A 288,358-nucleotide genomic window follows, 5' to 3' on the forward strand; every position below is an offset into this window, starting at 1 on the left:
GCTTAATGAATATTAATGTAAAATTGTAAAAGAAAAATGGGATAACAATATTGCTGTCATTGTTTGGTCGCTAAGTCGTTTCTGACTATTTGTGACCCCATGGACTGTAGGCCACCAGGCTCCTCTGTCCATGGGATTTCTCAGGCAAGAACACTGGAGTAGGTTGCTTCTCTTTCTTCAGGGAATCTTTCCAACTCAAGGACTGAACCCACAATCCTGCATCTCCTGCATTGACAGTTGGATTCTTTACCACTGAGCCACCAGGTAACCCTTAACAATGTATACTCAATTAATCCATAATGCAGAAAAATACGAAAGGAGGGGGAAAAAAAAAGACTAGAAACACAGTAGGTATAAATTAAATGCATATGAAAGTGAAAGTCGCTCAGTCATGTCCAGCTCTTTGCGACCCAGGGATCAAACCCAAGTCTTCTGCATTGCAGGCGGATTCTTTACCAGCTGAGCCACCACACAGAAGCCCAAGAATGCTGGCATAGGTAGCCTATCCCTTCTCCAGCAGATCTTCCTGACCCAGGAAATGAACGGGGGGGTCTCCCACATTGCAGGCAGATTCTTTATCAGCTGAGCTACCAGGGAAGCTCAAATTCATATATTTTTACATATATTATTTTTGTGAACTGGATTTTTTAAAAAGTGCATGCTGTTTCTCAAATTCATTTTAAATATGAGTATGCCAAATGTTTGAAAATGAAGTTTTTAAAAATTTACTATGAAAACAGTGATCAAAGAAAATTGGTACAATTATACTAACATCAGATAACATAGATATTAATGTCAGAACTACTAGAGATAAACATGGGTATTTCACAATAATAAGAGGTCAACCATTCAGGTAGATATGGTGATGATTATAAACATGTGTCTCAGCTAGTATAATAGAGATAAGCAATATTTGACATAAATAAATGAAAAAAGTAGTCACATCTATAATCATTGTGAGATGTATTAAACCACATATCCTACAAACCTTATACAAGCAAACAAAAAAGCAATAAGGGTAGAGAAAATATAAAAAGCATAATTAAAACTATGTATTAACAGCCATGTAAAAAAAATCTATCCAAGAGAGACAGAAGCATGTTTATTTCATAAGTAACTACATATTTTATACAAGTTTTGGATCATAAAGTATATCTAAACAAAATCAATGGTTGAGATTGCAAAGTATATTTAAACAGAATTTAGAATATTTTCTGACTGTAGGAAAAAAAGTAACAAAAATGATAATTAGAAAGTCTCCAATTGTTAGAAATTAAGCAACATACTTTCAAACAACTCATGGGTCAAAGAAAAAATTACAATAGAAAATATAATATATTTTAAACAGAAAGAAAATGAAGACACAGCACATAAACCTTTGTGGAAAATAGTGAAAACAAAGCCTACAGCAGAATTTATAGCCTTAAGTACATATATTAGAAGAGAATAAAAACTGAAAAACAATGATCTCAGCATCTATTCCAAGATACTTGGAAATGTATAGCAAAGCATTCAAAGTAAATAAAAGAAAATAATTAAGAAAAGAGAACTCAATGAAAGATAAAAATATACAGAATACATTAACACAAGAGGTGGTTCTTTGAAAACATGGATGATTCTAATAAAATGCTAGCAAGACCTACCAGAGAAAAAAGGAAAAAATTTACAAGTTACCCAATTCAGATAAAGTCATATCACTTTGGACCTACATATATGAAAATGAAAATATATCATTAACCTTAACACCAATATATTTAACAATTTTTGAGAGGAAAAAAAATCCTTGTAATGTATATTCTGATTGACACAATAAGTAAAAGAAATATGAATAGTACTACTACTATCAAGAAAAACACAGTACACTATTTAAATCTTCCTCAAAAGGAAGATTGCTTCACCAAAAATATTATTTCAAATACTGAAGAAAGAAATAGTAGTCCAGATTGTGGGATGTGTGTGTATGTGTGTGTGTATACAGTGGTCCATTTTATGAGATCTTCAAACCCTAATGCCAAAATCTGACCAGAAAGATTTAATTTTTTCTTAAGTAATTCTGTATTTTGTATCCCTTTACTTGAATATTTTAATCATAATTATTTCATAGTCTTTATCAGTTAAGTTTATTAGATCATCCGTGGGTGGGTCTGTAGGGATGATGTAAAGATTCTCTTGATTTTTATCTTGATTTCCTTATTCTTGTTATGTCTAATATAGTCTTTTGTTTGTTTCTTTTTTGTTTGTCTTTTGGCTGTTTTTTTTTGTTTGTTTGTTTGTTTGTCTGTTTCTAGCCCTGTTGTACTAAAAAATAATGCAGACTCTAGGTTATGCAGTCTTTCATCAGAGAGAGCACACCATTTTCTTTTGCAGGTATAGCCATTTCCTTCTCCAGAGGATCTTCCCAGCCCAGGGATTGAACTCAGGTCTCCCATGTTGCAGGTTGGGCCACCACTGGAGCCCCAGCTAGAGTGGCAGGCAAATTAATTTAATCCTACCTTGGATGAAGTTTAGTGGAGGAAGGGTAACAGCTTTAGGAAGGCTCAGTCTAATGACTTTTTTTTTTTTTTAATTTTATTTTATTTTTAAACTTTACATAATTGTAGTCTAATGACTTTAAAGTTTTCAATTTAGATTTTAATGGACTCACCAGGACTGCTTTTCAGGACCATCCAGATTCTATCTGACACTTTGGAAAAGTCTTCTCTGCTTTTCAGAATGTTCCAGCTAAGAACTGTGCCTCCTGTTTCACCCGGACTTGGAATCTATTATCTTGAGAGAGAAATTGACACTGTGTTTGAATCCTTTCACGTCTCAAATGTCTCATCTTTAGACAAGGGGTCAGTGAACTGTATAGTCGAAGAACCTAATTCGTCATACTGACTTTTTTACAGTTTGTGAGCTAAGAATTGTACTTACATTTTAAACGATTGGAAAAATCCAAAGAAGAACAATATTTCATGAAATGTGAAATTATACAAAATCAAAATTTCAATCTCCATAGTGTATTGCAACAAAGACACATCATTCATATATATTATCTACTGTTACTTTGTCTACAATGGAAGAATTGAGTATTTGACATAGAGAAAATATTTACCCTCTGCCCTTGACAGAAAAAAAAAAAATCTCCTACTCTATAAAATCTGCAAAAGTCCTAAAATTTCTGTGTTCTCTAGTGATGGCCCTCTATTCAGGCAAAGCTCAGTTTGTCATTAAAAGGCTACAGGAAAAAAATTCAGCTTCAGATTATAAATTTATAAATATATCTCTCAATCCAAAATCTTTATCTCTAAAGTGTTTTTCACTTCAAACATGCTCTGATTTCTTTATGTATATACACACATATATAAATACATATATACATACGTTTTTTTTTTTCTTTTATCTACCTTTTGCTTTTTATCTGGTGTTTCTTGACAAAAGTAATCATATATAACAAACTCCTCTGTTCCATTTGCAGATGGAAAACAAGCATTAATTTTAAGAGCTGGGTTACTGACATTTCATTCTGCTTTTTATAAGAGGTATTCAGGGGAAAATAAAGATAAAATTTGAAAATATGTGGGTCATTGGAGAGTTTCTGTTTTGAAATGAGCCAGCAAATCTCCCAATTCCTTATTTTGCAGATTAATAAATTATGGCTTAGACAGAAGTGTGAGCAGTTTGTCAGGATCTACCTTTAGATTTTAGTAGTTAGGAGCTGAGTCCTAAACCTCTGGATTTTGGAAACTTTACTCTGTTGCCCCTCTGTACTCTGTGTGACCTTCACTGTACATGCACATATGTGCATCTAAGTTTAGTTAAAGTGGTAGGCTGAGTCTGAGTGTGTGTTGTGTATGTATGTGTGTACACTTACCTTTCAAGACCTATGTATATTTGTGTTACTGTCACAATTAATAATGCCCTGATATTTAAAGTTATTGTAACTTATCTTTAAACTCTTTGTTCTGTGTTCTTCCCAAGAGGGTTAAAGAGGAAAATGCTAACAGATTCTTAATGCCAGTGTCATTGCAAACTAATTCTTTATTCAAGGCACCAGTTAAGTAAAAATTTACATTTTACTTATCACGAAGAAGTACATATTTTTTCAAATTTGTATTCAGCTTTTATAATTTCAAGCAGAGCTTATTCTCCAATACCAAATGATATATGCTTATACTTGCTTCTATATATTGTATTTAGCTTTGTAGGTAGATGAGCATATCCCATGTAAAATACAGTGGAAGCACTAAAATAAGTATATTTCTGATTATAGAAATTGACCAAAAGATTAAACCAAGACTGAAGCATACCAAATGTACCTTATATCTAACCTTTTCATTGGTGTTAAACAATATTTACCAAAATTATTAAGTTGAATATATTTTAGTCTCCAGGACGGACATATCAGACTATTATTGATAACATATTTAAGAATACATTTATATTTAGAAATTCATTCAAGTTTTCAAGTTTTTTTCTTTTTAAATTTATCTTTAAATGAAACAAAAATGAATATTTTCAGTGATAAAAGGTACAATTCACAGAAAAGATAGACATCAAAGACCATTAGGCACCTAACAACAAAGAAACAAGATACATAAAGCAAAAATCAGAAGAAATATAAGGGAAAGAAAAAAATGATATAATCATAGTGAGACATACTAACATTTCTCTGAAAATATTTTATCAAGTGCAGAAAAAATTAGAATAAGAACATCTTGAATGATCTCATTAATATCATTAATAATTTAAATATAATAGATTTATCAAATTTTCAAGTTTTGCATGAAATTCTTTAGAATTAGGTATTCTAGCTCTACTTTATTTTTAATATTAAAATTAATTGCAAAAGGGCAGAACTCAGGATGAAGCGTAATTAAGAAACATTTGCTAGCATTCTACTTTCTACTGAGAGAGCCAATTCCTAGGCAGGCTGATAAGAAGTCCTGGGTCCCTGAGGATGAGAAATGGGTCTTAGGCTCTCAAGGAGGAGATGGGGTATGGAATTCTAAAGGAGGAGGAAAGGACAAAGGTCTTTTTTTTTTCTCTCTCTCTCTACATTCCTTAGTCTTGGTCGCATAAAATATTTTTTGCTTTAAGCCCAGAACTGATAATTACACAACAAACAACTCAGTTTAAAATCTGTACTAGATTTTAAATGTATCCTGCTTGAGGATAGTTTCAACTCCTTGAAAACCTTCTGACTAATCCTGTTATCTTAGAATGTAAATTGTGCGAGTAGGTCTGGTAAAACTTTTATAACTTTGAGACCTTCTTTTGATTTACTGTAATAACTAATTTAAAAAGTATATAACTCCCTTGCTTATACTAGCCATGGGGACACTCTCCATCCCCCTTCTGAGCTCTATGTCAGAAGCTTTCTCTGTCCTTTTACACTTTAATAATATTTTGTTACACAAAAGCTCCTGAGTGATCAAGACAGGTCCCTGGTCCCAAAGCTAAATTTTCTTCAGAGATCACAAATCCTACATTGTTTCCTGTAAGCTATCGCTGCTCATATTAGTAATCTCAAACAAATATGTATAATTTAAATAAAAGACTTAGGTTTAGCTAAATATCTTTTGGTTTTCATGCTAACATTACTTTACTCTGTTGTTGCTGTGCAGCCATTAAGTCGTGTAGGAATATTTGCCATTCCATGAACTGCAGCATGCCAGGCTTTCCTGTCCTTCACTATCTCCAGCAATTTGCTCAAATTCATGTTCAGCGAGTCGGTGATGCCACCCAACCGTCTCATCCTCTATCATCCCCTTCTCCTCCTGCCTTCAGTCTTTCCCAGCATCAGGATCTTTTCCAATGAGACATCTCTTCACATCAGGTGACCTAAGTATTGGAACTTCAGCTTTAGCATCAATCCTTCCAATGAATATTCAGGGTTGATTTCTTTTAGGATTGACTGGTTGGATTTCCTTGCTGTCCAAGGGATTCTCAAGAGTTTTCTCTAGCACCACAGTTTGAAAGCATCAATTCTTTGTTGCACAGCCTTTATGGTTCAACTCTCTCATCTGTACATGACTACAGGAAAAATCATAGCTTTGACTTGACGGACTTTTGCTGGCAAAGTGAGGCCCCTGCTTTTTAATGTGCTATCTATGTTTGTTGTAGCTTTTCTTCCAAGGAGCAAGCATCTTTTAATTTCGTGGCTGCAGTCACCATTGGCAGTGATTTTGGAGCCCAAGAAAATAAGAGTTGTCACTGTTCCCCATCTATTTGCCATGAAGTGATGGGACTGGATACCATGCTTTTAGTTTTTCTGAAAGCTGAGTTTTAAGCCAACTTTTTTACTCTCCTCTTTTTCCCCCATCAAGAGGCTGTTTAGTTCCTCTTTGCTTTCTGCATAGAGAGGAATCATCTGCATATCTGAGGTTGTTGACATTTATCCAGGCTAGAAATTAGCATAATAGTTACCCTTGTGGTTAAGCTTGGAGGGAGAACAACTGATGATTCTCCATAATTTGCCACTTCCATTGTATTGACTTACACTGTTATTGACACATTGATATTTGATATTAATATTTGAATTAAAAAAAAAGAAACTATATGTCAGGTAGTTAAAAAGGAAAATGGAGTGCAAAATGGCGGTGGCTAAAAGACAAAGACAGGAAAAGGCTGAGGAAAAAAAAAAAAAAAAAAGTCTGCAGCCCGGGAGTGAGGACCTCAGGTAAAACAAACAGCTCTCCTGGCTAGCCCAGTTTACATAGGGCAGGCTCAGGGGGGAGGAGACAAATGTATAAAAGGAGGAAGCCTAGAAGGATTGGGGCTTCTCTTCTGTTCTCTCTTTTGGGTCCTCCGGACCTCAGGTCTCGAGGATGTATTTTCCTTTGCTTGCCAGTAAAATGGAGCTATAACACTGGTCTGTCTGTCGCTTCAAATTTTTGCTGTGGCAAGACAGAACCGAGGAAATTGCACACTCCCCCGACACTATATAACAGAAAGTTTTGAGTTGATTAAAATAACTTATTTCTTTAATTTCTAAATACATTTGGGGAGTCTTGATGTGTCCAGTATTAGAAAAAAAAATCAAACATCCTTGTTATTATTGGTTTTCCTGGAACTGAAAGAGACAGGAGAAATGACGCAGGGTGCAAATCTGATTCAAGAAGGTCCTCAAAAGTAATATAGGCACACAAGACAGATATAAATTTGGAACAAAAGTGAATTCTTGAATTTGTTTGAAATGTAGCTAATTATTGTCCACAGTCATGCTTTAAATATTAATCACAATATTCCGTTAATATGCTTTTTTGGTAAATGACATAATAGCCAGTTGAGCAGGCACACAAAAAACAGTCATTGAAGAACTGATTGAATCAATGAATAGATTCAAAATTGTGAAAGAAAAAATAAATATAAATTACTGAAAGTCAAACGAAGGAATAGCAAACAGCAAAGAAACACTTTCTGGTTTTGAATCTTGTGGACACATTTTAAATGGTTCAGTGGACTTCCCTGCTGGTTCAGTGGTAAGGAATCTGCCTGCCAAAGCAAGAGACATGGGTTCAACTCCCAGTTCAGGAGGGTTGCTGAACCCATGCACCACAACTATTGAGACTATCCTCTAGAGCCTGGGAACCACAACTATTGACCCCACGCACCACAACTACTGAAGCCCTTGCAGCCTAGAGCCCATGCTCTGCAAGAGAAGCCACCACAATGAGAAACCCATGCACTGCAACAAAGAGTAGCCCCTGTCAGCTGCAACCAGAGAACGCCTACACAGAAGACCCAGCACAGCCAAAAATAAATAAATAAATAAATAAAATTATAAATGACTGAGTAATGTATGTATAATTCAGAAGAGGCTAGATATGTTGCAATCAAGAATAATTATCAAATTTTAGTAGCATAAACAATAGAGCTTTATACCCAACTTATGCTCTCTACCCAACATGTGCCTACTGAGAACTTACTATTTCAGATGGATGAAGGTATTCCTTTTGCATGGTTCCATGATCACCATGGAATAGGAACAACAAAGCTACAGGATGCAGCACTTGCTGTTAAATGCTTCAGTCCAAAATTTTGTCCAAATCTATAAGAGTTTGTTTAAGACTAGTCACATGGTCCCACTTAGCTATAAGGGGCAGAAATGTACAACTGTCTGTATATCAGGAAAAGAGGGGAACTGTATAACAGAGAGACTGATAATGTCTGCCATGTTGGGGAATTTTCTAAATCAAGAAAGATATGGCACAACCAAAGGCTAAGAACTAGTTATTCAAAGTAGACAACAACAAGCATTAAAAAAAACTGCCTGACATATATCCAGGCAAGATCACATGGACTATGATCGTTTGAGAAGCTGCCACTTACTACTTAGGAGGCTAATGGATTTGAATTTGACACAATGAGTAACAGAAAACAGATCATTAAAAATAGTGAAACAAGAGGATAAAAGTAGCAACCATTGCTATATATTTATTAAGTGCTTGATAATTCTGGCATTTTTGCTTTGGGTAACTGGAGAAGACAGACTTATAGTAAAAAGAGCCAAGATTTTGTTGAGCAAATGGAAAAAATGACAATACTACACAGGAGAAAACTGAGTCCTTTTCATGCAGGAAGATATCCAGAACTTGATGACTCATTTGATTTTACAGGAAAAGGACAGAATCAGAAACACAGTTCAAGGTTATACATTTCAGAGATTTAGAGAGAGAGTATTCACATGTTTATACTTGAGTAAAAATACAATTAATTTTTTAAACAAATCAAAGCAATTGAACACTTTCACCATCAGTGAAAATCATATCAAAGTAGAAATAAGACAAATGGAACTTCTCTATCTGCCTTTGAATAGCAATGTGAAATTAAGATTGAGATAATTTACTATTCATGGAAGCTATTCTGCTTTTAAATTTACTCATACACTCAGATATGTTGGAAAGGTAATGCACTTTGTAATATGGTCTTTAAAATGCACAGCGTGACTAGCATAGTTTAAACATAACGTTTAGTTGCAATATCACCCCAAATTATCCTAGCAGGGAGAACCAAAGCAAACCACCAATTTTGACTCCACATGTTTCCCAGATACAGAAAAAATGGATGAATTGGCATCTTTTGTGCTCTCCTTGCTGCATGGAATTTATGAGCAGTGAAATTGTGTGCATGGAGATTTCAGCTCACAGAGAGGCTTCTAGAGGAAAGCAGCAGGAGTTAGCAACTCACAGGGCAACCTGGACTGCAAATGGAACCTAGCAGTCATCATGCTGAAGAGGGTGGATGGAGATTAGAAGGTAGGAGGTAGTTATTTTAAGCAGCAAACTCCAAGTGTCTGAACTCCCCTGAGGGAAAGAGAAAGCCTGTCAATAGTGGGCATTCTAGGAAAGATTAATTTGGCTTTTCAAACAGCTGTTTCTCAAAGGGTTATGAAAAGATTTCAAAGACTTAATAAGGAGTTATTTTACAGTTTTCTACCATTGCAATTGTATGATCTTCAACAAATCACTTAATCTCTCTATGACTCAGATTCTTTCTCTACAAAATGGAGATAATGTCTAAGGATCAGATAATAAGTCAGCAGATCACATGAGGTCTCTCCTCACTTTAGGAGGTATAGTCACAAGGGCTCTATCTAGCAGCGTACAAAGGTCAATAACTATAATGAGTCTTCTTCATAATTCTGTAACCTTTAAAATAGTGGCCACCTAACTTCTACTTTTGTGTTTAATATCATTTCTGATTTCAGCTAGACCTGCTCTGTCTTGTGGATAATTGAAGAAATCCTTGATCAGTAATGGCTAGGAATTAAGTACCTATCTCCAACAGTGTTATCAGAACTGAATGCATTAATGGATTAAACTTCCTAACCTACTGCTTAACATACAGTAACTATTCAGTAAGTATTAGTGTTGGTGGGTGTACTGATGGTCACCATTTAAATGGTCATTATGTTAATGTTGTTGTTAGCCTTTTGCTGATCCACTCCAACATAATACACTAATTCTCTGATGCCAGTATTGGGTGCCACTAATTTCTTATTACCAAGCTCTTACTGTGCATTATTCTATATCCTGCTTCTCTTTCTTTCCCTTGGTCTCATTTCCTGTGCTTGATCTAAATTTGACTCACCAGTTCTTCTAGGAACAAAAAATCCATGCAAGAGTTCTAGGAAGTGTGGTATGTTTGGAGTCTTGATATTTGCTTTGACCTTCTTAATGCTTGTGATCACATGAACTTCCACTGCCTTGAGTTTATAACCCCAGGTTCTACTGTACCTTCTGTTGCCTCCAGGGTACCATCAATCTCACTGCACCTGAAGCTGCTAATATATCACACTTTATTCCTAATTTTTGAAAAATAGAAAAGTCAGAATACCACTTTTTACATAGCTGATGTTGGAGAGTATGGGTTTTACTAATGTTAGGGGAAGCACACTACTGAAACTGCCCACCCTGGCCAGGCACCTTAGTAACTATTTGCATGAGTTGTTTTATGACAGGAGGTCCTGGTAAGGAACACAGAACTAATAAGCCACCACCAACTGGGACAGTTCAGTTCAGTTCAGTTGAGTCACTCAGTCATATCTGACTCTTTTCAACCCCATGAATCGCAGCACACCAGGCCTCCCTGCCCATCATTAACGCCGGAAGTTCACCCAAATTCATGTGCATCGAGTTGGTGATGGCATCCAGCCATCTCATCCTCTGTCGTCTCCCTTCTCCTCCTGCCCCCAATCCCTCCCAGCATCAGGGTCTTTCCAATGAGTCAACTCTTCGCATGAGGTGGCCAAAGTATTGGAGTTTAAGCATCAGCATCAGTCCTTCCAATGAACACCCAGGACTGGTCTCCTTTAGGATAGACTGGTTGGATCTCCTTTCAGTCCAAAGGACTCTCAAGAGTCTTATCCAACACCACAGTTCAAAAGCATCAATTCTTTGACACTCAGCTTTCTTCACAATCCAACTCTCACATCCATACATGACCACTGGAAAAACCATAGCCTTGACTAGATGGACATTTGTTGGCAAAGTAATGTCTCTGCTTTTGAATATGAAATCTAGGTTGTTCATAACTTTCCTTCCAAGGAGTAAGCATCTTTTAATTTCATGGCTGCAATCACCATCTGCAGTGATTTTGGAGCCCAAAAAAATAAAGTCTGACACTGTTTCCCCATCTATTTCCCATGAAGTGATGGGACCAGATGCCATGATCTTCGTTTTCTGAATGTTGAACTTTAAGCCAACTTTTTCACTCTCCTCTGTCACTTTCATCAAGAGGCTTTTTAGTTCCTCTTCACTTTCTGCCATAAGGGTGGTGTCATCTGCATATATGAGATTATTGATATTTCTCCTGGCAATCTTGAATCCAGCTTGTGCTTCTTCCAGCCCAGCGTTTCTCATGATGTACTCTGCATATGAGTTAAATAAGCAGGGTGACAATATACAGCCTTGACGTACTCCTTTTCCTATTTGGAACCAGTCTGTTGCTACATGTCCAGTTCTAACTGTTGCTTCCTGACCTGCATACAGGTTTCTCAAGAGGCAGGTCAGGTGGTCTGGCATTCCCATCTCTTCCAGAATTTTCCACAGTTTATTGTGATCCACACAGTCAAAGGCTTTGGCATAGTCAATAAAGCAGAAATAGATGTTTTTCTGGAACTCTTTTTTGCTTTTTCGATGATCCAGTGGATGTTGGCTATTTGATCTCTGGTTCCTCTGCCTTTTCCAAAACCAGCTTGAACATCAGGAAGTTCACGGTTCACATATTGCTGAAGCCTGGCTTGGAGAATTTTGAGCATTACTTTACTAGGGTCTGAGACGAGGGCAATTGTGTGGTAGTTTGAGCATTCTTTGGCATTGCCTTTCTTTGGGATTGGAATGAAAACTGACCTTTTCCAGTCCTGTGGCCACTGCTGAGTTTTCCAATTTTGCTGGCATATTGACTGCAGCATTTTCACAGCATCATCTTTCAGAATTTGAAATAGCTCAACTGGAATTCTATCACCTCCGCTAGCTTTGTTTGTAGTGATGCTTCCTAAGGCCCACTTGACTTAACATTCCAGGATGTCTGGCTCTAGGTGAGTGATCAGACCTGGTGAGTGATCAAACTCCTGGCTCTAGGAGAGTTCAGGAAAGGTCAAAAGGTGACATCATGTGTCCAACCACCTCCCAGAATCCTTCTTGCTGGCATCCATCTTGGCTGTACAAGGCATGTACCACCAGGAAGGACTCTGAATCAGAACAATTGACTATAGGCAACCCAGAAACTAATCCCATCACGATAAACCCAAGACTGCGAGTCATGAGGCAGAGCAGTTCTCCTGGGTTCCCTTATCTACTGCTCTCCACCTGGGTGCCCTTTCTGAATAAAATCTCTTGCTTTGTCAGCACATGTGCCTCCTCGGACAGTTCATTTCAGAGTGTTAGACAAGAGCCCACTTTCGGGCCCTGGAAGGGGTCCCCTTTCCTTCAACAGTAAGAGATAAATGAATTTACTAAAATAGGATCTCAGAATTAGGCAAGACCAGATGTGGACAGCTGCCCCTAGAGGAAATTAGATTGAAAAGGAAAACAGTGTGGTGCTGAGCCCTGGGTGTCCCCAAAGTGCCAGTAGAGAAACATTAGAAGTGGGGAAATGTTCTTCCTTGAGGAAACTAGAAATGGCTCTCTCATGATTGCCTGTTCTTTTCTTTGTGAAGGGTGATCTCTAAATCTTTGGCACATTTGGATTATGGGATAGCAGTAAGAGAGTAATGTAATCCCTCTATAAAACCTTTACTTTTTTTATGGAGTTCTATACCAGGAATTGGTGATGGATAGGGAGGCCTGGAGTGCTGCGATTCATGGGGTCGCAAAGAGTCGGACACGATTGGGCTACTGAACTGAACTGAACTGATACAGGGTAAGCAACTTAGCAGCAGCAGCAGCAGCATACAGGGTAAATGGAATACAAGTTTCTGTTCATAATATAAACTTGCTGTTACTGCTAAATCACTTCAGTGGTGTCTGACTCTGTGCGACCCCATAGACGGCAGCCCACGAGGCTCCCCTGTCCCTGGGATTCTCCAGGCAAGAACACTGGAGTGGGTTGCCATTTCCTTCTCCAATGCTGAAAGTGAAAAGTGAAAGTGAAGTCGCTCAGTCGTGTCCGACCTTCAGTGACCCCATGGACTGCAGCCTTCCAGGTTCCTCCATCCATGGGATTTTCCAGGCAAGAGTACTGGAGTGGGGTGCCATTGCCTTCTCTGTAATATAAACTTAGCAAACGTAATATTTGATGTTAATTAAAAATAGACTCTGGAGAGAGATACTGAAAGAGCAACATTCTTCCTTAAAACAAATAAAATATATTAAAAAAAATAAGCTATGTATGAGTTTGTATGTAAATACAAGAGACAAAAAAATAATTTTTTGAGTAATGGGCATTAATTTACCAGTTGTCATATTTCTTTATGTTATGATCCTCTTCTTTAAAATATGTGACCCAGAGTATCATTTCTGTTGCTGATTTGTCACAATGTCATATCCTCTAAGAACTTCTCTTTTTCATTGTATAAGATAGTACTCCTGGTCATCATCAAGTACTTTCAGGGTATGAATTCATTAAAATATTTTAATAAGGATGAAAAATATTCCATTTTGAAGTATGTCCTAAGGGTTCCACAGGGACTGGTAGCAAACAATAAATTAACAGAAAAAAGGAACTTAATATAATACTAAGTAGCAAAACAATGCAAATAAGTTACATTGGTTTCATCTTTGATAATATGAGTTAGAAAAATACAATTGGTAATCTGACAGGACTTGCTTTTTCTTTCTTCTGTTACAATCTTGTGGTGGGTGTGTCTCACTTGAAAAAGGTAAAGCTGAACTCTGTTCCTGCAATTGCATAAAATGTGCATATTCTTTTATGCACATTTACTATCATTACCAATGTTTCAAAGAGGTTTCAGAGGCATACAGGACTCTTGCTGACCTATAGCAATAATAATATGTACCCTTCACTGGGCACTTGTCTTGAGAAAAAAATGTGTTAAGCAGCTTGCATTTAATCTTTCAGCTCTACTATTACTTAAGTGCTATGATTATCCTTCCTTTATCAAAAATAACTTAAAAATAAGCTCAAAGAATTTGCATAACTTTTCAAGCACACCACCACTAGAAAGAGTCAAAGACAGGATTTTAAACTCTTGTTTATTTGGCTCCTTAGCCATCCCATATGACAGTGGATCCCAAATTATTCACTAGGGAATAAGCAAATAGATACACTAAGGAATGGGTAGAAAATGTTAAGAAACACAGTTTTAAATTTATCTCATCCTTTAAGTTTTCTATTTTTGAGTATGTTCTGGAAAACAAATGACATATTAGTAAAGTTATATATATATAGATAGATAGATAGATAGATATTTATACATAAATTTAGTATGTTAGCTCAATTTTTTTTATATTTTTATTTTATTGATATGGATACATGATCAATCATACTTGGAGAGTGGCTCTAACCGACCGGTTGTATTTGCGGAAGTAACAAAATAATTGTTTGAGGTTTACTGTACCTCTTTCTGGTTATTCACTTTCTGACATCCTCACTTTCCTAATCTCTAGTCAGCCAGTATCCTCGTGTTATGTGCCAGACATCAAGCATCTATTTATGACTTTGGTCTCCCATAACAGACTTCTTTAAACTTTAGGTTTTCCCCTCTTGCACTATTTCCTCTAACTCAGTCATCAAGCTTGCCCTTCCCTCAATGCTGCTGCTTGAATGTCAGTGGAAAACAAATGATTCATCAATGGGATCACACAGATTGCTGACCAGTAGTGATGTGACTTCTTTAGGATATCTGTATTTAGAGTGAGGTCTTTTGCACCAAATAAAACTCTTAGAATGAAGAGTAGAGGGAAAACTCATTCTTTATCCTTATTTCTTTACTCAAAGATACAGATTATCAACTGCTTAGAATATGTAAAGGACTTTAGAAATGTGTGTTTTTGAGAGGTGTTTTCACTTTGTAACACTGGTGAAATTATATAAAACACACATTTTTAACACATGACATTAAATTTATTTTTTCTTTAAACTAGGGGTTATCCTGGATGCTGTTTTCCTTCATATTCATCTTTTCTTGAATGACTACTTTTTGTATTTTGCATGTGAAATTTCATAATTTCTGTGTGAAAATACAGTAGTATATTTAACATTTAAAAAATTCAAACTTGTCAAAAACTCAATGAAGAACATTCTTAGGCATATCTTTTGCATGACAGGAATCAGCTTCCAATCTTTAAGGGTCTTAGAAAAAAGACCTACAATCTCTTTGAAATAGCAGTACTACATCAGTTTATATTAGTTGTGAAAATAATCCTTGGTCTGAAATGAAAATAAAAACTAGATATTTGATATATTTTTGTCTCCTGTGAATCCTCTTTACTTATAAATTCACCTCTCTGGAGGGATACTGAATATAATACACAGGTGAAGGCAGAATTTTTTCTACCTTGTCTATGGAGAAAGAGAGCGGAAGTAAACAATGGACACTATAAAAAAAAGGTTATAAAGAATGTGAGTGAATCTAGTTTGACTTGGTAGGAATGCTAAATCACTTGCAAATTTTGATTTCAATGTAATTTATTTTGTTTATGAAAAATGAACATATTCATTGCCATGCTTTTAGATGGCATCAGTGTTATTGCACTGATTCATCTCAGCAAGCACTTTATCCTAGCACTCCAGATTAAATACAGCAGGCTCAAAGAATTGACAAAACATTCCCACATGAGGCTTTCCTCAATTCCAAATCTATGGTATGTCAGAAAGTTAGACTACAGAGTCAAGCATAGAAATTAACACTTAGTCTTGGGATGAAATAACACAGATGTTGAGGTGTTGAATATTGTGCATTAAGTAAACATAATGAATATGTGGTAAATTGCACTAGAAACCTATTTCAAAATTCAATTGCTGTATTAGGGTGTCTTTGTATCAAAATATGAACTACATTAATTTTGTAGGTACGTTCAAGCTACTTACTCTTTTCTTTCTCTGCTTCTTCAAAAAGATCAAACAACTTAAAAGCATAGAAAAATTACTTCTGACATATCCATAACTTTAGTACTTTGAAACTTAAAACATTGATATTTAAGTCAATTAATTTTATGCCTTAGAAGTAGACGAATTTTAACTAACTGCAGTTCTTTACAGAATAATTCTGCCCTTTTGATATGGCATCATTTATCATTAAAATAACAGTTTGCATGTGTGAATCTGTATATATTATATAGTTCAGTCTACCCTTGGATAAATCAGAATTGAAAATGAATCATTCTGTAGTCAGTCTCTGTAGCAAAAATGGATTTTTCTGCATTTATTTATTGAATTAGAGGTTAATTATCTCCACTTTTATGTGCTTGCAATTTATTCAGTTCCGTGTTGAGCACATTTGTCATCACATTATTTTATACTATTATCTTGTTTGCTGCAAACTTTTTCCTGTCACTAAAATATATTCAGTTCAGTTCAGTTCAGTTCAGTCTCTCAGTCGTGTCCGACTCTTTGCAACCCCATGAATCGCAGCACGCCAGGCCTCCCTGTCCATCACCAACTCCCGGAGTTCACTCAGACTCATGTCCATCGAGTCAGTGATGCCATCCAGCCATCTCATCCTTTGTCGTCCCCTTCTCCTCCTGCCCCCAGTCCCTCCCAGCATCAGAGTCTTTTCCAATGAGTCAACTCTTCGCATGAGGTGGCCAAAGTACTGGAGTTTCAGCTTTAGCATCATTCCTTCCAAAGAAATCCCAGGGCTGATCTCCTTCAGAATGGACTGGTTGGATCTCCTTGCAGTCCAAGGGACTCTCAAGAGTCTTCTCCAACATCACAGTTCAAAAGCATAACAAAAAATAGTACATGCAAAAAAAGAGTGATTTATTGATGTGTTGTTGATGCAGGATATATTAATAAAAAACAAATTTTGAAAACACAAAAACATACTAGAATAATAGCAAAGAATAATCAGTAATTGTTGAAATGAACATGACTTTATATATATATATATTTTTTTTTTAATTTATTCAATTTACATGTGAAGCTTTATAAAACTAGAATTTATATAAGGGGATAAAGAAAGTACAAGCAACACTATAAATTCAAAACATCAGTTATTCTATACTTTTGATTTGAAATAAACCCATGAATCCATTTCATACAGACTCAGATTTAAATGTTATGACAGAATGGCTTAAGAAGTTTTTCACAAAATGAAAATCAATTCATTAAAATGTATTTTCCCAAAGTAAGAAACAGTCTGGTTTGCAGTAGACATTTTAAGATGAGTTTTCTTTTTGTGGTCTTCTGCCTTGGGAAAAAAAATGGAATAACTGTGACTGATTCATGCTGGTTAATGTAAGGCAAAAACCATCACAATATTGTAAAGCAATTATCCTCCAAATAAAATAAATTGATTAATCAAAAGTAAACAATTAAAAAAACTTTTCTTCAGTCCCTTATAAAAATTAATTTCTATCAATAAGGCAGGCCTGGCACATTATCTCCATGGGAGGTAATAATATATTTACTTTTATAAACTAGTAAAGAACACACTGATCTTTTGTGAATTTAAATCAGTTTACTTAAAAATGATAGTTTCTTTACAATTAGTGAATGAATATTGATACATTATCATTAAATAAATCCACATTTGATTCAGGCTTCCTTCAGTTTAATGCTCTTTTTCTGACATTTATGTTTAGTTGTCACATTTCTTTAGATTCCTCAAGGCTGTCACAGTTTCTCACTTTTGTTTTTGATGACCTTGACTGTTGTGAGAATTACTGGTCAGACATTCTGTACAATGGCCCTCTATTTGAATTTGTCTGATGTTTTCCTCATAAACAGACTGAGGTTACCAGTTTCTGAGAGGAAGGACCAAATGTCAAAGTGCCATGTTCATATTAAGAGGATAAATTGAGTGGGCTTCCCAGGTGTCACTCATGATATAGAACCCACCTGTCAATGCAGGTAGACATAAAAAACACAGGTGCATCCCTGGGTCTGGAAGATTCCCTGGAGGAAGGTGAGGCAAGCCACTCCAGTATTCTTGCCTAGAACAGGCTGCAGTGCACAGGATCGCAACAAGTTGGACATGACTGAAGCAAATTAGGATGCATGCAAGGGTGCATAAATGATTTTCACTGCTAACGTTGACCTTGACCATCTTATGAAGCAATGCTTTTCATATGTCTCCATCATATGCTTACTCTCTTTTTACTCCCCTTCCCATGTATGCATGTGTTCTATACTATATTCTTTAGAAGGAGGTTGCAATGCCTAGAACATCTTTAAGGACTGGGAAGTCATACTCTTCTTCCTTTAGGTTATAGCAGTTTCAGAAATTATTTGGAATACTCCCACATGGTATATTTGTCTCTTCTCTCAGATTATTTATTTATTTATTCAATTATTGGTTTATATCAATATGGAATAATGGATATTTGTTTTATGCCTTGGCATACAATCCAAATACTCCAGTACTATTTTATTTGTTGTTCGTTCAAGTTTTTCTGGTTTTGTCCATTGAAAATTCTTTTAGATAGCTCCTGTGTCCTTTTGACTTTCACTCATTGATGTGTTTTATTATTATTTTTGAGCATTTTCTTACTTTCTAACACTGCAATATCTTTGACACTCACATTATACATTAGTATCCCTGTCTTAGAATCAGTCATTTCTCCAAGAAATTGTTTTCTTTAATTGGAGAATGGTTGTAAAACTCAAATACTGGATGCTAGATGTCTTTGCTTTTGCTGGGATTTCAGTGCTGTTAGTCCATTTTCACAGACAAAGTAAGGAAATATTCTAGCCCCTATATATACATATATATTCATAATGATTTTTATATGCAACTATCTGTATATAAGAAGCCTTTTGATAAAGGTGAAAAAGGAGAGTGAAAAAGCTGGTTAAAACTCAACATTCAAAAAACAAAGATCATGGTATCTGGTCCCATCATTTCATGGGAAATAGTTTGGGAATAATTGGAAACAGTGACAGTTTTATTTTCTTGGGCTCCAAAATCACTGTGCATGGTGACTGCATCCACAAAATTAAAAAAAAAAAAAACACTCCTTAGAAGAAAAACTATGACAAACCTAGACAGCATATTAAAAAGCAGAGACATCACTTTGACAACAAAGGTCTGTATAGTCAAGGCTATGGTTTTTCCAGTAGTCCTGTATGGATGTGAGAGTAGGACTGTAAGGAAAGCAGAGGGCTGAAGAATCAATGTTTTCAAATTGTGGTGCTGGAGAAGACTCTTGAGAGTCCCTTAGACTTGAAGGAGATCAAAAGAGTCAATCCTAAAGGAAATCAACCCTGAATATTAGTTGGAAGGACTGATGCTGAAGCTGGAGCTCTAACACTTTGGCTACCTGACATGAAAAGCTGACTCATTGGAAAAGACCCTGATGCTGGGAAAGATTGAGGGCAAGAGGAGAAGGGATGACAGAGGATGAGATGTTTGGATGACATCATTGACTCAATGGACATGAGATCGAGCAAGTTCTGGGAGATAGTATAGGACAGGGAAGCCTGGGAGCTGGAGGCCATGGGTCCACAAAGAGTCAGACATGACTGAGCAACTGAACAATAAATAGGAATTTATACTAATGTATAAAGTAATCCATTACTATATGTATGATTCTTCCCTCTTCCCTTTCTTTATTTGTAATTTCTCATTTGTACAATTAGTAAACTGGCTCCCACCATCTGCCATCTATTGATAGTTACTTGTTTGAATTCCAGTATGCATATACAGCAGATTCAAAATTGTTGACTCATTTCCCATTGAAAAAACTTCATCAACTAAAGAACAGTATTTGTGTGCGCTTCCTTTCACCGTTAGTCTCACAAATCCGACTCATCTGCAGTTAATTAGGTCAGTGCCTTCTCTCCCTATTCCCTTCAGTTGTTTCATATATTTGTAATACAGTTACATTGCTTTGTCACACTCTGAGTTTTTTTCTGGGAGTTATCCAACCTCTTAAATATTTTTGATTGCATTTATTAAAGTTTACTTCGTAAAGTTCTGTGAATGTTGACAAATGGACAATGTCATATAACATCATTGTAATACCATACATAATAGTTTCATCATACTGAAACTTTTTATATATTATAAATATTTTACCACACATAAAAAATTCATTGTGTCTTCCATATTCATATTTCATGCCCTTGTTTTGAATCCTCAACATCACTGATATTTTTTATTCTATAGTTTTGCCTTTTCTAGAATGTTATATAGTTGAAAACAAATAATATATACCCTTTTGCAGACTGACTTCTGTCACTTAGCAATATGCATTTCAGATTCATTCATGTCATTTTGTGGCTTGATAGCTCAATTTTTGGCTTATGAAAAACTGTCCATTGTATGGCTATACCACACTTTTTTTTTTTTTTTTAAATCCATTCACCTGTTAAAGGACATTTGGCTCCTTCTAGGTTTGGTTACTATGAATGAGGCAGCTGTAAATATAAGTTACATGGTTTTGGGTGTACATAAGTTTTAGAACAGTTCAAATACCCAGAAGTGTGATTGCTGGATCACATAGTAAGATTATGTTTGTAAGAAACTACCAAACTCTCTTCCAGAGTGGCCATATATTTTGTATTCCAGTCAAGAATGAATAAGAATTTCTCTTGCTTCACAACTTCACCATCAACTACTACCATCAGTTTTTTTGTATTTTAACCATTTTAATAGGTATGTAATGGGATCTTCTTGTTTTAACTTGAAACTTTCTAATTATAAATAATGTTGAGCTTCATTTGTTATATGCTTATTTATCATTCTGCACATCTTGTTTGATGAGGTGTCTGTTCAGATATTTTCCATTTTTAAAAAAAGGATTGTCTATTTTTTTACTATTGAGTTTTTAGAGTTCTTTGTTTAGTTTGGATAACAGTCCACAAACTGATCTGTGTTTGGCAAAGTTGTTTTTCCAGTCTCTTAACAGTGTCTTTTGAAGAGATTTTTATTTTAGTGACGCCCAACCTAACAGTCTAACCACCAGGGAAATAATAACCTAATAGTTTTTCTTTTTCCTTCATAGATTATGCTTTTGTCTTTCATCTACAACTTATTCAGATACCATTCCATACATGCACTATGAAGCTATGATAATAATATTAGGAAAATATGAAAAAATGATAAATGAAAAATAGTGTTGCCACTGTGGAAATAGTTTGCCCATCCCTTGAAAAGTTATACATGGAATTTCATATGACCTAGCAATTTTACTTCTAAGTATAAATTCAAAAGAACTGAAAACAGGTATTGAAGCAAATTCTTGAACATGAATGCTTATAGTAGCATTGTTCACAATATCCATTAACAGATGAATGAATAAACAAAAGTGTCATATTTATAGAATAAAATATTATTCAGAAAAAAAAGAATGAAGTACAAATATATGCTTCAACATAGATGATTGTTGAAAACATGTTAAGTGAAAGAAGCCAACTATGAAAGATCACATATTGCATAATTCCATTTACATGAAATATACCAAATATGTAAATCAATAGAAACCTAAAGCAAATGAGTGGTTGTAGGTGAATGGGGAGTGACAGCTTAACCAGTACAGGATTTCCTTTTGGGATGATTAAAAATTTTAGAACCAGATAGAGATGATAGTTGTACAACATTATGAATGTACTAAGTGCTTCTAAACTGTACAGTTTAAAGTGGTTAATTTCAAGTCATGTGAATGAATTTTGTCTCAAAAGAAAAAAAAAAAAACTGACAGGAAGAATAAAAAATCTCATTGCCAAATTCAAGGTCACTTAGTTATTCTCTTATGTTCTCTTCTAGAAATTTTTTAGTTTTATCTATTTTTGTTTAGTGTTTTAAACAAAAACATATTTTAAAACAACAATAAATGTTCCAATCTAAATATATTTTAGAGCATATTTTCTTGGTTACCTAATAACTAACTAGTTCTGTATATTCTTTTTTAAACAACTTAATGCAATTAGAATTTAGCAAAATATATTTTGATACATTAATTTTACTTTGCTAGATTCTTCATTTATTGTAATATAGCCATGTTTGCTTGTATAATAAATGATTTCTAAAGTTTTTAAATAAAAGGTAAGTTTGCAGGGCAATGTATGGAATAAAACAGGAAACATTAGTTTATGGTGTCTATTATAAATTAAAATGTATAGAAATCAAAATTTTTTAATTGCCATAATGAAAGGTAAGTTTAATTAGTGTGTTAATTAAAAATATTTACATCTCCTTATATCTCCCTAATCATTGACTTTGTATTATAAACATACAAAATTAAAATTATAATAAATTACAAAGAAAAATTTATTATCAAACCAAATCAAAATGATATTTTTTCCAGTTTGACTGTCCTCTTTGAAATAGAAAGAACATTATAAAAGTGCAAAGCATGTTCAGAGAGATCAAACCAGAATTTACATTTTACTTTACATTAGGAACCTGAAAACTAATATTAGGAGGCTGGAGCCACCCTCAGTTGTGGTATTAGTAAAGTCATTGTGAGTTAATTTTGATATTTATTTTCCTTTAGTCCCATTTTCACCTGAAAATAAATCTCTGAATCATCTAAAGTATTATATTTTGTTGTTTGTATTGCACAACTAAGTTCATTAACTTTAGAAAAGGAAATTACTAAGTAAAAGTTATTCAAAGCAAAGAGCATGAAAGCATTAGTAATATCATTAGAGTGATCTTCTTTTTTGCAGTCTAGCTAGAACTGGCAGCCCTTCATTAGAAGGAGCTAACTAGGTAATTAGATAACTTATATTTTCCACTGAATATTTTATATGATATTGGGATATTTGGGGTATTCATATATTATATTTAATATCTGCCATTTTTTTCCAGAAGCCATGAAGACATTAACTTAATAAATTGTAAGAATATGTTTCGGGTAATATAAGAAAGATACATGGTTCTAAACAAGGCTGTTTCATTATTTACGGGGGACAAAATAATTGGAGGAAAAGAAGATGAATTTACTAAGAATGCATATGAATAGCTACAGGAGCTTCAACAACAGGAATAAGTATATCCAGCATATCTGAAATCCTTAGAAATAAAGATTTCAGAATACCTTAGATTTTTCAGACATTTTCTATACAGAGTCGTGAATCCCTTTCTGGCATGTTGGGCTTAATGATCTCATATAGCTCTTTGGCACATACTTTTCTTGAAACAAATCATATACCATGACCTATGGTTAGCCTCAGCTTTACCTGCTTCTTGCTCCAATCTCCCTCTTTCTATTTTTCGTTTAATCTAAGGTTACATTCTCACTTGAATTACTACATCATTCTGAAAATACTAAAGCTGTTTTCTTGCTAAGACCTGAATAGGGAATACACGATCTTTTAGAAGGTATTCACTCTGATCTGACAAAAATAGTAAATTGTTCTGTGTTATCCCCTATGCTGTTTCCTGGCAGAGTTACCACATATCTGTCAGAGGCTCATGATAGGACTTAATTAAAATGTGATAAAATCCATAATGTTCAAATCTTTCTTTGAACAACATTCATTTCTGTTTCTAATACATGCCCAATTCTTGACCCAAATTCTCAACAAATGTTGAAGTCTGAGAAAGCCAATAGATTTCACTCTTCTTCTGCTTCCTGATAATAGAGATGAAGTCACAGGAAGAGATCATTTTTCTGATGATAAGTTTCCACCCCCACCATCACATGTGGTGAGATTGGCTTGACTTGGTTGGATCCAGTGTGATGGCTTCAATTTGGGCACTTGGGCATTTCTTAGGCATTCTCATGACAAGGCAATAATACAGACTGATCTCTCACAAGGCAGCATAAGGCAAAACGTTCAAAAGTAGCAATGACTATAAGTAAACTTTAAGTAATCCAAATACTTAAAGTTAGGAGTGGTTACGAGCTCCACATTTGGGTTGATTACCCACCTGCCTAACTCAAATTTACTGAATAAGTAGTATGGAGAAAAAGAAAGATTGTACACCACACATCCCAAACATCAAATTTAAAGTAAGTCACCTCCCTTGTTGAATAAATTGAATAAGTACATGATCATGACTCTGGATCTCACCCTTTGACATGTATAAGCAATAATGAACTAAGTGTTACATGCGTCTAATAGAGGAAAGAAGTACAGATTTTTACAAGCCAGGCATCTGTAGCAGGTGTGTCAGTGGAATCTTCTTCCTTTTCCTAGTACAGCTGCACATGTTTCTGGCAGGCAGCTTGAATTTGTGCCACTCAAACTCAGTGATTTCATTTGCTTGGCTCTAGATTCTGGCATGTCTGTGCATAAATTGTTAACTTTATTAGAGCTATAAAAGGCCTGAGTGTTAACATCAAGCATGCAGATGCAGTTCTCCCTTAGCCAAGCACACTTCCTGGACCACCACAATAGTGCAGCTGCAACCATTGTGAGCCATTAGCAGTGACATTCTGTAAATCTTAATCTGTTAACCAGTGGCACTGTCCTAAGTTGATACAAGGTAAACATTTGCTATTTCAATTAGCTAGTGGGTAGAGCTCTATAAATACTCTATTTTTTCCACTAGAGTCTAAGTGATGCATTTGAAGTAAAAATATATACAGAAATTGGTAACATATAATTGCTAATTTAGTATTAAATTGGTGACTTTTTTAACAGCTTGTGTGTTTTGATTTCTCAAAGTGTTTTACTTGAAAAATGGAGAATTATTTTGAAGTCAGAACTTCTTACTGATTTTTTTTATTTATTATTATTATTTATTTATTTTAATAAGTAGTAAAAATGATAAAAATTATTTATGTATTTATTTTTATTTTTACTAATTCTAATGATAGGGAGACTTGTTATCCTTGAAGGGAAAATCTGTGGATTCTCTTTATCTTTTTGGTTCCTGAAAATTGATTCACATTTCTTCAGATCATTCTGTGGAACAGTGCCATGAAGAATAGAATCAGTAAAGATATGGTAAATTAATATCAATTATAAATACTATAAGGTATCAGTGTCAGACTTTGATAAGCAAAGGAGCAATAAGCCAAACGTGATCATGATACTAATTTATTTCAAATGTTTACTAGAAAACTGGTGTTGACTGAAAAAGATCTTGGTTTGAGGCAATATACCTTCATAAATGTTGAAGACATTAACACAGAGACATTTAATATATTAATTGAATATCATAAAGATTAGGGCATCCTTTCTCAGACTATTTATTTCTTTTTAACCTGGTGTGTGTTATTTATGTACTATCCCCAAGGATTACAAAGGTAGACAAAATATATGGTTTCTGTCCTCCCTCATGGAACTTGTATTCAGTCTTATTGCTTACCATGGTTACTAAAAGAACTTTGTAATTTACAGAATGCCATTTTTCTAAATATGATTACAATTATAACTCTCTAAATCAGTAAGGGTTTATTTATTTTAAGTTTTCTATTACTGCTAAGGGCTTTCCCAGTGGCCCAAGTGGTAAAGATTTGCTGCTGTAATAAACTACACACATTTGTGGCACTTAAGAGCACACATTAATCTTATAGTTCTGGAGGTCTGAAGACCTAAAATCAAATTTTCAACAAGCTATGCTCCTTTTGGACCCTCAGTGGAAGAATCCATTTCCTTTCCTTTTCCAGTTTCTAGATAAATCCTACATTCCTTATTCCTCCCATCCAAGTACTAACCAGGCCCGACCCTGCTTAGCTTCCGAGATCAGACGAGATCGGGCGCGTTCAGGGTGGTATGGCCGTAGACTACATTCCTTATTCCTTGGCTTGTTATCTTCCTCCATTTTCAAAGTCTGGATTCAGTACAGTTCATTGCAGTCACTCAGTCGCGTTTAACTCTGCAATCCCATGGATTTCAGCACACCAGGCTTCCCTGTCCTGTCTGTCACCAACTCCCAGAGCCTACTCAAACTCATGTCCATCATGTCGGTGATGCCATCCAATCATCTCATCCTCTGTCATCCCCTTCTCTTCCCACATTCAATCTTTCCCAGCATCAGGGTCTTTTCCATTGAGTCAGTTCTTTGCATCAGGTGGCCAATGTATTGGAGTTTCAGCTTCATCATCAGTCCTTCCAATGAATATTCAGGACTGATTTCCTTTAGGATGGACTGGTTGGATCTCCTTGCTGTCCAAGCGACTCTCAAAAGTCTTCTCCAACACCACACTTCAAAAGCATCAATTCTTTCTTTGTCACCTCTCTCTTTCTCATCTCAGCTTCTATTTCTCTCTTTCTCACCTCAGCTTCTATTGCCACATCTTCTTTTCTAACTTTGTTCCTCTTGTGTTCATGTATAAGACTGTTGTGATTACACTGGTTTATTGACTAGAAGACTAGTCTGCTGATCTCAAAATCCTTAACTTAGTCATAACTGGGGTGGCTCAGAGGTAAAGAATCCACCTGCAATGCAGGAGATACAGGAGACCTGGGTTCAATCCCTGGGCCAGGAAGATTCCTTGGAGGAGGAAATGGCAATCCACTCCAGTATTTTTGCTTGGACTATTGCATGGACAGAGGAGCCTGGCAGGCTATAGCCCATAGGGTTGCAGAGTCGGACATTACTGAAGTGATTTAGTCCATGCAACTCGAAAGTCTCTTTTCCTATGAAAGGCAACATATTTCAAAGTTCCAGGGATAGGAATGTAGACATCTTCAATGAGCTATTATTTTGCCTATCACAGACTCTCTATATCAGGGAGACTCATTTATTTGTAAGTTGATAATCTATTATATATTAATACAACATGTGGATGAAAAGTCAAATTATCTAAATATTTTTCTTCAATATCTTACAGCCTGACAATTTTTGAAATAAACTGGATGATGGAATAAAGTTTAATTTTTTTTCTCACAAGTTGGCTGATGCATCTATATTTATGTACATTTATCTTCATGAAACTTCATAACTTTTGTACTGAAATGGTAAGAAAAGTCATTTATGTCTCCCAACCTTAGTTTTTAATTTTCACAATTCATTAAAATGATGTCTTAATGAGCCATTTATTTGCTTTTTAATCTGGCTCTTTTTTTCTAGATAGCTGAATAAGAATATGCGCTTAATCACTCACTCATGTCTGACTCTTTGCGACCCCATGGACTGTAGCCCACCAGGATCCTCTGTCCATGGTGATTCTCCAGGCAAGAATACTGGAGTGGGTTGACACGCCCTCCTCCAGGGGATCTTCCAAACCCAGGGATTGAACCCAGGTCTCCTGCATTGCAGGTGGATTCTTTACCATTGAGCCAGGGATTTGAATTACATTAATTTCATTAAGACTAGAGAAATTAACTATTTTATTGGCTAACTTTCTGTTTCAAGTTGGATGGGTCATAGTGTCCAGATATTTGGTTAAATATGTACATGTTTCTGTGAGAAGTTTTGGAGATTTACATTTAAATTGATGGACTTTTGGTAAAGCAGATTGTCTTCCATATGCAGATGGACCTCTATTAAAAGAAAGCCAATCAGCTGAAGGATTGAGTAGAACAAATGACTGACCTCCTATGAGAGAGAGGCATTTCTGCAGCAGACTGCATTTGGATTTGAGCTGTACCTTTTTTCTGAGTCTTAAGCTTGTTGGCCTCCCTTATCAGATTTTGATTTTGCCAAGCATCCACAATTGTGTGAGCCAACTCTTTAGAATAAACCTCTTTCTACATATATGCACATCCTATTGGTTTTCATCTTTGGAGAACTCTAACATATTACCTAAGATTAAAGTTATCTGCAGTTTGTGGTAAGCAGCTTAAATTCTTATAAAACAACATGAAAGTGAAAGTGAAGTTGCTCAATCATGTCCGACTCTTTGCGACCCCACGGACTGTAGCCTACCAGGCTTCTCTGTCCGTGTGATTTTCCAGGCAACAGTACTGGAGTGGGTTGACATTTCCTTCTCCAGGGGATCTTCCTGACCCAGGGATCGAACTAGTGTTTCCCACATTATAGGTAGACGCTTTTACTGTAGTTATCTATTGTTGCATACTTAACATGCCAAAACATAGCAATAAACATTATTGTCACACATACATACGTATGACATGCATTACTGTCATACAACCTGTTCTGTGGGTTAAGAATCTGGCAGAAGCTTAGCTGACTGATTCTCATTTAGAGTCTTTCATAAAACTGCAACCAGGTGTTACGTTAGTCAAGTCTGCAGTCATTTGGGGTTTGAATGACTGGAGGTTCAGATTTTAAGTTCCGTCACATGGTGACTGGCTGGAAGCTTCAGTCATTGCTGCTTGAGCCTTAGTACATAAGTACTCAACATTTGTGGTTGGCTTCTCTCCGGGCATTTTGTTTAAGAGATAGAAAGCACAACTATACTACCTAATATGGCCTAGTATTCTAGTTATCAGAGAAGGCAATGGCACCCCACTCCAGTACTCTTGCTTGGAAAATCCCACTATCACCATTGACTAGTTATTCATTAAAAATAGCCATTCCATACTCAAAAAGTGGGAAATACACGAGGACATAAATATCTAAAGGATAGGAATCATTGGAACCATCCTGAATGCTGGCTACCAATATTTTCAGAGGAGTAAAGGGCTTTGAAAGGCTAAATACCTATGCCCTGTGGTTTAAACAATAATGAACAGGAGTTGGCAAGCTACATCTTGTCAGTCAAATCCATTCCAAAACTTTCTTTCTATGGCATTTGATCTAAGAATGTTTTTTCACACTGTTAGGGGGTTTAAAAAAAAGAAAATCTGATAGCAACCATATGAGGTTAGAAAAGCTTAAAACATTTACTATCTGATTCTTTATAGAAAACTCTGCTGATCCTCGGTTGTCAGAAACAATATTTGTGACAATATCAGTATCATCACAGTTATATGAAATAAGAAAATATGAATTTGCTAATTATATTATCTTAGGACTACACTTTTGTTTTCATTTATATAAGTCAGCAATAAACATTTGTAATTACTGTTGGTTTTTTGTTGTTTTAAAAATATTTTTACAATATCAACTGACATTAGTAATCAAAGACACTATTGACAACTCAAAAATGAAACCATTTTCTTTTAGAAAGCCCTTGGTATCAAATTCACACTAAATTTCACTCTTTTCTTAGCAAAGCCAACTCTAGAGTGGAATAAGCACAGAAGAGCCATAAATGATACTGCTCTCAGTGTTTCAGCATTCCTTATATATAGTTTAATCCCTTCGCCTGGCTTCCACCACTCTTGTTTGGGGGCTACTATGTTCATAGAGTCTTCTTGTGTTTACTTCTCAGAATAACCATTATGCTGTGGTATCAGTATTGCAAAAACCAAGTTTCACTCCAAAGATGTTTATTCCTATTGATCTGAGGTTCAACTCTATGAAACATTTCTCCACTGTATGGAAACATAAAGTTAAAACATATTTGTTAAAGGCTATATGTTAAATAATATTTTATTTATTGTGTGTGTCACTAAGAAATAAAAAAGGCTCACAGTGAAATTAACAGGTCAGTGGGGGAACCTATCTTTGCAAATGTAAACTTAGCTAACAATCAAGCAAGTATGAATAACGTGCTAAGTCTAGAAAACATGTCCAGTCAAATCTCCTACCTTTTCTAAGTAAGTCACTGTGTGATATTTGAGTTTATGGTCATGATAGAATTTGTTCAATTACATGAATGCTGGACTTATTTTTCAGACAGAAGTAGAGGAACATAAAAGGTTTCCCAGGTGATGTAGTGGTAAAGAATCATCTTCCCAATGCAGGAGATGCAAGAGATGTGGGTTTGATCCCGGAGCTGGGAAGATATCCTGGAGTAGGAAATGGCAACCCACTCCACTTTATTGCTTGGAAAATTCCACGGGCAGAGGTTCCTACAGCCCGCTACAGTTCATGGGATTGTGAAGAGTCATACATGACTGAGCATGCACACAGTCACACGGAAATAAAACTCAGTATTTGATTTTGCCTTATTCACCATTAATATATATATATACATATATTTAGCACCAACAGCTCAGGATGACTAAGAATTTAACTATCCCAAACCTATTTCCAGAAAGCACTGGTAATTATTCATAACATAAAAATTAAAGATAAGAGCCACTGCTGTGATGATACCTTGAATATCTTCATCTTCCTTAAACAGCTGTCCAGCTAACATAATGTAACTGAACTGGTGAGAAATTAAACCCCTACTTGTTGCAGATGCTATGAATGAAGCCATGAGACACTATCAGAAAGAATGAAACAAATTATTATTTAAAAATGAATTTGTTTTGTGCTCAATTACTTTTTATTCCTACATACAGTGGTAATGATGCTTATATTAAATCATTTCCTCAAACAATAAACCAAACAGTATTTAGGCTTTTAAAAATTGTTTTTCTTTTTTATGTAAGCTAATTTATTTGGTTACTTAAGGTAGAGCTCCTCTGTATATTTGATGTATATGCTTTTGTGAAACTGAATATTAGAAAAGAGGAAGGAAGTTGCTGGAAATAAAACCTTTTTTCCAATCCTTTCCAAAATTTAGTTAACCCTCATTCCAACTTTATCAAAGCAATTATCTGATACATGTGAAAGTTAAATTGGTATAAGTATAAATGTATATTTTCAGGTCTTCCTGAAATTTCTATCTGATTTGAACACTGGAAATGCTTCTTTAAAAGGTAGATTTATTTGTGGTCTTCTTACTAGAAAATCTAATGTCATACATTTATTTCAGGCAGGAAGAATTTTCTGAAAATAACACTGAAGAACTAAAGGCATGATGAAGTATTCAGTTCTAAAAGTTCCCAGACAATTTGAAAATGTCAGGACACACATTATTCCATTTATATTAAATAACCTGTCAGCCCAGAACATTTGTGAAAAATAACGGTGGTTATTTGTTTGGTATTTCCATTGTCTCTTCATTTAACTCAAAATGGCTCTCCTCCACCCAGAGCATACAGTAAAAAAATTCTTTAAAACCATGTAGTCATGTAACAACATTGTTAATATTTAAACTCTAAGAAAGCTAGTGATGTTATCTTTACTATAGACTGAATAGCTGTGTTCTACCAAAATTCATACACTGAAACTTAATGCCCAATGTGATGTTATTATTAGTGAAACCTTCAGAAGTGACTTAGTCATAAGGGTGGTGTCCACATGAATGGGATTAGTGCCCTTTTTAGGAGACCCCAGACAGCTCCATCACCCCTTTTCCACGTGAAGACATAGCAAAAAGACTGATGTCTATGAACCAGGTAGCAGTTTCTAAAGAACTAAAGAGCCTCTTGATGAAAGTGAAAGAGGAGAGTGAAAAAGTTGGCTTAAAGCTCAACATTCAGAAAACGAAGATCGTGGCATCTGGTTCCATCACTCACGGCAAATAGATGGGGAAACAGTGGAAACAGTGGCTGACTTTGTATTTTGAGGCTCTAAAATCACTGCAGATGGTGATTGCAGCCACAAAATTAAAAGACGCTTACTCCTTGGAAGAAAAATTATGACCAACCTAGACAGCATATTAAAAAGCAGAGACATTACATTGTTTACAGATGTCCGTTTAGTCAAGGTTATGGTTTTTCTGGTAATCGTGTATCTATGTGAGCATTGGACTATAAAGGAAGCTGAGCGCCAAAGAATTGATGCTTTTGAACTGCGGTGTTGGAGAAGACTCTTGAGAGTCCCTTGGACTGCAAGGAGATCAAACCAGTCCATCCTAAAGGAGACCAGTCCTGGGTGTTCATTGGAAGGACTGATGTTGAAGCTGAAACTCCAATACTTTGGCCACCTGATGCGAAGAGCTGACTCATTTGAAAAGACCTTGATGCTGGGAAAGACTGAGGGCAGGAGAAGAAGGGGACGACAGAGGATGAGATGGTTGGATGCTATCACCGACTCAATGGACATGAGTTTGGGTGAACTCCAGAGTTGGTGATGGACAAGGTGGCCTGGCATGCTGCAGTTCATGGGGTCACAAAGAGTCGGACACAACTGAGCAACTGAACTGAACTGAATTAGCATTTATAAAGTTTCTATCTGCCAGGTATCAATTTTGTGTTTATTAATTCATTAATAAAGCACTTCATGTGGAGTACAGTTAACATTATAGTTTAAATTTAGGAAAAATAAGGAGAGAACTATCTGAGGTTTACTTTGTAAAAATATTAGCAAAAATGTTGAACCACTGCTAAAATTAATCAAGAAAAAATAGAAGGTACAAATACATAATATTAAGATAAAAAATAGAAAATATAACATTTAGTGCTGATAATAAAAGTTACACATATACTTTGAATAATTTATGCTACTTAATTATCATGAAGTAGATTTTTTTAAAACTGAGATCTATCAAGTTGACTCAAAATAAAGATAAAATTTGAATAAATTAATAGCCATTTAAAAAAATCATCTTAGTAGGAGAAGACAATTGCAAGCTACTCCAGTACTCTTGCCTGGAAAATCCCATGGATGGAGGAGCCTGGTAGGCTGCAGTCCATGGGGTTGCTAGGAGTGGGACACGACTGAATGTCTTCACTTTCATGCATTGGAGAAGGAAATGGCAACCCACTCCTGTGTTCTTGCCTGGAGAATCCCAGGGACAGGGGAGACTAGTGGGCTGCCATCCATGGGGCCGCACAGAGTTGGATACGACTGATCCGACTCTGTGCGACCCCATAGATGGCAAGCAGCAGCAGTACTAAAAATCCAACCACAAATTGTTCTTTCAAGTACAATTTCACAGATGATTTCTGCCAAACTTTCTTGGAAAACAGAATTTCAGTCTTATCTAAACCTTTCTAGAGAGAATAAAAGGAGGTTCATTTTCTAAGGCATATATAACTTTGAATCCAAGACAAGTTAATTCAGTATAAAAATTAATATTGCAAGCCAATATCACTTAGGAACATAGATATGATCATCCCAAATATAAAATTTAGATCAAAATACCCATGCATTTTGTAAAGGATCAAGATGATGCTATCTTAGAATACAATTATGGCTTCATTTCGCAAGTTATATTAAGATAATTCATACAATATTAAATTATAGAGAATATACCATATGATTATTTTAAGAGAAACTACAATACTCTGATAAAGTTCATCTTATATTCATATTATAAAACTTAGCAAACTAGCAATAGAAAGGGACAATCTTAATATGGTAAGAGATACCTATAAAAATCTACAACAAGCATTAAAATCAATGATAAAATATTAGAGGTATTTTGTTAAAAATCAAAGAATGATAAGTATGTCTATGTTCATCTGTTCATCATGTAAGACAATTTCAAGCAATACAAATTATAAGGGGTTGAAAGCATGGGTATTTTTTAATGTCCTTGATGCAAATTTTCCATAGGACATGTTTTGTATTTTGTAAAACGGTATATAGTGGTACCACATATATCTCTTTTCTTGAAAATATTCTATTTTTATTAATGATATATTTTTGGAATACATTCACATTCATAGGTTACTCTCTATTATTACATATTTTACTTATAGTTAGTATTGTATGATATCTCCTTAGAAAAACTTCCAACTGGTCCTTTAGACCGTTATTAGAGAGTTATTAACATGGCTAGAAGCTAAAATAGCAATAAATAATATCAAATATTAAGGTTTATACAAACAACAGAGCTTCCCTGGTGGCTCAAATAGTAAAGAATCTGCCTGCAGGGATGGAGACCTGGGTTTCCCTGGGTTGGGAAGATCCCCTGGAGAAGGGAATGGCTACCCACTCCAGTATTTTTGCCTGGGAAATCCCATGGACACAGAAGCCTGGTGTGCTACATACAGCCCATGGGGTTGCAAAGAGTCAGGCACAACTGATCATCTAACACACATACAAATGATACAAAGTAATCAATAAACCCAATGAATAATATGCACATCTTTTATAGAGAGAACTGCAAAACATTAGTAATGTTCTAAAAGAACTATGCAATTCACTTAGAAAATTGTAAATAGCTCTACCTATTTTTTGCAATAAAGCAGCTCTGATAGTCAAGTTGATAATACTAAAATGATAATGATATAAAACAGTTTGCCACTAAAGTCATGTTAGAAGTATTAGAAGACAAAGTAACTCTACATGAAATACATATGATAGAAATGGATCAATATTAGGAATATATAAACTGATCAAATATATTGATTTACAAAAGGAATTCAACAAAAGTCTGGGTAAAACATAAGCATAAGCATGTAACAGAAGAGAAAGCTCAAATAATAACAAGAAAACATCAAGAGATTTCAAATCTCTCTAGTGATCATGGCAAGGAAAGATAAAACACAATTGCATACAACTTTCACTAAATTGTAATAAATTGAAAGTCAGGAAGATCTATAAAATGGTTGCATAAATAGTGTCACAAAGACTTTGCAGAGCAATATGGCAATTTCTGTAAAAGTGAAGATGTGCAGACCATAAACCCCAACAGTTTTATAAACTGCCTTGTACGTGAATATACTTTGTTGATTTCGCTATAACTGCAAAAAACTGAAAAGAGTAAAAAAATCTCACTAAGAGGAAAATAGACAAATAAATTGATACCTAAGTTAGCTATATATTTTATTTATAGCCTATATTATATATTATACAATTGCATGTAAAATATATATTGTATAGTATAACATATACATTACTATATAATAATAATCTTAAGGGGTATATTATATGCATGTTTTTATAAACATTATAATATATACACATATATCTACATAGAATTTGACATTAGTGGGAAAGAATTAAATAAAGGTAACCGTAACAGTCTGCATTAAACTAACAAACAATTCACTGACCAACCAGGCTCCTCCATCCATGGAATTTTCTAGGCAAGAGTACTGGAGTGGGTTGCCATTTCCTTCTCCAAAAAGAAATATAGATACATGAATAATGCTATTGTGGACATTTTGTTCATGTCTATGAAATCTACTGGTGTGCATTTTTATTGGATATTTACCTAGAACAGGAATTACTGGATCTTATAATTACTGCTTTACATTTTTTATAGGAAAAAATTGAATGTTTTCCAAAATAACTGTACCTATTTTCATTCTCCACATTAATATATAAAAATTTCATTTGCCCCCCATCCTTGCTAATTTTGGGTTCAACTACTGGGTTGAGAAGATCTCCTGGAGAAGGGAATGGCAACCCATTCCAGTATTTTTGCCTGGAGAATCCCATGGACAGAGGAGCCTGGCAGGCTATAGTCTGTAGGGTCACAAAGAGTCATACATGACTGACTTGCACTTGCTAATTTAGCATTTGGTATTCTCAGTTTTATAAAATGTAACCAAACCTACTATCTGGAATATGGTCATAATCATGTATTTTCTGTTATCTTGACTATTACTGTGCCCATCTAGTGATGCCCAAAAGTTGCTTTTATTTCTTTTTTTTTTCTTTGTTTTTTTTTTTTAAATTTTATTTTATTTTTAAACTTTATATAATTGTATTAGTTTTGCCAAACATCAAAATGAATCCATCACAGGTATACATGTGCTCCCCCTCCTGAACCCTCCTCCCTTCTGTTTTGAACTTTAGAAACTGAAACTCACACTATTTCCTTCTCCTGTGTCCATGAAGAGTCTGAATAAATAACCTAATCTCTGTTTACTATTTGTTCACACCATTATTATCATCATAATTTAATTCAAGAATACAGAAGACAACACATATAAGCATCATCATATTCCTGATAGCTAACTTATTCTCCATAAAACTGTCTTCATTCAACATTATTTTGTGGTTTTCTGTGATCTTTCACAATAGAGACTCATTTATTCTAATTTCCTTTCTCAGTAAAATTTCTCACCCTATTGGAATCTCCCAACAAAGGAAAAAAAATCTATCTTGTATATCTTATTTTGGATTTCTTTTTTCATAATGCTTTATATGTATTCAAGGACCAGGTCTGGCATATTTGTGGGCTGATTTAACAAGTAAATCCATATGCCTTATTAGCTGTTTTTGAGTTCATGGAAATGAGCTGACATTTAATGAGTAAATATCGATTCTGTGGCACTGAAACATCTGCCAATTGCTTCCTGAGGCTCTATTATTGTTGAAACTTACCCCTTTGGTTTTACTTTGTGTCTATTTCTAAAGTTTTGTCTAGATCAAAAATAAAATTGTATTCTTTCTTAAACCTTGCCTAAGGCCTTGAAAAACACACAAGGTCTTTAAAAAAAAGATATCTTCATTCTTTTACACTTCAACTTTTGCTCTGGTTATGACTGAAACAATCTGGGTTTTTAAAAGTGATTCATTTTCTTAAATGCTTAAAAAAAAATAAATAAAGACAAAACAATTATTTTGTCTCCTCTCCAAAGTGGATGTGTGTTAGTCACTCAATCATGTCTCACTCTTTGCAACCCCATGAACTGTAGACCGCCAGGCTCCTCTGTCTATGGGATTCTCCAGGCAAAATTACTGGAGTGGGTTGCCATTCCCTTCTCCAGGGGATCTTCCTAACCCAGGGATTGAACCCAGGTCTCCTGCATTGTATGCAAATTCTTCTGACTGAGCCACCAGGGAAGCCCTAAGTGAAGTCAACTGAAATCTTTTGAGTACTTCTGCATGAAAAACCATTTGTACTTTTTAATTCTCTAATTAATCCTATTGGAAAAGTATTTTTATTTATATTTCCTAATGGGAAACTATAACTGGGCAATATGAAAATAAATTGGTCTCATAAACAGTGAGTAGTGGGATTTAGAAATTGATTAATTATGTATTTTTTAATCAGGTTTTCACGCTGGGACTGTTAGGATATTAAAAATAGCAGAACTGCTTCCCACCCTGCCACCCCACAATGGATCCTGTGTGTTTCACATAGTGTTTGAAATCTAGTAAATATTCGGTCAATTCATTTTTCAGTCAAATGAATGAGATAAATAATGTCAAATGCTTTAAAATCTAGCAGCATCACAAACAAGATGAATGTGAATAGAGAGGCAGGATGCATAATTAGATCTTTATGGTAGTATTTTGAGTATGAAAGTGTTAAGAATCTTAACCAAGGTCACTTCAGTGGGGATGGAAAAGAAACGACATAAATAAATTATAAGATTGGCAGTAATATAGGATTTCTGTGTGGTTTATACCTCACTGAGGAAAATAACAAAACTGAACTAGTAGTTGTTTGATACACTAGTTGTATCAAACTTGTTTGATTACACTGCAATTATTTTGCCATCTTTATTATATGTTGTCATTGTACTATACATAACTTTTTATTCATCACATCTTTACTTTGAATTTCCCAAAGACTCACTTTTTGGCTAGCTCTCAGTGTGGAGTAGTTTTGTTGGTAGTGTGGATACAAATTTTTCAAAATAATTTACTGTGGCTACAAAATCAAGTGTACATAAAATTGAGATATGGCTCTAATTGAAGTCATGTTAATATTTCCCTGCCTAACATAAAGCTCAGACCTTCAAGGAGCACATTTATTTATTTCACTTTATATTTGTATTTCCTGGACATGGTGTGTTGTTTGCAAAATAACTACAGTTGTTTAAGTGAAGTAATATTTTGGCTCTTTAGGGATATTTTTCAAAGACCTCTAGCTGATGCAAAACTTGAGTAGCTAATATGAGTTAAAGGAAACGATTTCCCTAATATCTGAGGCAGTCTGCATGGGAATTCATCTTTATCAGTAGGCAGTCTGTTGAACACCATAAAAGCTGGATATTATTCATTCTGAAAGCTTTGAGGGAACACTATATGTCACCTCACTGCTTTTTAATAGACTTAAACAGAGGACTTAGGTGTGTGAGAACAAGAATTGCAATGATTTCTCATACATTCAGAATTTGTAACCATGAATATCACATTTAAAATAGACACTGCTTTTTACCCCTCGTATCAGTAAAGAAATATAAATAAATCCACTTTATATCATATTGTATAGTGTGTTGTCACAAATATTAGAATGTTTATACTTAAAAATTAGATTGGCTATTGTTTTGTTGTAGAGATGAAGTTAAAATTCAAAAAGCATAAGTTCTCTGGTAGCCACTCTTTATGTCAGGAAATAGCGTCTTCAAATTTCCCAAATCTTAGTAACAGTGGAAACTAATATATTTTGGAAATAAGTCAAATTTGTAAAAGAAGAATCTGAGGTAAATAAGCTATTTGAATAACTTATCATGACTTTCTTTATGAAAGTTGTCAAGTTATATAGTTTTCGAAAGTGACTCGAAAACATAATATGCAAACTATGGTTAACTATTGACTTGGGAATACCTTACTTTGCAATTTCTTTTCTTATTCTTAATTAGACATTGGAGAAGAAACTTTCCAGTATTTACTTCAACACTCCCTCTTTCTTTACGTTGGTAATTCTGAAACTTTCCTGTGTATGAGAATCACTAAGAGAGCTTATAAAAATCCCAATACCCAGGCCTCACCTCATGTGAATTAAGTGAAAATGTATGGAGATGAGACATAAGAATAGTAGTTTTTTTTCTTAGATGGTTCCAATATAAGATTTTAAACCAATGCTCTAGATTCTGACGGAGAAGGCAATGGCAACCTACTCCAGTACTCTTGCCTGGAAAATCCCATGGATGGAGGAGCCTGGTAGGCTTCAGTCCATGGCGTTGCTAAGAGTCGGACACGACTGAGCATCTTCACTTTCATTTTTCATTTTCATTTTCCTTTCACACAGAAGGAAATGGCCACCCACTCCAGTATTCTTGCCTGGAGATACCCAGGACAGGGGAGCCTGATGGGCTGCCATCTATGGGGTCACACAGAGTCAGACATGACTGAAGTGACTTAGCAGCAGCAGCAGCAGCAGCTAGATTCTGAGTTTCCTCTTTCTCAGGTGAAATGTGTTGTATGAGAATATCAAATGTTTGGTATAAAATTAAATGTCTAATTTCCATATTCAAGTAAAGTGTCAAAAGCTCTGAACCTTTTTTCCAGTTGCTCTTGCTCTCACATTCTTCATCTGCTTCATCCTAAGGCAGACGTCTTGCTATGAATTTTTCACTCTTAAGGCATCTGAGATAAGAAGACACATAGTCCACCTTTCTTTAACAGAGAATTATCTGTGTGTTGCATTTCAATTACACTTTTCAAGAAGTGATTCTATCTAAATAAATAATGCTGAGTTGAGGTGGAAAACTTAATTACAAATGCATTTAATTTCAAAAATGTAGCAACTGAAATAAATGGCAGATATTCACCACCCTTAAAATATCTATAGATCAAACACCAGATTACTGATAACTCTACTTTCTGTAAATACACACTTTTATGCTCAGACTTTGAATGAAAATGCAAGCCATTAAAAAAATAAATGTGGAGTGAATATTATATATGCTAATTCAATTTTTTAACCTTTAATTTTATGGGCAAACATGCACAAGTGAATTTAGTAGTAGAAATAACAAAATCTGCTCAGAATAAAACATTTCCTAAGTGCCTGACCATGTACTCAAGGGCTTCACATTTATCAACACATTTACGTTTAAGACAATAATTATATTCTTATTATAGGTGAAGAAACTGATGTTTACAGACTTTAAATAGCTTGTCTCCAAGTTCTTCGGCAGATCTAGAACCTAAATTTGATTGTATATAATTCTAAAAGTTCTTCTATGTAATCACCATCCTATACTAACCATTAAATAAGATTGCCAACTTACCATGAAAAAGAATTTATGAGTATAAATTGAGGTTAATGCAAGAGGTGGAAAAATTATAAGACTTGTAACGTTCTCTGCAATTTTATATCTTTTTCTCTCTGATGCATAAATCCATTTATTAAACAAGAATCCCAGGGATGGGGGAGCCTAGTGGGCTGCCCTCTATGGAGTCACACAGAGTCGGACACGACTGAAGTGACTTAGCTTAGCTTAGTTAAGCATCTACTCATAGGCACACTGTTCAATTCTAAGAAAACAGGGATGATATACAGGGCCTACCCTCAAGGACTTTAAAGTTGTGAGGGACATGAAAATTTGAAACAGCAACTTTTGATTTATGGATTGTTTGGTGTAAGGTAAAAAGAAATGCAATCCAGATTGCATAGTTGACATACATAGTTGAACAATTAAAGAGTCACCTAGTTCATTGGACCTAATAGAAGAGGAAAACATGTGTACATTTTGTTGTGTCTGACTCTTTGTGACCCAAAGAACTGCAGCTTGCTAGGATTCCTTGTCCTACACTCTCTCCTAGAGTTTGCTCAGACTTATGTTCATCAAGTCCGTGATGCCATCTAACCATCTCATCCTCTGTTACCCTCTTCTCCTTTTGCCTTCAATCTTTCCCAGCATCAGGGTCATTTACAATGGGTTGGCTCTTTGCATTAGGTGGCCAAAGTATTGGAGCTTCAGCGTCAGCATCAGTCCTTCTAATGAATATTCAGGGTAGATTTCCTTTAGGACTAACTGGTTTGATCTCCTTGTAGTCCAAGGGATTCTCAAGAGTCTTGTCAAGCACCACAGTTCTAAAGCATCAATTCCTTGGTGCTCAGCTTTCTTAATGGTCTAACTCTCACATCCATACATGACTACTGGATAAAACATAGTTTTGACTATGCAGATCTTTGTCGGCAAAGTGGTGTGTTTGCTTTTTAATATGCTGTCTACGTTTGTCACAGTGTTTTCCCTAGGAGTAAGCATCTTTTAATTTCCTGGCTACAGTCACCAATGCAGTGATTTTGGAAGTCAAGAAAACAAAATCTATCACTGTTTTCACTTTTCCCCCATCTATCTGCCAGGAAGTAATGTGACTGGATGCCATGATCTTAGTTTTTTGAATGTTGAGTTTTAAGTCATCTTTTCACTCTCCTCTTTCACTTTCATCAAGAGGCTCTTTAGTTCCTCTTCACTTTCTGCCATTAGAGTGGTATCATCTGCATATCTGAGGCTGTTGATATTCCTCCAGGCAGTCTTGATTCCAGCTTGTGCTTCATCCAGCCCAGTATTACTCATGATGTACACTGCATATAAGTTAAATAAACAGGGTGACAATATACAGTCCTGACATACTCCTTTCCCGATTTGGACCCAGTCTGTTTTCCATGTCTGGTTCAAGCTGTTACTTCTTGACCTGCATACAGGTTTCTCAGGAGGCAGGTCAGGTTTTCTGGTATTCCCTTCTCTTTAAAGAATTTTCCACAGTTTGTTGTGATCTACAGGGTCCAAGGCTTTAGTGCAGTCAATGAAGAAGAATTACATATTTTTTTGGAATTCCCTTGCTTTCTCTATGATCCAACAGATGTTGTTAATTTGATCTCTGGTTCCTCTGTCTTTTCTAAATCCAGTTGTACATCTAGAAATTCTCAGTTCATGTACTGCTAAAGTCTAGCTTTAAGGATTTGGAGTATAATCTTGGTAATGTGTGAAATGAGTGCAGTTGTGGGGTAGTTTGAACATTCTTTAGCATTGCCCTTCTTTGGGATTGGAATGAAAACAGATCATTTCCAGTCCTGTGGCCACTGCTGAGTTTTCCAAATTTGCCGGCATATTGTGTGCAGCACTTTAATAAGATCTTTTAAAATTTGAAATAGCTTATCTGGAATTCCATTACCTCTACTAGCTTTGTTCTTAGTAATGCTTCTTAAGGCCTACTTCACTTCACACTTCAGGATGTCTGGCTCTAGGTGAGTGACCACACCATCATGGTTGTCTGGGGCATTAGGAACATTTTTGTACAGTTCTCTGTGTATTCTTGCCACCTTCTCTTAATATCATCTGCTTCCTTTCGGTCCATGCCATTTCTGTCCTTTGTTGTGCCCATCTTTGCATGAAATGCTCCCTTGATATCTCTGATTTTCTTGAAGAGACCTCTAGTTATTCCTGTTCTATTATGTTCCTCTATTTCTTTTCATTGTTCACTTAAGAAGGTTTTTTTTTTTTTAACTGTCCATGATGTTCTCTGGAATTCTGCATTCATCAAGATGGGCATATCTTTACCTTTCTCCTTTGCCTTTCACTTTCCTTATTTTCTCAGCCATTTGTAAGGCGTCCTCAGACAACCATTTTGCCTTCTAGCATTTCTTTCTTTGAGATGGTGTTGGTCACCACCTCTTGCACAATGCTTGGGCCTCCATAAAAACTTTCCATTTTGTCAAGTTATCTTGAGGGTAAATTTGATGGCCAAGGATAACAATAAATACACATATAAAATTCACAAAAATACTTACAAACACACAAACATGAAAATGGTGAAACATATTTTGAACATGAAACTGGCCATTTGGCTTCATACACACTAAAAAACTCTTGAATTTGTTTTTGATCTTTATTTTTCTTTAATTGATGTAGAATTTAACTGTGTTAAAAGTTGGCTTTTTTGGTGTACACTTATTTATGACTGTTGAGAGATGTATCAAATTATGTACTAACACTACAATATTTTTTCAAATTTTTGTTATTTTAACCATATGGGTTCTGCTCCTTATTAGGTATGTAAAAAGATATAAGAGTAGCAAAAAAAAAAAAAAAAAGTCTAACTTGTAACCAGAGTCACAGTCAAAAAAAAAAAAAATGTGTGAGTTCAATAGGAAACAAAATTCAAAAGAAAATTAAACTTCTTTTTCATGGAAATTGATCACAAAAGAATCAGGACATTAAAATATTCATATATGTACTACTTCTATAGAGCTTTTGTGAGACACTAGCAACTTATCAAAAGGGAATAAAAGCCTCTTTAAATTACAAATTTCTAATGAAGAGAATAATAATATGAGCCAAGAATACAGGATGCACATGTGACATGATAAATTAAAAACAAGACCTAAACAGTGAAATGTGCAAAACCATATTCTAAGTAACTGTACATATTTTACTGGAAAAGGTCATGGGCCTACATCTTAATATTTGACACTAGGCTAAAGATCATTTCTACTCCTTGAGGTAAATACATAACTGAAAGCATGAGTGATTATTGATCATTCTAACACAGGGACACATGTTCATTTCCAGTTGGTCAAAACTTTACTAGCATCCTTTCTTTTCAGTCACTGGGACGTTTTTCTCTTTGGAAAAGAATCAAATCACTTATCAATGGGAACCTTCTTTTTTTTTAATTAATTATTTTTATTGAAGTATAACTGACCTATAACATCATGTTAATTCTAGGTGCACAACACAGTAATTCAAAATTTCTATACATTACAAAATGATCACCACAGTCTAGTTACCATCATACAATATTATTGACTATATTTGCCATACTCTATATTTCAAACCCAGCATCATTTTTTTTTAAAATGAAAGTTTGTACTTCTTAACCTCCCTAACCTACTTCAATTATCCTCTCATTTTCTATAAAGCATCTTTTATGACATGCTTCTGGAGAAGGCAATGGCACCCCACTCCAGTACTCTTGCCTGGAAATCCCATGGATGGAGGAACCTGGAAGGCTGCAGTCCATGGGGTCGCTGAGGGTCGGACAGGACTGAGCGACTTCACTTTCACTTTTCACTTTCATGCATTGGAGAAGGAAATGGCAACCCACTGCTTGGAGAATCCCTGCTGTCTATGGGGTCGCACAGAGCCGGACACGACTGAAGTGGCTTAGCAGCTTAGCAGATGACATGCTTCTTCTTTGACTTCATACATTATTGTCCCAAATATTGGTATTATGCATACATATACTAATCCTTCTGATAAAGCAGTTTCTATTGCAGCCAAAGCTACATGCAAGCTCTTTGAAAGTTCACCAGCATTAAAGTAACTTGTGTTTAAGGTATACCATCTCTGATATGGGTTTCATCAGTTCAGCTCAGTTCATTTCAGTGGCTCAGTCCAGTTCAGTCAAACAGTCATGTCTGGCTCCTTGTGACCCATGGACTGCAGCATATCAGGCTTCCCTGTCCATCACCAAATCCCAGAACTTGCTCAAACTCAGTCCACTGAGTCAGTGATGCCATCCAACCAGCTTATCTTCTGTCGTCACCTTCTCCTCCCACCTTCAATCTTTCCCAGAAAAGGGTCTTTTAAATGAGTTTGTTCTTTGCATCAGGTGGCCAAAGTATTTGTGTTTCAGTTTCTGCTTCAGTCCTTCCAATGAATATTCAGGACTGATTTTCTTTAGGATTGACTAGTTGGAACTCCTTGCAGTCCAAGGGACTCTCAAGAGTCCTCTCCAACACCACAGTTCAAAAGCATCAATTCTTCGGCACTCAGCTTTCTTTATAATCCAAATCTCACATCCCTACATGACTACTGGAAAAACCATAGCCTTAACTAGACTGATCTTTGCTGGCAAAGGAATGTCTCTGCTTTTTAATATGCTGTCTAGGTTACTCATAGCTTTTCTTCAAAGGAGCAAGTGTCTTTTAATTTCAGACTGCAGTCACCATCTGCAGTGATGTTGGAGCCCAAGAAAATTAAGTCAACCACTGTTTCCATTGCTTCCCCATCTATTTGCCATGAAGTGATGGGGCCGGATGCCATGATCTTAGTTTTCTGAATGTTTAGTTTTAAGCCAACTTTTTCACTCTCCTCTTTCACTTTCATCAAGAGGCTCTTTAATTCTTCACTTTCTGCCATAAGGGTGGTATCATCTGCATATCTGAGGTTATGATACTTCTCCCAGAAATCTTGATACCAGCTTGTGCTTCATCCAGCCCAACATTTTGCATGATATACTCTGCATATAAGTTAAATAAGCAGGGTGACAATATACAGCCTTGACATCCTGCATTCCCAATTTGGAACCAGTCTGTTGTTCAATGTCCAGTTCTAACTGTTGTTTCTTGACCAGCAAACAGATTTCTCAGGAGGCAGGTAAGGTGATCTGATATTCCCATCTCTTTCAGAATTTTCCAAAATTTGTTGTGATTCTCATAGTCAAGGATTTGGCATAGTCAATAAAGCAGAAGATGTTTTCTGGAACTCTCTTGCTTTTACATAATCCAACAGATTTTGATAATTTGATCTCTGGTTTCTCTGCCTTTTCTAAATTATGCTTGAACATCTGGAAGTTCTTGGTTTACATACTGTTGAAGACTGGCTTGGAGATTTTCAGCATTACTTTGCTAGCGTGTGAGATAAGTGCAATTGTGTGGTAGTTTGAACATTCTTTGGCATTGCTTTTCTTTGGGATTGGAATGAATACAGACTTTTTCCAGTCCTATGGTCACTGCTGAGTTTTTGAAATTTGCTAGCTTGCTGAGTGCAGGACTTTCACAGCATCATCTTTTAGGGTTTGAAATAGCTCAACTGGAATTCCATCACCTCCACTAGCTAGGTTCATAGTGATGCTTCCTAAGGCCCACTTGACCTCACATTCCAGGATGTCTGGCTCTAGGTGAATGACCACACCATCGTGGTTATTTGGCTAATGAAGAACTTTTCTGTATAGTTCTTCTGTGTATTCTTGCCACTTCTATTTAATATCTTCTGCTTCTGTTAGGTCCACATCATTTATGCCCTTTATTGTGCCCAACTTTGCATGAAATGTTCCCTTGGTATTTCTAAATATCTTTCATAGATTTCTAGTCTTTCCCATTCTATTGTGTTCCTCTATTTCTTTGACTTGATCAAGGAGGAAGGCTTTTTTTAAATCTCTCCTTGTATTCTTTGGAAATCTGCATTCAAATAGGTATATCTTTCCTTTTCTTCTTTGCCTTTTGCTTCTATTCTTTTCTCAGCTATCTGTAAGGCTTCCTCAGATAATCATTTTGCCATTTTGCAATTATTTTTCTTGGGGATGGTCTTGATCACTACCTCCTGTTTAATGTCATAAACCTCCATTCATAGTTCTTCAGGCAGTCTGTCTATCAGATCTAACCCCTTGAATCTATTTCTCATGTCCACTGTATAATTGTAAGTGATTTGACTTAGGTCATACCTGAATGGTCTAGTGGTTTTCCCTACTTTTTTCAATTTAAGTCTGAATTTGACAATAAAGAGTTCATGATCTGAGCCACGGTCAGCTCCTGGTTTTGTTTTTGCTGACTGTACAGAGCTTCTCCCCCTTTGACTGCAAAGAATATAATCAATCTGCTTTGGTATTGAGCATCTGGTGATGTTCAGTACCAAATTCGTGAACGATGAACTTTCAGATGTTCAAGCTGGTTTTAGAAAAGCAGAGGAACCAAAGATCAAATTGCCAACATCCGCTGGATCACTGAAAAAGCTAGAGAGTTCCAGAAACACATCTATTTCTGCTTTACTGACTATGCCAAAGCCTTTGACTGTGTGGATCACAATAAACTGTGGAAAATTCTGAAAGAGATGGGATTACCAGACTAGCTGACCTGCCTCTTGAGAAACCTGTATGCAGGTCAGGAAGCAACAGTTAGAACTGGACATGGAACAACAGACTGGTTCCAAATAGGAAAAGGAGTACGTCAAGGCTGTATATTGTCACTGTGCTTGTTTAACCTATGCAGAGTACATCATGAGAAATGATGGGCTGGAAGAAGCACAAGCTGGATTCAAGATTGCCAGGAGAAATATCAATAACCTCAGATACGCAGATGACACCACCCTTATGGCAGAAAGCAAAGAAGAGCTAAAGAGCCTCTTGATGAAAGTGAAAGAGGAGAGTGAAAAAGTTGGCTTAAAACTCAACATTCAGAAAGCTAAGTACATGGCATCTGGTCTTATCACTTCATGACAAATAGATGGGCAAACAGTGGAAACAGTGGCTGACTTTATTTGGGGGGCGGGCTCCAAAATCACTGCAGATGGTGATTGCAGCCATGGAATTAAAAGATGCTTACTCCTTGGAAGGAAAGTTATGACCAACCTAGATAGCATATTAAAAAGCGGAGACATTACTTTGCCAACAAAGTTCTGTCTAGTCAAGGCAATGGTTTTTCCAGTGGTCATGTATGGATGTGAGGGTTGGACTATAAAGAAAGCCGAGCACCGAAGAATTGATGCTTCTGAACTGTGATGTTGGAGAAGACTCTTGAGAGTCCCCTGGACTACAAGAAGATCCAACCAGTCCATTCTAACGGAGATCAGACCTAGGTGTTCATTGGAAGGACTGATGTTGAAGCTGAAACTCCAATACTTTGGCCACCTGATGCAGAGTGCTGACTCATTTGAAAAGACCCTGATGCTGGAAAAGATTGGTGGTGGGAGGAGAAGCAGATGACAGATGAGATGGTTGGATGTGATCACAGACTGATGGACATGAGTTTGAGAAGGCTCTGGGAGTTGGTGATGGACAAGGAGGCCTGGCGTGCTGCAGTCCATAGGGTTGCAAAGAATTGGACACGACTGAGTGACTGAACTGAACTGAACTGATATGATGTCAGTGTGTAAAGTCTTCTCTTGCATTGTTGGAAGAGGGTGTTTGCTATGATCAGTGCATTCTCTTGACAAAACTCTGTTAGCCTTTGCCCTGCTTCATTTTGTACTCCAAGGTCAATTTTGCCTGTTATTCCAGGTATCTGTTTACTTCTACTTTTGCATTCCAGTCCCTTAAAATGAAAAGGACATCTTTTTGGTGTGTTAGTTCTAAAAGGTCTTGTAGGTCTTCACAGAACAATTCTACTTTAGCTTCTTCAGCATTACTGGTTGGGGTATAGACTTGGATTACCATGATATTGAATGGTTGCATTGGAAATGAATAGAGATCATTGTCTTGCTTTTGAGACTGCACCCAAGAACTTCATTTTGGACTCTTTTGTTGACTATGAAGGTTATTCTGTTTCTTCTAAGGGAGTCTTTCCCACAGTAGTAAATATAATGTTCATCTGAATTAAATTTGCCCATTCCAGTCCATTTTAATTCACTGATTCCTAAAATGTCGATGTTCACTCTTGCTATCTCCTTCCAATTTACCTTGACTCATGGACCTAACATTCCAGGTTCCTATGCAATATTGTTCTTTACAGCATCGGACTTTACTTCCATCACCAGTCACATAGACAACTGCATTTTGTTTTTGCTTTGGCTCCATCTCTTCATTCTTTCTGGAGTTACTTCTCCACTGTTCTCCAGTTGCATTTGGGTACCTACCAACCTGGGGAGTTCATCTTTCAGTGTCATATCTTTTGCTTTTTCATACTGTTCATGGGATTCTCAAGACAAGAATATTGAAGTGGTTTGCCATTCCCTTCTCCAGTGGACCTCATTTTTTCAGAACTCTCTACCATGAACTGTCCATCTTGGGTGGCCCTATAGAGCATGGCTCATAGTTTTCTTGAGTAAGACAAGGCTGTAGGCCATGTGATCAGTTTGATTAGTTTTCTGGGCTTCCTGGGCCAGGTAAAAAGCTGCAGCTATGAGGAAAAGAAGAACTTAGGGTGTAAAAAATTCATATTAAAATATCTTTACTCTTCAGTTTACTAATGCTTGTTCTTACAGTACCAGAACATGAACAAAACTTTTCATTTTATTTCTCACTATTGCTAGGTTTTCATAGTGGAGATGCAGACTACTTTCAAATGGAGATTTGTCATCTTTCCTGCCAAAACAATCTCATCAGCCTATCCAGTCTCATGATTATTGCTTTTAATGTGCCAGTCAGAAGACTTTGCTTTAATTTGCCTGTTCATGAGACCGCACCCACCATTCTCTCATTACAGAAGTTTTGAAACATAGCTGAAAGTTTTTGGCATTCCTCGTGTGTGTGTGTATGTGTGTGTGTGAATGAGTGTTTATGAGAGACAGAAAGACTATGTCTATAGTCGTAGACCATACTAATTGGGTGGGGAAAGTGACTAGCTGACACTAAGCCAGTGAAATACCTTGAAACTAGTGATAAAAAATATAATAATTTGGAATTTTATTTATTTTGTAGACCTTGAGCAGAAAAAGCAGAACCTATAATCTAAAATTGTAAGCACTTTTCATTCTTCTCTTTCTTTCATTCTTCTTTCATTTCTATGATGTATTTCAAATTCATATCTTTATTTAATCAGTTGGATATGAGAAAACAAAGAAAAAATTTGTGTCACTGATAGATCAGAAATAAAATTTTGTAAATATTCAGAGGAAGAATTTGACACAGGACACAACATACCAACTGGAAAGATTTAGGGCTTCAAATATACATACTGTTTTCTGAGCCTTACATGAACTATCAAAATTTCCTAAATAAGTTATTTTTACCAGGTTTATTTTCTGTGTTCACATGGCAAATTTTAGAACAAAATACTCATGAGCTATTACATTGTCAAATGAAAGATACATGCATTTGTATAACTGAATATACTTTAAAATGCCATGTTCACATATTTATGACATATTATTGTCTTACTAAATTTGCAGTTAGGATATAGTTTTATATACACATTTTATAAATGAAATAAATATGGCCCAGTGGGGGAAATGGATGCACAAATATGTATTTATCATATTAAACATTTTTAAGTGCACATTTCTGTGGCATTATACACTCTGTGGCATTATATGCATTTATATGGTTAGGTAACCATCAGTACTGTCCATCACCAATACTTCCTCCATCTTTTCATACTAAAACTGTATACCCATTAAACTATAACTTCCCCTGACCCCCAGGCAACCACAATTTTACTTTCTGTTTGTATGAATTTGACTACTCTTGTATGAGCTCATGCTTGTGCTCAGTTGTGTCCAATTCTTTGTGACCTCGTGGACTTCAGCCTGCTAGTCTCCTCTGTCCATGGAATTTCCCAGGTAAGAAATACTGGAGTGGGTTGCCATTTCCTTCTCCACTGACTACTCTAGGTACCTCATATAAAGAGGAATCATACAATCTTTGTTCTTTGTGTTTGGCTTATTTCTCTTAGGATAAAGTCCTCAAGTTTCATCCATGTTGTGACATGTGACAGGTTTTCATTTCTTTTTAAGGCTGAATAACACCTCAATATATGTAAACACCACATTTTCTTTATTCATTGACCTGTCAATAAACCATTAAGTTACTTCCACCATGTACTGTTGTGAATAATGTTGCTATGAACATGGGTATACCAGTTATCTATTTGACTTCCTTCTTTTAGCCATAGTTATAAACCCAGAGGGCTTACCTGTGGCTCAGCTGGTGAAGAATCTTCCTGCAATGTGGGAGACCTGGGTGCGATCCCTGGGTTGGGGAGATCCCCTGAAGAACGGAAAGGCTACCCACTCCAGTATTCTGGCCTGGAGAATTCCATGGACTGTATAGTCCATGGGGTCACAAAGAGTTGGACATGACTGAGTAACTTTCACCTTCACTGTAAACCCAGAGATGGAATTGTTATGCCATGTGTTAACGTTATATTCAGTTCCTTGAGGAACCACTGTACTGTTTTACACAGTAGCTACACCGTTTTAGATTCCCACCAGCAATGAATAAGAGTTCAATTTCTCCACATTATTGACAAAACTTGCTATTTTCTGTTTCTGTTTTCTTCTTTTATAATTGTTAATAGTCATTTTTCAGGGTATGGGGTGACAGCGCATTGTTGTTTTGATTTACATTTCCCTAATGTTTAATGTTCTAATGTTTAATGTGGCTTTCCTGGTTGCTCAGCAGTAGAAGAATCAACCTGCAATGCAGGAAGTGCAGCAGATGCGTGTTTGAACCCTAGGTCGGGAAGATCCCTTGGACGAGGGCTAGGTGAATGAGGGATAGATGAATGAGTGAACAACTGAATGGAGGAATCCATGTTGAAACAACATTCAGACTTCCTGGAAAAAATATTGATGACCTAATGTTACTTCACAGAATATTTATCCTTGGAAAGTGTTAGATTCTCTTAGTTCATGCCATGCCTCTTTTTTGCATTTTACTAAAATGCACTTTTTTGCATTTTACTCCAGCATTCTTGCTGGGAAAATCCCATGGACAGAGGAGACTGGTGGGCTATAGTTAATGGAGTAACAAATGAGTTGGACATGACTTAGAGACTAAACAAAGATTAGTGATATTATACATCTTTTCATGGGCTTATTGGCTATTTGCATATCTTCTGAAAAGAAATGTTTATTTAAGTCCTTTGCACATTTCTGAATAAGATTATTTAGGATTTTGTTTTGATTTGTATGTATTCTGGGTATTAATTCCTTACCATTTATATGATTTGCAAAATTTTCTCCCATTTCATTTCACTCTGTGCATAGTACCTTTTGAGGCACAAAAAATCTAATGTCGATGAAGTCCAACTAATCTATATTTTCTTTTGTTGCCTGTACTTTTGGTTTCATATCTCAGAATTCACTGCCAAATCCAATGTTATGAAGATTTGCCACTATATTTTCTTCAGAGTTTTATAGTTTTAGCTCTTAACTTTAGGTCTTTGATCCATTTTGAGTTAGTTTTTATATATAGTGTAAGGTATGGGTCTGGGCTTCCCAGGTGGCCCTAGTGGTATAGAACACATTTACCAATGCAGGAAGATCCCCTGGAAGAGGGAGACTCACTCCAGTAATCTTTCCTGGAGAATCCTCATGGACAGAGGACCCTGGAAAGCTACAATCCATAGAGTTGCAAAGAGTCGGACATGACTGAAGCAACTTAGCATGCACACAGATGCGCACAGGCATGTGTGTGCGTGCACACACACACACACACACAAGGTATGGGTCCAATGTGATTTTTTTTTTTACATACAGATATTTAGTTTTCTAAATCAAATGTTTATAAGACTGTCCTTTCTGTGTTGAACGATTTAACATACTGTTTGAGATCATTTAACCATATATGCAAGGCTACTTCTGAGCTTTTAATTCTATTCCATTGGTCTAAGTTTGTTTTTACACCAGTACAACACTATTTTGATTACCATTTCATTGTAATACATTTTAATATCAGGAAATGTAAGATCTCCACCCATGTTACTCATTGTCAAGATTGCTTTGGTTCTTTGGATTGCTTAGATTCCATATGAATTTTAAGATGGGTTTTTCTATTTTTGCAAAGATGTCATTGAATGAAATACCTTTTTCCTTCCTTTCATTTTCTATCTATGCTTTTTTGTTTGTTTAGTCACTAAGTCATGTCCAACTCTTTTATGACTCCATGAACTGTAGGATACCAGGCTCCTCTGTCCATGGTATTTCCCAGGCAAGAATACTAGAGTGAGTTGTTATTTTCTTCTCCAGAGGATCTTTCCCACCTAGGGATCTAACTTGTGTCACCTGCATTGCAGGTGGATTCTTTACTGCTGATCCACTGGGATAGCCCCATATTTGCATATCCAGAGGTCCAAAAATGGATCTCTTTTAAACACCATATAATTGGATACTGTTTCATCACCCATTCTGCAACATTTGATTGGGAAATTTAATCTATCTACATTTAGGGTAACTACTAATAAAGAAGTATATGCTTTACAATTTTGATACTTTTTGTATGAATGTATACTTTTTTTGTTCCTCATCTTCTCCTTTACTGCCTTCTTTATGGTTAGTTGATTTTTTTGTAGTAACACATGTCTGCTGTTGCCACTCTCTAGTAAAATTTTCATCTCATACAATATTTCACAATTGTTTTTTTTACAATTGCTATATCTCTTGATATTCTCATTTTGTTCATGTATTATTTTCAAGAATTCCTTTAGATCTTTGTGTTTTCCTTTCACTCTGAGCATATTTAAGACAGCTGTTTTATAAGTCCATGTCTATTAAATATAATACATGTATCTCTTCAGGAACTGATTCTGAAGATTTGTTTTTTTCCTTTGAATGGGCTATGTGTTCCCCTCTATTGTGGCCTTTTGTTAAAAATCAGGCATTTTGAAAAAACAGCCACCTTTCCCAGTCTTTTGCAGACTGACATAGAAGACTTGCACTTTTTAACAGACTCCTGAACTTTGAGAGCAGCCTTGGGTAAAGGCTTAAGGTCTTCTCAGATTTTCTGAGCACGGGCCTTGTTTGGACCTGAGTGTGTGGTTTATTTATGTATTCGCTTATTGTTTATTTCTCCATGCTGCTTTTAATTTCTTAATTTCCTAAAGAGTTTCACCCCAGCTTCTTTTCAGGGCCTAGACGTTCTATTGTATTACTCTTCCCATAATGTCTCACTCCCTGATGTTGATCACCCTGCCATCCTCCTACAGCTTTCTATACACCTCTGTGCCCACCAATATCTTTTGCAGTCTTGGCCTGAAATTCCAATTATACTTCTATTCACTGTCTGATTTCCAGTCAACTAGGACAGAAATGAGCCCTGAGATCAGTTTACAGACAAAATATTTTAAACATATTACACTCCTTTCATTCCGAGGAAGGCAACTTGGAATTAGACTACTTCAACCAGACAACTGTATGTCACACTGAGGAAGAAATAAGGCAAGTGTAAATAAAAATCTAATGAAGTTTTCTACAAATTGAAAGTGGATTTTTCTTATAATTTGTTTTTAGTCTAATTGATTTTCTGATTATTTTTGTTCCAGTTTCATTAAGATATAAGTGACATATAGTACTATATAAAGTTCAGGTGCACAACATGATTAGACTTACATACATCATGAAATTATTGCTGCAATAAGTTTAGTGAATAGTCCTCATCTCACAGATACAGAATTAAAGAAATAGAAAAAAATGCTTCCTTGTGTTGAGAACTCCTAGAATTTACTCTAACAACTTTTATTTGTAAGACATAGTGGTGTTAATTATATTTATCATGTTACATACCAAAAAACATCTCTAGTACCTATTTATCATCTAATTGAAACTTTGTGTCTTTTGACTATTTTTCTGCAATTTAACTCCTCCCCACCAAACCCTGTCTCTGATAACCACAAATATGATCTCTTTTTCAATGAGTCTGTTTGTTTAAGTATAATTGACCTACAACACTATGTTACTTCCTGTTACAAACCATGGTGATTTTGTATTTCTGAACATTACAAAATGATCAGTGTGATAAGCTGAGTTAACATCTGTCAAAAGGCAAAAATATTACATGAGTGAGTGAAAGTTGTTCAGCTGTATCCAACTCTTTGCGACCCCATACAGTCCATGGAATTCTCTAGGCCAGAATACTGGAGTGGGTAGCCTTTCCCTTTTCCAGGGGATCTTCCCAACCCAGAGATCGAACACAGGTCTCCTGCATTGCAGGCAGATTTTTTACCAACTGAGCCACAGGGAAGCCCAGATACTGACGATTCTGTTCAAACTGTACATTTCATATATGCAGCTCTTTTATTTTGTAAGTGGAACTTTGTACCACTTAATATCACACAAATTTTCCTTACTTCTTATACTTCCCTCTCCTCTGGAAAACATCTCTTTATCATCTATATACATAATTTGGTTTCTATTTTGTTATACTTGTTCATTTATTCTGTTTTCTAGAGTTCACACATAAGTGAATTAGTATGCTATTTATCTTTCTCTGACATATTTCACTTAGCATAATACCCTCTAGGTCCATCCATATCACTGCAAATGCAAAATTTAATTAGCTTTTGTGGCTGAGTATATAAATTCCATTGTATATAAATACCACCTCTTTATCTATTCATGTACTGATGGGCACTTAGGCTGCTTCCATATCTTCAGTCAGTTCAGTTCAGTCGCTCAGTCGTGTCCAACTCTTTGCGACCCCATGAATCGCAGCATGCCAGGCCTCCCTGTCCATCACCAACTCCCGGAGTTCACTCAGACTCACGTACATCGAGTCAGTGATGCCATCCAGCCATCTCATCTCTGCCGTCCCCTTCTCCTCCTGCCCCCAATCCCTCCCAGCGTCAGAGTCTTTCCCAATGAGTCAACTCTTCGCATGAGGTGGCCAAAGTACTGGAGTTTCAGCTTTAGCATCAATCCTTCCAAAGAAATCCCAGGGCTGATCTCCTTGAGAATGGACTGGTTGGATCTCCTTGCAGTCCAAGGGACTCTCAGGAGTCTTCTCCAACACCACAGTTCAAAAGCATCAATTATTCGGCCCTCAGCCTTCTTCACAGTCCGACTCTCACATCCATACATGACCACAGGAAAAACCATAGCCTTGACTAGATGGACCTTTGTTGGCAAAGTAATGTCTCTGCTTTTGAATATGCTATCTAGGTTGGTCATAACTTTTCTTCCAAGGAGTAAGCGTCTTTTAATTTCATGGCTGGAGTCACCATCTGCAGTGATTTTGGAGCCCAGAAAAATAAAGTCTGACACTGTCTCCACTGTTTCTGCATCTATTTCCCATGAAGTGATGGGACCGGATGCCACGATCTTCATTTTCTGAATGTTGAATTCTAAGCCAACTGTTTCACTATCCACTTTCACTTTCATCAAGAGGCTTTTTAGTTCCTCTTCACTTTCTGCCATAAGGGTGGTGTCATCTGCATATATGAGATTATTGATATTTCTCCTGGCAATATTGATTCCGGCTTGTGCTTCTTCCAGCCCAGCGTTTCTCATGATGTACTCTGCATAGAAGTTAAATAAGCAGGGTGACAATATACAGCCTTGACGTACTCCTTCTCCTACTTGGAACCAGTCTGTTGTTCCATGTCCAGTTCTAACTGTTGCTTCCTGACCTGCATACATATTTTCAAGAGGCAGTTCAGGTGGTCTGGTATTCCCATCTCTTTCAGAATTTTCCACAGTTTATTGGGATCCACACAGTCAAAGGCTTTGGCATAGTCAATAAAGCAGAAATATATATTTTTCTGGAACTCTCTTGCTTTTTCCATGATCCAGCGGATGTTGGCAATTTGATCTCTGGTTCCTCTGCCTTTTCTAAAACCAGCTTGAACATCAGGAAGTTCACAGTTCACATATTGCTGAAGCCTGGCTTGGAGAATTTTGAGCATTAATTTACTAGCGTGTGAGATGAGTGGAATTGTGCGGTAGTTTGAACATTCTTTGGCATTGCCTTTCTATCTAGCTATTGTAAATAATGCTGCAATGGATATTGACATGCATATATCACTTCTAGTGTTTTTTTTTTTAATTTCTAATTTTTTCATAACCAGGAATCAAACTGCTGGGTCATATGTAGTTCTTGTTTTAATGTTTTGAGTAATCTGTATACAACTTTCCATATTGGCTGCACCAATTTTCATTCTTACCAACAGTGCATGAGAGTTCTCTTTTCTCCACATCCTTGCCAACACTTCTTATGTGTTGTCTTTTTGGTAATAGCCATTCTGACAGGTGTTAGTTCATATCTCATTGTAGTCTTGACTTGCATTTCCAAATGATGAGTGATATTTAGCTTCTTTCCATGTGCCATCTGTGTCTTCTTTTGAAAAAAATTGCCTATTCAGATTTCTGTTCATTTTTAATTGCATTATTCATTTTTTAATGCCTAATTCTGTGAATTCTTTGTATATTTTGGAATGCCAGCACCATATTGGACATATCATTTGCAAATATCTTTTCCAATTCTGTAAGTGGCCTTTTAATTTTGTTGATAGTTTAATCTTTGTGCAAAGGTTTTTATGTTTCACGTAGCCCCATTTGTTTATTTTTGCTTTTGTTTCTCTTGCCTGAAGAGACATAACAAAAAAATATTACTAAGATCAATATCTAAGAGCATACTGCCATGTTTTCTTCTAAAATTTTTATAGTTTCAGGTCTTATATTTAAGTCTTTAATTCATTTTGAATTAATTTGTATGCATGGTATGAGTGAGTAGTTCAGTTTTATTCTCTTACCTGTATTTCCCACTTGTCTAACACCTTTTCTATAGACACTATTGTTTTCTCGCTGTATATTCTTGTCTCCTCTTAGATAATTGTCCACTTTATCATGGATTCAGTTCTTTTTCTAGTTTCTTTATATGTATTATTAGGTTGTTTATTTGAATGTTTTCTTTTTCCTGAGGTAAGTTTGTATAACATAAATATCCCTTTAGAACAGACTTTGCTGCATCATATAGCTATTGGATGATTATGTACTTGTTTTCAATTGTTTCCAAGTATTTCAATATTTATTTATTTATTTGGCTGCACTGTGTCTAGTTGTGGCACACAGGATCTTCGCTGTGTCATGCAGGATCTTTTGATGTGGTGCACAGATGCTCTAGTTGTGGTGCACGGGTTCCAGAGTGTGTGAGCTTCAGTAGTTGCAGCATGCATTGTTAGCTGCTCTGTGGCATGTGGGATCTTAGTTCCCTGACCAGAGATCAAACCCACAACCCCTGTATTGTAAGGTAGATTCTTAACTGAACCACCAGGGAAGTCCCTTCGATGTGCTTTTTAAATTTCTTCTTTGATCCCACCAATAATCCTCTGGTTATTTAGAGCCATATTTTTTTTTAGCCTGCATGTGTCTGTGTTTTTTTTGCTTTTTTCTCTTGTAGTTAATTTTTACTCTTATAGCACTGAGTTCAGAAAAGATGCTGATATGATTTCAATTTTCTTTTTTCTTACTGGGGTATTTGCTTGAATAGGATATATCTTTTGTCTGCAAAGGACCCATGAAGTTACTTTATTTATACGTAGTTGTTTGCTTGATATTTTTGTGGAACAACAAAGACTTGAGACTTCTTAGTCCTTTGTCTTGCTGACATCCAAGAATATATATATTTTGAACTCACATAAATAATTAGTATGAGAACTGAGTAAGATTATTAGACGCCTGAATCCCTGTCTTTCCTCCCATTCTCATTAAAATATAATAAAATTGCCAAAAACAAACTTCCCTTGGTATCAATACAAGAAATACACTTTAAGTATCAAATTTGAGTATCTTTTATTTCTAGAATATACTCTTGTTGTTGTAAATAATATTCTTGCTCTAATGTTATAGCAAATACCATAATCATATCTTGAGATAAACAGATGCAAGATATTAGAAAATAAATAAATCTCACTTTATGCATAGATGAGTAAATAAATGTTTGGACTTCTGCACCAATTATCTATTACCCCAAAACCAGTGACTAAGTATATACATCATTTACTTATCCATTAGTCTGAATGCTTGCAATTTAGACTGTGATTATCTGGTCAGCATTTCTGGCTTGGCTGTTCTTACTCGCATACAGTGGTCTCTAATATTGTAGACTTACACAGTTAGATGTTGACTGATTTTGGCTGATCTTAGCTGGGACTACTTTTGTGTTTTGGCTAGACTCCATGTATCTTTCATCTTCCAGCAGATTAGTCTGGGCATACTCTCATGATAATGGCAAAGGTTCAAGGGAGCAAAACTCAGCACATAAGTTAATATCTATTGGAAAAAGCAAATCACACAGTTGAATCCATGAGCAACTGAGAAGGCAGGCCACTCTAATCTTAGAGGTAAGAGAATATGAGGTTATATCATAAAAATGATGCATGCAGGAGGATGATAAACTGATAACATCATTGTAATTACTAACAATGTGAGAAGAAGATATATCTTTAATCATTTTGTTGTTCAGTTGTCCAGTCATGTCTGACTCTTTGTGACCCCATGGATCACAGCAGGCCAGGCCTCCCTGCATCTCATCATCTCCTAAAGTTTGCCCAAGTTCATGTCCATTGCATTAGTGATACCATCCAGTCATCTCATCCTCTGATGTCATCTTCTCCTTCTACCCTCAATCTTTCCTACCATCAGGGACTTTTCCAATGAGCTGGTTGTTCGCATCAGATGAACAAAATTCTGGATCTTGAGCTTTAGCATCAATCCTTCCAATGAGTATTCTGGGTTGATTTGCTTTAAGATTGACTGGTTTGATCTCCTTGCTGTCCAAGGGACTTTCAGTAGTCTTCTCCAGCACCACAGTTTGAAGGTATCAGTTCTTTGGTACTCTGCCTTCTTTATGGTCCAGGTCTCACAGTGGCACGTGAACACTGGAAAGACCATAGCCTTGACTATTTGGACCTTTGTCAGAAGAGGAATGTCTCTGCTTTTCAACACACTGTATAGGTTTGTCATAGCTTTCCTGCCAAGAAGCAATCATCCTCTGAATTCATGGCTTCAGTCACCATCCACAGTGATTTTAGAGCCCAAGAAGAGTAAATCTATCACTACTTCCACCTTTTCCTCTTCTATTTGCCATGAAGTAATGGGGCTGGATGCCATGATTTTAGTTTTTTTTTTTTTTTTTTTTAAATATTTACTTTTAAGCCGTCTTTTTCACTCCTCTCTCACTCTCATCAAGAGGCTCTTTAGTTCCTCTTTGCTTTCTGCCACTAGTGTGGTATCATCTTCATATCTGAGGTTGCTGATGTTTCTCCTGCCTATCTTGATTCCAACTTGTAACTCATCCAGCCTGGCATTTCTCATAATGTGCTCAGAGTATAGGTTAAATAAACAGGGTGACAACAGACAGGCCTGTTGCACTCATTTCTCAGTCCTGAACCAATCAGTTGTTTCATGCAGGGTTCTAACTGTTGCTTCTTGACCTGCATACAGGTTTCTCAGGAGACAGATACTATGGTCGGGTATTTCTACCTCTTTAAGATTTTTCCAAAAAGTATTATGATCTTACACTGTCAAAGGCTTTAGCATGGTCATTGAAACAGTGGTAAATTTTTCTGGAATTCTCTTGCTTTCTCTATGATCCAGTGAATGTTGATAATTTGATATCTGGTTCCTATGCCTTTCTAAACCCAGCTTGGACATCTGGAAGTTCTTGGTTTGCATAATGCTAAAGCCTAGCATGCAAGATTTTAAGCATGACCTTACTAGCATGGGATATGAGTACAATGTTCAATGTTTTGAACATTCTATAGTACTGCCCTTATTGGGAATTTGGATGAGGATTGACCTTTTCCAGTCCTGTGGCTACTGATGGGTCTTCCATATTTACTGACATACTGAGTGCACTGCTTTGATAGCATCATCCTTTGGGGTTTTAAATAGCTCTACTGGAATTCCATCGTATCCACTAGCTTTGACAGCAGAACTTTAATTATAAGCCACCTCAAAAATGAATTATTAAACTTTTCAACCATTGAAGCACTTCTGGTATATTTCCTGGTTGTATTTTGGTAATCTGATTAGCTTTAATATCCTTAAATGGAAGTAATAAAGTTCAACTTCCCATTCTGTTGGTCCTTTAGGACATAAAAGCAGTAATTAGTTTTCACTACTAATAATATAGAATTTATTAATAATTTGAATGCAAAGTAGTATAATATTAAATATGTTTCAACAGTTTGTCCTTTATCTACATAATTCTCTTCAAGTTTTAGTTTGGTAATGCATTGTTGATTTTTATTATTTGCTTCATATTAACTTGTATACCCAGTGAACTTGAATACATGACATTTCTCCATCTTACTTCCTGACTCAGTGACTAACTCTAATACTTTCATCAATCATGTCCAGGCACTGACTGCCATACTATGAGGATATGGTGCTTAATCTTGGAAGTGTTCTCACTGAGATAACTACTCCATTAAGGAAAATCTGATTTTTCTCCTGAAGATGTTATATATTAGAGAATATCAATGGGGTTGAGACTAGTAAAAGTTGAAAGCATTAAGATTATAAAAGATTATTGATGCCTGATCAATAGAAAATAAACAGCTATTTATTCTGCATATTTTCTCTGCCAACACTGTGCCATATATTGTAAGAACAAACATATAACATAATTGAATTGTAAAGTTAAAATAAAATTTATATTTCTATTTTATTAGCAGACCTTATTTTCTCCTTCAAAGAAAATGGTAAGCAAAAAATAGAGAGGCTTATTGAATCCTCAACTCATTCATTTTCCTTTTACCCAGTTTTTCCTATCCCAATACTTGAAGCATTTAGCAAAACACAAGTATGAGTAGAATGCAGTTCAAAAAAACATTGAATCTGTTGTTGTAGATAAGAAGCTGAGCAGTAGAGAAATGATTAAGTGACCAAAATTAGCAGGGCTATTTACTAATAGAGTTGGAAATCAACAGTAAGGCATCCAACTCCTGTTTGTTTATTGAGGAATGCTAAGAAGTGCATTCATGTTTTTTTTTTTTTAATTTATTTTTTCAATTGAAGGATAATTGCTTTACAGAATTTTGTTGTTTTCTGTCAAACCTCAACATGAATCAGCCATAGATATACATGGATGTATTTGAAACTCCCTCCCATCATTTGAACCTTCCTGCCATCTCCCTCCCTGTCCCACCCCTCTAAGTTGGAACAGAGCCCCTGTTTGAGTTTCCTCAGTCATACAACAAATTCCCATTGGCTATCTATTTTACATATGGTAATGTAACTTTCCATGTTACTCTTTCCATACATCTCACCCTCTCTCCCCTCTCTCCATGTCCATAAGTCTATTCTCTGTTTCTCCATTGCTGCCCTGTAAATAAATTCTTCAGTAACATTTTTCTAGATTTCGTTTATATGCATTAGAATATGATATTTATCTTTCTCTTTCTGACTTAATTCATTCTATATAATAGGTTCTAGGTTCATCCACCTCATTAGAATGGACTCAAATGTGTTCCTTTTTATGACTGAGTAATATTCCATTATGTATACATACCAAAACTTCCTTATCTATTCATCTGTTGATGGACATTTAGGCTGCTTCCATGTTCTAGCTATTGTAAATAGTGCTGCAATGAACAGTGGGATACATGTGTCTTTTTCAATTTTGGTTTCCTCAGGGTATATGTCTAGGAATGGGATTGATGGGTCATATGATGGTTTTATTCCTAGTTTTTAAAGGAATCTCCATACCATTTTCCATAGTGGCTGTATCAATTTACATGCCCACCAACAGTGCAAAAGCATTCCTTTATCTCCACAACCTCTCCAGCATTTACTATTTGTAGACTTTTTGATCATGGCCATTATGACAGGTGTGAGGTGATATCTCACTGTGGTTTTGATTTGGATTTCTCTAATAATGATCATATAAGTTAAATAAGCAGGGTGACAATATACAGCCTTGACGTACTCCTTTTCCTATTTGGAACCAGTCTGTTGTTCCATGTCCAGTTCTAACTGTTGCTTCCTGACCTGCATACAAATTTCTCAAGAGGCAGGTCAGGTGGTCTGGTATTCCCATCTCTTTCAGAATTTCCCACAGTTTATTGTGATCCACACAGTCAAAGGCTTTGGCGTAGTCAATAAAGCAGAAATAGATGTTTTCCTGGAACTCTCTTGCTTTTTTGATAATCCAGTGGATGTTGGCAATTTGGTCTCTGGTTCCTCTGCCTTTTCTAAAACCAGCTTTAACATCTGGAAGTTCCCTGTTCACATATTGCTGAAGCCTGGCTTGGAGAATTTTGAGCATTACTTTATTAGCGTGTGAGATGAGTGGAATTGTGCGGTAGTTTGAGCATTCTTTGGCATTGCCTTTCTTTGGGATTGGAATGAAAACTGATCTTTTCCAGTCCTGTGGCCACTGCTGAGTTTTCCAAATTTGTTGGAAGAAGCACAAGCTGGAATCAAGATTGCTGGGAGAGATATCAATAATCTCAGATATGCAGATGGCACCACCCTTATGGCAGAAAGTGAAGAGGAACTAAAAAGCCTCTTGATGAAGGTGAAAGAGGAGAGAGAAAAAGTTGGCTTAAAACTCAACATTCAGAAAATGAAGATCATGGCATCTGGTCCCATCACTTCATGGGAAATAGATGGGGAAACAGTGGAAACAGTGTCAGACTTGATTTTGGGGGAGCTCCAAAATCACTGCAGATGGTGACTCCAGCCATGAAATTAAAAGACGCTTACTCCTTGGAAGAAAAGTTATGACAAACCTAGATAGTATATTCAAAAGCAGAGACATTACTTTGCCAAAAAAGGTCTGTCTAGTGTAGGCCATGGTTTTTCCAGTGGTCATGTATGGATGTGAGAGTTGGACTGTGAAGAAAGCTGAGCGCTGAAGAATTCATGCCTTTGAACTGTGGTGTTGGAGAAGAGTCTTGAGAGTCCCTTGGGCTGCAAGGAGATCCCACCAGTCCATTCTGAAGGAGATCAGCCCTGGGATTTCTTTGGAAGGAATGATGCTAAAGCTGAAACTCCAGTACTTTGGCCACCTCATGCGAAGAGTTGACTCATTGGAAAAGACTCTGACGCTGGGAGGGATTGGGGGCAGGAGGAGAAGGAGACGACAGAGGATGAGATGGCTGGATGGCATCACTGACTCGATGGACGTGAGTCTGAGTGAACTCCTGGAGTTGGTGATGGACAGGGAGGCCTGGCCTGCTGCAATTCATGGGGTCGCAAAGAGTTGGACATGACTGACTGAACTGAACTGAATAATGACCAATGTTGACCATCTTTTCATATGTTTGTTAGCCATCTGTATGTCTTCTTTGAAGAAACATTTGTTTAGGTCTTTTTCCCACTTTCTGATTGGGTTGTTTGCATTTCTGGCATTGAGTTGTATGACCTGCTTGTATATTTTGGAAATTAATCCTTTGTCAGTTGTTTCATTTGCTATTATTTTCTCCCATTCTGAGGAATGTCTTTTCACCTTGTTTATAGTTTCCTTTGCTGTGCAAAAGCTTTTAAGTTTAATCAGGTCCCACTTCTTTACTTTTGTTTTAATTTCCATTACTCTAGGAGGTGGGTCATAGAGGATCTTTCTTTGATATATGTCATCGAGTATTCTGCCTATGTTTTCCTCTAAGAGTATTATAGTTTCTGGTCTTACATGTAGGTCTTTAATCCATTTTGAATTTATCTTTGTGTATGCCGTTAGGAAGTGTTCTAATTTCATTCTTTTAAATGTAGCTGTCCAGTTTCCCCGCACCATTTATTGAAGAGGCTATCTTTGCCCCATTGCATATTCTTGTCTCCTTTGTCAAAAGTAAGGTACCGATAGGTGCATGGGTATATTTGTGGGCTTTCTATCTTGTTTTATTTATGTATTTCATTCATTTATGTATTTCATTCATGTTTGTATTTCTGTTTTTGTGCCAGTACCATACTGTCTTAATGACAGTAGCTTTGTAGTACAATCTGAAGTCAGGAAGGTCTATTCCTCCAGCTCCATTCTTCTTTTTAAAGACTGCTTTGGCTATTTGGTGTCTTTTGTGTTTCCATAGAATTGTGAAATTTTTTGTTCTAGTTCTATGAAAAATGCCATTGGTAATTTGATAGGGATCACATTGAATCTGTAGATTGCATTTGTTAGCATAGTCATTTTTACAATATTAATTCTTCCTACCCAGGAACATGGAATATCTCTCCATCTGTTTATGTCATCTTTGATTTCTTCCATCAGTGTCTTATAATTTTCTGTGTACAGTTCATCTCCTTAGGTAAGTTTATTCCTAGATATTTAATTCTTTTTGTTGCAATGGTGAATGGGATTGATTCCTTAATTTCTCTTTCTGATTTTTAATTGTTAATATACAAAAATACAAGTGATTTCTCTGTATTGATTTTGTATCCTGCAACTTTGCTAAATTTGCTGATTAGCTCTAGTAATTTTCTCATACTATCTTTAGGGTTTTCTATGTACCATATCATGTCATCTGCAAACAGTGAGAGCTTTACTTCTCTCTTCTGATCTGGATTCCTTTAATTTATTTTTTTTATTCTCTGATTGCTGTAGCTAGGACTTTCAGAACTATGTTGAATAATAGTGGTGAAACTGCATACCTTTGTCTTGTTCCTGATCTTAGGGAGAATGCTTTCAGTTTTGCACCACTGAGAATAATGTTTGCTGCAGGTTTATCATATATGGCCTTTACTATGTTGAGGTAGGTTCCTTCTATGCCCATTTTTTGAAGGGTTTTAATCATAAATGGGTGCTGAATTTTGTCAAAGACTTTTTCTGCATCTATTAAGCTGATCATATGGTTTTTATCTTTCAATTTGTTCATCAGTGATATTGGCCTGTAGTTTTCTTCTTTTGTGTTGTCTTTGTTTGGTTTTGGTATCAGGATAATTCTGGCCTTGTAGAATGAGTCTGGAAGTGTTCCTTCATCTGCAATTTTTTGAAAGAGTTTTAGAAGGATAGGTATTAGATCTTCTCTAAATGTTTGATAGAATTCTCCTGTGAATCCATCTGGTCCTGGGCTTTTGTTTTTTGGGAGAATTTTGATCACAGCTTCAGTTTCAGTGCTTGTAACTTGGTTGTTTATAATTTCTATTTCTTTCTGGTTCAGTCTTGGAAGATTGAACTTTTCTAAGAATCTGTTCATTTCTTCCAGATTATCCATTTTATTGCCATATAGTTGTTCATAATAGTCTCTTATAATCCCTTGTACTTCTGCATTGTCTGTTGCAACCTCTCCTTATTAATTTCTAATTTTGTTGATTTGATTCTTCTCTCTTTTTTCCTTAAGTATGTCTAAAGGTTTGTCAATTTTGTTTATCTTCTCAAAGAACCAGCTTTAGTATTATTAAACTTTACTATTGCTTCTTTCATTTATTTCTGCTCAGATATTTATGATTTCTTTCCTTTTGCTATTTTTTTTTTCTTCTTTTTCCAGTTACTTTAAGTATAAAGTTAATTTGTCTATTTGATGTTTTTCTTGTTTTGTGAGGTAGGATTGTATTGCTATAAACTTCCCTCTTAGTACTGTTTTGCTGCATCCCATAGGTTTTGAGTGTCATGTTTTCATTGTCATTTGTTTCTAGAAATTTTTTGATTTCTCTGATTTCTTCAGTAACCTGTTGGTTACTTAGAAACATCTTGTTTACACGTGGTTGTGTTTCTTACAGTTTTTTTCTTGCAACTGATATTTAGTCTCATAGTGTTGTGGTCAGAGAAGATGCTTGATACTATTTAAATTTTCTTAAATTTACTGAGGTTTGATTTGTGATCCAAGATGTGATCTATCCTGGAGAATGTTCCATGTGCACTTGAGAAGAAGGTGTATTATTCTGCATTTGGATGGAATGTCCTGAAGATATCAATGAGATCCATCTCATCTAATGTATCACTTAAGACTTGTGTTTCATTATTAATTTTCTGTTTTGATGATCTGTCCATTGGTGTGAGTGGGATGTTAAAGTCTCCTACTATTATTGTGTTACTGTCAATTTCTCCTTTTATGTCTGTTAGTGTTTGCTTTATGTATTGAGGTGTCCTATGTTGGGTGCATAGATGTTTAAAATTGTCATGTCTTCCTCTTGGATTGATCCCTTGATCATTATGCTGTGTCCTTTCCTTATCTCTTGTAATATTCTTTATTTTAACATTTATTTTGTATATTCAATAACTGTAAGATACATGTTTTTTCAAATGTACATGGTATGTTCACCAACTTAGATCATGTTCTAGGCCACCGAATAAGTGTCCATAAATTTTCAAAGATAGAAATCACACTGTGTTCTCTGATTACAATCTAATTTAATTACCAGTCAATAACAAAATATTTGGGGTTTCCCTGGAGTGGTAAAGAATCTACCTGCCAACGCAGGAGATGCAGGTTCAATCCCTGAGTTGGGAATATCCTCTGGAGAAGGAAATGGCAACCCACTCCAGTATTCTTGCCTGGGAAATCCCATGGACAGAGGAGCCTGGCAGGCTATGGTCTGTGATATTGCAAAAGAGTCAACTTAGTGACCAAACTGTGCTTCCCAGGTAGCTCAGTGATAAAGAATTCACCTGCCAATCAGGAGGCATGGGTTCAATCCCAGGGTCAGAAAGATCCCCTGGAGAAGGAAATGGCAATCCACTCCAGTATTCTTGCCTGGGAAATCCCATGGGCAGATGAGCCTGGTGTACTATAGTTCATGAGGTCTCAAGAGTCAGACATGACTTAGTGACTAAACAAGTCCAAGATACACAGACTCCCATACAGGATAAACCCAAGGAGAAACATGCCAAGGCACATACTAATCAAACTAACAAAGACTAAGTGCAAAGATGTCCATCAACAGATGAATGGATAAGGAAGCTGTGGTACATATACACAATGGAGCCATTAAAATATACTCAGCCATTAAAAAGAATACATTTGAATCAGTTCTAATGAGGTGGATGAAACTGGAGCCTATTATACAGAGTGAAGTAAGCCAGAAGGAAAAACACCAATACAGTATACTAACGCATTTATATGGAATTTAGAAAGATGATAACAATAACCCTGTGTACGAGACAGCAAAAGTGACGCTGATGTATGGAACAGTCTTATGGACTCTGTGGGAGAGGGAGAGGGTGGGAAGATTTGGGAGAAGGGCATTGAAACATGTAAAATACCATGTATGAAACGAGATGCCAGTCCAGGTTCAATGCACGATGCTTGGGGCTAGTGCACTGGGATGACCCAGAGGGATGGTATGGGGAGGGAGGAGGGAGGAGGGAGGAGGTTTCAGGATGGGGAGCACATGTATACTTGTGATGGATTCATTTTGATATTTGGCAAAACTAATACAATTATGTAAAGTTTAAAAATAAAATAAATTTTTTTTTTAAAAAAAAGAAAGAATATTAAAAGCAACTAGGGAAAAGCAAATAGTAACATACAAGGGACAATTTCAGTAATTGTGTTGTTTGTCTCTGAATGTTTATTCTTTAATTCTTTTCAGTCTTTGCTAATTGATTACATTTCTTACATTTTCCCCATTCTGTTTTCAAGGGTTTTGATCATCTTTACTATCATTATTCTGAATTCTTTTTCAGGTAGTTTGCCTATTTCCTCTTCATTTATTTGTACTTCTATGTTTCTAGTTTGTCCATTCATTTGTGTAGTATTTCTCTGCCTTTTCATTATTTTTTGTAACTTATTGTGTTTGAGGTCTCCTTTTCCCAGGCTTCAGATTGAATTCTTTCTTTCTTTTGGTTTCTGCCCTCCTAAGGTTGGTCCAGTGGTTTGTGTAAACTTCATATAGGGTGATTTGTGCTGAGCTTTTTTGTTTGTTTGTTTGTTTTTCCTCTGTTGAGTAAGGCTGAGTGAGGTAGTAATCCTGTTTGCTGATGACTGGGTTTGTATTTTTGTTTGTTGTTTAGATGAGGTGTCCTGCACAGGGTGCTACTGGTGGTTGGGTGATGCCGGGTCTTGTATTCAAGTGGTTCATTTGTGTGAGTTCTCATTATTTGATATTCCCTAGGGTTAATTCTCTGGGAGTCTAGGGTCTTGGAGTCAGTGCTCCCACGCCAAAGGCTCAAGGATTGATTTCTGTTCAGGAACGAAGATTTCACAAGTGGTTTGTAATGGCATTAAGTGAGACCTAAACACATACCACAAAATGAGAAACCAAAGATGAACCCCATACAAATGGCATTTACAAAATCAGGCAAATAATACTTAAAATAATGGAATATACACATATATATGTACATCCATAAGCAAAATCAAAACAGTCCAAGAAAAATAAAGTACAATAGATTGACCTGGAGAACAAAGAAAACCAAAAATTATATTTACCAGTTAAGAACAAAACTACCTAAAGCACAAACTGGAAAACAAGACTAAAGTATGGTGCCAAGTGGGGAATAAAGCAATGAAAACAAAACTAACAAATATGTTGAGAGGAAAGGAAACAAAGAAAGAACAGATATGCAAAGTTAAATAGAGGTAGGTAAAGAAGATTTATATATATTAAAGATTAACTGCAAAGGGAAAAGAATAGTAGGAAAAGCAAAGGAATAAATGTAGAAAAAAATAATAGGTTTAAAAAATTAAAAAGAAAAAGAATTTAAAAAAAAAAAAAGAAGAAGAAAGAAAGAAAAAAAACAACAATAAAAAGTAAAACTCCACAGAAAGGCAAAAGTGGAATGTAGAGGCAGAGGTTTATAACAACAATAAAAAATGTTACTGAGAAAAAAAATAAAAGCTCAAAAGTTTAATTAGATTTCATAGTGCCAATGAAACAGACAACTGCAATGGGGGTTGGGGGGAAGAAAAACATCCAAAAGAATCTACAGAACAAGTCAAAACATAGCAATAATAAATGTTTTCTTGAGTCACTGCGGTTGGAGTCCTTTCCCTCACTGGAAGTCATAGTCCATCTCATCTCCCTAGGATGCACTCCAACACTGTGCTGGTCTCTGGAACTGCTGTGGGGGCAACTCAGATTCTAATCTGGTCCTACTCCTGTGTGTTCTTTTCTTCAATGTCCACAGCTATTAGAATTAGTGTGTTTTCTTTTGTGGGAGCTCTCAGTGTCCTTTTATGTATTCCATAGACACAGAGTCTGCCTAGTTGATTGTGTGGATTCAATCTGCAGCTTGTACAGCTGGTGGCAAGGTTTTGGGTCTTCTTCCTTAGCCACTCTGCCCCTGGGTTTCAATCGTGGATTTATTTCCACCTCTCCATGTAAATAGTCCACTATGGTTTGCTCCTGAGGCTGCCCTGGAAGACTTCGGTCACCCCAATGAGGGCTAGGTCTGGAGGTGGTTCAGCTGCTTGGGTCACAGGGCTTCTGGCAGCATCAGGTACTCAGGGGAGTTGGTGGCTAGGGCAGCAGGAAAAATAGTGCTCTGGAAGGGTATGGCAACCAGTACTGGCCAATACACTCCAGTACTCTTGCCTGGAGAACTCCTCTGATGGAGAAGCCTGGCAGGCCACAGTCCACAGGGTCACAAAGAGTTGGACATGACCAAAGAGATCCTGTGTGCTTAGACACAAGACTTTTTTGCCTGTGGCAGCTCTGCCCCTGTGAGAGCTGAGCGTGAAGGTGGCACAGCTGCTTGGCTTGTGGGGACCCTGGCAGAGCCAAGTGTGCAGGGAAATAAACTATGTCTGCCTCAGGAGTAATGGCCCTATCAGGGTCTTTTTTCAATCCTCTTGTAGCTGGCAATCAGAAGGCTTCTTTGGCCAGTCTTTCTCCATAGCTCCACCCATTCAGGCACTTAGAGGGCTCCCTTGCCTAGGGTCCTTCTCTGTTGTTTGGCACATCAGGCACATAGATGGGCCCCCCGGCTGGGTCCTACTCTGTAGATCAGTGCATTATGCACTTTAAGGAGCACCCTGGGTGGGGTCCCACTCTGTATATCAGTGTGTCAGGCATTTGATGGGCCAGTCTCTATTGTTCAGTTGCTGTTGCTGGCATGTGGGGAGAGAGAGCCTATGGTGATAGCTCCACCCCTTATACCTGACTTGGCAGTATCGCTTTGCCTCCATGCTGCCTGGCTTTCCTCCACAGGCATTTCCCCCCACAATCTCCTCCCTCACATCCTCTTGATCCATCTCCACAATCAACAGCAGCCCTCGCCCTTGAATTGTTCCACAATCCCTAAATTCCAGCTCCCATCTGCTATGCCGTCTAGGGGGCCTGTCCCTGTCCAGGGTATGTATGGCTGAGACAAGGACTGTCTGATTCTCATTCCATTTAGGCTGCCACAGAACAACCGTTTCACTCTCAACCTTAAATGTTTCTCCTCTGACTCAGATAATTGCCCCGATGTGGGGATTGGACCTCTGCTTCAGTTTCCTTACCTGCCAATGGCAGGTCCATTTCTACTAACACTCCTGTTTTTCCCCCTAGTTCCTTCACTCTATCAAGTTTTGCTTGGTTCTATATATTCATTTCCACTGGTCAGGTACTCCTGTCCACTCTCAGCTGGTGTTTTGCATAAAATTCTGTGTCTGAAGCTGTATTCCTGATGCATCCATGGAGAAATGTACTCCATGTCCACCTATTCCTCTGCCATATTCTGTGTTTTGTTTCATGGTCACAATTGTCATTCCTTAAAATCTTCTTTTCTGAGAGCTAATGACTATGAGTTTGGATAAACTGAAATTATAAGAGTGTGTGAAAGAAACTAGAGTCAGAGCATTTCAGTTTTCAGAATTTTCTATTGATTTTTTTCCTATGCAAATTCTCCCTTAGCTTTGAGATTTTTAGTTGGCTGACATCATTCTGGCTGACATACATTTTACTCTAAAAACTGCCAACTCTATACTTCATTGCTGACACAATTAAATAAAAGGGAAAACAGAAAAGTACTGTCCTCTTTGCACTTGTCATTTCTAATTTGCATTGCAGATAAATTTTTAATTACTTTTAGTAGCTTTGTTTTACTTTAATTCTGATATTTGAAATTCTGAAAATCAGTAGTGAGAGATAGACAAGCTTTGATCTTGGTTTCATTTTTAGAGGCTGAAATTACCTAAACTTTCTCTTTTTTTTTACAGCAAATTTGTTATCTTAATGGTTGTTTGTTTATCAAAGGATGTTCTAAATAAGAGAATATAAGACTGGTCTAAAATTCAGCATAACCTTTAAGTCTAGATGACTATGTTATCAGTAAAGTTATGAGGAGGTAAATTATGATACCAGGTTAAGCTGACAAGTTATGACTGAAAAGATATTCTCATAGAATATTGTACTCATTATACATTATTGAAAAAAATCAATGATAAATTTAGCCAACCAAGAAGTAAAGCAAAATAAGGAAGGCTTTATAAATGAATGATTCTAAGAGGCAAAACCACTTGCTTGGACTTAGAACTGAGTTTAGCAATTTAGAGATTTGTGTTTGCACAAAAGAATATCTGTAAAACAAAAATAGTATAAACTCACATAATCAAGATGTAAGGGCAGGAAAGAAAGAACTGTGTGAAAATCTTTGTCATTAAAAGAAGAATATATATCATTTCTAATTATGTTAAAATATTAGTTCCTAAAATACTCTAATCCTTGGTTATTTTCATTTTTCCTAAATTTAGTAAGTTTTGTTCTTGAGAATTGAAGATGACTTGCTAGGTTATTTTCAATACACCAGTTCTTTCAATTCACTTTTTAATTTTTTTTTAAATTAAAGACAATATTAACTTAATATTACACTACATATTTAGAGTGATACTTTTCTAATCTCTATTTACTTTTTGAGCTGTAAATAAATTGGTAAAAGAGATATCAATAGAGTTCTGAAATGAAGTATGCCACATACTACAACTGCATTATTTCAGTAGTAGTCAGTTTAGGCCCCATTTTTTCTTTAATTTCTTCCCCTGTAGCTTTACATTTTAAATAAATGTCATGAAGTATTTTACGAACATAATTAAAGAACACTCCTACATAACTTAATTTTCTTTGGCTAGAGAAAATCTCAAGCTAATCAAACTTCATGGTTTGAAGGCACAGTCATCCAGACTACTCAAGGCTTAGGACATAAACTTGAAGAAATTAGGGTACAGTTGCAAAGTTAAAGGGAAGAGTCCACAATAAATGATCCTTACTTCTGATGTTAACCGTAACTTCACGGGGGGTGTACATGAGCATGCCCAAAATTACATTCAGCTTGAAGATATTTTTTTCAGGACATATTTTCCTCCTGGAATTGATGTGTGACAATACGTTTGACAATATACCTGGAAATTCGTAAATCTAAAGTGTCCAGTTTTTATTGGAGCTTCACTACATAGGCATGATGACTTATTGCCCAAAAGGTTGAACTTCAGATCAACTAATAATATGTGACCTGATGACCCTACCCTAAAGCAAATGGTTGTTTTTTTCTGACATGGCCTCTCCCACTTTAAGACTGTCATGTATATTCAACCTTCACCCTAAATCACACTGTTATTATATGATGACCCTAAAGATTGCCAGGGAAATAAGGATTACCTCCAAGGAGATGAAGGAAAAACTAGGTCTGCATTTGGGAATGACCAAATTATTTCCTGCATTACTATATTTCCTACTTGATGCATCACTTCAATAATTTACTTTTCCAGGGTTCCCCTGGGTGGCTCAGTGGTAAATAATCCACTTGCTAATGCAGGAGACATGGGTTTGATCCTTGACCTGGGAAGACGCACATGCCATGGAGCAACTAAGCCCATGCACCTCAGCTATTGAGCCTGTGCTTTAGAGCCCTGGAACTGCAACTACTGAAACCTGCACGCCTCAGAGATCTTATGTTCTGCAACAGGAGAAGCCAAAACTATGAGAAGCCTGCACACCTCAAATAGAGAGTAGCCCCCACTCACCTCAACTAGAGAAGAGCCCGTGCTGCAACAAAGACCCAGCACAGCCAAAAATAAATAAATAAATAAAATTATTAAAAATTTACTTCTCCAAGAGTTATATATACTTACTATCTCCAATTATCCATCTCCCTTTGACTCATAAAATCTAGCTTGTCTTTCTTTGCCATCACCATCATTAACATCATTATAATGATATATACTAAACAGGTAATGCATGCCAAAGAGTACTTTACAATTGGTTAACTCAATAATGCATATTTCCTAATGACCTATACATTATTATTACACCATTTTACAGATGAAGTAACAAAGAGAGAAAGAAGTTTAATTATATTCATTACATCACACAGCTGCTAAATGACAGAGTTAGGATTCAAACTCCAAAAGTCTGAGATTGGTACATATTGCTCTACATAACAGCTACCCATGTCAACAAACAAAATAAAGCAACGTTCCCAACCCAATAACATTCATGGTGCTAAATCCAATATAGACTTTTCATTTCTCATTTTAGGTGTCCTTCTACAACATTTGGTATTCGTGCATAGGAGCATATGCTCACACACACAGACACCTTCTCAGGCTTTGAACTCAATACTTGGGTTTTACTCTTTATTCTAAGACATACTAAATGAATTGGGGAAAATTCCATAACCTTTAATATTTGTCATGCTGGATTTTTGTGAGAAGGAACTAAAAGATCACTAATGGATACGTCCATTCTATATGTTATTTATATTCTAAATCTTCCACCATAAGTTTCAGTTTCACTTTCCATACCAGAGCCCAAGCCACAGTTCTCTCTCATATGACTTCCTTCAAATGCCTCTTCTTATTCCTACTCCTGTGTGACTCTTTCCAAGAAATCAATAGCACTTTAAAATGATTACATATAAAATGCAAAACTTACCATGTTACCACTCTCCTTAAGTACCCTCTTTAAGTATTTTCTTTGGCAATTATAGAAACATGCCTTATCCTTAACATGGTCTGCAAATCTCTATCCTCTTCAGCCACAGTTACCTTCTGAGCTTGGAATATTCTTTCTTTTTTCTAGGACCCTGACATATTGACCATCATTAAGATATTTGGAAGCAGCAAAGTCTCTCCAGTATAATGACTTTCACTCTGTGTGTGACACACACTGTCTCCATTTATCTTCACAATTATAATGTCTATTCACTATTCAGATCTCACTATTAAGAGGTTAGTATTTATTTCTTCATGAATATAAAATACTATATATATAAATGATATACACTATACATATGTATTATATATTACATAGTATATATTTTATAAAGACAATTACAAAACATAATTAATTATAAATAATTCTTTCTAGACTAGGCTTTTTCTGAGTGCAGAAAACAATGTCAATCTTCTTTATCTATTTGTCTTGTAATAACTATCAAATTGTAGGTGACTAACAAACGGCTATTAAATAAATGAATGCCTTGCAAAATATATGACACAATATTCTTTATTCAGTCTTGGCCCCAATAAGAAAAAGAAAGCAAATAAAAAAATCTGAGTATCTCATATCATATTAATGAGGAGATGGGAATGGCAGCTAATGAATCAGAACATATATAAAAATTCATTAAATCCAAATATCTGATTTGGGATTTTAGCACCTTTCTCTTAGTAGAAATACTTATCGGCTATGTTTTACAATTATTTTGAGACAAAATCTGGTATAACAAAGACAAAAAGCAGATTACAGCAAGAATGGACTTGATTTTTTTTTTTAACTCTGTGCTATTTCTGGCCTACTTCATTCTTTACTTTGTGACTGAAAGCTGTCATGTAGTTAAGTCACTGCAATACCCAATGGAAGCACAAAGAATAGTTTATTAGTTTTTTCTGTTAAGTAGAAGTAGACACTGTTTTCAATGTTTGGAACAATTGGGATGGTTTTATTGTAAGGGGGAAATATAAACATTTGAGATGAAATAACACTCAAAATATTTTTTCATTTCTTAATATTTTAGTCTGATTTATATTTTTTTTATCTCATTTCTTATTTTCAAGGACCTCATAGGAACAAAGTAAATAGCTACTACCTACATAAAGATAAGCTTTTCCATGTCATTTCTACTATTAATAGATTGTTACTAAAAAATACTAGGTGTATTTATTTTAAAAAATCACAGGACTTGGTATCTCATTTGATCATGAGATTCCTAAGTTAATGCAGTGTGTATATTCACTGTTATAAAGCATTAAAGTCAGTGCATCCATGCAAAAAAATGCTAGAGTAATCAATGTTTTTTTAAAAACTAAAAACATATGGTTAGGGGTTAGGCAAATTTACATCTGGGTCTATGCTTACAGGATTGTCAATTTAATCATTTATATACTCACAGCAATATCATCAAGAGTCATCAGGTCCCTTAATATATTGGTAAGCTAGCATATTAACTAATATACAGATGCTTGTATAATGACACAGTAAGACCATCAAACTAGCCGGTCAAAATAGCTGTTGAATTTCCTCCCCAAATTTATATATTTCTAATTTGACTAATAAAATACTGGGGAAGAGCTCAAATTCACATTATAGAATGAGCTGCTGCTGCTACTAACTGCTAAGTCACTTCAGTCATGTCCGACTCTGTGCGACCGAATAGACGGCAGCCCACTAGACTCCTCTGTCCCTGGGATTTTCCAGGCAAGAATACTGGAGTGGGTTGCCATTTCCTTCTCCAATGCATATAGAATGGGCTATACACAGTTTATTAGCAGGCTAGTTCACTTTCTCTGATGATTCAAATAGGATTTTTTCTAAGTCAAATTGATTCTCCTTCCTATTATTTTGGGGGGATTTTTCCTCTGTTCCTATAGTCAATATCTGTATTTTCAGAAGCCAGTTATCCATTTCCATTCTTTCTGGATAGCAGTACTCTGACTTTTATTTAGAGTTCTAGTCCATCCTCATGAAGCCTGTGTACTTCTAAAGAAGCTGCCCTCTCCCCAGATACTTCAGTCTTTCATCACAATCCATCACTAGCTACAAATATGAAAACATGAATGAGTACACAATAACACAGACTAAGGAACAGTTTAAAGCTAATGCAAGTTAGCTTTAAATATATAGTTTGCATGCTAAGTACAAAATAAAAGTGATTACCAACATTGCACATGTTTAAGTTTTTATGCTTAAGAGTGGAAAGTTAAGAGTAGAAACAAAACCTATATTCTTTAATTCTAAAATGAAATATGTAAAATATAAATATTAACTTTAATTCTATAGGTTAATCTGAATTTATATAAATATATGATAATGATGGCAATTAGCTGTAACTGAATTATTCCCATTAGAGGACAAAACAGGCTTGCTCATCACTATGCTGGCTCTAAGCTTTCAGAATTTAATGAATGTTAAAATATTAAAATCTTATCCAATTTACCATGGAGCCATAATTTACAAGAATAAATGCATAATAATCCTTTGGACTTCAGAGGTAATTAATGGGCAATATTCTCACAGAGGATGATGATAATTCATTCTCAATTAGCCCAGCTTGATTTAAATCATTGATTGTACCTTGTTTAATAATAATTTAGTAATAATGAAATTAATATCTCCTATTTTTGGATAAATTGTTAATGAACTCATGGTGAATTTTAACTTTAAACATGAATGCTTATAAATGTCTTCTTGCAAATTTTCTATGAGACTGATTTATCCTTTCAATTATTGCTAACTTTATAGAAACAGATTTCCTTGAAAATATTGAGGCTCTAGCCATTAAATTTTGTCCTAGCTCTGCCTTCAAGATATCTCCAAATTTTCCAAGATCAGGTTTGCAAATGCCTGACTCCTCCAAAATTATAACAACAATATTTACTTTCAGGGATTTGAAAAAGATATTGGTAGAATTAGCTAGGGCTTCCCAGGTGATGATAGTGGTAGAGAACCCACCTGCCAATTCAGGAGACATAAGAGACATGGTGTTTGACTCCTGAATTGCAAACAACACGTTCCCTCCTGGAGGAGGAAACAACAACCTACTCTAGTATTCTTGCCTGGAGAACCCTACAGAGGAGCCTGGAGGGCTAGAGCCCATTGGGTCACAAAGAGTCAGATATGACTGAAGCAGCTTAGCACATACACACGCAAAGTTAGACATTTGGTATGATTTGCTATTAAAAAAAAAAAAGAAACAGTTTACAATTTTTTTTTAATTACTGTCTACATTTCAGAAGAAATGTATTGTAATCATTATTAATCACACAGATATTTCCCTGATTTTGCTAAAATGGATTTATGAAATGATTTTTATATTCAATAATTTTAGCAAATGAGGAAAATTTGTCAAAAGTGGCAACATCTAATGAGATGGGACTCATTTCAAGTGCATTATGAATTATAATATGATGTTTTCTTTTGTCCATGGATTAAGTACATATTTAGAAAACATAGCTATAATGTGTGCTAGAGATACCAAGGGAATATTTCATGCAAAGCTGGGCTCAATAAAGGACAGAAATGGTATGGACCTAACAGAAGCAGAAGATATTAAGAAGAGGTGGCAAGAAAACTCAGAACTATACAAAAAAGATCTTCATGACCCAGATAATCATGGAGGTGTGATAACTCCCACTCACTTAGAGCTGGACATCCTGGAATGTGAAGTCAAGTGGGCCTTAGGAAGCATCACTATGAACAAAGCTGCTGCTGCTGCTAAATCACTTCAGTCGTGTCCGACTCTGTGCGACCCCATCGACGGCAGCCCACAAGGCTCCCCTGTCCCTGGCATTCTCCAGGCAAGAACAATGGAGTGGGTTGCCATTTCCTTCTCCAATGCATGAAAGTGAAAAGTGAAAGTGAAGTCACTTGGTCATGTCTGACCCTCAGCGACCCCATGGACTGCAGCCTTCCAGGCTCCTCCGTCCATGGGATTTTCCAGGCAAGAGTACTGGAGTGGGGTGCCATTGCTTTCTCCGATGAACGAAGCTAGTGGAGGTGATAGAATGCCAGTTGAGCTATGTCAAATATAAAAGATGATACTGTTAAAGTGCTGCACTCGATATGTCAGCAAATTTGGAAAACTCAGCAGTGGCCATAGCATTGGAAAAGGTCACTTTTCATCCCAATCACAAAGAAAGGCAATGCCAAAGAATGCTCAAACTACCACACAATTGCACTCATCTCACACACTAATAAAGTAATGCTCAAAATTTTCCAAGCCAGGCTTCAGCATTACGTGAACCATGAACTTCCAGATGTTAAAGCTGGTTTTAGAAAAGGCCAAGGAACCAGACATCAATTTGTCAACATCTGCTGGATCATCAGAAAAGCGAGTTCCAGAAAAACATCTATTTCTGCTTTATTGACCATGCCAAAACCTTTGACTGTGTGGATCACAATAAACTGTGGAAAATTCTGAAAGGGATGGAATACCAGACCACCTGACCTGCCTCTTGAGAAACCTGTATGCAGGTCAGGAAGCAACAGTTAGAACTGGACATGGAACAACAGAACTGGTTTCAAATAGGAAAAGGAGTATGTTAAGACTGTATATTGTCACCCTACTTATTTAACTATATATGCAGAGTACATCATGAGAAATGATGGGCTGGAGGAAGCACAGCTGGAATCAAGATTGCCGGGAGAAAAATCAATAACCTCATATATACAGATGACACCACCCTTATAGCAGAAAGTGAAGAAGAACTAAAGAGTCTCTTGATGAAAGTGAAAGAGGAGAGTGAAAAAGTTGGCTTAAAGCTCAACATTCAAGAAACTAAGATCATGGCATCATGGCATCACCCATCACTTCATGGCAAATAGAAGTGGAAACAGTGGCTGACTTTATTTTTCTGGGCTCCACAATCACTGTCGATGGTGATTGCAGCCATGAAATTAAAAGACGCTTGCTTCTTGGAAGGAAAGTTATGACAGACCTAGACATATTAAAAAGCATAAGAACTGGTCATATTAAAAAGCAGAGACATTACTTTGCCAACAAAGTTCTGTCTAGTCAAGGCTATGGTTTTTCCAGTGGTCATGTATGGATGTCAGAGTTGGACTATAAAGAAAGCTGAGCGCTGAAGAACTGATGCTTTTGAACTGTGGTGTTGGAGAAGACTCTTGAGAGTCCCTTGAACTGCAAGAAGATCCAACCAGTCCATCCTAAAGGAGATCAGTCCTGGGTGTGCATTGGAGGGACTGATGTTGAAGTTGAAACTCCAATACTTTGGCCACCTGATGCAGAGTGCTGACTCATTTGAAAAGACCCTGATGCTGAGAAACATTGAGGGCAGGAGGAGAAGGGGACGACAGAGGATGAGATGGTTGGATGGCATCACGGACACAATGAACATGGGTTTGGGTGGACTCCGGGAGTTGGTGATGGACAGGGAGGTTTGGTGTACTGCACTTCATGGAGTTGCAAAGAGTCGTACATGACTGAGCAACTGAACTGAACTGATGTGTGGTAACTGTGCACCAGTGAGGTGACTTCCCTTGGGTTCCATATTTTGTTCTGAGTTGAGGCTGAGGAAAATGCTATTATAGTCCCGTATCCCATTGGAACAAACTCTTATGGTTCTTCAGGTCTGATAAGCAACATCATCTCCAGAATAAACTTTGCCAGAGAATCATTGTGCTTACTTGATGATTTTGAGAGTCTCAGAACTCCAATTTTTCTTTAAGAAATGACATTGTCTATGGAAAAATATAAAGTGAATAGCAAAATAAGAAGAAAATATGAAAACCCATAGTGCTGGTATTTTTCTCCACTTGGAAGCCAGTATCAATAGAGAGGAAGGAAAGATCACTGCAAAACATTACAGAAAATTCGAGTTTGTCTCCTATTTCTGTCATCAAATTCTTCTGTCTTCTGTGAAAAGTTACCTCTCAGGATATCAGTATTTTTTTAAGAAGGAGAGGAAGAAGGTGGTCAAAGAGATCTGAATTTCTCAACTAAAAGCATCACATTTTGAAATTAAACAAAATGCAAGAGTTGAAACTTCATCACAAACCTACTGAATTCCAAGTTTTGTGACTGGAACCAAATAACTGCATATCCAAAGTACACAACTGTTAATCCTGCACGTCTGTGAAGCAGACGAATCCTTAGTGTTCTTAGTTCTGATGTTTTCTTCCGTCCTCTGATTTTATGAATTTTAATTAATAGAGTAGTATTATACATAGATACTAACTAAAAGAAGAGAAGAGGAGGCAGTCAACTCCATAACACACACTCTGCTAGGTGCTACATATAAAAAAGTGAAATACTAGAAAACAAGGAAATCATTTTCTTTCAAGGTGACAAAAGTTAACAATCACAAAAAAAATAGTTAAAATGAGAGGTGAGGTATAAAGAATTAGAAGACGGTGACATATCGTATATTATGGAGTTCAGGAATGCTGTTACAAAAGGTTAGGTGGGATTTGTTTCAGGCAAAAATAGAAAGATACACTTTAGGTACAAAAAAGTCTTGGCACAAGCAGAAAGCATAAAGTGATTGGAAATTTAAAAAATTATAAACTTGAAAAATATAGCTCTTTCAATATTTTAAGTGACTTTAACATCTATCTTTAAAGTTCAGTTCAGTTCAGTTGCTCAATCATATCCGACTCTTTGTGACCCCATGGATTGCAGCACGCCAGGCTTCCTTGTCTATCACCAACTCCCAGAGCTTGCTCAAACTCATGTCCATCAAGTTGGTGATGCCATCCAAACATCTCAACCTCTGTTGTCCCCTTCTCCTCCTGCCTTCAATCTTTCCCAGCATCGAAGTCTCTTCAAATCAGTCAGTTCTTCGCAACAAATGGACAAATTATTGGAGCTTCAGCTTCAGCATCAATTCTTCCTAAGAATATTCAGGACTCATTTCCTTTAGGATTGACAGGTTTGATTTCCTTGCTCCCCAGGGGACTTTCAAGAGTCTTCTCCAACACTACAATTCAAAACATCAATTCTTCAGTGCTCAGCTTTCTTTCTTTCTTTTTTTTTTTTCAGAGAGAAATGGAAAATTTATCCAAGACAACCTGAAGATTACAACCCGGGACTCAGTCTTTGAAAAGAACCAGATACTGTTTCAAAGAGATAAAAGGGAAGGCCAGTATATATGTGATTTTAGAGAAGGGGTATGTACAATCAAGAACACATATTGGAAAAAAGTTACTGCTATTTGCAAGGAACATATATCTTAGTTAATAATTTTAGTGCTTTTATTTTTTTTTAATTTAATTTAATTTTTAAACTTTACAATATTGTATTAGTTTTGCCAAATATCAAAATGAATCCACCACAGGTATACATGTGTTCCCCATCCTGAACCCTCCTCCCTTCTCCCTCCCCATACCATCCCTCTGGGTTGTCCCAGTGCACAAGCCCCAAGCATCCAGTATCGTGCATCGAACCTGGACTGGCAACTCGTTTCATACATGATATTATACATGTTTCAGTGCCATTCTCCCAAATCTTCCCACCCTCTCCCTCTCCAACAGAGTCCATAAGACTGATCTATACATCACTGTCTCTTTTGTTGTCTCGTACACAGGGTTATTGTTACCATCTTTCTAAATTCCATATATATGCGTTAGTATGCTGTATTGGTGTTTTTCTTTCTGGCTTACTTCACTCTGTATAATAGGCTCCAGCACCAGAAAATTACTAGAACTAATCAATGATTATACTAAAGTTGCAGGATATAAAATCAACATACAGAAATCCCTTGCATTCCTATACACTAATAATGAGAAAACAGAAAGAGAAATTAAGGAAACAATTCCATTCACCATTGCAACAGAAAGAATAAAATACTTAGGAATATATCTATCTAAAGAAACTAAAGACCTATATATAGAAAACTATAAAACACTGGTAAAAGAAATCAAAGAGGACACTAATAGATGGAGAAATATACCATGTTCATGGATTGGAAGAATCAATATAGTGAAAATGAGTATACTACCCAAAGCAATTTATAGATTCAATGCAATCCCTATCAAGCTACCAACAGTATTCTTCACAGAGCTAGAACAAATAATTTCACAATTTGTATGGAAATACAAAAACCTCGAATAGCCAAAGCGATCTTGAGAAAGAAGAATGGAACTGGAGGAATCAACCTGCCTGACTTCAGGCTCTACTACAAAGCCACAGTTATTAAGACAGTATGGTACTGGCACAAAGACAGAAATATAGATCAATGGAACAAAATAGAAAGCCCAGAGATAAATCCACGCACATATGGACACCTTATCTTTGACAAAGGAGGCAAGAATATACAATGGATTAAAGACAATCTCTTTAACAAGTGGTGCTGGAAAATCTGGTCAACCACTTGTAAAAGAATGAAACTAGAACACTTTCTAACACCATACACAAAAATAAACTCAAAATGGATTAAAGATCTAAATGTAAGACCAGAAACTATAAAACTCCTAGAGGAGAACATAGGCAAAACACTCTTTGACATACATCACAGCAGGATCCTCTATGATCCACCTCCCAGAATTTGGAAATAAAAGCAAAAATAAACAAATGGGACCTAATTAACCTTAAAAGCTTCTGCACATCAAAGGAAACTATTAGCAAGGTGAAAAGGCAGCCTTCAGAATGGGAGAAAATAATAGCAAATGAAGCAACTGACAAACAACTAATCTCAAAAATATACAAGCAACTCCTACAGCTCAACTCCAGAAAAATAAATGACCCAGTCAAAAAATGGGCCAAAGAACTAAATAGACATTTCTCCAAAGAAGACATACAGATGGCTAACAAACACATGAAAAGATGCCCAACATCACTCATTATCAGAGAAATGCAAATCGAAACCACTATGAGGTACCATTTCACGCCAGTCAGAATGGCTGTGATCCAAAAATCTACAAGCAATAAATGCTGGAGAGGGTGTGGAGAAAAGGGAACCCTCTTACACTGTGGGTGGGAATGCAAACTAGTACAGCCACTATGGAGAACAGTGTGGAGATTCCTTAAAAAACTGGAAATAGAACTGCCTTATGATCCAGCAATCCCACTGCTGGGCATACACACTGAGGAAACCAGAAGGGAAAGAGACACGCGTACCCCAATGTTCATCGCAGCACTGTTTAAAATAGTCAGGACATGGAAGCAACCTAGATGTCCATCAGCAAATGAATGGATAAGAAAGCTGTGGTACATATACACAATGGAGTATTACTCAGCCATTAAAAAGAATACATTTGAATCAGCTTTCTTTATAGTCCAGCTCTTACATCCATACTTGACTACTGGAAAAACCATAGCTTTGACTATATGGAATTTTGTCAGTAATATCTCTGCTTTTTAATATGTTAAGTTTGTCATAGTTTTTCTTCCAAGGAGCAAGTGTCTTTTAATTTCATGGCTGCAGTTATCATCTGCAGTGATTTTGGAGCCCAAGAAAATAAAGTCTGTCATTGTCTCCATTGTTTCCCCATCTATTTGGCATGAAGTGATGGGACCCAAAGCCGTGATATTAGTTTTTAGAATGTTGACTTTTAAGCCAGCTTCTTCATTCTCCTGTTTCACTTTCATCAAAAGGCTCTTTAGTTCCTCTTCACTTTCTGCCATAAGGGTGGTGTCATATATAAATCTGAGATTATTGATATTTCTCCCTCCAGTCTTAATTCCAGCTTGTACTTCATCCAATCCAGTATTTCGCTGATGTACTTATTTTGCATATAAGTTAAATAAGCAAAGTGACAATATACAGGCTTCACATACTTCACTTTCTCAATTTGGAACCAGTCTGTTGTTCCATATCTGGTTCTAACTGTTGCTTCTTGACTTGCAAACAGATTTTTCAGGAGGCAGGGAAAGTAATCTGATATTCCCATCTCTCAGAATTTTCTACAGTTTGTTGTGACCCACACAGTCAAAGGCTTTAGTGTAATCAATGAAGCAGATGTTTTGTTTTTCCCCCCGTGGAATTCTCTTGCTTTTTCTATGATCCAATGGATGTTGGCAATTTAATATCTGGTTCCTCTGCCTTTTCTAAATCCAGCTTATTTTTTGGAAGCTCTCACTTAACATACTGTTGAAGCCTGGCTTGGAGAATTTTGAACATTGCTTTTTTAGCTTGTGAGATGAGTGCAATCTGTAAAATTTAAACCCTAGAAAACTGATGAATATTTTACTATAGCTTTAAAAATGGTTTGATGGTATTGGTCAAAAGTTAAAATAATAAATTCACTTCTTTGAGAGTTTACTAAATGCCATTTTCTGTGTCAACTTGTGGAGATTTTTTTTTTTTTTCATTCAGTAAAGAAATCATTTTTGGCTGGCATTATTCCTATAATTAAATTGAAGAAAGTAGGAAAAACCAATAGACTATTCGTATATGACCTAAATCAAATCCCTTATGATTATAAATTGGAAGTGACAAGAGATTCAAGGGATTAGATCTGATAGACAGAGTGCCTGAAGAACTATGGACAGAGGTTTGTGACATTGTACAGGAGCAAGTGATCAAGACCATCCCCAAGAAGTAAGGCCAAGGGAGAAATCAAATTTTCTGACATTTTGATCTTGGACATTTAGTCTCCAGAAATTTCAGAAAATAAATTTATGTTGTTTAATCAATACAGCCTATTTTGTTATGGCAGTCCTAGCTAATTAATACAACTTATAATACAGGGGACACAGGATTGTTGATGACCATTCATTGATATCAAGGTTGCTAATAAGTACAAATATTTTGGGTATCGAAAATATATGGTAATAAAGATATAACACTGGAGTCAGTAAACCTCAATGGTGTATACCAGAAATACATCCAAAATGGACATAGTTCCATTCAAAGGTGTTAGAAAACTAAAGGAAGCTTGTGGAATTATACAGTATTATTATAATTGTTCCAAGGCAACAATTTTGAGTATAGAAGATGTGAGGCATCCCCAATCTGTAATTTTCTATCAACAAATCATGATGTCACTATGATCAGGCAAAACACTGCTACCTACATCTTTGTGAACAAATAGGGCAGATGTGAGAAGCCATGTTTTCTGAACATACCCTGGAATGATATTGATGATTATGTTTATAAAACTGTACTCTGTCATATACAAAATAAAGCTTGTATATATGTTAGTTAGCTCATTTTCACCAAACTTCAAACCCTTCCCTTTGTGTAACAAATTCATGGAGGAATTTTCTAAGTAAAGCTGAAATAATTTATTACTTAAATTTGAAAAAATGCTATATATTTAAACTTGCTATACTTTAAAAATGCTATACTTTAAACTTACACCTTCATCAAAAATTAATTCCAGATGGAATAAAGATCAAACAAGAAAAGAGAACCTTAAAGCATTTACAGGTGCATAGAAGACAACATTGGAGAAGGAAATGGCAACCCACTCCAATGTTCTTGCCTGGAGAATCCCAGGGACTGGGGAGTCTGGTGGGCTACCATCTATGGGGTTGCACAGAGTCAGACACGACTGAAGCGACTTAGCAGCAGTAGCAGCAGCAGGAGACAACAGCTGCATCACCACCAAGTATAAAAACTCTTAATGATAACTATAAATTGCAAAAGGAATGCTTGAAAAATTCAACTAGAATAAAATTATACATTTTTTTCATTAAAAGTAACAACAAAATTTATAAGCACAAGTCATAAGCTGGGAAAAGATGTTTGATATTATAAACCAACATTTAATCTTCATAATATAAATTGGAATTATGAAAATTATAAAAAACAAACATGTAAGAAATGAACACATAGTTTAAGGACGATAAACATAAATGCACACCAAAAATGAATGACATGATCAAGCTCATTGGTAATCACAGAAATTCAAATTACAATCCAAATATACAAAATAAAAACTATACTAATTTGACAAAAAAATTAATCAAAATTATATAGGCTAATCAAACCACATATGTGTGAAGTTGGACAGCAATGGAAACTATTCTACACTGTTTATAGAAGTGATTGAAGCAATCTTGCTAGAAAAAAATAGGGTGTAAAATGAAAATATACACATTCTATATTTTTAAAACTCTAGAGAATGTCTTGCATATATGTTCCAAGAAACATGTACAAGAATACAGCATTATTTATAACAACAAAGCATTGTATAGTCATATAATGAACTATAATACAAAAGAGAAAACATATGTACCATAACAATGCTAAAGAAAAAAGAGTGTATTGCAAAAAACTACTTTGAACATAAACAAAAGTGCAACAACTGCTATACTAGGTTTACCATTCACTGCAGATACTCATACCATCATCCTTCAGGTATGAAACAAATGTTCCCATCTACTTTGAGGCCATATGGCTAAGTTTAAAATTAAGGGTAAAAGCATACCTTAGAGTTAGTGCAGATTTGGTTTCAGATCATCACAGTTAAGCAAATATGACAGCAAAGTCAGTCACTGGCTTCCCAGTGCATACAACAGTTATATTTACACTATACTATAGTTTATTAAGTGAGCAATAGTATTTTGTTTCCCCCAAATGCACACACCTTAATTAAAAATATTTTGTTGCTAAAATTTTTAACCATCTTCTGAGTTTTCAGTGGGTCATAATTTTTCTACAATAGTGACAGCAAAAATTGCTGATCATAGATCACCATAACAAATATAATGATAATGAGAAAGTTTGAAATACTATGAGAATTGCCAAATGTGACACAAAGACATGAAGTGAGCAAATGCTGCTAGAAGAATGGCTCTGACAGACTTGCACAAAACACGGTTGCTACAAACATTCAATTTTGTAAAAATCACAATGTCTGCACAGCACAATAAAATGAGGTATACATGTAGCATATTCTTTTTATTTCTTTAAAAAATTTGTTGAATAGAATAGCAAAAATTGTACATAGGGCAAGATTCAAGATGGTCACTAACAGGAGATCAATAAAGGGACAGAAAAATATTTGTATATGTACATTAAAAATTACCATAACTTTTAAATTTATTAATCTAACTTATTTACTTTAAAAAGGCTTGTTCTTCAGCATCTTCTCTATGACAAATTTTCCTTCAGAATAAAAATCAATTTCCTTCAAAGTACCAATTAAAATACATAAAACTTTCTTAGCAACTAGAGAAAGAACAAACAAAACCCAAAGTTTAGCAGAAGGAAAGAAATCATAAAGTTTAGAGCAAAAATAAATAACATAGAGACAACAAAACAATAGAAGAGATCAATGAAGCTAAAGTCCAGCTCTTTGAAAAGATAAACAAGTTTGATAAACCTTCAGCCAGTCTCATCAAGAAAAAAGGGAGAGGGCTAAAATCAATAAAATTAGAAATGAAAAAGGTGAATTACAGTGGACACTACAGAAATAAAAAGGAGCATAAAAAATACAACTGGCAAATATGTTTCAATAAAGTGGACAACCTAGAAGAAACAGACCAATTTTTAGAAAGTTGTATTGTCTCAAAATGTATACTTTCTGAACTCCAAATAAACAGAAATTATGAACAGAGCAATCCCAAACACTGAAATTGAAACTGTGATTAAAAACTTCCAACAATCAAAAGCCCAGGAACAGATACCTTCACAGGTGAATTCTACCAAATATTTAGTGAAGAGTTAACACTTATCCTTCTGAAACTATCTCAAAAAATTCAGAGGATGGAACACTTCCAAACTCATCCTATGAGGCCACCATTTCCCAGATACCAAAATCAGAAAAAGGTACTACACAAAAAGAAAATTGCAGGGCAATATCACTAATGGACTTAGATGCAAAAAATCCTCAATAAAATAGTGAGTTGACCAAAAATTTTGTTTGGGTTTCTTATAACATTTTATGGATGTTATCATCAAAAGAACTTTTGGGCCAACCCAATACTAGCAAACTAAATCCCAAAATACTTGAACAGGGTCATATGCCATGATCAAGTGGGGTTTATTGCAGGGGTGCGAGGATTTTTCAATGTACACAAATCAATTACTGTGGTACACTGCATTAATAAATTAAAGAATGAAAACCATATGATCATTTCAATAGATACAGAACAAGCTTTTGACAAAATTCAACATGCATTAAAGATAAAAACTCTCTAGCCAGTGAGTACAGAGGAACAGACTTCAATATAATAAAGGCCATATATGACAAACCCACAGCTAACATTATAAACATTATACTTAATGGTGAAAAGATGAAAGCATTTTCTCTGAAATAGGACCGCAACAAGAGTGCTCATTCCCATCACTTTTATTCCAAGTAGTTTTGTCAAAGCCACAACAATTAGAGAAGAAAAAGAAAAAAAAAATTCAAATTGGAAAAGAAGAAGTAACACTGTCGCTATTTACAGATGACACAGTACTATAAATAGGAAATCCTAACGATGTTATTAGAAAACTACTAGAGCTCATCAATGAAGTTGCAGGATACAAAATTAATACACAGAAATGTGTTGCATTCCTATACACTAAAAAAAAAAATCAAAAAGAGAATTTAAGGAAACAATTCCATTTCCTATTGCATCAAAAGAAATAAATACATAGGAATAAATCTACCTAAGGAGGTAAAAGACCTGTACTCTGAAAACTGTAAGACACAGAAGAAAGAAATCACAGATGATACAAACAAATGGAAAGATATATCATGTTCTTAGGCTGGAAGAATCACTATTGTCAAAATGACTATACTACTCAAGGTAATCTACAGATTCAATGCAATCCCTAATATTAACAATAGCACTTTTTTTTTTTTTTTTTTTTTTGCAGATCTAGAACAAAATATCTTAAAATGTGCATGGAAACACAAAAGACCTCAAACAGACAAAACAATCTTGAGAAAGCAACATGGAGGAATCAGGCTCCCCGACTTCAGACTACACAATAAAGCAACATAATCAAGACAGCATAGTGCTGGCACAAGACAGACTTATAGATCAGTGCAATAGAATAGAAAGCCTAGAGATAAACTTATGTACCTATGGTCAACTAATCTATGACAAAGGAGACAAGAAGATAAAATAGAAAAAAGACTGTCTCTTCAGTTAGTGGGGCATGGAAAACTGGATGGCTACACATAATATAATAAAATTAAAACATTTTCTAACACCATACACAAGAATAATCTCAAAATGAATAAAGACCTACATGTGAGACCAAATACTATACAACTTTTAGAGGAAAACAGACAGAACACTCTTTGACAAAAAGAGTAGCAATATATTTTTGGATCCACTTCCTAGAGTAAAGAAAATTTTAAAAAATAAACAAATGGGAACTACTTAAACTTAAAAGCTTTTGTCCAGTAAAGGAAACCACAAACAAAACTAAAAGACAAAACACGAAATGTGAGGAAATACTTTCAAAAGATGTGACCAACAAAGGATTCAGTTCACTTCAGTTCAGTCACTCAGTCGTGTCTGACTCTGCGACCCCATGGATTTCAGTACACCAGGAATCCCTGTCCATCACCACCTTCCAGAATACACTCAAACTCATGTCTATTGAGTCGGTGATACCATCCAACCATCATATCCTCTGTTGTCCCCTTTTCCTCCTGCCTTCAATCTTTCCCAGCATCAGGGTCTTTTCCAATGAGTCAGTTCTTCGCATCAGGTGGCCAAAGGATTGGAGTTTCAGCTTCAGCATCAGTCCTTCCAATGGATATTCAGGATTGATTTCTTTAGGATGGACTGGCTGGATCTCCTTGCCATTCAAGGGATGCTCAAGAGTCTTCTCCAACACCACAGTTCAAAAGTATCAATTCTTTGGGGCTCAGCTTTCTTTATACTCCAACTCTCACATCCATACGTGACTACTGTAAAAAGCATAGCCTTGACTAGATGGACTTTTGTTGGCAAAGTAATGTCTTTACTTTTTAATATGCTGTCTAGGTTGATCAAAACTTTTTTTTCCAAGGAGCAAGTGTCTTTTAATTTCATGGCTGCAGTCACCATCTGCAGTGATTTTTGGAGCCCCCCCCCGCCTACTGCCCCCGCAAAAAAATAGTCTGTCACTCGTTCCATTGTTTCCCCATCTATTAGCCATGAAGTAATGAGATCAGATGCTAGGATCTTTGTTTTCTGAATGTTGAGTTTTAAGTCAACTTTTTCACTCTCCTCTTTCACTTTCATCAAGAGTCTCTTTAGTTCTTCTTTGCTTTCTGCCATAAGTGTGATGTCATCTGCATATCTGAGGTTATTGTTATTTCTCCAGGCAATCTTGATTCCAGCTTGTGGTTCATCCAGCCCAGCATTTCACATGATGTACTCTGCCTCTGCATAGAAGTTAAATAAGCAGGGTAACAAAATACAGCCTTGACATACTTCTTTCCTGATTTGGAATCAGGATTAATCTCCAAAATATACCAACTTCACATGCAGCTCAATATCAAAAACATACACAATTAAAAAAATATGGAGAATGTCTAAATAGACATTTCTCCAAAGAAGACATACAGATGGCCAAAAGAAGCATGGAAAGATGTTCAACACTGCTTGTTATTGGAGAAAAACAAATCAAAACTATGAGGTATCACCTCACACTGATCTAAATGGCCATCATCAACAAATCTATACTTAATAAATGCTGGATAGAGTGTGAAGATAAGGGAACCCTCCAACATTGTTGAAGGGAATGTAAATTGGTATAGTCCCTATGGAGAACAGTATGGAGGTTTCTTTAAAAACTAAACACAGACATACCATTTGATCCAGCAATGCCACTTGCACATATATATATTGCTTGCACAAAAGCAATATTTTGAAAAGATATAGGGACCTCAATATTCACTGAAGCACTATTCACAATATTAAAGGCATAAAATCAACCTAAATATCCACTGACAGATGAGTGAGTTAAAAAAATGTGGTACATATATATAATAGAATATTAGTCAGCAAAAAAAAATGAAAGAAATAATGCCACTTGCAGCAACATGGATGGATCTGGAGATTATCATAGTTAGTGAAGTAGGTCAGACAAAGAAAGAAAAATATCATATATATCACTTATATGTGGAATCTTAAAAATCATAAAAAGAACTTATTTATAAAACAGAGACAAACTCGCAGACAGGAAACAAATCTATGGTTACCCAAGTGGAAAAGTGGAGGAGGGAGGAATTAATTAGGAGGTTGGGATTAACATATATATATTACTATATATAAAATAGATCATCACAAGGACCTATTGTATAACACAGGGAACTTTATCCACTCTGCAATAAACTACATAGATAAAGAATCTGAATAAGAATATGTGTGTGTGTGTGTGTGTGTGTAATTGTGCTGTACACCTGAAACCAACACAACATTGTAAATCAATTATTGCTGTTCAGTCACAAACTCATGGCCGTCTCTTTGCGACCCCATGGATTGCAACACACCAGGCTTCCCTGTCCTTCACTATCTCCTGGCTGCTGCTGCTGCTGCTGCTGCTGCTAAGTCGCTTCAGTCGTGTCTGACTCTGTGCGACCCCATAGACTGCAGCCCATCAGGCTCCCCCGTCCCTGGGATTCTCCAGGCAAGAACACTGGAGTGGGTTGCCATTTCCTTCTTCAATGCATGAAAGTGAAAAGTCAAAGTGAAGTTGCCCAGTCATGTCCGACTCTTAGCGACCCCATGGACTGCAGCCCACCAGGCTCCTCTGTCCATGGGATTTTCCAGGCAAGAGTACTGGAGTGGGGTGCCATTGCCTACTCCGCACTATCTCCTAAAGTTTGTTTAAATTCATGCCTGTTAATTAACGTTGATGATGCTGTCTAACCACCTCATCCTATGCCACCCCCTTCTCCTTTGCCTTTAATCTTTCCAGAATCAGTCTTTCCTAATGACTTGGCCATTTACATCAAGTGGCCAAAGTATTGAAGTTTCAGAATAAGTCCTCCCAATGAATATTTAGGACTGATTTCCTTTAGGATTGATTGGATTTATCTCCTTGCAGTCCCAGGAACTCTCAAGAGTCTCCTCTTCACCATAATTTGAAAGCATCAATTATTTGGTCCTCAGTCTTCTTCATAGTTCAACTTTCATATCTGTACAACTATACTTCAATATGAAATACACATATCAACAATAATCCAATATACAATAAAAATAAATTTAAAACTTCATTTAAAATAACAATCTAACTAAAAACCAAGCATGAAATTAGAAAAAAGTAAAAACACATTATTATTAATATTAGTTATACTTTAATAATTTTATTATAATAAATTATTAAAATTAAAATTTATAATAATAAAGAATTATTTTAAAAATTAGTCTTATGCTAATTTGTGCTAGAATCAAGCAAGCAAAACTTGGGAAGTAAACTAATTCGTAATAAAATTTGGCTGAACACTCACCTTGGAATGACTAGGTTAAAATTACTTTAAAAACATAAAACTTTCTGTTAGAATGTTTAAGAGTTTACAAAAAGGTATTTTAGGAAAAGTTACTTTTGCAGAAAAATCTGCTGTGATTCATTTATTTCAGCATGTTTGAACAGACCTCTACAGTGGATGTTACACTTACTTTATGGTAAGACTTAGAAATGAATTTGCTTGTGGCAGTTACATAGTTGTAAAGTTTTTTGGTTTGAAATAGTTCTGGGTAACTTATATAGAAAGGATTAAGCACTTAAGATATTTTATAATAAAATAACTGAATATATTAAATTTTCTCCAGTTGAGAAGAATGAAATTATGGCAGACACAAGTTTGTTTTCATATACCTTCATATTGTAAATTTCTTATATCAAGATTGTATTGATTTTGTAAACTTAAAAAGCATAAGGGTTAAATAAAACCTTTAAAAATAACTATTTTAAATACAAACTACCAATAAAAATATTAGTGATCAGTGCAAAGAAATAGAGGAAAACAATAAAATGGGAAACATTAGAGATCTCTTTGAGTAAATTAGAGAACCAAGGGAACATTTCATGCAAAGATGGACACAATAAAGAACAGAAATGGTATGGACCTAACATGAGCAGGAGATATTAAGAAGAGGTGGCAAGAATACATAAAATAACTAAACAAAAAAGATCTTCATGACCCAGATAACCACGATGGTGTGATCACTCACCTAGATCCAGACAACCTGGAGTGCAAAGTCAAGTGGGCCTTAGGAAGCATCACTACGAACAAAGCTAGTGGAGGTGATGGAATTCCAGTTGAGATATTTTTAATCCTATTTGAAAGATGATGCTGTGAAAGTACTGCATCTAATATGCCAGCAAATTTGCAACACAGCAGTGGCCACAGGACTGTATGGAAAAGGTCAGTTTTCATTCCAATCCCAAAGAAAGGCAAAGCCAAAGAATGTTCAGACTACCACAGTATTGCACTCATCTCACATGCTAGTGAAGTAATGCTCAACATTCTCCAAGCTAGGCTTCAAAAGTACATAAACTAAGAACTTCCAGCTGTTCAAGCTCGATTTAGAAAAGGCAGAGGAACCAGAGGTCAAATTGCCAACATCCACTGGATCATAGAAAAAGCAAGAGAATTCCAGAGGAACGTCTACTTCTACTTCATTGACTACACTGAAGTCTTTGACTGTGTGAATCACAACAAACTGTAGAAAATTTTGAAAGAGATGGGAATACCTGAGCACCTTACCTGACTCCTGAGAAATTTGTATGCAGGTCAAGAAGCAACAGTTAGAACTGGACATGGGACAATGGACTGGTTCCAAATTGAGAAAGAAGTGCATCAGTGCTGTATATTGTTACTCTGCTTATTTAACTTCTATGCAGAGTACATCATGTGAAATAACCAGGTTGGATGAAGCACAAGCTGAAATCAAGATTGCCAGGAGAAATATCAATAACCTCAGATATGCAGATGACACCACCCTTATGGCAGAAACTGAAGAGGAACTAAAGAGCCTCTTGATGAAAGTGAAAGAGGAGAGTGAAAACGTTGGCTTAAAAACTAAGATCATGGCATCGGGTTTCATCACGTCATGGCAAATAGAGAAACAATGGAAACAGTGAGAGACTTTATTTTCTTGGGCTCCAAAATCACTGAAGATGGTGACTTCAGCCATGAAATTAAAAGACATTTGCTCCTTGGAAGAAAAGCTATGACAAACTTAGCATATTAAAAAGTAGAGACAGAAATAATGCTGTAAAAATCATAGGAGTGCAGATATCTTTTTGATATCCAGTGTCACACTTTTAGTATATATACCCCAAAATGGGAGTGCTAGATCTTATGACAGTTCTATTTTTAATTTTTGAGGAACCTCCATACAGTTTTCCATAGTAGCTGCATTTAATTTACATTCCCAGTAACAGTGTACAAGGGTTCCCTTTTCTCCTCATCTTTGCCAACACTTATGATCTCTTTTCTTCTTGATGATAACCATTCTAGCAGGTGTGAGGTCATATCTCATCATGGTTTTGATTTTCTTTTCCTTGATGGTTAGTGATGTTGAACATGTTCTCGTTTGTCTATTAGCCATTTGTATTTCTTTTTGCAAAAATTTCTATTTGGTTGCTCTGTCCATTCTTTAATTGAGTTGTCTGTTGCTGTTGTCATCATCATTAAGATGTGTGAGTTCTTCATATATTTTGGATATTAACCTCTTGCCCAATATATGAGTGGCATATATTTTCTCCATTCCATATGTTGCCTTCATTTTGTTGATTGGTCCTTTTGCTGTGCAGAAGAGTTTTTGTTTGATGTAGTCCCATTTGTTAAATTTTTTCTCTGTTGCTTGTGCTTTGGATGTCATATCAAAAAAAAAAAATAATTGCCAGGATTCATGTCAAAAAAAAAAAAGTAGAGACATTATTTTACCAACAATGGTCTGTATAGTCAAAGCTATGGTTTTTCCAGTAGTTGTGTATGAATGGGAGAGTTGGACCATAAAGGAAGCTGAGCACTGAAAAATTGATGCCTTTGAACTGTGGTATTGGAGAAGATTCTTGAGCATCCCTCGGACTGCAAGGAGATCCACCAGTCAATCTTAAAGGAAATCAGTCCTGAATATTCTTTGGAAGGACTGATGCTGAAGATGAAACCAATAATTTGGCCACTTGATACGAAAAACTGACTCATTGGAAAAGACCCTGATGCTGGGAAAGATTGAAGGCAGGATAAGTAAGGGATGAGAGAGGATGAGATGCTTTTATGGCATCACCAACTCGATGGACATGTGTTAAAGCAAGCTCTGGCAGTTGGTGATGGACAGGGATGCCTAGCATGATGCAGTCCATGGGGCTGCAAATTTGACATGACTGAGCAACTGAACTGAATAAAAACATAAAGACATAAAAACTAAGGGAATTCATGGATGTTAGATTTTAATGATCAACTTAGAAATATGATAGCCAAAATATTTAGCAACTCATACACTTGGAGAAGGCAATGGCACCCCCCTCCAGTACTCTTGCCTGGAAAATCCCATGAACGGAGAAGCCTGGGAGGCTGCAGTCCATGGGGTCGCGAAGAGTTTGATATGACTGAGTGACTTCATTCTTACTTTCACACTTATATTTACATAATTTACTAATTTTTCTCCTGACTTACTCATTTTATTGTGCATTTTCTTTACAAAAATGTCATTATAGTCAATATTCACTCTATATAAAGAAAATATATTTGATGAATTATTAAATGAAGTATTTCAAGCACATTTGATAGTATATCTCACAATAGATATGAAAGTATTTTATTGATAGTATGAAGGAAATATATATTTATAAATTGTATTCCAAAAATAAAGCATATAAATGACAAAAATATTCCCTATAAAGAAAAGCAAAAACATTGAATCTATTTTCTTTAAGGTAAATACCAACAAAATGTAATACAATGAAGATTTATAACACAGCTGCAAATGTTGAAGTTGATAAATTAATCCATTTAGCTAACGTGTGCTTAGATCACATTAAGGTTCATATTCATTCATAGTTTTTAATGGGTTTCCCTTGTGGCTCAGCCTGTAAAGATTCTGCCTGCAATGAATGAGATCTGGTTTCAATCCCTGGGTTGCAAAGTACCCCTGGTGAAGGGAAAGTCTACCCACTCCAGTATTCTGCCCTGGAGAATTCTACAGACTATTACAGTCCATGGGGTCACAAAGAGTTGGACATGACTGAGTGACTTTCACTTTCACTTTTATAGTTTTTAATAAATTCAAGATGAACTATAACTTGGAGGAATATTTTCTATATTTGTGTGAAATCTTTGCAAAAGAAGATTTTTGTTACATTCAGAAATCAAGAGAAATAAATAAAATTCACTCTATCAAAATGGACATATATGAAGTTATAATCTCTAATACTGGACTTTGTACCTTTAGTTTCTTTTTATATTTTCTGTGCTAATGGCTAAATTATTCCTGCTACATTCATGAATTTAGAGAGCAGGAGGTGTCTTTCATGTTGGCTGCATGATTTTGATTTTGTTTCATATAAGTCTGGGGCTTCCCTAGTGGCTCAGACAGTAAAGAATATGCTTGTAATAAGGGGGACCTGCGTTTGATCTCTGGGTTGGGAAGATGCCCTGGAGAAGGGAATGGTACCCACTCCAGTATTCTTCTTGCCTGGAGAATTCCATGGCCAGAGGAGCCTGGTGAACTACACGCATCTGGAAGAGTTGGACAGACTCAGCAACTAACACTTTCAGGTTCTTTTTGTTTTGTTTGTCATTTAAGTCTTTTGGAAGATTTAACATAATTTCATTTGCAAACAAATTTCAGGACAAGAACTATGTTTTCAATTATTCAGTCATGTCCCTAACCCTATTTCCCATGGTTGCCATTATCTATGAACTTGACAGTAGATGATTACAAGATGCAGTTTTCATAGCAACGAGAGGAGAATTCTGAACTGCCAGTATGCCCCGTGAATGAGTTCTCAAGTCAAAATCTAAGGAAAGGAATGACTACCCACTCCAGTATTCTTGCCTGGAGAATTTCCTGGACAGAAGAGCTTGGTGGGCTACAGTCCAAGGGGTTGCAAAGAGTCCAACTCTGAGTAGCAATCATTTTCACTTTTTTTCTTCTTTACTGCTGAGCCATTGGGAAAGCCCAATATGCCCCTTGGTGGTGATCTAGTCACTAAGTTGTGTCCGACTCTTGTGATCCCATGGACTGTAGCCTTCCAGGTTCCTCTGTCCATGGGATTCTCCAGGCAAGAATACTGGAGTGGGTCCATTTCCTTCTCCAGGGGATCTGCCCAACCCTGGAATTGAACCCAGGTCTCCTGCATTGCAGGCAGATTCTTTATTGAGTTATGAGGGAATTAATAAGTATGTGAGTGTGTTTAAAAAAAACAAAGGATCTGAAATCAAGTACTAAAACCCATAGTTTCATTGAATTTTAATGATCCAGGGTCTATGGTATCAAAATATTCTAGAAACATAATAATGTCTTGGTGGTATTCATTTGCCCTCTCAGTTCTGAAATCCTTCACTGCAACCACTGGTAATGCATTTCAGCAAACTCACTCTGTAATAAATTCATCTATTATTTTCATACTTTTATTGGATACCTACTATGTGCCATACTGTACCCTAATTAGTGAGTATACAATGTTGAAGCAAATGGAGATGGATGACCTCTGCCTTTGTTAATAAAGTGCTATTAAGGAAAAGTAATGGTGCTGTGAGCTATCAAAAGAAATAATTACATAAGTTGTAGAGAGCAAGGAGGATATTTACTTAGATTGAATATCAGTGAGGGACACTAAGGAAAGAGGTAATGTTAAAACCTAGATGTAAAGGAAAGGTAATACTTTTCTAGGGAGACAATCAATGAAAAGGGACAGTGTAAATAGAGTCTCATGGATAGAAAACAATTTAGAATGATTTAGGGACTGAAATAACACATGATTTCTTGAAGATAATGAAAAGTCAGGAAAATGAAAACAAGATTAGGTTGAAGTGATTCAAAGGAACTGGTCATACAGGACATTTTTATTATTTTTTTTTAAATTTTATTTTATTTTTAAACTTTACAAATTGTATTAGTTTTGCCAAATATCAAAATGAATCCATCACAGGTATACATGTGTTCCCCATCCTGAACCCTCCTCCCTCCTCCCTCCCCATACCATTCCTCTGAGTCGTCCCAGTGCACTTAAACCACAATTTTCAAAGCACGATAGAGAGACTTTAAAAGTACTTAAGAGAAATACTCAACCTATATTTTTAAAAGATCACTCCTGTATGAAAAACCATTAAGAGGGGAAGTAGAAGAGAAAGTAGAGTGTTTACTCAGGGAGAGAGCTGCAGCGGCAGTGGTGAGAGATGATAACATGTTTTATGGTGCTGAATTCGAGGTCAAGGGAAGGGGTAGAATTTTGGAAGTAGACTTCAGACAGACACGTTGGTAGCATACTACGTTTTGATTATGTTAGCTGTAAAGAGGAAGTGACCCAAGTTCCTGCCTGAGTAACAGAGTGGTGCTTTTGAAGAATGAAGGAGGAGAAAGATTTGGTAAGTAAGATTAAGCATTGAGCACTGGTTATATTAAATTTGAAATTTGTGTCAGACATCCCAGGAGAGACAGAACAATATCTGTTGCTTATGTAAGACTTGATCTGAGAAGATAATTTTAGTCCAAAAGTAGAAATTTTCTAATTTCAAATTTCTAGAAGTGCTCAAATGTAAATAGCATTTAAAGTTCAGTTCAGTTCAGTTCAATCACTCAGTCCTGTCCGACTCTTTGCGACCCCATGAATCGCAGCACGCCAGGACTCCCTGTCCATCACCAACTCCCGGAGTTCACCCAGACTCACATCCATCGAGTCAGTGATGCCATCCAGCCATCTCATCCTCTGTCATCCCCTTCTCCTCCTGCCCCCAATCACTCCCAGCATCAGAGTCTTTTCCAGTGAGTCAACTCTTCACATGAGGTGGCCAAAGTACTGGAGTTTCAGCTTTAGCATCATTCCTTCCAAAGAAATCCCAGGGCCGATCTCCTTCAGAATGCACTGGTTGGATCTCCTTGCAGTCCAAGGGACTCTCAAGAGTCTTCTCCAACACCACAGTTCAAAAGCATCAATTCTTCGGCACTCAGCCTTCTTCACAGTCCAACTCTCACATCCATACATGACCACTGGAAAAACCATAGCCTTGACTAGACGAACCTTTGTTGGCAAAGTAATGTCTCTGCTTTTGAATATGCTATCTAGGTTGGTCATAACTTTCCTTCCAAGGAGAAAGCATCTTTTAATTTCATGGCTGCAGTCACCATCTGCAATGATTTTGGAGCCCAGAAAAATAAAGTCTGACACTGTTTCCACTGTTTCCCCATCTATTTCCCATGTAGTGATGGGACTAGATGCCATGATCTTTGTTTTCTGAATGTTGAGCTTTAAGCCAACTTTTTCACTCTCCACTTGCACTTTCATCAAGAGGCTTTTTAGTTCCTCTTCACTTTCTTCCATAAGGGTGGTGTCATCTGCATATCTGAGGTTATTGATATTTCTCCCGGCAATCTTGATTCCAGCTTGTGTTTCTTCCAGTCCAGCGTTTCTCATGATGTACTCTGCATATAAGTTAAATAAGCAGGGTGACAATATACAGCCTTGACGTACTCCTTTTCCTATTTGGAACCAGTCTGTTGTTCCATGTCCAGTTCTAACTGTTGCTTCCTGACCTATATACAAATTTCTCAAGAGGCAGATCAGGTGGTCTAAAGTTATGTATATATATTAAATACTTACTTTATAAAAACTTCCTGTGTTCGATGTTCTTACAGTCATTAGGGAGAAAAACATGTTCACATAGGAAGTTAATATCAGCCTAACAGAACTAATTTTAGCACATTACAGATTTCTGGTTGCTTGTTAGGACTACATTTCAAATAACAAGAAGTTCTACTACTGCAGCTTAAAAAAGATAGAGGCTTAATTGTCCCATACCACAAAAAATTAGGTATCAGAAAAGTCAAAGCTAATATTATAACATGATGAATACATCATCAAGGTACATTACTTTCCAACTTATTATACATCAGTTATGGAAACCTATTCAACTCAGTGTTATCAAATGGTCATTGGGTGGCAATGTCTGCATTTCTTTCTATAATTACTTGGAAAGACTAGTTTTACAAGACCATTCTTAGCTGTACGGAGCCTGAAGTACTAAGTATGCTTAACTGAGACTTGGCTAATGGGTTTTTTATTCATAAAGACAAAAGAGGGGTCCTATTATTGAGTAGACAAGTAGCAGTCACTAATATTGGTACAGTCTATGATGTAATACTTTAAAATTTGAGGATCATGATTTAACTTTATTTAGTTAACAGTCATTTCCATAACACTATTTTTTTCTTTTCTATTTTTTTAAACTAATACTGAGTCATAATGTTGTATAACTGAAATTAATATAATGTGGTTTTTAAAACTTTATTTTGTATTGGAGTATAGGCAATTAACAAACAATGTTGTGAGAGTTTTAGGTAGACAGAAAAAGGACTCAGCCATACACATACATGTATCCATTCTCCCCCAAACTCCCCTCCCATGCAGGCTGCCACATAACATTGAGCAGAGTTCCATATGCTATACAGTAGCTCCTTGTTGGTTATTTTCTCTGCTTATACTTTTAATTTTGTAATGAACTGGAATATTCATGAACTTAATATGTAAGAATATATTATATTAATAGAATGCTGCTACTATTCTATAACAATCTAAAATATATATACCATTCACTAGCAAGAGTTTATATACATTTCATACCTGTGATATTATCTTAAAAAGTAGAAAATATCTAAATCTCTACCAATGATAAAATAAGTGTATATCAATGCACAGTATAATATGAAATAATTTAAATGTCTAAGACACATCTATATATATAGACTTAGAAAAACACCAATAAAACAAGAGTTATGTGAAAAGTGTAAGCCACAGATAATTATGGAAATCAGGGTCAGCTAAAATTTTCTTTAAAGCACCAAGTAGTAAATATTATAGGCTTTACAATCTGTAGTTAATTGAGTTAGTTGCAACTACTCAATCCTATCCTTGGACCATGGAAGCAGCAATAGACAATATGTAAAAAAAATAGGATGATTGTTTACCAATAAAACTTTATTTCTAAAAACTAGATTGGCTCATAAGTTGTGTTTTCCCAACTTCCAATGTAGGGGATTCCCTGGTGGCTCAGTAGAAGATGATTCTACAGGAAAAATCTACTAAAAAAATGGAAACAATATGTATAATTACTGATGAAAGATACATTTAGTGAAGGAAAAAAGAAAGGTGGAGAGAAGAAATTTGGTTTGCTTTTTCAAAGAAGAATTAAAGGAATTCAGCAAAAAAAAAGACGTGAAAGCAAGGAAACTAAAATTTTCACTTACTTTATATAAAATTAAAAGATGAAATGTAATTTTACTTAGGCATTGATACTTGACAAATAAAAATAGTTTTTTAAAAAGGAACATTTGGTTTTTGAAACTATATTTATGGCTTTACTTGAATTAAGTGACATAATAATATCAGCCATTTTGCAATGCTTTCACTTGGACTGTAAGATGAGATCTTCCAGGTTCAAGAACTGATAACTAATAAAAAGATTCTGATTTTTTTTTTAGTTTTTCAACCCACAGTTATTATATTTATAGTTTATGTATAGCACTTGCATAAGAATATATTACCCATGTTCTAGAGTAAACACAGCTTACAATTTAAGTTGAAAGACACAAGATGAATGATAAAAAATATATTAATAGATACAATGGAATTAAGATGAGAGTGAACTATGCATTCACTTATACCAAGGGACATCAGTCTACTGGCAGCCCCACACTTCGCTCAGTTACCAGTATAAGACCTCTGTGTGTCCCCTATGGTCTTGTTACTTGAAAAATCTACTACTACTCTTATCTTGTCTCCGGGACCTAATTCCTTTAATTCCAAATTGATTACTCCAATCCATCTTCATGTTGAATTATAAATCCCATTTTATATTGTCCCTTTACTACATCCTTTGAATACTCACAAATTCAAATTAAAACAAATTATTTTTAGTGACCATTATTTTCCCTATTCAAATGGTTTTATTAAATATTTTTATTAGACATTTTTATTAAATATTTACTCTGTGCCAAATATTTTGCTAAATACTTTATATGCATTTCTTGATTTCAGCTCCACCATAACCTTGTGATATAGACTCATTTATTCCACTATTGTAGGCAGAAAATCTAGAGTTTAGATATGTTAAATATCTTGTCCAAGGTCACATAGCTAGAAAGTAAGATAAATTTGAACCAAGCACAGAGAGATTCCAAAATACATTCTCTTTGTTGCCCATAATTTCCTGTCTCATACTGACACTGGCTGGGGAAAAAAAAAAAAAAATTCAATTCTATAATATATGGTTAAACAAACCATGTTATTCAACGTGGCTAGACCCTAATGACACCCAGAAATCTTTTATAATTCAGTCAACTTTTCTCTTTTAGACCCCACAATGATTGTTGCAAGCAGGTCTTTCCTGGTCTCCTTCATCTCTACTTTCATGCTAAGACATTAGTGTCTCTATTTTATAGAGAAATTAAGGAACGTCAGGTGGAACTTCCTAATACATTCTGCTTACCCCCATGTAAACATCTTATTGTCATCAGAATGTAATTTCACTCCTTTTTATATTGTCTTAATAGAAGATATATCTATTTCCTCAAGTTAAATCCTTCCATCTCAATTTAGGATTCAAAATCCTTCTAACTTCCAAAGAAATTTCCACAAAAATTAGATGCTTTTTGACTTTGTCATTACTTGTTCTCATCTCAGGCATGGGACTGGTGAAATAGTCTTGGATTAAAATTCTATCCTTGTAAAACAGGTTTTCAATATCTACAAGCCTAGCATAAAAGCAGAATAGAAAGAACACAGCAGACTTCTCTGAGGAGGCATGCCATTCCTATTGAGAGCCATTTAACAAAGTCAACATATTTTTGGCTTATCATCAAAATTCACTTATAAGGAAGTTCACTGCAGATCTTTTGCTAAAGGTGGTATTTGCAAAGGGAGATGTAGAACCACCAACTGTTTTGTAAAAGTTTAAGATCAAATTTGTAGTTTTGTTAATGATTCTTTTTGCTCTCCTCTGTTTTAATTTTTTTGACTGGAGACTTATTTCTCCATTATTAAGCCTCTTTTTTTACTATGTTATGGCACACAAGCCACCATTTAGTTTAACCTTTACATTATTTGGCTGGTGGAATGACTAGAATATATTTCTTAGTTTTTAAGAAAAATATGAAATAAGTCTATTTCTGAGCATTTCCTAGGGAAAATATGGCCATGAAGTGTATTGATAAACTTGGGAACTCAGTCCCTTTTTATTTGGATCTTTGATAAATTTCTTCTCTAGAGATATGTCCTTTCAATATCATTACATTTCAGTAATTATGATATAAGTTAATAAACTTCATAGAAGTTAATCATACAATACTTATTTTATTTTCTCCCATACTTTATTTTTTTTTATACTGATTTAGTCGGACCTTGTATAAATACCAAAAATCTGTATAAAATATCATTTCCAGTGCCAAAATATAATTAATCACATGGTATGAAGTTTTGTGGGTAAAGATTTCTGTATCTTATTTAGATAACTAGGGAGAACCTTCTTATTGAATTACTAAAGCAAGGAAGGGACATTATAAAATTCTGTTTTAGAACATTATAAACATATTTCATTTCACATTTTGTACATCAGTTAATCTTTCAAGACCCTCCTTAAATCTAATTTCCTTTATAATCATACCTTCATAGGTATGTCCAGCCAGAAATCATTTCTTCCTCGTTTTGTTACATTGTGATTAGTACCTCTTATAATAGTCTGCCTGTTTAAACTTTGTACTTCCATTAATAACCAGGATGTTTGACATTGTGTAAAGACAGTTGTGTATCTCATACAATGTCTATTACAGTGTTATATTTGTAGTAAATACTAAAAAAAAAAATGATGGTCACCAATTAAAATATGTTGTGTATATAAGCTGATATTTAGGTGTTGAGAAGCAATTATTCTACTGTACTTTTTGAGTCCCTGTCAGTTGATAAATTCAATCACAGGTGAAAAAACTCTAATTAAAGGAGTGATTTTGGCAGAAGAATGAATTAAGGGGGTCACCCCTGGGCTGTATTTTGTTTGAAACTCTGAAAAAATTTTTATAGACATCTAAATTTTCAGCTGTTTCAATAATAAGGAAGCTTTTTACATAATGAGAATAGGTATACAAAATATGCAAATAATTTACATTGTTACGATAGACTGATAGAGTTCAGCTAGAGATGGAATGAAAATATTTAGAAATCTAATTATCAGCTGGCACTGGAGTGTGTCTTGCTGGAGACATTATTAAAAATATGTATTAAGTAAAAGTTCTAGGGAGAATCATGCCTATACAGCTTCAAGCACCAAAATATGGGTATTTCTTCTGACCTTAATTAACTTTCAGATGTAAAATGTTTATAAAATGACTACTTTCTAAAGGTTAAAAGGTGTGAATGTCATGGTAACATGAGGGTGTATTTTCTGAATCCTGGCTAATAGATTTCAAAATGAAATATGGGTTTACAGGTGTTCTTGGTGTCACAGAAGATACTGCATAAAGAACATTGCTTTTTTCCTCTGAAAGCTATTTTCCTTTTCTTCGATATGATAGAGTTGAACAAGGAATGACTGTGGAGCTAAATGTTCTGCATTTAACTAACCAGTCATCTAGTTCTGCTTCTAACCAGATATCACCATACGTTTAAGTTCTGAATAACAGGGCACCAATATGAAAGATGGGTTTCACTTCATGTCACTAAAAATTAGTAACATATTACTACATGTCATTTAAAAATAATGTGGACCAACTACTCCTTCTTTTAGTCTTTCCTGACACTCTAGATGAAGTTTTTATGTGAAAAGTTGGAATAATCATTAGGACATAATATGAAGACAACAATTCAGAATGGTAACAAATCCTTACCAGCCTAGACAACATATCTCTGTACTCAATTAAATCAATAAGGATGTAATATATACTTTAAATTTAGCAAGGTAGGTAATTGTGGATAGAGAACTGATGACAAAGAATGAAAATACAGTATCAGAAGGGAAAAAAAAAATTAAAGTAGAACTCTACCTTACATCACACACACACACACATACTACTTAAATGTAAGGTTGATAATTATAATAAGCTAATATAGAGGATACTTAGTCTTGAATTTCAGATAAGAACTTTTAGTATAGATATGTCCCAAATTATTTGGAATATACTTATACTAAAAAGTTATCAGTTGTATATCTGAAATCAAATATAACTGGACATCTGACATTTTATCCAGACACTATACTTAAATGTTAAAAGAAAAATAGTGAAAGTGACATCAAGATCATAGCAGCATAAGTCATCTATCACACTTGTTTTCTTTTATATCTTCTTTCAACAAGAAAAATTTGTGATCTATTCATAAAAAAAGTGGCTTTGAGGGAGCCACATTCACCTTTGAAGGATCTAGCATTATACACCATGGGACTGCGAAGAAGTCTCGTCTACTCATGCATCAAGGCAGACAGACCTCAGTCCTGGCACAGACCTTGCAGTGGCCCATGGACAGATCTAATCTGTTTTGGCCACAGTCTGAAAGACCCTGCAAAAAATTGCCTTAGACAGTCACCTGTGGGTGAGAGAGGCTTTGCGGAAGTACAATTTTCCAGGTGACAATTTCCAGCACACCATTGGATCACTGTGGAAATCAATACCGAGGTTTCGCAAAAAAAATGTCTTGAACTGCTACTATATACACTAGCAATTCCACATCCGAGTATATATCTAAAGGAAATGAAAAAAGAATCCCAAAGAGATATGTGCACTTCCATGTTAACTGACCCTTATTCACAACACTCAAGGTAGAAAAACAACTGTCCCTCAGTGGATGAATGGATAAAGATTATGTGAAGAAGACCTAACAGATAGCCATATATATATAAATATATAATATGTACATATCATTTACAAATAGTATCTTTAAAAATACAAAAAATATATTGTAACCCTGCTTATTTAACTTAGGTGCAGAGTATATCATGCAAAATGCTGAATTGGATGAATCACAAGCTGGAATCAAGATTGCCGGGAGAAATATCAATAACTTCAGATATGCAGATGACACCATTTTTATAGAAGAAAGCAAAGAAAAACTAAAGAGTTTTATGATGAAAGTGAAAGAGGAGAGTGAAAAAGCTGGCTTGAAACTCAACATTCAAAAACTAAGATCATGGCATTGGGTTCCATCAGTTTCAGTTCAGTTCAGTCATTCAGTCGTGTCCAACTCTTTGCGACCCCATGAATTGCAGCATGCCAGGCTTCCCTGTCCATCACCAACTCCCGGAGTTCACTCAGACTCACATCCATCAGGTTGGTGATGCCATCCAGCCATCTCATCCTCTGTCGTCCCCTTCTCCTCTTGTCCCCAATCCCTCCCAGCATCAGAGTCTTTTCCAATGAGTCAACTCTTCATATCAGGTGGCAAAAAGATTGGAGTTTCAGCTTTAGCATCAGTCCTTCCAAAGAACACCCAGGACTGGTCTCCTTTAGAATAGACTAGCTGGATCTCCTTGCAGTCCAAGGGACTCTCAAGAGTCTTCTTCAACACCACAGTTCAAAAACATCAATTCTTCAACTCTCAGCTTTCTTCACAGTCCAACTCTCACATCCATACATGACTACTGGAAAAACCATAGCCTTGACTAAACAGACCTTTGTTGGCAAAGTAATGTCTCTGCTTTTCAATATGCATATAGGTTGGTCATAACTTTCCTTCCAAGAAATAAGTCTTTTAATTTTATGGCTGCAGTCACCATCTGCACTGATTTTGGAGCCCCAAAAAATAAAGTTTGACACTGTTTCCACTGTTTTCCCATCTATTTCCCATGAAGTGATGGGAACAGATGCCATGATCTTTGTTTTCTGAATGTTGAGCTTTAAGCCAATTTTTTCACTCTCCACTTTCACTTTCATCAAGAGGCTTTTGAGTTCCTCTTCACTTTCTGCCATAAGGGTGGTGTCATCTGCATATCTGAGGTTATTGATATTTCTCCTGGGAATCTTGATTCCAGCTTGTGCTTCTTCTAGCCCAGCATTTCTCATAATGTACTCTGCATATAAGTTAAATAAGCAGGGTGACAGTATACAGCCTTGACATACTCCTTTTCCTATTTGGAACCAGTCTGTTGTTCCATGTCCAGTTCTAACTGCTGCTTCCTGACCTGCATATAGGTTTCTCAAGAGGCAGGTCAGGTGGTCTGGTATTCCCATCTCTTGAAGAATTTTCCACAGTTTATTGTGATCCACACAGTCAAAGGCTTTGGCACAGCCAATAAAGCAGAAATAGATGTTTTTCTGGAACTCTCTTGCTTTTTCCATGATCCAGTGGATGTTGGCAATTTGATGTCTGGTTCCTTTGCCTTTTCTAAAACCAGCTTGAACATCTGGAAGTTCACAGTTCATGTATTGCTGAAGCCTGGCTTGGAGAATTTTGAGCATTACTTTTCTAGCATGTGAGATGAGTGCAATTGTGCAGTAGTTTGAGCATTCTTTTGCATTGCCTTTCTTTGAGTTGGAATGAAACTGACCATTTCCAGTCCTGTGGCCACTGCTGAGTTTTCCAAATTTGCTGGCATATTGAGTGCAGCACTTTCACAGCATCATCTTTCAGGATCTGAAATAGCTCAACTGGCATTCTATCACCTCCACTAGCTTTGTTCATAGTGATGCTTTCTAAGGCCCACTTGACTTAACATTCCAGGATGTCTGGCTCTAGGTGAGTGATCACATCATTGTGATTATCTTAGTCATGAAGATCTCTTTTGTACAGTTCTTCTGTGTATTCTTGCCACCTCTTCTTAATATCTTCTGTTTCTGTTAGGTCCATACCATTTCTGTCAGGTCCATACCATTTCTGTCCTTTATTGAGCCCATCTTTGCATGAAATGTTCCCTTGCTATCTCCAATTTTCTGGAAGAGGTCTCTAGTCTTTCCCATTCTGTTGTTTTCCTCTATTTCTTTGCATTGATGGCTGAGGAAGGCTTTCTTATCTTTCCCTTCAGTGGAGAAATAACTCCAGAAAGAATGAAGGGATGGAGCCAAAGCAAAAACAAGACCCAGTTGTGGATGCGACTGGTGGTAGAAGCAAGGCCCAATGCTGTAAAGAGCAATATTACATAGGAACCTGAAAAGTTAGGTCCATGAATTAAGGCAAATTGGAAGTGGTCAAACAGGAGATGGCATGAGTGAACGTCAGCATTCTAGGAATCAGCAACTAAAATGGACTGTAACGGGTGAATTTAACTCAGATGGCCATTATATCTACTACTGTGGGCAGAAATCCCTTAGAAGTGGAGTAGCCATCATGGTCAACAAAAGAGTCTCAAAGGCAGTACTTGGATGCAATCTCAAAAACGACAGAATGATCTCTGTTCGTTTCCAAGGCAAACCATTCAATATCACAGTAATCTAAGTCTATGCCCCAACCAGTAACACCGAAGAAGCTGAAGTTGAATGGTTCTATGAAGACCTACAAGACCTTTTAGAACTAACACGCAAAAAAGATGTCCTTTTCATTATAGGGCACTGGAATGCAAAAGTAGGAAGTCAAGAAACACCTGGAGTAACAGGCAAATTTGGTCTTGGAATACAGATGAAGCAGGGCAAAGGCTAATAGAGTTTTGCCAAGAGAATGCACTGGTTATCGCAAACACCCTCTTCCAACAACACAAGAGAAGACTCTACACATGGACATCACCAGATGGTCAACCCTGAAATCAGATTGATTATATCGTTTGCAGCCAAAAATGGAGAAGCTCTATATAGTCAGAAAAAACAAGACCAGGAGCTGACTGTGGCTCAGATCATGAACTCCTTATTGCCAAATTCAGACTTAAATTGAAGAAAGTAGGAAAAACCACTAGTGCATTCAGGTATGACCTAAATAAAATCCCTTACGATTATACAGTGGATATGAGAAATAGATTTAAAGGGACTAGATCTGATAGAGTGCCTGATGAACTAAAGGGGGGATATATAAAGCTAATAAACAGGAGATTTAAGTTCAAACATAATCAAGAAAATTAACATAAAAAATAAAAAAATGACATTCTATCTTGATTGACAAAAAAAGAATTCTAAAACTACTAAATGCTAGGGAAAGTGTGAAGCCCTAGGCTTTTTAAATAACTACTTATTTTAGCAATCTGATGAGAAAAACATAGTTTCTTGGAGTTTTTCGTTATTTTTTAAAATAGCTATTGTGATTGAGTTTGTATATTTTTCATACATTTAAGGATTGATTTTATATAGATATGGATATATACCCATGCAGATACTACACACAAATATATAATTTTAAAAAATCGTCTGTTCATGTCTTTTCCTATTTTTCCATTGTCTGCTAGTTCTTTCTGCTTCACTTTTGTTCATATGAAATCATATGTTTGCCCACTGATCTCTAGCATGACTCCTATTCTTAAAATCAGAGTTTGTACAGATCTTTTTTTACAGAAATTTCTTTCTCCTTGTTACCAATTAAAATGTCAATAATCAACTCTTTAAAATCATATATTCAAATATCACATAACTATGGTATTCTGAAAAACAAACAAAAGCATCAAACATTCATCTGCTTTTTCCCCAACATGTTCAAATTTTATTGATATTTTTTAATGCCATTTTTACCAGTATAATCATCTTTCAGGATTTGAAATAGCTCTACTGGAATTCCATCATTCCACTAGCTTTGTTCATAGTGATTCTTCCCAAGGAAGCTTTCCAGGATATCTGGCTCTAGGTGAGTGATCACACCATCGTGGAAATCTGGAGCATGAAGGTCTTTGTTGTATAGTTCTGTGTATGCCTGTCACCTCTTTTTAATGTCTTCTACTTCTGGTGGTCATAGTGGCTCATTCGTATCCAACTCTTTGCAATCCCTTGGACCCCCATCAGGCTCCTATTTGTGTGGGATTCTCCAAGTAATAAGACTGGAGTGGGTTGCCAATTCCTTCTCCTTCTGCTTCTGTTAGGTCCATACCACTTCTGTCCTTTATTGTGTTCATCTTTGCATGAAATGTTCCCTTGGTATCACTAATTTTCTTGAAGAACTCTCTAGTCTTTCTCATTCTATTGCTTTCCTCTATTTATTTGCAATGATCACTGAGGAAGGCTTTCTTATCTCTCCTTGCTATTCTTCAGAACTCTGCATTCAAATGGGTTTATCTTTCCTTTTCTCCTTTGCTTTTCACTTCTATTCTTTTCTCAGCTATTGTAAGGCCTCCTCAGACAATCATTTTGCCTTTTGCATTTCTTTTTCTTGGGGATAGTCTTGATCACTGCCTCCTGTAAAATGTCATGAACCTCCGTCCATAGTTCTTTAAGCACTCTTGTCTATCAGACCTAATCCCTTGAATCTATTTGTCACTTCCACTGTATAAACGTAAGGGATTTGATTTAGGTCACTTCTGAATTGTCTAGTGGTTTTCCCTACTTTCTTCAATTTAAGTCTGAATTTGGCAATAAGGAGTTCATAGTCTGAGCCACAGTCAGCTTCTGGTCTTGTTTTTGCTGACTGTATAGAGCCTTTCCATCTTTGGCTGCAAAGAATATATTCAATCTGATTTTGATATTGACCATCGGGTGATCTCCATGTACAGACCATGTATAGAGCTATTTCAAATCCTAAAAGATGATGCTATTAAAGCGCTGCACTCAGTATGCCAGCAAATTTGGAAAACCCAGCAGTGGCCACAAGAGTGGAAAAGGTCAGTTTTCATCCCAATCCCAAAGAAGGGTAATACCAAAGAATGTTCAAACTACCACACAATTGCACTCATCTCACAAGCTAGCAAAGTAATGCTCAAATATCTCCAAGTGAGGCTTCAACAGTACACAAACTGTGAACTTCCAGATGTTCAAGCTGGATTTAGAAAAGACAGAGGAAACAGAGATCAAATTGCCAACATCCATTGGATCATAGAAAAAGCAAGAGAATTCCAGAAAACCATGGAATTTTTGGCTTTATTGATTATACCAAAACCTTTGACTGTGTAGATCACAACAAACTGTGGAAAATTCTTCAAGAGTTTGGAATACCTGACCACCCGACCTGCCTTCTGAGAAATCTGTATGCAGGTCAAGAAGCAACAGTTGGAACCAGACATGGAACAAGAGACTGGTTCCAAATTGGCAAAAGAGTATGTCAAGGCTGTATATTGTCACCCTGCTTATTTAACTTCTATGCAGAGTACATCATGCAAAATGATGAAGCACAAGCTGGAATCAAGATTGCCAGGAGAAATATTAATAACCTCAGATACACAGATGATACCACCCCTATGGTTGAAAGTGAAGAAGAAATGAAGAGCATCTTGATGAAAATGAAAGAGGAGAATGAAAAAGTTGGCTTAAAGCTCAACATTCAGAAAACTAAGATCCTGGCATCTTGTCCCATCACTTCATGGGAAATAGATGGGGGATCAATGGAAACAGTGACAGACTTTATTTTCCTGGACACCAAAATCACTGCAGATGGTGACTGCAGCCATGAAATTAAAAGACGCTTACTTGCTCCTTGGAAGAAAAAACTATGACAAACCTTGACAGCATGTTAAAAAGCAGAGCCATTGCTTTGCCAGCAAAGGTCTGTCCAGTCAAAGCTATGGCTTTTCCAGTAGTCATGTATGGATGTGAGAATTGGACTATAAAGAAAGCTGATCACTGAAGAATTGATGCTTTTGAGTGGTGGTATTGGAGAAAACTCTTGAGCATCCCTTGGACTGCAAGGAGACCCAATCAGTCAATCCTAAAGGAAATCAGTCCTGAATATTCATTGTAGGAATTGATGCTGAAGCCGAGACTCTAATACTTTGCCCACCTGATGCAAAGCACTGTCTCACTGGAAAAGACCCTGATGCTGGGAAAGAATTAAGGCAGGAGAAGGGGATGACAGAACATGAGACGGTTGGGTGGCATCACAAACTCAATGAGCATGAGTTTGAGTAGGAGCCGGAAGTTGTTGATGGACAGGGAGGCCTGGCATGCTGCAGTCCATGGGGTCACAAAGAGTCAAACAAGACTGAGACTGAACTGAACTTACTGCCATTTTTAAATCACTTGCTTTTATATACATTTCATGCCTTTTTAAATATATTTCATATTTATAGGACAACAGTCCTTAACTTAGTTTACATATTTTAGATGCAAATTTCAATAACAGACTTCTGTATAACAAAAAAGGAAAATTACCACATAAGCAATTATTTGCAAAACAAGGTAAAGAACATAGTCAAGACTTCCCGTAGGTATGGAATTTTTCACTTGGTCACTCCTCAGTGCTCTGTTCAGTTCAGTTCAGTCGTTCAGTCGTGTCCGACTCTTTGTGACCCCATGAATCACAGCACACCAGGCCTCCCTGTCCATCACCAACTCCCAGAGTTCACCCAGACTCACGTCCATCGAGTCAGTGATGCCATCCAGCCATCTCATCCTCTGTCGTCCCCTTCTCCTGCCCCCAATGCCTCCCAGCATCAGAGTCCTTTCCAATGAGTCAACTCTTCTCATGAGGTGGCGAAAGTACTGGAGTTTCAGCTTTAGCATTAGTCCTTCCAAAGAAATACCAGGGCTGATCTACTTCAGAATGGACTGGTTGGATCTTCTTGCAGTCCAAGGGACTCTCAAGAGTCTTCTCCAGCACCACAGTTCAAAAGCATCAATTCTTCGGCACTCAGCCTTCTTCACAGTCCAACTCTCACATCCATACATGACCACAGGAAAAACCATAGCCTTGACTAGACAGACCTTTGTTGGCAAAGTGATGTCTCTGCTTTTCAATATGCTATCTAGGTTGGTCATAACTTTCCTTCCAAGGAGTAAGTGTCTTTTAATTTCATGGCTGCAGTCACCATCTGCAGTGATTTTGGAGCCCAGAAAAATAAAGTCTGACACTGTTTCCACTGTTTTCCCACCTATTTCCCATGAAGTGATGGGACCAGATGCCATGATCTTCGTTTTCTGAATGTTGAGCTTTAAGCCAACTTTTTCACTTTCCACTTTCACTTTCATTGCTCTGTTACCTTTTAGTAAAGTACATTTATAAGTTGTCCTGTATTTCCTCATATATTCATGAAAGTATTTTCTGGTCCTAGTTGATCTTAGGTCTTGCAGAAATCTCTACTTACTTCACCATATTCTGGTGTTTATGGCTTAAGAAAAAATTACACATTGTTAAATATTTGACTTTATGCTTGTGAAGTTTTCATATATGAGTCTAACTATTTTAGGAAACTAAAAAATCTAAACTATATTTTCTGGCCAGAAAGACTTGGTAATAAACTGTATAGTGGGCATCATGTAAGAGAATGTGATAAATAATACCTTTTAAAAATGATTCACATTTCCAGTGTTTTTTATCTCAACATTTCAACATTTTTACATTTTATATAATCATTATCTGTTCTCACTTATTTCCTCATAATTTAGTTTTAGCCACCATATCTGTGAAATAACAAAATATTTTAATGAATTTCTCAATTAACATTGATTTATAGTTTATATTTTTCCTCTTCAAGAGAGTGAAAAATAGGATGAGCACAAGGGATTTTATTAAATTTCAGTACAGCTCTATCAGTTTGTTGGAACTGTGAAGAAATAATTCCACAAATGAAACAGTAGCTACGACAGTGCAAATGTCTCTAGAAACATGAAACTGTTTAAACCAAGAGAAGACAAAATGATAGAACAATTTGATGTAAATGGAGTTAAAATATTGGGTCAAAAATTTTGGAGGTGATTTGCCTACTTTGTGGCAAGCACTGTACTTGTGTTAATGCATGCTGTATATATGTAAATATATATTGCATATATATCGCCACCTTTTTAATCCTTAAAATAACATTTCAAAGCCAATAACACCGTCCCTAACTGACAGATGTGGAAAATGAATGCAGGACTATTAAAGTAACTGACTCAACAACATATTGAGTCTATTAAAGGAAGAGATAGTATTAAAACCCATTGGGCTGTAAACTCAATGCTATTTCTATCATAACTTGCTGCCTCACTTAAATAAGGACATTTATTTTTATTGAGCACAGCTTACAGTGAGTAAATGACAAATTCTGGTAGTATAGTGATGGTTTGCATATAAGCAAGACTCAGATCAAGTTTGTTTTTGCAAGATTATGTGTCAAAGATAAGTAAGTTCAGGAATCACACTAAAATTATTTGACTTATATGACTCTTTCTGACATGATAATAGTTCATTTTATTTTCATTGTTTCTTTGAATTAAAGTTTGCATTATAACTTACAGCTTTATGAGGCATTTGCAAAGATAAACACGTGAAATCTTGAATTGCATATTCTCTGATAGTAGGATATACAAATCTGACTGTTAGATGGCTTATTCACTATGATCACGTTACTAGCAACTCTTCATCCTAGAAGCATACTAAATTAGCCTACATGTGAAAAGATAGATTCAATCTAAAATCCTGAGAAAGGGTACTAAGCAATGACAAGGAAGTTTCATGCAATCAACTGAACCTTTCTATAATTTTCCCCAAGCATCCTCATTAAGAAAGAGGACCTAAAGCGCTTCCCAGGTGGCTCCATGGTAAAGAATCCGCCTGCCAATGCAGGAGATACAATAGATGTGGGTTCAATTCCTGATTGAGAAAATTCCCTGGAGTAGGAAATGGCAACCCATTCCAGTTTTCTTGCCTGGAAAATTCCATGGACAGAGAAGCCTGGCAGGCTGCAGTTCATGAAGTTGCAAAGAGCCAGGCACGACTGAGCATACACACACAACTCTGATAAAGGACTGATATTAAGATGTCTCTGGGAAGAACCTGTTTGCTTTTGTAGAAGCTCTCTGAGCAAATAGCAGTCTGATCATTCTATACCCAAGAGATATTTAACACAGACCAGGAAAATTAAGATCTTATATATAGATTTTTTTTCCTTTCAAGGAGACAGACCCAAATTAGATTCTTATCTTAGCACTGAGTAAATTCTCAACCAAATTTGAAACAATCCTATCCTAGATATGACATTTTCCTTGTCTCCAACTGAGTTTTTGAGATACAGTTTTCACAGAATAAAATTTTATATGATCAAACACCTTTGAATAATTTATGAATTAAACAAGCAAGAAATGACAATAGCAGTGACTATTTATAGACTGGTAGTATTAGTTCCCAGAAATAACATCTTCTAATTAGGATGCTACAGGTGAATAATTAGCACAATTGTAGAAAGCAAAGTGAAAATATTTGTAAACATTCATATTATTAAATTGAAAAAAATGAAAATATGATTTACAAAAAACTGTGCAGTCTTTTTATGTTAACATTAGAAAAAATGTTTGAAGGAAATTATACCAAAATGGGATTCACAAACCACAGAAACAAAGTTTTATATTGGAAGAAATGTAAAAGACAAGCTGGCTAAAAAGCAACCATTCAAGGACTAAAAGTAAATGTTCCTGTTATGTAAGTGAAGCAAATGAAATTGAGAGAATTTATGTGACTTTCTACTATAAAAATATATTTAATCATTCTAATTCAAATTTATTTTTAAATTTATGTACTAATTTGAGAAAAAATATCTAGCTTTTCTCTTTCATCTTAATTTTTGAAATGAATGTAACAATGAAGATATATTTTAGCCATATCACAGTAATTAACAAAATAAAAAATTAAGCAAGTCACATGAAAGCTCTAATATGAATTCATTACCACACTGAGCTGAATCATAATCTAGCATACTTTTTCTAAAGAGTTTATTACTTTGTTTTACTAATTAGGTATTATACTAATTTCAGCCAGGAGTTGTCTTGCAAAGTAGATAGTTGCTAGATATACTAGAATTTAAAATAAAAATTTTAATTACATTATTGAAATCTGGCCTTTTCACTTATTGGGTACCTTTAATTTAATGAATACACATATATAAATTTTCAAAAATGCATTATTCTCAATACTTCCTAGGCCCTTGGAGAACAAATCTGAAAACCCAGAAAAGCTTGATAGAAAAAAAAAAAAAAAAAAAAACAACAGTGACTAATAGCAGCTAACGTTGCCAGACAAAATTATTTACTTATAGTAAGTAAAAAGGCCATCTAGACAAATAGATGATCCTTAGTACTACTTAGTGTGAACACATTGCTAAATTCTGTCTAATGCCATCTAAAGCAGGAATGTCCAGCAATAGCTTCCAGAGCATTCCTTAAGAGAGGATGCTGATATGAAACTTTGGTCCCTCCTTAATCATCCCTTTTCCCATTGTAGTTGGTGGAACAAAAATACCTGTCTGATCACCTTAAGGATATAATGCAAATTAACTGGAAAGAACTGAGTTGCTCGAGAACGTCATGAAACAGAAAGAAAGAATGAAAGAAAGAAAGAGAAGTCGCTCAGTTGTGTCCAACTCTTTGCAACCCCATGGACTGTAGCCCACCAGGCTCCTCCATCCATGGAATTTTCTAGGCAGGAGTACTGGAATGGGTTGTCATTTCCTTCTCCAGGGGATCTTCCTGATCCAGGGATTGAACCCAGGTCTCCCACACTGCAGGCAGACATTTTACTGTCTGAGCCACCAGGGAATCCCATGAAACAAAAGCATACACCAGCTCTGGAGTTTTTATAGATTTGTATTTTGTTTACACAAGTATTAATTTGCTTCTCTATTACTCTGAACCAAACTTGACTACACTATAGACAAATAGTCACACACACATAATTAAGACAAAAGGAGAATAAAAGGAGAAATAAATTTAGAGGAAATATAAAACCACTTATAATTGATCTGGAGCTTATGCTAGAATGGCTTCCTTTATCATAAGCAATCAAAGTATCATCTGTAATAGCACATGACTAAATCTTTCCTCAAGTATGACATTTCCACATAAAAAATAAAACAAAATAAAAATTCTGACACAGAGATAAAATCTTGCAGAAGAGAAGCCTTAAAAATAAGAACTGAATAAAAAAATAGAGAAAATAAACAAATTTTATTAATAAAAAGAAATAAGAGCATCTGCACGAAAAAAGTTCTCAGAAACAAAATCAGAAGGTTAATTTTTAAAAGTCACCATTCTCTCATGATAAATGTGTGTAATGAACAAGTAATTCACACACAAAAAAAATAGAAAATGGGCAAAACACATGCAATTGTAATCAGAAAATGTTAATTAACATAAACAAATATTTAACCTTGCTTATAATTAAAGAATATAAATTATATTGCAATGAAGATCTGTTTCATATTTCAGCTTAACAATAGTTTACAATTTTGATATTACTTACTTAAGGCTCATGTTGGTTAAATGGACACCTGTATATTTTCAATGAAAGTGGAAATTCATGTAAATTGTTTGAAGGAAACTTAGCAAGAAATGTTAAAATTAAAAACACATCTTTTCTCAGCAAACGAAACCATAAACAAGATGAAAAGACAACCCTCAGAATGGGAGAACATAATTGAAAATAATGCAACTGACAAAGGATTAATCTCCAGAATACACAAACAGCTCAATATCAGAAAACAACCCAATCAAAAAATGGGCAGTCTCAGGGAACTCAAACAGGGGCTCTGTATCAACCTAGAGGGGTAGGATGGGGAGGGAGATGGGAAGGAGGTTCAACAGGGAGGGGACATATGTATACCTATGGGTGATTCATGTTGATGTTTGGCAGAAAACAACAAAATTCTGTAAAGCAATTATCTTTCAATTTAAAAATAAATAAATGGGCAGAAGACTTAGACACTTCTTCAAATAACACATAGAGATAGTCAATAAACACATGAAAAAATGCTGGTCTCTAATAATGACCAAAATATTGATCATTATTAGAGAAATGCAAATCAAAACTACAATGAGTTATCACCTCACACTGATCAGAATGGCTGTCATCAAAAATACAGTAAATGCTGGAGAGGATATGGAGTAAAGGGAACCCTCTTGAATAATCATTGGTAATGCAAATTGATACAGTCACTATGGAGAACAGTATGGAGATTTCTTTAAAAACTAGAAATAAAATTATAATTTGACCCAGCAATCTCACTACTGGACATATACCCTAAGACAATCATAATTCAAAAAGACACATGTACCCCAACGTTTGTTGTTGTTCAGTCACTCAGCCATGTCTGACTCTTTGTGACCCCATGGACTGCAGCATGTCAGGCTTCCCTGTCCTTCACCATCTTCACCCCAATGTCTACTGCAGCACTATTTACAATATCCAGGACATGGAAGCAACCTAGATGTCCACTGACAGATGAATGGTTAAAGAAGTCATGGTACATGTATAAAATGTAATATTGTTCAGCCATAAAAAGGAAAAAAAGTTTGAGTTGATTCTAGTGAGGTGGAAGAACCTAGAGCTTGTTATATGATGTGAAGTAAGTCAAAAAGAGAAAAACAAATATCATATATTAACACATATATAAATTGGCAAGGCAGGGACAGAGAACTTGTGAACACAGCATGGGAAGGAAAGGGTGGGATAAACTGAGACTAGCACAGAAACATGCATATTACCATATGTAAAATAGCTAGCTAGTGGGAAGTTGCTGTATAACACAGGGAGCTCAACACATGCTCTTTGACCTGGAGGCATGGACGGGTGGGATGCAGTAGAAGGATAGAAGGTTCAAGAGGATGGGGACATATGTATACTTATGACTGATCCACTCTGTTGTATGGCAGAAACCAATACAACATTGTAAAGAAATACACCCATGGTGGATGCATGTTGATGTATGGCAAAACCAATACAATACTATAAAGTAAAAAAAATAAATAAATAAAATAAACAGTAAAATCTTAAAAAAATAAAAATAAATGAAATAAAAATTTTTTTAAATGCATGTGCTCTTTCACCCAATATTCCTACATGTAGAATGTTACCCTGTAGATATACTTACATAACTATACAATTGGCTTTTGCAAAGATGGTCATTCATAAGTACTTTACCTAAAAACAAGTAACATTATTTATCAAGAAATGACATTTCATTCATACATTCATTTACTTAATAGATAAATATATTTTACATTCTTTTCCAGAGTTGAGAACTCAGTAGTAAAGAAGACAAGAAAATCCCTGCTCTCATGGAATTTATATTCTAAGGGAGCCAGAGAGAGACAAACAACAACAAAAATTAACAAAATTGTCTTTCATATTGACAAATGTTATAAAGACCACAAATAGAGGGATGTGAAAGCTACATATAATTGGAATAGTTTTGACTGGAGGTACAAGGGAAACTATTATGAGGAGATGATAATTTAGCTAAAAGCTAAAGGATGCTTTGAAGGTTACTCTGCAAAGTTTGAGGGTAGTATGCTTAATGTAATGGACAGTTCAAAAACACAGTTAATGAAGATAAGCTTGGATATGTTTCAGTAAGTTTCTGTAGTAGTAAAAAACCCTACTGTATAGCACAGTGTTACTCTACTCAGTGCTCTGTGGTGACTTAAATGGGAAGGAAATCTAAAAAAAGAGTGGATGTATGTATATGAATAGCTGACTCACTTTGCTGTACAGGAGATACTAACAACATTGCAAAGCAACTGTACTCAGTAAAAATTAATAATAATAATAAAAAGGTAACATGCCAGGTCTTTCAAACAGAATAGAGTTTCTAAAGGGAATGAGGGACTTTACATCTTTTGAAGGAGTAAGTTGGATTTCCAAGAATGGTTATTGGAATACCAGAAAACTAGCCTACAAGGAAAGCTATGACTTCTGAGACGACCACTGGATATGCTGAGTTCCAGTTCATGCTGCCAAAGCTCTTATGCACAAGTTAGGATAAATCACATAACTGTTGGTGTTCCACACTCACAAAGCTGGTGACCAGATACTGGAAAGAGAAATTTGGCTTCTGCCTCCACCACACCTGCCTCTCAACATTCAGAACACTGGAAAATAGATGCTTGAAAATTGCTTGAGAGCCCATAAGTCTTCAAATTTGCATGAGAGGAGAAAAGGCCAAATGGACAGAAAGAAGTATACTATTTTTTTTCTATTTTCCAAATGTTTGCACAAGTCCATCTGATTAGCATTTCTAATGTCCACCCAGAAACAAAGGCAAAATAAAGCTCAGGAAATGTAGTTTTCTTTTCTTTTTTTTTAAAGATCTTTCATCTTTAGAAGAAGGAATGAATTGAAATTAGACAAGCCAGTTCACAGTATTGGGAGAAAATTTAGGAGATGGAGCTGAGAAAGTAAGTAAGAGCTGACTCAGATAGGACTATTTAGGTTATAGTACGGAGTTTGTATTTTATCCAAGGTACAATGGAAAGACACTGGAATTGTGAAACTGGAGAAATCTGTAACCTTGTTTACATTTTGAAATATTTCTCTTGGAGCAATGTCTAGATGGAATTGTAAATAGAGAGGAGGAAAATTGTCTATAATTGTAGTATTGGTGAGAGGTGACAGTGGCTTTGAATTATGTAGAAAATCAAGAGAAGCTGGTTTAGAATACATTTTGAAATTAAACAGCTAATGGGACTTGTAGATGAATCAGATATGGGAGGTGAGGTAATGATGAGAATTAAATTTAGATCCTTAAGTTTTGATTTGAAGAACAGGGCACATGATGGTATGATATGCTGTCATAAAGAAGCAGAGGAACAGTATTCTGTGAATTGGGGGTATGCAGTAAGGATAAAGAATTCTGTTGGTGAAAATTTTGAGATTCCTTTTAAATATTAATATATAGTCTGCAATAGAATGTTGGAAGTTACTGGAATATAAATAATATTTAAAGGTACTGGTTTCCTGGATATTGTCTAGGATAAGTATATAAATAACATAAAGAGAAAGGGAAGATCTGTTCCGTGATCGTTTCAGTATTAAGCAGTTGAGTTGTAAATAGCATGATGGATTAGGAAGAGTCATGAAAGCCTGGAGAATAGAGTATTTCAAGAAGGAGGGTATAATCAACTGTGATAAATTAGTCACTGTATATCCATATGGTATGTTTCTATGCAGTCCTTAAAATAGCTCGAGCAAATCTGTATATGCTAGTATAGAAAGAATATCAACACCTATTATTAAGTGAGAAAAAAATCTATTAATCTCTTTGTGTGAAAAAATGCACTTACACTTTTATATATATACTTTTATAATAATAAGGTATAACAATAAAAATAATGAATAACTATTACCTTATAGCTTACTCATTTCAACTCACAGATGCATCAAAATGTCCTGTTCCACAAAACTTATTCATTCTTCTTTGGATATGCTTGTTCAGGCCTCTGAATGACCTCTGAGAGGCTGAATCTCTAGAATAATAAGTGGGCAGACATCCTGGTGTAGTAGACAGAAACTATGGCATTTTAGTCCTTGCTCTGGGTCTCTGCAATACTGGCCTTAGCCAAATTCAGATTTACAAAACCAGATAACCACATAGATGGAAGAGACTTTCTCAACTATCCTTTTTTGTTTTGGCCACTCAATGCAGCAAGTAGGTCCCTCAGTAGTGAGAGTACAAAGTATTAAACTACTGGACTTCCAGGAAATTCCTAGCATCATGTATAGTATTTGGGATGTTGGTTCCCTGATCAAGGATCAACCCTTGACCCTGCATTGAAAATGCAATCTTAACCACAGGACCACCAGGGAAGTCCCTCAACTATACTTTTTAACCAGTTAAAAACAACATGCAATTGTGAACTATTGTGATATGTTTAATATAATTCTTATTCATCAGCAATTAAAGCAAGACAATAGTGATAGTAGTGATGACAACAATGAGGCAATGACAGCATATAGTAGCAGCAAAGCTTTCATAAGACTTTTTTCTTTTCAAGGACAACAAAAAGTTCCTTTTTCCCTGGGTTCTTCCTAACTTAACAAACCTGCTTCTTCAAAATGGCTTTCATTTTTATTTTTCTTTTTACCACCATCAGTTCATCTTTTAGCTCTGCCTGAAAATTCCTTAGCTCTGCCTGACAAGACAACAGGTCATGGTGGAGAGTTCTGACAAAATGAAGTTCACTGGAGAAGGGAATGGCAAACTACTTCAGAATTCCTGCCTTGAAAGCCCCATGAACAGTATGAAAAGGCAAAAGGATAGGACACTGAAAGATGAACTCCCCAGGTTGGTAGGTGCCCAATATGCTACTGGAGATCAGTGGAGAAATAACTCCAGAAAGAATAAAGGGATGGAGCCAAAGCAAAAACAACACCCAGTTGTGGATGTGACTGGTGACAGAAGCAAGGTCCAATGCTGTAAAGAGCAATAGTGCATAGGAACCTGGAATGTTAGGTCCAGGAATCAAGGCAAATTGGAAGTGGTCAAACAGGAGATGACAAGATTGAGTATCAACATTATAGGAATCAGCAAACTAAAATGGACGGGAATGGGTGAATTTAACTCAGATGACCATTATATCTACTACTGTGGGCAAGAACCCCTTAGAAGAAGTGGAGTATGCATCATAGTCAACAAAAGAATCTGAAATGCAGAACTTGGATGCAATGTCAAAAATGACAGAATGATCTCTGTTAGTCTCCAAGGCAAAAAATTCAATATCATGGTAATCCAAGTCTATACCCCGACCAGAAATGCTGAAGAAGCTGAAGTTGAACGGTTCTATGAAGACCTACAAGACCTTCTGGAATTAACACCTCCAAAAGACGTCCTTTTAATTATAGGGGACTGGAATGCAAAAGTAGGAAGTCAAAAAGCACCTGGAGTAACAGGCAAATTTGGCGTTGGAGTACAGAGTGAAACAGGGCAAAGGCTAACAGAGTTTTGCCAAGAGAATGCACTGGTCATAGCAAACACCCTCTTCCAACAACACAAGAGAAGACTCTACACATGGACATCACCAGATGGCCAGCACTGAAATCAGATTGATTATATAATTTGCAGCCAAAGATGGAGAAGCTCTATACAGTCATCAAAAACAAGACCCAGAGCTGACTGTGGCTCAGATCATGAATTCTTTATTGCTAAATTCAGACTTAAATTGAAAAAGTAAGGAAGACCAGTAGACCATTCAGGTATGAGCTAAATCAAATCCCTAACAATTACACAGGGGAAGCGGGAAATACATTTAAGGGACTAGATCTGATAGACAAAGTACCTGATGAACTATGAATGGAGGTTCATGACATTGTACAGGAGACAGGGATCAAGATCATCCCCAAGGAAAAGAAATGCAAAAAAGCAAATTGGCTGTCTGAGGAGGCCTTACAAATAGCTGTGAAAAGAAGAGAAGCAAAAAGCAAAGGAGAAAAGGACAGGTATACCTGTCCTTTGAATGCAGAGTTTCAAAGAATAGCAAGGAGAGATAAGAAAGCCTTCCTCAGTGATCAATACAAAGAAATAGAGGAAAACAATAGAATGGGAAAGACAAGAGATGTTTTCAAGAAAATTAGAGATATCAAGGGAACATTTCATGCAAAGATAGGCTCAATAAAGGACGGAAATGGTATGGACCTAACACAAGCAGAAGATATTAAGAAGAGGTGGCAAGAATACACAGAAGAACTATACAAAAAAGATCTTCATGACCCAGATAATCACAATGGTATGATCACTCACCTAGAGCCAGGCATCTTGGAATGTGAAATCAAGTAGGCCTTAGGAAGCATCACTATGAACAAAGCTAGTAGGGGTGATGGAATTCCAGTTGAGCTAATTCAAATCTTAAAAGATGAGGCTGTGAAAATGCTGCATTCAATATGTCAGCATATTTGGAAAACTCAGCTGTGGCCATAGGACTGGTAAAAGTCAGTTTTCATTCCAACTCCTAAGAAAGGCAATGCCAAAGAATGCTCACACTACCGCACAATTGCACTCATCTCACACACTAGCAAAGTAATGTTCAAAATTCTCCAAGCCAGGCTTCAGCAATACATTAACCGTTAACTTCCACATGTTCAAGCTAGTTTTAGAAAAGGCAAAGGAACCGGAGATCAAATTGCCAACATCTGCTGGATCATTGAAAAAGCAAAAGAGTTCCAGAATAAACATCTATTTCTGCTTTAATGACCATGACAAAGACTGACTGTGTGGATCATAATATACCATGGAAAATTCTTCAAGAGATGGGAATACCAAACCATCTGACCTGCCTCTTGAGAAATCTTTTTGCAGGTCAGGAAGCAATAGTTAGAACTGTACATGGAACAGCAGACTGGTTCCAAATAGGAAAAGGAGTACATCAAGGCTGTATATTGTCACCCTGCTTATTTCTCTTATATGCAGAGTACATAATGAGAAATGCTGGGCTGGAGGAAGCACAAGCTGGAATTAAGATTGCCAGGAAAAATATCAATCACCTCAGATATGCAGATGGCACCACCCTTATGGCAGAAAGTGAAGAGGAACTAAAAAGCCTCTTGATGAAAGTGAAAGAGGAGAGTGAAAAAGTTGGTTTAAAGTTCAACATTCAGAAAACGAAGATAATGTCATCCGGTCCCATCAATTCATGGCAAATAGATGGGGAAACAGTGTCAGATTTTATTTTATTGGGCTCCAAAATCACTGCAGATGGGGACTGCAGTCACAAAATTAAAAGACTTACTTCTTGGAAGGAAAGTTATGACCAACCTAGATTGCATATTGAACAGCAGAGACAATACTTTGCCAACAAGGTCCATCTAGTCAAGGCTATGGTTTTTCCAGTAGTCATGTATGGATGTGAGGGTTGGACTGTGAAGAAAGCTGAGCGCAGAAGAATTGATGCTTTTGAACTGTGGTGTTGGAGAAGACTCTTGAGAGTCCCTTGGATAGCAAGGTGATCCAACCAGTCCATCCTAAAGAAATCAGTCCTGGGTGTGCATTGGAAGGACTGATGCTGAAGCAGAAACTCCAATACTTTGTCTACCTGATGGGAAGAACTGAGTCATTTGAAAAGACCCTGATGCTGGGAAAGATTGAAGGCGGGAGGAGAAGGGGATGACAGAGGATGAGATGGTTGGATGGATGGCATCATCACCTCAATGGACATGAGTTTGTGTAAACTCTGGGCATTGGTGATGGACCAGGAGGCCTGTCATGCTTCAGTCCATGGGGTCACAAAGAGTCGGACATGACTGAGGTCTGAACTGACAATTCTTTTATCTTTTCTTGGTCATTGCTTTCTTTCCCCATCTTCCCAGTCATTTCTACAAACCTTAACCATATATCCCCTGTCTGTCTTCATTCTCTATACAGTGATAAGATTCTTTCAACTTTATGGGAAAATCATGACATGATAATGATTTTCTACATTGTTCCATCTTTAAAATAACAAAATTATTATTAGAATCAAGTCCCATGTATGAGATTGTGTCCTTTCAGCAGTTAAATATATAAGGACAGTGTTTAGGGTTTTTTTATTTTTTTTTTTACTGACTTCTGACTCTACACCAAAGTAGATCTCCAAAAGACATGGAGAAAATTAAATCCTTTTTCATAAAAATGGTGAAGTAATGCAAGCAATATTCACCTTTTAAATTCTAGTTTCAGAGCATCCTGCATTCCAACCCTTGGTCATTTTTTGCCTCTTCACTTAGCCCTTGAAGCCAATCCATTTGGACACATCGAGAGCTGGTTTCTTTGTCCATGCCCTCTCTCCTGTACACTCAATACTTCATGAGCCTATTTGAGGGCTTCTTGTTTCCCTAGCCAAGGGTTACAACTATAAAGAATGATTCCTCTCTTCTTTATCTCCGTGAAAGATGACATAAATGCCTAGATATCCAACTCCCCTTTCAAAGACCAATTAAATAGAAACAAACACTTGGTCAGATAGAATGATCAAGCAAAGAAATATCTATAATTTGTCTGCTTGTCAGAGCAATGCAATTTTGCCAGAACCATGTGAAAGAGATTCTGATCTGGATTTTCAATATAGGAACTGATATTCAGAAAATGCCATATCACAGATGGACAAGAAAATATCAGATTATTTTTTCTTCTAAAATATTGTTTCATAATATGATGCAATAGGAAAGAAAGTATGCAGCATCCCCATTAAAATATCCTTGCCTACAAAATTGAACTTAACATGTAATTCTAACTTTATAGGTAATTTTTAGAAGAACAAGTTAAATGACACCACTGTTTTGAACTGTTCGTCTTATGGCTTAGCAATATGTTTCTGGATCTGTTTCCTCCCTAAGGCAAAGAAAACAAAAGCAAAAGTAAACAAATAAAACCTAATCAAATGTAAAATCTTTTGTTCAATAAAGGAAATCATTAGCAAAACAAAAAGGCAATCTATAGAATGGGAGGAAATATTTTTGAATTATGTCTGATAAGTTAATATCCAAAATATATAAAGAACTCATACAACTAAAAAAAAGAAAAACTGATTAAAAACTGAGCAAAGGACATGAAAAGAACATCCTTCCCAAAACATAAAGATGGTCAACAGGCACATGAAAAGATGCTCAACATCACTAATCATCAGGGAAATGCAAATCAAAACTACAATAAGATATCATCTCACACCTGTCAGAATGACTATTGTCAAAAAGACAACAAATAACAAGTGTTGGCAAGGCTGTGGTAATTGTGGTCGCCACTATGGAAAAGAGTATGAAGTTTCCTCAGAAACTTAAAAATAGCACAGTCATGTGATCCAGCGATTCCACGACTGGGTATGTATCCAGAGAAAACAACAACATTAATTCAAAAAGATATATTTATTGCAATGTTCCTAGCAGCATTATTTATAATAACTAAGATATAGAAGTAACATGAGTATCCATCAACAGATAAATACATGAAGAATATGTGATTATTGGGGAGGAAGAGATTTTCCTCTACCCTTGTAGGGTCTTCTGGCCAGTCTAAGAATTAAATTGACATGAGACAGATTAATAGGAAAAAATCAAAGTTTAATAACATGTATACATGGGAAAGAGTCAGGAGAACTAAATAACTTGCAAAAATGGCTGAAACACTCAGCTTAAAATATTATCTTAAGCTAAAGAGGAAAGAGGATGTTGGTGATAGTGGTTTGGGACCTCAGAGAAGAGGAAGGCAATTCACGTAGAGATGGAAAAGCTAACGGTTGATAAACAAATGCTTGCTGAGCTCTTCAGTGACAATGGGACATAGAGAGGAATTTTAACAAATGAGCTTTCTGAGGTTCCTCTCTGTCTGTATAACTAGTTCATGGTTTCGTGACTTATGATGATCACTTCCTTCCTGGAACAGTCCTCTATCTACATTCTTTGAGCAGTTAGGGGGATGGTCAAAGTTTCTTCCTGAGTCGAAACCCACTCCAATATTCTTGACTATAGAATTCCATGGAGAGAGGAGCCTGATTGGTTACAATACATGGAGTCACAGAGTTGGCCATGACTGATGACTGAGTATGTATGTGTATGTGTGTATGTGTGTGTGTGTGTGTGTATGTGTGTGTGTGTGTGTATGACTCAGCCATAAAAAAGGAATGAAATTTTGAGATTTAAAACAATATGGATTGACCCAGAGGGTATTAAGCTTAGTGAAATGTCAGATAGAGAAAGACAAATACTGTATGTTTTCACTTACATTAATGCAAAATCTAAAAAATAAAACAAATGAACAAATATAAACAAAACAGAAACAGACTCAGATACAGAGAACAGACTGGTAGCAGTGGTTACCAGTAGGAGAAGGGTAAAGGGAGGGTCAAGATAGGGGGAGGGAATTAAGAGGTAGAATCTAATTGGTGTAAAATAAATAAGATATAAAAATGTAGTATATAGTACAGGAAGTATAGCCAATGTTTTGTAATAACTTCACATGAAGGATAATCCATAGAAATATCAAATCATAATGTTCTACATCTAAAACTAATATAATATTGTAAGCCAACTATACTTCAATTAAAAAAAAAGTAAATTGTTTGACTTACTGATCTAGATAAGAATGCATGCTGTCTTTATAATTAGAGAAATTTAATAAAAGATTTCCATTTTGCAAAACACATTTTTTTAAAAAAGGAATAAATGTCTTATTGTTTGTGGCCCATGCTCTGTGGCCTCTGCCTCTTTTGCTTCTTCTCTTCAGAAGTGGTTTGTTTGAATGTACTTTCTCTAGTTATGCTGCTTACACTGTCCTATTAGATTTTTATCTTTCTTTTATGTATTAAACTTTATTTATGTTAAACTGTATAATACTTTTATGTATTAAAACTTTATTTATGTTGTGTCCTGCCCCTAAATCCAACATTTCATAGATTCTACTTGCTTTTCCATCCAGTTTTCTGAGCCAGCTCAATCATTTCTCTCCCTATCTCCAGTGTCCTTAATCAGGCCTACTCACATCTGAGACTCTGTCTACCTTGAAACAGGCTTTAGGCACTTTTCTCACTTTATTATTATTATTTTTTCTTTTGTTTCTCCTATAGACAAACACACACAAAGAAATTAAAAATAAATAAATAAAGGAAGAAAAAAATCTTGTCCCTAAGACCTAAATAACTGTTGCTGTAGTCTTTCACACTTACTTAGTCATGGTTGGTTCTGTGCCTTTATTCTTTGGCCTAGCACAAAGTCACCAGAATTTATAGAGACAATACGTGCGAGGCACTACCTATTTTCTTTTAGCTTTAAATTCACTCTTCTTTTCTGTGATCTATTCTGCTATAGGAACTCTGCAAACTACATTTCACAAATACCTTTGCCATCTTCTTTTTTAATGTTTCTTTTGGAGTGTAGTTGATTTACAATGTATTAGTTTCAAGGGTACAGCAAAGTGAATAAGTTTTACGTGTAAAACTTTAATACATATATACTTATTATAATCAGTGTATATATAATATTCTTATTCAGTTTTTTCCATATAATTTATTACAGAATATTGGAGTACATCCTTATTAGTTATCTATTTTATGTATAGTACTGTTTATATTAATTCTTCTGTCTTCCTATTAGTTCCTGCCAACAGGAGATATAGAAAAGACTGAAAAGCAGGAAGGAAGAACTTTGTATCTTTACTTTTCTATCAGCATAGAGCCATCAAAAGGGGAAATATGCCCCACTAGCAGAAACTGTATGTCATTCAGTGACAATCAAGCAATAGCACTTGATTGTAGATTTCAGTCATTTAAAAACATTCTATAGCAAGTTTCATCAATGATCTCCCTCCCATGCATACTCAGCACCATGGATACCAGCAATAGCCATACAGCACCCTATCTATAAGGCCTGAGCCACATTATAAAATGTGTGTGTGTGCTCTGTTACTCAGTTGTGTCCGACTGTGCAATCCCATGGACTGTAGTCCATCACGCTCCTCTGTCCATGGAATTTTCCAGGAAAAAATACTGGAGTGGGTTGCCATTTCCTACCTACCACCAGGAAGATCTTCCTGATCTCTGGATCTTCCTGATCCAGAGCTCGAACCCACATCTTTTGCATCTCCTGAACTGGCAGGCAGATTGTCTACCCTGTGTCACCTGAGAAGCCCACATTATATAATGAAATATAATAAATTTCTTACACTAAATCTCTTTTGTTGAAACACCTAATGTATTTTTGTATCCCTTATTTTGACTGAACATGCCACAAATATATAAACAAACATATAAGAAATTTACAAGTTTTTGAATGTAACCAAGAATTTGTTCTATCATTCCTTTCTTTTCTATGTGTTTCTATATTAATTCAGTATTTCATCAGGTAATGATTACTTTATTTCATTTATGTTAATGTGGTAATAAATTATGTATAATTTTCAAAAAAGTTGCACAAAGTGTCTTGGTATGCATCCATTCTCATTCTGAGGTTTTTGAGGTTCCCTGAATTTTTTCTATTTATGCCAGATAAGTCAGAACAAATGATAATATATGACAATTGATCAGGAATAACTGTAATAATAGCCTTTAAAATAATTTTCATTAATACCACAGGAATTATTTATATGTAACACATATGATTTTTAAAGTGAATTTCTACTATAGAAGAATTAGTTACATGCTATGGAAGCAAAATTAAAGTACATATAAACAATATATTATGTAAAATAATACATACATTTTATAGCTTATATGTGAAATTTATTGTCTTAGAATCTCTAGATAAAGGGAAAATATTCAGTCAGTTCAGTTCAGTTCAATTGCTCAGTTGTTTCCAACTCTTTGAGACTCCAAGGACTGCAGCACACCAGGCTTCCCCATCCTTCACCAACTCCCAGAGCTTGTTCACACTCATGTCCATTGAGTCGGTGATGCCATCTGATGATGCTGTTAAAGTTAGACCTGCCTTTGAGTGTTTGAATGTCTCCTGCAGAGGTACGGGTCAGCAGTGGCCTGCTGCAGGGCAGGGGCTCTGGGTACAGCAGACCTGGGTGTGACATAAGCCTTCTTGGAGGAGGTCACCATTAACCCCACCACAGAGCAGCCAGAACTTACACAGGACTGGGGAAACAGACTCTTAGAGGGTACAAACAAAACCTTGTGCACACCAGGACCCAGGAGAAAGGAGCAATAACCCCACAAGAGACTGACCAAGACTTGCCTGTGAGTGTCCAGGAGTCTCTGGCAGAGGCATGGGTCAGTGGTGGCCTGCTGCTGACAAGGTCCACAGCAGGGTTGGGGGCACTGAGTGAGGCAGTGCATGCATGGGACCTTTTGAAGGAGGTCGCCATTTTCTTCATTACAGCCACCATAGTTTGGTCTAAGGTCAAACAACAGGGAGGGAATACAGCCCTGCCAATCAACGGAAAACTGGATCAAAGATTTATTGAGCATGGCCCCACCCAGCAGACCAAGACCCAGTTTTCCCCAGAGTCAGGGAAAATATTGGGGGGAGTAATTTAATATTTTACCACTTTACAAACTGAAACTTACTTGAATACATTTGAGTCTTAAATCAGGACAATAATATACTATAAATTATAAATAAATATCATTTTATATCCTTTACAGAGAAGGTGATGGCACCCCACTCCAGTACTCTTGTCTGCAAAATCCCATGGACGGAGGAGCTTGGTAGGCTGCAGTTCATGGGGTCGCGAAGAGTCAGACACGACTGAGTGACTTCACTTTTCACTTCATGCATTGGAGAAGGAAATGGCAACCCACTCCAATGTTCTTGCCTGGAGAATCCCAGGGACAGGGGGGCCTGGTGGGCTGCCGTCTATGGGGTCGCACAGAGTCAGACACGACTGAAGTGATTTAACAGTAGCATATCCTTTAGGCACTCAATTCAATTAAACTGCTATCAATCATTTATATGTACAGATACTACCAGGTCAGCTTTGATGACTAGATAAAACCTATTTACATTAACTGCATCCATTTTCCCTTTAAATTACTCATGTGCTATAATCTCTAAAGGAAATTTTATTAAAGAAATGAAAACACCTTCTATTTACTCACTGCGTTATAGAATTGCATATCAATTTTATTCTCTGAGATGGTGAAAATACATTCTTCATTCATTTTGATTAAATATCACCATGTACAAAAATACAGTTAAATTATTCTGTTTTAGTGCATAAAAATCATGCTGAGTTACTTGTTAAACATATAAATTCTTAGGTTATCACCCAGACAACTGAATAAAAATCCATGACAGAAAGGCAGAAGTATCAACATTTTAACAGGCAATTAACATTAGTAGTCAATAAATCACATTTATACAAACACTAGGGGGGTAGTTTTGACTTTTTCTTTATTACATAAATAAAATATGGACTGGATAAGTCTAGCTGAAACACTGTAATAGAAATGCATTTCCAGTAGATTAAACACAATTCAATATTTAAGCACATTAAAAATTTTTAAAAAGCAAATAGCGATTGACCTATATTTTAGAAAGATGTCTGTCCCCAATGGCATTTTGGTAATTAGAAAGCTAAGTGTTGATTGAACACAAAATTAATTTTAGTGAAATTCACTATTCTTTGATAATACTAAATAAATAAAATATTATTATCAATTAAGCACTGGTTGTATGCATGCTCAGTCGTGTCCAACTCTTTGTAACCCCATGGACTATATAGCCAGCCAGGCTCTTCTGTCCATGGGATTTTCCAAGCAAGAATACTGAGCTGCCATTTCCTTCTCAAGGGAATCTTCTCAGAGTACTGGTTACTACTTTACTTAATAGCATTTTCAGTGAATTCTACAATTATTAATGAGGAAAATGTAATAGTGCTTCAACAAAGTACTATTTTTTTATCCCAGTAAACCTAAGGAGATGAATAATTCATTTATAATTTACTGGACCACCATTTACAAAGAGGCCAACATTATTTCAGATTATTATTGGAAAAAAAAAAAGTTTATAAACATTGATGTTTCCCTCCAAGGCAAGTGAATCCCATTCTTATAAACAAGCATGGTTGTCTTTAGACCACTGCAGACAAGGATTCTTACATATAAGCAAAAAATAGGATTTGGAAGTCTCTTCTAGGATTTCCCTTGTGGCTCAGATGGTAGGGAATCTGCCTTCAATGCAGGAGACCTGTATTCAATCCCTGGGTTGAGAAGATCTCCTGAAGAAGGGCATGGCAACCCACTCCAGTATTCTTGCCTGAAGAATTTCATGGGCAAAGGAGCCTGACAGGCTACATGGAGTCACAAAGAGTTTTATTAACATGTTTTATTAACAAGAGAGAATGGAAGAGAGATGATAGAGAACTGAAGGGAACGCCCAAGAGAAAAACCTATGTTTGAAAATCTGAATTTGCCCCATTCCAAATTAACTTGCTGCCAACAACCTTTAAGGATAATACACATCAGTTGTAAAGGAAATGTGATTACACCTTGTATAATGATGGGTTTGATCATATATCCATTGACTTAAAAATGCATTTTTATAAGGTAGGTGTTATTTTCTGATATTTCATATGCATTTTGGAGAATTTTATGCATGTGAATAACTTTTCCTCTCAAAAAATTGAAAAGTAAAAATTGGTATATCACCAAGAAATCTGAACACTACAATGATAATAGCAGTTCTTGGTCTTTTCTTTTCCTAAACTAAAGGCTTTCTTCTTAAAAATTTGTACTTCTTTAAAATTTTCTTTTGGTTAATTTGGAAAAATATGAAGCAAATTTACTTACCATTACATAAATGTGTATTTAAATGAACAGCTTTTATTTTCCTAATTTTAAGAATGCTCACATTTTAACACTATAATTAATTAACATCCTTTCCTTTTCTTTCCTCTGCTTTCTTTCCTCATTTCCTCTTGTTTCTCTTTTTCCCTTCCTCCCTCTTACAATTACTCCTTTCTCTCTTACTTTCAGGTTCCCAGTCTTCACTCACAAGAGACTGTGGAGATCTGACATAAGTCCTTTTAATATAATATAAAAAGTAGGCACTGCATCCATAAAAGTTGAACATAAAATTACATTTCATTTTAGAAAACTTAAGATCATAATATCCACCACTGCTATTACATTTAAAAAATAATATTACATCATAACTATGAAGATTATTTGAAGAACTTATATGTAAAATTCCATAAGTACAAGTATATATAATTTAATTCATGTATATATATGTATATACAAAACTGTCTAGAAGCCTTTATTCCTTAACTTCAGCAAAGCTTTCTATTGGACAGATCTCCACTAAGTAGCTATTGCTGCTGCTGTCGCTTCAGTCGTGTCCAACTGTGTGAGACCCCATAGACGGCAGCCCACCAGACTCCCCTATCCCTGGGATTCTCCAGGCAAGAACACTGGAGTGGGTTGCCATTTCCTTCTCCAGTGCATGAAAGTGGAAAGTGAAAGTGAAGTCTCTTAGTTGTGTCTGACTCTTAGCAACCCCATGGACTGCTGCCTACCGGGCTCCTCCACCCATGGGATTTTCCAGGCAAGAGTACTAGAGTGGGGTGCCATTGCCTTCTCCAAGTATCTATTAAGCCATATTCAGTATTAAATGATTACTACAAAATGAGAAACTAAATAAATATATACGCATGCGCATACTCTTATGTGATGGAATGGTGGTATTATCTAATGTCATGGTGATAATCAGACTGCAATAATAAGTGTATCAAATGAACACATTTTGTACTTTAAACTTACACAATGTTATATGCCAAATAAGTCTCAATAAAGTTGGGAAAATAAAGATTTTGTATGAACATTTATTTTTACTTTTCATAAAATGCAGTTTATGAATAGCATGGTAAGTGAACTCCCTGAGACACTGCCATACTGTTTTCCAAAGCAGGTGTTTAATTTTTCATTCACTAAGTATATAAGTGAAATCATACAATATGTAGTCTTCTGTGTTTGACTTCTACCAATTTATCCAGATTTATTTTCTCTTTCCCTCCTAATGAAACTATGGTCTGTCTTTTTATATTTTAGCTATTCTTATATATATATATATAGAGAGAGAGAGAGAGACAGAGACAGAGACAGAGAGAGACAGAGAAAGTGATATTGTGGTTTTGATGTGCATTTCTCTCATGATTAGTGAATGCTCTTTTGAGATCTATCTGATCAAAATTTTGCCAACATGAAATTGTTTCTTTTGTGTGTGTGTCTTATTATTGAGGTACTAAAAGACATCAAGAGCTCTTTGGAGAAATAACTGATACTATGGCTGGAAAAAGAAAATTGTAAGATGAGCCTGAAGCGAGAAAGCAGTGCATAAGAATTAAAGAATGACAGTACATTAAAGGGACACAGGGATCAATCTCTGTCCCAATCACTAAAGCTGGAAGATCTGAACAAAAAATAAATATATTAATTGACTATAACCCAATGCATTAAATAAATATACACAAGTTCAAATGATGTAAATAATTAAACAAATAAATCCAGAAGTGACAATTCCTCCTTATAGAATACTTCCAAACATTGTGTATAGATATTCTCTCTCAATAATTGAGAAATCAAAGGTCTAACTGAAGATGACATTTTATTACTTCATTCAACTAATATATATTGAATAAATTTCTCATATTGTGTGCTGAGAAAGCAAAGATTAAAAAATATTACTTCTGACCTCATCAGGGAGATGCTAACTTTTTCTTATAATTTTTATCTTTATGCTTTCCTTTATACAAAAAGTAATTGAGGGGCAGGAATGTATTTTAGTAATTTTTTAACCTTTAGCATTTTGTTGCAAAGCCAGGCATGCTAGCTCAGCAAATATTTAATAATGATTCTCATAAGAGTGAGAAATGAATAAAATGTGAAATTATTTATTTCATATCCCTGGTCTTCTTCCTACAGTATGATTTAAGAAGAAACATGAATGCGACTTGAGCAGATAAGCAAAATGAGTAGAATTTCTGCTAAGCAATACAAAACAAAACTACTCCTATTTAACATTTCTATTAAGATTTTTTTGGAATATAGAAAATTTTAATATAATATCAGAATTCAGAAATTACTATAATATTGTAAATATATTCTTTGTCCTGAAAAAGTCCTTCATAAATGTGAAGTCTTGTTGACATTGCTCAAATCATTATTTCTTTATCATTTTTCCAGAAATTATAGTATTAGGTTCAAGACTAGGTATATAATACATATTTTATTATGTTTATATATATTATAAGTATATAAATATATTTTTATATATTTTATATATAAAAATTTATATATATGTTCTATATGTAAAAGTATAGAACATATTTTTATGTTCTGAATTTGATTGGAATCTGAAACTAAATTTTAATCTACAATTAGTTTTAATAATTACAACACATTTGAGAAAATATTACATTGTATCTATCTTTATTCTCTTATTAGGTTTGCAGTATTTCACAGTATTTTAAAAACTGATTTGCTAAAACATGTCTTTATGCTTAAAATTAATGACAGATAATATTAAAATTGAGATTCAATAAGGTATTTTATTCTACCTAAATGCATTATATTCTCCCTATTTGGTTAAATAATTTCACTGTATTTGGTTTTTATTTCCCAATGTAATAATATTTTATTAATTTAATATATTGATTAAATATATTAAATTATATATATTCCACTTCTTCCACTTTACCAGTAGTTATAACAAGTTACTACTACTGCTACTAAGTCACCTCAGTTGTGTCCGACTCTGTGTGTCCCCATAGACGGCAGCCCACCAGGCTCCCCTGTCCCTGGGATTCTCCAGACAAGAACACTGGAGTGGATTGCCATTTCCTTCTCCAGTGCATGAAAGTGAAAAATGAAAGTGAAGTCACTCAGTCGTGTCCGACTCTTAGCGGCCCCATGGACTGCAGCCTACCAGGCTCCTCCATCCATGCAATTTTCCAGGCAAGAGTACTGGAGTGGGGTGCCATTGCCTTCTAAGTCTAAACTCTAAAGTAATGAAGGATCTTGCACCTCTACTCCTATTCAACTATCAAAATGATTTTTTTCTGTTAAGTATATATGTGGCAAAGTATTTTGTGTTTATGTCATTTGTGTGTATGTGTATAAGTATTTTCTCCCATATTCTCCAAGAATCTTTCTTAGTTGCCTCAGATATTTCAGACTCTTTTGAGTATGGAGTAGCTTCAAGCAGAAAGCAAATAAATAAATAAATAAAACCCTATAGTTATTCATTTAAAAAGTATTAGTTTCACTTAAATTCCCCCCCTAAAACCTTACCTTTTTTAGAAAATTAAATGTTTTAACCTTTAAAATCGGAGAAGGCAATGGCACCCCACTCCAGTACTCTTGCCGGGAAAATCCCATGGACAGAGGAGCCTGGAGGGCTGCATGGCATTTATTCCAGGACTGATTGAAAAGTCTTACAGACATTTGATTTTGTGGCTGTCTATTGAAAAATAACCTAGTAATAACTTTTTACCTACACTTTAAAATATGACCTACAATATTGTTTCTAGCATTTATGTTCTCATACCTTTATGTCTTTCTTACTTGGCAGTACCCAATAGCTTTACCATTTTCTATTAATACTGTCAATATCACCTTTAATGGAAAGGGAAGGGGTTTTTTATATTCTGCCAATTTCATTTTTAAATTTGATCTGACTGTTGTAACCTAGCTGTCTAAAAGTCTAAGTTTACCTATTGTCTAATTTACATCCTCTTCACTGATTGCAAAGCTTTTTTGTGGTAAATATGTGGAAGAACATTTTATTTTTTGGCAGTTAGAATAAAAGTAAATAAATAATTCCCCAAATGACCCACCATTATAAACTTATTCTTTAATTTTGGCAGTTCTCATACAATCACTTACTTTTATTGTCAAATTATGATTATATCCTGACATTGTTTGCAGGTAATTTTGGTATTTTCCTTATTTCTGCCTCAATTTTGGTTTCTTTTAGCATAAATATTCTTAAAGAAATTTGGCCATTTGGACAATAGCACCTCTACATTTTTTTTTTTTTTTTGGTTTGGGCATATTATAAATTAAACTTCTAAGAGTATTTGTATATATAGACTTTTGTGTGAACATAACTTTTTATTTCCCTGAGATAAATGTCTATTACTGCAATTGTTGGGGTGCAAGTTGGTTATATGTTTAATTTTTTAGGAAAATGGAAAACTGTGTGTAGGCTAATTGTATCATTTTATACTCTGAGAAACGCTGGACTGGAAGAAACACAAGCTGGAATCAAGATTGCCGGGAGAAATATCAATAACCTCAGATATGCAGATGACACCACCCTTATGGCAGAAAGTGAAGAGGAACTAAAAAGCCTCTTGATGAAAGTGAAAGTGGAGAGTGAAAAAGTTGGCTTAAAGCTCAACATTCAGAAAACGAAGATCATGGCATCCGGTCCCATCACTTCATGGGAAATAGATGGGGAAACAGTGGAAACAGTGTCAGACTTTATTTTTCTGAGCTCCAAAATCACTACAGATGGTGACTGCAGCCATGAAATTAAAAGATGCTTACTCTTTGGAAGGAAAGTTATAACCAACCTAGATAGCATATTCAAAAGCAGAGACATTACTTTGCCAACAAAGGTCTGTCTAGTCAAGGCTATGGTTTTTCCTGTGGTCATGTATGGCTGTGAGAGTTGGACTGTGAAGAAGGCTGAGTGCCAAAGAATTGATGCTTTTAAACTGTGGTGTTGGAGAAGACTTTTGCGAGTCCCTTGGACTGCAAGGAGATCCAGCCAGTCCATTCTGAAGGAGATCAGCCCTGGGATTTCTTTGGAAGGAATGATGCTAAAGCTGAAGCTCCAGTACTTTGGCTACCTCATGCGAAGAGTTGACTCATTGGAAAAGACTCTGATGCTGGGAGGGATTGGGGGCAAGAGGGGAAGGGGACGACAGAGGATGAGATAGCTGGATGGCATCACTGACTCGATGGACATGAGTCTGGGTGAACTCCGGGAGTTGGTGATGGACAGGGAGGCCTGGCGTGCTGTGATTCATGGGGTTGCAAAGAGTCGGACATGACTGAGCGACTGATCTGATCTGATCTGATACTCTCCCTAGCAGACACACAGAGTCGGACACGACTGAAGTGACTTAGCAGCAGCAGCAGCAACAGCAGCAGCAGCAGTTTATGAGTGATCAGGTTTGTTTGCATCTTTATAACAGAAGTTGGTGTTTTCACTACTGATTTTTTTGTTTGTTTGTTTCATTTTGTAGCCTTTCTGAGGAGGATGTAGTAATCTCCCTTGTGTTTTCAATTTAAGATTTTCTTAATGACTAATGATGTTTAACATATTTTAATGTGTTATTTGACCTCTAGATATATCTCTGTATCTACTTCTGTGAAAGGTCTACACATATCTCTTGCCCATTTTCTTATTGGATTGTTTGGTTTGGACTGTTGAGTTTTTAAAGTTCTTTCTATATTTTACAAATTTCTTTGCTAAGTATGTGGCTTGTAACTTTATTGTCTCAGCCTACAGCATATCATTTATCCTCTTTACTAGGTTTTTGGATAGTGAAAGTTTTAAATTTTGATGACATCCAATTTATTAAGGTATTTTTTAATGGGTTACACTTTTGATAGAAGTCTCATTATTTTACCAATAAAACCTTGAAGATTTTCTTCTTTGTTTTTCCTAAAATTTTCATAGTTTTAGTCTAAGTTGGTCATCCACTTTGAGTTCACATCTGTACAGCATTTTGTTTAAGCTTTCTCTTTTGTTTATGGATGACCAATGGCTCCAGCACTATTTGCTAAAAATACATCTCTTCTCCATTGAATTGCTCTGGTACGTTTGTAAAAAATCAGAAATTGGTTGGACTTACTTCTGCAGGTCCATTGCTAAGATCTTTATTCTATACCATTGATCTTTTTGTGTATCTCTTTATCAATACCACAATCTTGATTATGGATTTACATACAGAATGTTGCAATAGATTAGACTGATTCCTTCCCCTTTATTCATTTTCTAAATAATTTGAGCTATTCTAATTTTTGACTTTTCATATATATTTTAGAATAATCAATATCTATAAAAATTCTCACTGGGAATTTGATGAGAATTACATTAAAGCTGTGTATTTATTTGAGAACAACTAACATCTTTACCATGTTTTCCAATCTATAAGCACAAAATCACTTCCCTTTTTGACCTATGTCCAGGAAGTGCAGAGAAACCTATACAGGATAAATCCTCAGTAATCTGGAATATTACTCATCCATAAAAAGAACAAATAATTCCATTTGCAGCAACACGGATGGATCTAGAGATTGTCACACTGAATGAAGTAAGTCAGACTGAGAAAGACACATATCATATGATATCACTTATATGTGGAATCTAAAAAAAATGGTACAAATGAACTTACTTACAAAACAGAAATAGAGTCACAGATGTAGAAAATAAACTATGGTTACCAGGAGGGAGGTTTGGGAGAGGGGGATAAATTGGGAAGTTGGGATTGACATATATACCCTGCATGTGTGTGCAGGGTATATATGTCAATCTATTGTGACCCAATAGATTGTATTGGGTCACAATCTATATGTGACTATTTGTGACCCAATGGATTGTAACCTGCCAGTCTCCTCCATCCATGGGATTCTTCAGGCAAGAATACTATAGTGGGTTGCCATGCCCTGCTCCAGGGGGTCTTCCTGACCCAGGGATCAAGCCCAGGTCTCCTGCACTGCAGGTGGATTCTTTACCACTGAGCCACTAGGGAAGCTGCATACATACTCTACTATACATAAAATAAACAACTAATATGAATCTACTGTGTAGCACAAAGAACTCTACTCAGTACTCTGTAATGACCTATATGGAAAAGGAATTTAAAGAAGGGGGGATATATATATACATACATATATATATATATATATGTATGTATGTATAACTGATTTGGGCTTCCCTGGTGGCTCAGTGGTAAAGAAAAGTAAAAGTGAAAGTTGTTCAGTCATGTCTGACTCTTTGCGGCCACAAGGACTGTGTATAGTCCATGGAATTTTCCAGGCCAGAATACTAGAGTGGGTAGTCTTTCCCTTCTTCAGGGGATCTTCCCAATCCAGGGATGGAACCAGGGTCTCCTGCAGTGCAGGCAGATTCTTTACCAACTGAGCTATGAAGGAAGCCCTGTGGTAAAGAATCTGCCTGCCAATGCAGGAATCCTGGGTTCAATCCCTGGGTCAGGAAGGATCTCCTGGAGAAGGAAATGACAACCCACTTCAATATTCTTGCCTAGGAAATGCCATGGATAGAGGACCCTGGTGGGCTACAGTCCACGAGGTCACAAAAGAGTCAGACACAACTTAGAGACTAAAAAGAACTACCAGCTCACTTTGCTGTACAGCAGAAACTAACTCAACATTATAAATCAACTACTCCGATAAATTTTTTTCAAATGATAAAGTCTTAGCACCAACAGTGATTTTAGAAATAGTTCTTGTATTAAGTCATTTTGTCATTTCTTCTAAAGCTATGCTTATGAATTTCATGAATTTCATGCTCCACCTTTTGAGCCAATTTATGCCATAAAAGACTAACCAAAATTAGAAAAACTTATAAGGAGTTTATTAACCATTAAGAGCACTAAATTAAAATTATCTGATACGTAACAAAACAGTGAATTCATTAAGCACTTGAGAATATATGAAAAATGAAAGTGAAAGTCACTCAGTCATGTTGACTCTTTGGGACCCCATGGACTGTAGCCTTCCAGGCTCCTCTGTCCGTGGGATTCTTCAGGCCAGAATACTGGAGTGGGTAGCCATTCCCTTCTCCAATGGATCTTCCCAGCTCAAGGACTGAACCCAGTTCTTCCACATTGAAGGCAGATTCTTTACTGTCTAAGCCACTGGGGAAGCAATTCTGGCATTGCTTTAATAACATAGAAAACATAGAACACTATTGGTTATTGTCTGTGCTAATTGTGTCAACTTCCTTCACTATTATATGCTAAATTCATGAGAGTTTTTCCTTATTCTTCATGAAGTATATCACCCTCTCACCTAAGTATACATCTTTATGTTTAAAATTCCATTGTTTATAGGTTGAATAGTATGCCATATCCAGCTTCAGAAACATATATATATATATATTTTTTTTTTTTTTTACCATTTCTATAGGAATACTAATTTTTCTCCAAGTTATTTTAGTTGCAGGAGGAGTAAAGTGGCTCTTTGGTATATTCCCCACAAAGTTTAAATATGCACTTTTTACTATTAAGTTTATAAACTGAATATTTGATGCCTCACATGCATTTTTCAGTTTGAACAAATTAAGCAAAAAACTAAAGTCCATATTGGAATAGAATTATACTAAATTTTATCTTACTTAGTTTTAGTGCCATGTGAATAAGTCCGTTAACATGTATGACCTTCTTGGAGATAACTGCAAAGAGAAGCAGGCTGCTAATTAACTATTTTCAAATTGATGTATCACCTCCATGTGGCTTTCTATGAAAGTTTACAATAAAGGTGAAAGTTAATGGCAGTCTAACCAGGCATGAATAGTGACATAGATCAAGAATACCATTTTACATTCATAAACCAAAACAGCATCAAAGGATTCTTTGAAAAGCCAAGACTTTAGGTTTGGAGGCCTCAGAAAATCCATTTGATGATGTGTTTTACTGACCCCTGAGGAAAAGGATCAAAAAACAGTAGAGATACAGGAAATTACCATTTACTTTATAAATGTTACCTCCTAGGTTTTAGAGGGAAGGGCAAATGAACATCACAACAGTCCTTTAATCTAGAAGTGAGAGTAAGAATAGTAATCAAGATAGCTAAGAAAACTAGTAAAGTTAAAATTACCTTCACTCTAAATGGGAATTTAGAATTTACCTGTTGAGGAGGTTATATATGACATGAATCCATAAGTCTTTTGGAAATGAGAAGTCAAATAGAAATATAAGAAATCATTTATAATGAGACATATACATACAATAGTATCTCAATTACAAAGTTGTGAATACAAAAACAAATATTTAAAAATATTAATACAAATTTTTTGCTATTTTCAGTGTATTAATGGATAGCAAAATAATTACAGAAGAATAGGTGATAAGATTAAAAGTATGAGAATGAAATAAAAAATGGGAAAATATTAAAAGAGAGGATCAAAGAAAAGGGGAGCTGCCTACATACTGTGTTGTGTGCCACTTCAATTGTGTCTGACTCTTTGTGACCCTATGAATTGTAGCCCACCAGGCTCCTTCATCCATGGGATTTCCCAGGCAAGAATACTGGAGTGGGTTGCCATTTCCACGAAAGGGAAAGAAATGAGAATGGAAAGGATAATTACAGAAGGTAAATGAAAATTTGGTTACTATGAACCATTAGTACTGTAATCACATTTGTTAGCTCTCCTCTATTTTCTTGAATTACTCATTACTCTGTATTAACAGTTATCATTACCCTTTGAAAATCTAATTAACTCAACAACACAGCTCTACAACTGTTCTTTATCTTTAAACACATTTTCAGGTCCCACATTGAATAACAATGCTAGAAAACTGACCCTAGTTTCTAGTTTTAAGGCTAGTATATTTTCAAAGCTTTTACATTTAATGTTAAATAATGGTTATAGCTCTAGAAAATATTTATTCATGGCAAAATTTCATAAAACCATAAAGGACTACATAATTTTTTGTAGGTACTTTTTGAACTTTTATAAATTCTGATAGTAAAAAACATTTTCATAAAAAGATATATGACAGCTAATAAAAAGCATATGGAAAAATATCATTTCCAACTCAGTTAAATAAAATAACTTTAATTCCCCTGGGCTTTTCAATTAGGATCATAATAATGCCTAATTATTATTGAGTTATTATTTATGCAGCAGACACGGTTCCAAGCGCTTTACATATATTCAGTTCAATTCAGTTTAGTCACTCAGTCGTGTCCAAGTGCGACCCCATGAATTGAAGCACGCCACGCCTCCCTGTCCATCAACAACATCCGGAGTTCACTCAAACTCATGTCCATCGAGTCAGTGATGCCATCCAGCCATCTCATCCTCTGTCATCCCCTTCCCCTCTTGCCCCCAATCCCTCCCAGCATCAGAGTCTTTTCCAATGAGTCAACTCTTCGCATGAGGTGGCCAAAGTATTGCAGCCTCAGCCTCAGCATCAGTCCTTCCAATGAACACCCAGGACTGGTCTCCTTCAGGATGGACCGGTTGGATTCCCTTGCAGTCCAAGGGATTCTCAAGAGTCTTCTCCAACACCACAGTTCAAAAGCATCAATTCTTTGGTGCTCAGCTTCCTCACAGTCCAACTCTCACATCCATACATGACCACTGGAAAAATCATAGCCTTCATGTTATAAACCAATACAAATTTAGGAGGTAGGTATCATTTTTGTTTTCATTGTGTAGGGCACTAAAATATTAAGAGATTTAAAGACTAAGCCAAGGATACAGAGTGAGTAAGAAGCAGTCCTAAACTGAACAATTTCTGGACCCCTTGTCCTTAGTCACAGGAAATCATTATTTTAAAACTTGTCAACATATTTAAACAATAAGCATTCTGGTCTTTATTCTGTCTGACTACATGGTAGTTATTACACCTCAAATTATTCTATACCAATCTGTGAATCAACACATTTATTTGTAAAATGCCTAGGTATTGAAAACAGTTCTTCATAAGGATATAGGGGTAAAGGGAAGCACAAAACAAATAAGACACTTATTACACACACATTATCCATGCTTGATATTAATATTTGCCCATAAAATTCAAATCAGGTCAGTTCAGTTGCTCAGTAGTGTCCAACACTTTGCAACCCCATGGACGGCAGCACGCCAGGCCTCGCTGTCCATCATCAACTCCCGGAGTTTACCCAAACTTATGTCCAGTGAATCAGTACTGCCATCAAACAAATTCACCCTCTGTTGTCCCCTTCTTCTCCCACCTTTAATCTTTCCCAGCATCAGGGTCTTTTCAAATGACTCAGTTGTTCCCATCAGGTAGACAAAGTTTTGGAGTTTCAGCTTCAACATCAGTCCTTCCAATGAACACCCAGGACTGATCTCCTTTAGGATGGACTGGTTGGATCCCCTTGCAGTCCAAGGGATTCTCAAGAGTCTTCTCCAACACCACAGTCCAAAAGCATCAATTCTTCAGCCCTCAGCTTTCTTTTGGTCCTGCTTCCCTGGTGGCTCAGATGGTAAAGCGTCTGCCTGCAATGCGGGAGACCGGGGTTCAATCCCTGGGTCAGGAAGATCCCCTGGAGAAGGCAATGGCAATCCACTCTAGTACTCTTGCCTGGAAAATCCCATGGATGGAGGAGCCTGATAGGCTACTCTCAGTGGGGTCGCAAAGAGTCGGACACGACTGAGTGACTTCACTTTCTTTTCACTTTCAGCTTTCTTTATAGTCCAACTCTCTCATCCATACATGACTACTGGAAAAACCACAACCTTGACTAGATGGAGCTTTGTTGAAAAAGTAATGTCTCTGCTTTTTAATATGCTGTCTAGGTTGGTCATAGCTTTTCTTCCAAGGAGTAAGCATCTTTTAATTTCATATCAGCAGTCACTATCTGCAATGCTTTTGGAGCCCCGAAAATAAAGTCTTCCACTGTTTCCCCATATATTTGCCATGAAGTGATGGGGCTGGATGCCATGATCTTAGTTTTCTGAATGTTGAGGTTTAAGCCAACCTTTTCACTCTCCTTTTTCACTTTCATCAAGAGACTCTTTAGTTCTTCTTCACTTTCTGCCATAAGGGTGGTGTCATCTGCAGATCTGAGGCTCCTGGCAACTTGATTCCAGCTTGTGTTTCCTTCAGCCCAGAGTTTCTTATGATGTACTCTGCATATAAGTTAATTAAACAGGGTGACAATATACAGCCCTGACTCACTCCTTCCCCAATTTGGAACCAGTCTGTCATTCCATGTCCAGTTGTAACAGTTGCTTCCTGACCTACATACAGATTTCTCAAGAGGCAGGTCAGGTGTTCTGGTATTCTCATATCTTGAAGAATTTTCCACAATTTGTTGTGATCCACACAGTTAAAGGCTTTGGCATAGTCAATAAAGCAGAAATAGATGTTTTTCTGGAACTCTCTTGCTTCTTCAATGCTCCAGCAGATGTTGGCAATTTGATCTCTGGTTCCCCTGCCTTTTCTAAAACCAGCTTGAATATATGGAAGTTCATGGTTCATGTATTGTTGAAGCCAGGATTGGAGAATTTTGAGCATTACTTTTCTAGCATGTGAGATGAGTGCAATGCTTTGGTAGTTTGAGCATTCTTTGGCATTGCCTTTCTTTGAGATTGGAATGAACTGACCTTTTCCATTCCTGTGGCCACTGCTGAGTTTTCCAAATTTGCTGGCATATTGAGTGCAGCACTTTCACAGCATCATCTTTCAGGATTTGAAATAGCTCAACTGGAATTCCATCACCTTAGTAGCTTTGTTTGGTAGTGATGCTTCCTAAGGCCCACTTGACTTCACATTCCAGGATGTCTGGCTCTAGGTAAGTGATCACATCATTGTAATCATCTGGGTTATGAATATCTTTTTTGTACAGTTCTTCTGTGTATTCTTGCCACCTCTTATTAATATATTCTGCTTCTGTAGGTCCATACCATTTCTGTCCTTTATTGAGGTCATCTTTGCATGAAATATTCCTTTGGTATCTCTTATTTTCTTGAGGAGATCTCTAGTCTTTCCCATTCTACTTTTTTCCCCTCTATTTCTTTGCACTGACCATTGAGGAAGGCTTTCGTATCTCTCCTTGCTATTCTTTGGAACTCTTCATTCAAATGGGTATATCTGTCCTTTTCTCCTTTGCTTTTTGCTTCTCTTCTTTTCACAGCTATTTGTAAGGCCCCCTAAGACAGCCAATTTGCTTTTTTGCATTTCTTTTCCTTGGGGATGGTCTTGATCATTGTCTCCTATACAATGTCTCAAACCTCTGTCCTTAGTTCATCAGGCACTCTGTCTATCAGATCTAGTCCCTTAAATCTATTTCCCACTTCCCCTGTGTAATCGTTAGGGATTTGATTTAGGTCATATCTGAATGGTCTAGTTGTTTTCCCTATTTCCTTCAATTTAAGTCTGAATTTGTCAATAAGGAGTTCATGATCTAAGCCAGAGTCAGCTCCCAGTCTTGTTTTGCTGACTGTATAGAGCTTCTCCATTTTGGCTGGAAAGAATATAATCAATTTGATTTTGATGTTGACCATTTGGTGATATCCATGTGTAGAGTCTTCTCTTGTGTTCTTAGAAGAGTGTGGTTCCTATGATCAGTGGGTTCTCTTTGCAAAATTCTGTGAGCCTTTGCCCTGCTTCATTCTGTACTCCGAGGCCAAATTTGCCTATTACTCCAGGTGCTTTTTGACTTCCTACTTTTGCATTCCAGTCCCCCATAATGAAAAGGACATCTTTTGGGGGCATTAATTCTAGAAGGTCTTGTAGGTCTTCATAAAACCATTCAACTTCAGCTTCTTCAGCATTATTGGTCAAGACTTAGACTTGGATTACCATGATAGTGAATGGTTTGCCTTGGAAATGAACAGAGATCATTCTGGCATTTTTGAGATTGCATCAAAGTACTGTATTTCAGACTCTTTTGTTGACTCCACTTCTTCTAAGGGATTCTTGCCCACAGTAGTAGATATGATGGTCACTTGAGTTAAATTCACCCATTCCAGTCCATTTTAGTCAGCTGATTCCTAAAATGTCAACGTTCACTCTTACCATCTCCTGTTTGACCACTTCCAATTTGCCTTGATTCCTGGACCTAATATTCCATGTTCCTATGCAATATTGCTCTTTACAGCATCAGACCTTGCTTCCATTACCAGTCACATCCACAACTGGGTGTTGTTTTTGCTTTGGCTCCATCTCTTCATTCTTTCTGGAGTTATTTCTCCACTGATCTCCAGTAACATGTTGCGTGGCACTGGAGTGGATGAGTGGTGGCTGCCCAGCGCTAGAGCAGTGAGCAGTGAGTGGCCAAAAGGAGGTACCCCACGTCCAAGGTCAGGAGCGGGGGCCGTGATGAGATACCCCACATTCAAGGTCAGAGAAACGTTGGTAAAATGGTAGGTGCTGAGAAAGGGCAGGCAGACAGAAACCACAATCACAGAAAACTAATGAATCTAATCACATGGATCACTGCCTTGTCTCACTCAATGAAACTATGAGCAATGCTGTGTATGCCACCCAAGACAGATGGGTCATGGTGGAGAGTTCTGACAAAATGTGGTCCACTGGAGAAGGGAATGGCAAACCACTTTAGTATTCTTGCCTTGAGAACTCCATGAATAGTATGAAAAGGCAAAAAGATAGGACACTGAAAGATGAACTCTTAGGTTGTAAGTGCCCAACGTGCTACAGGAGATCAATGGAGAAATAACTCCAGAAAGAAAATTCAAATAGATGGATTAATTTCAATACATGATAGAAGAACACTTACCCATCTCTCTGAGACCTTTATTGCATAATTAGATCCTCAACTAGAATTGTTTTATATCACAAAGGACACTAATGTAAAATCAGAAAACCTGAGCTTTCTTTCCAGTTCTGCCAGTGTGATGGTAGACATGCTGGATATATAAAACCCTATCATTCTGATTGCTCATCTCTGATTTGGGGATGACCTAGAAAAGCAATATTCATCTGCACTACATCTGTGTTCCTGTGATTATCAACATTAAGTATGGTCCCTTGAAAAACAAGAGTAGTTTCTTTAGTTAAAAATAAAATTAAAAAAGTCAAACCCTAAACTAAATCTTAGAATACATGCTAAAGCAAGGGTTGATTTCGGAACGAGATTAACTTGCTTTTATTTCTATCCAAACGGCACTGAATATAATTCCATGGTCTGTCTCCGCTGAGTCTAATCCATATAAATACCCTTAATGAAAGAAGCACCTTTATGAACGAGAATGTTAGCAATCCATTTTGGTTTCTCGTCAGTGAAGGAGAAAGATATATAATCACATAAGTGACTTGAGCAAGTTTTAGATGTGGAGGGATAAGTTAACAGAAATTAAGATAGATGTTTATGGTTGCCTTTGTGATAACAGATAACACCTGTCGCCACTGTCTATAGTAGATGTAGCTAATTTAATGCCTGTTCATACTCAGTTTTGGAAAGGTCAATGGCACCCCACTCCAGCACTCTTGCCTGGAAGATCCCATGGACAGGGGAGCCTGGTGGGCTGCAGTCCATGGGATCATGAAGAGTCAGACACGACTGAGTGACTTACCTTTCACTTTTTCCTGCATTGGAGAAGGAAATGGCAACCCACTCCAGTGTTCTTGCCTGGAGAATCCCAGGGACGGTGGAGCCTGGTGGGCTGCCGTCTATGGGGTGGCACAGAGTCGGACATGACTGAAGCGACTTAGCATACTCAGTTTTCTATTCTCTACTGCAGAACCAGGCTCAGTTCAGTTATGTTGCTCAGTCATGTCTGACTCCTTACGACCCCATGGACTGCAGCACACCAGGCTTCATTGTCCATCACCAACTTCCAGTGCGTGTTCAAACTTATGTCCATCGAGTCCGTGATGCCATCCATCCACCCCATCCTCTGTGATCCCCTTCTCCTCCTGCCTTTAATCTTTCCTAGCATCAGGGTCTTTTCCAAAGAGTCAGTTTTTCACATCAGGTGGCCAAAGTATTGGAGCTTCAGCTTCAGCATCAGTCCTTCAATGAATATTCAGGACTGATTTCCTTTAGAATTGGCTGGTTTGATTTCCTTGCAGTCCAGGGATGCTCAAGAGTCTTCTCCAACACCACAGTTCAAAAGCCTCTATTCTTCAGTGCTCATTTTTCTTTAAAGTCCAACTCTCACATCCATATATGACTACTGGAAAAACCACAGCTTTGACTAGACGGACCTTTGTTGACAAAGTAATGTCTCTACTTTTTAATACGGTGTCTAAGTTGGTCATAGCTTTTCTTCCAAGGAGTAAGCATCTTTTAATTTCATGGCTGCAGTCACCATCTGCAGTGATTTTGAAAGTTGAAAGTTAAGTCACTCAGTTGTGTTTGACTCTTTGCGACCCCATGGACCATAGCCCACCAGGCTCCTCCGTCCATGGGATTCTCCAGGCAAGAATACTGAAGTGGGTTGCCATTTCCTTCTCCAGGGGATCTCCCTGACCTAGGGATTAAACCCAGTCTCCCTCATTGCAGGCAGACACTTTAATCTCTGAGCCCCCCAAAATAAACGTGCTGTTTCCATTGTTTCCGCATCTATTTGTCGTGAAATGATGGGACCCGAGGCCATGATTTTAGTTACTTGAATGTTGAGTTTTAAGTCAGTTTTTTCACTCTCCTCTTTCACTTTCATCAGGAGGTTCTTCAGTTCCTCTTTGCTTTCTGCCATAGGGTAGTGTCATCTGCATATCTGAAGTTATTGATACTTCTCCTGGCAATCTTAATTCCAGCTTGTGCTTCATTCAGCCCAGCATTTCACATGATATGCTCTTCATATAAGTTAAATAAGTAGGGTGACAGTATACAGCCTTGACGTATCCCTTTCCCAATTGAAATTAGTATGTTGTTCCATGTCTGGTTCTAACTGTTGCTTCTTGATCTGCATACAGATTCCTCAGGAGGCAGGTAAGGTGTCTGGTATCTCTATGCATATCTATTGCAATTAGTGTCAATGCATATGTATTGCCAATAGATACGCCAATAATGTCAATAGTCAGTGCATATCTATTGCCGTTAATGATGGCTTATTTTCATGAGTCAGAATTTTCATATAACTTCAACAAATATTTCCCTATGTTTTAATAGTATATAAAAATTTGCCTCAAACTTTAGTGCTTTTAAAAATAATTTTAAAGCTCACTCATTTGACCTGTGTGTTTAAAGTTAAGAACTTCTTCTTACAGATTTCATTATTGGGCTTTTGTTTACAGAAGACTGGAGAAATTTTCATGCTTGGTGAACTTCATTTCAAATGCATTTAATTATAAGGAAATGAATTTTAGTTCATCCCAATGAGAAGTATGCTTGGGAAACCAGGGAAACTGATAAGAGGAGGAGGAGAAGGTAGCATACAAACTGTGTCACATAGTAGCATCTTGGGAAATCAAGATGTGACAAAATTAGCAATTGCTCAGAGTCTGTGTGAGCACCATGGGTTTGTAACCCTTGATTTGAGATGCCACTTCCAAAATAAATTTGGGTAAACAGGATTTCCATAAGGCCTTCTAAAATCAAAGAGAAAGGATAGAAATCATAAGCATATTTTATCCCCCTCCATTCCTTCCTATAACAATCTAGAAAATCTCCCTCTGAAAAGCTCTATCAATTAGAAATTTTTATATTTTGGCAACTTGGATTTTACAGTATTGGTTGGCTGGGATAGAAGGCCAGGAGTGTCCTGAACTAACTAAAATGATGTATAAGATGGAATGCTAAATTACAGATATAAAGAAAGTAACATGGAGACATAGAAAACAGAGAAAAATTAGTTTTTGCTAGGGTGATCAGAAGAATTTTTATGAAGCAGATATTTGAGCAAAGTTTGGAAGGATTGGTAGAAAATACTTCAGGTTTTGATGACTGTGAATCAATTCTGTATGAAGTAAGTAAAGATCTAGCACATAATATTGATAAATCAAATTGACCTAATAGCTTAAAATTTTTGTCTCATCCTTTCACTACATCATTTATTTAGTTATATTTCAGATTCCATAATCAGGAGATGGTATCTTTGACCTTGCATCTTATTTTTGAGTTTGACCATATGTCTAGCTTTGGCTGATTGTAAGCAAATGTCACATAAAAAGAGCTTGAGAAAGTGAGTGTCTGTTTCTGGAGCAAGCAAGATAAATGTTGCTTGCCAATGTCTATTCAATTAATTTCATTTTCACATTTGTCTGTGCATTCTTGTTTCTGGTTGGTTTGAACTTTCAGTAAGCCTGAGGTATATGCAAAAATATTACTTAATTCAAAGCTTGGCACCTACTTAGGCTAAGAAACTATTCTGGGTGCTGTGGACACAGCAATAAGCAAAGCAAACTCCCTATCTCTATTGATTTTCTGATTATGATAAACTTGTGTCAAGGTGGTTATCATCTTGTTGAGGAAATAAAAGTCATCAGAAACAATCAAACACAGAAATGAATGTAAAGGATCCAGGGAGCCTATGTTCTTTTGTCATAATCAGTCTTATCTTTTAATTTATAAATTTAATTTTACAGATAGAGCTGTTGTTGTTTAGTCACTAAGTCATGTCCAACTCTTCTGCAACCCTACGGACTGTAGTCTGCCATGCTCCTCTGTTCATGGGATTTCCCAGGCAAGAATGCTTAAATTTGGTTGCCATTTCCTTCTCCAGGGGATCTTCCTGACCCAGTGATTGAACCTGCCTCTCAGGTTGGCAGGAGGATTCTTTATCACTGAATCACCAAGGAAATCCACAGAGAATAGTGTTGCTCAAACTTTAACATTAATGAAAATTAGTAGATGTTGGATGCTGTACCAGATTCCAAATTTCTAACAAGCTCCCAGGTGATGGTCATGCCTGATATGGATCAACTTACTAAGCTTTTTCAAGTTTTTGTTTAAAGATAACAGAAAATACATCATTGCAAAATTAAATTCAGGGAACAGATCATATTCTTTACATTTCTTCACAGACAACTAGAGGTTTTCAAACTTATTTTCAAGAGTCTAAGAGCTACTAAACTGTGTCTCATTGTTGATCATCTCTTAAAAAAACAAACAAACAAACAAAAAAAAACTATTACCTGGAAGATCAGGTAAAACTCTTACCTTATAATCAAATATTGTCAGGTATCATTAATACCCATGTTTCCTATAACTTCCTGATTTATATCTAAAGTCTAGACTTTTCCAGTACTCTTCATGCCTCAGCTTTTGTCCCTGTCAATCTATTCTCATAGGAAAAGACTTGGAGTACCGTGCTAAAAACTTTCAAAATTCCTCCCATTTCACTTGCTATTACCTACATACCATTGCATCATCTTGTCTTTTCATTCTTTTTACTCAATTTGCTCACTGTACAGTATTATCTCTGTTACAACTCAAGCAAAGACTGACTACTTTAGTCCTCTCAACTACTCTTTCTTCTTCCCCATATAGTTCTCTCCTTAACCTTTGGATCCTGGCTCAGGTTGACCAACCCATATAAAGGTACATCTACCCTTTCCTAAAATTCCTTATCCCTCATCACTGCCTTATTTTTTTTCAAGTGGTCATCACCTTATATTACACTACATTTTGAGTTTAATGTTTAATATCAGTTATCTCAATACAAAGTAAACCCTATAAAGCCAGGATTTTAGTATGTTTTTGTTCACTATATTTTCCCCCTAGAATCCCACCTAATGTAGAAGTTTAAAAAAAAAATACTACTATTTTTAAAGCATGTACATTATAAATAAATATATAAATTAATACTAAGACCGACAACAATAAAAATTATTTAACATAAAGAATTGGTCTCTAATTCTATTGTATATATTTATATTTTTGGCATTGCCTTCATGGTCTTTAGTATTTTTGTATCTTTGTGCAATAGCAAATAGGCATCCTTAGGAAAGGATTCTAGTAATTCTATGGCCCTATCTCTGACCTGCTACCAACAGGGGCATTAAAGAATTCAACTCTTGTCAAAATCTTTTTACTTAATTGGTTATCAAATAACTTTGAAGAGAGTGAATTTTTTAATATTTAAATTTTTTTCAGATCGTTTTTTTTTTCTCTTGTTTTAAAAAAGTCTACCTTCTGTGATGTTAGTATTAATCACCTTGGGTTTGCTGACAGGAGACTAACTGGTTCCTTTGGAGAATATACCCTGTTATTCTACTTATACTTTTCCACTGCTTTGGGATTTCACTTTCCTTTTTCTTCCATGTGTTTGTGTGTATGTTCCTTTAAAAGAAGAAAAACTTGTTTTCAGTCATTGGGGTGAGCCAAAGTGGGCCAACTCAGCTTCCAGTGACTTCTCCTAGCCTGAGACTAGGCTAACTTGTTAAATTTTCATGTAGGTGAAAATATCCTGTCTTCAGGGCTTCCCAGGTGGCTCAATGGTAAAGAATCTGCCTGTGAAGCAGGAGACACAAGTTCAATTCTTGGGTAGGGAAGATCCCCTGGAGAAGAAAACGGCAATCCACTCCAGTATTCTTGCCTCAAAAATTCCATGGACAGAGGAGCCTGGCTGACTACAGTCCATAGGGTTGCAAAAGAGTTGGACATGACTTAGTGACTAAACCACCACCACTGCACCATCCCTGCTTTTATTTATTTCCACCACCAAGTGTGTGTGTATGTGTGTGTGGAGGGGTATGTGCAGAGACATGTGTGAGTAGAGAAGCAGGCAGGAATTAACTGGAGAAGAAATGTTTTTGGCACAAATTTTATTCCCAGAACAAATATTATTAGTAAACTGTTTCTCCTTAAGTCAGCAAATAATTTCTAATGTAGTTTCTAAAACTAATTGACTTGATGAGATCTGATTATTTTTCAAGATGTACCAGATTTCTAGTCCTTACCATCTGCTAAGCCAATTGGTAGCAAATAAAAATATAGCTGTGAAAATGAATACAAATACTGATTAATTAACCTTCAGTCAAGTGCCTGGAGACCTTATGACTTCCTCCTATTCTTAGATAGAAAGCCATAGCCTTTTTGTATGTATTTGTCATGAGAGAGTTGAAATTCTTTACTCTTTCCTATTTCAGAAAGGGCATAAGAGAGTTTCAAGGAAAAGGCTAATTTAAGCTTAATATTCCTACCAGATTTACTGGAAGAACCTAGAAAGTAATTCAGTTTCACACAGTTCTATAATTAGGATGATAGGAAAATCCTTCTACTCCACAAAGAGCTGTCATCTCTTTCCTTCATCTTTTTCTTTATCAGAACTAAAATTATGGAACTGAAAGAACTGAAGATGTGACAAAAATACACTGACCTTGTTTAATATTGAGGACATTTATATTAATTTATTTACTTATTATAGTAGGAATAGGAAACAAATCATCAGCTATGCATCCAGATATTTTGGTGACCAAATATCTGGGTTATTTGATAAAGTACAGAGATATTTAATTTGCTCCTGTTTTGTAAAATAGGTCATCTCAGTTGGCTCATTGTGGTTGTTCAGATAATAAAATTTTGACACAGCATAGTGGACTGCCTCTTAGTACTTGTTTACTGCTCTGTCTATATTGGAACATTTTCTCCTTAACTCCTGCAACATTTATTTATCAAGCTTACTTTTATTTCTGATTATTTCTCTTTTTGTTGATCATTTCTCTATATATACATATTTCTTCATCTAAAATTGTAGAAACCAGATTCGCACTACCTTATAAATTTAATTAGTTCACAAAAGTCTTCTTCCCTGGTGGCTCAGATGGTAAGAATACACCTGCAATGAGAGAGACCTGGGTTAGATCCCTGGATTGGGAAGACCACTTGGAGAAGGGAATGGCTCCCACTTCAGTATTCTGGCCTGGAAAATTCCATGGACAGAGGAGCCTGGCAGGCTACAGTCCATGGGGTCCCAAAGAGTCGGACATGACTGAGTGACTCACTTTTCACAAGTGTGTGTTAGTCGCTCTATTGCATCCAACTCTTTGCGACCCCAGAGACTGTAGCCTTCAAGGCTCCTTTGTCCGTGGAATTCTCCAGGCAGGAATACTGGAGTGGGTTGCCATTCCCTTCTCCAGGGTATCTTCCCAACCCAAGGATCAAACTCTGGACTCATACATTGAAGGAATAGTCTTTACCATCTGAGCTAAATTGTAGAAACCAGATTTGTAATACCTTATAAATTCAATCCGCTCACAAGACACTTGGTAAATATTTATTTCATTAAAACTCACTCAGTATTTGTCACATTATACAGTCTTCACAATTAATCTTCAAAAAGTTCCTAGAACTATGGGATAGTCAAGTCTTAACGCATCTTATATAATTCAGTTCAACAAATCTCGAAGAATTTGAAGTTCACGGTATTTAAAGTTCTTGCTGAAATTCATAGGCTAGTTAGTTATTTAAGACAGCATGAAACAAAGTTGAAAGACAACATTACATTAAAAATAATTAGTATTGTTAAAGTCAAACACAAGTGGAGATCAGACTTAAAAATTCTCTGAGCAGACAAAACCAGTTTAGCTAAAAAGCTTTTGCAAGACAGGTGAAGCTAACTTGATTTGGGTCACTTCTCTTGCTTATGCCTCTGACAATGAAAAGTGAAACTTAAACTCTTCCCCCAAACTGATACAAGGTAACTACTATCCAATTCCCTTTAAGAAAATTCTAAAATTCAAACCAATTTGAAGAACAGCCACAGCCTATACAATATATATAAACTGTTCACCACATTCCAAGTGTCTTGATTTGAGTGCTCCCAGTTTATAAACTCTTTTTAGTGTGTGCACAATAAACTTTTACTAATTATTACTTGTGATTCATTGGTCTCACTTCTTTTTTTTCTCAACTTTTGATGATATAAACAGGCCATCTTATTTGAAATGTTGTGTTTATTCTCAAGTAATGACTTGGAAATATAGTTGTGTGTGTTAGGCTCTCAGTCGTGTCCAACTCTATGGGACCCCATGGACAGTTACCCACCAGGCTTCTCTGTCCATGGGATTTTCCAGGCATGAAAACTGGAGTGGATTGCCATTCCCTCCTCCAGAGGATCTTCCTGACCCAGGGATTGAACCCAGGTCTCCTGCATTGCAGGCAGACTCTTTACCGTCTGAGCCACAAGGGAAGCCATGGGGGATATAGTTATATCTATCCATAAAAAGACAATATTTGTGATGCATGATCAACTCAAATTTTTGTTTCTCCTAGAGGATTATGTCTCGGGAAAGAACAATTACAAAGAATAAACAAAAATTTTAAAAATCATTATGTATTAATAGTACATAAAAATTTTAGACTATTCTGCTATAAATCTTGGGATTGATTTTAGCATGTTAGTTTATCTATCTAACGGGCATTTAGTACCTATGGACTTCCCTGGTGGCTAAGCAGTAAACAATCTGCCTGCAATGCCAGAGACGTGGGTTTGATCCCTTGTTCGGAAGATTCCCTGGATAAGGAAATGGCAACCCACTGCAGTATTCTCACCTGAGAAATCCCCCAGAGAAGCCTGGTGTGCTACAGTCAATTGGGGTTGCAAAGAATTGGATGGGACTGAGTGACTGAGCACAGCACAGTCTATCTCTTAAAAACAAATATTTCTTTCTTGTACTAGGGTCAATCATAATTCTTAAGTAATCTTCGGATTTTTGCCTCTAACTCTTTCTCTTCCCCAGAACATATATTTGGTTTTACCTGAATTTGTGTCTCCTGAATTGCAATTCTTAAAACCCCAAATAAAGCTCTTTGTACTTTGTAGCCTTGATATTGTTCAAGAACACCAAGTCACTGTTTGCTTAACATAGGTATCTCTAAGATTATATGCTGATCTAGATTAAGGGCTTGCCTGACACCTCAGTTGGTAAAGAATCCACCTGCAATGCAGGAGACCCCTGTTTGATTCCTCGGTCAGGAAGATCTGCTGGAGAAGAGATAGACTATCCACTCCAGTATTCTTGGGCTTCCCCTGTGGCTCAGCTGGTAAAGAATCCACCTGCAATGCAGGAGACCTGGGTTGGATCCCTGGGTTAGGAAGATCCCCTGGAGAAGAGAAAGGCTACCCATTCCGGTATTCTGGACTGGACAATTTCATGGACTATACAGTCCATGGGGTCTCAAAGAGTCGGACACAACTGAGCGACTTTCACTTAACTTCAGTATAGGAGACAGATGCATTTGCCATATAAGAGAATAGACATTCATAGCAATTCATTATGCTTTTGAACTGTGGTGTTGGAGAAGACTCTTGAGAGTCCCTTGGACTGCAAGGAAATCCAACCAGTCCATTCTAAAGGAGATCAGCCCTGGGATTTCTTTGGAAGGAATGATGCTAAAGCTGAAACTCCCGTACTTTGGCCACCTCATGCGAAGAGTTGGCTCATTGAAAAAGACTCTGATGCTGGGAGGGATTGGGGGCAGGAGGAGAAGGGGACGACAGAGGATGAGATGGCTGGATGGCATCGCTGACTCGATGGATGTGAGTCTGGGTGAACTCCGGGAGTTGGTGATGGACAGGGAGGCCTGGTGTGCTGCGATTCATGGCGTTGCAAAGAGTCGGACATGACTGAGTGACTGAACTGAACTGAACTGAATTATTTTCTGAAATATCCTTCCCACCATGGCTTCCCTGTTGCTTTTCTTTACTTCTATTTATCCTTTAGGACTTGACTTGGACCTCATCTCTTTAGGGATGCCTTACCAAGATACATCTTTTTTTCCTTTTTATACTGTTCATGGGGTTCTCAAGGCAAGAATACTGAAGAGGTTTGCCATTCCCTTCTCCAAAACTCTCCACCATGACCCATCCATTTTGGGTGGCCCTACACAGCATGGCTCATAGTTTCACTGAGTTAGACAAGGTTGTGGTCCATGTGATCAGTTTGATTAGTTTTCTGTGATTGTGGATTTCATTTGGTCTGCCCTATGATGGATAACGATAAGAGGTTTAAAACTCAACATTCAAAAACTAAGATCATAGCATCTGGTCCCATCACTTCATGGCAAATAGATGGGGAAACAATGAAAAAAGTGACAGACTTAATTTGGGGGGGACTCCAAAATCACTGTGCATGGTGATTGCAGCCATGAAATTAAAAGACACCTGCTCCTTGGAAGAAAAGCTATGACCAACCTAGACAGCATATTAAAAAGCAGAGACATCACTTTGCCGACAAAGATCTGTCTAGTCAAAGCTATGGTTTGTCCAGTAGTCATGTATGGATATAGGAGTTAGACTGTAAAGTGAGTTGAGCAATGAAGAATTGATGCTTTTGAACTGTAGTGTTGGATAAGACTCTTGAGAGTCCCTTGGACTGCAAGGAGATCAAACCAGTCAATCCTAAAGGAAATAAGTCCTGAATGTTCATTGGAAGGACTGATGCTGAAGCTGAAACTCCAGTACTTTGGCTCCCTGATGTGAAGAACTGACTTGTTAGAAAAGACTCTGATGCTGGGAAAGATTGAAGGCATGAGGAGAAGGGGATGGCAGAGGATATGATGGTTGGATAGCATCACTGACTTGGTGGACATGAGTTTGAGCAAGCTCTGGGAGTTGGTGATGGACAGGGAAGATTGGCATGCTGCGGTCCACAGGGTCACAAGGAGTCGGACACGACTGAGTGACTGAACTGAACTGAACCAAGACACATTAAGTCAATAGATTCTTTTTGGGCTAGTTTTTCAATAAACAAAATATACGGTAAAGGTCACAGAGTTTTAAACATCCTGATTCCTATATCATTCACATGAGAAAAGAAATATCATAGAAACTTCCCTGACCCTTGTCTCAACAAACTGGACAAGGAATTTGCTTATTAGATAGCCTGAATAAGGACTGCTTAGTATGTGATTTTATACGGAATGCTGACTGATTTTCCAATAAGCTCATTTATTAAGAAATTGTGAATATCAAACCCAAAGGAAGAGCAGTAGAAATAAAAAGCAGAAAAGGACAAATAGAGCAAAGTCTAATGGCAAAAGTAGAGAAAGTGAATGTCGCTCAGTCATGTCCAACTAGAGACTGATATCAAATAAGAAATACACAAGGTCCAGGGAAAACCTGAGAATGAAGAAAATCTACTATTCAGAGGGAAAAAAAAAAATACATTCTTACAGCCTAAAGGAGCTTTAGTAATAGAGAAAACATGCTCCGATGCAAGAGTGAAGATGTTACTGAGAATGTACAATGCTGCTGCTGCTCCTAAGTCACATCAGTCGTGTTCGACTCTGTACGACCCCATAGATGGCAGCCCACCAGGCTCCCATCCCTGGGTTTCTCCAGGCAATAATACTGGAGTGGGTTGCCATTTCCTTTTCCAGTGCATGAAAGTAAAAAGTGAAAATGAAGTCACTCAGTCGTGTCCGACTCTTTGCAACCCCATGGACTGTAGCCTACCAGGCTTCTCCGTCCATGGGATTTCCCAGGCAAGAGTACTGGAGTGGGTTGCCATTGCCTTCTCCGAATGTACAATGGAATGGACTCAAAGTAACCAAGATTGGAAAGACAAAAAGTATAGGAAATTATATAAAGGTTTACTGGAGTGGGTAAATAAAAACTTATAGTACCATTTTTATGGGAAGTGAATTCAACTCACCTTTGAAGCTGAATCTAGTGCTTTTCCTTAGAAGGAATAAATTTAATTTTAGGAGATTATCCCAAGACAAACTCCAGTCTTTAACACCTGTGGCTCTTAAAGGAATTGCTTTTGTTTCTCAACTGTGGAACAAGAACTTTTGTGTATAAACACTAAACTATTAAGAAAGGAAACCTTTCAATTAATAATTTAATAATGGAGAGAATAAAAAATTTTCAATATCATTGCTAAATTTCTATGACTTTGTTCTGATGCAATCATCATGAAAGATCATATCAATACTATCTTCACATGTTTAAATATAAAAATTAAATAAGATTAAAAGTAGACTACTATTTTGATTCAATCTCACTTCAGATGAATCAGCACCTGGAGAGAAGGAGCAGATATAATAGCCTCTTTTTTGTCCCAAAGATCCCAACACAGTTGAATGAGACTATTATTTATGATATATGCAGATGATTCCTTCATTTGTCACAAAAGGGGGAACTGGGGACCTTAAATATTATTTTAATGATACTTTTATTATTTTCTAATAATATTTCCGGGCTTCCCCAGTAACTTAGCAGTAAAGAATCCATGAAATACAGGATACTTTGATTCTTGGGTTGGGAAGAGTTCCTGGAGAAGGAAATGGCAACCTACTCCAGTATCCTTGCCTGGAAAACACCTGAAGAGAGGAGCCTGGTGGGCTACAGCCCATAGGGTCACAAAGAATCAGACATCACTGAGTGACTGAGCACACACACACACACACAATACTACTATTTCCACAAACCATAAAAAAATTCTCCTTAAAACATTTTTTGATCAATAACATGTATAAATATGGAAATGGTGTAGAATAGAATACTAAGTATAAGACAACTCTTTCAGAATTGGGGTGAAAATCTCAGTGAAAAAGATATAATATTTAAAATCAGTAAATATGATCTTGTTAATAAAATATTTCCCATTCGTTACAGTATTTCATTGAGAAGAAAGAGAAAATACTCTCTGAAGTACACCCACCAAACTCTTAGTAGAGTGCAGAAAGATGACACGGGCTAATGCAGAAAGGATGAAAGTTGATACTTGAAAAAAAAAAAAAACTGCATCATTTAAGAAGAATATATGAATTGTTGTGCAGTTCAGGTTTTTAAAATATACTTTGAATCCTTTAAGTATTCTTTTCTCCTTTTGCAACTCTTGCTCAGTAATTTAGATATTCAGTTCAGTTCAGTATAGTTCAGTTGCTCAGTCATGTCCAGCTCTTTGCGACCCCATGAATCACAGCACACCAGGCCTCCCGGTCCATCACCAACTCCCGGAGTTCACTCAGACTCACTTCCATCGAGTCAGTGATGCCATCCAGCCATCTCATCTTCTGTTGTCCCCTTCTCCTCCTGCCCCCAATCCCTCCCAGCATCAGGGTCTTTTCCAATGAGTCAACTCTTTGCATGAGGTGGCTAAAGTACTGGAGTTTCAGCTTTAGCATTAGTCCTTAAAATGAACACCCAGAACTGACCTCCTTCAGAATGGACTGGTTGGATCTCCTTGCAATCCAAGGGACTCTCAAGAGTCTTCTCCAACACCACAGTTCAAAAGCATCAATTCTTCAGCACTCAGATTTCTTCACAGTCCAACTCTCACATCTATACATGACCACTGGAAAAACCATAGCCTTGACTAGACAGACCTTTTTTGGCAAAGTAATGTCTCTGCTTTTGAATATGCTATCTAGGTTGGTCATAACTTGCCTTCCAAGGAGAGAGTGTCTTTTAATTTCATTTCTGCAATCATCATCTGCAGTGATTTTGGAGCCCCCCAAAATAAAGTCTGCCACTGTTTCCACTGTTTCCCCATCTATTTCCCATGAAGTGATGGGACCAGATGCCATGATCTTAGTTTTCTGAATGCTGAACTTTAAGCCAGCTGTTTCACTCTCCTCTTTCACTTTCATCAAGAGGCTTTTAGTTCCTCTTCACTTTCTGCCATAAGGGTGGTGTCATCTGCATATCTGAGGTTATTGATATTTCTCCCGGCAGTCTTGATTCCAGCTTGTGCTTCTTCCAGCCCAGCTTTTCTCATGATGTACTCTGAATTTAAGTTAAATAAGCAGGGTGACAATATCCAGCCTTGACGTACTCCTTTTCCTATTTGGAACCAGCCTGTTGTTCCATGTCCAGTTCTAACTGTTGTTTCCTGACCTGCAAAAAGGTTTCTCAAGTGGCAGGTCAGGTGGTCCGGTATTCCCATCTCTTTCAGAATTTTCCACAGTTTATTGAGATCCATATTATCATCTCTCAGTAGATCACCTGATCTATTGCAATGTTTTCTATATGGATGTCCTGCCTGAATACCTTCCCCTTTCAGAAATATGAAGTGTCTCAGATTGGGAGAGGATTATGCATTTTGCCAAATTATAAAATTTTAGATTTTTAAAGGGTTTAGAAAGTCATCTAGCCAAATTCTCATATATTAAGTATAAAGTAAGCATATATTCTATCATATAATAGCTGTGCCACTTTAAACATGTCTCAATCTCATTCCCTCATCTCTATAGTGGGCAAAATATATGAGACTTATTATACCCAGGAAATTTGCTATAAGGGTCAATAAATAAGTATTTTGAGAAACTCGGTGTTGTAGTAGCTATTAGTATTATTAATGTTGCCACTTCCCTGGTGGTTCAGATAGTAAAGAATCTACCTGCAATGCAGGAAACTTGGGTTCAGTCCTGGGTTGGGAAGATCCCCTGGAGAAAGGAATGGCACCCCACACCAGTATTTTTAATATCATCTCTTCACCTAATATTATGCTTGGCATTACTGGCATTCTGTGCTTCCCCGGTAACTCAGATGATAAAGAGTCTGTCTGCAATGCAGGAGACCTGGGTTCAACCCCTGGGCCAGAACATTCCCCTGGAGGAGGGCATGACAACAACCCGCTCCAGTATTCTTGCCTGGAAAATTCCATGAAGAGAGGAGCCTTGCGAGCTACAGTCTATGGGGTCACAAAGAGTAGCACATGACTGATGACAAACAACACTGAAAAGAAATATAAGGTCTCTTAGAAATACCTAGGTCTTATGCGTATCCGGAGTGTATCCTAATCAAGTGAGGACACCTTTACAATGGTATAAGAATTTTATTCTCTCTGGTGATCCATAAGCTCTGACTGTGCTTTAGAGGGATGACTGTGTGTGTTGTCTCATATGATCATGAACAAGTCTGAACATGTTAACTGTTCTCATGATGCCTACTATTGTCTCTACTGCCAAAACCTTGTATTATAAATGCTAATGAGCTTATTTACTCCTCTTGTTTTAAAGCCAACAATCCTTGAGGTATTCCAAATATTACTGAGGTTGCCATAAAAATTTGGATAATTCCCTTTTCCCTAACATGTTCCCATAGTTTGTCAACTCATTGTGGACACTATTCAGAATCTCAAAAAGGAGCCCAAAGAGCAAGAAGTGTCTTCCTCCAGAAGCTGAAATCTTTTGGGGTTCCAAATTAAGAGGGTAGATAAAAATAGTTGCCATGCCATTCTATGATCCTCTCCCTTCTCTTGCATTCCAAGTTCCCTCTGCCTAAAACAAATGCACATGAAAGATACATGTCAGAAGCAAGTCCCGAGATGAAGATTAGTATGCATTGGGTTTATTAAGTAAATGTTCCAAGCAAAAATTTTTATGAGTATAAAGGAACCAAGGAAAAAAAAAGGGAAGAAGCCCAGTAAAGGTTTGATTTCATTTAAAGCCTCATTCTGATCTCTTAGAATAGCTCTAGGTATAAACTATGCCTCAGTGTTGGCCATGGTTAGAAACAAGGAGGGGGTTTTCATGACCCTGCAGCACTCAGTTATTGACTAATGATTGCCTTGGCATGATGTAAACTTCAAGAAACTTCTGAGTATGTGGGCACAATGGCTCCAGTAGTTTCATGGTAATGTTCCCCTGGTATAATGTTAGAAGCAAAAACACACAGAATGTCCAGTAGACACCCTGGTAAACAGGATGCAAGAAATCTAATTATATTTTGATTCATCAGAAATTTCTATAGTCATTACAATATTGTGCTTTTAAATTGTTGTTGTTGGCTAATAAAAGTTTCCTGGGACAGACTGGTACCCAAGTTATTCTAGAAAATACAGTGAATTACACATGCACCCATCTAATCTTACTTGTCTATCTTTCCTTCTATATATGCTTACTTTATAAGATAAATGTTCCCAAAAATATACTAAAATGGGTTTCTACTTATACTCATAGAGCAATTTTTATGTGGATACATTTGATTATTCACCATTTATTTTCAGTGAAAATAAATCATAGTATTTGAGAACATTTAGTGCTAAATAGTCTGGAATTCTCTTCAATTTCTGGGGTTTATTGAGGCATTAGTAAAGGAATCCACTGAATAGCTAATAAGCAATGTGGTAGCCTTGAGTGATCAATTTCATTCACTTACTACTTGCTCCAGATACTTATATCAGGTAAAATAGATGTTTATAGCTAACTGTTAACATAATCATTTAATAGAATGATGTTTATTTTTAGTTTAAGTTACATAGTTCTACCTGGCTGAATCTTTTATAAAGTAAAAAGTAATCAGTGCCTTAAATTTCATGGTTTAAACTATCTCTTTAAGTATTCATTTAGGTAAGACTTTATTTTGAAGATAAAATGTGCTTAGTTTTTTGTTCATTTTAACCTGTATTCTTTAAATGGGGTATATAAACTCTACTTTATAAAGAATGTAGAGAGACCTCCTGCATTCAGTGATTTCATGTTTCCTCCCCAGATACGCAATCCAGCATTTAACAAGCAGCATCTTATCATGCTAGATGACATTCTAAGCACTAAGAGATTCTGAAGGTATTTCACTTCACAATTGAAAAATAGTGGAGTGCAGAAGACTAGAGCTGAAGAGGACATCACTGTTTTTGTTTGTTTTATAATTAATTTAGTTGTTTCTATTTTTGTCTGCACTGGGTCTTCCTGGCTGCATGCAGGCTTTTTTCTCTAGTTGTGGTGAGCAGAAGATACTCTTTGTTGTAGTACAAAGGCTTCTCATCCCTGTGGCTTCTCTTATTGTGGGAACACAAGTTCTAGGCTCATGGGCTTCAGCAGTTGCAGGACTTGGGCTCAGTAGTTATGGCTGTATGGCAAAGGGAATCTTCCTGGACCAGGGATTGAACCCATGTCCCCTGCACTGGCAGGCAGATTTTTATCTACTAAACCACTAGGGAAGTCCAACATCACCATCTTAATAATAAAAAAAGAGAGAGTCCTTTCAATTTGCGGCATCCTGTTAGAGAAGTCCTAAGACCATTCTGAAGTCCTGAGACACTAATATGAGGGAAATATTGGGTCAATAGAAAATCCAAGGTTTTTTTAATTTTTTTTTTTAATTTCTGTGTATTTAGTAGGTTTGTTACAATCCAAACTTTTGAGAGGTGGCCCTTCATAGATGTTATTCTATATATCTCAGCAATACACTCTCCTTTGGTCACCAGAGCTATATGCTCTATGAGTGCCCCCTCTATGTGATGTGTGGATCCTTCTGTTGTAGAAGATTGACTTCTGTGGCTGGCCCCATCCAGGTGTTTGCCAGGTCCTGGCTTGTGTGGAGGACCTTGTGTAGAGGTAACCAGGTGCTAATGGGCCAGGTTCAGGGGGGTGGTTAAAGGACTGGAGTCCTGGATCTGGTAGGTGGGACCAGTTCCTGACATGGCTGGCTGTTGGGTCTGGGGTGTCCCAAAGTTAAGTATCAGCCCACTGGTTAGTAAGGCAGGACCCAGGGTTGGATTGCTGAGGGATCCAAGGTGTCTCAGAACTGGTATTGGCTGATGTCCATGACTGCTGGTTGGTAAATCTGGGATCCATGGAGTCCCAAGCTAGTGCTTGCTCAATGGTAGGTGGAATAAGGTCCCACATTTTCTAGTTGCAGAATCCTAGAGGCACTGTAGCTTGTGTTTTGGCCCACTGGTGGGTAGGGCTGGTTCCTGACACAGTTATACAGAATCCAGAGTATCCCAGGAGTGGTAACAGCCTTGTGGTAGGTAGGACAAGTTTCCAGGGTGATTGGCTGAGAGAAACAATCTTAAGAAAGAAAAACAAAGCTGGATGTATCATGCTCCCAAATTTCAAACTATACCTCAAAGCTACAGTCATCAAACAATATAGTACTGGCATAAACAGACACACAGACCAATGGAACAGAAGAGATATCCCAGAAACGAACTCACACTTACAGAAACAATCCATCTACAAATTGGCAAAGGAGGCAAGAATATAAAATGGACTAAAGATAACTTCTTTAATAAACTGGACAGCTGCATGCAAAAAACCAGACTGGACATTCCCTCACACGGTGCACAATAATAAATTCAAAATGGATTAAAGGTTTAAATATAAGATCTGGAATCATAAAAGTTTTAGAAAATATAGGCAGTAAGCTCTTTGACATTACTCTTATTATTATTATTATTTTTTGTCTTCTCAGCAAGGGAAACAAAAGGTAAAAACAAACATATGGGACCTAATCAAACTAAAAAGCTTTTGCCCTACAAAGGAAACTATCAATGAAATTAAAAGGCCATCCACTAAATGTGAGAAGATATTTGCAAACAATATATCTGGCAAGGGCTTAATATCCAAATTTTACAAAGAACTGATACAACTTAATAGTAATAAACCAAACAACCTGATCTAAAAAGGGAAGATCTGAATAAGTCAAAGATTCTTTGAATGTTTCCAAAGAAGACATACGGATGATAACAGGAACACAAAAAGATGCTCAGCATCACTAATCATCAGAGAAATGCAAATCAAAACCACAATGAGATAACATCTCAAACCTGCCAGAAAGACAATTGTCAAAAAAGACAACAAATAAGCATTTGAAAGGATGTGGAGAAAAGAGAACTCTTGTGCACTCCGGTGAGAATATAAATTGATTTAACTACTATGGAAAACAGTACAGCAATCCCCCAACCCCCAAAATTAAACACAAAACTACTACATGACTTAGGCTGGGGATTTACATGAAGAAAAGAACACTAAGTAGATATATGCACACCTATGTTTACTGCAGTATCATTTTAAACAGCCAAATATGGAAACAACCTTAGTGCCCATCAATAAATGGATGGATAAAGACAGAGTGTGTGTGTGTGTGTCTATACACACATATATACAATGCAATATTGCTCATACATAAAAGAAAATGAAACTTGCCATTTACAACAATATAGAAGGTATTATTCTAAGTGAAATAAGCCAGACAAAAAAAAATATTGTATGCTTTCACTTACAAAAAACTAAAAAAACAAAACAAATGAACAAACTTAACAAAACAGAAATAGAGTTATAAAGAGGAATAAAACAGGTGGTTGCCATAGGGGACGGGTGTGGGAAAAGGAAAGAAATAGGTGAGAGAGATTTACAGAAACAAACTTCTTCTTGTGAAATAAATGAGCCATTTACATGAAATATACAGTGTGGGGAATATAGTTCCCACACTATATAGTTAATTATATAACTATAATATCTTTGTATGGTGACATACTATAATAAGACATACCATGGTGACCATCTTGAAATATATAGAAATATCAAATTACTGTGTTGCATCACAGTTGCTAACAGAAGGTAGGTCAATTATAGTTTAACACTGGTGTATGTTATATATGAAAGTTGTTATGAGAGTAACTCCTAAGAGTTCTCATCACAGGGAATTTTTTTTAGTTTCTTTAATTTTTACCTATATGGGATGATAGATAATAAACTCATTGTGATAATCATTTCATAATGTATATGAGTCAAAATATTATGCTGTACATTTTAAACTTTCCCAGTTCTGTTTATCAATTATATCTCAATAAAACTGAAAGAAAAAAAATAGCTTTTAATAGATTTTCTTTAAATCTATAGAATATCCAATAGAATAGCCAGTTGGAAGTTTTTGGAAAAGTGTATTCAATGAATTGAGAAAAATTACCCATGGAAACAGAGACATAGTGCATGATAAGTCACTTCAGTTGTGTCTGACTCTTTGTGACCCTATGAACTGTAGCCAGCCAGGCTCCTCTGTCCAATGGGATTTCCCAGGCAAGGATACTGGAGTAGGTAGCCATTTCCTTCTCCAAGAGATACAGCAGTGATACTCAAATATGATCTTTGTATAAAGGATACAAAAGGAGAGTAGGAAAGAAAAAATAGATTTGGACAAACACCTTTGGGAAACAAAATATTATAGAAAGAAAAAGAGGAGCCATACACATTAAAAGAGAAACTAGAGTCTATAAGAACAGGGAAGTATCATCATGGTGGAAGTTTAGTTCTAACATCCCGAAGAACTAGGAAGTGTCATGCCAGTCACAATATAGGAAAGTGTTACATGGAGAATGCAGTCAACTGTCTATTTGGTGACGCCTAATATTCTTAGTGTTTATGGGTAAATGCTGAAAGGCATAAACTGCTATAGTTCTTTTTTTTTTTCTTTCTTTTCTTCAATAGGATAAAAGTTGTATTCATTATGCTTCTACTAGCAATGTTCTCTTTACTATAATCCTAATCCCTTTCACTTCTTTTCAGCTATTAAGATTTGGTTAGAGTTTTACTTCTTCTTTCCCAATTTGGATTCCTTTTATTTCTTTTTCTGCTCTGATTGCTGTGGCCAAAACTTCCAAAACTATGTTGAACAGTAATGGTGAAAGTGGGCACCCTTGTCTTGTTCCTGATGTATAGAACAGTCTTATGGACTCTGTGGGAGAGGGAGAGGGTGGGAAGATTTGGGAGAATGGCATTGAAGCATGTATAATATCATGTATGAAACGAGTTGCCAGTCCAGGTTCGATATACTGGATGCTTGGGCCTGGTGCACTGGGACGACCCAGAGGGATGGTATGGGGAGGGAGGAGGGAGGTGCGTTCAGGATGGGGAACACACGTATACCTGTGGTGGATTCATTTCAATATTTGGCAAAACTAACACAATATTGTAAAGTTTAAAAATAAAATAAAATTAAAAAAAAGATTTGGTTAGTATTTATAATGAGAAGTTACTGAAACTGGAAGGAACTTATAGTGTTTTATTGGAGAGAAGGATGCCATATTTTGTTTCCAGTCTGTGAATAATGCAGTAAAAATGATTCAATAGAATGTATTACTCTACTGTCAGTATGTATCAGGAATTACATTTGACATTGGGATACACAGATGAAGAAGATATCTTAAATATAACATTAAATGTAAAGAGAATATGGAGAACTGAATGAGATAAATAGAGATAAATGGGGAGTGCAGAATTGTTATTTTTGTGGCTTCTCTTGTGGCTCAGCTGGTAAATAATCCACCTGCAATGTGGGAGACCTGGGTTTGATCCCTGGGTTGGGAAGATCCCCTGGAGAAGGGAAAGGCAACCCACTACAGTATTCTGGCCTGGAGAATTCCACGGACTGTATAGTCCATGGGATCAGAAAGAGTCGGACCCTTTTCATGTTTTAAGGCTCATACATTCCATCCCCTTCTGTGTGTTTAGACACCTAAATTTGGTAATATCACACTCTGAGAATTAGAAATCCAAGACTTTCATTTGATTCTTTTGGAAGGAAATAGTATTAGTTCTAGGTAAGGATACATTTTAGCAAAATTGCAATAATATAAAATGAAACTGTGTTTATGAACTTCTTTCTATATAGTTTACTTCTTTCTTATTGGAGGCCAGCTTCATAAGATTCAGAAAGGCTGATATATAGTATCATCTCTATTCATTATACCTTGTTTCTTTCTGGGTCCAGGCTATCTCTAGATTATCTGCCTTTGTGGAATTTAATTAATTTCTATTTTCCTAAACTGTACATAGAATAAATGTCTTCACTATGTTTTCTTTCGACCATATCTTAGTAAAATGTAGCAAAATTTATATCTCAATACTTTAAACACACATGAGAATCTTCATCCAAGGTTGTAGGGAAATGAGGTCACTGTGTGTATCTTTTAATGATTACTTCAGATTAAGAAATAAAAAATGAGACAACATCATTTTACCTAAGTATCTAAATTGCAACCCACTCCAGTAATCTTGCCTGGAAAATTCCATGGACAGAGGAGCTTGGTGGGCTATAGTCCATAGTGTCAAAAAGAATCAGAAATGACTGAGTGACTAAATAACAAACAACAATCAGTCAGGTATTATCTAAGAGCACTACTTGTTGGATCAAATGTTTTCATAGAGTAGCTTGGAGACCCAGGATACACTTTTTTTCTGATAGCCAACCATCTTCCCTTTTAAGTCTAGGCCTGTTCTCTCATGTATTTATCCGAGTTCACGAGTATGAGAAGTGCTCAGTCACTTTGTGAACCTGTGGACTGTAGCCTGCCAGGCTGCTCTGTTTATGGGATTCTCCAGGCAAGAGTACTGGAGTGGGTTGCCATGCTCTCCTCCAGGGGATCTTCCTGACTCAGGGATCAAACCTGCATCTCTTATGTCTCCTGCAGTGGCAGGTGTGTTCTTTACTACTAGCATCAACTGGGAAGCCCCCGTGAGTATGAGAACCTGACATTTTAAGAGAGGATGTATTTTAAATAATCAGCAAAGATCTGGTGAAATGAGACTAATTCTTGTTACCATATGCATTTTTTGTGTGTGTGTCAGAAAGATTCATCCTTTTCATGGCTGTCAAGGCTCTATGATTTCATCTCTGCCATCTTCTGGAGTTTATCTTCTACTGTTTTTCCACTAACTTAACTCCCTACTAACACTGTTTTTCTTACTGGGCCTTGATCACAGCAAAGTGAATCCTACCTCCTAACATTTGCAAATACTTTCTCATGTTTCTGAAATTGTTTTCCTTCATTAGCTTCATGGCTTATTTGCCCATTTCCTGTATCTCTGACCATATAACACCTTGTGCATGCATGCTCAGTCGCTTCAGTCATGTCCAGCTGTTTGCAATGCTATGAACTGTTGCCTGCCAGGCCCCTCTGTCCAGGGGCTTCTCCAGGCAAGAATACTAGAGTGGGTTGCCATGCCCTCCTCAAGGGGATCTTTCCAATCCAGGGACTGAACCTGTGTTTCTTGTATCTCCTGCATTGACAGGCAAGTTCTTTACCACTAGTGTCACCTTAGTCTCCCAATGTAAATAGAAAACCCCTTACTTCTGGATTCTCTATCTTTAAGTACTTATTTCTTACTGTTCTTAGAAGCATCTAACAAGGCATTTGATTTTTCTGAACCACCACCCAAACCCACAACAGTGTAAGGTCTGTGAAAGCATGACATTTTGTTTTGTTTTGCAAAGTGATGTATTTCTTATATCCGAAACATTTTTTAACCCATAGTGAATGCTCAGCATTAGATGAGAACATAAAGATACTAAGCCAATTCAGAACAACGTGAAATGTCCCAAATAGATCAGGATTTTTTAAAAGTCAGTGATATTTCTGTACTTCTAACTAATTCTACTGTCTCCCATTTTTATTTAGATGTTCACTTTCATAGTAAGTTATGTATTACTGAATAAAAGGTGTTTAATTTTCTTAAAATTTTGAGTCACAATGATTATGTTTAATGTCATTAATGTGTCTAAATTTTAAAAGGTCCATAAGCTTTCTATCTTTGAGAAAACAAGAGTCACTCACCACATATCTTAGCTAAGTGGGCATCAGTAGCTCTTTACTAAATGTCATAAAGTTAGGGCAACTGGGTGTGATATTAGATGGAAGATACAATGTACAGACTGGAAATAGTAGGGCAAAGAATAGCTCAACGTTGGTAAGGAAAAGAAACAATTCTTAAATAGGTCAACAAACACACTGATCATTATATGATAGCTAATTTACTGTATGTATCTCTTATGCTTACCATATCCAGATGAAAAAGCAAAAATCTGAACGTGGTAGAAGCTGATGGTTTTAATCAATATGAATTATTTATTGATACTTTAACAAGTAGATTAATAATTTTATCCTTTCCACTGAAAACTAAAACTATCCCAAACCTGTGCCTAAATTTATGCCTAAATTTTGACCAAAGGGACAAACACTAGTGTTATATATCAACCCTAAAAATTGCTCCTAGAGGAGAGTTAACTTTATTTTTGTCCTTCTTCCTTTCTGTTTTCCTAAGAAAAACAAATTTTTTGGTTGAACTTTGATTTGCAGCTTTGGATCCTAAGGTATGGCTGGTTTCCGATTTAATTCCTCTAAGCTCCAAATTTATCCTTTTTGCCAGCTCTATTGATTTCTTTTTAATATTTTTTTAAATTTTTTTCAACTGGTTCAACTGGTTCTTCAACTGGCTTTGTTAGTAGAGTGCTGGAAACAAACTTCATGATAAAAGAGCTTGCAACCTATTCCAGAACTCTTCAGACTCCTGAAGAATACAGTTTCCCTAATGCTGAGTTCCTGCAACATGAGCCACAGCTCCAGGCTCTGGCTCCCACAGTGCTTGTGGCCACTGCAGTGCACAGTATCCAGCACCACCCAAAGACTATAAGGTTCCCTGGAACCTTCTTCAGGCAATTTTGTTGAAGACTGTCTTTGATGAGACACCTCCCATGAATACATTTTGCTAGCACTATAGAGGGCAGAATTCTGGCAAGTTCCAGACAGCATATTTTCCAGCAAGTTCTGTCAGTGCAGCAAGATAGAAACTTTGATTCTGAACTATGAACTTGCTCTCTTCAACAAAACCTGGATCACGTCCTTTGTTGAAGTTAGGTAGATAAGGCACAGTCTTCCTTGGGTACCTTATCTGCCCTAGTGAAGTGGTTACATTACTATATTATATCATGTATCTGATATTATGTTAAACATATGTTAACATCTGCTATTCTGATATTCTTTAGAGTCATCTCAAATTTTTACTAATTCATATAATTCCAATAATATTATAATTGATAATTTTCTGTATTAAACTTTCCCCATTTTGATTGTGGTGTGATTTCCTTACCCAGAATGGACTTAGTCTGACACATAAGAAAAACATCATGCACTAAAGAAGGCACAGTAATAAGATAACCTGAAACCATGACAGGTTGAGTCAGCCCCGAACTAACTTCCAAACTTTCACATGAAGAGAGATAAATAACTTTTTAAAATTGCTGTGATTTTTGTTTTCAGCACCTGAATACCATCCTACTTATATAAATAGTTAAACTAATCTTATTTATCTCTGCTGCTGCTAAGTCACTTCAGTCGTGTCCGACTTTGTGCGACCCCATAGATGGCAGCCCACCAGGCTCCCCCGTCCCTGGGATTCTCCAGGCAAGAACACTGGAGTGGGTTGCCATTTCCTTCTCCAATGCAAGAAAGTGAGAAGTGAAAGTGAAGTCGCTCAGTCGTGTCCGACTCTTAGCGACGCCATGGACTGCAGCCCACCAGGCTCCTCCATCCATGGGATTTTCCAGGCAAGAGTACTGGAGTGGGTGCCATTGCCTTCTCCGTTATTTATCTCACATAACACCAAATAGGCCTTTTCAAGTTTTTTGGATAGTAGAGTATAGAGTCTTAGATATCTAGTAGTTTCTTGGTAATTAGCTTTTGAATAAATGTTATATAGCTCATAATAAGAAAACAAGCTGATAGAGAAGTCTTAATAAAATCCCCATAAATAGAAGGACCCCAGTACTATGTAGAAAACACCAAATAATAAAACAAAATAATCCATTATTTCTGAAAGATAGGTGAAGAAAATGATAGGTGAACTTTAAGAAAAAACTGTCTAATTGAAAGATTAGAGTACCAGATTACCAAAATTCCCTTCAAAATATTTGTAATAAACAAGATAAATATGGATATAAAGAGAAAAACCTGAGGCATCCTACATCCCACCTTCCTCTTAGTAGTCCATCTTTTATTGGCATTAGTTCCATAATGTTAAAGCTACCAGCTTAAGAATAAACATTATAGGTTATGATTTGTGGTACACATAAATACTTTAATGCTTTGATCATTTTACTGAAGAATCATTTTCTGTGGAATCTATAGAGATAATAAGACATGGTCACTATTTCTCAAGACTTCCAGTCTAGGGGAGGAGTTGCATATAATAGAATGACCTTGATACAATAGAAGTGAAAATTATTAGAATACAGAAAGAAGGTTTCTTGTAAATGGAAGAGATAAAGAAACAGAATCCAACTGACAGGAGTAGGGGATTTTCTCTTGAGTTTCAGGATTTAAATTAAATATTAACTATAAGAAGGTTTTGAAAAGTCAGAGAAAAATAAATCATTCTATGTGATACCTCTAAATTAAATAATTCATGGAGCTCAGAAAAGAAACAGTGACAGACATTATTTTCTTGGGCTCCAAAATCACTATGGATGGTGATTGCACCCATGAAATTAAAAGATGCTTGCTCCTTGGAAGAAAAGCTATGACGAACCTAGACAGCATGTTAAAAAGCAGAGACAGCACTTTGCTGACAAAGATCCATATAGTCAAAGCTATGGTTTTCCCAGTAGTCATGAACAGATGTGAGAGTTGGACTATAAAGAAGGCTGAGTGCCGAAGAATTGATGCTTTCAAACAGTGGTACTGGAGATGACTCTTGAGAGTACCTTGGACAACAAGGAGATCAAACCAGTCAATCCTAAAGGAAATCAGCTCTGAATATTCATTGGAAGGAATGATGCTGAAGGTGAAACTCCAATCCTTTGGCCACCTGATGCGAAGAGCTGATTCATTCGAAAAGACCCTGATGATGGAAAGATTGAAGGCGAGAGGAGAAGGGGACGACAGAGGATAAGATGGTTGGATGGCATCACCGACTCAATGGACATGAGTTTGAGTAAATCTGGAAATTGGTGACGCACAGGGAGGCCTTGTGTGCTGCATTCCATGGGGTCACAGAGTCGGACACGATTGAGCGACTGAACTGAACTGAACTGAGGTAAGATAGGGAACCAATCTAGAGATTTTTGATCCCCTGGAAGGGGTCTGGCCAACCAGGCTTCAAGCTTAACAACATTCCAAGTTTTATAAGACTAAACAAACAGCATTAACATGAAAACAGGCTTGCAATTTGCTCACACATTGATGATGATATCAGTTTGCATCCTGAGATTATAAAGAGAACCCAGAACTGCAATCTTTGAAGTCTTACTCATGGAGCAGACTGACTCACTTCCTGGGACCTTTTCACAATTGGGACTCCAGATGTGCTGTGTTACAGGACTTCCCAGCACTGTTTGAGTCGGAATGTTGGTCAAAACCCAATTTGGTGATGTATTCTCTGCTGTTTCTATTTCTCTTTTCTTGTAATGTTAGTATATTGAAAATAAGCTAGTTAATTATCTAATAAATATTGGTATTATTTATTTATATAGAATGAGTATCTTATTTTATTAGAAAATACTTTGAACCTGAGATGAAAGTGAAAACACTCAGCAAAACACCATATAATCTTGTATTGGTTTTTCTCTTCAGTATAAGATGGCAACAATTTCCTCCAATGTGAAGACAAATCAACAATGATTAAAACATCACTACTCTTTGTATGGAGATGACTTGAGTTTATATTTTTTCTGTTTATTTTTCTCAGATAATGTTGTTCAAGGAAAAACAACAAAAACAAAACCCTCTGTTTGTGTTTTAGGGTATCTCAAAAGAAGCAGAGACTATACCAGTTAAGCTGTAGTCAGAGAGATTAGTGTACTTAAGACAGGAGCATGGTTCACAGAATCTGGTTAACTGAATCACAACTGAAGAAAAATGACATAAGAATATCATTTTGAGCTAAACTCTCCAGTTTATGCTGGTGAAGCAATAGCAAAGGATTTGATTAAAAACTACTTCTTTTTCCTCTGTGTTTGTTAATTTTCTTGTTGTAAAGAATGTTGTTGTTTTAATTTTCTTGTTGTAAAGAATGAGAATGAGAGCTTAGAAGATGTCAAGAAATTATTGATTTAACATCTACATTCAAATCAAAAGCATCATTTATCTTTCTAGTGTATTCATTACACCATAATCCCTGGTGAATGGACAACTGTGGTAACATAACATGATGAAAATGAATAAATATTCAATGAATAATAAACTGCATCTTTAACATTCAGGTATCCTTAACTACCAGACAGCCTTAACTTTTACATATAGTACTGAAACCTCTCTACTCATCTGAATTTTGAAGATATTATATTTCTCTTTTGGTGAGGAGTGAGGGATGAGAGTGTGAAATAAATATTAGGTGTGAGGAAATAATCCAGTCAACATTTTTTTTAACCTCTCACTGATAGACACTAGGTACTTAGCATGTAGTGTCTTATTTGATCCTCATAACTATCCTGCTAGAGAGGCTGTATATATCTCTTATCAGGGAACTGAAAGTGAAACAGAGAGTGGTCAAGGCACTTGTGCATGATCACTCACCTAACTGTGGAGACAAAACTGAAAATCAACAGCTACACAGCTTAAATATTAAGATATCTCTGTTTCAACTTTAGGCTATTCAAGCATTTTCCCCTTCTCTCCCTTAGAAATGTCCTAAGTTTAGCAAGGGATGCAAGTCTCCCAATTCTAATTACATCTTTTTCCTTTAACTTAAATCATCTGAAATGTCAGAGAGCTACAGTTTTAATTACCTTTCTCTTGTTCTGTGGGCATTTCCTCCACGTTATTTACCTGTAAGTTTCAGTTCAGGGCACAGTGAGAAGCTACAGCATCCCAAATATTCCAGGTATGTCAGAGTTAAAAATTATATACTTCTTTAGATATTGAGTCCCTCTTAATTTGAGAAGGGTTAATCACCATTTTTAAGGTAGGTTTTAGGTGACATTTCCATGAATGACAGTGAGCTATGTTAGTCCCAAAATACTCTTTCTCCTGACATATGAAATCTAAAAGACACAGGTTCTGAGAACTTAGGAAAGTGGTGGTTACTGGAGCTGAGTCAACTTAGTGGAATCAAGAGAGAGGACATATTAGCAGAGGTCTCATTATTTTCTGCCCTTCTGTAGGCCAAAGTTTGCTTATTCAAAGTGTGTTTTTGTATCTATGAGAATATTCCAGAGTCACATTTTGTTGCTTTGTAAAAATTTAAATAATGCTAGGCTTGTGTGTTTTGATCACAAGGAAGAAGTCATATTATTAAAGGTCATGAGATAGACTTTTAAAAAGATAAAGCTTGCTTCCATGTCCTGGCTATTATAAACAGTGCTGCGATGAACATTGGGGCACATGTGTCTCTTTCAGTTCTGGTTTCCTCGGTGTGTATGCCCAGCAGTGGGATTGCTGGGTCGTATCGCAGTTCTATTCCCAGTTTTTTAAGGAATCTCCACACTGTTCCCTATAGTTGCTGTACTAGTTTGCATTCCCACCAACAGAGTAAGAAGATTCCCTTTTCTCCACACCCTCTCCAGCATTTATTGCTTATAGACTTTTGGATAGCAGCCATTCTGACTGGCGTGAAATGGTACCTCATTGTGGGTTTTATTTGCATTTCTCTGATAATAAGTGATGTTGAGCATCTTTTCATGTTTGTTAGCCATCTGTATGTCTTCTTTGGAGAAATGTCTGTTTAGTTCTTTGGCTCATTTTTTGATTGGGTCGTTTATTTTTCTGGAACTGAGCTGCAGGAGTTGCTTGTATATTTTTGAGATTAGTTCTTTGTCAGTTGCTTCGTTTGCTATTTTCTCCCATTCTGAAAGCTGTCTTTTCACCTTGCTTATAGTTTCCTTTGTTGCGCAAAAAGCTTTTAATTTTAATTAGGTCCCATTTGTTTATTTTTGCTTTAATTTCCAATATTCTGAGAGGTGGGTCATAGCGGATCCTGCTGTGATTTATGTCAGAGAATGTTTTGCCTATGTTTTCCTCTAAAAGTTTTATAGTTTCTGGTTTTACGTTTAGATCTTTAATCCATTTTGAATTTATTTTTGTGTATGGTGTTAGAAAGTGTTCTAGTTTCATTCTTTTACAAGTGGTTGACCAGTTTTTCCAGCACCATTTATTAAAGACATTGTCTTTTCCCCATTATATATTCTTGCCTCCTTTGTTGAAGATAAGGTGTCTATAGGTACGTGGATTTATCTCTGGGCTTTCTATTTTGTACCATTGATCTCTGTCTTTGTGCCAGTACCATACTGTCTTGATGACTGTGGCTTTGTAGTAGAGCCTGAAGTCAGGCAGCTTGATTCCTCCAGTTCCATTCTTCTTTCTCAAGATGTCTATCAGCAGGCAAATGGATAAGAAAGCTGTGGTATATATACACAATGGAATATTAGCCATTAAAAATAATACATTTGAATCAGTTCTAATAAGGTAGATGAAACTGGAGCCTATTATAAAAGAGTGAAGTAAGCCAGAAAGAAAAACACCAATACAGTATACTAATGCATATATATATATATATATATATATATATGGAATTTAGAAAGATGGTAATGATAATCCTGTATGAAAGATAGCAAAAGAGATACAGATGCATAGAACAGTCTTTTGGACTCTGTGGGAGATGGTGAAGGTGGGATGATTTGGGAGAATGGCATTGAAACATGTATATTATCATATATGAAACAGATTGCCAGTCCAGGTTCGATGCATGACGCGGAGTGCTTGGAGCTGGTGCACTGGGATGATCCAGAGGGATGGGATGGGGAGGGAGGTGAGAGGGGGGTTCAGGATGAGGAACACATGTACACCCGTGGCAGATTCATGTCAATGTATGGCAAAACCACTACAATACTGTAAAATAATTAGCCTCCAATTAAAATAAATAAATTTATATTAAAAAACAAAATAAAAAGATGAAGCTTGATCTAGATCTTGACTAAGAAGAGAATGTGTGTGTGTATGTGTGTGAGTGTGTGTGTGTGTTTGTAAGGATGATGTTTCATTTGTGGGGGGATGCAAGAGCAGACTGATATTGAAGTCAGGCTTCATCACTGAGGATGCCAATACAACTACAGTTAACAATTTACAATAACACATATTTTAATAAAATTTATAAAGAAACATAAATTTTATAGGGTTAGGATTCTGGAGGATGTTGAATGGTATTAAATCGTGACATATTTAAAATTTAGTACTAAATATTTATTAGTGTAGTATTTACAATATAAATATATTTTTTCCTTAGGATTGTTGTAAGCCTTCAAACAGCCCTTTAATGCAGCAGTTCTGAGCTTGGACAAAAAGTCAGGTTTCCTTAGGAGAGAGAGTTGTGCTAAGGTTAAGTGTCAATGTATGTTTTAAAAAAAAAGCCACAGAAACAGACTGTATACCAATGATTAAGTAACTTCTGAAAGGTTTAACCAGAGGGGCTGTCCCATAGCTTGAGTTCAGTTCAGTCACACAGTCGTGTCCAATTCTTTGCAACCCCATGGCCAGGCCTCCCTGTCCATCACCAACTCCCAGAGGTTACTCAAACTCATGTCCATTGAGTCTGTGATGCCATCCAACCACCTTATCCTCTGTCATCCCCTTCTCCTCTCACCTTCAATCTTTCCCAGCATAAGGGTCTTTTCAAATAAGTCAGCTCTTCGCATCAGGTGGACAAAGTATTGGAGCTTCACCTTCAGTATTAGTCCTTCCAATGAATATTCAGGACTGATTTCCTTTAGGATGGACTGGTTGGAACTCCTTGCAGTTCAAGGGACTCTCAAGAGTCTTCTCCAACAAAACAGTTCAAAAGCATCAACTCTTTGGCGCTCAGCTTTCTTTATAGTCCAACTCTCACATCCATACATAACTAGTGGAAAAACCATAGTCTAGACTAGACAGACCTTTGTTAGCAAAGTAATGTCTCTGCTTTTTAATATGCTGTCTAGGTTGGTCATAACTTTTCTTCCAAGGAGTAAGTGTCTTTTAATTTCATGGCTGAAGTCATCATCTGCACTGATTTTGGAGCCCCCCAAAAATAATTCTGTCACTGTTTCTACTGTTTCCCCATCTATTTGCCAGGAAGCGATGGGACCAGATGCCATGATCTTAGTTTTCTGAATGTTGAGTTTTAAGGCAACTTTTTCACTCTCCTCTTTCACTTTCATCAAGAGGTTCTTTATTTCTTCTTCCCTTTCTGCCATAAGGGTGGTGTCATCTGCAGATCTGAGGTTATTGATATTTCTCCCAGCAATCCTGATTCCAGCTTGTGCTTCATCTATCCAAGCGTTTCTCATGATATACTCTACATATACGTTAAATAAGCAGGGTGACAATATACAGCCTTGACGTACTCCTTTTCCTATTTGGAACCAGTCTGTAGCTTCACTCTTTAACAAATAATATGTGTAATACATACTGCTGCCTGTAAATGCTTTGATAAAAGCCATGCTAACCTGAACTTCAAACTCTGTGAAATATGGTTGACCCCCCCAAAAAAAAAACTGTCTATAAAAAATAGTTTTTTAATGAATCGCAGAAAGAAGGATTATGAAGCCAACCAATCAGTGACCCAAAATAGATATTTATCAAAACTGTCTTGGCATTTGGTTCAGCTTTGATGTCTTGATCTCCTGGGTTTATCATATTAATGACAATATAGTGCAAGTATAAGGAAGTTCCTAATAGTTTTTATGTTCCTGAAACCAGGACAGAATTACAAATCCTTTGGGTACATTATGGCCTCAGTTGGGTTTTATTGTATTGCCTTAGAAGAGCTGATTAATTTATAGAATATGATGATTTGTGTGTCTAATGTAGTTACATCCATTCAGCACCAAAGAAAAAATTACCCTTGGGATTCATGTAATAGTTCTAATTAATCCCACCAAGCCTTTGATAGATAATTTATGGAACAGTAATACAGCCAAACAAGCTTCCAATTACACATACACAAAGCAGTCACTTAATATTTCTATTACTGATGTGTTTTATTTTCTTAAAGATGAAGAAATGTTTATAAAGAATTATTTCTAAATAAAGTAATAGATTTGGATAAAGTAATATTTCAGAAGGTAAGCCTACTATTTGGACGTGGTATAGACACTTCCTGAAATACTTAAAGAAAAATATATGGGATGGGGAAGGAAGTGGGAGGGGTTCTGGGATAGGGGACACATATACACTCATGACTGATTAATGTCAATGTATGGCAAAAACCACAATATTGTAAAGTAATTAGCCTCCAATTAAATAAATTAATCACTTAAAAAAAGAAAAGTATAACTGAAAGACAGATTTTGTTTCATTGACCTTTGAAGATATGAGAGTTAGGTATAAAGTGTCTTTCTAGAGTTCTTTTCAAAAATAATGGATCAACAAATGTAGAGTTTTTGCTATACTAAAATAATTTTAAAAAAAAAGCATATTTCCAGATCAGGAGACATTGTTAGTTACCTAGATATTTCCCCAAAATTATTACAAGAAATTGAGATCAGCCTTCTAGTTTTCTCAGGTATTCTAAAATCAGACAGTAACTCTCACCCACACCTCTAACACTAAATCAAGTTAGAATTCAAAGAACTCTTAAGCTCTGCTTCTCTTTTGTTAAAAAAGGTGACTGTTTATGTAAATTTAGATGATAAAATGTCAAGGGACTCTGAAGTCATTTTTGCAGGCAGAGATAAGAACTGTCAAAGCATTATGACACATAAGTGCTGGGATATGAATGGATGAGATAGAGGTATCATTAATGTTTTGATAATATTAAAGTGGATTGACTATTTCTTGAATCACCTTAGCTCACTTAACCTGGATTTCCAATAAATGAGACATATTATATAGTTTAAAGATAATTCTCATTCATAAAAATGTGCTTATAATCCTAAAATAATATTTAGTCTGCATTTCTAACTTCAAATAAAATGCTGAATTATAAAATGAAAACAAAAATACATAAAAATATAAAAAGGATTTTAAATATGGAAATGTCTTTAAGTTCTAAATTACATATTGACAGAGTCTATCATAGGTGATGTAGATTTTTTAAAAGTAACCCAAGAACATATAATGAATTATACATTTATATTATATTGGATAAATTGCACTGACTGAGCACACTTTGGACAAGGCCAGTAGCAGAAGTCTGGCCAATCAAATAGTTTACTTTTTTTCATGGAAATAGATGAAGACTGGAGGTAAGTTCAAAGTTTTTTTTCAATATATAGAAGTTCTCCAGTCAAATCAGATCAGTTCCACAAATATTCTAGATATGGCCACTGTTACCAGTGTACATTTACTTACAGACAGATGTATATGCATACATCTATCTGTCATCTATCTGTCAATACATACTTACATCAATATATATATATTCATTTAAACATTTTTTTTTACTTCAATGTGATTATACTGGTACACTTGTTCATCTTTCTTTTGTCCCTTAACAATAAGAAATAGGGAGCTTTGTCCATATCATTGTCTTTGGATCTGCTCCCTTTTGGTGGCTGCATAATATTCCACTGAATAAAACAGCATAACTAACTTAACTCTTTCTAATTTTAAACCTTATAAAAATACAATATTTTGCGAATTAATTTTTGCTCATATATAATATTTTTCAGTAAACTTCTGAATATAAGTATTTTTAAAATTTTGAAAAATGTACTCTCAAAAGAAGTTGGACTTTCACAGCTCCACCAAAATGCAATGAACGCCATTTTGCCAAATCTTGATCAACACTGGACATTATTAATCTTCTAGTTTTAGTAAATCTGTTAGAAGAAATATTGTATCACATATTAATTTGTACATTCTAGATTATTTTAGGCTTGGTGATATTTTAGCTTGTCAACTGCATTTCTCTGAAACACATATATAGTTATTTGGCAATTTCTTAATAAGTTTTTTGTTGGTATCATTTTTATAAACATTTTAACATTTTACATTATACAAAAGTTATTATAGTTTGCCATTTACCTTTCTTTCTATATGACATCTTTTCATAAGAAATTTAAAGTTTATATGCAGTCACATCTGTCTCTTTTATGAACAGATTTAGGGCTTGTATTTTACTTTAAATGTTTTTGCCAAAATAGAATTTTCAAAATATACCTCAATATTTATTATATTGTAATATATTTTGTTTGTGTGTATATTTACTAAATCTAAAACTTCTTTTTTACTAAAACTGGTCACACACATCTATTTTCCCCAATGCATAGTAACTTATTAGCCCAAACTTTCCACCACTTATTAAGAATGCTATATTTATCATCCATGAAATACATATGTACATGGTCTATGTACTTAATCATTCTTCTTATTTAGCAAGTATTTATTGAGTACTCACCATAGGAACTGTAGATACAGTTCTGAACATGACAGATTACCTCCTCTTGTGAAATTTCTTTCTCTGTGTCTGTGTCTGTCTATATCTTTGTCTCTTTCTCATATAAACAATAAATGATACACATGATAGTTTATAATGTGGTATATATATATAGATACAGATATCACTAAAATATTATCTATGAGGAATATGAGGAAAACAGTTTTAGTCATATTGGTGACAGGAAAGAGAAAAGAAAAATCACTATTTTATATTAGTTGGTCATTAAACTATGTATGGACTTCCTAGGTAACTCAGCTGGTAAAGAATCAGCCTCAATGCAGGAGACCCTGATTCGATTCCTGGGTCAGGAAGAGCCCCTGGAGAAGGGATAGGCTACCCACTCCAGTGTTCTTAGGCTTCCCTGGTGGCTCAGATGGTAAAGAGTAGATACTGTCTCAGAGAAGGCGATGGCACCCCACTCCAGTACTCTTGCCTAGAAAATCCGATCGATGGAGGAGCCTGGTGGGCTGCAGTCCATGGGGTTGTGAAGAGTCGAACACGAGTGAGAGACTTCACTTTCATGCATTGGAGAAGGAAATGGCAACCCACTCCAGTGTTCTTGCCTGGAGAATCCCAGGGATGGGGAAGCCTGGTGGGCTGCCGTCTATGGGGTTGCACAGAGTCGGATACAACTGAAGAGACTTAGCAGCAGCAGCAGCAGCAACAGATACTGTCTCAGGACTGAAAACATTTTACTGAAATAAGTGGTTAATTATTATTCTAAATGCTGTAAAATTTTCAAATCTACTATTCAGTTCAGTTTAGTTCAGTTACTCAGTCATCTCTGACTCTTTGCAACTCCATGGACTGCAGCATGCCAGGCTTCCCTGTCCATCACCAACTCCCGGAGCTTGCTCAAACTCATGTCCATCAAGTTGGTGATGCTATCCAACCATCTCATCCTCTGTCGTCCCCTTCTCCTCCTACCTTCAATCTCTCCCAGCATCAGGGTCTTTTCCAATGAATTGGTTCTTCCCATCAAGTGGGCAAAGTATTGGAGTTTCAGCATCATTCCTTCCAATGAATGGTCAGGACTGATTTTCATTAGGATCGACTGGTTTGACCTCTTGCTGTCCAAGGGACTCTCAAGATTCTTCTTCAGTACCACAGCTTGAAAGCATCAATTCTTCAGCGCTCAGCCTTTACAGTCCAACTCACATCTGTACATGACTACTGTAAAAACCATGGCTTTGCTTTTTATATGGACTTTTGTTGCCAAAGTGATGTCTCTGCTTTTTAATACACAGCCTAGTTTGTCATAGATTTTCTTCCAAGGAGTAAGTGTCTTTTAATTCCATGGTTGCAGTCACCATCCACAGTGATTTGGGAGAACAGGAGAATAAAATCTGCCACTGTTTCCATTTTTTTCCATTTGCCATGATGTGATGGGACCAGATGCCATGATCTTGAATGTTGAGTTTTAAATCAGCTTTTTCACTCTCCTCTTTCACCTTCACTAAGAGGCTCTTCAGTTTCTCTTTGCTTTCTGCCATTAGGGCTGTATCATCTACATTATCTGAGGTTGTTATTACTCCCAGCAACCTTGATTTCAGCTTGTGATTCATCCAGCTCAGCATTTCACATGATGTACTCTGCATATAAGTTAAATAAGCAGCGTGACAATATACAGCCTTGGCTTACTCCTTTCCCAATTTGGAATCAGTCCATTGTTCCATGTCTGGTTCTAACTGTTGCTTCCTGACCTGCATACAGGTTTCTCAGGAGGCAGGTATTCCCATCTCTTTCAGAATTTTCCACAGTTTGTTGTGATTCACACAGTCAAAGGCTTTAGTACAGTCAATGAAGCCAAAGTAGATATTTTTCTGAAACTTTCTTGCTTTCTCTATGAGCCAACGGATGTTGACAATTTATCTCTAGTTCCTCTGCTGTTTCTAAATCCAGCTTGTACATCTGGAAGTTCATATACTGTTATAAATGTTAATGGTATTCACTTGCTACATTTTTGCTTTTACACCTAATGTAAATGGATTCTCTTTATCAAGTATGCAAATAAATTTATTATTTACATTTATGGAAAGAACTCATGTATTGGGTTAGCCAAAACATTCATTTGGACTTTTCCATAAGATACTGTGGAACATTTTGGCCAATTCTACGCTTCCCTGGTGTCTTAGACAGTAAAGAGTCTCCTTGTGATGTGGGAGACACGGGTTTGATCCCTGGGTTGGAGAAGATCCTCTGGAGGAGGAAACGGCAACCCACTCCAGTATTCTTGCCTGGAAAATCCCATGGATAGAGTAACCTGGTGGGCTATAGTCCATGGGGTTGCAAAGGGTCAGATACGACTGAGCGTCTAGTACTTCAATACATAGAAAGAGTGAAAGTTACATGAGATTTTTAAAAATGAGAGGAAGTATCACATAATGTAGTTAACTGATCATTGTAACAGTCAATTTTACTGAAGCATGACAATTTTTCCAGAGTATTCCTTTGTCAGTTAAGTACTGGTATATTACATCTTATTTCTTTCCTACAATTATTTTTATCTATTTTCCAAATCCACTATTCCAAAACATGAGACTGATATAGGACCATATCATTCAGTTACTTTTTTCTGATCTTATCTCTACCAGCTAGGCAAAATACAAACCTTAAACAAGAAAAACAGAATATAAGCAATGAACAGAAAGCCTAAACCAAAGATAGTCAGCTAGACAAAATACAAACCTTAAACAAGAAAAACATAGAATATAAGCAATGAACAGAAAGCCTAAACCAAAGATAGTGCTGACTTGATTTTGTTTTCTTATTTAAATGCAAATATTTTATCTTGCTGAAACATTCACTTTCCATTTCAGAGGCAATTACTGAATGTGCATAGCTCTGCCCCACCCCTCAACTGTCGTTAATGCACTATTTCCACCATAAGGGGGAAAAATATTCTTTAACAGTTGTAACCAGACTATTTTTGGATGCATTAGCATCATCCTCTTCCATGTCATAAGCTTCAGTGCACTCAATTCCAATTGGTTTTGTGACTGCTATGGTGAATTCTACTCAAGGTACCTGACTGCAGATGAGGTTCCTGAAGCAAAGATTTCAGCTATGAGTATTCTCTGTCCGTTTCTAGTTTTCTCCTCTACCTGTCCAAAGCCTGAGCTTTTCTACAATATATCTTTAACCTTTGTCAGTGCCTTCCATAGTGTTCTCAGGAAGTGTGGTGCTCTAAGAAGTATATATAGTATTTATATAGTATAAAATTCATTCATGAAAGGAAAGATTCATATTTAGAAGCACTATGAATTTTTTGAAGTAAGTGTACATGGTACAGCTTTTATTATTGATCTACAAGTATAGTCTTTTAAAGGACCAAATGATTCCCAGTTTCATTAGAGCATTAGGGGATGAAATGATCCAAGGGATTTACAGAGTTCCTCCTTATAAGCTAAATTGACAGAGAAGATGGAAATATGCAAGAGACTGAAATAGCTCTATTTAAACTTGAAAAGGACAGTTTGATTTTTTGTTTTTATACAGGGCATTCTGTGTGGCATGATGGCTGCACTTGTTAATACAAAGAATAGATTTTTAGGAAAAAAATAAAGGCTTCTATAAAGACAATCAGGAGTTAAAGTTGATAATGATGGTGATAATGATAATATAACTAATACCACATGAAATTTTGAAAGCCCTATTTCAACCACACCTATTTTCCTGTCAATAGCAGGAGATCTGTGTCATGTCTTGGTTTCCAGAGTGAGATGGTTTTGATTTGACCCCTCACTCCACTATTTTCCAAGTGACCTTGTAAATTTCTTTTGATCATTTATAAAAAGGGGACATTAATATTAAATGTGATGATATATATAAAAGACTTGGGACATTATAAGTTTTTATACATTCATTATTACCACCATTAAACAAGTAAGAATATTAAGATCTAGAAAATTTAAATAGCATTCCCATATGATAAAGTTAGTATGTGGTTTTCTGGTCTTCATTCCCATGTAATTGTCCACAGTGATTCTGGAAATAGAATGTTTAAATTTAATCCTGTTCCAACCTATTGACCACATGCTTAGGGGAACATTTTAAAGTCAAAGTGATGATAATATTTTAAAGATCATCTTGAAATGCAAATAGCTTGGTTTATAAGAAACAGCATTTGCACAGAGTCTTGCACTTAGAAATCATTCCATTAATATACATTAATTATGCCATGAAATTTATTTGATATTTTGCACAGTCAAAATGTTTTGTTTTTTTTTTTCAACAACCCAATTTTGTCTGTATAAACACCTTATTCATTCAGTTAACTTACCTTACTTTTACTTTCCTATATGTGGTCTGTGTAGCAACAGTATCTTTGTACTTCAGTTCAGTTCAGTTGCTCAGTTGTGTCTGACTCTTTGTGACCCCAGGGACTGTAGCACGCTAGGCCTCCCTGTCCATCACCAACTCCCAGAATTGACTCAAACTCATTGAGTCAATGATGCCATCTAACCATCTCATCCTCTGTCTTCCCCTTCTCCTCCTGCCTTCAATCTTTCCCAGCATCAGGGTCTTTTCCAAAAAGTGAGTTCTTTGCATCAGGTGGCCAAAGGATTGGAGTTTCAGCTTCAGCATGTCCTTCCAGTTAATATTCAGGACTGATTTCCTTTAGGATGGAATGGTTGGATCTCCTTGTAGTTCAAGGGACTCTCAAGAGTCTTCTCCAACACCGCAGTTCAAAAGCATCAATTCTTCAGTGCTTAACTTTCTTTATAGTCCAACTCTCACATCCATACATGTCTACTGGAATTACTGGATGACAAATTAGTTCTAAAATTATTACAATGCCATCTTTGATACCAGAGTGTGTTGCATATGTGTGTGTGTGTTACAAAATTAACTCACTCTCCCCTATATCCACAATTTTGCACATATCTTTGCATTTTCCCTCATTAAGACATAGGGTCTATGTTCCTGTCTCTTCAATCAGGGATGCTTGTAAGATTTGCTTTGGCAACAGAATGCCACAGAAGCTATAGGAAATACTGAAAATACTGGGAAAATGAATGAATTCCAGGACAACTGTTTCAAGAAATTTGAACACAGAGAAGAAGATTGGCTATAAAAACACAAAGTCTATTTTTATTTTGATGATATTTGCTGATATTGCCACTTCAGTTTTGGTATTACAATAATAAACCAGGAACATGTGGGCCCAGGACCCATGGAACAAGAATCATACAATTACTGTCCACCTTAAATGAACAGCCCACATCTATAAACATCATGGTAAGTGTAAGAGTAAACTAGAGCTAAAAATGTAACCATCCTATGCCCCAAACTCAAGGTATTATGGAAAAGGTATCAGATCTAACCTCATGCATCAAAGCACAGGTATGGAGAGACAAGGCAAGCTAGGAATTTTTCAGCTGAGAACTTGATTGGGAACACCTGAAGGTACCTGAAAAAACTAACACAGAATGCCTCTAGAGAAGAGCACATTCATTCTAAAACTCTAAAAAATATCTGTACATAGTCTCAAAGAGGTAATGTATAGTAAATAATCAAAAAAAATTAAAAAGAAGGATACGTAAGGCAAGTAAGCAAGAATAGAAAATACAAGAGATAGCATAAATAGAGCCACATATATCTCTGATACTATAATTAATCAATATGGATTATGCTTAATATGTTTAAAGAAATAAATGATAAGATTGAAAATAACTGTAAGGAATAGGTAAAAATAAACTATAATGTATGAGAGTACTAAAAGACATGAAATAAATCTTCTAGAAATAGAACATAAAATAACTAAAATTTAAACATCAACACAATATATTTGGCAGCACACTGGACAATGTAAAAAAGAAAATAATAGATTGGAAAACAAATCAGAAGAAATAATCCAGAATATAGAACAAAGAGATAAATAGCAAAAATACAGAAGAGTGTATCTGAAATGGGAAGTGTACAGTGAAATATGTTGGATTGATGACTCAGAGGAATAGTGGTAGGGAAGATGTAAAGATTATACTTAAAAATATAATGGATATTTTTCCCCCATTAGTAATGGTAAAAAGAAATCCACAAATTATAGTTTACCAGAGAATCCCAAGGATGATGAAGGAGGAGGAAGAGGAAGGAAAAGAATTTAAAAAAAAAAAAAAAAAAGAGGGAGGAAAGAACAAGAAGGAAGGACAACATCCTCATATTTTTGAAACTGAAGAAACATTAAGGAAAATAAAATGTCCTAAAAGCAGTAAAAGAACAAATAATTTGAAAAGAAAGGCAGCTAGAACAAAAATGTTCTTCATAATAGCAACCTATAAAGTTAAAGGTAGAATGAGATATCATTGAACTGAAAAGAATAATGGCTAACTTATAGTACATACCCTGGAAAGTATTTTTCAAGAATGAGAGAAAAAAAAACATATTTTCAATAAAAAATGTTCATTACCAACAGATATTCATTAAACAAGATCTGAAAGATACTACTAAATAACATTAAGTCTGAAATGAAAAAAAGAAAATAAAGAAAATTATAAAAATGTTAATAATCATAAATAAAATCCTTCTATATAAAATAGTAATACTCACATATATTATTTTTAAAAATCTAGATTAGGTTAAAATGAATGAATAAAATATTTGTTAAGAGTGGGATAGTAAGAAATGAAATGTTATTAAGTACTTTTAATTTAACAGGAGATAAAAGATTTAACTTTGATGTTTGAGAAAGTAAGAATGATGATGTAATTTCTAGATAAAGACTAAGAGATAGAAGGTCATTTATAGCTTTCAACACCATGGGGAAAAAAATAATAAAAAAATGCCTATCAATTTAAAAAAAAAATAAGCTGAAGAAACAGAATTAGTGCTACAAATACTTAGAACAAAATAAAATTTTAGATTTAAACCCCAAAACAGATTTATATTAAATGGAAAAGGTTACAGTTAAAGATTTGCAAATTAGAGGAAATAAGTTCAATTATATGGTGTTTGTGGAATATATCAAAAACATAAACAAAGAATTGAAATAGAAGAACAAAAAGATAGTAAAAATTATTTAAAAATTCATGTCCTTATATTAATATTTACAACTTAGATTTTGACAATGCATGACAAACATTACTACAAATAAATAAGTTGATTTCATAATGATAATGGTTTATAAGAATATATTATTTTGAATTCTCCAGAAACCAATAGTGTACACTCAAATTTTAAACCAAAAGCTCACAGTAAAAATGAAAATAATACAAATCTACAAATGTTATAAGAGATTTTAATATAGTTATCTAGATAGCTAATATAAAACAAATAAGTAAACATAAAATTAACAATCAAATTAATAAGCATGACCTAATGGAATACATTGAATAGTATAACCAACTACTGCAACATACCCATTCTTTTTAGTCAGAAACACTTACAGAAATTGCCTTATACTAATCCATAGATAAGTGAAATTTAGCAAGGGGAAAGAACAAGCTCTTTATTTCATTTATGCCTGTTTAAAAACTTTCAAAACAAAATTTTTTCCCTAAATGTCTGAGAAAAGGACATATTAATATCGTTCTTTAAGGGAGCTATTCACTAGATGTTTTATTGAGTCTTTTCTTTACATTTTTCTTTTCTGTTCAAGTGCTATTTGCACATATATTACAGTGTGAGGCAGAAGTATGAAGATGAATGAAAGTAATCATTGTTAAAGATGCTGAAGTTTCTATTTCAAATTAATTAAAAAAAAAAATACGAGACCAGGCAGACTTGGGTTTGAATCAAGGATCTGATGTTTGCTAATTTCTATCTATATCTCTAGTCTGCCATTTCACTGAACTTCCTTCTTTAGTATTCTTTGTAAAATTTGGATAAAGATGTCTCTTTTCCTTCCATTTTCTTTCTTTGTGAGGGTTAGGCAAGTGATATACCTAACACAGTTCCTGGCCCAGATTACGTATGCACACTCATGTACATTTGCTGATATTAGCTATTACTATTAATATAAAGGCCTCCTTTGGTGGTTCAGACAGTAAAGAATCCACTTGCAATGCAGGAGACATGTGTTTGATCTCTGGGCTAGAAAGATCCTCTGGAGAATGGAATTCTCCAGTATTCTGGCCAGGAGAATTCTGTGGACAGAGGAGCCTGTAATAATAGAGCCCCATGCATCTTAAACACATTTAATTTTAAACATAAAATATAATACATTTTATTCAATTATAAACTTAGTACCAACCTGAAGCATAGGAAAGGAAAAAGAAGTATATTTCAATATATTTTCAAAGGTAAGTTTTCATAGCAAAACTGACCCATGGTTTTCTATCTTTTGGTCACCCTTTTCCTGGTGCCTCAGGTAGTAAAGAATCTGCCAGCAATGCAGGAGACCTGGGTTCGAGACCTGGGTTGGGAAGATACCCTGGAGAAGGTCATGGCAACCTACTTCAGTATTTTTGCCTGAAGAATCCCATGGACAGAGGAGCTTGGCGGGCTATAGTCCATAGTGTTGCAAAAGTCAGACTTGACTGAAGGGACTTAGCACACAGCATACAAGATATTCTAGTCAGTGCAGGGTGATGTAATTTTAAGATATCAAGGAGATGAACACAATAACATGAAATATCTTTCCATCCTTAAAACCTCTATGACCTTCAGTTATAAAGTATTTTTATTTATTTTACCATTTCCATTTATCAGGTTTCAGTGACAACTGTTAGCTTCAAATTTCTATAGTTTATCTATTTAATCTTAGGTCTAAGACACTCTTTAAATATCAATTACTCTGAAAGTTATTTTATAGAAGAGTTGATTTGCCACTCATTTTCCAAATAAATGCAAAATAGGAGAAGGAAAATAAGCTGCTTGTCATTAAAAATACATTTATAGCCTGCTTTGTATTAATGGTATACTTGTAGGTTCATGAACATTCCTCTTCCTCAGATTTGTACATAAGAACAGGTTGTGTGATTTTTTTTCCAGGTATTTAACACCACTTTTATCTACCATCATCAAGCTTTTGGTAATGTCCTATAAGAATCAGCTTTTAAGTTAATGTTATACAGAGTTTCACTATCTCCTGTGTTTCCAAGGTTTACCATCTATAAGACATCTTGATACAGAAATAATCAACTAAGAAATGTATGAAGTGCCAACTAGATTAGCATTTTCTGATTATGTAAGACATTAGAAAACAAATATTCTCCAGTTTTCCTACTCTTTTAAAAATTTTATTTGTATTTATTTTATTGGAGTATAGTTACTTTACAATGTTGTGTTAGTTTCTATTGTACAGCAAAGTGAATGAGTTATACATATATCCACTCTTTTTATAAAAATTTCTTCCAATTTAGGTCATCACAGATAACTGAGTAGAGCTTCCTGTGCTATACAGTAGGTGCTTATTAGTTATCCATTCTATACATATATATATATATATATATATATATATATACACATACATGAGAAGGCAATGGCACCCCACTCCAGTACTCTTGCCTGGAAAATCCCATGGATGGAGGAGCCTGGTAGGCTGCAGTCCATGGGGTCGCTAAGAGTCAGACACGACTGAGCGACTTCACTCACTTCCACTTTTCACTTTCATGCATTGGAGAAGGAAATGGCAACCCACTCCAGTGTTCTTGCCGGTCATGTCCGACTCTCTGCGACCCCACAGACAGCAGCCCATCAGGCTCCCCCGTCCCTGGGATTCTCCAGGCAAGAACATTGGAGTGGGTTGCCATTTCCTTCTCCAATGCATGAAAGTGAAAAGTGAAAGTGAAGTCGCCCAGTAGTGTCCAACGCTCAGCGACCCCATGGACTGCAGCCTTCCAGGCTCCTCCATCCATGGGATTTTCCAGGCAAGAGTACTGGAGTGGGGTGCCATTGCCTTTTCAAAAAAAAAAAAAAAAATATATATATATATATATATATATATATCTGGACTTTAGGATTGACATATATATATATTGTCCAACTTTTCTTTCAGTGTCAGATTTCATTTTCTTGGCCTCCAAAATCAATGCAGACAGTGATTGACAGGCACAAAATTAAAAGGTTTTTGCTCCTTGGAAGAATAGCTATGGCAAACGTAGACAGTCTATTAAAAAGCAGAGATACCACTTTGCCAACAAAGGTCTGTACAGTCATAGCTACAGTTTTTCCAGTAGTCATGTAAGGATGTGAGTGTTGGGCTATAAAGAATGCTGAGCACCAAAGAATTAATGCTTTCAAACTGTGGTGCTGGAGAAGAAATCTTGAGAGCATCTTGGACAGCAAGGAGATCAAACCAGTCAATCCTAAAGGAAATCAACCTGGAATATTCATTGGAAGGGCTGGTCCTGAAGCTAAAGCTCCAATACTTTGGTCACCTGATGCAAAGAACTGACTCATTGGAAAAGACTGATAGTGGGAAAGATTGAGGGCAAGAGGAGAAGGGGGAGGCAGAGGATGAGATGTTTGGATGGCATCACTAACTCAATGGATGTGAGTTTGAGCAAACTCAGGGAGATAATGAAGGACATGAAGCCTGGCATGCTGCAGTTCAAGGGGTCACAAAGAGTTGGAACGACTTAGAGACAATGACAAATTCCGCCCCCCCCGCCCTTTGTAGCCATAAGCGTAGTCTCTACATTGGTGACTTTTTGCTTTGCAGATAAGTTCATTTGTAATGTTTTTCAAGATTCCATATATAAGCAATATGATATTTCTTTTTCTTTTTCTGACTTAGTTCACTCTGTATGACAGTCTCTAGGTCCATCCATGTCTCTGTAAATGGCACTATTTTTCCTTTTTTATGGTTGAGTAATATTCCATTGTATACATGTATGATAACAGATACATCTTCTTTATCCATTCTTCCTTTGATAGACATTTAGCTTACTTCCTTGGCCTGGATATTGTAAATAGTGCTGTAATGAACATTGGGGTGCATGCATCCTTTTGAATTATGGTTTTCTCTGGATATATGCCTAAGAGTGGGATTTCTGGGTCATAAGTAGCTCTGTTTTTAGATTTTAAGGAACTTCCATATTGTTGTCTATAAGTGGCTGTACCAATTTACATTCCCAAAAACAGTGTAGGAGGGTTCCCTTTTCTCCATATCTTCTTCATCATTGTTGTAGATTTTTTGCTGATGACCATTCTGACCAGTGTGAGAGGGATACCACAACTGTAGTTTTCATTTGCTTTTCTCTAATAATTAGTGTTGTTGAACAACTTTTCACATGTTTGTTACCCATCTGTATGTCTGTTGGTGAAATGTCTATTTAGGTATTCCAACCATTTTTTTCACTGGGGTGCTTTTTTTTTTTTTTTTTTGAGCTGCATGTGCTGTTTGAATATTTTGGAGATTAATCCCTTGTCAACTGGTTCATTTGCAAATATTTTCTCTCATTCTGAGGGCTGTCTTTTCATTTTGTTTAAGCTTCCTTTTACTGTGTAAAAGCTTTTAAGTTTCACAAGGTCCTTGTGAAAATAAAAAAAGAAAAAAGAAAACAACCAAACAATAAAGCCCCAAAAGCCAAAACAAACAATAAAACCAAAACTAACAAAAACAAAGATAAAAAATAAAAATAGAAAAATAAAAATATATTATTTTTTTTAAAGAAACAAAACAAACAAGCACAAATTTAAAGAAAAAATATTTACCTGGGGCTTCTGCTCAATCAGTGTGCTTGTCTCCACAATAAGCCACAGCCAACTCCCTGGCCCTACAAGTGGCCCTCCAAGAACTTGAAGTAGGTCTCTGGCCCTACTGTGGGCACTTTTGAGGCAGCTCAGCTCAGACTCTGACCAGGCCCAATTCCCACATGTATGTGCCTCAAAGTCCACAGCTGCTAAAGCTAGACTGGTCTCAGTTGTGGGAGTACTCATTGTCCATTCAGATATTCTGCAGATACCGGGTTTACCAAATCAATTGCATGAGTTTAATCTGTGGTTTGTGAAGCTGCACAGAGAGATTTCAGTTCCTTTTCCTTAGTTGCACAGTCCCTGGGGCTAAGCTTAGCTTCCTTGCCTGGGTAAAAGGGGGCAAAGACAGCAGTTAACTGGGGCATACTTGCATGCTTAGGTGGGAAGGGAGCCAGCTACAAACTGGGACTTGTGTGCTTACTCATTTGGAAGAGTAATAAGGTGGTCAAAACTGGGGCACATGCATTTACTCCAACAGGATCCCTGTCTAGTGTCCATGGAGGCAGGGGCCAGCAGAAGCTGGTGACAGATTGGGGTGCACTCATTCTGGTGCAAGTCCCTCCCAGTGCCCACAGAGGCAGAGGATGGCTTGTGGGAACAGAGTTTACAGTGGCAGTCCCTCCCCTTTTGCATCACTCAACAGTATTGTCTTGCTTCCAAGGCAGACCGTGCTTCCTCCAGGAGCATTTCTGGCTGTGGAGCTCCTCACACTTGTCCCCTCAAGTTGTCCCTGAGCAGTTGAGCTCCTCATTCCCATTCCTGTTTCTTCAGGCTGTCTCTACATAGCCAACAGCAGTCATTTCCCTGGGTCTTCTCTCTTAAACTTACACTTCAGCACCCAACCCCTGCTAGCATTGGTGGACACCTGTCTCGGGCTGGGACACCCAGGTCTGTGGCACAGACCACCCATGTAAGTCTTTCTGTGTCCTGACTGCCAAAGACTGGCCTCTATACTTTCTTCCACTAGCCTTCAAAACCTTTCTTCTATTTCAGCATATCTCACCATCAGTGACAGGGGCCTCTCCAGGTGTGGAAAGCTTTCTTCTCCTTCAGTCCCCTTCCTGGGTCTGGCTCCCATTCTTTTTCTTCTTTTCTTTTTCTTTCCTTTCTCCGCTTTGTTATCCACAGATAACACTGTGTCTGTGTTCCTCCGCTAGTGTTCAGCAGGTGCTCTGTGGACATTATACCACTTGTATATGTATTCTTGATGTACTAGTGGGGAAAGGTGAACCCCAGATACTTCTATCCTGCAATCTTGATCCCAGGTTTCCCACTCTTGGCCTCTCTAACACTCCTGTAAGGTGGTTATTTCTGTTTCCATTCCAAGAGGAGTAAAACATAGAGAAAATATACACATTCTGTTCCGGTTGAAGGTGGAAGTGTTAGTGAGAATCATGAATTTAAGAGTTGAGGGTATTTTATTTTTGTATAATACAAGCATTAGCAAAACATTTCTCCTGCCCAACTAACTCTTTAGGTTAGCTCTGCTAGTTTTGTTCAGGTTCTACATTCCTATTATTTATGATGCTTACAATAGGTTTTGGTTTTTTATTTTTTTTTACTTTTTTTTTCTTTTTTTTTTTCACAATAGGTTTTAGATGGAATAAACCTTAGCACAACTTTCACAAAATAATCTAAAGAATACTTTAAATTTTTTAGATAAATTGAATCATACTGGTACAACAGCACACCCACATTTTGTGATCAGAGAGGAGGATATGTTTATCTCCCCTTCTAGGTTCTTCAGTCTGATCTAAGAATTAAATTGACATGAGACAGATCAACAGGAGAAAATAAAACAAAGTTTAATAATATGTACACATGATAGAGATGTATAAAACCAGAGTAACTCCTCAAAATATTTGAAACTCTCACCTTTAATGCCATCTTCAGCTAAAGACAAAGGAGAAAGTTAGGGGTAGTGGTTTTGGACTTCAAAGGAGAAGAAGGCAGTTCATTCATGGAAATGGAAAAGCACATGTTTGGTAAACAAATGTTTGCTGGGACTTGCAGAAACAATTAAAGCATATTAGACTCTGCATCTCTAGGCCTGGGCAAGTTTCTCCCACCACACTTAGCTCATATTCTTTGTAGACAACTCTGCATACAGCTCTATTCTATCCTACAGCCATTTAGTTAAATTCTTTAGGCATCTAAGGGGGACTAAAAAGAAAGACTTCCTGACTCTTGTTTTTTTTTAAAAAATTATTAATCCTCATACTAAATAGATGGTTTGAGGTGACAAATATTGCTCCCCAAGTACAGTTTAAGAAGAAAAAAAAAGCCAAATGATATACAATTCTAAAATAGTATGTATTTGTATAATGTAAATAGTGTATCAGTGAGTATATACATGCATACACACATTAAAATACTAGATAGATCCATGGATAATATTTACTGATTTATTGCTCAATGGATAGATAATAGATAGATACTAGCTATATTATAGATTATATCTGTATAGTTACAGTATCTATTGATCTATGACAAATCAATTGAAAAGTCAGTTGATAGATAAACTATCTAGGATTATACATTACAACATCAGAAGCCTAAGTCTGATCACAGATAGTCACATTTACTTGAAAAAAAAGTCTTGCAATCTCCTATTTAAATTCTTATGTTGTTGTTCAGTCGCCCAGTCCTATCTGACTCTTTGCAGTCATATGGACTGCAACATGCCAGGCCTCCCTGCCCCTCCATCCCTTGAAAATTGCCCATGTTCATGTCCATTGCATCAGTGATGCCATTCAGCCATCTCATCCTCTGACACCCTCTTCTCCTTCTGCCCTCAATCTTTCCCAGAATCAGGGACTTTTCCAGTGAGTCAGCTCATCCCATCAGGTGACCAAAATACTGGAGTTTCAGCATCAGTCCATCCAGTGAGTATTCAGGATTGATTTCCCTTAAGATTGACAGGTTTGATCTCCCTTCAGTTTCAAGGGACTCTTAAGAGTCTTCTCCAGCACCACAGTTGGAAGGCATTAATTCCTTGGTTTTCTGCCTTTTTTACACTCCAGCTTTCACAACCATACATGACTACTGAGAAGACTATAGCCTTGACTATATGGACCTTTGTTGGCAGAGTGATGTCTCTGCTTTTCAACACACGGTCTAGGTTTGTCATAGCTTTCCTGCTAAAAAGCAATCATCTTCTCATTTCATGGCTGCAGTCACTATCTGCAGTGATTTAGAGCCTAAGAAAAGGAAATCTGTCACTACTTCCACCTTTTCCCCCTCTATTTGCATTAAGTAATGGGAGCAGATGACATGATCTTAGTTGCTGTTGTTGTTGTTTTAATATTTAGTTTTAAGCTGGCTCTTTCACTCTCCTCCTTCACCCTCACCAAGAGGCCCTTTAATTACTCTTTGCTTTCTGCCATTAGAGTGGTGTCATCTATATATCTGAGGTTGTTGATGTTTCTCCCGCCTATCTTGATTTCAGCTTGTAACTCACCCAGCCAGACATGTCTCATGATGTGCTCAGCAAATAGGTTTTGAATAAAAAGTGTGAGACAGCCCTGTCATGCTCCTTTCTCAATCTTGAACAAGTCAGTTATTCCATGCAAGGTTCTAATTGTTGCTTCTTGACCCGCATACAGATTTCTCAGGAGACAGGTCTGGTATTCCCATCTCTAAGAGTTTTTCACATTTTTTATGATCCACACAGTCAAAGGCTTTTGTGTAGACAATGAAACAGAGGTAGATGTTTTTTCTGGAATTCCCTTGCTTTCTCTATGATCCAGCAAATGTTGGCAATTTGATCTCTGGTTCCTCTGCCTTTTCTAAACCCAGTTTTGATATCTGAAAGTTCTTGGTTCATGTAATGCTGAAGCCTAGCATGCAAGATTTTAAGCATGACCTTACTATTGCTGCTGCTGAGTCACTTCAGTCGTGTCCGACTCTGTGCGACCCCATAGACGGCAGCCCACCAGGCTCCCCCGTCCCTGGGATTCTCCAGGCAAGAGCACTGGAGTGGGTTGCCATTTCCTTCTGCAATGCATGAAAGTGAAAAGTGAAAGTGAAGTCGCTCAGTCGTATCCGTCTCTTAGCGACCCCATGGACTGCAGCCTACCAGGCTCCTCCGTCCATGGGATTTTCCAGGCAAGAGTACTGGAGTGGGGTGCCATTGCCTTCTCTGGACCTTACTACAGATGAGTACAATTGTCCAGTGGTCAGAACGTTCTTTAGTACTACCCTTCTTGGGAACTGGGATAAGGATTGACCTTTTCCATGTCTGTGGCCACTTCTGGGTTGTCCAGATTTGCTGACATATTGAGTGTGACACTTTGACAGCATCATCCTTTAGGGATTTGAATAGCTCTACTAAAATTTCCTTGCACCCACTACTAGCTTTATTGACAGTAGCACTTGACTTAGCTAAAGCCCACTTGGCTTAACACTCCAGAATGTCTGGCTCTGAGTGACTTATCATACCACCATAGTTATCCAGTTCATTAAGATCTTTTTTGTACAGTTCTTCCATGTATTCTTTCCATCTCTTCTTTATCTCTTCTGTGTCTACTAGTTCTCTATTGTTCCTGTCCTTTATTGTGCCAATCTTTAGGTGAAATGTTCCCTTGATATTTCCAATTTTCCTGAAGAGATCTCTAGTCTTCTATTGTTTTCTTTTTAAAAAAAAAAAAAAAAAAAACCTTTATTTCTCATGTGTTCCCCATCCTGAACCCTCCTCCCTCCTCCCTCCCCATACCATCCCTCTGGGTCGTCCCAGTGCACCAGCCCCAAGCACCCATATTGTTTTCTGCTATTTTCTATGCATTGTTCATTAATACCTATCAATGATTTGTGTAAAATTATTCACTAAGCCATCCCAAATAGGTACTCCCTTGAAAAATTGCATTCTCAAGACAGTGCTATTTTTTAAAAAGTCACCTTTAAGAGTTAGCATTTATGAGGATTTTATAATTATTTACTAGTTAGCTTGTTAAATGTTTCTGTGAAGAAAATACTTAACCAAGTTCTTGGCATTCAACAATGGGAAAAAAAAAAACTAGGTAAATTCTCTAGGTTTCTTACACTCTAATTCACTTTTCTTAGGTAATTCTCTGAAACTTCCTAATAGTAATGCAGAGTACTATACTATCAATTCATGAACACATTCACCTGATTTTAACAATGTTTGAAGACCAAAGTATATTTAAAATCCTATTATTTTGAACTCCCTACTTCAAAACCTTCTACAAAATTAATCTCTTAAACAAGTTGCCCAAATGAGTCCCCAAATTTAGGAAACTAAGTTTATATAATCTGAGAGATCTTCCTTCAGAAAATAAACTACAAAATTAGACACAAAAGTGCATATTAATTTAGTAATAACATGTGAATAATGTATTATAAAGCAAGTACTACATCATAAGACCAAAAATAGTTTCAGTACAGTTCAGTTCAGTTCAGTTCAGTCACTCAGTCGTGTCCGACTCTTTGTGACCCCATGAATCGCAGCACGCCAGGCCTCCCTGTCCATCACCATCTCCTGGAGTTCACTCAAACTCACGTTCATCAAGTAGGTGATGCCATCCAGCCATCTCATCCTCTGTCATCCCCTTTTCCTCCTGCCCCTAACCTCTCCCAGCATCAGAGTCTTTTCCAATGAGTCAACTCTTTGCATGAGGTGGCCAAAGTACTGGAGTTTCCAAACATATAAATTTTGTATTAATTATCTTCCTGATAATCCTAACAGAGAAGGCAGTGGCAACCCACTCCAGTACTCTTGCCTGGAAAATCCCATGGATGGAGGAGCCTGGTAGGCTGCAGTCCATGGGGTTGCTAAGAGTTGGACATCACTGAGCGACTTCACTTTCACTTTTCACTTTCATGCATTGGAGAAGGAAATGGCAACCCACTCCAGTGTTCTTGCCTGAGAATCCCAGGGATGGGGCAGCCTGGTGGGCTGCTGTCTATGGGGTCACACAGAGTTGGACATGACTGAAGTGACTTAGCAGCAGCAGCAGATAATCCTAAAATCTATTTTCCCTATATTTTTGGCTGCATGCTTTTTGTTTCTATTTAATAATTTTAATATATTATTTTATATAAAAAATAGAAATTACCTTTATTTGGAATTGATCAAATTTTTTTTCTATTGTTTACAATTTGGAAAAGCTTCTTTCAACTTCATAGCACTTTATTTTTAAATTTGTAGAATTTCTGTTAAATTTGGAAATGGCTATCAATTTTCTTTTTTATATGAACTCTTAGTGTCAGGCACATACTCTGTATTAACTAAAGGTTTGAATTCTACAAAAAGGAATTCTAATAAATATTCTTAAGCATATGCATGACATCTGCATTAGGTTAAATTATATTCCCTGCCCCCACCAAATATGCTCAAATCCTAATCCCCAATACCTGTGAATATGACTTCATTTGAAAATAGTGTCTTTGCAGATGTAATCAAGATGAGGTCACACTGGGTTAGGGTGGGCCCTCAAACCAGTGCCTAGTAACTTTGTCAGAGAAATTAGAAGCGTTGGATATAGACTCATAGTGGGGACAGGTTCAGAAGGGTGAAGGTCTTGTGAAACAGAGGTAGAGACTGGAATGATGCAACTGAAGTCAAGGAATGCCAATGGAAATTACAAAGAGTCAAAGAAGAATTCTTTCTTGGAGCTTTCAGTTCATGGCACCACCAAAACAGATCTATGAGAAAATAAATTTCTATTTTTCATGCTATCCAGTTTGTGGTAATTTGCTATGAGAGCCCTAAGAAATTAATATGCATGTGTGTGCTAAGTTACTTCAAGTTGTGTTTCACTCTTTGTGACCCAATGGACTGTAGCTCACCAAACTCCTCTGTCCACAGGATTTTCCAGGCAAGAATACTAGAGTGGGTTGCCATGCCCTCCTCCAGGGTTCTTCCTGACCCAGGGACTGATTCCACATCTCTCATGTCTCCTCCATTGGCAGGTGGGTTCTTTACCACTAGTGCTACCTGGGAAGCCCTAAAAAACTAACATAATAATCATCAAAAAGAAAGCTTTAATACCAACTGTGGTAGTTTTGAAATTTGTTTATAAATTCTTTGATAGTCTTCCCACTCAAGATATGATGCCAATTTCTCTTTTTATAGAGTGTGGGCCAGATTCAGTGACTTACTTCTAGTGCAGAAAATATAGCAAAAGTAGCATTGTGAAACTTTGGGGACAAGGTTTTGTAAAAGGTACTGTGACTTCTGTCTTGCTCTCTCAGATCACTTGCTCTGAAGTATACCAGCTGCTCGGTTATAAGGACATCCAGGAAGCCCCATCAAGAGGACTGTGTAATGAGTATCCAAAGCCTCCTGCCAACATCCATGCAACCAAACCATTTTGAAGAGGGGCCTCCAGATCCATTCAGGTCTTGACAGAAAACACATTAGAAACAGAGCTAGATTATACAGCTAAACTATTCCTGGGCCACTAATTCCTCACAGTTTATGTGAGATTAATAAGTGTTTGTTGTTTTATACTACTAAGTTTAGGATAACTTACCATGTTAAAATTCCAAGTACATTCTTTTCAGGGGAAAAATGTTTTTCTATATTTATTGACAATTTAATACACTTCAATTTTATAAATCTGATGATTAGAATGTCTTCCACAAACTTGTTTCTGTCCCTATTTTGCATGTTGTTTTTCTTCCACTTCCCATATGTTTTGCAGCCCTGGGTGCTAGGATACGTATCAACTCTGCTCAGAACACTTTTATCATAATAGGAGTATTTCTCAAGGTTCTTGTTACAATAAGATGGGCAGCAATTACCTAGATATGTCTCAGAGTTCAAACCACATAACTAGATCTTTCTGAACCCAATATGAAAGGTATCCCCAACTCAATTACCCTTAGCTAAATCTACAAAATGCCTGTTGCAACTTCACTACTATTCTACATGAAATAAGAGAGTGGAAGAGAGGAAATAGAAGTGAAATGCTAGCAGTCTTAATGTGGTTAAAGTATATTTTATCATAAATTCTACAAAAGCATGTGACTATATGAACAAATGATTAAGTCTCCTCCTAGAACTGAGGAGGGCCTTTGAGAGACGTACCCTAATGGTTCACTTTCATTAGCTTCACTTATACCTCTTGGCCCGAGACATTTTAAAAGCCATATATTTCAATCTGTATGTATTAAACCCAAAGGTTATATTTTATTCATTGGTTATGTCTAAACCTACTGAAGATCAATATGATGTTATTTTCATAATTTTTCTAAAAATGAATAGACCAGATTTAACTAAGATGCCAATTGAACATTAAATTATATTCTAAATATGTTACAACAAGCTCTGATTCTTATAAAAATAACTATTGCAGAAATGAGCATGCCAACTATTTGTTTAAGATTCATTTGCTTTTAATTGTTTTCTGCTAAATGATGAAATGCACAGAAGAGGAAATGCCATCTGCTAGTTCATATTTTTAAGAAGTGATAAAGAGTTGCCCATTACCCCCTTTTCATGCTGCTGCCTCAACATTAAAATGTGCATGATTTTAGATTTTCATAGTAAGGAAACAGAGTGTTTAGGATAAAGAAGGAATTAGGTTATCTTTTTTCTCTTCTGTTTGATGGTACAAAAAATATACAAATACATATCTAATAAGGCAAACACTAATATTTGAGATAATTTAAAGACTAAACTAAAGTAGTTGGTAAATTTCCATTTTAACTTATAAGGTGCTTGAAAGTTGTCATTCTCACTCAAAAATAAGAAGAAAGAAAACAACAACAAAAAAAACACTGAATGTAAAATCAGCAACTCTTCTCACATGAACTAAAGAATTGAGGTCACAGGGCCAACCATTATTGCAAACACCAGAGACGCAAGTAAATACACAGAATCACAATTTACCAGGAGAAGAGGCTACCCATAGACACAGTAAAACAGTAATTGATGAGTTTCTGGAGGATCAGTGTAAATTTGCTTGATAGGTAAAATTTAGAGCCCCAGACTTGGAGGCATATTCACATGCTGGTGAATTTTACTTTCAGGAGGACCACCAGGTTCTCATGGCAAATATTTTGGAAAACTTATCCACATGGTTTAGATAGAAGGAGGGGAAGACTCGGAGAAGGCAATGGCACCCCACTCCAGTACTCTTGCCTGGAAAATCCCATGGACGGAGGAGCCTGGTAGGCTGCAGTCCGTGAGGTCGCTAAGAGTCGGACATGACTGAGTGACTTCATTTTCACTTTTCACTTTCCTGCATTGGAGAAGGAAATGGCAAACCACTCCAGCGTTCTTGCCTGGAGAATCCCAGGGACAGAGGAGCCTGGTAGGAGGCCGTCTATGGGGTTGCACAGAGTCAGACATGACTGAAACAACTTAGCAGCAGCACCAGCAGAGGAAGATAGCCATTCTGAAATATGACCATGGAAACAGTAGTTAGTTTGAGATATATCCAGAGCATTCTGTGGTTGGGCCTGCCCTCAGTGAAAAATACTTTGCTAGAGACTTAACCAATCTAGGGGAAGAGCAACTGGATAGCTCTAAATCTCTCTGTTTTTGTTGTTGTTGTTGTCTCATATATTAAGAAACTTTAGAAGGTCACAGTGCAGGAACTCTGTCTCATTAAAAAAGAGAGGTTTAATCATACATTTACAGAATGTTTTTCTTCCCCAATACCATTCCACCACTTCAATAGGACTACAGAATAATGACATGAGCTACAACTAAGAGAGCTGCAAGCTACAAACTCTAGATAAGAAGGAGTTTTAGGGAAATCCAAAGAAAACAAGGAGAAACAGGATATTAGAGACTGAAGCCTCTGATATCTTCAGCCACAGCAAACATTAACACTAATACCTCGCTAATTAAAAATAAAACCATATATGAAAGGCCTTTTCCACTTAAGTTTCTATGACAATGATCATGTCCAGCTTTCAACAAAATTAGGTTTGCTAAAAGGCAGGGTAAAACATGGCATGAAGAGAAAAAGCAAACATCAGAATTAGACTCATATGATAGAGATTGTGTGATTCTTAGGCAAGGGATTTTAAATCACTAGGGTGGCTCAGCAGTAAAGAATCTGCCTGCAATGCAGGAGACTATTTGCAAAGCAGCAGATGTGGGTTTGATTCCTGGGTTGGGAAGATCCTCTGGAGAAGGAAATGGCAACCTTATAAGGTTATACTACCTCTGAATGGTGGAGCCTTATTTGATATTATACAGATTATATACTGCAAAATTCAGGTCAAGTAGTAAAAATAAAAATAAGCATAACAGATATGCTAAGAGAAGAGAGAAAACAGAATCATAGAAAATGCTTAATTAAAAAGACCTTTGCTCCTTGAAAAAATGGTAATTTATGAAAATTCAGATGGCAACAATGCAAACTCCTAAACTTTGTATGAAGTAAATGAGATTATAATTGAGTGAAAGATGGTTTTAATAATGTCTTTCTAATTTAATTCTTTGTAGTCATTTCCATTAGGATCATTTCCACTTTCTAATGGTAATGACCTTGTCTCAGAAAATACTAAGAAAAGATGTCTTCTAGTTCTAAACTCATCCATAATATTGATTCATGGTTTTCTGTGAACCCAAATTATTCCCAAGTGGAGAAGGTCATGGAGATCATCTTTCACAGTATAACGTTAATGTTAATACAGGTCTTTTTTTTTTCTAGATTATAGCTCAATTAACACATTTTATATTCATAAAAGTGAGGCAGTACTAATAGTCTACTCTACAGGACTTGAGTGACTGAAAGTCTTAGTCCTCAGTCATGTCTGACTCTTTGGGACCCCATGGACTGTAGCCTACCAGGCTCCTCTGTCCATAGAATTCTCCAGGCGGGAATACTGGAGTAGGTTGCCATTTCCTTCTCCAGGGGATCTTCCCAACCCAGGTCTCCTGCATTGCAAGCAGATTCTTCACTATTAAAGCCCACCAGAGAAGTCCCTCTTGAGTGCCTGAGAAGTTGCAATTGGAGCAGGGATTCAAAAATATTAATGAAAGAGGACATTCATTTATAGGTATGGGGTACTGAGCATTAGAGGCAGCAAGAATTGCCAGTTGGTCAGAATACATTGAAATGCATATTCTTGTCAAAACTACAAGAAAATGAATATGATGGTATAGGAGAAGTATTTCATAGGTCTAGCATATGGATTTTTTTCATCCTAGTAGTTATTATTTGCATTTACTTTCTAAGGATCAGTCTTTGTTTGGACTTTCTGAAAACTCTAAAAGGAAAAATTTATGCTTGATAGAAAGTATTATTAATTTAATGTGAGCAAACTGAAAGTGATACAGTGATAAGAGCATTTTCATTTCTGAGGGGCACACACATAAAGAGGAAAGCTGAAGAATAGTTTGATAGATACCTCATGGTAATAGATTTTATCATCAATCTTTTTTTTTTTTACTATTTTAAAAAGATTTACTTATTTATTTATTCAATATTTTGACTGTGGTGGGTCTTTGTTGCTGCACATGAGCTTCTATAATTACAGTAAGCAGGGGCCATTCTGTTGTGGTGTGTGGGCTTCTCACTGAGATGATCTGTTGTGAAGCATGGGCTCTAGGTGCTCAGGAATCGTTAGTTGCAGTGTGTGGGTTCAGTAGTTGTGGTCCACATGCTTAGTTGCTCAACAGCATGTGGTATCTTCCTGAACCAGAGATGGAACCAATGTCCCCTGAATTGGCAAGTGGATTCGTAACCACTGGACCACCAGAGAAGCCCATCACCAAAATTTTTAATCAGAATAAGCAGGAGTTTTTGACTCAAGAAAGGTGCATTTTGAATGTACTGAAGATATCTGTAGTAGGATGACCTGTTAACATATATTTAAGTTACATAGTATATGGAATAAATTTTCATGTGTTTTTGGAAGTTGAAATGTAAACCTATTTTGAAAACACTTTTTAACAAATCAGTTCAGTTCAGTTCAGTCTCTAGTCGTGTCCAACTCTTTGCGACCTCATGAATCACAGCACGCTAGGCCTCCCTGTCCATCACCAATTCCCGGAGTTCACTCAAACTCATATCCGTCGAGTCGGTGATGCCATCCAGGCATCTCATCCTCTGTCGTCCCCTTCTCCTCCTGCCCCCAATCCCTTCCAGCATCAGAGTTTTTCCATTGAGTCAACTCTTCGCATCAGGTGGCCAAAGTATTGGAGTTTCAGCTTTAGCATCAGTCCTTCCAAAGAATACCCAGGAATGGACTGGTTGGATCTCCTTGCAGTCCAAGGGACTCTCAAGAGTCGTCTCCAACACCACAGTTCAAAAGCATCAATTCTTCGGCGCTCAGCTTTCTTCACAGTCCAATGGTCACATCCATACATGACCACTGGAAAAACCATAGCCTTGACTAGACGGACCTTTGTTGGCAAAGTAATGTCTCTGCTTTTGAATATACTATCTAGGTTGGTCATAACTTTTCTTCCAAGGAGTAAGTGTCTTTTAATTTCATGGCTGCAATTAGGGATATATAAATTGGCAATAGGAAATCTCTTCACATATAAAATATTTAGTGAGTCAAAGAGGGCACTGAAAACAGAGAAAGAGATTTGAAAGTTATATGATTAAATTACTTACATGCTTGAAAATGTAAGAATTATTTCAAATTATTATTCATTTTGTATTTTATTTTCTAAATTTTATTGTTATTTTTTTTCCAAAGGGAGTGGAAAAAAAGGTTTGTGTGATGCTCCAGAATAAAAGAAGGCATTATAATATATGATTTGGTTACAAAATAGTTCTGATTTCAGCCTTTTCTTATAACTATTATGTCTTTATACCTTTTCAGCCAATTTAATGCAAAGAGCTGTTTTCTTCATTGAGGGAGAACCATATATTATGATATTGAAGTAACAAAATTATTCATAGCTCTGAACCTTGAGAATATCTTTCTTACCAAAAACAAACAAGGCTTTGCAATCTTCCAGTAATAGAATGGCAGGGACTGGGGACACCTAAGTCTGAGTTTCCATTAAGATAGAGAGAGAAGAAAGTGGTCAGAACCAGAAAGTCCAGAGTAGGCTGCAGTTACCTACAGAACTGTCACTGTTAACCCAAACTGGATCTCATGTCAGTCACAGAATTGGATTCCTTAATAACAAAATAACAGTTTAAAAGATGTTTGCTCCTTGGAAGAAAAGGTATTACAAACCTGTTGTGCTTAATTACTCAGCCATGTCCGACTCTTTGCAACCCCATGTACTGTAGCCCACCGGGTTCCTCTGTTCATTGGGATTCTCCAGGCAAGAATACTGGAGTGGGTTGCCACACCCTCCTCCAGGGGATCTTCCCAACCCAGGGATCAAACCCAGGTCTCCCACACTGCTGGTGGATTCTTTACTATCTGAGCCACCAGGGAAGTCCCTAGGGCATCATATTTAAAAGCAGAGATATTACTTTGCCAAGAAAGGTCTGTATAGTCAAAGTGATGGTTTTTCCAATAGTCATGTACAGATGTGAGAGTTGGACCATAAAGAAGGCTGCATGCCAAAGAATTGATGTTTTCTAACTGTGATGCTGATGAAGACTTTTGAGAGTCCGTTGAACAGCAAGGAGATAAAATCAGTCAATCCTAAAGGAAATCAACCATCACTATTCATTGGAAGGACTAATGCTGAAGGTGAAGCTCCAATACTTTGGCCACCTGATGCCAAGAGCCAACTCATTGGAAAAGACCCTTGATTCTGGGAAAGATTAAGGGCAGGAGGAGAAGAGGGTGACAGAATAGAGATGGTTGGATGGCATTATTGACTCAATGGACATGAGTTTGAGCAAACTCTGGGAGATAATGAAAGGCAGGGAAGCCTGGTGTGCTGCAGTCTACTGGGTCTCAAAGAGTTAGACATGACTGAGTGACTGAACAATGACAAATAAAGATTAAAAAAAAAAAACATACACAAACACAAACAAAAGATTTCCCATCTGTCAGTCTAGAGTTCCCTAATCTGGAAACTAGGTTAAACAGGAAAAACTGTCACATACAAAAGAGAATATCTGAAAATGCATTTTAATACATTTTAAAACTTCTGTTCAAAATCTTCAAGGTGCAAGCAATCCTTTGATTTCAGATGGTGAACGTAAGGAAAATGTGTATTAAAAAGAAATGAGTTCGATGCAGGATACAGGATGCTTGGGGCTGGTGCACTGAGACAACCCAGAGGGATGGTACAGGGAGGGAGGAGAGAGGGGGGTTCAGGATGGGGAACATGTGTATACCTGTGGCAGATTCATGTTGATGTAGGGCAAAACCAAAACAATATTGTAAAGTAATCAACCTCCAATTAAAATAAATAAATTTATATTAAAAAAAAAAGAAATGAGAAAGAACTGGGGCAACTAGAAACTGATTAGCAAATGGAACCCCAGACTATAATGCTTCAAACTAAACATGGATTTTAGCTATGGGCATGCTGTCAGCACTACTATTGTGATTTCTATTTGAACTCTGCTTTTCCAACAACCAGCTGATTTCCTCCACATTCCATTCCAATAAACACAGGTTTGACTGTAATTCTTAGCATTTCATTGTCACCACACACAATCAACTTCCATAGTACATTATTATGGTCAAACGGAATGACTGGATGGAATTTCAAGTTCATGATTGTTTTATTACTGCTATTTAGACGTCTGCAACCCAAGATCACAGGGAGGGTAATTTAATCACATATTTAACAGTTGCTGCTAGACGGCTACTGTTGAAGAAGGGGTTGGATGTTTTCTTAGAATTAGCAGCAACCCTCAGTGTGGTAAGCACTATTTGCTTTGTCCTCAGTGTTACATTGCTATCTACTTTAGTTTGAATACAGATCAGCCTCATTAGTTGACATAGATATAGCTCAACCTCATTAATTGTTTCTTAACAAAATAATCTGTCTCAAAATGTTTCATTTAGATATAAAACTATATTTATTGGCCATTTCCATATGAAAAACTTTTCTCTTTACCTCAATTTCACCAATTTCTACATTAATTCAGCGAACATATATTGAGCATTTATGTTCCACTTGTAATATGACAAACTGTAAGCAAATCATACACTCAATGAATAGTACAAACAAGAAATATTAAGTTCATTTGCAATTGTGATTCTTTTTTCTTTTCAAAGTGTACATAAAACAGGCACTTTGAAAACTGAGCTGAAATTGAATTACTTTATTGCTGTACCCAATTCTCTGAAAGACTATCCAAAGAAGACCCAAATCTGTATAATACAACAATTTCTCAAGAATTTTTCATATTAATATAAATCTTATAAATTATAATTAAATCTTATAAAAACAAGAGTTTAAGGATGTTAAATAAGCTCCTCAATTGAAGCACTTTCCAAACTCTGTCTATATTTCTTATATTGGGTTGGCCAAAAAGTTTGTTCTAGTTTTTCTGGAAAATGTTAAGGGACAAACCTGAACAAACTTTTTGGCCAACCCAATCCAATGTTAAACTCTCATTGACCTTTACCTGAGGAAACAGTTTCATTCTTCACAAGAAAAGTGAAGACACATTAGCCTATTGGCTTAATTTCTGCTGGTGCAACAGCTGTGTATAACAGGAATGTGCTCTAAGTGTTAAGTCACTTTAGTCGTGTCTGACTCTTTGTGACTCTATAGACTGTAGCCTGCCAGGCTCCTCTGTCCATGGGATTCTCCAGCAAGAATACTGGAGTGGTTTGCTATGCCCTCTTCCAGGGAATCTTCCTGACCCAGGGATAGAATTCCCATCTTTTAGGTCTCTTGCATTGGCAGGCAGGTTCTTTACCACTAGCGCCACCTGGGAAGCCTATAATCATGAATATCATGCAATTAGTTGTCTTTATGTCTCCCTTCCCCAGTGTCAATGATTATGCTGGAGACAAGCTTAATAACTAGTTCCTTGAACAGTATAAAAGCTCAGTTAATGAAGAATTTGACAAAGACGGGGTCATTCTCTAATTCTCTTATCAAAGAGGTTAAAATGAGGTTAAAACACATGCGGGGCTTCCCTTGTGGTTCAGCTGGTAAAGAATCTGCCAGCAATGGGGAGAGCTGGGTTCGATCCCTAGTTTGGGAAGATCTGGAGAAGCGAAAGGCTACCCGCTCCAGTATTCTGGCCTAGAGAATTCCATGGACTGTATAGGCCATGGGGTCACAAAGTGTCAGACAGGAAAACATATGTGGGGACTTGACAACTACCAAGAGCCCCATAGCACCCAGGGGAGAAGAAATCTTTATAGATCCCAATGGAGTCTTCAGAATAACCCGAGATACCCGAGAGACTTGCTTACTACCTTCTGCCTGTCTCCTTCAATCTCTACTGGTCAACTTCAAAATGAACTATTTACCTAAACAGTTTTATTTTTTGTTATATAAAATTTCCCCATAGTCCACAGTTGCTGTGTATAATACACAGACTTGAAATACTATTTTATCTTTGATATCTGGCTCTCACTAATTAAAACTACAAATTGTTCTGTTTCTGTTCAAATTCACTTCTAGTTCATAAGTTGATCCTTCAATTTACTCACCCTCTACTGTAGTTTTTAGCAATATATGATGACTTTCCTTGAATCCAGAAAAGTAGTTTCTGGGACTTTCAGCTCAAGTTAATACTGTAAATGTCCTATATAGTATTTTCCCATGAAAAGAAAGAAGGTGATGCTACAATCATCCATTTCCATTGAACTGAACTGTATAGCCTCCATACTGCACAAAGTAACTTGCTATTTTAAGGGTATGACATTTAATTTTTAAAACATTTCTCAGTGAACTGGAAATTCATTTCATAATTTAAACCCCTCCCCCATTTCCTCTTAGGTTTAAAACAGTCCCATTAAAAGACTTTCCTTTTCAAAAATTAACTACTTTCCATTTCTTTTACATGTACAAGGATGACAGTCTTCTAGCCAACACATTTTGGTAGAGATGAATTTAAATACTGGTTTTTCATTTGTGTTTCATCAAGGAGTAAATTTCTATATCACAGAATGGTACATTTAGGAACTTACTTTTTATTCTGACACATTTAAGAGTATATCAGATATGAAATAACATATATATTTTCCCTGGAATTGTGTATTATCTTTCAGTTATCTAGAATCAACTTGACTCCATTGTGAGCATTATATTTGAAACATATCTTTTAGTTGACACAGTAATATTTGCAAATTTAAAATCCAGGACTAACAATACTTTTCCAAAGCTTCATTCTGAGGAAATATCAACAGAGATGATCATTTCCATCTAGGCCATTTCTTTAGGGATAACTGTCTAAATCAGAGGGAAATACCTGGTCAAAGCAATTTATCTTTACAACTACATACTTTTAAACAATAGCTCTAGGATAAACCTAGAGGGAATTTCACTTGCCCTTCTAACCACTTGATAACCACACCTTTATTATCTAGCTACACTTCCTTTATTCAACAAATATGTACTGTATTCCTGCAACTTTTAAAGCTCTTGCTAGTAATTAAGAACACATATATATCTCAGATATGGCCCCTGACTTTGCACCTTTGTTCTTTTTTAAAAAAAATTTAATAGATACTTTTTCTTATGCTAAAAGAAAAATAAACTGTTTCATGTTTGAAGACAAATAAAATAGTAATTCTATCATCAAAATGCAACTTTTAAAAACTGAGATAAAATATACATAATGTAAAATTTACCATCTTAATCATTTTTAAGTGTATCATTCAGTATTGTTAAGTACATTCACATTGTTTTACAATCACCTCTAGAATTCTTGTAAAACTGAAGCCTCTACTAATTAACAATTCCCCATTTCCTGCCCCCTCCCCAGACCCTAGTGACCACCATTCTGTTTTCTGTCTTTATGAATTTGAGATTATTTCATATAAGTAGACTCATACAGTATTTCCTTTTGCAACTGGCTTATTTCACGTAGCATAATGTCCACAATAATCATCCCTTTTGTAGTGTAAATGACAGTTCAAAGGCAACTGATATAGGGGAAGAGGAGGGAGATTCAAGAGGATGATGGTACATGCATAATTATGGCCAATTTGTGTTGTTGTATGGCAGAAACAAACACTAACATTGTAAAGTTATTTTTCCCAAATTAAAAATAAATTTTAAAAAAGACAATTTTGGCTAGCATTTTATTTTACTTCTTTCTAGCCATATCTGTATACTTCTACATTTTTCATGTAAAGATTTTGCTTTCTGCTTTATTCACTTAAAATAACAAGTATTTTCTTATGTTTAAAAAGTTTTGTTAAAAATAAGTCTTGGAAGTAAAATTTTAAATGATTGCCTACATGCTTTTATGGCAAATTGAATTTGTTATTTTTCCCTTCAATTTTCCTTTTTTGCCTATTTATTTTGAACCAGATTGATTACATGACATTTAATTGGGGAAATCAGTTTGTACATACATAAACATAAATAAGTTTTGGCATATGTTTACCTACTGATCCATTTTATTTAAAACAGATACTGTGTATTATGCACTTCCTGGTACTAGATATAATGCTGGGAAATAATACAAAGCACATATTTTCTCCTTTCTTTAAGATTATAGTTTAATACAGGAGATATATATATCAAACAACTATTTGAACAGATCTAAAAGAAGTGTAGTTATTGCAGGGGCTAACACGGTTGTGCTAAGTTGCTTCAGTCGTGTCCAACTCTTTGCAACCCTATGGACTGTTGCAAGAGCTAAAAGTAAAGGTAAATTAATATATGAGTCTTACAGTAGAGTTATAGTAATCACCAAAATCAGAGAAATCTTCCCAGAGAAAATCAGATTGGAGTTAGTATTTAAAGAAAGGATAAGAGTTGCTTAGATGAACAGGATAAATAAAATATCTCAAGCAGGAAATAGCATGTGCAAAAACCTCTGGTAAGTGAAAGGAGATGAACAAAAAGAACTGAAGGTAGGTTGGCATGTCAAGACAACAGAAAGCATGGTGTAGGAAGACTGAAGAAAAAAGGAGGGCCCAATAATACTGTAGGCTTGCAGGTCATGGAAAGAATTTTAAGTAAAGATTTTCAATTTATGATGAGGAAGCTCCCACTGGTTACAGGGTGAAGAATGGATTGGAGTGCAGCCAGGGTGAGTGCAAAAAGTTTAGTTAATATTTTTGTAGTCCAGAATAGAGGTAATGAGCACCTCTATTTGATGGTGGAAATGATAAAGGTGGAGAAAAAATGGATGGAGATACAATAACCCTGTGTACGAGACAGCAAAAGAGACACCGATGTATAGATCAGTCTTATGGACTCTGTGGGAGAGGGAGAGGGGGGTAGATTTGGGAGAATGGCATTGAAGCATGTATGGTGTCATGTGTGAGGCGGGTCGCCGGTCCGGGTTCAATGCGCGGTGCTGGATGCTTGGGGCTGGTGCACTGGGACGACCCAGAGGGAGGGTAGGGGAGGGAGGACGGAGGAGGGTTCAGGATGGGGAGCGCGGGTGTGCCTGTGGTGGATTCATTTCGATGTTTGGCGGAGCTAATACAATATTGTAAAGTTTAAAAATAAAATAAAATTTAAAAAAAAAATCCTTAACACAAAACTAGATGGTGGGGGAGAGCGAGTTTCTGGATTGCATTAACTACCTAGGTGATGGTGCTATTTGTAGGAAGAGTCTGGACTAAGTTTATGGAGAGGAAGACAATAGGTTTATTATGTCACATGTTGAGTTTTAGCCTTCTTTGACACCTCCACTGAGATGGACAAAAAGGCAGTTAGCTATAAAGGGCTGAAGCTCAGACATACTGTTTTATCTTAAAAATTACTGTTTTGTTTTGTTTTTTATTGTTTTATGACTATTGCTGTTTTTCCATTTACATTATCATTTATGATAATTTAGAATAGCAATTAGCAAACTATTTTCTAAAAAAGGCCACAGAATAAATATTTTAGGCTTATGGGACACATGGTTGCTGTGAAATTACTCAACTCTGTCCTTGAAACAGTGAAAATAAACATAGTATGCAAATGAATGGTTGTAACTATGACTCAGTAAAATGTTATTTACAAAAACAAGGACCCAGTGTTGAGCTGTGATTTGTTGACCCCTCAGAAAATTTATCACACTCTAAATTATTTGAGACAGAAGAGTTGACTCATTGGAAAAGACTCTGATGCTAGGAGGGATTGGGGGCAGGAGAAGGGGACAACAGAGGATGAGATGGCTGGATGGCATTATGGACTCAATGGACATAAGTTTGGGTGAACTCTGGGAGCTGGTGATGGACAGGGAGCCCTGGCTTGCTGCGATTTATGGGATCGCAAAGAGTCGGACACGACTCAGCAACTGAGCTGAACTGAATTGAGTTTACTCTGACTTATCTATCTACATACCTAGTTCTCAAAGTATACTCCTTAGACCAGCAGGCTCACCATCTTATTGTAAATGTAAATATTCTAACCTATTCAGACTTAGGGAAAACAGAAACTCTGGGGATGGAGCCCAGCAATTTGTGGCTGAACAAGCCCTCCAGGTGATTCTGATGCGTGCTAAAATCTGAGACTCATCATAGTAGACTATAGCTGCACATTAGAATTCCCTGAAAAGTTTTTTTAAAATTCTTATCCCAGAACACTTCTAGAATAATTAAGTTAGTATCTGAAGATGAAGGCCAAAAAATACTATATTTAGAATGTTCTCAGGTGATTCTTATGTGCTACTAGCATTTAAGAGATATTGATTTCATATGATGAAACTAAACTAGGTTGAAGCCAAATTCCTCCTGAAATTTAACTTCAGTAACAATTCACCTAAACTGGTAATGTTGGGGAAATTAAAGTTTAAATGGAAGCAGACTTATTCTGACTTGACATTATATGTAAAATTCATTGTGTGGGAAACAGTTTAGTTAGATTATAGGCAAAGTGCAACTAATCTATGGGCCATTTTATATTAATAACTTGTTTTCATTTTGGGTTTTATGTGTTTTTTTTTTTGATAAAAGTTCTATAAATTCCTTCAAATTCTGGCAAAATTTGTGAGAAGGAACTTAAAAGAAAATTTACCTCCTTTCAGTTCAGTTCAGTTCAGTTGCTCAGTCATGTCCAACTCTTTGCAACCCCATGAATCGCAGCACGCCAGACCTCCTTGTCCATCACCAACTCCTGGAGTTCACTCAGACTCACGTCCATCAAGTCAGTGATGTCATCCAGCCATCTCATCCTCTGTCGTCCCATTTTCCTCCTGCCCCCAATCCCTCCCCGCATCAGAGTCTTTTCCAATGAGTCAAGTCTTCACATGAGGTGGCCAAAGTACTTTAGTCATTTGAAATTAGAAGGTGATTTCTTTTTTCAAACTTAACCTTAAAACACTGGATCACAGAATATGTAACTTAAGTACCTTAGTCACATTCATCACAGAATCATGCATGTGCTCATATGAATACTGCCACAGAGTTTGACTTAAAAGGAAAAAAAAAAGATGTAGTCATTATTTATGCCTGTACAACATACGTAATTGTAATTCAACCATACATTCTATTGTTCAAATTTACTGACACCGAATTAAATAAGATTTCAACAGAGAAGACAGCATTCATTTTACTTAAATTGACTGCTTTAGGGAAAACACTGTCTCAATGATAGTCATCTTGTTGCCTTGAATCTGTGAAATTAAAACCTCAGCATATTTATAGCTAATAAGATGCTGAACAGGTGTATTCCACATGGGTCCTCTCACTTCACTCACTTGAAAGTAATTTTTTTTTTAATTTTCTAAGTATGCTGTATTTACAGAGTTTCAATATGTCAACTCAATCAGAATACATTACAAATACATTTTTTTCCCCAAATAAAAAAGACTTTCATTAAAAATCCTACTGATTTTTATAGGAAAAAGATTTTAGACCCAAGACAGTTTCCATGTTCAAAGTGGCTCTAAGTATTATTAGTTCCATTTGAAGCTTCTGCTAAAACAATGATGGTTTGTGTGAGTTATTTAGAATGTGAAAATTACCAAATTTTATTCCACTTTCATACACATTTATCACAATCGAACTTAAGGCATTCATAGAACATTGCAAACGAAAAGTAAAATATTTATGAAACATTACAGGTAACAGGTAAAAGCGATTCAACTTGTAATGAATTGAAGGAGACATTGGAGGAAATGGGTTAATAAAACTCTTCAGGTTAATTGCATCATCTTCATCCAGACCAAGTGGAGGAATTTGTCATTAAATTAAATGACAAATATGATTTTCTTCCAGAAGCAATGGAATTATCAAGGTATGATTCATGTTAAAATCATTTGAAGTAAGAGTTTTAGTCACTCAGTTGTGTCTAACCCTTTGTGACTCCATGGACTGTAGCCCACCAGGCTCTTCTATCCATTGAATTTTCCAGGCAAGAATACTGGAGTGGGTAGCCATTCCCTTTTCCAGGGGATCTTCCTGACCCAGGGATTGAAACCAGGTCTCTTGCATTGTAGGCAGATCTTTACCATCTGAGTCATCAAGTAGAAATCAGGGCATTGGAGGAGACAATGTAGGATTTCCTCTACTAATAGTTTCATCTACAGTTCCATCAATTGCCAGCTGTTTGATCTTAGGTAACAAATGGATCATGAGAAATGCTGGGCTGGAAGAAGCACAAGCTGGAATCAAGATTGCCAAGAGAAATATCAATAACCTCAGATATGCAGATGACACCACCCTTATGACAGAAAGTGAAGAGGAACTAAAAAGCCTCTTGATGAAAGTGAAAGAGGAGGGTGAAAAAGTTGTCTTAAAGCTCAACATTCATAAAACGAAGATCATGGCATCTGGTCCCATCACTTCATGGAAAATAGATGGGGAAACAGTGGAAACAGTGGCAGACTTTATTTTTTGGGGCTCCAAAATCAGTGCAGATGGTGACTGCAGCCATGAAATTAAAAGACACTTACTCCTTGGAAGGAAAGGTATGACCAACCTAGATAGCATATTCAAAAGCAGAGACATTACTTTGCCAACAAAGGTCCGTCTAGTCAAGGCTATGGTTTTTCCTGTGGTCATGTATGGATGTGAGAGTTAGACTGCGAAGAAAGCTGAGAGCCGGAGAATTGATGCTTTTGAACTGCGGTGTTGGAGAAGACTCTTGAGAGTCCCATGGACTGCAAGGAGATCCAACCAGTCCCTTCTGAAAGAGATCAGTCCTGGGTGTTCTTTGGAAGGACTGATGCTCAAGCTGAAACTCCAGTACTTTGGGCACCTGATGTGAAGAGCTGACTCATTGGAAAAGACTGATGCTGGGAGGGATTGGGGACAGGAGGAAAATGGGACGACAGAGGATGAGATGGCTGGATGGCATCACGGACTTGATAGATGTGAGTTTGAGTGAACTCTGGGAGTTAGTGATGGACAGGGAGGCCTGGTGTGCTGTAGTTCATGGGGTCACAAAGAGTCGGACACGACTGATTGACTGAACTGAACTGAACTAAACAAATGCTCTATGCCTCAGTTTTTGTTTTTGTTTTTGTTTTTCCCATACATAGAGCTAAGGTAATAACAGCATTCATAAACAACTGCAACTTTACTTATTTTATTCTATTCTAATCCCAAGAAGGGCAATATCAAGGAATGTTCAAACTACTATACAATCACGCTTATTTCATGTATCAGGTAATGCCCCAAATCCTTCAAACTAGGGTTCAACACTATATGAACCAAGAACTTCCAGATGTACAAGCTAGATATAGAAAAGGCAGAGGAACCAGAGATCAAATCACCGACATCTGTCGGATCATAGAAAAAGAGAATTCCAAAAAAAATCTGCTTCATTGACTATGCTAAAGCCTTTATATGGATCACAACAAACTGTGGAAAATTGTTTAGGAGATGGGAATACTGAGAAACCTGGATACAGATCAAGAAGCAACAGTTAGAACTGAACTTGGAGAAAGAGACTGGTTCAAAATTGGGAAAGGAGTATATCAAGGCTGTTTATTGTCACCCTGTTTATTTAACTTTTATATGCAGAGTACATCGTGAGAAATACTGGGCTGGATGAATTCCAAGCTGGAATCAAGATGGCTTGGAGAAATATTAGCAACCTCAGATATGCAAATGATACCACCCTAAAAGTGAAGAGGAACTAAGGAGCCTCTAGATGAAGGTGAAAGAGGAGAATGAAAAAGCTGGCTTAAAACTCAACATTCAAAAAGATCATAGCACTGGTCCCATCATTTCATGGCAAATAGATGGGGGAAAGTGAAAACAGTAAATCACTTGATTTTCTTGAGCTCCAAAATTACTTTGTTCAGTGATTGCAGCCATGAAATTAAAAGATGCTTGCTCTTGGAAGAAAAGCTATGACACACCTAGACAGCATATTAGAAAAGCAGAGAAATCACTTTGCCAACAAAGGTCCATATAGTCAAACCTGTGGTTTTTCCAGTAGTCATGAACAGATGTGAGTGTTGGACAATAAAGAAGGCTGAGTGCTGAAGAATTGATGCTTTCAAACTGTTGTGCTGGAGAGGACTCTTGAGAGTCCCTTGGACAGCAAGGAGATCAAACCAGTCAATCCTAAAGGAAATGAAACTTGAATATTCATTGGAAGGACTGATGCTGAAGCTGAAGCTCCAATACTTTGGCCTTCTGATGAGAAGAGCAGACTTATTGGAAAAGATACTGAAGCTGGGAAAGATTGAGAGCAGGAAAAGAACGGGATGACAGAGGATGAGATGGTTGGACAGCATCACCGACTCAATGGACATGAGTTTGAGCAAACTCTGGGAAATAGTGAAGGAAAGGGAAGCCTGGCATTCTTCAGTCCATGGGGTTGCAAAGAGTCGATTACAATTTAGCAACTGAACAACAACCCCAAGCTTATATAGCTAGTGGACAGCAGGTGGATGTGGCACAAAATATTTACATTTAGAAACTAAGCTCTTAACTTCTGCACACTATTGCTTTTAAAGGAAAAAAACACACAACAACTATATTATTCCCCAAATAAATACCATATATACAAGAAAAATAAAAATCCATATATAAAACACATATATATGAAAAAATTAGTGAGTATTTTCACCCTCCCCCTAGGAAACCACCATTCTTGAATGGCTGGGGAATATCACACTCTTTCTCAGTAGTTTCACAATGGATTGTAGGTCATATTTCCATAGTTAATAGGACAGCAATCTCCTCTTGTTTCTTCTGACTATATAATATAGACTGGTGGATGTAAGATTTAAAAAAAACATTCTTTTTTTTTGTTTAATCTCACTCATAAAATACATGGTAACCTGCTGAAAATGTGCAGGGCTGAATATGCAACACTGTTAGGCAAAAGATGGCAAGCATAACTGTAAAAGCCCTCTTAATACAGCCTGAATTTAATATTTAATTTTTGTATTAGCTCCAGAAGGACAGGTTGATTTTCTGCAGGTATAGCAATATACATAATAAATACCACACCTCAGGTCTCCTAAAAAGATCACTGGCCAGCATTAACTGTATACATGCTAAGCTGAAATGAGATGCTTGATTTTCAGTTTTGAAGCTACAATTATGATTGAGGTGACTCATATATGCATTTGAAAGATCTTATCATTTCCCTTTGCTTTTGAAAAACAGCTTTATAAACTCAACACAGCATTCTCTTGGGGAATAAGAATAAGCTCTCATTAATCCATGAACAGGAATCATGTAGACTGTTAAAACTGCACTGAATGTGAATAAAATTGGGCCAAATAATGACATTTGAAGTAAAACTGAAAGATCTACAATTTATTGCTATAGCTGAGCACTGAATGTGCAGTTAAATTGCAGTTATTTGGAACACAGGGTCCTTTCAAAAACAATTGTTTAGCATTGAAACCATTTCCAGACTTGAATTACGTGCATCGAAGATATTTTCTATTTTCTGTGTGAGGAATGGATTCCAGCCACAGTTGTTCAGAAGGCAAAAGGGCTCCTCACTGCCAAGTTCAATTCCCAGCACTGTGGTAAACAGAACAAAAGAGACCAAACTGGAATTTCACCTGAGTTTAAACAGCCTTGCAGAAGACCTCTTTATAGCTTTGAACATTATATGATTTCTCTCTTCTTATTACTTTCTCCATATTATGTAATCAACTTCTTCTGCAGGAAGCTGATATGCCAAAATTCAGTAGGAAAAAACCTGATTTCAGTTGATTTATCTGAAATCAACAGAGAACCAAGTGGTTTGCTTTATGATTATCTTTAAGGAGAGTTCTCTCCTTCGTCCAAATGGGATTCTTAAAGGAGCCATTGTGTTTGGCTAGGTCAGTGATATAGTGAAACCTTATAATTCCTCTTATTTCTGTAAACTACCCCTTTGCACATAAGGATATGATGATGATATTAATGACCAGACATTTGGGAATAGTTTTCTATTTCTGGGAACAGATTAGTATTGTTCCAGCTGCAAGTGAACAAGAGGAGATAATTATAAAATGGCTGATTGGTCATGGTAAATTCTGTGACTGCAAATAGGGAAAAACTAATTGAATCACACAAGGATTTAAGCCATAGCTTTTTTTCCTCTCATCTGGGTCACTCTGTCCAGATTACTAAGATGGTCAAATACAAATAATCGTTAAAAAAGATAAATTATTTTTATCTAAGTCCTTTACTTCAATGATGTTGTTTAAATCATCTCCTTAATTTCTTTGCTTAGTTGTAATAATTGTCATGCAGTATTAATAATCCTTTTATAAGAGATTTTATGTATGTGTTGATTTAAAAATATTTATTAAGACAATTCTTGTATGTCAGAAACTGTTTTATCTCTCAGTAAAACAGAAATAAGCAAGAAAGGAGTAAGTGCCAAAAAGAAAATAAAAAAGGGTATGGGAGATAGAGAGTGGTGATGGCAGGCCTATTTTAGATGAGTGTCCGTTAAGTGTTCTCTGAAGACTTCACTTGAATATTGTGATCCTTCAGTAGAAAATGTGTTTCAGATAGAAGAAACAGTAAGATTAAAGTACCTGGCATGGGAACATGTTCAAATATTTAGGAAAATTTGAAGGATAGAGTGGGATACAGTGAGAAAGGGCAGATAAACATAAGATTAGATTGTTTGGGCTTTCTGGTGTAAGATCTTGTTCAGTTCAGTTCAGTCACTCATCGGGTCCAACTCTGTGACCCCATGGATACAGCATGCCAGGCTTCCCTGCCCATCACCAAATCCCTGAACTTGCTCAAACTCATGTTCATGAGTCAGTGATGTCATCCAAACCTCTTATCCTCTGTTGACCCCTTCTCCTCCTGCCTTCAGTCTTTCCCATCATCAGGGTCTTTTCCAATGAGTCAGTTCTTCACATCAGGTGGCCAAAGGATTGGAGTTTCAGCTTCAGCATCAGTCCTTCCAATGAATTTTCAGGATTGATTTCCTTTAGGATGGACTGGTTGGATCCCCTTGCAATCCAAGGGACTCTCAAGAGTCTTCTCCAACACCACAGTTCAAAAACCTTAATTCTTCAGCACTCAGCTTTCTGTATAGTCCAAACTCTCACATCCATACATGACTACTGGAAAAACCACAGCTTTGACTAGATGGACCTTTGCTAGCAAAGTAATGTCTCTGCTTTTTAATATGCAAAGTTTGTCATAGATTTTCTTCCAAGGAGCAAGTGTCTTTTAATTTCATGGCTGCAGTCACCATATGCTGTGATTTTGGAGCCCAAGAAAATAAAGTCTGTCACTGTTTCTATTGTTTCCCCACCTATTTGCCATGAAGTGATGGGACTGGATGCCAGGATCTTAGTTGAAAGCTGAGCTTTAAGCCAACTTTTTCACTCTCCTCTTGCACTTTCATCAAGAGACTCTTTAGTTCTTCTTTGCTTTCTGCCATAAAAGTGGTGTCATCTGTGTATCTGAGGTTACTGATATTTTATAACCTCAATACTGAAGATCTTGTATGGCATTATAAACTTTGGGGAGAGTTTGGACATATCCAAAGTGCAATGGGAAGGCACTTAGGGAGTGACACAATCTGATTTATATATTCAAAACACCATTCTGGTTTCTGTTTAAAGAATAAATATGGGAGGGGACCAAGCATGAAAGGAATGATACCAATTAGGGGACGAATAAGTATAAACTTATCTTCTGGTGATTTCTTTCTCTTCAGTGAAGAGATGCAAAACATGGGGTTACCAGTGGTAGGTATAAGGAGAGAGGAAGGTATGAATTGGTAACTTAGGAAAGTGAGAGTGTGAGTTGACTAAGGGATTTTAGTAGGTGCACAGTTCATGCTGAGAGAGTTTAATAACAGAAGTTGCAAAATTAAAAGGATTTGAGTCAGTTCATCCAACTAATTTAACAGTAGAGAAAAACAGAGAAACAAAGAACAGGAAATTGGGTGCAAGTTTATAAACTAACTTGAATCAATAATTTTTTTTTTTTAACTTTAGATTTTACTTTCAGAAACCTTTCATATTTCCTCTCTTTTCCTCTGTTCCTCTCCAAGTGACATTAAAGAGTGTAAGACTAAATTTTACCTGGGAATGTAGGGGAGGGGCAGGCCTTAGCTCTGTTCTTTGCTGGGTTGAGGGCCTCTGAGGTACCATCTATCTTTCTGAATGTTTAATGGGACTCACTTCTGAGCCTTTTGACCTACTTCTCATACTCCATGGTCTATCTTCTTCAAAACCAGTACACATCTAGTCTACTGTTCCTCTCAAGACTCCATATTCTTTCACTAGGGCGCTGGGAACACATGAACATATATCTCAATCCCATAGTTTAGTAAGCCAGAAATCCTACCTCAACTCCATTTATCAAGGTGTCTCCTTGATAAAAAATTTCACTTCTTTGCTTCTGAGACATATTTTGTTATGTCCTTTTGTGCATATCCAAATGCTGGGAGTCTATAAGAATATGAAACTACCACACACTATGAAAAAGTAGGTCAGTTCAGTTCAGTGCAGTCGCTCAGTCGCTCAGTCGTGTCCGACTCTTTGTGACCCCATGAATTGCAGCATGCCTGGCCTCCCTGTCCATCACCAATTCCCGGAGTTCACTCAAACTATGTCCATCGAGTCAGTGATGCCATCCAGGCATCTCATCCTCTGTCGTCCCCTTCTCCTCCTGCCCCCAATCCTTCCCAGCATCAGAGTCTTTTCCAATGAGTCAACTCTTCCCATCAGGTGGCCAAAGTACTGGAGTTTCAGCTTCAGCATCATTCCTTCCAAAGAACATCTAGGACTGATCTCCTTTAGAATGGACAGGTTGGATCTCCTTCTAGTCCAAGGGACTCTCAAGAGTCTTCTCCAACACCACAGTTCAAAAGCATCATTCTACAGCACTCAGCTTTCTTCCCAGTCCAACTCTCACATCCATACATGACTACTGGAAAAATCATAGCCTTGACTAGATGGACCTTTGTTGGCAACGTAATGTCTCTGCTTTTCAATATGCTATTTAGGTTGGTCATAACTTTCCTTCCAAGGAGTAAGCGTCTTTTAATTTCATGGCTGCAGTCACCATCTGCAGTGATTTTGGAGCCCAATAAAATAAAGGCTGACAACTGTTTCCACTGTTTCCCCATCTATTTCCCATGAAGCGATGGGACCAGATGCCATGATCTTAGTTTTCGGAATGTTGAGCTTTAAGCCAACTTTTTCACTCTCCTCTTTCACTTTCATCAAGAGGCTCTTTAGTTCCTCTTCACTTTCTGTCATAAGGGTGGTGTCATCTGCATATCTGAGGTTATTGATATTTCTCCTGGCAATCTTGATTCCAACTTGTGCTTCTTCCATCCCAGTGTTTCTCATGAGGTACTCTGCATATAAGTTAAATAAGCAGGGTGACAATATACAACCTTGACATACCCCTTTTCCTATTTGGAACCAGTCTGTTGCTACATGTCCAGTTCTAACTGTTGCTTCCTGACCTGTATACAGGTTTCTCAAGAGGCAGGTCAGGTGGTCTGGTATTCCCATCTCTTGAAGAATTTCCCACAGTTTATTGTGATCCACACAGTCAAAGGCTTTGGCATAGTCAATAAAGCAGAAACAGATGCTTTTCTGGAACTCTCTTGCTTTTTCCATGATCCAGTGGATGTTGCCAATTTGATCTCTGGTTCCTCTGCCTTTTCTAAAACCAGCTTGAACATCTGGAAGTTCATGGTTCACGTATTGCTGAAGCCTGGCTTGGAGAATTTTGAGCATTACTTTGCTAGTGTGTGAGATGAGTGCAATTGTGTGGTAGTTTGAACATTCTTTGGCATTGCCTTTCTTTGGGATTGGAAACAAAACTGACTTTTCCAGTCCTGTGGCCACTGCTGAGTTTTCCAAATTTGCTGGCATATTGAGTGCAGCACTTTCACAGCATCATCTTTCAGGATTTGAAAGAGCACAACTGGAATTCCATCGCCTCCACTAGCTTTGTTCATAGTGATGCTTTCTAAGACCTACTTGACTTCACATTCCAGGATGTCTGGCTCTAGGTGAGTGATCACACCATCATGATTATCTTGGTCGTGAAGATCTTTTTTGTACAGTTCTTCTGTGTATTCTTGCCACCTCTTCTTAATATCTTCTGCTTCTGTTAGGTCCATACCATTTCTGTCCTTTATCGAGCCAATCTTTGCATGAAATATTCCCTTGGTATCTCTAATTTTCTTGAAGAGCTCTCTAGTCTTTCCCATTCCGTTGTTTTCCTCTATTTCTTTGCATTGATCACTGAGGAAGGCTTTCTTATCTCTCCTTGCTATTCTTTGGAACTCTGCATTTGAAAAAGTAGGTAATTGTCCTCAGTTAAGGCAATGGCACCCCACTCCAATACTCTTGCCTGGAAAATCCCATGGACAGAGGAGGCTGGTAGGCTGCAGTCCATGGGGTCGCTAAGAGTTGGACACGACTGAGCGGCTTCACTTTCACTTTTTACTTTCATGCATTGGAGAAGGAAATGGCAACCCACTCCAGTGTTCTTGCCTGGAGAATCCCAGGGACGGGGGAGCCTGGTGGGCTGCCGTCTATGGGGTTGCACAGAGTCGGACACGACTGAAGTGACTTAGCTGATTGAACTTTGACTCACTTCAGTTCAGTTCAGTTCAATTGTTCAGTCATGTCCAACTCTTTGGAACCCCATGAACTGCACCATGTCAGGCTTCCCTGGCCATCACCAACTCCTGGAGCTTTCTCACACTAATGTCTAGCAAGTTGGTGATGCCATCCAACCATCTCATCCTCTGATTCATTTATTTATGTAAAATTTCTAAGCCCCTCTCCCCCAAGGTACAACCTTACAAAAGAATGATGGTGGTGAGGGGTTGGAGCTGGTGGCAAGAACAGTGGTATTTTACCAAATCACTCTTCTTCATACTGGCCTAAAATAAAACTCAATTATTTAGCCCCCCAGATTGGCCCCTTGAAAGGTAAATAGAATAACAAAATTTTAGAAGCCTTTTTGCCTTTAAATAAATAAAACAAACAAAAAAGTGGCATTCAAGATTCTTGTTAAAGATATTTAGAAAATCTTTGAGCTCTGACCTGGTGAGTAGCCTCTTTGTTCCATAAGGCCTAGAGATAAAATTATGGAAGAAGTCAAGACCTCACCGCCATACAAAAATGCATTTTTTGTAATACCCCAAATGTTGTCCTTCTTTCAAGAATACAAAATTGAGATATTTTCCCACCACCTAAATGGTAAAAAGAAAAGAAATCTGGGAAGGATCTTTTATTTTTTTGTACTAAAAAAATAATAATAAATGTTTGTTTGTTTTACTTTCTAGGCAAGTAAAGCTTATTTAATTATCCATGGATACTGATTGAATAAGTAGGTAAGATTTACATACTTGTGGCCAAAACATAAATAGGGAGAACTGAGTATTTTTAAAATTAGACACAAGGGTTATATATATTTTAAAATTGAAAAAGCATAATGCAACATTAAACAGAAGACCATGGAGTATAACAGCCCAGCCTTTATGAGAGCTGTAATTATGTGGCACACTCTTAATGACTGTCCTTCCTCATTATTGTTGACCCCAATCCCCTTTGACTTGGACCTTTATAAATAAGTCCTAAAAGGATCAAAAACCTTTCTAGCAAATGTATTCTTCCTCAATTCACAAAGCTCTCATTGTAGAATTCAACAATGCAAGGTATTTGTTCCCTGGGAATGTGTCCTGTTATTCTAGTTTTAAAGAATGCAATCCTTCAGGGATTCCTGCCTTTCAGAGTGTATGACTAAGGGCTGAGTACCTACCAATGATCCAAATATATTTTACTGAGTGGGCTTTATTGAACCATTATTAATTTCTTTATACTCCACACACAACCTAAATATCATCTGAATAAGCATTTTATCTGTAAGTTTCTAGTTAAGAAGAGAATGTTCTGTAGAACAACTTAGTTTTGTTGTTTCATTTTGCTTTAAGTTTTTTCTTTGCCTCTATAAGAGTTCCAAACATAATTAATTTATGAGCACTAGGCTTGGGGGTTGATGATTTTAAAACAGATCAGCAATATGTCTGCACAGAAACCACAGCTGCTATAGCTATGCATTTGCATCTGGACTTGTTGTCTCATCCAAACTGAATTTGCTGCACCATCAGGCTCATTTGAAATCTCAGTTCTGTGGGTGTTGATACTCAAATTCAAGTCATTTGAATAATCTAAACATAACCCCAAAAAGAGACAGAACTCTTTACATGATTCCATGTAGTCCACATAAGGTAAAAACATGATTTAAGTGCTGTTCTATGACAAGTGTAAGTACATTCTCATTCAGCTCCTTAATACCTAAGCAGGTACTCAACAGTATAGCCCAATCTCTATGAAACTGTAGCTCTGAAGAAGAAATTAACAGTGTCAACCTTAGAGCCACACTGTCCAAGTCAAATTTAACTTAAAATTTTCCCATCCAGGATTGTGAAACGGATGAGAAGAGTTAGTATATGTAAATTACTTACAATACTGAATGGCACAGAATATTCCAAACATCCTATGGGGAGTTAGCGAAGATATTTCTGCAAGTCCCATATGACCTTGAGATTTGCTTAATTAGCATGGGGCCATTTAACCATTTTAGTAACCTCCTAAATTAGTGTACACTTCTGAAGTAGTATTATTTTAACTCAAATATATGTACTGGCCAATTACCCCATATGGTCTAGAATATCTATTCTTCTAGCAGAATTTTGAATCATGCTGGTTTTTACTTTAAATACTGTCATAATTTGAACAAAAACAAACAAACAAAAAATCACATGGTTATGCTAATTTTACTGGCCATTCTTTGAGAGTCTAAAATACCAGTATTCAAAAAATATGGTATATACTTTTTTATATCTCCTGATATGCACCACATTAATAAACAATGAATATATTCAATAAAATAAATTCATTAACAATTCCATTAACATGCAAAGAATATACAACTTTTTTCTAATATCTAAAGGAAGTGATAATGCTGAACTTTATTATTTAAAATCTCACATTTTATTTTCTTTAAAAAAAATAATGTACACAAACTTTCCTAGAAAAAGCTCAAAAAACAAGAAAAAAATAAGTAACATTTTAATTTTAAAATGAGAAAACCTAGAAAATACTTTGGAGGAATGTCCTATAAAATATTCTGTCTAGAAATAGATTTTGGATATGTGTATATACAAAAATGGACATTTTTTGGTCCAAGTGTTTCTATTTTCATTATGCTGCTTCAGGCTTTAGGATTTATTTAGCCTGTACACCAGATGTACTTATAAACAGCTGACTAAACAATCTTTACTTTTACTGTAACATCTTTATGCATTTCCCTAAGGCACAATTTTAGCATTAATAATGTAGAAGCATGTTGAAGTTTGATTTAGAAAGCATAGCTTTCTGTAGTATCAATTGCCAAAAGGAACTGGGAGAACATTTGACAATATTAAAAGTAGAATTGGCTTAATTAAATGTTTAAAATTTTTTGAAAGGCATTTTTAAGTAAAATTAATGATTCTATTCTGCACATGATTTCTGATACCATAAAATTAGATACTTAAAATTTAATTTATAAGATATCTGTGATTCATGCCCTTTCTAGACATTATAGTTCTATTATAAAAATTATAATTGAGTGTAAAGCGATGATGAACAAGAAAGACTTACCTTCTCTAAAATGTTCTCACCTCATAACCACATCAATTTCTATCCATTCTTTGATTTAGTCATTTAACAATATTTATTTCATGTTCTCCATGTGCCTGGTAGTAAAGTAATAACTGAATAGTCTGTGCCATTCAATATTGTAAGGAATTTACATATACTAACTCTTCTCATCCATATCACAATCCTGGATGGGGAAATTTTAAGTTAGATTTGACTTGGATAGTGTGGCTCTAAGGTCAACACTGTTAATTTCTTCTTCAGAGCTACAATTTCATAGAGATTGGGCTACACTGTTGAGTACCTGCTCAGCTTTTGTTAAATTTTCATATATATGTACATCATCTCCTTATATGTTTTATTTTCTTCATGAAAGGTTCTGGCTAAGATTTTTTTGTGATTGCATTATTTATTGCTAGTCTCCTTATATAACTTGAAGTATTTGGTTACATTTTATAGTGAAAATAAACAAATATAACAAATACTATATATCAAAGAGTCTGTAGATAAGTATAGCATGAGGTATTTTGTGACTACAAAGTAAATAAGCAGGGAAGCTCTATCAAAAGGAAGAGAAATTTCCAAGTGTCAGATTGAAAGAACAAAAAAAATTTGGAAAATATAAGTATTATAATGAGCTACATAAATAAAATATTTGTATGTTGTTGTTGTTCAGTCACTAAGTTGGGTCCCACTCTTTGAGACCTCATGGACTGTAGCACTCAAAGCTCTCTGTCCTCCACAATCTGCCAGAGTTTGTTTAAATTGTCCACTGAGTCAGTGATGCTACCTAATCAACTCTTCCTCTACCACCGCTTTCTCCTCTTGCCTTCAATCTTTCCCAACATTAGAGTCTTTTCCAATGAGTCTGTTTTTCCCATCAGGTGGCCAAAGTACTGGAGCTTCAGCTTCAGCAACATTCCTTCCAATGGATATTCAGGGTTTATTTCCTTTAGGATTGACTGGTTTGATCTCCTTGAAGTCCAAGAGACTCTCAAAAGTCTTCTGCAGCACTACAAGTCAAAACTTCAATTCTTTGATGACCAATCTTCTTAATGGCCCAACTCTCATATCTGTTTATGACTACTGGAAAAACCATAGCTTTGATTATGCAAAGCTTTGTTGGCAAAATGGTGTCTTAGCTTTTTAATATGCTCTCTAGGTTTGTCATAGCTTTTCTTCCAAGGAGCAAACATCTTTTAATTTCATGGCTTAAGTCACTGTCCACAGTGATTCTGGAGTCCAAGAAAATAAAATCTGTCACTGATTCCACTTTTTCTCCTTCTATATGCCATGAAGTGATGGGATCAGATGCCATGTTATTAGTTTCATGAATGTTAAGTTTTTAAGCCAGCTTTTGTACTCTCCTCTTTTACCTTCATCAAGGGGCTTCTGTAGTTCCTCTTCACTTTTTGACCTTAGAGTGATTATCATCTGCATATTTGAGGTTGTAGATATTTCTCCCAGCAAACTTGATTTCAGTTTATGATTCATCCAGCCCAGCATTTCTCATGATGTACTCTGCATGTAAGTTATTAAGCAGGGTGACAATATAAAGTCTTGTCACACTTCTTTCCCAATTTTGAACCAGTCAGTTGTTCCACGTCTGGTTATTTTGCTTCTTGACCTGCATACAGGTTTCTCAGGAGATAGGTAAGGTGGTCTAGTACTTCCATCTCTTTAAGATTTTCCACAATTTTTTGTGATCCAGTCAAAGGCTTTAGTGTAGTCAATGAAGCACGTGTTTTTCTGGAACTTTCTTGCTTTCTTCATGATTCAGTGAATGTTGGCAATCTGATCTCTTCCTCCTCTGCCTCTTCAAAACCTAGCTTGTACATCGGTGTGTCTCTACCATGTAATTCATGTAGTTGTTTCCCACCATATACAAGAGTAAACAAATTTTGCTGAGTAATTGTATCTAGGAACTAATAATAATTACATCAAATTATCATTCCATTATCTGAAGACAAGAGTGAGATTATAATGAAATAGCTTCAAAAACATAATATATTAAGCATAGAATTATGCTTGAGATTATTCTATCTACATATGGAAAAACTGATAAAGCCCTTAATAAATATATGACCAATTGAAAATACAGAGAAAATATATATCACAGTTTCAGATATTTAATAATGAAGCTTTCTTGATTGTGATGAAAAATTAAATGTGTAGTTATTGGTAGCAAATATAAAACTGGATAGAACAGGTCTGGAATAATGTTACTTTTCACAAGAGTTATCCTATATCAGAAGACCTAGAGACAAAGGCAAATGAAAAGAGTGGTGAAAAAACATAAAACCACAGCAAGTAGGAACTGGTTAAAATAACAAACACCCAGGGGGTCACAATAAATATATTTAAATATTATGACTGTGTGTGTGTGTGTGTGTGTGTGTACAGAAACTACAATGAGATGGAAATTAACACCATTAAATTTTTGTTTAACCATTTGAAAAATTGTGATTGGTTGCTTCAAATTAAAGGAGATTCCCGATCTTAAACATATCTAACTTTAGTTTAATGAATATTTGTTTGACTGTGAAGATTCAAGTGTTAAATAAGTGGCTGAATCACAGAACAAGTACAATTCATTTTTTCCAATAAATTCCATGGTAACTGAGGCAACTAAAATGAGGAGTTCTCTGATAGGGTGTAAACTGGATAGAAAAAGGAAGCCAAGCCCTAATCTTCAAAAAATCAGAAAACAAAACAAAACAAAACAAAAAAAACCAGAAACAAAAATTATCTATTTAAAGGCTATGAAAACAAATACATTAAAAAGATAAAGAGAAACAAACAGAAGCAAATTTTGGAAGATGCAGCTCAATAGAAGTCAAGGTATAAGAGAATTTTGAAAAGGATATCATCAAAAGTCTTCTGTTTTGAAATGATATGATTTATTTCTTTTCTCATTCAATAAAGACATTCAACTCTTAATTGCATAAAAGGAATTTTTAAATACTGGAGATGTAGTGTTAAGCATAATAGATGCAAGCCCTGCTCACTTTGAGCTTTTATTTTAGCTATTGTGGTCGACATTATAAAACCAATTTTTCAATTTATTATCTAACCATAATAGAAATGTATATACAATCTAAAAACAGGGTGTTAGGAAAAATACAAAGTGTTATTAAATAACATAGAACCCAAAATTAGATAACCCAATATGATTTATCATTTCAGGCTTCTTTGAACACAAGATAATTAAACTAAACTTTGAGATATGAGAGCAGACTAATCTGGCAACATAAAACAGGGGGAATAATTCATCAGAGGAACTGAAAAGAGACAATGTAGAGTGAAAGGAATAAAAGGAAGAATAACTTGAGATGAGTTAGTAAGATTTGGGATTTCAGCTTCACTCTAATGAAAATTCATGTTTAAAAAGGTGTGTAAAGGATACAATCTCCGGCCACAGTTAGGGGAAAGGTGTGAGCATAAAAACCAGCTCAAATGTAGTTACAATATTCCAGGAAAAGAAAGTGGCAATCTAGCCAAAGAAAGTAACAGCGAAAACAAAGCAATGTACCAGGTTTGAGTGATACATAAAGCCTTTCAATAAGAAAGAAAGAAAGGAAATTAAGAAATTAAGATTGCTAGAAAGAAGAGTGATTAAGTCTGGAAATAAGATTCTGAAGAAGCAGGGAGATGTAGGATATAGAGTTTTGAAATATACAGGCAAGAAAAATGAGTGGATGGTTAATTCAGTTGAGTTCAGTTCAGTTGCTCAGTCATATCCAACTCTTTGCAACCCCATGAACAGCAGCAAGCCAGGCCTCCCTGTCCATCACCAACTGCCAGAATCTACCCAAACCCATGTTCTTTGAGTCGGTGATGCTATCCAACCATCTCATCCATTGTCGTCCCCTTCTCCTCCTGCCCTCAATCTTTCCCAGCATCAGGGTCTTTTCAAATGAGTCAGCTCTTCACATCGGGTGGCCAAAGTACTGGAGTTTCAGCTTCAACATCAGTACTTCCAGTGATAACCCAGGACTGATCTCGCTTATGAAGGACTGGTTGGATCTCCTTGCAGTCCAAGGAACTCTCAAGGTCTTCTCCAGCACCACAGTTCAAAAGCATCAATTCTTCGGTGCTCATTTTCTTTATAGTCCAACTCTCTCATCCATACATGACTACTGGAAAAACCATAGCCTTGACTAGACAGACCTTTGTTGGCAAAGTAATGTCTCTGCTTTTTAATATGCTGTCTAGGTTGGTCATAACTTTCCTTCCAAGGTAAGCATCTTTTAATTTCATGGCTGCAATCACCATCTGCAGTGATTTTGGAGCCCCCAAAAATAAAGTCAGCCGTGGTTTGTTTCCCCATCTATTTGCCAGAAAGTGATGGGACCTGATGCCATGATTTCTGTTTTCTGAATGTTGAGCTTTAAGCCAACTTTTTCACTCTCCTCTTTCATTTTCATCAAGAGGCTCTTTAATTCTTCTTCACTTTCTGCCATAAGGGTGGTGTAATTTGCATATCTGAGGTTATTGATATTTTTCCCAGCAATCTTGATTCCAAATTGTGCTTCCTCCAGCCCAGTGTTTCTCATGATGTACTCTGCAAATAAGTTAAATGAGCAGGGTGACAAGATACAGCCTTGACATACTCCTTTTCCTATTTGGAACCAGTCTGTTGTTCCATGTCCAGTTCTAACAGTTGCTTCCTGACCTGCATATAGGTTTCTCAAGAGGCAGGTCAGGTGGTCTGGTATTCCCATCTTTTGAAGAATTCTCCACAGTTTATTGTGATCCACACAGTCAAAGGCTTTGGCATAGTCAATAAAGCAGAAATAGATGTTTTTCTGGAACTCTCTTGCTTTTTTGATGATCCAGCATTTGTTGGCAACTTGGTCTCTGGTTCCTCTGCCTTTTCTAAAACCAGCTTGAACATCTGGAAGTTCACGGTTCATGTATTGCTGAAGCCTGGCTTGGAGAATTTTGAGCATTACTTTGCTAGCGTGTGAGATGAGTGCAATTGTGTGGTAGTTTGAGCATTCTTTGGCATTGCCTTTATTTGGGATTGGAAGGAAAACTGATCTTTTCCAGTCCTGTGGCCACTGCTGAGTTTCCAAATTTGCTGACATATTGAGTGCAGCACTTTCACAGCATCATCTTTCAGGATTTGAAATAGCTCAACTGGAATTCCATCTCCTCCACTAGCTTTGTTCATAGTGATGCTTTCTAAGGCCCACTTGACTTCATATTCCAGGATGTCTGGCTCTAGATGAGAGTGAGTGATCACACCATTGTAATTATCTAGTTTGTGAAGATCTTTTTTGTATAGTTCTGTGTATTCTTGCCACCTCTTCTTAATATCTTCTGCTTCTTTTAGGTCCATACCATTTCTGTCCTTTATTGAGCCCATCGTTGCATGAAATGTTCCCTTGGTATCTCTAATTTTCGTGAAGAGATCTCTAGTCTTTCCCATTCTATTGTTTTCCTCTGTCTTTGCATTGATTGCTGAGGAAGGCTTTCTTACTGTCTTTGCTATCCTTTGGAACTCTGCATTCAAATGGGTATATCTTTCCTTTTCTCCTTTGCTTTTTGCATCTTCTTTTCATCGTTATTCATAAGTCCTCCTCAGATAGCCATTTTGTTTTTTTGCATTTCTTTTTCTTAGGGATGATCTTGATCCCTGTCTCCTGTACAATGTCACAAACCTCCATCCATAATTCATCAAGCACTGTATCAGATCTAGCCCTTAAATCTATTTTTCACTTCCACTATATAGTCATAAGGGATTTGATTTAGGTCATACCTGAATGGTCTAGTGGTTTTCCCCACTTTCTTCACTTTAAGTCTGAATTTGGCAATAAGGGGTTCATGATCTGAGCCACAGTAACCTCCCTGTCTTGTGTTTGCTGACTGTATAGAGCTTCTCCATCTTTGGCTGCAATGAATATAATCAGTCTGATTTTGGTGTTGACCATCTGGTGATGTCCATGTGTAGAGTCTTCGCTTATGTTCTTGGAAGAGGGTGTTTGCTAAGACCAGTGCATTCTCTTGGCAAAACTCTATTAACCTTTGGATGGTTAGGTATTTTATAAATAAATTATTACTTTATAAAATAAATTACTATAAGTTTTTCTTTTCTGGAAACCACTCTTTTATTGTATTCAACAAGAGACATGGTTTACAAACATTCCATCCATGCACCATGAGGGCAAAGTAAGGCACACCACTGCCTTATTCTCTGTTCCTATATTGAGTCACCAGAGGTTTGGAAGTCAGTGTACAGCCTATTGAAACCCCAGTACCATTTCTTATAATAAATTAATTATCACCACAGTGCTCCAACTTAAATACTGATCTGGAATTGCCCTGGCCTTTGACTCCCAACTCAATTATATTTTTAAATGATATGGTTCTAGGACTAGTGCTTAGAAAAGGAAAGTGAACACATATTTGAAAGAGGCTAGGGCAGAGAGGGAGAGTGGAGAGTGCTTGATGAGAGAAATATAAATAACAGGATAATAATGTACAGAAACATGATCAGTTGTACAAACCACAATTTCAAGTGAATTTCAGTGACCAAGTCTAGCAGAGGAAATTTAAAGGGAAATATCAAAATCTTGCTTCACCTCTGGCAGTTGACACTGACTGCATATTAGAAAACAAAATAGACTTAGATCAACAAATAAGTAAAGTATTAAGGAATTAGACTTTTTTATTGTATAAAAATATTGTATATTTGTATTTTGATTTTTTATCTTGGTAAAAGGAGAAATCTGCTTGTAATGAAAGACAATTATTTTACCATTGGATTTCAAGTAAATAGTTTTGAGTTATATATATATATATATATATATATATATATATATATATATATAAGTTTTAAGTTTAGACCACAAAGTTTCTAGCCTCAGCTATTCCTCTTCTTGATTTTTAGAGACTTTTTTTTTTTTTTTTGAGAAATTTAACTACTGTATGGCAGCTTTGAATAAATCACTGTAGAACAGCTCAGCATGGAAAAGAAAAGGTCATGATTATACTGATAACACTAAGCTCAACAACTTTGAGAGTCAGTCTCCAGAACTTTGTCTTTTTACCTATAATTCAAGTACAATGATGTCTAACCAAAATAATTTACAAAGATTTTTAGGAACGAGAAATATAATGTGTAAAAAATGGTTAATCCTATGAGGAAAAATAATGATGTGTAAAAAATGGGATCACTGAACACACAGTCACTCAATCGTGTCTGATTCTTTGCGATCCCATGGACTGTAGCCCACCAGGCTCCTCTGTCCATGGAATTCTCCAGGCAAGAATATTGGAGTGGGTAGCCATTCCCTTCTCCAGGTGATTTTCCCAACCCAGGGATCAGATCCGGGTCTCCAGCATTGCAAGCAGATTCTTTACCATCTGAGATACCAGGCAACCCCCCTACCCCCCAAAATAGGAGATTTTGGCTTAAATAAAATTTTTCCTTTACTATGTGTTTCATAACATTATTGACTCTAGCTTCCAGAATATAGTATATTTTATCTACCATGTTTCTTTTAATCATCCGTGCCTTTGTTCTCACCAAACAAGTACAAATCACTATCATCTGTCACTAGACTAATACACAGGGCTTTCTATTTCTTTCTATATGAAGAAAGATCCAGGTTTTATAGAGTCTGATATTATACAATTGAGAGTATGAGATCTTTAGGAAAATAATATACAAAATTAAGTATGAAATAATATTTACTTAAAATGAAAGTGATAACAAAAACTCAAAATTTCAATGCATTGACAAATACCAGCAAATCTGTTTTTAGTTTAAGTACCTGGTATACCTCTATTGTATTTTTCCTTTCTTCATTTGACAAGAATTTTATAAAAATTTTCCATGAAAGAGGACAGGAAAATAATTTAATCTTCCCTTTGGCATGGTAAACAAAATTTGCTTTTTTATTGTTAATAATTTTGAAACATGAAGCATGCTATTTCATATCCAAATATACCAGATATTTAAATACCACTATGTTCAGTCTTTCAAACACAAGAATTTTGATATATTTTAGTTTTTACAAGTACCATCAAAAAAGAAAACACATATACACACACTACTAGAATTTAAAATTGTATATGTTGCATTACTAAGAAATTTCTTCCAAGGATAGAACTTTGGTTTTTGACTTAGAATCCATAAAACCAAATAAGTCAATTACAACTTGAACAATACCACGACTGGAAGATTTTTCCATAGACTAGCTTTGAATCTTCACTCCTACTTATTTAATTCTGGAGGTGGACACAGGGCATACTTATATCAGAATGCAACATCTCTTCCAGATGCAGGAGAGCAGGCACAGTGAACACTGTGGAGAGCCATAAGAAGCTGCACCGATACTGGACTGGGAGCAACAACTCAACCGTATGTGGTAATGATAACAAACCATACACGTATAATCCACTAAACAAAAGCCAACCACATCCACATTAAAAAAAATCCCCTTAGTTGGATCCCCAAATGTCTGTAGCCACTTCAAAGCTGCCAAAGATAAAGGGAATTATGAGTGTAAAGTCAAAGCCAGAGTAAAGGAGAAGAGATCTTCATCAATTTCAGATAAAATAGTTTACTACAGTTAGTTTAAAAAGGGATATGTGACCATGTGCATATATTTCTGGAATGCTAGAGTACTCTGAGACCCTATCAAGGAACCACTACAAGTGAGAGGCTCTGAAAATTGTTTCCTTAGCTTTCTGGTACCCCTCTCTGCTTCTATGTGCTTCTTTACAGATGTGGTATTAGCATTTTAGGCTGAGCAAAATGTAAATGTGTAAAATGTATGGTGTTTTTCAGGGTTTTTATCATCCTTGACCTTCTTGAGGTTAAGTGACCAGAAGTAATCCCTGCCATCCCTTCATTCTTTCTGGAGTTATTTCTCCACTGATCTCCAGTAGCATATTGGGCACTTACCCGACCTGGGGACTTCGTCTCTCAATATCCTATCATTTTGCCTTTTCACGCTTTTCATGGGGTTCTCCAGGCAAGAATATTTAAGTGGTTTGCCACTCCCTTCTCCAGTGGACCACATTCTGACTCATTGGAAAAGACCCTGATGCTGGGAGGAATTGGGGGCAGGAGGAGAAGGGGACGACAGAGAATGAGATGGCTGGATGGCATCACTGACTCAATGGACATGAGTTTGAGTGAACTCCGGGAGCTGGTGATGGACAGGGAGGCCTGGTGTGCTGTGATTCATGGGGTCGCAAAGAGTTGAACATGACTGAGCGACTGAACTGAACTGAATTCCTGCCATCATATATCAACACAAAATGACTTCCTCCTTTGTCAAATGTAGCCAGAGGAAGGGGGCAGTGTGTCACCCTTAGGATGATAATCACAATCCCATCAGTAGATTGAGTAGTTTTTAAGAACTTTATTGCATTATTTGGAGCTCACCTTTTCAATCTCAGACAAAAGAGATACACATATAAAATGAAGAAAATTAAATAGATAATAAGGATAGCTCAGTTGGTAAAGTATCTGTCTAAAATGCTGGAGACTCAGGTTTGATTCCTGGGTCAGGAAGATCCCCTGAGAAGGAAATGGCAACCCATTCTAGTATTCTTGCCTGGAGAATCCCATGGACAGAGGAGCCTGGTGTCTCAAGAGTCAGACATGACTTAGCAACTACACCACCACCACCACCAATAAGAATCTACTATATAGCATACGGAATTCTACTCAATATTCTGTAAAGGTCTATAAGGGAAAATAATCTAAAAATGAGTAGATATATGTATAACTGATTCACTTTACTGTACACCTGTAACTAACAAAACATTCTAAACCAACTATACCCTAATAAAAATTTCAAAAAAAAAGAATATTTGAAAAATAATTTCTACAATGCTACATTTGAAATAGAAATATCAATATAAAAATGTATCACTGAAAAGACCTAGAAACAAAAATAATATAGTAGCAATGACCCCACTTAAGATTCAGAAGGTAGTCTTGAAAACTAGTTCCACTTAGAACAGTAGGTTACTGTTTCAGCCACTATGTTATTCCAGGAAGCAAGTGACTAAGTGCAAGACTAAAGGGAGCCATATCAAGGTGACATAAGAGCCAAACAAGATTTTTCCTATCGGTCAAAGACAGAACAATGTGAATATAAAACAATAACTACTGCAAATGCTTAAAGTATACTACATATATCAGATATGTTTATAACAATACTCAAAGCAAAAATAAAGAAGCAGAGGTTGAGAGAGAAGCCAAACACATAATCAAAAGCTGTAATTCAAGAAAACAAGCTAAAGAAAAGCTTTGAGATAATTGAGAAATGGTGGATACCAATTTGACCTTTGTCAGTTTTTTAGTTTGCTATTATTTTCTCCCATTCTGAGAGTTGTCTTTTCACCTTGCTTATAGTTTCCTTCATTGTGCAAAAGTTTTTAAATTTAATTAGGTCCTATTTGTTTATTTTTGTTTTTATTTCCATTATTCTAGGAGGTGGGTCATAGAGGATCTTGCTGTAATTTACAACAGAGAGTGTTCTGCCTATGTTTTCCTCTAAAAATTTTATAGTTTCTGCTTTTACATTTAGGTTTTTAATCCATTTTGAGTTTATTTTTTGTGTATGGTGTTAGAAAGCGTACTAATTTCATTATTTTAAATTAGTTTTTAAACTAATTTAAACCGGTTTTTCCAGCACCATTTGTTAAAAAGACTGTCTTTTTTCTATCGTGTATTTTTGCCTCCCTTGACAAATAATTAATCTCCAAAATATACAAGCAGCTCATGCAGCTTGAATAAAAACAACCCAATCAAAAAATGGGCAGGATATCTAAACAGACATTTCTCCAAAGAATACATACAGATGGCTAATAAACACACAAAAAGATGCTCAACATCACTCATTTTATTAGAGAAATGAAAATCAGAACCACGAGGTATCATCTCACAACAGTCAGAATGACCATCATCAAAAAGTCTGCAAACAATAAATGATGAAGAGGGTGTGAAGAAAAGGGAACCCTCTTAAACTGTTGGTAGGAATGCAAACTGATACATTCACTATGGAGAACTTATGGAGATTTATTAAAGATTTAGGAATAAAACCACTGTTGTTGTTTTTCAGTTGCTCTGTCATGTCCAACTCTTTGCAACCCCATGGACTGCAGCATGCCAGGCTTCCCTGTCCTTCACCATCTTTATTCAAACTCATATCCACTGAGTCAATTATGCCATCCAACCATCTTGTCCTCTGTCATCCCCTTCTCTTCCTGCCTTCAATCTTTCTCAGCATCACTGTCTTTTCCAATAAGTCAGCTCCTTGAATCAGGTGACCAAAGTACTGGAGCTTCAGCTTCAGCATCAATCTTTCCAGTGAATATTTAGGATTGATTTCCTTTAGGATTGACTCGTTTGATCTCCTTGCAGTCCAGGGGATTCTCAAGTCTTCTCCAACATCACAGTTTGAAAGCATCAATTCTTTTTTGGCACTCAGCCTTCTCTATGGTCCAGTTAGCATATACATACATGACTACTTGGAGAAGGAAATGGCAACCCACTCCAGTATTCTTGCTGGGAGAATTCCAGGGACAGGGAGCCTGGTGGGATACAGTCCATGGGGTCACAAAGAGTTGGACACGACAGAGAAACTGAGCACATGACTACTGGAAAAACCAGAGTTTTGACTATATGAACATTTGTTAGCAAAGTGACATCTCTGTTTTTTAATACACTGTCTAGGTTTGTCATAACTTTTCTTCCAAGGAGCAAGTGTCTTTTAATTTCATGACTGCAGTCATCATCTGCAGTAATTTTGGAGCCCCCAAAAATAAAGTCTGTCACTGTTTCCATTGTTTCCCTATCTATTTGCCATAAAATGATGGGACCGGATGTCATGATCTTAGTTTCTGAATGTTGTTTTAAGCCAGCTTTGCACTCTCCTCTTTCACCTTCATCAAGAGGCTCTTCAGTTCCTCTTTGTTTTCTGCCTTAAGAGTGGTGTCATATGCATATCTGAGGCTATTGATATTTCTTCTGGCAATCTTGATTCCAGCTTGTGCTTCATCCAGCCTGGCATTTGGCATGATGTACTCTGTATATAAGTTAAATAAGCAGGGTGACAATATACAAACTTGATGTACTCCTTCCCAATTTGGAACCAGTCCATTGTTCCCTGTCTGGTTCTAACAGTTGCTTCTTGACCTGCATACAGGTTTCTCAGGAGGCAGGTCAGGTGGTCTGGTATTCCCATCTCTGGAAGAATTTTCCACAGTTTGTTATGATCCATAAAATCAAAGGCTTTCTCATAGTCAATGAAGCAGAAGTAGTCAATCCAGCAATCCCACTACTGGGCATATATCCTGAGGAAACCAGAATTGGAAAAGACACGTGCAGCTAGGACAGGGAAGCAACATCTATCCATCAGCAGATGAATGGATAAGGAAGTTGTGGTACAGATACACAACAGAATATTACTCAGCTATAAAAAGGAACACATTTGAGTCAGTTTTAATGTGGTGAATGAACCTAGAGTCTATTATACAGTGTGAAGTAAGTCAGAAAGAGAAGGACAGTTGTCGTACATTAACACATATATGTGGAATCTAGAGAGATGAAACCAATGATTCTATGTGTAGGGAAACAAAGGAGACACAGAAATAAAGAACAAAATTTTGGACACAGTAGAAGGAAAGAGTCAGATGACTTGAGAGAATAGCATTGAAACATACACATTTCCATATGTAAAAGAGAGGGAGGAAGGGATGTGGGAAGGGGGTTCAGAAGGGATGGGACATATGTATGCCTATGGCCAATTTCATGTTGATGTACTGCAAAAACCATCCCAATATTGTAAAGTAATTATCCTCCAATTAGAGTAAATAAATAAATTAAAAAAAAATCAATTTGGCCTATGTGGTCAAATGTTTTGATATGCTACCCACTTCTTTCTTTACCACATTTTTTGTAATGCTCTACCAGACACGCTACCTTTATCTTTCCAAACTCACTTTAGGTCAATCTACTTTTTGTCCCTATGTTTCAGCCCCAAGGAGTTCTTTGAGCTTATTCTCTATGTTGCTAACATTAGCTTAGAAATTGGCTTCAACATCTCCACTTACGCAATTCTTTTTGCTAACACCGGCATACCACACCAAATTCAACGACAAGGTTGCAGCAAGATCTTCCATTCATTTCCCAAAGCTTTGTGTTGTCAGTTCCACTCTCTCAGAGCACACTTTTGCTTCCTAGCACTTATTCCAGGCTGTAGCTATATATTTGTTTTATGGGGTTTTTTAAATAATAATCTTTCATCTCCATTAGAATAAGAGGTCTCATAGGTGGGGAGCTGTGTCACTTTTTTTCTCTGCTATATGATCAGTGTCTAGGACAGAGATACATGGAAGGTGCCCAATAAGTATGCTTTGAGAGAAGTAACAAAATACCATTTTAAATTAAAGATGAAAAATTCATTAAACATACTTAAAAGTGATGTACAGGCAAATACACATGATTCATTCAGAATGTTTTGATAATGAATGGATTCACATTTTGTTCTTCCCTAAATATTATGGTAACATCATCACAGCAGTCAGTCACGTCTGGTAATATGTGGGCATATCTTTCTACACTTGATTGTTCACTAAGTTTTAACACAAAGGTTTCAAAAATATTTTAAAATGTATTTTTGGAGACACAACATTTGATAGTCAATTTTGAACCCACACATTTTTTCCATCTCTACTTTTTATAGACTGAAAACCAGTATCAAATGTGACAAAAAAAAGTTATTTCCAAACAGACTTATCTAGACCTGCCAGAAATTTAAGTCAATGGAAATGAAAGAGGCCTCTTCACTCCACTAAGGAATAGACTGAAGACTTCCACAAACATTCTAAATGTGGCTTCAACTGGGGCAAAGAATCATTCCTTGTTTCACAAAACTGGGCCTGACTTGGCAAAGATTTTGTTGTGAAGAATGGTTAGATACTAGTTTGTTTTTGAAAATGCTGATTTGGAGTGCCTTTTTCTAGGAGCCACCACGTGAGATAATTATAAAAGGACAAAAGGTAAAATTATAGGATACCCAATGCCATCTCACAAAAGAATAATTAAGAATCATAGAGGAGGGAAGTGAAAATGGGAGAGGAAACCTTGCCCCATAAATAATTACCATCTTTGCACTTTTTAAAACCTACTTCGTTGTCACAAGAAGGAGGAATTTCAAAGGTACTGCAGCAGACTCTACAAAGATACTCATCTTAGTTTCCAAGACAAAGGGTAAAAACATCTGAAGAAAATTCCATATACTATAAGGTAGATAATTAATTTATTCAATCTGAATCATCTAATTATACCTTCTAGACAGTTTGAATTTCTTGAAATAATTATATTTTCATCTTTATTGCTGTTATTAAAACATGGAATAAATGTTCAAAGTGGAGCAGCACTACCCTTAATGACATGTTTATTCCTGTATCTGACAGTGTATTTACTTTTTCTGCAATAACTGGTGTGTAATTTTCATAAAACATAATTTACTCTCTTTACACATACAGTTCACTGAATTTTAGTAAGTGTATATAGTGTCATGTAATAACCACCACAGTGAAGATGTAAAATATATGCACTGTCCTAAAAAGTTTCCTCCTGCAGATGGGCAATGAATTTCCTTCCATTACATTAGTCTAAGGCAACTACTAATTTACTTTCTGTTGTAACAATACTGCCATTTCTAGAATTTCATAAAAATGGAATTATACAACATATAGTAATCTGTTCATGTAGTAATCTGTTCCACTTAGCATCATATTTTGACATTTTTGATGTTCACGTATGTAGCATATATCAGGTCTTTATTCTTTATTTTATTGATGAATAGTATTTCAGTATACACACACACACACGTGTCTGTGTATGTAAAATAACTTATTTAAATTTGTTTATCTATTCACTAGTTGATGGACATGTGGTTGTTTCAAATTTGGGAAGGTTGTTTCAAATTTGGGATGGTTATAAATAACGAATGCTCCTTAGAACAATCATTAAAATTCTTATTTGTGGATACATTTTTTTTTTTGGTAGTTTCTAAGAGTGAAATATCTGAGTCATATTTTAAGTGTGTTTAATGATTTGCATTCTTATCAATAATGCTGCCATGGTAAAATGAGCTAGGAAGCATTCGCTATTTTTTAACTTTCTGCAAGCAATTTTGTAGAATTCATTTTATTTCTTTTTTAAATATTTGGCAGAGTTTGCTAGTGAAATCATCTGGACCTAGAATTTTCTTAGTTGGTGGGGAGAAGCAGCTAACAACATATTCAATTATTTATATGCCTATAACCATCTATATATGTGTGTATATAATTTATATCTATATTATATACATAATATAGATTATATATCTCTTTATAATCTCTCTTTGAATAGCATCTGTGTGTGCACGTGTGTGTGAGTGTGCACACGTGTATTCTACCAGTGATATGACATGGTGTTCACTATCTCTCTCCCCACCCCTTTTCCCTTTCCCTCTCTCCCTCCTTCTCACTATTTAAGAATCCTAATTATTTTTCAGTGAGTTTTCACAGTTTAGTGTCTTTCAGAGAACTGAATTTTAAGTGACTGAATGTATAAGTATTGGGTTTTTCATAATATCCTCTTATTATGATTTTTCCATTTTCCACATTCCACTCTTTCTAAACAAGTCACTAAGTCCAGTCCATACTTAAGGCTAGGTGGATTAAACTCCACTTTCTGAAGGGGAACATCTATACATATCATCTGAAATTCTGTATGATTGGTTTGTCCTCTTTTCTCCATCTTTCCACCTATTTATTTATTTATATTAGTATGAATTTGCCTTCCCAGGTGACACAGTGGTAAAGAATCCGCCTGCCAATGCAGGAGATGCAAGAGATACGGTTTTGATCCCTGGGTCAGGAAGATCCCTTAGAGAAGGAAATGGCATGCTGCTGCTGCTGCTAAGTCGCTTCAGTCGTGTCCAACTCTGTGACCCATGGACGGCAGCCCACCACGCTCTCCCGTTCCTGGGATTCTCCAGGCAAGAACACTGGAGTGGGTTGCCATCTCCTTCTCCTATGCATGAAAGTGGAAAGTGAAAGTGAAGTCACTCAGTCATGTCCGACTCTTCACGACCCCATGGACTGCAGCCTACCAGGCTCCTCTATCCATGGGATTTTCCAGACAAGAGTACTGGAGTGGGGTGCCATTGCATTGATATTTACAATTGTTATGTCTTCCTCTTGGATTGATCCCTTGATAATCATGTAATATCCTTCCTTGGACTTCCCAGGTGGCTCAGAGGTTAAAGCATCTGCCTGCAATGCGGGAGACCTGGGTTCGATCCCTGGGTGGGGAAGATCCCCTGGAGAAGGAAATGGCAACCCACTCCAGTATTCTTGCCTGGAAGAATCCCATGGACTGAAGAGCCTGGTGGGCTACAGTCCACGGGGTCACAAAGAGTTGGACACGACTGAGCGACTTCACTTCATCCTTCCTTATCTCTTGTAATCTTTATTTTAAGGTCTATTTTGTCTGATATGAGGATTGCTACTCCAGCTGTCTTTTGCTTCCCATTTGTATGGAAAATATTTTTCCATCCTCTTACTTTCATTCTATATGTGTCTTGAAGTCTGAAGTGGGTTTCTTGTAGACAGCATATATAGGGGTCTATTTTTTGTATCCCTTCTACCAGACACAACTGAGCACATATACACATGAATATCCATTTTATACTTTGTGTTGAAATCAACACTTGAGAAGAAGGTGTATACTTCTGCATTTGGATGGAATGTTCTGAAGATACCAATGAGATCCATCTCATCTAATGTATCATTTAAGACTTGTTTTCCTTATTAATTTTCTGTTTTGATGATCTGTCCATTGGTGTGAGTGGGGTGTTAAAGTCTCCTACTATTGTGTTACTGTTAATTTCTCCTTTTAAGTATGTTAGTGTTTGTCTTATGTATTGAGGTGCTCTTATGTTGGGTGCATAGGATTATTTTATTTTGTCCAAAAGACTCTGAATGTTCTGTTCTGACTGCTTTCTTTAGGTTGTTTCTTTTTTTTTCAGTTTTGGTAATTTATACTCTCCTGCTATCACTGATTCATTCCTTAATGCTTTTGAGTCCTCTAATATGCTTGAAAAAGGCATTCTTCATTTTGATTGTTATGATTTTGATTTCCAGCATTTCCATTTTATTATTTCTTATAGTTTTTTTTTTCCTTAGGCATAAGTTACCTATCTTTACTTATGTGTTGTCTACCTTTATCTTGAGCACCTGAGACTAACAATAATAGCTATGTTAAATCCCTAATAGTAACAATATTTGTATCATGTGTGGGATTAATTATGGAAATTTTTAAATCTTTTTAAACTGTGTTTTTTCTTGTCTTTGAGTGGACTTTGTAATTATTTCTTGAACACTGGACATGCTATATGGAGCCATAGGTCCTGAGGTCAGTTACGTTTATGCTTGGAGATGTGTACACCTTTACTTCTGTAAGGGTTTTAGTATGGGAAATTATGATATTATAGTCAGCAGTTTAACTGAGAATAAAGATTATTATTACTATAGTTACCCCAAGAATATCACAGGCTACAAATATCTAGTGATACCTTGTGTTTATGGTGGAGGCATCCCACCATAAACATTCTAAAACAATGTGTCAGCACGGAGGTGGGGAGCATAGGAGAAGGGAACGTTTTTTAACATTCTGATTAAAATTCAACCTTAGGCAACCACTATGAAGTTGGGAAAACATACTATTTTTTTTAATCTTCACAAAGATGACATATCAATATATTTAAATAATAGTTAATATCTTAGCTAGAAAATAAGTGCAGTGGAGAGGATTGGGGAAAGATTTAATATGAGTATTCAAAACTACTTGATAAGATTAAAATATTAATCTCTGTATTTTGTCCTTCAAACACAATATAGTACTCTACAAGAATTATAAAACACTGATCATACATACAATTATATCTCATGCAAAGAGTTGACTAATTGGAAAAGACTCTGATGTTGGGAGGGATTGAAGGCAGGAGGAGAAGGGGACGACAGAGGATGAGATGGCTGGATGGCATCACTGACTCTATGGACATGAGTTTGGGTGAACTCCAGGAGTTGGTGATGGACAGGGAGGCCTGGCGTGCTGCAATTCATGGGGTCGCAGTTGGACACAACTGAGCAACTGAACTGAACTGATAGAGTGAAGTCTTCCTTCTATTTATATACATACCTTAATATAGTAGTAATTCATTTATGAGTGCCAATATCCCTAACAAAAAAATGTGAAGGTTTCTGTCTCTGAATTGTTCTTTCTTGTTTACAAACTTTCTGTCAAGGACTCTGATAACATTCATTTGACCAACTTCTATGATCAAAAGTTAATATTCAGTTTAATTGATCAGTTGTTTAACATGATACTGTGTATTCATTAAACTTTGCTTCACTTCACTAACCAATTTTTACATTTCTTTTGGCTAGATTTTTTTTTTAACAAGTCTCTTCAAATTTGGGGGCTTCCCAGGTGGTTCAGTGGTAAAGAATCTATCTGCCTGCCAATGCAGGAGATGCCAGAGATGTGGGTTCAATCGCTGGGCTGGGAAGATCCTGTGGAATAGGAAATGACAACCCACTCCAGTGTTCTTGCTGGAAAATCCCATGGCCAGAGAAGCCCAGCAGGCTACAATCCATGGAGTTGCAAAGAGTCAGACATGACTGAACGACTGAGCATCATCCTCAAATTTTCAAAGCTAAAGTGCTCCCAGGTTCAATCCTCAACTACTCTATAAAACTCAGTTTCAGGGAGTTTCCTGGTTGCCTAGTGGTCAGGATTCTGGGCTTTCACTGCCAGGGCCTGGGTTCAGCCCTTGGTTGGGGAACTGAGCTTCCGCCCTCTCTAAAAAAGAAAGTGCAGTTCCAACAATATTCTCAAGTCTTTAAGCACTGAACACCACCTATATTTCCTGTATGCTGATAATTAGCAAATCTATGTCTATAATCTGCCTTGAATGTCATACTCATATCTTTAGCTACCTATTCAGTATTTTCATTTAAATGTATAACAGACATTTCAAACTCAACATATCCAGAAAAAAACACCTGCTTTTTGTATAGCCTGCTTCTATTTCTCATTTCTGAAAATAGTTATTCTAGTTTTCCATGTTAGTACACTAAAAAGTATCATGTAGTTTTTCTCCTTCTTTCTCTCATACCTCATGTATAACCATCTTTAAACACTTGTTAGCTCAATCCTCAATAGATACAAAAAATCTATTATATTTACTCTACCATCACCATCTATTTCCCAAATTATTGTAATAACCTTTTAAACATTTCCTTTGTGTCCATTCTATGCTCCTTATACATTTATTCTTCACATAGCAATCAGAGCTATTATTTTAGAATATAAGTCATACTGTGTTGTTTATCCTTTTAAAGCCATCCAATCACTAATCATTTCGCTCAGAATAAAAGCAAGAATACATATGGTCACCTATAAAATCTAGATCTTCAGGCCTTACTATCTTATAATCTTGTATACTTTCCACTCCAGTCCAGCTATACTGGCCTCACTTTTCTTTCCAAATGTCAAACACTATGCAAATTCAACTATGGTGTTGGAGAAGACTCTTGAGAGTCCCATGGATAGCAAGGAGATCAAACCAGTCAATCCTAAATGAAATCAACCCTGAATATTCATTGGAAGGACTGATACCGAAGCTGAAGCTCCAACACTTTGGCACCAACACTTTGGCCACCTGATGCAAAGAGCTGAATCATTGGAAAAGATCCTGATGCTGGGAAAGACTGAGGGTGGGAGGAGAAGGGAGTGACAAAGGATGAGATGGTTGGATGGCATCATCGACTGAATGGACAGAGTTTGAGCAAACTCCAAGAGATAGTGAAAGACAGGGAAGCCTGGTGTGCTGCTGTCTATGGGTCTCAAAGAGTTGGACACAAGTTAGCCACTCAACAACAACATGTAAATTCAGGACTTTTGTATTTGATTTAGCCTTTGCCTGAAATGTTTTTCTCCCAAAGAGATGCAAGATTTTTCCTTCCCTTGTCAATTAAGCCTTTCCTGATGTTGCTGTTCAGTCGCTAAGTCGTGTCTGACTCTTTGCAATCCATGAACTGCAGCACACCAGGCTTCCCTATCCTTCACTATCTCCCAGAGTTTGCTTAAACTCATGCCCATTGAGTCAGTGATGTCATCCAACTGTATCATTCTCTGTCACCTCCTTCTCCTCTTGCCCTCAATTTTTCTTAATGAATCTAATACAATACCAATATCCTTTTCCCAGAGATCCCTTATGCCCTCCACTGTACTTGTGTGTACAAAGCTGTACCTGACATAGTATATATTTATTTGTATATTGTCTATTTTCCCATTAGGATATAAGCTCCTAAAAGGCAAAAAAATTGTCTAGCTTATTTATTACTATATTCCCCTTACCTAGAAGCGTATCTGACACATAATAGTCACTGAGTCGATAGTATTTATGCTGAATAAGTAAACGGATGAATAAATCTTAGCCATTTTACTGTTCCCAAAATGTTCTTTCATGGACTGCTCTATATAATACAATGGCTTTTTGACTAGAGGCTAGATCTAAATTCCTCCAGTTACTTACAAGATGTTAAACGTCTTTTTTATGTCATTTTCTGACCATTTCCAAGTAATGCAAATAATGGAATATTGGTTTGCCAAAAACTGAACCCTCCTCAGGCTGAAATCACTAAATTTATAGAGAAGCTGATTATTTGTACATATGACTAGTGGCTAATGATTGCTTTATAGATCATCGAATAGTAGCACCAATGGAATCAGAACTTGAAAAAAGGTTTTAAGATTAAATTACTTACTGCAGAAGGAGATTCAAAGTGCTTTTACTACTTTAGAATTGTCTTTGAGATCATTGGAAATCAAGGATCTTAACCAGGGATGCTAAAATATCTGATAGGTTTGACATTAAAAAAAAAAATAAATCCTATAAACTTATGTTGTAGCTCTTTTGAATGACATTTTACATTATTTGTAGTTCTATTCAAATAAAGAAGGTGACATTTTGGTTTATAGCCAAAACAGAAATTGAGTATTTACCTATGCAAATCTCCATGCCCCACACACATTTTCCAGTTCAAATAAAAGAGTCCATTTCTAAAACCTTGCATTCTATCCATCTGCCTTCAAACATAATTAGAAGGTCAAATAAAACTTCTAATTAAACACACAGGTTAAATACTTAGATCTAGAGTCTGGATTTAAAAGATAAAACTGCCAGAGAGTCACAGAGTATATAGAATTACAAATTTAAGGCAAGCACATTTAAAACGTACACTGCATGCACACAGATGACTCTGACTCTATCCTAGCATAACTGTATCCATCAAGGAATTATACCATAAACACACCCAAGAGAAATTTTTGCAAACTAATGACGAAAGGTGAGTAACCCAGTCTGCATTTATCATTTAGATTTCAACACAACTATAACCTAATACTGAAACCTTCAAGTTCTGTACACAGTAAAAGAAACTGTTTGTAGAGTTCACACTTCCCTTGAAACCAGCTGCAAATATCCTCTCAGGCAATTCTGTATCACTGGCTAAAGCATCAATGGTGAATTCAGTTCAATCTCACTCAAACACTGTGATTATCTACTACAAAGAACACCAAATTATTAAGTGCAAATACTATGATTTCTTGAATTGTGGTTAAGTCTGGATCAGGACTGCTACCTGCAGAACTACTGTCCTCTGATATCTGATATGATGGTTCATTTCTCTTTCCCAAACTCTAAGAGCTCCCCCCACCACCCCCCAAAATGGACTGTCAAACCTTGCTTTAAAACCTTGCTTCATTTTTCCTTTACTTTTTTCCACAAATACTATGAAATGATGACCCAACAATTTTATAGTCATACATACAAAATCAAAAATCAATACTACTGAAAAAAGATAAGTAGAGGAAAAGGGGGTGGACTATCTCAAAACCTTTCTATATAATAATGCAATAAAAATTAAAGTATTGGCATAGATAGGAGGGAACAGAAGAACTTGATTTACGGAAAACTTTCCAACTTACTCTCTTTGTTGTTGTTCAGTTGCTCAGTTTTGTCCAACTCTTTGTAACTCCATGGACTGCAGCACGCAAGGCTTACTCTCTTAGTGACTTCTGAAAAAGCAAGACTGATTTTATCACTGACTTTTCATATGCTGTGATAATTTTCTTTAAAGCATGGTAAAATCTGTCAATAGGTAAATTTTAAAAATTCAAACACAAACACATTTTTAACCTTTCAATAATTCTTTACTTACCCATAACAATGAGAAGACCGTGGACCACAACTAGAAAGTAGTCCCTCCATAGTGGCTGTACTAGTTTGCATTCCCACCAACAGGATAAGAGGGTTCCCTTTTCTCCACAGATACAAGATGCTTGGGGCTGGTGCACTGGGATGACCCAGAGGGATGGTACGGGGAGAGAGGTTGAAGGGGGGTTCAGGATGGGGAACATATGTACTCCCGTGGTGGATTCATGTTGATGTATGGCAAAACCAATACAATATTATAAAGTAATTAGCCTCCAATTAAAATAAATAAATTTAAATTTAAAAAAAGTAGTCCCTCACTTGTTATAACTAGAGAAAGCCTGCATGCAGCAACAAGATCCAGTACAGCCAAAAAAAAAAAAAAGAACTAAATAAAATTATATTTTAAAAATTCTTCTATCTGTTCCCAATATCCTCAGTTAATCTCTATTTGATTATTTTCATCACTATTCTATGAGTATTCAAATAAGTGAGTGCGTGTGTGCTCAGTGCGTCTGACTCTTTGCAACCCTATGCACTGTAGCCCACCAGGCTCCTCTGTCCATGGAACTTTCTAAGCAAGTATACTAGAGTGGGTTCCCATTTTCTATTCCAGGGGATCTTCCTGGATCTTCCTGGATCATAGGGACTGAACTTGTGTCTCCTGCATTGACAGGCAGATTCTTTACAACTGCACCATGTGGGAAGCCTCAAATACTCAAATAGGAGCTCCCAAACTAAAAAGAAACAACTCCTACCAAGACCTCTTATTTTTTTCCAGCAACCATCCCATCTCCCTGTTTTTTCCACAGAAAATTCCTTACAGTCTTCCCTCTCATCACTGCTTCTTTTTTCCAATTTCTAATTCTTACCTCAACTAGTCATCCTGAACTTGTGTCTCTACAACTTCCATGAAATTGTTCTTTTTAAAGACATGGATAACCAGTTAAGCTATTCTTAATTTCTCTTTTTCCCATAATCCACACATTTGAACCATTTAGAAGTTCAGTGGACACTAACTCCAGAACATTACCAAAATCTCTCCAGTTGTCTCCATCTGTATCACTACCAACCTGGTCATAACCATCGTTATCTTTTCCTTGGCATTTTCCCAGTCTCTTGTTTGATCTCCCTTCTATTCTTCTTTCTACTCAAACACCAGTCAAAATGAAATATCAATCAAATCATTTCCCTCCCCTGCTTATAATACTCCAATAGCTTTATTTTGCACCTAAATAAAATTTAAATTCTCTATTATGTCTTAAGAGACTTTATATTATCTGATTCCTGTTTATCTTTTGGCCTCTAATTACAACAAAAAATCTTCTGTTTATTATGCTCTAGCCACAGAAGTCTCTGTACACATCCTTGCAACACCAGGTTCATTCCTACTTTAGGTGTCTAAACTGCTTTACTCTGTATATGCCTCATTCTTTATAGCAAGGGTGGAGACTGGGGCAATTGTGTTATTGCCCTACCAAAACAATGAGCCTGGAACTACTAAGATAAAGAACTTTACTGGGAGAGGCAAGATTATGAAGATAGATAGATAGATAGATAGAAAGATAGATAGATCTATATCCTAGATAGATAAGACAGACAGATTTATTTGTAATTGTGCCACCATTTCAGTTACCTCCAGGAGGAGAAGGGGGCAACAGGGGATGAGATGGTTGGATGGCATCATTGACTCAATGTACATGAGTTTGAGCAAACTCTGGGAGATAGTGAAGGACAGGGAAGCATGAAGTGCTGCAGTCCATGGGGTCACAAAGAGTCAGACACGACTGAGCAACTGAACTGAACTGAACTGAACTGAACCCAATGGCCTCTATTTTGAAAAGGAATATATGATCATCATAGCAGGTTGGGGAGGAACACATTTTAACTAGGATCTTTCTTCAGAATTGCTAAACCAACGTCTGTATAGATAGTGGTGAACAAATAGGTTCCTTTACATAGGACAGATAGAAGTGAATGAAAAACGGACCTTGAGCTTCCTCCATCTGCTTTCCTATCTCCTTCTCTATCACTTTCTTCTCCTTTGAAATATATATTGTCTTAGCTCCACTCTCAGCTTTATAATGTTAATTTCCATATCTCTACCATACCAGCATGCAATTTGGGAAATCTGTAATGTAAAAATCCATATTTTAGTTGATATTCATGATATAAGAATGTTACCATTGCCAGGTATTTATGTTCTAAAAAATATCTGATATTTAATTCTGGCACCATACACTTTTCCCTATAATTAAAGTTTTTTTGGAAGGTATTTGAAAAGGTAAAGGAATTGGGCCAGAGAGCAGACAGAAAGAGGAATATGGTAAGAACACTATTTTATAAAACTGAAACTACCCTCTGATTGCAAAGTGCTCTTTTTCTCCATTAATATTATGGTTGAGAATCTGATTTTCCCCTTTTCTTTCTTCTCCTATTTTTAAATTATTTTCCTTCCTTGGTATTATATCTGTCATGGTTTTATTTCAGCTCTTAATCAAGGCCCACTAGACTGGTTCCAAATAGGAAAAGGAGTACGTCAAGGCTGTATATTGTCATCCTGCTTATTTAACTTATATGCAGAGTACATCATGAGAAATGCTGGACTGGAAGAAGCACAAGCTGGAATCAATATTGCCGGGAAAAATATCAATAACCTCAGATATGCAGATGACGCCTTATGGCAGAAAGTGAAGAGGAACTAAAAAGCCTCTTGATGAAAGTGAAAGAGGAGAGTGAAAAAGTTGGCTTAAAGCTCAACATTCAGAAAACGAAGATCATGGCATCTGGTCCATCACTTCATGGGAAATACATGGGGAAACACTGGAAACAGTGTCAGACTTTATTTTTTGGGGCTTCAAAATCACTGCAGATGGTGACTGCAGCCATGAAATTAAAAGACACTTACTCCTTGGAAGGAAAGTCATGACCAACCTAGATAGCATATTAAAAAGCAGAGATATTACTTTGCCAACAAAGGTCCATCTAGTCAAGGCTATGGTTTTTCCATTGGTCATATATGGATGTGAGAGTTGGACTGTGAAGAAAGCTGAGCACTGAAGAATTGATACTTTGAACTGTGGTGTTGGAGAAGACTCTTGAGAGTCCCTTGGACTGCAAGGAGATCCAACCAGTCCATTCTGAAGGAGATCAGCCCTGGGATTTCTTTGGAAGGAATGATGCCAAAGCTGAAACTCCAGTACTTTGGCCACCTCATGCGAAGAGTTGACTCACTGGAAAAGACTCTGATGCTGGGAGGGATTTGGAGGCAGAGGAGAAGGGGACGACAGAGGATGAGATGGCTGGATGGCATCACCAACTCGTTGGACATGAGTTTGGGTGAACTCCAGGAGTTGGTGATGGACAGGGAGGCCTGGCGTGCTGTGATTCATGGGGTCGCAGAGTCGGACACGACTGAGCGACTGAACTGAACTGAACTGAGAGTTACAACAGTTCCAGTTTTTGCTCTAACATATCTTTTACACTGTGATCAAGAAACCTTCTCAAAAACATAAAGTAAAACTCACAAAAGACTATGTGGGAGGCACTTAGGAAATACGGAATATTCAAAGTCAGCCCATTAACCTGCTCAAAGTTCTTCAATGTCCTCCCATCATCTTCAGATTAAATGTAAACCTATAAAGCCATCTGGCCCTGGCCACCTCAAGAGTTGTTTTTTTTTTTCTCCTGACATGCCCCAAGCACTTAAAGCTCCAGACGAAGAAAATCATAACCCGCTCCTCAAATGAAATCTCCCATGTCTCCAAGTCAAACACACAAGTGAATAAAAAAGGTCATTAGGAGGGAATAATACTTGAAACAACAACCTGTTTCTCATGCAAAGGTAAGTTGGAATGAATTTCCCAGAGAAGATGAACGCACCCAAGAAAATAAACCATCTCCTAGGACACATAGCTTCTGGTAATCGTATTTATACCTGTCATGATATGAGAATGAATTGTATGCTCCAACAGAATGATTTGAAAAGAGAAATATTATGGATTGTCCTGGATCTATTGATATGATACTGAAATAATTCAGTTAGAGTGTGACAATTTTAACACAGAACTAATAGCAAATTCAAAAAAGGCAGTGCTGACCTTCATGAACAGTAAAACACTGAAAATAAACAATGTTGTAGAACCACAATCCCTTGACCCAAATGAATTTAAGTGACTTCACTACTATTCCTCTGACTAAATAGCTTCTTTAATACAACAAGTAGATTAATACAGTCAGTACTCAAATTTGTATCACTGGTCCTGAGTATACAGAAGCTTAAAAAAATTATGGAAATATCTTCCCAACTTAAGTAGTAACCACACAGCTCAAGAGTAGAGGTGATGATAGATGATTCATCAAATAATTAAATTTGTATTGTCTAAAATCACCGAGCCAAAGACAAGGAAATGCTTAATTATCTATTACATGTAAGTAATTTTAAACACTTTTATCATTTAATTTTGACATTAAACCTATATTTCAGGTATTATCACCACCATTTTACAAAGGAGGAAATTAAGACTAATGGAGTTTAAGTATCTTTCCAAGGAAACATGGATGGTAAGCAGAACTTGGACTCAAGCCCAGAATTGCTATTCCTAATCCCCATATACAGATAATAATAAATATCTTCAGAGTTCCTGTCATTATTAAATAAAATAGCATATTAAAACACTCCATCATAATATTCAGTTCACATTATATAAAGGGAAAGCATCCTTCCTGCCTAGTTGTAAGGCTGTCTCCATAGGCCAAGCATTTCAACAACTGGATAACAATAATCTTGGCAAATTCCATACATATTATGGACTCTAACATTGTGGTTGTAAATTTCAATGTTTTCTGTGACAAGTCAATAATAGCAACCTGCTGGCATATATGGCTTTTATAGATTCAGGAAGTGCCTGCCACAAATACAGATATTAAATTCAAAATAAAACAAAACAAAATACCTCAGCTGTTCAGCATGAATGCATTCTCTGACATACTAAGCTCATAGGCCAACAGTTTGTGAACTTGACCTACCTGCTGAGGGCAAAGCCAGACAGAATCCTGTTAACTTAGCTTAGAATACAGCATTAGAGAGCTGATACTACATCCCTATCTCTTTCATTCTAAAAGTTAACCTCATCTGGTACCAGACAATAGTACGCATAATCTCTAGCATGTAGCCATAATAATATTTACCTAATTTTCCAATGTTTGCCATCCTTCAGGCAAGACTGATAGACCAAAGTTAACACCTAAGTTATGATCTGAACATTATTTCCCTAGTTGAGAACCAATCAGTTTATTTCCCTTGAAAACCTGAAATGAATGATGAGATTGCAGTTGGTCTTTGTTAAGTATTTGAGTAGAATGATAATGTGGATTTTGGACTTGAACTTTTGTAAAAGCATTCCAAATTCACAAGGAAGAGAAATACATGAGAAAGCAAAAACCATGTTAAGTATAAAATAGGGAATTGACTGGGTGAGAAGTGAGCAGAAAAGAGAAGATTCACATTAGAAAGGAGAGATGAAGATGACAATGAGTGATAGAGTGAGAGAAGGAGAGAGAGCCAAATATGATGCAGCTTCTCAGAATTACAGAGGTAACTGTCTCTGGCTCCCACCCTTCTGGGTCTGATTTCCTTGAGCCTTCCTGCAGACTAGCACCCAAATTACATTTCCATGATGGCCACAAGTTTACAATACACAACACATTTTATATGAATGTATCTGAGTTCATTTTTACATCTTGGTACCCAAGAGTACTCAGGTAAACACATTATCAATTCTTCCATTAGATGCATTTTTGCTTAATCCTTACATTAAAAGATCTGGAAATTTCTTCTTATCAGAAACTTTCATTACATATAAGTCAAAGCCTAGTGAAAGTGAAAGTGAAGTCGCTCAGTAGCTCAGTCGCTCAGTCGTGTCCAACTCTTTGCGACCTCATGGACGGTAACCTACCAGGCTCCGCGGTCCATGGGATTTTCCAGGCAAGAATACTGGAGTGGCTGCCATTTCCTAATCCGGGGATCTTCCCAACCCAGGGATCAAACCCGGATCTCCTGCATTGCAGACAGTTGCTTTACCATCTGAGCCACTAGGGAAGCCCTAGTATATCACACCATTTTGTAAATTTCCAAAATTTCTATGTAACCCTGAGATAAGAAACTGGGGATTGATGGATAAAATACAAAGATTATCTCTGGAAAGCCAAGGATACATCCAGAGATGTATAATTGTTTCATTTTTATAGATATTCATAAATTCTTTCTACAAGCACTGGCATTACTGATTAATGTAATACCACAGCAATTTCACTGCGATATTTTTGGTATTAAGAATACTTTTTAAATTGCATGAGACTATTTTATGTAGAATAAAACACATGCAAAAAAAAGGGCTACTGATCGCTTTTTTGGTATGAAGCAATAACAAGAATGAGAAAAAAAAATTAACTTGGGTACTCCTGGAAGAGGATATTTGAGTGCTTTTAAAGAGGACAGCATCATATTGAGGGGGAAAAAAAAAACATATTGGAATATAAAGAAAAATACCCAGTTCTTATATTAGTCTTAATATAAACAAGCTATTGAAAAAGACACCATTTTTACTTTATACATCGATAACATAATTTTTAAAACAAGAATATGTTTTTGCTATTTCTTTGGACTTGTCTAAGTTGTTTGGTATGTGGGTGAATTTAAAATACTCCTTGATGTAAAGATAAAACATTCAGACCAAATATTCTGCTACCAGTAAGCAGAAAGTCTTAGGAAAAAAAAAAAAAAGCACATCTATTTGAAATTATCATAGCTATGAAAGTGCTGCAGAATTACTTGGGCAAGTTCAAGAGAACAAATATCCAAAGAAATGAGAGAAATTTGTGGGGCCATTATTCCTTTAGAGACACATGTCAATTTTAGAAGAGATTCCTGAGATACTGAGAAACTAAACATTCTGAGAGACTCCTGGGTTGGAAGACAAACACTGGAGTTTGGACCCTATCAAGGGAAGAAAAGGAGCAGGTTAAATCCCCTAGCTTTTCATCTCAGTTCAGTTCATTCACTCAGTCGTGTCCGAGTCTTTGTGACCCTCATGGACTGCAGCATCCAGGCCTCCCTGTCCATCACCAACTCCCAGAGTTTTCTCAAACTCAAGTCCATCGAGTCAGTGATGCCATCCAACCTTCTCATCCTCTGTTGTCCCCTTCTCCTCCCACCTTCAATCTTTCCCAGTATCAGGGTCTTTTCAAATGAGTCAGTTCTTTGCATCAGATGGCCAAAGTATTGGAGTTTCAGCTTCAGCAACAGTCCATCCAATGAATATTCAGGACTGATTTCCTTTAGCATGGACTGATTGCATCTCCTTGCAGTCCAAGGGACTATTTTCATCTAGGATCACAAAATACTATACACTAGATATGTGGGTGAATTAGAAATAGAATTGTTCTCCAAGGGACCAATGTGCTGTTCTTTTCCAGTTTTATTGAGATATAATTGACATAACATTGTGTAAGCTTAAGGTGTCCAACTTAAGCTTATCAAGTATATGAATTAATATACTTAAATAGTATAAAATAATTAACATAGTAGGCTCAATTAACACCTTCATCACCCCACACAATTATCATGTTTATGGCAAACACATTTAAGCTTTACTCTCGTAGCAACTTTTTTTTATTTTATTTTATTTTATTTTTAAACTTTACAATATTGTATTAGTTTTGCCAAATATCGAAATGAATCCACCACAGGTATACATGTGTTCCCATTCTGAACCCTCCTCCCTCCTCTCTCCCCATACCATCCCTCTGGGTCGTCGTAACTTTCAACTATATAATACAGAATTATTAACTATAGGCACCATGCTGTACATTAGATCCCCAGAACTTATTCCTCTTGTAACTGAAAGTTTATAGACTTTTTACCCATATCTTCCATTTCCCTTGCCCCTATCCCTGGGCAACCTCCATTCTACTCTGTTTCTATGAAATAGGCTTTTATAAATCCTGCATTTAAGTAAGATCACAAAGTATTTATCTTTCACTGTCTTATTTATTCCACCTAGTATAATGTCCTCAAGGTTCATGCAACTTGTCACAAATGTCAGTATTCCCTTTTTTTCTCATGACAAAATATCATGTGTTATGTTTATATAAACACATGTATCTATATACACATATACACATATGTATATACATATATGCATGTATGTGCACATGTACATACACACATATATATATACATATATACATATATTCCCTTTTTTCTCATGACAAAATATTACATGTTATGTTCATATAAATGCATGTATGTATATACACATATACATATATACCCAGTGTGTGTTTAGTCGCTTAGTTGGATTTGACTGTGTGCAGCACAATGGACTGTAGCTGCTAGTCTCTTCTATCCATGAGAGTTTTCTAGGCAAGAATATTCGAGTGGGTTTCCATTTCCTCCTTCAGGCAATCTTTCTGACCCAGGAATCTAACACGTGTCTCCTGCATTGCAGGTGGATTCAAACTGGTGGCTTAACAGTAAAGATGATGATACCACTCTAATGGCAGAAAGTAAAGAGGAACTAAATAATTACTGATGAGGGTCAAAGAGAAGAATGAAAAAGCTAGCTTAAAACTCAGTGTTCAAAAAAACTAAGATCATGGCATCTTGTCCCATTACTTCATGGCAAATAGAAGGGAAAAATGTAGAAGCAGTGACAGATTTTATTTTCTTGGTCTCAAAAATCACTGTGGACAGTGACCGCAGCCATGAAATTAAAAGATGTTTTCTCCTTTCTATGACAAACCTGGACAGTGTATTCAAAAGCAGAGACATCACTTTGCTAATAAAGGTCTATTTAGTCAAAGTGATAGTTTTTCCAGTAGTAATGTATGGATGGGAAATTTGGACCATAAAGAAAGCTGAGTGCTAAACAATTGAGGCTTTTGAATTGTGGTGCTGGAGAAGACTCTTGAGAGCCCCATGGACTGCAGGGAGATCAAATTAATCAATCCTCAAGGAAATTAACTGTGAATATCCATTGGAAGAACTGAGGTGAAACTGAAGATCCACTACTTCGGCCACCTGATGTGAAGAGCCAACTCACTGGGAAAGACCCTGATGCTGGGAAAGACTGAAGGCAAAAGGAGAAGGGGGGAGCAGAGTGAGATGATTAGATAGTATCACCAACACAATGGACATGAATTTGAGCAATCTGCGGAAGATAGTAGAGGAAGTTAACCTGTTAACAAGTAAACCTGGAATGCTGCAGTCCATGGGGCTGCAAATAGTTGGATATGACTTAACGACTCAACAATAACATTCTATTGTTTTTCATGATATCATAAATGTAAATGCCTCTTTACTTTTACAGATATTTTCCTGTTAGGATATGAAAACATAAATAATTTCTACATGTTGATTTTATATTCTGCAACTTTACTGAAGTTTTTCGTTAGTTCTAATAATTTTTTGGTGGAGTCTAGGACTTTCCATAAATAAGGTCATATTATCTGAAAACAGATACTTTTCTTCTACCTTTATGATTTAGATGTCTTTTATTGCAAAACTACTCTGTTTAGAACTTCAAATAGTATGTTGAATAGGAGTGGTAAGAGTGGACACCCTTGTCTTATTTGTTACCTTAGAGGAAAAGCTCTCCACCTTCCATTATCAAACTCTCTCAACTGTAGGATTTTTATGTATGGCCTTTACTATGTTGATGTATATTCCTTCTATTCCTACTTTTTTGAAGATTTTTATCCTAAAAGAATGTTATGTTTTTTCAACTGACTTTTTCTGCATCTGATAAAAATCATACAATTTTTTTATTCACTCTATTAATCTGCATATCACATTATTGATTTGAATATAATGAACTATTCTTGTATCCCCTTTGATCATAGTGTATAAGTTCAAGTTTGTAGTCTCTTTCTGTTCTATATATTTGTGTTAATTTTCTGCATGTTTTCACTAGACACCTTTCAAAGTTTACTTTTATCACTATCGGGACATGCGCAGGGAGAGAGCCACAGAGTTGGGGGTGTGTGGGTCTGGCTTGCAGAGCACTGGTGGTGCCCATGGGCCAGTTGTGAGAAACTACAGGCAAATCATTTCCAGCAGCTCATTTATGGGCTTCTTGATGGAGGCTGCAATATGGTAAATAAGATATGTCTCCCTTAATTACCCCCTGAGCATCATTATCTGCTGCTCTACCAGCCTCTTCATACCTTTAGTTTTGTAGCTCATGACTTAATGCCCTACATGGGGCAAGAGAGAAAAGGACATCTTTGGCTGTGTCCCACACAACTGGGACTCCAAACTCCCCACAAGGCCTCACTTTCCCCAGTGTGAAAAATCTTGGGCTAAGAAAGGTCTCTTGACATTTAGTTTTGCTAAATACCTTGAGGGAGATATAATGTGGATAAAGTCAAACTGTTCCTCTTACTCTCTTAAATGAATCTAAACTTGAATATTTTTGCTTCAGTGGTATACTGGAATTTTTCTTCTGGCCTCTTAGATTTCTACAAAAGTCCTTTCATATGTGGGTTATTGTTTAAAACAGTGTTCTCCAGGGACTCCTGGACCACACTGAGACAGGCTGGAACCAGACTATAGACTACTGCAGGTTTCACAGCTGTGAGTAAAGTCTGTACACCTACTGCCTGATGCATGAGTGGGTGAAACTCCTCCTGGATTCCTTGGTATATGGTGTTGGATCCCACAGTGCCCACAACATGTTGTGTATGAATGAAGGACTGTTGTTGTGGGGTGGGATACAAGGAGGAATGTCTTATTTGGCCATCTTGCTGACATCATTTGAAAGACCAGTTTTAAATCATTCTGATAACTAAGTATATTCTGGTAATCCAGGATTGCTAATTGACTTAGAGCTACATGCCTGAAACAAACTTATATCTTACCTGGAATGAAATTATATCATTCTGTTCTTTATCTATCAAACTTATTCATCAATAAAAAATAATCTGACTTATAAGATGACCAAGTGATCTGACTTAAAAAATCAAGAGAAAGAATATAAATAGATACAAAATCATAGTGTATCCAGATAATAGTCTTATAAGACATGGACTTTAAACCAGCTGTGATTCATAAACAGTCTGTGAGCTAAATATTTTTTACACATTTAAAGGTTTGTAAAAACAAAGACACAACAGTAGCAATAATGACGGTAACACAAAGACAATTATGGGACAGGGCTGTACATAGCCCACAAAGAGTAAAACATTTATGGTCTTGCTCTTTATATATATAAAAAAATAAATAAAATAAAAAAAATAATAAAAATATTGCCAACTCTGTTCTAGGAAATAAAATGCATTGTTATTTCAGCAGAAAATGGAAACTTTCATAAACGAAGCAAAGGGAAATTTGAACTTAAAATACAATATTTGATATTGAGCAAACATGAGATTGGGTTTAATTGAAGATAATATACTCTTAATTAGAGACTTAATTGCTCTATATTAGCTTTGAGTGAAGTAGCAAGTGTGGATTAAAAAGGTTGGTAACATAAGAAATACTTGAAGAGATCATAGGTGGTAATTTTCCAAAACTGATGAAAGATATCCAACCATATATTCAACAATTGCTACAAATACAAAGAAAATCACAACTAGGCACATAAGTATAAATGTACTGAAGAAAAGACATAGAAAATCTTAAGATTATCATTTTTCAAACAAAAGGAAAGGATATACTACCTTCAGTAGCTTAGTAAGATTGACTGCTAACCTCTCAATGAAACAATGAAACACTGCCTTCTGTCTTGGAAGACAATTAAATAACTTCATATTTGGAGGGATGATGAGGGACTAGCTGAAAGTCTTTATGCAGACTGTAGGAAAGTCTTTATCCAATCAGATTTTCTTCAGAAGTGAGTGTAAAAGACAGATATTTTACATATACAAATACCAACTAATAAAATTTATCAGAACCAGATATGAATTTAAGAAACACTAAGAAAAATATCCCAAATTGTGACTATAAGATTAAGGACAAAATGACCCCTTCAAAATTAAATACTTTCTGCAGAAAAATAATAGTAACAATAACTTGTATAGCTTTAAATATATATGTAATTAAAATACACATAGCAAACATTCTTAGAATTGATGCTGAGTTATATGAAGAATATAGTTTTATTCAGGAAGGTCACTGGCCTCATAGATAAGGATGTGCAAAATACAACAATAAATATTATGCTGGATCTTGAATCAAAGTATTTGTGAATTTGAAAGCATTTGCTTTGTTTTGATATAGAAATGTAGAAATTAAAAGTCTGAATCAGATGTTCACAGTTATGTTCTCCTTTCCTGAGGGAAAGGATATTAAAAGATCCCTTAAGATATCTCATAGACCTTGGCTGCTGCTGCTGCTGCTGCTAACTTGCTTCAATCATGTCCAACACTGTGCAACCCCATAGACAGCAGCCTACCAGGCTCTTCTGTTCATGGGATTTTCCAGGCAAGAGTACTGGAGTGGGTTGCCATTTCCTTCTCCACATAGACCTTGGGGAATTTATCATTTCCCAGGTCAGTCTTACATGTTCAGAAACTTGACTTTTGTTCGTAAAATGACAATAGATTTTTCTCTCAAGGGAAACCTCTTTTTTACCAAATCGTATTAGTTCATGAAGCCAAATTATTAAATGTTATATGTATATCTCATAATATTCAAAACATGCCACCCAGCTAACAATCCTGTATTCTCCATAATGTAATGTTATTTTTCTATGAGAATTATCACCAAAAATGGGAGATAGTTTTTGGAATAATCAGACTAGTTTCACTGTGTAGAAACCTATTTAGGATAAGACTGTATTTCAGAATCAGGCTTGTTCACAACAGTCTTATAATATGGGGTCTTAGTCAAAAGGCTGTATCACTCCCAGTTCATCAGCTCAAGGTACTACCAGTACATCTTTTTAGTCCATCCATGGATGCTACATGATCATGGGTCATTTCCCCCCTTGATTTATTTCTGTATTTGAGTAATTTAATATGCTTAAATTGACATTGGTATTACTATGTTTCTTCAAGCAATTTTAATATGTCTGCTTTAGTTTATTTGGGGTTGATTTTACACTTTAAATTACAGAGACTGGACTTCACTGATGGTCCAGTAGCTAAGACTCCACACTCCTAGCCTGGGTTCTATCCATGGTCAAAGAACTAGATCCCACATGCCACAAATGACAGTTCATATGCTGCAAGTAAAAGATCTTGCATAGCCAAATAAATAAATATTTAAAAAAAAATTACAGAATATACTCACATTTCTCTTATTTCTAATATTTTGACACTTCACCTATATACTAACGACAGAAATTTTAATATTCTTCTTAAGAAAGATAAAAATACATCAACTATACATATATGTTATTCCAACTTGTGTGCATTTGTGTTTTCCCAACTTGTCTCTGTTGGTTATTGTTGCTCTAAAAATTTCTGATGAAAAATTTAACACTGTTTTTTCAACTTGGTGAACAATGACATTTTTCACACTATTTACAGCTTCATAAGGATTGACTGACAGGCAGTGTCAAATGGGTAAATGGCTCTCTTTGACATGTTATAAAAACTGACAATCAGTTAAAAGCTCATGGGGCAAAGCAGTAATACATAAAGCTAGAGATACATTCAAAATGTACTCAATAAATATATGTATATATACAACTGATTCACTTTCCTGTACAGCAGAAAATAACACAACATTGTAAAGCAAGTATACTCCAATAAAAATAAATAAATGTACTAAAAAAATGACTACCATAGAAAGTTTTTCAACCAGAGAATTAAGGAGAATCTAGATAATTTAAAAATAATAAGGACATATGACATTGGTCCTAGCTATGAAGATTGGTTAACTTTATCTAAATGGGGAAGGTCTTTATTTATCTATCTATATAATAGTCCTAAAACTCAAAGTGAATTGTTAATAGCAGATAACACATATACTAAATAGGTATGACTAAATAAGTAGAAAACATAAATGAATTACATTAGAATAGTGTGAATTTAAGACTTTTCATTCTAAAGATCTTAAGAGAATGTGCTGTGTCTATTCCTCACTTAGGCCCTTACCAATGACTGAGTTATAAACATAAGCTCATTTCTTTGCTTGAGTAAGTTATTTCAAGAGAATGTCAAATTAGAGAGGATAAAGCTTCCCTGGACAAGAAGTAAAATTCAGTCATTTTGTACATGAGAAAACTAGAGATCAAAAAAACAATTTAGATTTTTAAGGCTACACAAGAAGAGATTTATGTAAGTGTTTATACATAGGTAAATAAACTAGCTTAACATAAATGGATGAGTAAGATATGACTTAAAAAGAAAGACATAGAGGGAAGATTTAGTGGTATCAAATGACGAGTTTTGTTAAAAACAGCATTACAAAATGATCACCTCATCAAATAACTGAATGAAACATATTTAACTTAATATAGACTAACTACACATCTAGAATGTAGTTCATCCAACTTCCTCTGAACTCAGCACTATCAAACCAATTCTGCTATACTTTAACCAGCTACTAGTATGACCTCTCAAGCAGGACACTCACAAATTAGAATCTCTCTCTTCCAAAAGTTCATGGCTTTAGAGCCTGCAGGTGATATTGGAGTTGATTATAACAAAAATAACAAGTCTTAGAAGACAGCAGAAAGCAGCAGCTATGAAGGGGATATCAAAACAAATTGTAGGAACTAGCTAGGAGTTGGACACGACTGAGCGACTTCATTTTCACTTCTCACTTTCTTGCGTTGGAGAAGAAAGTGGCAACCCTCTCCAGTGTTCTTGCCTGGAGAATCCCAGGGACGGGGGAACCTGGTGGGCTGCCATCTATGGGGTCACACAGAGTCAGACACGACTGAAGTGACTTAGCAGCAGCAGCAGCAGCAGCAAAAAAATAGACATAAATCAGTAATCTACTTCTCTGTATCTGTTAACAACTCTTAGATTAGAGTATGTTTAGATTTAATTTTATTTATTTTTAGAGTGGTTTCCTGGCCTCACTCACATTTGTTTAGTCTCATATTAGGATAATTTCTTGTTAAGTTCTATATTTCACAGAACAGTTTATAATTAAAGTTGAATGCAGCCTAACTGGACAACCTATGTTGATCCAGTTTAAAATAACTGTGCTCAGTCATTTCTGACTCTTTTCAACCCTATGAACTGTGCCTATCAGGTTCCTCCATCCATGGGATTTCCCAGGCAAGAATACTCAAGTTGGTTGCCATTTCCTCCTCCAGGGGATCTTTCCAACCAAGGGATGAACCCATGTCTCCTGTATTGGCAGATGGATTCTTTACCACTGAGCCACCTGGGAGTCCCAAAATAACATTGTTCAGCTCAGTTTGTCGCTCAGTTGTGTCTGATTCTTTGAGACCCCATGGAAGGCAGCACACCAGGCCTCCCTATCCATCACCAACTCCCAGAATTTACCCAAACTCAGGACCATTGAGTCGGTGATGCCATCCAACCATCTCATCCTCTGTCATCCCCTTCTCCTGCCTTCAATCTTTCCCAGCATGAGGGTCCTTTCAAATGAGTCAGCTCTTCGCATGAGGTGGCCAAAATATTGGAGTTTCAGCCTCAACATCAGTCCTTCCAGTGAACACTCAGGACTGATTTCCTTTAGGATGGACTAGTTGGATCTCCTTGCAGTCCAAGGGACTCTCAAGAGTCTTGAATAGATCACAAATTTCACTGATTACAGAAATACTGTTTTAAAGAAAAAAGTCATATTTTATGTGGAAGGGACTTAACCAATACCAAATGGTTAAAAGATGTGACTGAGAACCTGGTATCCTTAGCAGTATCAGCAGTTGCCAAACTTAGTGGATTTGGAAGCTACATTTCCATACCCATCCACAGGAATTCCAATTATGCAGTCTTGGGATGAGTCAGTAAACTGTAGCTTACCAACAACCATGCCCCCACTGCACATACACAAGCACACAACAAAATGCAGGTGAATATAATAATCAGTTAAGTTAGGGTTCATTATGATGAATGATCATGGGCATTTCACTTTAGCTCATTCATAAATGTAAGAAGCTATGTATTTCTAAAGTGACTTTTGATTGCAAATTTTATATGTCTGATATAGCCTCTTGCTAGTCCAGTGATTTCTTCTTGAGGATGTTTGATCCCCTCAGCATCACTTAGGGAGAGTTTGCTCTCTCTGGAGGCTATCTGTTCCATTGTCATAAAGCTCCCAATCCTGAGTCAAAATACTGCATCTTCTACTGCTTTGTCCAAGTTCTACCCTTTTAAAAGTATGTATTCCTGTCCATCTGATAGCCCTTCAGATGCTTAAAGGTTGGGTTTGCATCTTTCCTTCAAAATTTCTTCTCCAGGTTAAAAAAAGATGTAAAGATTATAACCATGAAAGAATATAGTTTCTTCTCAATAAGCTACTTAAAATGGAACAAGTTCTCAATATCAGTAAGATGATGTCTCACTAGAAAAGAAGAAAAATCAGTGAAATAATCTGGAATTTTGTATCAATACTTACATTTAGAGGAAATCTTGCCAAAAAAGAGGCTGAGGAAAATTGTAGGAGTGTTACAGCCTACCAGCAGATGGGGTGTGGTAAATTCCAAAGTGAGAAATGCAAGACTGAGAAAAAAATAATAAAAGTACATACATAATTTTTAAAATTAAACTGTGTAGGCTGTAGCATATTCTTTTAAAATCATGATATTGTTTTGGATATCCTGTTTCTAGTGATGAACAATTAATCAAATTGATTTATCAAGATTTCTTTTATATAATATAGTCATTCAAATATAACTAAATTTATAAATTATAACTGAACTAGTTACATAAAACAAAAATAAGATGCAATCCATAAAACAGAGGATAAAGGAGTCATAATAGAAATACTATTTATCTATGAAAATATGAATATGATAAAAATAAATTATACACCAAACCCAATAATTATATAAATAGGTTCCCTCTAACATAAAAAAGAGGTTAATTCAGAAAAAATAAAGGAAATACAATTCAGGAAAAGGATTCTTAAACTTATTTCAAGTGACGCAGTTACTGCTACTGCTAAGTCACTTCAGTCGTATCCGACTCTGTGTGACTCCATAAACCACAGCCCACCAGGCTCCCCCGTCTCTGGGATTCTCCAGGCAAGAACACTGAGTGGGTTGCCATTTCCTTCTCCAATGCATGAAAGTGAAAAGTGAAAGTGAAGTCGCTCAGTCGTGTCCGACTCCTAGTGACGCCATGGACTGCAGCCTACCAGGCTCCTCCGTCCATGGGATTTGCCAGGCAAGAGTACTGGAGTGGGGTGCCATAGTTACTAGCTGCTTTCGAATGTATATGTAATCAAAGCTCCAGGACAGTCTTATCACTCCTTTTTCTTATATAATCAAAGTTTTAGTTTCTTCTTTATTTAGTTTTTCCTTTATTTCTGACAAACTTACTACTTCTCTCCCCACTCTCAAAACTGCTATATGCTTTGCAAAACTGTTAGATCAAAAGTCCTTTTTTCTAAATATACTGTGGATTGTCTCATGACCATTTTGAACAGTTTTCCTTCTTGAAACTATCTTCAAGTTCAAAGACTTTTAAATGTCCTGATTTTTTCATTGTACTTGTGTCTGTCTTTCTGATGATTTTCTTTTTTCCATTTGTCTTTCTACAAAAAGCAAATCTATTCTTGTTTCTCTTAAAAAAATCAATAACAGTCAGTCTTTAATATAAAGCTCTACTTCTGAACTCTCAGTAAGCTTCTAATCCCTTATCTCCAACTCTCTCCTTAATATTTCTATTTGAATGTCAGGCTATTATCTTCCAGAATCAAAGACTGTTAAAGTTCCAACTGACCTGGAGATCATCTAGGCAAATCTCAAGTTCCAGATAAGGGTATAACTTGAAAGAATAATCATTCAAAGTCACTTAGATCATAGGGGTAGGACAAAGACTAATGCAGGAGTTCTGTATTTTCCAGTCTACAAATTGTATGTTATATACCACATACATGATTTCTGTTTTGTTGATAATTTAGACTAAATTCATAAATTTTATAGACCATAATTTATTAAAGAAAATTAGCATGTAGGGAAGGATATGGTTAATATCAACAATTTTAAGCCAAATAAATATGCTTGGAGGTGTTCAAAATTGACTCACAAAAAAATTAACTATTGGACTGAACAAGATTTACTTTTGAATTTTTGAGAACCTATAAAATAATTTGCTTTGATTGGCTCAGTTCTTGTGGGTTGATAAACTTGATATCTCAACTATCTCTCAAAAATCTGAATCTGCTCCAATGGCTGTATTAAGAATGCACTTATCAAATTTAGATGTTTGGGATGGCAGAAACTTGAGTATCTCTGCAGACCCAGTCCCAGGGAAACACTGGTAACAAGTGGTAAAAAGTTTAAGAAAGATAACAATTCAAAGACTCTGAAAATTATTCTAATGACACAGAGAAAATTAAGAAACATTTATTTTAGAAAATTTACTAAATTTTGGTAAGAACACTGCAAGTCTATGGCACTTGACTATGACCTGTTCCCTCATTCCCCTATTCTCCCTACCCTTCTGTGGTAAGCACAGCCCCCAACATGCCTGGTCCCTCTGACAAGTTTCTCTCATCAACATTTTTAGGCTTATCAGCAGCCTAGAATCTGGGCTTACCTTCTCAATTTCATGCCCTGACCACTGATATGCATGTTTATCTCTATTAAAGTAATAAGGCTTGACTGTTAAAAAAAAAAAAAAAAAAAGTATGATAATAGAAACATGGATCTAGGCAGTACAACCAGTAAAATAGGGTTTCCCTCTCCCTTTACCTCTCAGTCAAAGATATGGTATTTCAACATAAGGGGCAGGCCACTTGAATTTTTCTTCTCCACTCCACCCCCAAACAGCAGAGGCTAAACTCCTGGTGAGTGTTGAAACAACTTAGGGGCTTCCTTCCTCAACCCACCCTTTCCACTGAGCAGAGGATTTACTCTAGGCTGAGATTTTTCTGGTCTTTATTGGCCTTTCCTCAACTCATTTATTGGGCAAAAGTTCCATATTCAGAGATGTAAGCTGAGAAGTCTATTATACTCACTCAATACCCTCATAATGGGATGGTATCATCCAAGGAAAAGGAGAATACTGTCCCTATCCTCAGCTGTGGAGTAGAGGCTCACAGATTTGCCATGTGAGATAGGCAGTTAAGGAAAAGTGAAAGTGAAAGTTGCTCAGTCATGTCCGACTCTTAGTGACCCCAGGGACTATACAGCCCATGGAATTCTCCAGGCCAGAATATTGGAGTTGGTAGCCCTTCACTTCTTCAGGGGATCTTCCCAACTCAGGGATTGAACCCAGGTCTCCCACATTGCAGGCAGATTCTTTACCAGCTGAGTCACAAGGGAAACCCAAGAATACTGGAGTGGGTAGCCTATCCCTTCTCCAATGGATCTTCCAGACCCAGGAATCGAACTGGGGCCTCCTGCATTGCAGGCGGATTCTTTACCAACTGAACTATCAGGGAAAGTGAAAGTGAAAGTGAAGTCGCTCAGTCGTGTCAGACTCTTCCTCCATCCATTGGATTCTCCAGGCAAGAATACTGGAAGCCCACAGTTAAAGAAAACTTTCCTCAAAGTTACTGAGAATTTAGTGCAATTTGATTGTGGACACACAAGGATCTTCCATTTCTGAGTGGGCTTTATAAGGGAATTTGGATCAAATTGTTGCCACTGCTGCTGCTTCTGCTGCTAAGTCACTTCAGTCATGTCCAACTCCATGCGACCCTATGGACAGCAACCCACCAGGCTCCTCTGTCCCTGGGATTCTCCAGGCAAGAATACTGGAGTGGGTCACCATTTCCTTCTCCAATGCATACATGCATGGTCAGTCGCTTCAGTCATGTCTGACTCTGTGCGACCCTATGGACAGCACCCCACCAAGCTCCTCTGTCCCTGGGGTTCTCCAGGCAAGAATACTGGAGCGGGTTGCTATTTCCTTCTCCATAATTGTTGCCACATTACTATCAAATATCAGAGTCTCTTTGATTCCAGCTCTGGACCCTAATAGTCAGTTCTTGTACAAACAAAAAAAGTTCTGTTAGATAAGAAGTTAGCTACGCACATATGACAGGCAGCCCCATGGGCTGAATATTCAATAGTCCCTAATCCTGCTATTTACCACCCTGCCCAAAACGGACCCCTATCAGCCCTCCAAAATGGTCATGGGCCTGGAAAAAATCCCCCACTAGCCAAGTGGAGGAACATGTGCATGTCTCACATTATCTTATCCTTAGATAACCTTTGGCAGCCATTGGGCTTATTAAAATGTTCATAAATATTCTATGGATAAATACATCTAATTATAACTGACTGAATCATGGGCAGGGCCTGCTCAATAGGGCCTCTTATTATATAACTGGCAGCTGCTGTTAATTAAGACTGTCAATCAACAACCACCTGGATTATGCAAAAAACCTTGCCTTAAAAGCTGTACACCCCAGCCCTCCTTGGCCATTACCTTCCTTGGCCTGGCTTACCTCTCTTGAGGTGTTCTTTCAGCTCTCTCTTTCAATAAACTCTCCTGCAACTGGTAAGAAACAAGGCCCAAGGTAGAAGTAGCAATGGTTTCACTCAACCTTCTGTTACAGGAATATTCTATGATTCATGGCAAGAATTTGGTCAAAGCACTCAAGGCTCATTTTCTTCTTGCAATATCAAAACTTGATCCTGAACCTTTATATTACAAAGTCGGAGTAACACATTAGCCTAAAACCTGGTCTAAACCCTAACTCATTAAATATTGCAAGCCCTCTTCCAACTCAAAAAAAAAAAAAAAAAATATATATATATATATATATAATACTGAATTTTGGTGAAATCAATGTATAAAAGTATAGTGCCTTTTTTTTTTTTTTTGCCTGCAAGGACGTATTGAATACCTGATCTATTTAGGTTAAAAAAAAAAAAGAAATTTGATAACACACAGGTTGTATGTGTTGATACAATGCAGCTATCACCTCTGTTCTAACCAAAGTATATTTTACATGAACATTTTCTCTCTCACTGAGAAATCTTTACTGGTTTTCTATATATTTCCTGTTAATTGTTATACTTCCTTATATCACTAAGTTTTTTCTTACAATGCAGGGGAAGGGGGGATATAAAAATAATTATCTTAGATATAAAAATAATTATCTCCCTAAAATAGTTTTAAATAATTTGAAAGCTACATATTTTCAAGGAAATACACAGAAAAATTCAAGATAGTTTTAGAATTGTTCACAGCGGTAGTATCCAATCATTATCCAAGACATGTATTCCATTTTCTTGGTTTCGATATGAGAAACAGAAATCCATATATCCACACAAAAACAAAGCTCACTCGTTTTCCCTCCCCTTCTTCAGAGAAAAAGACCTTGTCATAAGTATAAAAGCCTCAGCAAGGTTTAAGATTTAAAATTTCATTAATTTATCAGAAGCATTTAGGCAAATTACCTCAGTGCTGAAACGATACAAAGTAACTTCAAAGTTTCATTTTTTTTTTTTTTTTCAAACGAGTTTGGAAGTACAATGTGTGGCAATTCTTTTCCCCTGGGAAACTTTAACAATTCTGTATAATTAAAAACTGACCTGGAGGATGGGCAAGTCAGAATGGTATTAGGTTTCAGGGCCTCAGAATCTGGCGGACTCGGACTGTGGCTCCACAGCTACACCTCACAGGTTGGTGTTGCCGCCCCGGGAGATTCCTGAGCGTTGGTTCTGGAGGCAGCCCGAGCATGCGCAGCTCGCTGCCTGAGGTGTCCGGCTCCTGTCAGGGCAGTCCCGCAAGAGCTCGACATCTGTGCGGGATCCAGGTTCTAGTCCCCTGACTGTGCTCCTGAGAGAGCCCAGACCTCACTATGCCTCCAAGTTTTGTGAGCGGTCAGGAGTCTGAGGGGACTGAGGTTTACTTGATACGTGACGTGTACGAGACTCCTGAGAACAGCTCTGGAACCGCGGCCCTCTGGCATGCAGGACACTAAGGTAATTTTTTTTCAAAACTTGTTTATATATATACACATACTTTTTTTCTTGTAGAACTGAAGCACGATATGACTGTCAACACACTCAGCAGTTTCTACTACAACTATAGTTTTTAAAGAAATATTCAGATAACTAATATACAAGCTATATGTCAGAAGATGATGAGAACAGCTGAAAAACTAGTTACGGGTGGTGTCCGTTTTACATGAGGTATTGTTTTGATAGATTGATGTCCCTGGGAAGCAAATTCTGGTACAAAGTATTGGGAGAACCCTAAGCAATCCTGTACTGTTTTACCTGGAGTGCCTGGAACATGAGACCTTGACTACTCTTAAACAAGACATTTCTCAAGACCGTATATGTACAAAGAAATCTTGAGGCATGCCATGATGTCTCCCTTCATGAGGAAGAGTCGGCTTCTTCCATGGCTTGTTTTAAAGAACCTGATTCCCTAAGCTACGTGTTCCTCTTTAAGGGAATACACAGTGTGTGCAGGTATCCATCTGACCTTTCATTTGCATTGTTGGGCTTGAGGGTCATGGGAGAACTGATTCAAGCTTTATTCTCCTGCTGCTTGCTTTGCTATGAGTAATAACTTCATTTGGCTCTGAACCAGAAGTCCTGTTCACAGCTCTGAACTAGGAATCTCCTTTCTTCTGCTAGCCTTCCTGAAAGGGTAACAGAGTAACTGGTAGTTTCTAAGTAGGATACAGACACATTTCAGACCCTCATACATGAAGAAATTGTGTGGGGGGGGGAGGGGCGGGGGAGGGTGTTTTCTGTGGGGTCGTGAAAGAGGCAAAGCTAGGCAGAAGGAAACGATCTATGGTGCAGTCACACCAAAGACCCCAGACAGTGCTGCAAAGAAATTGGGATCAGGGCTAACCCAGAAGACATGCAACATGGATCAGGGATAACCCAGCAGATATGCAACAAATGGAGGCAAGAAAATCTGGCCTGTGTGTCTGCATGTGGACTGCCCCCCAAAATGAAGCCTTCTCTTGAGCATGGTGGCCTCTCTTTGTCTAAAGGCAAGGGAAATAGCAAAGCCCAGGGAGTGCACCCTAGCATCCACTAGGGCTGCAAATAAAAAACATCAAAAGAATGGCCTCTGACAAAACAATGAGTTTTCTCTAGAAATATATGGCATTTCTCTATTGTCATGCAATAGTATTTGTGAGTTTTAAAAATACACTTCTGAGGTAAAACTCTGTTTTAAAATTTTTAGATTGCATGTGTGAATAGACTCAAGTAAAATAGTAACTTTGGTAAGATTTGTGACTTCTATTTTGTAATAACTGTGCCGTGTAAGCCTTTGTGGTTAATTATGGACAGTATCAATTATCAACAACTAAAAACACTTTCCAATTAACTACTGCGTTCTTTCCTCATTCACCCAGACACTCTGGTAACTTCTTATATATTACATCTGAAATGTGGTTTACAAGCATATGAATTACAGATTCGGACTATCTGAGTTAGAATTCTAACTCTTACATTTTTGCTTTACTTTGCACACATTGCCTAATTTGTCTTTGCTACAGATTTCTCTTTATTACAGAACAGATAATGATTGTGTTTAGATCAAAGGCTTACTTCATCACTTGAATCTCACTACTGGATTTTTAAGTGCATAGGGAGAAGGAAATGGCAACCCACTCTAGTACTTTTGCCTGGAAACTCCCATGGATGGAGGAGCCTGGTAGCCTACAGTCCATGCCATCGTGAAGAGTCAGACACGACTGGGTGACTTCACTTTCACTCTTTACTTTCATGCATTGGAGAAGGAAATGGCAATCTATTCCAGTATTCTTGCCTGGAGAATCCCAGAGACAGAGGAGCCCGGTGGGCTGCTGTCTATGGGGTCGCACAGGGTCGGATACAAATGAAGTGACTTAGCAGGAGCAGCAGCAGCAGCAGGGAGTGTCTTATTTAACTGTGTATCACCAATATTCATTGCATGGCCTGACATACAGATGAAATTAACTGCTTGTTGAATAAATGGATTAAATTATAATGCATTTTCAATGTTACTAGGTTTGATCCAGAAACATAATTTTACACTTAGAGACCTTCATAGAAGATAAAGATAAAAGCAAAGCTGTCAGTAGAGATGGTTTTGAGTAACAAATGTAGTATCTGAGGACAGTGCTAAATGTCTGAAATGTTGTTTAACAAGGGAGAATAGCTAACACCTCCAAACATAATGCTCTTACTTTTTGGCACACTTGATAGCAAAATTTCCTATCCTTTATTACAATAATGAAAAGTATATAAGCTAGCAGGAACTAAAAGAATAAGAAGTAATATTTTATTATTATTCAAGGTTATCAGTATAATGATATATGAATTCTGGTACCGTGTGTGCTTAGGTGCTCAGTTGTGTCCAACTCTGAGACCCCATGGACTGTAGCCTGCAAGTCCCCTCTGTCCATGGGATTTCCCAGGTAAGAATACTGGAGTGAGTTGCCAGTTTCTTCTCCAAGGGATCTTCCTAACTCTGGGATCGAAGCCACTTCTCTTGTATTTCCTTGCATTCACAGGCAGATTCTTTACCAACTGCACCACAGTAGCACTTGAGAAAGTGTACCTGCTTTCTTTGGAGGAACATCATGAAAAAGTTGGTACCTAAGCTATAACTTTAAAATTGTGAGAAAATCTAAAAGAAGTTAAGATAAAGGTAAAAGAAGAGGTCTTAAGAGAGACTGTTCCAAGCAGTTCCAATTTAGCTAAAATGATGAAAATGAGTAAAGTGAAATAAGAGAAAAAGTCAGAGAGATGATTGGGGTGGGGAAGTCTTTGTTCGGATTCCCTCTAAAGCAGAGCCCAAGCCAGTGATGTAGACATTGATGTTGGTATTTTATTAGAAAGGTGATCCCATAAAGCAGGATTGAAAGCACAGGAAGGGTGATTCGATTAAAAAGAAAAAACTGAAATAAGAATAATTATTTTATAATAGGGGCTCAATTTCATCACACCTCCTGAGAAAGATAAATAATAGTTCTTTGAGATATCCTCCTTGAAGGAAAGTTGCATGGCTCAAGGTAACCAGGAAATTAAAACTCCCCTCCAGGTCCTCCCCACCATTCATTTCAGTCCAACGACAAATTAACTCATTGGCTTCTGTGGCCCTACAAAATAGGCGAGCCCTGGACCTTCTCACCACAAAAAAAGGGAGAGACCTGCCTTTTTCTAGGAAAAGACTGCTGCTATTTTGTTAATGAAATGGACATAGTCCGGGACAGAGTCAAAGAACTTAGAGACAGAATTGAACGCCACAAAAAAGAATTACAAAACCTTTACACTCCCCAAAACCTGTTCCAACAGGCCCTCCCTTGGTTACTTCCTTTCTTGGGACCATTGGTACTTATCATTTTACTCCTTTTATTTGGACCCTGTCTCTTCAATCTCTTTCAAAGTTTTCTCCAAGAACGGATTTGGGCCATCTCTTGAGACCAAGTCAAGACTGTTCTTTTGTTTGAAACCCTGATGGCGAGAATAGAAAATCAACACTACGGGCCTTAAACTTCCTTCCTCCCAGACTACAAACCCCTGACCCTCATTTATCAGCACAAAGAAGCCCTGAACATTAACGGCACCCACATCTCTTTCTCTTTTTATATATATTCCTTAAAGTCAAGAATGAAGGAAAGTTGCATGGCTCAAGGTAACCTGGAATTAAAACTCCCCTCTAGGTCCTCCCCACCATTCTGGCAAAACAGAGAACTCTCTCACCCAAAGAAAAAAATAGACATTAGGTTGATTATGCCCAGCTCCAAGCTGGCCCAGCCTCTGGCCAATCTCCAGAACTCCTTGCCCCAGCCGTTTAAGAGATAACTACTCCCAGCAACCTTGGAGAAGAACAGGCCCCCTTAAGACGGCAGCTTTCTACACACATGCGTATATATACTTACTCTTCTTAGATAAGTGCAGCAGCTCACTAATCTGACTGTTGCCCCTTTTTGCCTCATTAAAGGTGATCTGTTCCTGTAGAGTGCCAGTCTCATTCTTTTTCTGAACCTCGCCTACTCTAACTCCATACCTTACACTCCTAAAGGAAAGAAGGCGGGGATATTTACTTATAGGCACTACTATCAATTGATCTTGTCTTAAGGCATTAATTCCTCCATATTTCCATATTTCTGTGGGAACTCTCCCAGCCTGGCACTGTATTCCACCCCAAGAGGAGAATCCTTGGACTGGAGGGCAAGTTAAGGATTTCCAATGTATATTTCAGATGGGATGTTGCCATCAAGAGATCAGTTGGAAACATAAACTGTGGATATGAGCTCTCCACAGTAGCTGCATATGAAATCAGAGATGGGCTACAGAGATGTTATATGAGGCACAAACTTGTCTGCTACAAGTAAATAAGCAGCATTAGACCATGCAAGCCTTGTGTATCTTATTAGGGAGCTTGGAATTTACCTACTTGTGTTTATGAACTGAACAGAGACTAGTATAAGTCAGAGACTATTATGATCAAATAATAGATGGGGAAACAGGGGAAACAGTGTCAGACTTTATTTTTCTGGGCTCCAAAATCACTGCAGGTGGTGACTGCAGCCATGAAATTAAAAGACGCTTACTCCTTGGAAGGAAACTTATGACCAACCTAGACAGCATATTGAAAAGCAGAGACATGACTTTGTCAACAAAGGTCCGTCTAGTCAAGGCTATGGTTTTTCCAGTGGTCATGTATGGATGTGAGAGGTGGACTGTGAAGAAAGCTGAGCGCCAAAGAATTGATGCTTTTGAACTGTGGTGTTGGTGAAGACTCTTGAGAGTCCCTTGGACTGCAAGGAGATCCAACCAGTCCATCCTAAAGGAGATCAATCCTGAGTGTTCATTGGAAGGACTGATGCTGAAGATGAAACTCCAGTACTTTGGCCAGCTGATGTGAAGAGCTGAATCATTTGAAAAGACCCTGATGCTGGGAAAGATTGAGGGCAGGAGGAGAAGGGGACAACAGAGGATGAGATGGTTGGATGGCATCACAGACTCAATGGACATGGGTTTGGGTGAACTCCGGGAGTTGGTGATGAACATGGAGGCCTGGCATGCTGTGGTTCATGGGGTCGCAAAGAGTCGGACATGACTGAGCTACTGAACTGAACTAACTGATGGATTTTTCTGGACATGAGATGCCATCATGTGCTTAATATAAACACTGATGATGAATATATTACAATATCAAAATCCAGTTGGTGGTAATTTCAAAAGGATTACATAGTACTAATTCCAGGGCCTGCCAATATGGAGAAGAGATTACATGTTTTATGCATTCTTCTACCTCTCAAGTAAAAACTACTTTAAACAGGACATTAAATATAAACCATTAACTTTTAAAAGTCCTTAGCAAATATTTTGTATTGTGAAGAGAGTTATTTACTCATTATATTAGTAGCAATTCTGTGTAAAAACCATATTGAAATATAGTGACTTAAAACAGCAATTTCTTATTGCTCACAGTTTGTACGTTGGCCAGGAGCCAACTGATCTAGATTGGGCTTAGCTGAAGTGATTTTGTTCATCATTCTTCCAGACCCAGAGGACTGGCCCAAGCACCTTTTTTCTTTGAACCTGGCTGCAGCATAAAAGAGGGCTTCCCTGGTAGCTCTGTGGTAAAGAACCCACCTGCAATACAGGAGATGCAGGTCAGATCCTTGAATCAGGAAGATCCCCTGGAGAAGGAAGTGGCAATCCATCTGTATTCTTGCCTGGGAAATCCCATGGACAGTGAAGCCTAGTAGGCTACAGTCCATGGGATCTCAAAAGAGTCAGACATGATGACTAAACAACAAACAAAGTATAAAAGAACAAGTAGAAACACACAATGTTTCTGTGAGCCTTAGCTTAGAACTGATTCACTATCACAATTGTCTTATTCCTTTAGGCTAACAAATCAGGTGACCAAGCCCAGAGTCAAGATTTAGTGAAGTACATTTTCCTACTTTAGTGAGAAGTCGCATGCCAAGGTGTACCTATAGAGGGTCAAAAAATCAGGGTCACTAATACTATTTACCACACTGTATTAGTTTCATAGAGCTGCTCTAGCTAATTACCACAAGCATAGTAGATTAAAACAAAAGATGTTTATTTCCTTTATAGTTCTGGAGTCCAGATATCCATAATTAAAGTGTTAAAAGGATTAGTTTCTGCTCTGAATTTAGAAACAAACAAACAAACAACAACAACAACAAAAACACTGAGGAGAAAGTTTTTACTCATTGGTCAGACAGCAAAAAAAAAAAAAAAAAGTAAATAGTAAATAAAGTGTTTGCTACTGTTATATAACAATTTGCCACATACTTACCCGGTTGAAACAATGTTCATTTGTAGTTCAAGTTTCCAGCCTACATAGTTGGTTTCAGTACTCTGAGTTTCATAAGGCTGATTGTAAGATGTCAGCTGAAGTTGCAGTTCTTATCTGGGACTTGGCATCTCCTTCCAAAATCTCTGGTTGGCAGCAGAGTTTACTTTCTTCTTAAGTTTTTGACATGTCCTTCTTCATTTATCAAGTCAGCCGTAAGAGGCTAGGTCTCTCTCACACATTGAATCTCCCCCTTTTCCCTTCCTTCTTATATTTTAAGGTCTCTTTTGGTAGAAATACCATTAGATGTATTAGTTTCCCATCCTGCCTCTGCAACCACTATGTATATATATAAACTTGAGGGGCATCTCATATACTTTCAAGTCTTTATTTCCTAACATATAGAATGAGGACACTGAAGTCTACTTGTTCTCTGAACAAAAATTTTGGCACATTGGAATCACTCTAAGGTTTCTTTCAGTTCTAATTTTAAATCATCTGAACAAGGAATTCAGTAATAAAGATGTACTTTTTTCCAAATACATAACAATATTCCCTGATTATTCTCAATAAAAGTTCATTAAATGAATAAAAATGTAAAAAGGTGAATCAGTACTTTTCAAGCTATCTATATTTCACAAAGGGGAAAAATCAAGCAAAAATAATAGAACTGCTCAGATTCCTGACCTCCCTGCAAGACTTATAAATTTTATTAACTGTTTATTCATGTGAAACCTAATATCTGATATCTGTGAGTCAGGAACAGCAATTAATTATACTGCTGTCACTCAAAAAGGAGTAGGTCCTAATACATAACAATGATCAGTCAATTCTATAGAAAGCTCTCTTCTAGATTTAATACTGAATTACCAACCTAAAATAATGTTTTCAAAGGAAAAAGATATTATGTCTCTATTATGTGTGAATCTCTCTATACATTATAAACAAACATTAAGTTAATTTTGTGACATTTTGGTTTATTCCTTGTTTGTTTTATTATGTTTGTTTTGTTTTATAATGTGCTGTGGCAAGGATATTAAGTGGAGAATGCAATGGCAACCCACTCCAGTACTCTTGCCTGGAAAATCCCATGGATAGAGGAGCCTGGTAGGCTGAAGTCCATGGGGTCGCTAGGAGTCGGACACGACTGAGCGACTTCACGTTCACTTTTCCCTTTCATGCATTGGAGAAGTAAATGGCAACCCACTCCAGTGTTCTTGCCTGGAGAATCCCAGGGATGGGGGAGCCTGGTGGGCTGCCATCTCTGGGGTTGCACAGAGTCAGACACAACTGAAGCGACTTAGCAGCAGCAGCAGCAGAGAGCTTTGTTTTAAAGTTGGCTTTTCTATACACATGTTGAATTCACACATCACCTACCAAAATTGCTGTTTTGAATAAAAATGTAATACTTTATTTTTAAAGCCTTATTTGGTGAAATCAGGGTGCGATAGAAGCAGTTTACTCTTTGGAAATGTAGTTATTAATCAAAATGTGGAAGGAATCTGGAGGGGGGGGGACTTTAAATTATGATAGAAAAATTTACCAAGTTAAGATTTTCTAGAAACTACTGAAATTCTGAGACAGAGATTTTTCTGTAAATGTCAATAAAGAGGCTGTCTCATTTTGCAGAATCTATGTTAATGGAGCTGTGTCACCAGAAACAGATTCCAAGATGGAGAGTTATATACAGATTTTTTGGGGAAATGGTCTCAGAGTATATAACTTTAAGACAACGAAGGTAGGAAGAAACAGAGAAACATGCTGACCTACAGTTTAATTGCAACTAAGGTCTTTGCAACCCTGTGTTAGCTAATCATTGACACACTCTGGAAGGAAGTAAAACCTTACCTAGACAATTTGTTAAAATTGAGGAGTTTCTAGTCAGGGACATTTCTGAGTCACTAGTAGCCAGTGTTCCCAGCAGCTGGGGGATGAGTGCCACATTAGATTTCTATTACAGCTGTTTGAAATTTACCTTATTTAATGTCTTTAGACATAGTTTTAGACATACTTTAGACATACTTTTATTATCTTACATTTCTGGAGGTCAGAAGTCTTAAGCAGATATCTTTGAGCTAGAATCAAAGTGTCAGCTTGGATGTGTTCTGTTTCAGATACTCCAGGGAAAATTCCATTTTCTTTCTTCCTTCTTCAACTTCTGCAGGCTGTCTTTATTCCTTGGCTCAAGATCTTCTTCCAACTTCAAAACTGGTGGAGTCTTATGCTGCATCACTCTAACAGGCATTCCTATTTTTTTCTTCACTTTATGAGAATCTTGTGAGTACACTGGGCCTACCCGGATAATCCAAAATTTTTTTCTGTTTCAAGATTAGCTGAGTCGTATTCTTAATTCCATCTGCAACTTTAATTCTCCTTTGCTGTGAAACCTAACATATCACAGGTTCTAGAAATTTGGATGTAGACCTTTTTGAGGGATCGATATTCTGCCTATAACAGGTACATTGATGCCCAGGAGATATCTGATTGGAACACACTATATATAGTTGCTAGACTGGTGAATTAAAATAGGGCTATAAATGGGGCCATCTTTATAAATCTTTAAGAGTGGCACTATTCTCTACCATTTTCTGCCAGGATGTGATATCTACTTTTATAGTGTAATGGAGTTAACATTTGTATACTGTAGACTAGAATATAATAAGCTTACAATTAAAATTTACAGAACTATGTAAGCATCACTATGGGCTTTCCTGGTGACTCAGACAGTAAAGATTCTGCCTGCAATGCAGGAGACATGGGTTCAATCCCTGAGTTGGGAAGATATCTTGGAGAAGGGAATGGCAACCCATTCCAGTATTCTTGTCTCAAGTATTCCATGGACAGAGGAGACTGGCAGGCTACAGTCCATGGGTGTGCAAAGAGTCAGACACAACTGAGCGGCTAACACTTTCACTTTCTCTCAAGCATCACTACAATTCAATATTAAAACATTTTATCAGCCCATTAGTTGTCTCCCACACATTTCCAAATAATTCCCACTCTCGTGAGTCCTAGACAATCAATTATCTGCTTTTGGTTTCTGTAGCTTTCATTCTTCTTGACATTTCATGTAATATAATCATCCAATATATACATTTTTGCATTTGGAAAATGTGCTATGAATTTAACTCATTTTGTTTATCCATTGACTGGTTAATATTCATTTAGATTATTTCCATCTTAGGGATGTTATGAATAATTCTGTTATGAGCATTCATGTACAAGTCTTTGTATGGACATAAGCATTTGAGTAAATACCTAGAAGTGGAAAGGTAAGGCCATATGATATGTTTAAATACACATGTATTTTTTTAAAAAAGAAACTGCCAAACTCTTTCTAAAACAGCTAAATCATTTTTATCCCCACAAGAAATGTATGATGCTACTTATTTTTCTACATCCTTGCCAACACTTGTTGTTTTATGTCTTATGATAATACCCATATTGTGCATATGTGGTGGTATCTCATTGTATTTTTCAATTGTATTTTCCTAATTACAAAGGATATTGAGCATCTTTTCATGTGACTATGTGAATAGGCATTAATATAACTTTGTTGATGAAATGCCAAATTATTTGTTTACTGTTTAGTTGGAATTCTTGTCTTTTAAATACTGATTTGAAAGAGTTACTTGCATATTCTGGGTATAGGTCCTTTATTACATACATGGTTTTCAGACATGACTTGTCTTTTCAATTTTGTTAATCTATTTTGAAACACAGGAATTTTTACTGTTGTTGAAATTAAACAATTTTTTTCTTTTATGAATCATATTTTGGTACTGAATCTAAGTTTATGTCCTTAAGCTTTTTTCTTCTATTTCAAAATTGTTAAAGCTATTCATTTACATATTAATTTGAATAATCAGCTTGTCAATTTCTACCCAAAATGATTGCTGATACATTGATGTGGATTTTATTGAATTTATAGATCAATTTGGAGAGTTGCAGTCATAAGGAACATGGAGTATTCTAATCTATACACATGGAATTCTTATTAATTTGTTTGGATCTTTAAAATTTCTCTCAGCAATCTTTTGAACTTTTCACTGTACAGACTTCATTTTCCTCTTTTTAATGATTGAAGTATATTTGACTTATATTAATTTCAGTTTTACAAAACAGTGATCCAATATTTTTATAGATTATGCACCATAAAAAGTTATTATATTACCTATAGTTCCTGTATTGTTCAGTACATTCCTGGGATTTGTTTATTATATAACTGGTAATTTGTACTTCTTAATCCTGTTCACCTGTTTTTCACATTTCACCACCCACCTCCCCTCTGGCAACCACTAGTTTGTTTTGGGGAGAAGGCAATGGCACCCCACTCCAGTACTCTTGCCTGGAAAATCCCATGGATGGAGAAGCCTGGTGGGCTGCAGTCCACGGGGTCGCTAAGAGTCGGACACGACTGAGCGACTTCACTTTCATGTTTCCTTTCATGCATTGGAGAAGGAAATGGCAACCCACTCCAGTGTTCTTGCCTGGAGAATCCCAGGGACGGGGGAGCCTGGTGGGCTGCCGTATATGGGGTCGCACAGAGTCAGACACAACTGGAGCAACTTTAGCCTCAGGAGCAGCAGCAATGAACATTTTGGTGCCTGTGTCTTTTTTAATTGTTTTCATTTTCTTTGATTAAATACCCAGGAGTGGAATTTCTGGGTCATATGGTAGCTTGATTTTTAATTTTTTGAGGAAACTTCATATTGTTTTCCGTAGTGGCTATGCCAGTTTACATTCCCACAATGTAGGAGGTTTCCTTTTCTTCATATCCTTCCATCAGTTGTTACTACTTGTCTGTTTGATGATAGTCATTCTAATAACTGTAAGGTTATAGATACTTCATTGTGGTTTTGATTTGCATATCCCTGATGAGAGTAATGTTGAGCCTCTTCATGTGCCTGTTGTTCATCTGTATGTCTTCCTTTTTTTAAAAAAGGTGTAGATTCTTTATTTTTCATGTGATAACATATGCAAACATTTTTTATATATTTTAGATTCTTCCAAGAGCTATTTTTTAAAATTAGAGGATAATTTCTTTATAAGTTGTTAGTTTCTGCCCTACAACAACATGAATCACAGATGAATGGATAAGAAAGTTGTGGTACATATACACAATGGAATATTACTTGGCCATTAAAAAGAATACATTTCAATCAGTTCTAATGAGGTGGATGAAACTGGAGCCTGTTATACAGAGTGAAGTAAGCCAGAAAGAAAAACACCAATACAGTATACTAATGCATATATATGGGATTTAGAAAGACGGTAACGATAACCCTGTATGCGAGACAGCAAAAGAGACACAGATGTATAGAACAGTCTCTTGGACTCTGTGGGAGAGGGAGAGGGTGAGATGATTTGGGAGAATGGCATTGAAACATGTATAATATCATATATGAAATGAATCGCTAGTCCAGTTTCAATGCAGGATACGAGATGCTTGGGGCTGGTGCACTGGGATGACCCAGAGGGATGGTACGAGGAGCGAGGAGGGAGGGGGGTTCAGGATGGGGAATACGTGTACACCTGTGGCAGATTCATGTTGGTGTATGGCAAAACCAATATAATATTGTAAAGTAATTAGCCTCCAATTGAGGTTTTGATTTGCATTTCTCTGCTAATGTGTGATGTTGAGCATTTTTTCACGTGTTTTTCATGTGTGTCTTTGGAGAATTATCTGTTTAAGTCTTCCACCACTTTTCAGTTGGGTTGTTTGTTTTTCTGATATTGGCTGCATGAGCTGCTTGTGTATTTTGGAGATTAATCGTTTGTCAGTTGCTTCATTGTCAGTTATTTTCTCCCATTCTGACGGTTGTCTTGTCATCTTATTTATAGTTTCCTTTGCTCATCAGAAGCTTTTAAGTCCCATTTGTTTATTTTTGTTTTTATTTCCATTACTCTAGGAGGTGGGTCAAAGAGGATCTTGCTGTGATTTATGTCAAAGAATATTCTGTGTTTTCTTCTAAGGGTTATATAGCTTTTATATTTAGGTCTTTAATACATTGTTGTTTAAGTTTTCACTGTGTTATATTCTTTTCTTGAGTTTGGTGAGCATTTTTATGACCATTACTTTGGACTCTTTTATCAAGTGCCTTACTTATCTCTGTTTTGCTAGTTTTTTTCCTTGAGTTTTCTCTTGTTCTTTGGTTTGGAACATATTTCTCTGTCTTCTCATTTTGTTTGACTTTCTGTGTTAGTCCTTATGAATTAGACAATTTACTTACCTTTCTTGGTCTTGACGGCATGTCTTTTTTGTAGAAGTGTCCTTATGCAGGCAGTGTATGTCCAGCTGCTTTTGCTGGAGAGGTAGAACTGGAGCCTTGTACAGGCTGGGGCTTCTCCCATGGTACATTGTGAATCACCATCTTGGTGGGTGTTTGGGCTTGGAGTCAGAGCTGAGTGCAGGCTTTGGGTGGTGGGGAGGAGATGGGCAGGGTGCACATTCTGGGGCAGCTAGGATGTCAAGTACTTTTTAATGTACTCCTCTGCACTAAGACTCAGAATAAGTAAGTCTGTGCATTGCCCTTTAAGAGTGGAGTCACAGTTTCCTGTACTCCCTCAGTTTTCCTGATCTTAAGCTCTGCTGGTATTCAAAACCAGTTAAGGGGGTTTGTCTTCCCAGTGTGAGTTCCCAGGGTTAAGATACACAATCTGGGGTGTGAGCCATTCACTCCTTAAGGAGGACCACCGAGCTTATGATATGCTTTCCTCTTTTGAGTTGCCCTCAAGGTATGTGAGACCTATTTAAATTGCTTCTCCTCCCCTCCTATCCATCTCAGTGTTTGGTTTTGTTTTTCTTTAGATCTTTGTAGAAGAGCTGTTCTGCTGGTCTTCCAGTTGTTCTCAGAGAAAATTGTTCTATATGTAGTTGTCATTTGGGTGTGTCTGTGGGAGAAGATGATCTCATGATCTTCCTACTTTGCTCTCTTGATCCCATCATTAAAGCCTTTCATTTCTTTAGTTAAATTTATTACTGAGTACTATTCTGGTTATGCTTCTAGGAATAAATTTCTTTAAATTACTTTTTCAGAATATTCATTGTGAGTATGTTGCTGTTTAGTTGCTGAGTCATGTCCAACTCTTTGCAACCCCGTAAACTGCAGCACAACAGGCTTGCCTGTCCTTCACTATCTCCTGGAGTTTGCTCAGACTCATGTCCATTGTATCAGTGATACCTTCCAACCATCTCATCCTCAATCGTCTCCTTGTCCCCTTGCCCTTAATCTTTACCAGGATCAGGGTCTTTTCCAGTGAGTCAGTTCTTTGCATCAAGTGGACAAAGTATTGGAGCTTCAGCTTCAGCACCCTGCCCTTCCAATGTATCAGTTCAGCTCAATAGCTCAGTCGTGTCTGACCGTCTGCAACTCCATGGACTGCAGCATGCCAGGCCTCCCTGTCCATCACCAACTCCTAGAGTTTACTCAAACTCATGTCCATTGAGTCTGTAATGCCATCCAACCATCTCATCCTCTGCCGTCCCCTTATCCTCCCACCTTCAATCTTTCCCAGCATCAGGGTCTTTTAAATGAGTCAGTTCTTCGCATCAGGTGGCCAAAGTATTGGAGTTTCAACTTCAGCATCAGTCCTTCCAATCAACATTCAGGACTGATTTCCTTTAGGATGTACTGGATGGGTCTCTTTGCCGTCCAAGGGACTCAAAAGTCTTCTCCAACACCACAGTTCAAAAGCATCAATTCTTCAGCATTCAGCTTTCTTTATAGTCCAACTCTCACATCCACATATGATTACTGGAAAAACCTTAGCTTTGACTATGGGGACCTTTGTCACAAAAGTGTTATCTCTGCTTTTTAATATACTATCTAGGTATGTCATAGCTATTCTTCCAAGGAGCAAGTGTCTTTTAATTTCATGGGTACAGTCACCATCTGCAGTGATTTTGAAGCCCAAGAAAATGAAATCTGACACTGTTTTCACCTTTCCCCATCTATTTACCATGAAGTGATAGTACCAGATGCCATGATCTTTGCTTTTTTGAATGCTGAGTTTTAAGTCAGCTTTTCACTCTCCTCTTTCACCTTCATCAAGAGGCTCTTTCATTCCTCTTTACCTTCTGCCATTAAAGTGGTATCATCTGCATATCTGAGGTTGTTGATACTTCTCCCGGCAGTCTTGAATCCATCTTGTGGTTCATCTGGCCTTGGATTTTGCATGAAGTACTCTGCTTGTAAGCCAAATAAAAGTAAAATATACAGCCTTGAGGTACTCATTTCCCACTTTTCAACCAGTCCAGTTCCATGTCCAGTTCTAAGTGTTGCTTCTTGTCCTGCATACAGGTTTCTCAGGAGGCAGGTAATGTGGGCTCTGGTATTCCCATCTTATTAAGAATATTCCAGTTTGTTGTGACCCACACAGTCAAAGGCTTTAGCATAGTTGATGAAGCAGAAGTAGAAATGCAATGGATTTTTGTATATTGATCTTATGTGACCTTCCTAAATGTTTTTATCAGTTCAATGAATGGAAATAAGTATGTGTTTGTGTGCATATGATTTTCTCAAGATTTTATACATGGAGGAGTATGTCATATGTATATAACTGTAGATATTTTTACCTTTTTCCAATATGAGTAATTTTATTTATTATTCATTCTGATAGTACCAACTAGAAACTATTATAATGTTAAATAGATAGTTACTGAGAATGGAAGTACTTTTTTATCTTAATCTTAAGGAAAGCATTGTCTGTCACCATTAATTATGATATTAGCATTAGGTATTTTATTGATGTCCTTTATTAGTTTCAGGCAACTTTATTCTACTTTGAGTTTGCTATGTTTCATTGGAAATGACGCTAATAGTTAAGAATCCCTGCCAATGCAGGAGACATAATAGACGTGGGTTTGATCACTGGGTCAGGAAGATACCCTGGAAAAGGAAATGGCAACCCATTCCAGTATTCTTGCCTGAAGAATCCCATGGACAGAGGAGCCTGGCGGGCTGCAGTCTATGGGGTTGCAAAGATTTGGACATGACTGAATGTCTGAGCATAAATATTGGAAATTAATGTAGAATTTGTTAAATACTTTAAATCTATTTAGATGATCATGTGTTTTTTTTTTTCCCTTTATTTTATTACTATTAACTCTATCATGGCAGAAGCTTTGCCTGGTAATATTATTAATATGGCAACTAAACTTGGTGAAGGAATTGCAGAGAATTTAATTTAGCTTTCCCACTTCAGTGATTCTTATCCCACAAATTTAAGAACCAGTGTGAGTGTTCTGCTAAGTACAAAGCTTAGCCAATCCAATTATACATTTGGAAAGTAAAGAAATGATCACTGTGTGGGCCTGTCAGCCCAGAAAATTTGCTGTAAGTTGGAATGAGGTCTGGACTATTTTTATTATATGTCTATGATCTGCCCTCATTTTAATAATGACAAACCTTCTTGGTGCTTCGATGTCAGTGCCAATCCAGCCCAGGATCCAGTAATGAAGCTTCTATATCCAATAATTGTCAGAAGATATTTTTGTAATCTACTACATGTACTGTACCCACTACATGGTCACTTAGCTATAAGAATATTATAGTTAATTATAGGTCCCTTTGGAGGAACAGTGTTAGATATAAGGAAAAAAAATTACGAAGATCAGTTCAGTTCAGTTCAGTCCCTCAGTCATGTCAGACTCTTTGCGACCCCATGAATCATAGCACGCCAGGCCTCCTTGTCCACCACCAACTCCCGGAGTTCACTCAAACTCATGTCCATCGAGTCGGTGATGCCATCCAGCCATCTCATCCTCTGTTGTCCCCTTCTCCTCCTGCCCCCAGTCCCTCCCAGCATCAGAGTCTTTTCCAATGAGTCAACTCTTCGCATGAGGTGGCCAAAGTACTGGAGTTTCAGCTTTAGCATCAGTCCTTCCAATGAACATCCAGGACTGATCTCCTTCAGAATGGACTGGTTGGATCTCCTTGCAGTCCAAGGGCCTCTCAAGA

Source organism: Bos grunniens, chromosome 11 (assembly GCF_055505025.1).
Source record: "Bos grunniens cultivar Pamir isolate PY7600 chromosome 11, Bosgru_T2T1.0, whole genome shotgun sequence".
In the NCBI taxonomy this organism is placed as follows: domain Eukaryota; kingdom Metazoa; phylum Chordata; class Mammalia; order Artiodactyla; family Bovidae; genus Bos; species Bos grunniens.